This window comes from Oryzias latipes, chromosome 13 (genome assembly GCF_002234675.1).
Source record: "Oryzias latipes chromosome 13, ASM223467v1".
Classification (NCBI taxonomy): Eukaryota; Metazoa; Chordata; class Actinopteri; order Beloniformes; family Adrianichthyidae; genus Oryzias; species Oryzias latipes.
In genome coordinates, this window is record NC_019871.2 from 18,761,933 (window position 1) to 19,047,603 (window position 285,671).

Consider the following 285,671-nt stretch of genomic DNA (forward strand, 5'->3'; position numbering starts at 1 on the left):
AACTGGTTTTTGTTGGATTGTCTTGGGGATTTTTCTTCATCAGTGTGTTTGCACACATGGGCAGATAAAACATGTTCTTATCTCTCTAATACATTTGTCAGAAAATAGATATGTCAATAAGCTCCGCCCCTTGGACTTTCTCACTTACATAAGATTTGCAGCATCACTCTGTCAGCTAAAGTGAAACCAAAGCTTAAAAAAACAGGTTTTGAATACCATGTAGTACTTTTTCACTCTAGTACTTTTCAACCAGTCTGAATGGTACTTTTTACCATTTTCTTTTACCATTTTTGTGATGCTGCTTTAGCGCAGCATCACAAAAATGTCTTTAGACATTCAAAAGACAGATCCTGTCTCCGAGGTTTCCCTCTGCCCTTCACAGTATTTATGGCTCACCGATAAGGTTCAGTTGTGATTAGAGATCATATTAAAGTCTTGATGCTGATCTTCAAGGAGAGATCTCCTGCTTGAGCGTGGACATGGAGCAGACATCAGTCTTCGTGTTGGTTCTGTTTCTGCTCTTGGGATCCTCCAGAGCTGCAGGTGAAAGCGACATGACTTTAAACTGACTTTGATCATGTTCTTCACTTGAGTACTTTTTCTTTTCTTCAAACTTTGAGTACAAATCTGAACGTGTCACAAATTTTACTGTATAATGTTAAGCTGTGGATCGTGAACCTTTAGATTGTTATTTCTTTAACCACGGTTTATTTACCACTGAAGGCATGATCATGTTTTCACACAGATTGTCAAGGATAATTGAGATAATCCTAACTCCTTTGCACCACAGATGGTTTGGGATTTGTTTTATGCTCAGTTGGATAGTTAACTTTTAGTTCTGTGAAAGTTAATTGATGTCCGGTTTGTTTTTCTGATGCTGTTTTCAGATGATGATGCTCTCCTTTCCCCAGAACCATGAGAACTTCTCTCTATCTGTCCTTGAGCAACTTTCTAAAGCTTCTTCTGCACATTTTCTTTTTTTTTTTTTTGCTGATCACAGGGGCCTTAAGATGACTTTGATGTTGGATTCTCTTTCTACTTTTTCTGGTTCACCACAATGCATTTTAAAGTTTTATTACATGTTGATTCAGGATCTGTTTCTGCTGTTTTACGTGTACATTACTCCACCTTTCTTCCCATTTCTTATTCTTGAGCTCAAACTTCACCTTTTATCCTTGAAAGATAGTTTCTTCTGCAAATGCAAAGGTGCTTGTGGAGTTGCAAAACAGCTTATCAGTGTTTCCCTGAACCAGTGAACACACATGTTTATGGTGCATGGAGATGCACTGCTGTAGATACGAGTGCTGTGTGCACACGTGACATGTGGTGAGGTTTGTGGCGGGTAAGGCTCTGACTGTTTTAGATTCAGATTTACAAACAAATGAACCTAACAAATTTACAAACTATTGTGTTTCATTTCTCTAATCGGCACCTTTTTATATTCCCAGCAGCTTCATATTTTGCCAATGAATGGTTCGGTATGAGTCCTAAAACCACCAAGGTGGATGCTACAGACAGACCATAACATAAACACAGCACCATGGCGGACGCACATTCTCGCACACACACTGCTTACTTTTTGATGAAGTCCACACGTCTCCCTCTGGACAAAATCTTGGTGACTTTTGTGTAAAAGTCCTCATCTTCTTTTAGTTTTACAAGTCTCTCAGTCTCCATGGAAATGTGTTGGTCCAGCATTGATCAGGAGTAGCTTCGTTCATCACAGATCTTGATTAGTTTTGTATCTGTTATTTATAAAACCAAATATGGATCCTCATTTGGGTTTTAACACTTTTCTTTTTCTGCAAAAGACAAAAGTTTGCACACTTCTGTTTACGGTTGAATTTAATTATGAGTTAATTATCAGTTGGCTGCGTGCAGGACTTGCTCTTGGGATACCAGGGATTGTTTCTTAGGGGGTAAAATGAGCTTCATCCAGTGTGGGTCCTTGGTCAAGACACTTCACAGTACTGCCCAACCATGGGGCCAACAGGAGGCCCAAGTCTGGGTCCCCCTGCCGGTCCCCTGCCCAGATAAAATACAGGGTTTTGTCAGGAAGGGCATCTGAAATATAAATGTCTGCCAAACCACCTATGCAAATCAGTGAAAGCTGATTTACTGAGGTAACCCCTGAAGGAATATACTTCAAGGAGAACAACAAAATTAAATGTAAGAAACTTAAATGTAATCATTTGTCTGGTAATAATAATTAATAATTGATACTTTATTTATCCCACAATGGGGAAATTCTTCTCCGCATTTGACCCATCCCCTGGAAGAGCGGTGAGGGAGGCAGTAGCGTTAAGGGTCTTGCCCAAGGGCCCTCACTGGGTGATGTTTTTTAAACTGTATCATATTCCTGGGGCAACATTTGCTTCATTGTTACCTGCAGTAGAGGAGGAGAACCCAGAGTTCTGGAGGGCCCAGGCCAAGCAGACGCTGCAGTCAGTTCTGGACAGAAAGCTCAATACCAAAGTGGCTAAAAATATCCTGTTTTTCCTGGGAGATGGTAAGTTACCCAAATGCTCAACAGTGCTTCCAAAAAGTCCAACGTGTGGTCAAAGTGGGTGTGTATCTCTTTCGAGATGCACACATGAAAAGGATTTACGTGAAAAAGAGTCAGAACTTTATCTTTCAGCAGTTCTTTTAACTATTTATAGTTCACAGAAAGCTTTCAGAAGGTTTGAGAAGAGTTTTTAAAGCTGGAATTAGTAAAGATGGTTGAGAAGCTCCTGTGCTTCAATCAGGGATGGGAATCACAACCTACACAGCTGCTCGGATCCTCAAGGGTCAGCTGCAGAACCAGTCAGGGGAGGAGACGGTGATGACCATGGACACCTTCCCCTATGTGGGGCTGGCCAAGGTGCATGCACACACAAACATACATGCACACACAGACGCAGTGACACGGATTTCAGTGTGGACAAACATGCAACTACCTGCAAATAACAGGCATTCATTTGCAGAAAAGAAACAGATTTCTGTTAGACTTTTTCCTCTTGGAGAACTGTTTCTTCTCACTTCACATGATGGATGCATTTACATATATCTGACAGTTGTTTGAAGACAATGTATATCTGTATTTTAATTTGGTGAATAGTCAAACAATAAATTAATATGAATTAAACAACAACAAACAAACACACAGCATCAAGCACACAGACAATGAAATTGCAAAATGTCAACATTTGTTTTTTCATGTCATAATACAATGTCTGCGTGTTTTTTACGTGTGGGTGTGTGTGTCTCTGTGTGTGCATGTATTTATCTTTGTGCACGTATGTTTGTCTGTGTGCATGTCGGTGTGTGTGCATGTGTTTTTGTGTCTATGTGTATGCAGACCTACAGCGTGGACTTTCAGATTGCAGACAGTGCAGCTACAGCTACAGCTTATCTGTGTGGAGTGAAAACTAACCTGAACACAGTTGGGGTGAATGCTGCTGCTCGTAATGGCATCTGCAGAACTCAGAAGGGGAACGAGGTCACGTCCATCCTGAAATGGGCTAAAGATGCTGGTATGACCGACACACATGTAAAAACCAAGACAATGTTTTCTTGTAAACATAGAACCATGCATGGATAATGTATCTCGTGCATAGCGGACTGAAATCTTTCTGCCCAAGCCTGCAGAACAGAGCTGGAGCACAGTGACCAACAATATCAACGTAAATAAATCAGTTATGAAAAGACCAAAGCACAAAAACTTAGCCAATTAGAGTACATCAAAAAAATGAAAACTGTAAAATATGATGATGGTGGCACTGATGGCCCATTGACGGTGAATCCATCTTCACCCAGACAGTAGATGGATAGGCTCTAACAGCCCTGTGACTCCAAACAGGATCAAGTGGGTTCGGAAAATGGTTTAATAGCATTGATGAAGCACCTTAAGGTCAGAGAGGTGGACAATGGCTTGGAGAAGGGTTTGCATTTTGGCCTGGAATGTGGAGACACAAACAAATGTAAACTTAAAAGCAGAGGGAACAAACATTAATTGGTTAGAAATTAGCTGGAGATCAGACTAAAGAGGTGGATAAAGAATGAATGAATAAATGAATTAAACCATGAACCACACTGGGCCATCAGGGCGCCACTCTCCTTATGGCGGCCTTAGGAAAATGGTGCTACGAAGAGAGAGGCAGGCTCCTCATCATGCCAGTGCACCATGAGAAGAGTGGTGCCATAGGGAGAGTGGCGCCATCCTAATGGCGTCAAGTTGCCATAAAGTGGGTGGCGCGATAAGGAAGGTGGTGCCCTGCCCAAGACATCAGGGTGGCCACTTTCCTCATGGTATCATGAGGAAATTGGTGCTGTTAAGAGAGTGGCGTCCTCCTTATGATTTCAAGGTGCCATGAGGTTAGTGGCTCCCTCCACATGACGTCAGGGTGCCATAAGGAGGGAATTGAACTTCCTCAGTAAAATGATTCCAAAGTTTATCTTCACACAATATCTCTCACTAAATAGTAAGATTATGGAAATAGGGATTGCTGAACCAGGTTTGCATGAATCACTCTCATCAGAAAAAGGTCTGGCTGAGGTCGAAGAAAATGTGTTTGAAGCTGAAGCAGCTGAAACATCTTCAACAGTGGGACTGATGCCACTTCCTGCCTGCAAAAACAGTCTTTGACGAAAGTAGAGTTTATAGCTGACATCTCAGCTGTAAACTGTGGAGCTCTTTCAGTGTTACTGCAGCACCTCACCCCTGACCATAGGATCAGGTGCATGCACACATCCAGAGGTCATAAATACAGAAAGCCTGAAAGGCCTTGCCACGTTAATGTTTCTCATTAAAAAACAAACAAACAAATTTTCTACCTATTTTTACCCCTCTGACAGTGGTCAGCATAACTTCTTCTGCTGAATTCATATTCCAGGTAAGTCTGTTGGAATAGTAACAACAACACGAGTTCAGCACGCCACTCCAGCAGGCAGCTATGCCCACAGCGCCAGCAGGACGTGGTACAGTGATGCTGACATGCCAGATTCTGCCATAGGGGAGGGATGCACTGACATCTCATCACAGCTACTCAAAAATGTCGACATCGATGTGAGTTTCTTCCATCATCTGCAGAAGAACTGCACGTTTTTAGAAGTGCTGATGTATTAAAAACTCCCCCCTCTTGTAGGTGATCATTGGTGGCGGCAGACAGTACATGACTCCGAGGGGGACCAAAGACCCAGAGTACCCGGCTGATTTCTCCTCTGGAGGCAAGAGACGAGACGGCCGCCACCTCATCCAGGAATGGCAGAATATGAAAAATGGAAAGGTAGTGACTGTCCCTCACAGGAAGTAAAGGGTGGGGCGGGATACAACCTTTTTACAGTCTTCATGTCAGTGTAAGTTTTATTGGATCTTAGTGCTGCACTTGATTAAGTTAAGTTAAGTCAACTGACTGGAAAACTAGGTCTCACAAGTATTTTGTGTCAAGTTGTAACTTCACATCTGAATCAGCAGAAATTGGTTAAATGTGGAGTTCCACAAGGCACCATCTTTTGGCCACTTCTATTTAACATCTACATGGTCCCGCTAGCTCAGGTTATAAAGAACAACAACATTAGTTACCAGAGCTATGCAGATGACACCAGGAGGCCCAGTACATGCTCTTGGTAAAACCAATGAGACAATGATGACTGGATGTGCCACATTTTACTTCAGCTAAACAAAAGCAAAATTTTGGAGTTAAAGAGAAACGGTTGGAGGTCGCTACAGAGCTTCAGTCTATTCATCTAAAAATCACCAACCGAGCCAGAAATTTAGGTTTAGTGATGGACGCAGACTTACATTTTCATGAACATATAGAGTGTCACACAATCAGCCGACCATCATCTTAAAAATAAAAAAGAATTAGATATGTGATGTAAGCAGGACAGGGAGAAACTGGTTCATGCATATATCTTTAGTCAAACTACTGCAACAGTGTTTATACATGACTACCAAAATAAATAAATAAATAAAAATCAATCAGGAAGCTGCAGCTTATTCAGAACTCTGAAGCTGGGGTTTTCACAAGGACCAAAAAAGTAGACCGCATTAGTCCAGTTCTGAAGTCTTTTCACTGGCTGCCTGTCTGCCAGAGGATGGACATTAAAGTTCTGTTGCTGGTTTAAAAAGCTTTGAGAGGGTTTTTACCTAAATACATGACTGACCTCCTGAGCCAGAATGTACCTGCCAATATAGGTGCACGCATTTGGTCATTTGGATCTGGTCTTTTGTCTGTTCCTAGAGTTCAGACAAAACCTGAAGTAGCTGCATTCAGCTTCTATGCTCCACAGATCTGGAACATACTGATTAGTTTGTATACAAAGGTTTATATCCAACTGTTACTGTAAGATGACTTTGAACTTTCTAAGTTCTCTTAAACTTAATTTAAATGTTTATGTAACCCTTGTGCTATCTTAGATGACCCCACCCTTACATTGACGTGTTCTCCCTACCATGACAAAGGTGGATAAAGGTGGAAAGATTTCATGTAATCCATGGACACCAGTGAAGATCACAAATCATTGAAGAAAAAAGGTTCAGCGCACTGTCTAGTGGGTCTAGATGACCCAACTCCCAATGTTAAAGTGCCTAGGATAGCACAAGTGTTAAATGATCAAACGTTTCTAATTAATGTTTCATGTAAAGCACTTTGAATTGTCTTTGTACACAAAATGTGCATGTACACTTGCCTTGTCTTTGAAACCTCCAGTTGTAAATGGTCCTTCTCCAACCTGTAAAGATGGAGGAGTCTGACTCTGATTAACAGTGGACGTCAAAGATATTTGAAAATCCGCTGCTTCACGTTTCTGTCTGCACTGTAAACCTGGAGCCAGATCCAGGTCACTGGTCACGTGACCATGAACTTTAGAGTTGTGGTCACATTCTGCTCCTTGAGACTCAAGCCTTGACGTTCTGTCTGCTCTTTATCAAGTGGCTGCAGCTCTCAAGTGAGCCTTATGAAGATGGAGCTTCTGATAAAAGTCTGGCCTCACCAGGAGCCTGATTGTCTGCTTGTGGAGGCAGGGCTACCGCTAAAGTTCACTCAATCCATCAGATTGAATTCAAAGAAACTAACTTTTTCTATCTTGACATTCTGGAAATAAATATATCTAATGGGTTCTTAGTTATCCACTAAAACTCTGAGACAGAAACTGGACAAGATGGAAGATTTCACGTCTGCTTGATGTTCATCAGTTTGCTGGAATGATTTTAACAGTGGATCTCCCTGAAGAAGAGGCCAAAGCAGTGAAAAGAGAACAGGCAGTGACTCACAGCAAACATTAACATGTCATCACCTCATCTTAATTCACATAACTGAGTATTTATGGCCACTTTTATACGTGTTGCAGGCAGCCCATTATGCATGGAACAAGACAGAGTTTGATGCCATCGACCCTGAAACCACAGACTACCTCATGGGTGGGTTTTTCTTTTCATTTCTTAAACATTTTGCTCCACGTGAAGGAACAGACCTCAGTGTTGAAGATCAAAACATCAATGGTGTCATTGCAACAAACGTGTCACCATGTCAGTTGTGTCCTTGTATCATTTATTGTCTTTTATCTTGAGGGTCTCATTTTTTCTCTTCATGCAGCCTTTCCGCTCTACATGATGCTCTTGAACAGCAAAACACGGTTTGCTGCAATCACTGGACTGTTTTTGTAGTTAAAACTTTTCACATCTGCATTTGTTTTTGTTAGATACTGTACTTTAATTTACTGATCCTGTTGTTAATTTGAGTTATCATTCTGGTCCATGTATTTCTTCAAATTTCACGGAGAAATGAGCAAACACATTTCAAGAAACTCTGTTTAAATCAGTTCTAGAATGAGTCTGCAGAGAGCCTCTAGAGCACTAACATGTAGCACAATGCAAATGCTGACATTTCCAGGCCAAGTGAAATAGTGAAATTGGATGAACAATGCCAGGTTTTTTTTTTTTGGGAGCTGTGTCTGCATTAAGCTGCAACCGTGAATTCATAGTCAAACCCCCCCCCCCCAAGAACAATCTGGTTTCAAACATGAGTCACTGCAGAAAATGTTTAAGATCTTCTGTTTTAGTTTTAAAAATAAAAAAATTGTGTTTCATTTTGTGAATAGATTTTTTCTTCTACATTAAACTCCCACCCCAATCCTCTTTTGATCTATTGTTAAACCATTCCAAGTGGTCTTTTCATTTTGATTATGTCAGTTTTTAGCCAAAATCAAAAAACCTTCGTCATTTTCATAGTTTCTGCAGAGCAGTAGTAGTTCATTAGTAGTTCACCTCTGAGTTGTGGGCGGAACCATTAGCGTGGAGGAACACTGACACCCCTTCCCCTCCTTGTTGCTGAGAGCTCTCTGTTTCCACGCTTTTTCACTTGCTTCCAGCCTGGTGCAACAAAAATGAAGAGCAATATTGGACCTATCTGTTTTGAGCCAGATGCCAGCTCAGTTGAGGAAAACTATGGATCTAGTCATTTACAAGTGGATGCATCAGAAAGAAGTGGAGCAGGGAGGATGTGGCTTGCCGACTGCAGATTTTAAGTCACAACTACAAATTTTTAAATGGCATTTCTTCGTCTGCTCCTGATTCACAACAGTTTGACTAAAAATATACTCAAAAATGCAATTATAAGCTAAATTTTGTTTATAAATGTACTCCATCATCAGAAAACTGTTCTAATGGACAAAGAGCAAACCTCACTGTGATCAGAGATCATAAGAGGTTTTTGTGTCTTTAATGTTCCTCATCATTCATCCTTTTGGTTCCAAAAAGTTCTTGAGGGAAACATCTGTTTGTGTATCAGAGAAAATCTGTCTACCCCTCCACCTTCATTTTGGGATGAGAAGATGCAGAAAAGTGGAGGCTGTCGTCTTGCTTTTCTCCTTGGATGATTGTGACTTTTAACTCTGCCATAAGTCTGCTGCGGAAGGGAAAATGTGGATGAGCATTGATCTTGTTTTGTGATGCCTCTGCAGCTCTGTTTGAACCTGGTGATCTCCGTTATGAGGCGGAAAGAGACCCCAGCATGGATCCATCCATCATGGAGACCACGGAGAAGGCCATCCGTATTCTGCAGAAAAACCCCAAAGGCTTCTTCCTGCTTGTTGAAAGTAAGAGTTTAGATATTCAGACTTGTAATTTAGAGGATCATCCTCTTTGTAGGCGGTTGATGTTGCTGTGGTCACGTGAAGGGATGCACACATTCATCCTTTGAAAGCTGTTTTCAAATCCATGTTACGTTTTCAATGAACCGGTACAAAAAATAGTTTTGTTCATAAAAGTTTCAGGAATTAATCAATTTATTATTACCATGATGTCATTTGATTTTTAAAGTAATGAAAACAAACAAGGTTTTTGCAGATGAACATCTTAAAAAAAGTCAATACGTTATTATGTGTTCTAAACATTGCCTAAATTCAGATTTACTTTTTTACAATCACATCTGAGTAAATGAACTTGGAGAAAAGAAAATTTCAAACACATTTGTAAGTCACTTGTGTGAAACCAAACACAACTACAGTCTTCACAGGAATTCAGTTTTGTTGGTAGAAAAGTGCTTTATGTTGCTTTAGACCAGGGGTCGGGAACCTTTTTGGCCAAGAGAGCCATAAACGCCACATATTTTTAAATGTAATTTCGAAAGAGCCATACAATAATGTAGAGTTTCCCACACTGAGGCACGGAGACTTAACCTCTTTTAAGGTTCTTTATTCTGGTTACTGTAGACCACAACAAACGCCGTAAAATTAATTCAGCAACTCCTTAATCTCTCCTGTCGACACGAGACGAGAGAGAGCGCTTCTACCAACTTTATATTCACCTGCTCCCGCTCCAGCCCTCCCATTTCCCTTATTCGGCCCATAGCTGAACCCCATTGGTCCAAACTACCTAACAACAGGCTGAGCGACAGAACTGAGAGCCAATCAGATCTCTGCTTGATGCGGTCAATGAACTCCAGAACTTATAACGCGGCCCAACAGCCATCCAACTCAGTCCGCGACAATATGTTTAAAACTAAATATACAAATGAATGTGTGCATTTGATGTAATTTCAACATTTTTAAAGTACAATAAGTCTGTGGATTCTTTTTAATAACATGGTTATGCTGTTGCTGATAAATGATGAGTATTTCTCGTGGTAGTTTTGCTGATGGTCTAGTCTGGTTGATACGTGGTGAGTTTCTGCTTCACGCAGGCGTTGAGACTTTAAACGTGATCTTAGGTCTGAATGTTCTGTAGATGTGACAAAGACTGCTCACATGCAGACGGGGAGCCAAACACACACTCACACGCCGCAGTGACTGACGGGCAGCGGGTTTTACGTTTTTACAATCCCTGCGCGATTCACCTGCTGCCTGTCCCCACAACACCTCAGCCCCACCCCCCTGCTTTCTCCCTCACACATCCCGTCCCCGCAACTGCGCGCTCTTTCTCAGAGACGGGAGCGCGCACTTTTAGGCACGGCAATTCACAGGTTTCCAGTTGGTACAAACTCTGTGAAATTATAGATAATAGTAAACTGATAGCGCTGGCGCAGATTTTTCTCTCCAAGCACCGCTACTATTGCGCGCCTCTTTTTTTTTTTTTTTTTTTTTTTTTCGCGCCCGAGAAGGACTGGACTAATGATAAAAAAAGTATAATTAAAGATTTGTCTGCGAGCCACATGTGACCATCAAAAGAGCCATATATGGCTCGCGAGCCATAGGTTCCCGACCCCTGCTTTAGACCATGTGACGAAGTAGTGTCACAGGTTGCAGGGGGATATTCCAGAAAGCATGTTTAAACTACCCTGACTTTATGAGTTAGCGTTATGAGTTAGCGTAATTACGCAGGACTTGGTAACCCTGGGTTAATGTGCGTGCACGGCAAGTACATAGAGACCAATGGATCGCCGATTTCCGGAGTCACCATGGAAACGCGTGGAGAAAAGAGAAAAAAAGAGAACGCTATACTTTAGTGAGACGGAGTCGGTGATTTTAATGACGGCGTATGAAGATTATACGTCCATCAAAAAAGTAATACGGCTGCATCATCAAAAGACAGAGTTTCTGCTTGGAGAAAAATAACGGACAGAGTAAACACACGAGTTTCTGATCTTATTTCCAATTACATTGTGACGCATGCATATATATTTATTAATTATCCTACTTTGACAACTACAATTACAACAATTACTTCTGTTGGTAACAAGTAATTGAGTTAAATTTATTCAACATAATTTCTTACGTCTATCCAACTCAATATTTTTTTTACAACTCAAATTTACATATTTATCGAACTAAATGTTATTTTATATTAATCCAATTCAATTGAATGTTTTTCCGTCTAAATTTATTGTACTTCTAGAACTCTCATATGTCTAAGTTTGAACCTCATTTTTATAAAGAAAAATGAAAGAAGCAAAAAGGATTCACTACTTTATATAACTTACCATTTCACCTATTTTGATATCACAATCCTGAGCAGTAGTGGTGCCAAATGAACCCATCATCCTCTCTCTCCCTCTCGCTCATGGTGCAGAAAGAATTAAATAACAAAATAACTAGACGAAACACAGTAAAACAACTAAACAACTAAACACATTTTGGTCAAAAAGCCACACTTAAACCCAAATCTGTCCAGACAGGCAAAGGGAATGGTATCCCACAATTCCTTGCGGTTGCGATCTAACAGCAGCACCAAAGTTACACCTACTTAATTGAATTAATTTGAATGAAAGAAAAATAACTGTCTGAAAACTACGTGTTATTTTTTAGATGACCTAACTAAAAAAATGATTTATCTTAACTAAAGCAAATAATTAAGTTAGATCAATCTAAATAATTTATCTTTCCAACATCCATACGTGGTCTTATCCCGCTCTTATGGTGGAAAAAGTATTATCAGAGCTTCTCCATCCACTAAATCAGGGGTCGGGAACCTATGGCTCGCGAGCCATATATGGCTCTTTTGATGGTCACATGTGGCTCGCAGACAAATCTTTAATTATACTTTTTTTATCATTAGTCCAGTCCTTCTCGGGCGCGAAAAAAAAAAAAAAAAAAAAAAAAAGAGGCGCGCAATAGTAGCGGTGCTTGGAGAGAAAAATCTGCGCCAGCGCTATCAGTTTACTATTATCTATAATTTCACAGAGTTTGTACCAACTGGAAACCTGTGAATTGCCGTGCCTAAAAGTGCGCGCTCCCGTCTCTGAGAAAGAGCGCGCAGTTGCGGGGACGGGATGTGTGAGGGAGAAAGCAGGGGGGTGGGGCTGAGGTGTTGTGGGGACAGGCAGCAGGTGAATCGCGCAGGGATTGTAAAAACGTAAAACCCGCTGCCCGTCAGTCACTGCGGCGTGTGAGTGTGTGTTTGGCTCCCCGTCTGCATGTGAGCAGTCTTTGTCACATCTACAGAACATTCAGACCTAAGATCACGTTTAAAGTCTCAACGCCTGCGTGAAGCAGAAACTCACCACGTATCAACCAGACTAGACCATCAGCAAAACTACCACGAGAAATACTCATCATTTATCAGCAACAGCATAACCATGTTATTAAAAAGAATCCACAGACTTATTGTACTTTAAAAATGTTGAAATTACATCAAATGCACACATTCATTTGTATATTTAGTTTTAAACATATTGTCGCGGACTGAGTTGGATGGCTGTTGGGCCGCGTTATAAGTTCTGGAGTTCATTGACCGCATCAAGCAGAGATCTGATTGGCTCTCAGTTCTGTCGCTCAGCCTGTTGTTAGGTAGTTTGGACCAATGGGGTTCAGCTATGGGCCGAATAAGGGAAATGGGAGGGCTGGAGCGGGAGCAGGTGAATATAAAGTTGGTAGAAGCGCTCTCTCTCGTCTCGTGTCGACAGGAGAGATTAAGGAGTTGCTGAATTAATTTTACGGCGTTTGTTGTGGTCTACAGTAACCAGAATAAAGAACCTTAAAAGAGGTTAAGTCTCCGTGCCTCAGTGTGGGAAACTCTACATTATTGTATGGCTCTTTCGAAATTACATTTAAAAATATGTGGCGTTTATGGCTCTCTTGGCCAAAAAGGTTCCCGACCCCTGCACTAAATCATCTTCAAATGGACACGCCATGCTGCTTCACCTCTCTGAAAACAAACTAACCTTCAACTATACCTGCTCCAGACCAGGTTTTGTTCAGAGCATGAGTTGCTATGGCAACTTGACCCTGAAACATACCTCTGTTTTTGGAACCAAAAGCTGAGGTTATCCGCTTCTTTAGCCTCAAACTGTGGTAACTAGCATAACCTGCTTTCTGGAATACCCCCCAGTCTTGGTTGCCGTGGTGGCAATAGGCTCTCATAAAATCAGTTTAATTCTTTCGCTGATTATTTTTTTGGGATCAATAAAATCCCAAAGTTTGAAATTTGGAGTCTGCTGGCTTGGTCATCTTATTTTTGAGTGATTTATTTCCTTACTGCTGAGAAAAAGGGGTTTTCTCACAAACTTCAGGAGAAGTTTTTTTAGAGCTGATTTCTGCTGCAGCAGCTCCACCCTGAACCGTTTGATGTTCTTCTGCGGCACATCCAGTGGCTTACATTGATTCGGCCTGAAGCTCGGTGGCTTTGCTGCAGTAGCGTGTTTCTGTTCCACACGGCTGCTTCGCCGGCCTTCTCATCCATCTCTCCTTCTCGGAGCAGCCTCCGGGGACTCTGAGCCTCTACTCGGTGTCTTCACAATGACATAAAAATAACAGGCAAACGTATAAATAGAAGCAGACATATGGTGCACCCAATCACTGACAGCTTGCAGAGATCACAACTTATTAAATGGGGCCTGTGGACGTCATCTTCCATCATGGGAAGAAGAGTAGACAGGAGATAAAAGATGTCCTGCTGTTAAACGGAAAATCTTACAAAAATGAATTTAACAAATCACACTCGGGAGTGAAAGTAAAAGTCTGAATAATCTGAGGCTCACATGGAGTCGTCTGCAAAAAATCAGATCGTCCTAAAATGTAAAAGAAAAAAAAAGTCAAATTTAGGTCAAAAGGAGCATCAATGTTAAAATTTAAGTCAAACATTAAATTAGCGCTTGTCAGATTAAAAAACAGGAGTCAATAAATCTGAGATGAACCTCATCAAACAACAGCTGACAAGAGGTAGATTCCATCAACAAGCAGCTCCTGATAAGAGTTGTCTTTACAAAGAACAACTCAACATTAGTGAGATTTGTGGAACAGCGGATTGACAGTATTGCGGGGTTAAAAAAAACCTCTTTCAGTTTGATTTAGAGTTGCTGAAGTCACTGCTAATCTCCTTTGAACAAGGGTGTCCAAAGTCTGGCCTGTGGGCCAAATGCGGCCTGTGTTCAAATTTCTACTGACCCGCAGGCTCACATTATGATAAATGCGGCCCCCAAGACTTTGTAAGACTTTTTTGTATGATTATTTGATTGTGATTGGCTAAATTAGGTTAGAAGCTGTTGTAAAGCAGTGACAACAACCTGTGGTTACTTGACCTTCAGAGCTTTAAGGGGTCAAATGAAAAGAACAGATTTATTCATTTATGAGTACAAAATAAGACATCTTAAATGTGTTATTTTACCATTCATATGTTTAGAAGTAGATGTACAGTGAGCATTCAATAGTGATTATGTAACGTTTCATATGACTCCAGATTTGATTATGACACTTTTGGTTTTCCAAACAGAATTTTTCTTCATCATATTTCTGGTCTTCAAATCAGAAATTCACAGTGATTTTAGGGGAAATGTATTCAGATGTATTTCTATTTTATATGAAGAAATGCAAAGTATCCAATTGCAATATTATCTTGATTAGATATTTAATTTGTGTTTATTGTTATTTGCCCTCTTTGCACAAAGTTTGGACAGCCCTGCCTTAGAATCTGAAGAACAGGGTCAAATTTTGCCACCAGTTTTATTATTTATTTATTTAATTTCATTTTTTCTCTCAATAGTATTGTTTCTTTTTTTTTTTTACATTCATTTTTGGTTGCTGTTTTTTACTGTGACCTAAAATTAAAAAACAGACAAAGAGTCAAAATATCTTTAAAAGCCACTAAAATGTTCTTTGGTTTTAAAATCTAATGCTGAATCAAAGTTGCTGTCAAAACTTTATCTTTCTGATTTAAATCAGCTTCAGGCCTGTTGTGTTTCATTAAAATAAACCTGTTTATGTAAAGTGACTTCTGAATCATCCACAACACTTTAGACATACCGGATCGGTCGAGGCCCGGGTTAACAACGACCGCCACCGATGCTGTTAACCTACAGGGTGTCGGTGGAAATTTGACTACTGTTGGTCGAAGAAAGAGGGGAGGCAGAAGGGTCCGTTGCCAGAGAGAGAAGGGAAAAGGCAGGAACATAGGTTTGAGAATAGGGACTCTTAACGTTGGCACAATGACAGGGAAAGGCAGAGAGCTGGCAGACATGATGGAGAGAAGGAAGGTAGATGTACTGTGTGTGCAGGAGACAAGGTGGAAGGGCAGCAAGGCACGTAGTATTGGAGGAGGATACAAACTTTTCTATCATGGTGTTGATAGGAAGAGAAACGGGGTAGGAGTGATTCTGAAGGGGGAGTTTGTAAACAGTGTTCTAGAGGTGAAAAGAGTCTCAGACAGGATGATGAGCCTAAAGTTAGAAATTGAAGGGGTGATGGTGAATGTAGTCAGTGGGTATGCGCCACAGGTTGGCTGTGAGTTAGAAGTGAAGGAGAGATTCTGGAGTGAGTTGGATGAGGTCATAGAGAGTTTTCCCAGAGGAGAAAGAGTTGTTATTGGAGCAGACTTTAATGGGCATGTTGGTGAGGGCAACAGAGGTGATGAGGAGGTGATGGGCAGGTTTGGTGTGAAGGAAAGGAATCTGGAGGGACAGATGGTGGTGGACTTTGCGAAGAGGATGGAAATGGCTGTAGTCAACACTTACTTCCAGAAGAGAGAGGAACATGGAGTGACATACAGAAGTGGAGGTAGGAGAACTCAGGTGGACTACATCCTATGTAGACGAGGTCATTTGAGAGAGGTTAATGACTGCAAAGTGGTGGTAGGAGAGAGTGTAGCCAGACAGCACCGCATGGTGGTGTGTAAGATGACTCTGGAGGTCAGGAAGAAGAAGATAGGGAAAACAGAAAAGAAGACCAAGTGGTGGAAGCTACAGAATGAAGAAACTTGTGAGGAATTTAGGCAGAAGTCGAGGCAGGTCCTGGGTGGTCAGGATGAACTTCCAGATGACTGGGAAACTACAGCAGAGATTATCAGGGAAACAGGTAGGAAGGTGCTAGGTGTGTCATCTGGAAAGAGGAAAGACGGTAAAGAGACTTGGTGGTGGAATGAGGAAGTACAGGACTGCGTCCAGAGGAAGAGGTTGGCTAAAAGGAAGTGGGATGTAGAAAGGACTGAGGAAGGTAGACAGGAGTACAAGGAAGCGCAGCGTAGAGTGAAGAGAGAGGTGGCAAAGGCCAAACAGAAAGCTTACGATGAGCTATATGACAGGCTAGACACAAAGGAAGGAGAGAAGGACTTGTACAGGCTAGCCAGACAGAGAGACAGAGATGGGAAGGACGTGCAACAGATAAGGGCGATTAAGGACAGAGATGGAAAGGTGCTAACAACCCAAGAGAGTGTACAGAAAAGATGGAAGGAGTATTTTGAGGAGCTGATGAACGAGGAAAATGACAGGGAAAGAAGGGAGGAAGATGTGGTTGTTGTGGAGCAGGAAGTAGCAGAGATTGGAAAGGATGAGGTTAGGAAGGCTCTGAAAAGGATGAAGAGCGGAAAGGCCGTTGGTCCTGATGACGTACCTGTGGAGGTATGGAAGTGCTTAGGAGAGACAGCAGTGGAATTTCTAACAAGGTTGTTCAATAGGATTTTAGAGAGTGAGAAGATGCCTGAGGAATGGAGGAGAAGCGTTCTGGTCCCGATCTTTAAGAACAAGGGTGACATGCAGAACTGCAGCAACTATAGAGGAATAAAGTTGATGAGCCACACAATGAAGCTGTGGGAAAGAGTAGTGGAAGCCAGGCTTAGGAAGAAGGTGGAGATTTGTGAGCAGCAGTATGGTTTCATGCCCCGTAAGAGCACCACTGATGCCATTTTTGCTTTGAGAATGTTGATGGAAAAGTACAGAGAAGGTCAGAAGGAGCTGCATTGTGTGTTCGTAGATTTAGAGAAGGCGTATGACAGGGTGCCGAGGGAGGAGCTGTGGTACTGTATGAGGTCGTCTGGAGTGGCAGAGAAATATGTCAGAGTAGTTCAGGACATGTATGAGAGAAGTATGACGGTGGTGAGATGTGCTGTAGGTCAGACAGAGGAGTTCAAGGTGGAGGTGGGACTACACCAAGGATCAGCTTTGAGTCCTTTTTTGTTTGCTATGCTGATGGACAGGCTGACAGACGAGGTAAGACAGGAATCTCCCTGGACAATGATGTTTGCGGATGACATTGTAATTTGCAATGAGAGTAGAGAGCAGGTGGAGGAACAGCTAGAGAGGTGGAGGTTTGCTCTGGAAAGAAGAGGTATGAAGGTCAGTCGTAGTAAGACAGAATACATGTGTCTGAACGAGAGGGATCAAGGTAGAAGCGTTAGGTTACAGGGGGCTGAGGTGAAGAAGGTGCAGGAGTTTAAGTACTTGGGGTCAACAGTTCAGTGTGATGGGGAGTGTGGAAAAGAGGTGAAGAGGCGAGTGCAGGCAGGTTGGAGCGGGTGGAGGAAAGTGTCAGGAGTGTTGTGTGACAGAAGAGTGCCAGCAAGACTCAAAGGAAAGGTGTACAAGACAGTGGTGAGACCAGCTCTGCTCTATGGGTTAGAGACGGTAGCAGTGAGACAGAGACAAGAGGCTGAGATGGAGGTAGCAGAGATGAAGATGTTGAGGTTCTCCTTAGGAGTGACCAGGTTAGACAGGATAAGGAACGAGTACATCAGAGGGACGGCTCATGTTGCCTGTCTTAGCGACAAAGTCAGAGAAGCCAGACTGAGATGGTTTGGACATGTTCAGAGGAGGGATAGTGGATATATTGGTAGAAGGATGTTGGAGATGGAGCTGCCTGGCCGGAGGGCAAGAGGACGGCCAAAGAGGAGATATATGGATGTCTTAACAGAGGACATGAAGTTGGCTAACGTTAGGGTAGAAGATGTTCATGATAGAGTGAGGTGGAAAAGGATGATTCGCTGTGGCGACCCCTGATGGGAAAAGCCGAAAGAGAAAGAAGAAGATGTAAAGTGACTTCTGAGCAAAGGAAAACAGTGTTCTGTCCCAGAATCTGCTCCACCTTCATCTTGTGTCCTCTGTGTCTCCAGGCGGGAGAATCGACCAGGCCCACCACCAAGGTAACGCCTACTTGGCGCTCCACGAGGCCGTTGCTTTTGACGGGGCCATTGCCAGGGGCCTGGAGCTCACCAGCGAGGATGACACTCTCACCATCGCGACTGCTGACCACTCCCACCCTCTCACCTTCAACGGCTTTCCATTTCGAGGACAAAGCATTCTGGGTAAGTGCAGCCTGATCTTCTGCATAATTAATATCAGTTCCTCCGTGAGGTTGATTCTTTAGACGTCTTTGCTGTTTTCGGAGTCTTCCAAACCAAAGGTCTTCTTCTGGAAGACGTGTGTGTCACCAGATGACCAGGAACTTGGTTTCAGTCCTCGTTTTCATCCTAAATTTAGTGGTAGGTTTGTGGATGTGAACAAATAGCGGTTTGAAACACACGGTGTAAAAGATTCAGCCACCAAAAAAGCAATAGAGAGCTTTAAAGCCCATATTGATTTGAAGATGATTGTGTTGTGATGTTCCCACCTTCCTGCCCTTCTCCTCCTCCTCATCCCTGCGGAGCAGCAGTGATTAATGGGACTGTGAGACTCTAAGCTCTTCATCAGCAGGGAGCCTCGCCAGGCTTAATAGCTCATCTGGAGAGAAACAGCGAGACAGTCAACAAGCTGGAGACCTCCTGCAGCTCCCCTGGGATCCAGAACCGCTCCTGCAATGGTTGTGTGTGCGCAGCGTGTGAACTGTGAGGAGCAGGACTGCATCAAAAGGGATGCTTGTGTGTTCCAGGTAAATCTCCACTGTGGGGCACAGACATGCTACCCTACACCACGCTGATGTACGGCAACGGACCTGGACACAAAATCGTTAACGGGAAACGACCGGACATCCGCAACGTCAACACAAGTAAGAAACATTTGCTTGTTTTCCCACAAATGAGGATCAATGGACTGCTTGAAAACTACAAATAAAGATATAAAGATGATGAATAGTAAGAAGAAGATTTGAAATCAGATTCAAATCGGAGGAATCCTTATCTTCATCACCATCTGGGTCCTGAAGCAAAGAGAGTTCCCGCCGCCACACCTCAGAGAAATAACCAATAAAAAAAGTCACCACATTCTTCTAAGGACCAAGTTCTTGTAGAGTCACTTTGGGGGTTTCATTTAGTTCCAACTGCTTATTTTAGATAAACTAAGCTGAAGGACTTCTGTTATTGTCATGTTTACCCCCCCACCCCCCAAAAGAGTAATGCTTTTCCCTATAGACAGTATGGAATACATCCAGCTTTCCGCGGCCCCCTTGGATTCCACCACCCACAGCGGGGAGGACGTGGTGGTGCTGGCCCGTGGACCCATGGCCCACCTCTTCAGTGGAATCCAGGAGCAGAACTACATAGCCCATGCTATGGGCTATGCTGCCTGTGTGGGGGCTGACCTGAGGCACTGCCAGGAGCACATCACACCAGCTGTGGGTCGAACCAGCATCTCCCCCAATGGGAACGGGGCAGCTGGAGGCTCGGCCACGCCCATCAGCATCCTCCTCGCTTCGCTGCTGGCCCTCAGGATCCTGATGTGAGATGTCATCTCGATATGAGGCATCGTCTCCTCAAAACCATCACTGGTTAGAGCAGTGAGGAGGTTCTGAGCTGATGAGAAGATGCTTTTGGAGCACAGTTTAGCTGCAAAACATGTTCATAACAAATACAAAATTAATTTATTATTTTGTCACCAAAAGGCTTTGGACTGCAGTGTCTGTTTTAGGAAAATAAAGCTTAGTACTTTAGAACATGTGTGTTTACATGTGATCCCATCATCCCACACACTTTTTCTGGAATGGGTTATTTTTCTAAAGCTTTAATGAACAAAACATCTCTGATCTTTACATTTTTGATTCCCTGTCATTAAAGTTATTAATAGATAAATAAACCAGTAACTTTGGAAGAGGGATTAAACAAATGTTTTAACTGATCATGTTCACCAACATCTATATGTCTTAAGCAGATTTTGTTCAGTAAAAGCAGTCAAAGCAGTGCATAGTTTGTTTTTCATCTTTTGAGTAAAATCAAACACCGGAGAACATGATGTGATCGTTTGCATGCGCATGTTTCAGTTTTTTCTACATCTTTAGAAAACAGTGTAAATAAAAATTGTAAAATAATTCATTTTTTTCCAAGTAAAAAGATAAAAATAAATAAACAATAAAAAGAAAATTTTATAGCTTTTTTCCCCTGCTTATTATTTTTTCATAGTTGGTATGTACCTGTGAAACTCGAATTGTTCTGAGGGATCTCCTGCTTTGGAAGACCTGGATGCTCTGCTCACATCCAGTATCGATTACTCGTCTTTCAAAGCCTCATGACTCCTCTCTCTGTCCTCTGAGATTGCTGTTGCCAGCCTGGGTCATTCTCATAAAATCCACTGCTCCTGTGCTCACTCAGGCAGCTCAATCATTTCCCTCTGAAAAATCTCCATCCAACCTTCTCTTGTGCAGCCTTGAGAGGGATGGAGCTGTTCTGATGCATTACCTCCGACCCAAAATGTATCCTCATCATGGCTTTCATTAAAAAGAATTCACAAAAGGATGTTAGGACTTCTTCTTAACCCTTGTGCTATCATAGATGACCCCACCCTTACATTGACGTGTTCTCCCTACCATGACAAAGGTGGATAAAGGTGGAAAGATTTCATGTAATCCATAGACACCAGTGAAGATCACAAATCATTGAAGAAAAAAGGTTCAGAGCACTGTCTAGTGGGTCTAGATCAGCGTTTTTCAACCTTTTCTGAGCCACGGCACACTTTAACCTTAAAAAAAATCCCGCGGCACACCAGCATCCAAAAATTTAAAAAAAGGAGAAACTCATAGTCTATTTTGATCTACAGCCCCTCCACAATCTCACATGCATTTTTGAGATAATTGTTGCAGAAAAAGCTGGAAACTGCAGCTGTTTTTTTCTAAAAGATGCAATAAAAGTCAAGTTAGAAGATTTAAAAACAGTTTGATGTGTGTTCGTTGGTTTCAAGACGTTTAACAACAGATCTCCTTATGCGCTGTCACTCTCACAACCCAATGCATCATGGGAGATGTAGTGCATGAAACGGCAAAAGATCGCTTTTCGGAGCTTCATTGTTTTGTTCACTTGTTCCACGGTCTGACACCGGATTCTGTGGAAAGCTACACCGCTAAAGACGAGCTTTAGCTGGTATTTTTGTTAGAACTGAGCGACTTTACGAGCTAAATCGGGACAAGGAAGTGAAGACTTTAAGCACTTCTGATTGGTCAGACCGATGACATGTGATTAAGCCCCTCAAGAATGATTGGTGGAGACAGTCAAAGGGACGGGACTTTTCCCAAATACAGCCGAAGGTGCAGCTGAATCGCGTCATTCTTATTAAAATGTCTTTAATAAAATAAAATAAACGCAAAGAAAAAGTATTTTACGATCTTTTATATTCCTAACTCCTCAGTGTTTTATCAGGGCCTGTTTGGATGAACACAGAGCTCAATCCTGGAGATGGGAAATTTTTTTGATCAGTTAATGAGGGCAATTTCCCGCGGCACACTTGACCATCTCCCACGGCACACTAGTGTGCCGCGGCACACTGGTTGAAAAACACTGGTCTAGATGACCTCATTCCCAATGTTAAAGTGCTTAGGATAGCACAAGGGTTAAAGGTCAGCAGAATGTCATTTCACTGGGACATAAAAATTAAACTAGTGATTTTGACATCATACGTAAGATGTTTTTTTCCAGATTTTCAGTATTTTTAGAAATTACAGAATAATGTCAGTTAAAATATTAATACATTCATATTCCTGCATGTTTTTACAGAAGTTGAGAGAAAATCTGTTTCCTTGAGTTATAATAAGTCAAACAGTATCTCAAAATTAGAATACATTTACTCATTTTTTAAAGGGTAATCAAACCTGAAACATTCTCTTCCAGTCTGTCTCTCTGAAAAGTTTCAGGTTTTTCGTCTGATTAACCCTTGTGCTATCCTAGGCACTGTAACGTTGGGAGTTGGGTCATCTAGACCTCACTAGACAGTGCTCCGAACCTTTTTTCTTCAATGATTTGTGATCTCCACTGGTGTCCATGGATTACATGAAATCTTTCCACCTTTATCCACCTTTGTCATGGTAGGAAGAACACGTCAAAGAAAGGGTGGGGTCATCTAAGATAGCACAAGGGTTAAAAAATGCTGATGTCTTAACGCGCAGACTGCTCAAAAGCTTTAGGGTCACGTGGCTTCCTGAGCAACAGGATCCTCGTGGTTTCCACTGCTGCTGCGCTACAACTGTCCTTTGGGTGGTGCTAGAGCATCAAATACTGCCACCAATGGAACTGCCGCAACCTCAACAAAGTATGAAACGAGAGAGCGCGCTGCGGGAGGAGAGGACCAGCGGGTTTACATCATCTGAAGTCAGAGAGGAGAGAAGATGAAATCTGCACAAAATAAAAGCAAACAAAAACTGTTTTTGTTGCTCTCTGAAGTTTATAATGTTTTAAAGTTAAAAACATGTTTGGCTGCAGAAAAACCCAAGTGGAAAATTATGAAGTTTAGAAATAGCTTTGATTTTCTAGAAGGCCTTCTTTGCTCAAGCGCGTCCCCGGGGTTCGCATTTACGCACGCGGCGTGGTTACGCTCCTCTGGCTGGTAATAGAGGTTGAACTGTTTGAGCATTTTCCACAAACCTCAGCCCGCGAAAAATGGGACAGAAAAACTGCAAAGATAACAGCCGTCTCCAGATATCAATGTTGCTGCAGTTCTGTTGGAAAACCAGACTGTCATCTAGAATCCCACGGACGGATTACGGAGAGCTGCAGATGATTTCACTGAGACTTTACTGATATAAATTGTCCTCATTGAAGGATGCATTTCCTTGAATTATTAGTGCAGCCCCCACGGAGCTCCCACCTGCTCTCTTTTTGAGATCTGAAATGAGTGCATGCTCCACAGGCGATAACACGCGCAGTAGGGGGGCGGCCTTGTGGGTCAGCCGCTCTGCAGGTCTATGTTTAGATTTCTGGTGGGCGAGAAGAGAGGCGCTGAGGACCAGGATGGTTCGGTGCCAGGCCGTTAAAGGGGGATCACACCTGCTAATTTAAATGCCCATCCTTCTGCCGGTCTCTGATATAAAACAGGTTAGAGTTGACCGTGATTTTTGTCTTGAAAGACAAAATCGTGTCTATTGTTGGATGCTGAAGCTGTGAGGTCATGAATAGCCTGCAGCACTGCGCTGCATGGAGCATGAAGGAGGTTCTGATGTCCTACAACTCCCCGGACGTTGAGAAAATGTGTCACTTTGCCCACCCGTGTTCCCTGTCACACCACCTTGCTTGCAGGATAAAGTGTGGCATATTTCCTCAAACATGGCATAAGGCGCAGGACCTCTCCAAGGTTTCGAACCCTTCCATGTCTCTGCGCCTCACGGACCTGTTGAATTGTGCAGAATATTTCTCGTTTTCTTTATGAAAGCTGGAAAAGATGAGCGGAACAGTACAGTTGCTCCTCCTCTGCGTGGACCTTTCAGCTCCTCCCTGCTTCTCACACCCCCAGTGAGGGAGGGCACGGCAGCCAATCATGTTCCCACATCAATAGGAGATTGTCAGTGGGCGGAAACTCCGTCTTGGTTGTATATAAAGGGAAACGCGTGGGATGTCTTGGCTGCAAAAGTTCGGCTGAAATGACTACATCCTAACCGGTCAGAAGGAGGGGAGCACGAGGCGAGTATCTGTGATCCTTGTTGACCGTGAGGCGTGGCCCCAACAGGCGGGTAATGAGTTGAATCCTGAGACTTTTACACCCCCCTCCCCACGCCGCCATGGGCATCCGCGCTTCCGCCGCAGCCTCGGAGCGGAGCGCTGTTCACCTGCTGTGGTGTTGAAGCAGCAACGGAACTGCGCGCTGTCACAGACTGACGGGGGAAGCACAGAGAACTGCCTAAAAAAGCGCGTGCGCATGGATCTGAAACCAGTCAATGCGTAGAAAGACACAAACATTGGAAGGATGGATCGACTCCCCCCCGCCCTCGGTCTCGATGCCGAGGTCTGAGCACCCCGCCTCGCACCGGAACTCAGCGCAGCTTCCACAGTTGAGGAGGGCGACCGAGGCTTCCGATCACTGAGGTACGCGCTGCATCTCATGCACGAGGATAAATGGGGGAGGCAGTTGAATAGATTGCGCTCCTAGAGAGGGTTTTTATGCTGAAGGACGATGGGCTGCATCAGCTCCAAAGCGCCTGTTGGTAAGATCTCATTTAACTTGCTCTCCCGAAAAAACTTGAAGGAAGCCTGTTTTTCTTTATTTAGCAATTATTTTGCTGCAGCCTTCGGCAGGGGAGGGGGGTGCTTGCAGTGCACAGCATGATGTGCCTGAAATGATGTCCAAACAACAGTTTTGCTGCCTCAGAGGGCAGACGTGCCATCCTCTCCAAATGCGACTGAAGCAGTCTTCTGTTGCAGTGGGACGGTGTGCACGTGGGTAGAGGGGCGCGCGTGCTGCCGTTGTGGTTTGGATGAGTTAAGGGGCAGGGATCTGCAGCCTAAACATCGCGATGCGACGAGAATGCCAAGAAGGTTTTTGGTGAACACGCCAGTCAGACTGAGGCGCTTTTGACTGCGCGCTTAGATTCGCGGCGTGACGCCTCAGCCCGACACCATGGTTCTGACCGCGCTGACACACTTTAGCTGCAAGGTAGGGAGAGCTCCTTCTTCTGCTCTACAGCACTGCAAAAATATTAACGTCATATACGACTGTTTGTTCAGCTACAGGCCACTCTGTCCACACGTGAGCATTGTGTGCGTGCGTGGCATCTTCAAGCCTTTCAGCACCAAACAGGCGCTATTGTTGCGTTTGCGCGTTCACACCTTCATATGTCCCCCTACCCCAACAATTGACGCGCGATTCCCAGTCGAGGCACAGCTGGACCGACATTCCTCTGCAACCAGTGGGTCAAATCCTGACCCACATCCATCGAACCCATCCTCACCCGCAGACATGGTGGCTGCATTTACGTCAATCTGAGCTCCGATCCATCAGTTTTGCGCTCGCAGGTCACCGCATGTTAACGGATCTCCTGTCACTTATGGCGCCTTCTCTCCTTCTCCTTGCCGCGGAGTGCGTAAATGACATGGCCCGCGGACTCATATAGGCTGAAGCGCCTGTTTCCACGCAGGCTGACAACAGCCACCTGTTTCTCATCTTTACCCCGAAGCTTCGTGCTAAGTGGGCACTCTTGACCTATTGCGCCAATTCGTTTAGCGCACCCCCCCCCCCCCCCCTCCAGCAAACAGTCACGGAGGAAAAAGGGTAAACGGCGGCGGTCTCTGCATCTGCAGTTTCCACGACAACAGAAACTACAAGGACGAGAATCGGTGCGAGCGAGTAAGAGCCAGGCACGCGCGTGCAATTAGCGGTAAAGCCTAAATACACAAAACGCGAAGACGATTTTGCTGGGAGAGGAGGCGCCGCTGCGTTTGACGGAAACAAGGAGATTAATTAAGATAAACAGGTATGGAACAAAACGACGCGCGAATGGAGAACATCCGCTTCACAGGCCTTTCACGGAAATGCGCATCAAGTTTCAGGCTAAACGTGTCCGTCCGCAGAACGTGCGTTAATTACCATTTACATAGAGCGTCCTACAGCGCAGCACACTTAAGTCAAAGCTTGTAAGTGACGGGGTGGGGCGTTCTCCTCTTATTATTAGACTCTAAAATTATCGCAGCCTCTTTTCCACTGATGAGGAAGGACACACCGGAGGCGGAGAAGCTTCCCTCCTCCTCACACTTTGAAGGTCTGGACAGCTCACGCGCACAGCAGGGCTCAGGTAACCGTCACATTCTGGAAACGAGGTGCCAAGCGGACAAAGCAGGCGCGCTGTTCCCTCCTCTGAACAATACTTCCCGGGAGCAGAGATCCACGCACACATTGCGCGCGGGGCACCCGATCCCATCACACCGAGTTAAACCGCACGTATTGAATTCGCCCGGAGGGGTGGGGGGTGGGGGGTGGTGGACACCTGAGCTCTGCTAAATGAGGAGTGTGAGCGGCGGGGGGAGGGGGACTTTGAAACTGTAGTATTAGTTTTGGAGACTGGCGCGAGCTGCTAATCGAGCGAGTTGTTCTTTTCAAAGACGGTAACCAGACACGCGTCCCCGAGAGGAAAGAGGAGCCAGACGCTGACATTTAGAGACCCACCTTCTAATCTCGTTTTGAAAATCTGGTTTGAAGAGTGGCGCGCACGCGCTGGATGCTCGTGATCTCGTGTCTGACCGGAGCTGTCCGCGTTCTGAAACGTTCTCGGTCGGTTGCTGGTTAAATGCACCTTTGGTCCAGAGGAGGGCGAGGGCGGCTAACGCACGTGCCTGAAGATGGTTTGGTGACATCTGTGATGTTTAGCAGGAAGCTTCGGATCAGGAGGAGGCATATGTGGAATGATGGGACAGGTGCATGGTGCATGTTATTCTGGAATTTTCTCTGCTTCCTCTCAACAACGGAAGCAGCTTCACCTTCAACCCCAGATCAGAGAGTTTGGTGGAATATGGAGGAGAACACCTGAAGCCACGCAGGGACTTTCTGTTTCGATCAGAAGTTTATCTATTTGTTTACATGAACGTTTTACATCAAACCTGCAAAGTAGCAGAAAACAGGTGGAGGTAGTTGGAAAAGAAAGTAAAGAAATAAAAACTATTTAGTTTAAAACTCTAAAACATCAACCTTCTCTTAATCTTTTGGAGGAGAATGCTTTTTTTTATTCGCAGAGAAAGAAAAAGGTCTGGACTGAGCTGTAAAATATGAGCAGCTGATGGTACCACATTAAGGTTATGAATTAATTACCTTAAGGCAAGTGCTGTTTCACAAACTTAAGACCAGACAAACACCACCTTTATCTGTAAAACAGGTTCAGTCATCGTGCAGTGAAAATCAAATAACACTGAGAAACGTGCACTGAATTAAAACAAAAACCTTCATCCCATCTAACAAATCCATACATTTCAAAGTTACTTCCTGATTAGAAATCTAAAAAAACTACTTCTGTTTTTTCAATGTGTCTTTAACCCTTGTGCTATCTTAGATGACCCCACCCTTACATTGACGTGTTCTCCTTACCATGACAAAGGTGGATAAAGGTGGAAAAATTTCATGTAATTCATGGACACCAGTGAAGATCACAAATCATTGAAGAAAAAAGGTTCAACGCACTGTGTAGTGGGTCTATATGACCCAACTCCCAAGGTTAAAGTGCCTACAGCACAAGGGTTACGGACATCATGCAGCCCATAAACTGATGTCTGTGCATTTCTTTTGTTAATCTCATACAACAGTGGGTGCACATTTCTCTCAGGATGGACCTGCTCTGACACAAAATACAACAACAATCTCATAATTTACATTTCTCATGCTGCTTCCAGCAATACATGGAAAGCTAAAATGAGCTGTTTTTAGTTTGAAATGTTAGTAAAATTAAAACAAAAACACTGAGAGGATAATTCTTTCTATGATAGTAAAAACAAATTAACTGCAAGAACTTTGAGTTTCCATTTCCCAGACTTTCTGAACGGGGGTTGTTGTGAAAACTGCTCGGGTTTCTGGCAGAACTGCATGGAAAGCATGGCTTTAAGAGCTCATGAAAGTGGACCGTCGCACTGAACTTTGGAGTTATCTCACTACAAACCCCACAATAAAGGGGGCAGAAAACTTCCCAGGTGAAGCTGGATATTCCCCTGGAACCAGGCTGGATGAGCTCTATCTGTTCTGTGCTGAAGTCCTTTTTAAAATCCAACTTCAATTAATATTTTAGTTGATATTAGCCATCTCTTTACTTACATAGTTGTTATTTTAGGATCAGAGTGCAGTGAGATAAGACAACATCACATTTTTACTGTCATGCTGCTGTGCGGGAGTACGGCCAGAGGCATGGGTTAGCATGGCCGTTGCACTGGTGGCTATAGAGCACTAACTGTCTTTGGAGAGTTGGTGCAGTCCAAAGCAGCCGCGAGCTCAAACCTTCCTGTGGATCTCTTCCTCCGACAGTTGCGGTTGATGGTTCTTTGCGTGTGGACTGGAGTGCGCCGAGCTCCGTTTCTGATCTCTCTCTTTTGGGGAACACGCAAACCTGCTTGAGGAACAGACTGATTTTGGCAGAACCTTGGGGTACACTGGACTTCAGTGAGGTGCTTCTGATACACTAAAGTGTGAATCATTTTTCATTTCAATGATAAATCTGTAAATTCAGGCTTTGATTTGTTGCTGAGAAGAAGTGAAACCTGTTGGTCTTCTTTATTGTCCATGCATTGTTGTTCTTGGATGAATCAGAAGTCGTTGGCCTTAAGAACCTTTTTGCCTGAGGGCAGTTCATCCGTTACTTCACATGTGTTACGCTCAAGGACCAGACAAAACTGACAGTCTGTTTTTCACCATATGACATAACTTTCTCAGCCCTGTGAGTTTAATTATTACCTTGTTAATCAAGACATCCAAGTCGATAGTGTGCATTGCAGCTGCAGGGGAAGGTCCTCCTGAATTTTACCCTACATTAATTGCAGCAAGTTGTTCTCTTGTTATTTACACGCCACACAGCATAATTATTCATTAATTTGAAGAAGCCTAAATAGAACATCAGAGTTGGCTCTGGTTTTTTAAGAGAACACGTCCGACTGTGCAGCACTCGAAACTCGCTTTTGGTGAAAACGAAGAGGTTGGTTTAGCAGACACACACATGAGAGGTGAAGTTTCATTTTTTTTTTCTTTCATCTTCTCCTCATCTTCAGGGCAGTGGCTCTACCAGTCATGAAAATGCATTTAAAATCCCACATTTCAGCCACACCAGTGAGCTCACACTATTCCTAACTCTGAACTCTACAGAGGTTAGATCAGGTTCACCATCCTTTATGTCATTTTAACACAAAGCCAAGTCATGGTTCTTAAACCAGCAGAAGCATTTTGGCTGCAGCTGTTGTATGAAGTAATATTTCTGCCACTATGTTACACATAAAACCTTCTAAGTTGCAAATGAAAATATTCCATATTTGCTTTTCAAATGCTTTTTGCTTTGAAAACTTTTTTTTTGCTGTCAAAAATGTTGAAAGCAGATATTTAATATTTTCATTTGCAACTTAGAAAGTTTTGTGTGCAGCGTGGTGGCATAAATATCAATCCATAGACTTAATACCTTAACAGGTAAAACACAACCCAAAAATGATTACTTTACCTCTTTTTTTCTTTTGCTAAACATGGAGCAGAAAGTAAGTGGATGCTTGTTTTTTTGTCAAAGCAGCAGTGATAGGAATAATAAGCGTAGCTTCTCTTCCATGATTTCACACCCTCTGAGTGTCAATCTAATGTGCAACAGTGACGCAGCAGCGTCGAAGAGATCCCTTCTAGAATGCAAACCCTCACTCTTTGATGTCGAACAGTGACCGCAGAGGCTGACACGTTGCCTGCTTTCCTCCTGAGCTCACTGCAGCTCTAGTGGAAACAATCTCTAATTCAGAAATCCCCAAAAATAAAATCTTAATTTTTCACAGTGTTTTCAAAATTGAAACAAAACAGAAGGAACCAAATCAGATGGAGAAGAAGCCAAAAAACACATGGAGGAGCCTCTGATCTTGGTGCTCATCTGACGTCATCTGCATTATTCACGCAAACACGCGTTGAGGATTTGTTCCTTGGCGACTGGTTGCCATGGAAATGATCCAACTGAGGAAAATTTAACATGGACCACAAGTGAAAACAGGGTAAAAAAAAAAGCAATGAGTGACAGAAATGCGGTGGTGGTGGGGGTGTTCGTTTTTTTTCCATACGCAGATTTGGATCCAGTCTATTCAAGTTACTCAGCTTTTCATGGCTTGCAGCTGATTTCAAGAGAAAAGGCCTCTGAAAACAGATTTTCTGTCGATGTTTGTCAAAACAAAAACCGAAAAAGGGACATTTGATCCAATCCGATCAGTTTTTGATCTATTCTCAAAGAGAGCCTGTGGTCTTTTAAATTATGATTACGGTAAGCTGTTTTTAGCCATGTTTAAAAAACTTGTCGTTTTCTAGGACTAGAGGTAGTAGTTGATCAGAAATTACCGGTGCAACAAAGTGGTGAGCAATATTGGAGCCATCCAGCCGTGCAGTTTTGAGTCAGATTCCAGCTCAGAGCCGGGAGACCAAGACTTACCTGGATCTAGTTGTCTGCAAGTGGACACATCCGAATGGAGCAGAGCAAGGAGCTTGTGGCCCACCCAGCACGTTTTCTACATCACAAATACAATCTTTTTTTTCCAAAAAAAGCTTAATTTTCTTTATACATGTCCTCCATCATGAGAAAATGCCACAAGAACATGTTAAAAACACCAAAATCCCAATTTTCATTGTGTCAGTGACACTTCACATCTGATATCTGATTTCACACTGATTAGTCTTCAAACCACATAAATGAGCAGAACTTAGTTCCTGTGGAGAACCTGGAGTTCTTTGGGTCAGCTAAGTAACAAAAACAGATTTTATTTTATTTTTGTTCAGTTCAACTAACATTATTGCAAACATTATTTGCAAAAATAATGTCAACAAGGATGAGATGTTAGACTAACTAACGTAATTGTTCTGTTGGTTGTTTAATTTCCTTTAATGCTTTTGGTTGCTCAGCTTCATTGATTTAAATACCAAACCCTAACAAAGTTATTACATTTTGGTGCAGGTTCCTGCTTTAAGGGCTCCAGAGCTGAAGTCCAAACACTGTAGATGGGCCCTTCAAAATAAGTGAAGCATTTTAATGTGAAAGTGTACTTTCTAATGGACACAAATGCTAAAGTCTGGAGTGAGTTCAGCTTTTGTGTTCTGCAGACTGAAGCCTGATTAGCTTTTAAATCTACACATTATTTTAAAGATTCTGTTTCCATTAGTGAGCTGTTTCTAGACCTAAACGTCTGACGGAGCAGTTCACCTCTGGAAGGTTTCTGACTTTAACATCAACATTCTGATGATGAAAGAACAATTTAGCAATCAAAAGGCTTCCAGGTTGGAAAATGATGATATATTTGATGAGAAGAGAGTCGTGTTTTCACTTTCTTCTACAGCCAATGTAAAGTCAAAGAAGGAACAGCAAATCTGTGAGAAAATCTGGCATCCAATAACAAAATCCAAGCGCGCTTTCAAGAACTTCACAGCACTTATAGGCTCAACCTCCTAATAATATTTCCAACACAGCAAAAGTTATCTTTCGGCTTGGTTAAAAAGATGAATGAAAGATGGAGAAAGCAGCTTCAGAAGTGTCAAACAGGATAAAACGGGAGAGCATGAAATCCTTCCACACCAGATTAGAATGATTTGTGGGGGCAGAGGAGAAAAAAAACAGAAAGCTGAGCTGTGGGTGGACAGCATCAAGTGGCTGTTATCAGATTTTTAATTAAAGGCCAAGACAATTTATCATCTCAGCACTCCTTGAGGGGACGTGTCACATCTCCTCCAGATTATCCTTGCTCAGATCTGTGAGCTGCTCAGCGGCACCGAAGGATTATCAAGCTTTGCTGCTGAAGCCGATGCGCTCCAATCCTGAAGAGGGGATTCGTATTTCTGGGGTCTGTTTGACAAATATCTGTGTTGGTTATTTGGGTTGAATTTTTTGCTGTTTTTATCAGGAAAAGAAATTCAGTTGACTGTTACTTTGATTACCTAACATAGTGTATCTTTTTTGCGTTTAAATGCATTCCAGGATGTAATTAAGAAAGCAAAGGTGTCGTGATGTGTTTACAGATGATCAGAATATTGTGCCACAAAGTCAATCCTTACACCGAGATCAGAAGGATAATTTCTCTTTCATGGAGGCCTGGAGAGCCAGAGCGGTCAGATCTGTGGTCAGATCTGGTGTGGTCAGATCTGGTGTGGTCAGATCTGGTGTGGTCAGATCTGGTGTGGTCAGATCTGGTGTGCAGATGGAACAATGAAAGGAGAGACGAGGGAAAGCTCACAACTACACTCACAAGCTGATTGAAAACATAACCTACAAAACATATAACCAGTCTTTGGATGGATCTTATGGCCTTCAATGGTTTTATTCCTGAAAATTTAAATTATTTACTGCTCTACTGATTCTTCCCATCAACAGCAGGTCACTAAAATTACTATTTCTTTTGCTTGTGTGTGATTAATAAATAAAGCAATGGATGTTAGCTGGAGAGTCCTACAGTGAGCTTCACCAACCAGTTGCTGAATCAGCCTAAATGCTGCAAACAAAAACATTTTGTATTTTATAAATAGCAAATGGTGTATACCTGTATTGCACTTTTCTACCTTCTCAGAAGACCCAAAATGCTTTGCAGTGACAGTCCCATTCACACACACATTCACACACTGATGGCGGCTCTGCTGCCAAACACTAGTGCCAACCATCCACCAGAGGAAAGGTGGGGTTTAGTGTCTTGCCCAAGGACACTTCGACATGTGGGCAGGCAAGGCAAGAATCAAACCTGCAATCCTCCGACCATAGGTGGACTGCCCTAAGGCACATCTTACAGTCAGCATGGAAATGTTGACAATGAAAGTCTTTACATGAGAGCTATTAAACTGATTTAAACTGAATTTACAGTCTGTGGGTACTTTACCACACTCCAGGAAGGACTTTGGGTTTTTGAAAATACTTAAAACTTTAAATATTTCACACAAATTAAAATGAAATAATTAAGATAATAAAAACTTTCATTTTGTAATAGATCTTTCGTTTTTTCGTTTTCACAATGAAGTAATGAATAATTTGATCATTTTATTATTTTATTCCAAAGGTCGATATAAAACCCTCAATAAAGGAAATATTTTACAGTTTTAAAAGTTTTGAAAAGTAAACTTTTTCTTTATTTCAACCAAGAATTGTTTCTTTTGCTTTAATTTTAAGTTTTGTTGCTTTAGAATCTCTTTGTCTGTATATAAAGCTTTTAAAATTTGCTCCTTCTGAAAGGTTCTACACAGATAAAGCTGCCTTGCTGCTTAGGGACTACTTGGTTGAAAAGTGGTTTATCTTGCATAGTGATTAACGTAGAGACAAAAATCACAAACTGTTTTCAGAAAACCGGACAAATTGAGTGACCTTCTGCATTTCGTTGCAGGTTGAAGTTAGACTGTGTAAATAGAAAATCCTCTGGTTTTCAAGGCTGTGTGGAGAACAGCAAAGTGATAAAGTGACAAAAGGAATCTCCTTTCCTCTAAAGTCCGTCCTGGGCTTTTCTGTGACTCATGCATTCAGCTCTCCCACATTCAGTGGGTTATGAAGGAGCCACTCTCATTGATTTCTTTATCGTTTCAGGTGAATGTTGATGACACTATTGAAATGTTACCAAAATCAAGAAGAGCTCTTACCATTCAAGAGATTGCTGCATTAGCGCGATCCTCCCTGCATGGTGAGTGAAGCATTTGATGCAGACATCTTCACTGAAGCTGAAATAATTTGCTGCAGCATGACACCTGACATGTGCCACGCAGGTATTTCACAGGTTGTAAAGGACCATGTGACAAAACCCACAGCCATGGCTCAAGGCAGAGTGGCCCATTTGATAGAGTGGAAGGGGTGGTGCAAGCCGATGGACACTGCAACAGCCCTGGAGTCAGACTTCAACTCCTACTCTGACCTCACGGAGGGAGAACAGGAAGCTCGCTTTGCTGCCGGTAAGAATGTCTAGTTGTTCTATAGTTTATCCTTTTAAATGAAACCGTCTGTGTTCCTTGGTATTCAGGATCACAAGAAGGATTTTTCTAAACCCCAGTTGACACAAAACTGAAAAAAACGACTCATATGTCTAAAGGAATTAGATAAAAAGATTTGGGTGGGATAAAAAAAATGTTAAATAGAAATAGCATTCTTTATTTTGAGGAACCAAAAGGCTGCATAGATGTCTTCGTCCTTCAGTTTCTCCTTTTAGGAGGCACGACAATGAATCAGCTGCCTCCATCTAGCTTTCTTCTCTGCATCTCACTGACTCCCATCAACCACCCTTATGTCCTCCATCTCTACATCCATGAGCCTCTTCTTTGGCCCTCCTCTTGCCTGCAGCTCCAATGTCATCCCCCACTGTTCCTCCTCTTAATATGTCCAAACCATCTCCATCTGCTTCTATGCATTTATCTAATAAACATCTACCATGATTTGTTTCTCTGATGGATTCATTTCTGAACCTATCCATAGTCATTCCCAAAGAGAACTTTAAAAAAAAAATTTTTTTTAGACATATTAATAAATATTGCTTGAAAGGGAGTGGAAGGAAGCGAACTTATATATTCCCACCCCGTTATACTATAACCATTTTATTACATGATTTATCAATATCCGGTCCCAGTTTTTATCAGACAGAATTAAAAATCATAAGATATCGATAGAGGACATGACAAAGATGAATTACTTAAGTATTACGTCAAAAATAACTATTTTAGAAATCAACATGGCAAATGCAGATCAGTCATCTGAAATATATGCAGATTATGTTACTTATAAAAGCCATTCATATGAATAAAACATAATACTATATCAGTAAAGTAGACACAACACTGTTTCAGGAATTTTCATAGCAAAATTTCATCAAGTATCTAAAGTTAAAAACATGTGCAAAATTATGCTACATTAGGAAAGATTTTTGAATCAATTTATCAATTTTCGGAGAAAGTGAAGTAATATCATTAAAAGTCAATCAATTTAACAATTTTCAATAAGTGATTAATCATTTGTTTTACTTTTTTTAATATTTTTTTTTGTATTTTTATTTATTTTTTTATAATAAAATAATGCTGTAGGGGAAAAGTAAAAAGGGTCCATAACTGTCGATTGTCCAAGGTTGGTATTTCTTCTTTTACTGATAACAGCCGTTCTTCTGGGTTCAAAGCAGAGTTAATAGTTCTCTTCGATGTTATGTCTGCAGACATTAGATTCAGGTCCATATCCTTCTTCAGCTGATATCAGCTGCGGTGAAAGTTGAGGTCAAGTTGTCTGCAGGTCAGAACTCTGCTGTTATTCAGGTTACGTCAGACATACAGAGAGAGTGATGAATCCACGTGTCATATTTCTTGAAATTATGTGGCTCTTTGGTTTATTACTCCACGTTGTTTCAGACGACCGTGATTAAACACTTCTCAAAGTCTTTCATGGTGTTCACAACCAGAACCTTGGACCGGTCCTCTGGACCGAGCGGTTTCACGTAAATCCTGCAGCCTTTAACCCAAGTGTTCTCAATCTGCTTACGCTTCCTGAGAAGCCGTGCATGTTTGAGATTTCAGCATTCCTTCTGGTCAGATGGTCGTTCAGATAAGCAGCCGAACCTTTCAGTTGTTTCCTTTGGGTCATCAAAGCTAGCTTGTGTTTGTGATTCACAAACCTGATGAGGATCGCTGGTTTATCCGTCTCCTTTCTCCTGGGGAGCAGGTGGCAGGTCTCGATGGTATTGAGATCCAGGGAAATCCTTTTAGATGTGAGAAATGAATGTATTTGCTGCTCCAAAGACTCTGCACCGATCTCCGTATTAGCACTGCTAGCTACGCTAGCGCTAGCATTAGCAGTGCTTGCTCCTGCTGTCAGTTTCGCTCGAGACTTGATCGGTACTCCAGTGAGAATGACATTATTCATCCTTACTTGCTGTTCCACATCGTCCAGTCTTTTCTCCAGAATCTCGACCCGGTTTTCTCGCTGCTCGTTTTGAGCCCGAAATCTTCGGAACTCTTCCATCATTTCCCAAAGTGGCGTTAGCTTAGCCGACACTTGTTCCATAAAACTTTTCAGCGTTTCTTGAATAATGTCAAGAGTCTTTTTGAGGTCTTCGTATTCCTGGGGTTTCTTCGGGGGCATGGTCAGCTCTCTTTTTTGGGGAAAATCAACCTTTTAAGTAATTTGAAGATAGTTGTATTCGCAGAGAGGCACGCCACGCGTCCTGCTGTGTAGCCCGGAACCTTGACATCTTCACCTCTGCTACCTCCAGGTCTGTTCCTGTCCCTCCATCAGTCTCCAACAACATGGCTGCTCTCACCCAAGTCTTCTACACTTTTCCTTTCATTCTTGATGAATCCATAAAGACATAGCTTTATTAATTTGTGTTATATCTTTAATATATTTGATAAAAACAAACTGTAAATATTTGATGAGTTTAAAAAATGATGTTACCTTATACAATCATCATCATAATGGACAGAAGATAACATGTCCATCCAGAAAGCTGAGAAAAACTTCATTTTGAAAAGGTGTTTATTTTGTTTTATTGCACAGATCTTCTAACTTGTTAAACCTAACCAAGGCTTTTCATGTTGTATTTGCCATAGGGATATATGGTGTTTGATGGTGGTTAATGGATTATTGCTTAATGTTTCTATACAGCAGTGAAAGTGTTACAAATGTTTCTTTTTATTTGAAGCAAAAAATAAAAGAAAACAGGCAATCATGAGTCAAAAAGGGTGGAAACGTACAGAAGCGACATAGTTTGAACCCTTGTAATGTGACTTTAATAACCACACTTTGACATCCTCCAGGTTGTGTTCTCAGACTTAACCAAATTCTGCCAGAGCTCATTATGATGACAAACCACCAATCTTACAGCCTCCTTCTTATACCTCATTAGACGTAGGAAGCAGCTTGACAGGCTGGAAAATGGGGACGCAGCTTTAAACAGGCAGAAATCATGAATTACCTTTTAACGTAAAATACGGCCAGCTTGACTGAACGCTTATTTTTTTTTTTCTGCAAAGACGTAGAAACCATCTGTATGACAGTTAACATACTCAAACAGAGAGCATTTGTCCTGGCCTCTAACTGCCCCACTTCTCATGCGATTGCAGTTGAAGGTCTGTCTCTAAGAACCTTAACCTACAACTCACCTGAGTCCTCTGACAGTTACTGACTCCTCATCTCACACACTCTTTTCATTCCCTTCTGACCCTTTAATACTTATCTTTCTGTCCCTGCCTCTCCACTCTGTTTCTATGATACATTCCTTTAGTCTATGTCCTTCCTGCCAATTTCCATCCACCCTTCTGCTCACCCCCTGCAATGCAGACTCTCAAGGTTAATTTGAATAGTGAGGTTTTGTCCCGGCTAGTGCCACCATGACTGAGCAATTTTCCTGTCAGCCTCCTCTTCCTCTTCACAGAAATTCACTCTTCTCAAACTATTATCGTGTTAATGTTCTCGCTCAGTGACCGTCCAAAAAGTTTCTTCTTTAGTAAAGTTCCCATCAATTAAACCAGCGATCTGTTGCACGGCAAGCTGCCTCCTCATGGATCAAAGATAAAAGGTGTTGTGTTCTTACAGCTGCAGTGGTGAGTAACATTATATGAACTCAGATGATATTAGGAGTCTACTCATTGCACAAAATTCCTTCATACATCTGACCCTGGAGTTTGGTTTGTCTTGTTCTTGAGCTCGAATGGTGTGCCCACTAGCAGAAGTGGGCCATTATTACTGATGCCTGGACTACAGTCTGGTATGGTTGTACTGTGAGTACAAAACAAGACAGGGAGTGTCAGTTGTTTAACAATGCATCCAAACTCACCATCCAATGGTCCTTAATATAGAACAAATCAGGCTTGGATTTTAAAAACTCTTCAAACATGATAACAGCAAAGAGTGACATGTCTCCTGAAGGAGGAAACACATCCATCCTCTGTGCAGGTGTTCATACATTGTACAGAGGAACTGTGCCAGGGCACAGAAGGTAAATGTTCTGGTTTGCTTGGAGCCAGGGGACAGTGAGTTGGCAACCCTGTGTCGTAGTTTTCATCATGATTGTTGCTCATTTTGTGCTTGAAATCTTTAGTGATTTTTAGATACATTGATATTATGTATATGATGTGTTGCCATGAAAACTCCAAATAAATAGTTAATAGGTTTTACGGAGCCATAATGACAACAAAGCTATGCTCTTCAAAGCAAGGTGGCATGGCAGCTCATATAGAGAATATAGGTCTAAATGTAAACTATCCTCCATTGATCACGGTTGCCATGGTTACATCAATAAAGGGATATCTTATGTCTTATATCTCATGGGTGTCTTAAAAAAGCTAAAGGTGCCCATTAACATTTTATTAGCAATATTTTACATTTTAGTGCATATTATGCTGCGTATATCACGAGTTAAACCTGTCAGAGTTTTCTATCAAAGGTAATCTAAAAACCTTGACTCAATGTTGGTTCTAATACAAGTATTTTCCCCTCTTAAACAGGTCTCTATAGAGTCAGTGTTTGTTTAGATTGCTGCATGCATAATATACTGTTATTCAACAGTTCACTAAAAACAGAACTCATACAGGACTTCCGACACCCACCATCTTCCTTGGTAAGCAAAGTTAAGAAAAAAATCTAAGTGGAGTTTAAAAAAAAAGATTTTACCAGAACCAATTGAACTGGTTAGTTCAAAAGGGGCCCAAGTCCACAATTTTTCAAAATAGAGATATTCTATGTTCTGTGGTCTATCTGATTATGTGCAAAAAAGTCCCAAGTCCGTTGTAATGTATTGACTATGCTTGACATTTAAAATGCATTAGGTGCAAAATTCCTGGACTTGGGCCTCTCTTGCATGGGTTTTGCTTTATCCCATAGATGGCAGCACTAGTTATCCAATATGGCAGCGCCCCTGTTTAATTCAAGAAGGGCCCAAGTCTAGAGACTTTAGTTTGCAAGTCCTCTGAAATTATAAAAGTGAGGTGCTTCATATTATAGCATTTGTAAGCTATGAACTGGTGCTAAATCTGGGTAAAGTATTACCGTAATCATTTGGTGTAGCCTCCCTTTAAGCTATGCAATGAAAATAATTTCCTGGAAAAACAAACCTCTTGGACTTGGGCCCCTTTTGAACCAACCGATTCAATTGAAAACTTGCATCAAAAAAAGTGACACAGTGCAGTGGTTAGTGTTCTTCCCTCACAGCAAGAAGGCCCCGTTTCAAGTCCCGGCTGGAGGACCTGAAACAATGGGGGACCTTTCTGTGTGGAGTTTGCATGTTCTCCCCATGTATGGGGTTTCTCTGGGGCCACCTACCAAAAACATGATTCAAAGGTTAATTGGTTACTCTGAATTGTCCAAAAGTGTGAATGTTAGCGTGCATAGATGTGTGATTGTGGCTCTGCAACAGACCAACAATCTGTCCAGGGAGACCCCAGCCTTCGCCCGCAAGTGGCCGGTGACCCTGAATGGGAACAAATGGATTAGAAGATGAATGAAAATTATATATGGATGAATGAACTGCATAAAAAAAGCCTGCTTGGCATCACATGAAAACATGAATGAAAAATATTTAGGGAATAGTTGCTGTAGGTAAATGATAGATTTCTTCTTTTGTCTGAAAATACAAGAGTTTCAAAGGAATCTTAGACGGTGCCGTCTGTGGGATGGTTAGTCTGTATTTGTTAGGAGAGTTTAGGACTCAGCAACTGTAAAAGTTGAATGAGAGCATTGATCTTTCTCTGCAAGACGACATATGAATACTGAGCACTGACCACAGTCAGAGAAGGAGAGATGGCTAAGGAAACAGGAGAGACGTTTGAATGAGGATGACTGAGAAAAACGAGAGGACTCCGGTGAGTTTAGAGACATTTATTGATAGAGACAATTGAAAAAAAAGGTTAGACTTTAACGGAGGAATACAAAGCAGGTGGATGATGGGATATAGAGAGTGAGGGGGGGGGGGGGGGGGCAGAGCTACTTAAAAGAAATGCAAGAGGGAGACTAAGACTCTGATTAACCAGCTGACAATGATTGGAGCGGATTGCTCTGCAGGTCTCTGTAGGTTATTGGTTTATGTACGAGTCATCCCACACATGCATACATGCAAACACACACAGCCACATGCTACACACACACACACACACACACACACACACAAACACACACAAGCATTCCCACAGAATAGACAGGTGCTCTTGACTTGTTTGAGTTAGATGAGAATGACCAGAAATGACTAGCAGCTTGTATAGTTTTAAATGTGAATAAAGATAACTTAATTGATAAATTCTTGTTTTCATTTTAGTTTTCTTGTCCTTGTTTGTTGTTTTTGTGTTTGAAGTGTTTTGTTCTAGTTTATATTATAACCAGGCCTTCATCAGTCTGCAGTGACACCAATTTAGGGCTCATCGTCCACCTTTGTTCCTGTGAGACATTAGACATTCCTGAATGTCCTCACTATCAACACACTAGCATGTCTCTTCATATTAAGGTCAATAATTTCTCTTCGTGGTTAAACTGGCTCTGTCGTATTCTGTTTGCAGAGATGAGAGAAATCTTTGCTCATAAAAAAGATTTCAAACTTCCCTCGATTTGTTGATTTATTGAGAGGTTGGGGAAAAGTGTGTTTCAAATTCAAATTCTCTTTAAAAGAATCACAACAACTAAAAGCTGACATGTCTTCCTAGTGCCTCCTCCACCTGACAGCTCCACCTCCTGTAGCAGGAGTTCCAGTCTGTGTCTGAGCCCCCTCAAATGATGACGTTTGCTTTCTGACAAACGATGCCTGAAGAGCTTTGACTGCAAAGCAAATGTTGACCGTGTCCAGTCTAATGTGTGCACTGTTCCTCAGGTCTGTCAAAGAGCAGCTGCATGGCGTTGGGGAACAGTGCTATCTGGCGCCTCCTTGTTACCATGTCAACCATGTAATTGCTTGTGTGCGTGTGTAGCTCATACCCTTGTGTGTGTGTGTTTGCAGGTGTTGCAGAGCAGTTTGCCATTGCAGAGGCTAAGCTGAGGGCTTGGTCCTCCGTGGACGGAGACGAGTCCAACGATGACTCATACGATGAAGACTTTCTGCCTGCCAACGACCCCACCACACAGAGCACTGGTAAACACCCAACAACTAAATCGTATGTATTGATCTGCAGCGCGCTGCACACCTTCCTTCTTCAGCCATATCTCTTTCTCTTCAAATAAGCCTCTCATTGTCCCAGTGCCCTAGTTGTCGTCCTCTAATGACATTTTTTTTCCTGTGTGCAATTTGATACCCCTGCTGCAAGTTTAATATAATTTCCTTTGCTGCAAAGCCAGCATCTGTGTGATTGGGGTATAAATACACACTGTCTTTGGCCCCAGCAGTCTGTGTGTATGAGTGTGTACTGCAGCTTTCATTCTGATTGCACACAACAACAAATAGTCGCTCCTGCAGCCAAGAACGTTCAGCTCATTGTGGTGGTTCCTCTGCCGTCACACTCAGCTCTGGTTTTTATCTGTTGGAGGAAACCAGGGGTTTGACATGTTCTCTTGTGATCTGACGCTTTATAAATAAACTAAATGGAGTCGCTGAGATTTCACTGAGCTCTATGTGTCTTCATGAAGTGTGAGCTCAGTCAGAGACACTGACAAACCCTCGTCTTTATGACCCAGTAGAGCTCCAGGAGTTTTATGGCTATAAATTATTTCTGAACTTCCTCTTTTCATGAACAGAATAATTAATTCCCTTTAATTTAGTTTTTGCTTGTTCCTAAAGCTGTTTTATTAACCCAGTGTGATCTGATGCTGTGATTGTGGTGTTTAATTGTCAAATATACTTTAGGATTATCTAAAGCAAGGCATTTAACCCTCACCCACATCCAGACAGCTTTGTTAGTTCCATTTAACACATTCTAATTTGTTTCATTTAAAGTATTTGATCTTTTTTCCATTTTTTTTGTTTTTATTTTATAAACAATTTTTATTTATTTATTTACTTTGTTCAATTTTTTTATTCTACTGAATTTAAAATAAGACAACAAAAAGATTGCTTCTTGAGTAAAGATAAAATACCTATCCTCAAATCGAATAAAACTTTATATAAAAAGCACTTTTCATATAAAGGTAACACAAAGTGCTTAACATAATATAACATTTTCAATTTAAAAAACAAAAGCAAAAAAATAAAAATAAATAAAAAGTGTAAGGCTACAATATAAATAGAAATCTGACTTGATGCTGAACCCAGAAGAATCCAGACGCATTTTTTCTTAAAAATAAAATTATGTGCATTTTTTACCACAAACCAAATAGACCATAGAATCCAATTCTGATATTTTTCTGTCACACTGATATCACCATTGGTTCTTTTGGGTTAATTTGGGAATTGACCTGTCCACACCAGCGACTCCCGATCAGAGCGAGGAGCCAAACCCGGACGATCCCACTGTAACTTTTCACTGAGGAGACTTCATCCCTGGTGTGGAGGATCCATCTGAGTAAAATGCTGGAATTAAAACAAATGGAAAAAGATTAAAACACATTAAAGCTAAAGTATAAACCTTAATGGATAGGTATAAATCCCCAAAAGCAAAATAAATGAATAAATAAATATCAAATAAAATAATAAAAAAAAGTAAATTAAAAAGTATGACTACATAAAATAATGTACATCTCAAATAAAAATCCCTTAAATTTCAGTGAAAAACCAAAATAAAAAAGTAAACTTTATTTTTCTTAGCTGAAGTTATTTCTTTTGTGGTAATTCTTGTGGAAACCATTTTGTGTACAACTTAAATTTCATTTAATCAGTAGTATTTTTCAAGAATAAAAATATATATAAATGAGATTAAATTAATATTTAATGAATGAAAGAAATATTTAATTAATTTTCTGCTAAAGAATTGACAGGATTTGCAGCTTTGTGTGTAAAATGACGGTTTCGAATATTTCTTTATACTAGTTCAAGCTAACATCAGAGCCACGCTCACATTGGTGCTCTGGAGATGTTCTAATAGTAAACAAAAATCAGATAAAAAAATTGTTTCACAAACAAAAATAAGTGTCCTTTCTTGTTGCCTTTTTTCTCAGGACTTCCCGCTCATGGTTTGTTTCATGTCTTCTAGATGTGTCCTCCTACCCCCCTTACTTGAAGGATCTGATCCACTCCCAGCTTTGTCAGCACCTGGGCTTGTGGGGGACCCTCTCTGAAAGTGGGGTAGGGGTAGGAGATGGTGGTTGCAGCCGGGAGCCGTCCCCCACGGCGGGCTCTCCGGACACACTGTGCTCCAGCATGTGCAGCCTTGATGAGCAGCACCCCCTGCTGCGTGACCTGGGGGGACACCGTGTCCCCCACTCCAATGCTGCTGAGCTTGCTGCCAAGATCCTGTCGGCGCTCCACGGAGGGGAGGAGCTGCTGGCCCGCCTTCAGAGGGTGGGGCAGAGTGGGCCTGGTGGGGGAGAGAACGGTTTCCATAACCTGGGAGGGGGCACAAGGCAAGCACAAGGCTGCAGGCCCTGTGGGGGTCAGGACTCCCCTTGCTACTCCATGTCTTACTCCGAGACGTACCTGTCACCTGGGGAGGACGACGACGCTCCATGCAAGGACTATCAGAGCACCATGTGCCAGGTGGAGGCAGAGGGCAATGAAGTGGAGCACCCGTCTGGCTATGATCCCAGCCGGAGGGTGTCTGACGTGGCCTCTTCTGGTGTGGTTTCCCTGGATGAAGAGGATTTTGAAGAGGAGCTGGAGGAGAGGGCGGGGCAGCCAAACAACCAGTGACTCCAGCAAACAAAGGGTTAATGTCGTCTTCTGAAATTTGAAAACTCTCCATGTCTAAAAAAACAGAACCTCCTACATTGGCGGTGGTTCCCCCTCTGACTGACTATCCGTCTTTGCCTTACTGGTGGTTTCAGCTCCTCCCTCCTCCTGTTTCGTCCTCCCACAAATCTACACTGTTTGCTTTGAAGGCGTCCAAACAATCTTTTTGATCGGAGCGCAAACGCTGGACTCAATACAGCAACTCACCCCCTGAGTTGTTGATTTAAATCCCACCCTAAATTCCTAAATCCTAAACAGAATCAGAAGGACGGAGAGTTTGGACTCTGACTTATCGATGCATGTATTCTGCAAGCGCAGGAATGACCTGGTCTGGAACAAGAAGTGTAATCTCAGCTATGCTGTATTACTACCCCTGTCAATGCCCCCCTTGGAGGGCAGGTTGACACTGCATCCTGGCACCTGCCCTATATCCTGCATAATTCCCTCTCTCCTTTGCAAGAGACTACTTTGCATCCTTCTGGGCATGGCTTGCTGAGAATGCCAAACTATTTAACCCTGTCACGACTGAGTAGAAGCAAGTGCTGGAATGTCAGGAAAGTGACAGGAAGTGGTTTGTATTTTAAAAAAAGGGTTTGTGACAGAAATGATATGCTTTTATTGTACTAGTTTTCTATCATTCAAACATGTCGTCGTTCAAGTGACATTGTTATGGTTGAAACCTGTCATAATGACACTCAGTCCCAGATGTTCTGTGGACTTCTGAGTGGAAGACAAAAAGTTGCTTGTCTTGGAAGTGAAAACTTTCAGAAACTTCTGACAAAAAATACAGAATGTTCCTGAAGTGATCCTTTGGTGAGAAATGTTTGGCATGGAGCATCATAGGATGAAAAGACAACAAGAGTTTTTTTCCTGTGAACACATACAGTGCATTGGAGATTTTTCTATATTTTTGTATGAGTCGTCTTGCTTTGATCTCTTTGCCTATGCGGCATGCCAGTGAATGTGGTTTTTTGCACGAAGCTAATGTGGCTGTAGATTTCTCCTTTTCTTTGTTATCACTGTGTGATATAGTTACTGGGAAAACAAAAAAACAACAAATGTGAACAAAAAAGTTTTTTTTTCTTCCATTTTTTTCCAAACAGGATACTGTGATATGCTTAGTTATTTCCATATTTCCTTTAATCTAATTTTTCAGAATGCTCTTAGTTCGTTTCCCTTCTAGACGTTTGCTTCTGTTTCTCTGTTATTCTTCCTTTAATGTGATGCTTTTGCAGAAGGGCATGTTTATGTGCCCCATACAGAATCTCCCATCTCCATAGCGACGTGTGGAGAACGATTAAAATTCTCCCACTGATGGTTCATACAACTCAGGTAATCCACTTGGTCCTGTGCACCCCCACCCCCCACACATGCATGAGTCCTGCTCATTGTCCATGTGTGTTTGCACATGTTTGTGGGATGTTGTGAGGGTAAGTCATCATTTTCTGTGAATAATTAAAGTACAGGTTTAACGCCATGTCTTTTAGTAAAAGCCTCAACAAGACAGTTTGTGTTTTGACATTTTCTGAAGTTGTGTGTCTGCACTGTAAGATGTCAGCAAGCAGCTAAAGCTTGCATTTTCATTCCAAAACCCATCCAATGCAGCGATTCCCTTTAAAACATTGTCAGGTGTAGCTATATATTGGTTTAATTGGGACTGGAGGTTTAAATAAAAACCAGAAAATGCACACAGAACGCAGGAAAGGATGGCAGTTTCTGATGCAAACAGAGAACATAGTTTACTACAGTTGACGAGGGGAAAAGACAGTGACAACTCAGGGGGAACAAATGAAGCTGTGCCTTTCATGCATCACCTCTGACCTCCCTAGTTGCATTCCAATCATCATCATCCTCCATGGTGTCACTGAGGCCACAGCTTGGCCTTTTTACACCTTTCTGATCATCATGAGGGGCAAGGGGGGCAGATAAACATGCCAGCGTGGGTCGGATGGAGCCATCAAAAATCCCTGTTGCGTCTGCTGCGAGTTTGCTCCTGCTGCAGCTAGCCGCAGGTTACCGCAGGGCGCTTTGCGTCATTGTCCTTTCGGCTGACATTAAGATCCCGGCAGTGCAAGGAGAGGTTGGGCTTTTGTTTGGGTGAGGTGACGCAGGCATGCCTTTGTTGGCTGACTCCCTCCTCCATTTATCAGCTCTCTCCGTCCACCTCTGTGCTTTTTTTTTTTTTTTTCTGTCAATATGAATGTCTTCATCCTCTTCTGTGTGCTCAGAAAAGTGGTCACACTTGTGAAAGGATGTTGTCCGTCATCCTTCTGAATCCTTAACTCCTTTCGCTCTTTGAAAGTCAGCCCAACCACGTCATAAATCAAAGTCTTTGGTGACTTTATGGACTTCCTAACTGTCTCCATGGGAATGTTTCATCCTTGTGGGAATAGATATCAAACATGTCCCACTGACAGCCTGATGAATGTTTCCCTTCTGTATCCCTCCATCAGTGTGCTGTCATCCCCTGCTCTCCTCCTCCAGTGTCTTTGTGTTTGTCTCCATCTTTCCCCCCACAGGGGACTTATTACATAACTAAGAGGACATTTGTGCGCTACCTTTGCCCAAAGGCTATTAGCCTGGGATTGTAAAACTTGCTGATGATCAGGAGATGTTGTCTCCTGTCTGTCTGTCTCTTTTCTTTACATTCCCTTTGGTTCCCCGGTTCTTTTACAGCCAGCAGTTTCTCAGTGACAGCTTCTGTCCCAGAAGGCTCCCTGCCCTCTTTGTTTCCATGCTCCTTTTTCTGTTGAAATGATTGATGATTTGTTAGCCTAATAGGCACAGAAAAACTTGCTGTGCTTGACTCAGGCAGACGTCTTTAGATGGAAACACGCTCTGACATTTGCATGGATGTGTGCATGCTCATGGGCAGGGTATTTAGTTTATTTTGTGTCCAGACACCGGACTCTTATCAGAGAGAAGTGCTTCAGGTTCCGCATGTGCATGTGTGTGTCAGGAGGCCCCAGTGCTATAAAAAGACATCAAAACATCTGTCCCACAGCGTCAAGGCAGGAGGGCGTATGAATATTTAGCTGGTGGAAGCGCTACTGTCACCCTACAACCTACTTAGCATTTTAGAACAACCCAGCTGGGCCAGGACACAACCCCATCCCATCACCGTTCAGTGAAAAAAACTGTGAAGGTGTGTGAATATGTGCTGGAAATGAACCCCAACAATACCTGCATAGAGACTTGGGCTGATGGTTGGAGGCTGATGGTTGGGGCAGCTCTCACAGGGAGGAGTCTCACAAAGCCATACTACTAACCCAACAGAGACAAAGAGGCTGCAAACAAGAGGCAGAGAAGCTTAAATGAATGTATTGTTTCATCCAGTCTCTCAGAGGGTCAGCATCAGTCACTCCTCCTACTCAAAACCATTCCTGTCTTTTCTCCTCCTTTTTTATTGAAACATGTTTTTCCTCTTTTGGTGAATGTTATTATTTGAATATTATGTCCTTGGATTAGAAAAATAAATCATTGTTTGCTGCCTCTGATATCATTTCGAGGTAATAAATTATTGGTATTGTTTGCAAAAAACAAAGTTTCTGTTTTTTTTCCACCTTGTGCAGAGTCGTGGAGGATTACAAACAACACATTGATGTGAGATGGTTAAGTAATTTTAGTGCTTTCAACACCATTTTAGTTTTATGGACACAGACTATAAACCCATCATGTTGTTATTGCAGCATCGCGGCGAGGAGGGACGTTTTGAGCAGGAACAACTAAATGAACACATGAACCTTTAGAAGAACAAAACTAAAGAAAAGTGTTTGTTTGGGGCAGTAATGAAAAATACAGATCTAAAGAATCCCATTATTTTTTAATTCATCCACCTATCCAGATTTGTCCTATGGAGACGATCAGGGTTGTTGGAGCCAATCTCAGCTACTTTGGGGTAAATGCAAGGACACCCTGAACCCTTCACAAGTCTATTTTAAATCAACATGTAAGGGTAAGTAAGGGTGAAGTAGGTGAGATGCAGGTGTGTTGTATGAAATTTTCAATTTTCCACCCCCCCAATTCCTGGTGTTCACACTGGACTGGCGCTGGCTGATGCGAGTGCATGTTCGCCACCTAGAGGCTTAGTGCGAAACGTCGAAGCAGAGAAAATCTCACGAATCTTGCCTCCAGGCTTTTTCTTTCACATCTCTATTCTGATATATGAAAGACTTGGTGCCATATAATTCTAGCCGCACACAAACCACAATTAGTCATTTTTTCTCTATAATCAATTTTCAAACGATTGGCACGTTTTAAAAAGGACCCTACTCAGACTTAGCTACCAAATCTGAGTCTCTTATTGGTCAAAGTTTGACCTGTTTTTACTTTCAAAGCGTGTTCAATGATTTTGTACGGTTGTAGGAACTTGGGTAGGGATTTGTGAATGAGGAAGCCTGAAAGCACATTTACATAGACTTTTCATTGGAATTGATCACATGAATGTGCGTTTCTAAAGGGTGTGAATGAGGAAATTAAACAATCAGAGTATAGTTTGTGTGGACATCATACAGCCATCCATTGGGCACCTATGCATCACGTGCACAAACTGTGCATGCAACATTCACAGGAGCCAGTACTCACACCTTACTAACAACAAGAGTGAGGCGTAAGGACACTGTATGACAGCATCACTTATGCATCATGCGTGTAACTTATATTAGCCTTGTAAATACTTCATAATAAACTTATCGCGGACAATTATGGTAGGTTCCATTTTCATGACGTCCCTTGAGGTGGCCGTACAAGCCTCAAGGGAACTGCAAGACACAGCTGCGCTCCTCTTAACCCTAGAACACATTTGCTATGAAAAGTTACACCATCACTTTTGCCGGGTAATTTTTACCTAATGTAATATACCTAACAAAAAGCACTTGTTATAAAAAATACATCAAAACATGACAACACATGATAAACTAGAGTAGTTTTCTTCTATTTAAAACTATCATATCAGTAACAAAATGAAAAAGAAAAACATGGAGAAAATATGCTCTAAAATAACTGAAAAATTAGGAATTTGAGAACAAAAGATTTCTAAAAAAATAATAAAATTATGCAAGAAACTTTGTCTTTGGTCCACCCATTCCTAGGACATGTGAGACCTCCCTAGTAAAGGCACAGACTCCTAGACATGCAGCAAATTGAAATTCATGTAAATGGTTTTGCTCGGGTAAAAAATCACCCAACGCTAGTGCTCTAGGGTTAAGATGCAGCCTTTCCTCTCTATGACCCTTCACAGTCTCAGATGACCCAGGACCCGTATGGGTCAACTCCCTATATGCGTGCATGTGACTCAGGTTTTTATGAAATAAAGGCATCTTAACAGTACTAGTGCAAAACAAAATGTGAAAATAACACAAAGTGCTACACAATTCCAAGAAAGGTCTGAGGTGTTCTTTATTTTCTTGAATGATTTCTGCTTTTTAGACTTTTGTTTAATTCTTTAAACTTGTTTGAGATCAACAGTTTTTCAAGGAGAAGTCTGTTCACTCATTTGTAATTCTTACTTGGGAGCTCAGTTGGCTAGGTGTAGGACTGTCACACAGGAAATTTGGTTTAATTTCCCAGGGCGTGCAATGAGTTAAGAATCCAGTGTGGGTCCTCAGGCAAGACCGTTCACACTGCTGCCTGTCTCTCTATGCCTTGAAAATACAGGGTTGTGTCGGGAAGGTCATCCGGAGAAGAACGTACCACCTGTGTGAATTAGTGAAACCTGATTCACTGTGGCGACTCCTGACAGGATAAACTGAAAGTTACCAGTGAACCACAACAACATGTGCCTGACTGTTTACAGAGATTTCTTTCATTTTGTTTACAAGGCAACCAATTTAACTGTGCCTTAACAAAGAAAAAAGTCAGTTAATTATTTCCCGTCCAGACACTGGACTCTAAATAGAGAGAGGGGCCTAAGATTGTATGTGTGTACATGTGTAAACAGAAACAAAATCATTGAAGAGCTCCCCTCTGTTATGGGGGAAAGCTCAAAAGTCCCACAGAAAACCTGGAGATAAATTTCTGCTTCTGAAGATTACAATAAAGCTAACAAAACCTAATACATGAGCTGATGCAGACTTCTGCAACATTCTCAGTGCTGAGGTATCCTTGTGTGACAAATATCTCTGTCATGGAAACAAACTCTGCAACTTCACAGGGGGGCAATGGAACATCCCTGATTCTGTGCAGCAGAACTCTTCTCCTGTCAAGCCAGTGAAACCATCCGGGACAGAACCTGATCCTTCAAGCTCTGCCGCACACAGTTAAATCTGATTTAGTTGATTTGAGTTGAGCTGCTGGAAAGTCGTGAACTGAACACATTCATGTGTATTTGGGTCAAGACTTAAATAAATCCCTTTGTCTAAAGTTTTCTTCCAGAACTTAAAAGCATCTGTGAGTCTGAAATGTTACCTCAAGCCAACTTAGTTTCCATGTTTCAGCAGGGAAACCACTGAAAGTTACATCCAAACAAGGGGAGGCCTCTGTCAGTCTAATATGTTCCATGAACCAAAGCCTGGATTTGAAGATTCTACCTTCAGATGGTGAGAAGAACATTCAAACAGAAATAAAGACGATAATTTAGAAAATTATTTAAAAGGAAAATAATGAAGAAACTGTACAATAACAAAAGACAAAATCTGTCCATCTATTGTTTTGGACATTGGACGTGGGGGCCAGCAGGCTCCATGTATTTTTATCGAGACATCTGATTGGTCAATTTATCACTCAAACACCTTGAACTACAAAAAATACATACATATAATGAAAAAAATTGAGATTAACCCTTGTGCTATCTTAGATCAGTGTTTTTCAACCAGTGTGCCGCGGCACACTAGTGTGCCGTGGGAGATGGTCAAGTGTGCCGTGTGAAATTGCCCTCATTAACTGATCTAAAAACATTTCCCATCTCCAGGATTTCAGCTCTGTGTTCATCCAAACAGGCCCTGATAAAACACTGAGAAGTTAGGAATATAAAAGATCGTAAAATACTTTTTCTTTGCGTTTATTTTATTTTATTAAAGACATTTTGATAAGAATGACGGCAGCGCGATTCAGCTGCAGCTCCCGCCCCTTTACCTGTCTCCACCAATCATTCTTGAAGGCTTAATCACATGTCATCAGTCTGACCAATCAGAAGTGGTTAAAGTCTTCACTTCCTTGTCCCGATTTAGCTCGTAAAGTCGCTCAGTTCTAACAAAAATAGCAGCTAAAGCTCGTCTTTAGCGGTGTAGCTTTCCACAGAATCCGGTATCAGACCGTGTAACAAGTGAACAAAACCATGAAGCTCCGAAAAGCGATCTCCGCCGGCCGTTTTTATGCACTACATCTCCCATGATGCATTGGGTTGTGAGAGTGACAGCGTAAAAGGAGTTCTGTTGTTAAACGTCTTGAAAACAACGAACACACTTCAAACTTTTTTTAAATCTTCTAACTTAACTTTTATTACATCTTTTAGAAAAACAGCTGCAACTTCCAGCTTTTTCTGCAATAATTATCACAAAAATGCATGTGAGATTGTGGAGGGGCTGTAGATCAATACAGACTATGAGTTTCTCCTTTTTTTTTCATTTCTGGATGCTGGTGTGCCGCGGGATTTTTTTTAAGCTTAAAGTGTGCCGCGGCTCAGAAAAGGTTGAAAAACACTGTCTTAGATGACCCCACCCTTACTTTGACGTGTTCTCCCTACCATGACAAAGGTGGCTAAAGGTGGAAAGATTTCATGTAATCCATGGACACCAGTGAAGATCACAAATCATTGAAGAAAAAAGGTTCAGCGCACTGTCTAGTGGGTCTAGATGACCCAACTCCCAATGTCAAAGTGCCTAGGAAAGCACAAGGGTTACCAAGAACATGTTGAAAAAAGGTATCAGAGAATGGTTATTCTGACAAATATAATGACTGAGTAAAAGTGGTTTATTTCTGTTTAGAAGTCTATGAGATTTTGGCTTCTTGGAGCCAGTGTGTACTTCTTGTTTGGAACGCGAGGGAGGAGGGATCACTTAGTCCAGCTCTCACATACAGACAATGCTAAAGTAAAAGTTTTGATACACAACTGAGGCTGATTTGACAATTACCAATTACCCAGTGATGCTCAAAGATGCCAAATGGAGCTTCCCTGATGTTTCTGAGTATTTTCTTGCCTCATTAACACCATCAGCTTTGCATTCAGATGTGGACACCTTCTCCAGAACTGCCATCTGTTAATCATCCAGAGGGAGACTCTGCATGGACTCCAGGGATCATGGTGAGCCACGAGAGAAAAAGCCTTTCCCAGCATCTGTGGTGTAAAGCTGACGGTGAAAACTGCTGAAGAAGACATCTGAGTCTCTGTGGTTCCACTTTTCCTCCAAAGTGAAACATGCTTCTAAGCTTCCTGAGGTTTAATTGGAGCTTTCTGCCTAAGAACCGGGCCAGCTGTTGAACACAAATTAACTCTGTCAAATCAATAAACACAGCTTGACACAAAAAGTGTTTGGAGTTTGATCTTAGATGTGAGGAGCCTCTGCTGTGAATGATGCTGGCAAACTGAAATATTGCTGAATGTCATGTTTCACCTCATACACGAAACCACAGGACTCTGATCTCTTTACTGTTGCTTTGTGACACTGTTTGTAGATGTCTCAACAATCATAACAAAAAATCATTACTGCAATCGTCATAACTCTCATCACAACTATCGTCACTACTGTCTTGTCTGCCTTTCCTGCTTTGTCCAGTGTGCGTTATGGGGTTGCTAGAACTTATTCAAACCACTACAGGCAAGGACACTATGAACAGTTTACCAGACTACTGAGAGGTGGGTGGACACACACACATACTGGTTTTCATGCACTTTTACACAGAAACCTCAAACACACCTTGAAATTCTATTACAAACAGATATATGCAAACAAAAACACACATGCACGCACACATATAGACACAGAAACATATACTACACGTACACTCACACACATGCGCACGCACACACACACGTATACATACACTAACACACACATTTGATTTGAACCTTTTCTCTAGGGAGAGAGTGTTAACTACTACACCACTGTGCTGCCTCCTGAAAACAACCAAAATCATCCAAAAAAATTCAGCCAGAGGATGAATAAAATATATTTTATCAAATATTCACATTTTAATCATGTGAAGTGATCAGTTGATCAAAAAAAAAAGCACTTTGTCTGCATTGCTGGTGACGTTTCAGTTTGGGTGCATGGTCAGGATGACCTGACTGTTGAAGCACTTTTCTATTTCTGTCTGCATCTGTGCACCCCCCTCTATGTTATCTGTAGTGTGTATTTGTGTGTGAGTGTGAATAAGAAGTCTCCACTTACTATCAGTTTGTCCGTTACACTCTTGGCTCTTGTCGTTGGAAAAACAACCATCTAAGGCTAAAAGTATCTTGAGACCCAGAATGGTTCATGCTAAACCCCAGGCTGAAGAATGTGCAGGAATGCATAAAAGCAGCCAGGATGGCAGGAAGAGGTCCAGCCGTAGTCATAATCAGTGTCCTCCAAAGCTCCTTCTCTGTATTTAGAGTCGACTGGGAAAAATCCTGCTACACTTTTTCATCATCACACAAGTTTTATGAGTAAAACGTTTCTGCGATTCAGTTATGTCGTCTGTGTCCTCCTCTTACCGCTCCTCATCTCGCTACAGCACCTCCAGCACCTATCGATCAAGGGGATCACTGAGCGGATCCACAGATTCCCTCGATGTTCTGTTGGAGCCCTTCCTTGATTCTTCTAACTGTTCCAGCTTGTTTGGAGATGACAGCAGCCTGAGCCCCTTGAGCAGGAACAGAAGTTCATCCAGTGAGCATTCAGGTGAGGGAATCATCTAGTTTTACCATTAAGCAGGCTTAAAGTTACTAAAACATCATTGTCATCATTAGTATGTCATGTTTTGCATTTGTGCTAATGAGGACCAGAGAGCAGGTTCCCATTACACCTATTTTATTGCGTTGGTTCTCTGTTTGGTTCAGGGTTGATCTTGAGGTCCCAGTACTGGTTTTAAGTGTTTTGTGGGTCACATTCCTTCTTACAAACTCTCAAATCTTCCAGCAATGGCCTTTTAACTGTTCCTACAGTAAAATCAAAAACCCACAGTGAGGTTTTTTCACCGTAGGTTGTAAAGATGTGCTTCTGCTCTAATAACCTTCCGAGATTTTGAAGATGAGGCCAATTATTAGCTGTCCATGGCTAATTTTATGTTGTATTTTTTAACAATTCTTTTATTCCCACATCATAAGATTTCCTTTCATTTATTCTGATTGTAGTTATTTTGTAATTTACGTCTTGTGTTTTCTGTTTTTACTTTTCAATTCCAACCAAATTCTAGTTTTAGAGAGCAAATGTTTGATTCCAGTTTTCTTATGACAGGTTGTCACTAATGATGGACAGTTTTCACAGTGAGCCGTAGAGGCTCGCTGCTCATGAGACTGCTGATTCTGATGGTTCTCCTTATTAGCCACTCCTTCAAGGTTTTCCATGTCTCCTGGACTGTGTTATATTGAGAGTCAGGAAGTAAATTGTTTGGGGGTTTACATGTAATGGGTGGAAGATGTGTGGTTACTTTTTAAGAAGTAAAACACTTTGTAATGAATTTAGCTGTATGAATAAAGTTTTGATTGATTGATGTTGATCAGTGCACTCCTGAAAATTGGTCCACAAGCACAGTTTAAAGACAGCACAAACATTTAATAAACAACACAAAAACTTTAAAAATATTTAAAACTCAAGTTAAAATGAAGATGTAAAGTATGAATGTAATGTATTTTATTTAAAGAAAAAAAAATCTTTTACATTGTGCATATTTCAATCAGTCAACTACTTAGCACTTTTCATCTACAAGCTGTTGAGCACAAGGTGCTTGACAGAGGAATATATGTTATTAGTTAAAACAGTAAAAAGTCATAAGACACAATCGATTAAAAGGAACAACATTTAAAGCAAACATAAAAAAGAAAGACAATGAAATGGCTAAAATGTGACGTATTTGACCATAAAGCTTAGTTTAGCATACCACATGTATGTCACACATATGTTCATCAAAGAGATATTAGTGCAAAATTCCAATTCACATGTGGAATAATCACAACAATAATTCTCCTCAGCAGATATGAATAGTAAACTCCCTTGTTCTATCCTAGGCACTTTAACATTGGGAGTTGGGTCATCTAGACCCACTACACAGTGCGCTGAACCTTTTTTCTTCAATGCTTTGAGATCTTCACTGGTGTCCATGGATTACATGAAATCTTTCCACCTTTATCCACCTTTGTCATGGTAGGGAGAACACGTCGATGTAAGGGTCATCCAAGATGGCACAAGGGTTTACATGGATACATGTTTTTTTGTTTTTGTTTTTTTTTACTTCATCTTCTTGTTTTGATGACAGTTTAGGGTTTTCTTAAGCAAGGTTTTTCTACTTTCCATATTCTGGAGCTGACATCCTTCAGTTGTTCTTTTTTGTCTCCACAGCTTCTGCAGGTGGAACTGTGGCAGGACTGCAGACTGGAGCAAGTAGCGGGGTGCGATGTGTTGGTGATACTTACTACATTTCTGCTGATGTCAGCCAGTTTGAGCCACAGGATATTGTAATTATGGCCTACAATCAAAAAATCGTCATTCAAGCCCAAAAGGTGAGTGACGGAAGGAACCCAGGCTGGTTCCATTTCCTGTTCAGGTATACAAAATCTGATTACTTTCTTTCTTTAGGACTAAGTCTTCTTTTGGTTGTTTTCTTTGAAGCTGATTATCCAAATGAGACAAAGACCTTAAGTATCAGATGAATGTAACCTCTGTTTGTCAAGATGTATGTGTATTTATGAGCCTTTTTCATATTGTCCATGTCCATCTCAAAAGAAACAGTAATGGTGCAGACCATCGCACCTTTTTCAGATATAATTTTTGTCTTTCGAAAGAAAACAGGTTATCTTATTTCAGCTATCAGGATTTAAACTAAGATACCATGTTTAATTCTGCAATTCAGTTCTGTCTTTTATATATATATATATATATATATATATATATATATATATATATATATATATATATATATATATATATATGGTAAATGGTAAATGGCGTATACTTATATAGCTCCTTTCTTCCTACAAGGACAAAGCGCTTTACAGTCACAGACCCATTCACCCAGTCACACACACATTCTCACACTGGTGGCGGCTCCGCTGCCAAACACAGGCGCCCGCCTACCACCAGTATATATATATATATATATATATATATATATATATATATATATATATATATATATATATATATATATATATACTGTATATATGTAAAGTGCCTTGTAAAGTGCAGATAAAGTCCATTTTTTTTAGCTTTTTCAGTTTGACTTTTTATGATCAGTAATGCCAATATAATGATTATTCCAGTTTTATGTGTACCAATGTGTAGCCTGCTGTCCGCTTGAAATCCAAACCTGCCCTTAACCTGTTTCATGTTTGACGGTAAGACGTTATATCAGCAGCTGTAAAGAGGGTCAAGTTTGACAAAAGACAAAAAACAGAACAGTTTTTTAAGGGCTGGAACTATAAAACAGGATCTTCAGATTATTTTTCCTTCCTGCTTTTATCTATTTCTTAGATGTTTTCCCCATTACTGGTTCAGTGATGCTCCCTTTCTTTCACTGGCTCTCATCTCTGTTTTCATCTTCATCCCTACCTCCGACTTGTTGTTCTTCTCACATTTACTTCCTATTCTCCTGAGATCTCTGGCCTTTCTTTTTATTACGTTTTATTCCAGCAGACGAACCACTTTTTATTTGGGAGTCACCATCTTTTTTCTTCTTTTGTCTCCATCTCTGTCCTTCAGGTTTTGGATGATGGCAGTGTGACTGATACTTTTAGCCACAAGTCCCAGTTTCCTAAAGATATGGATCCTCTTTCAGTCAGTGGGACTCTACAGCCTGATGGAACACTCTTGGTGAGCACTCGCAGGACTGGACCTGAACCTCCAGGAGTCGTTACAGACTGCGGCCTGGCTCACCTTTGATATATGCCCTTGAAAATATCTCAGCTATTATTGTTGTGCATCTTTTTTTTTTTTTTACTTCTAACTGGATTCTTTATTCTTAGCTATTGATATGAAATGGCAATATTCTTGATTTAAATAAATCACTTTTGGACTCAGAGTGTTCAAGTTTTGATAGATTTTGGCTTCCTAATGTGATCATCTCCATTTGTGTTTTCTGTGTTCATAAAGGTAGAGTGCAAACACTTCCTCCAGACTTTACATTTACTCCAATATAGACATTGAAAGAAGCCATCTTTGCTGCTATAAGATTTTATTATACTTCTTAAGAAGCAAGTATTTTATTTTAATTTTTACTTATTTTTCTACTGCGTGTGTATTTCTGAGTGATGGGTAAAGGACAGCCAGATTTCTCTGGATGGGGATAAATAAGAGCATTATCTATCCATTCATCCATTCTCAGGGTTCCCCACACATCATATACCAGACAGGTGAACAACGGATGGACATCTTCTCACCTGAGCTTACAGACACCACAAACTTCCTCAGCTTCTACCCCAGAGTAACTGTTTGCTTTGTCTATTTTTCTAATGTTGCTCATATTATGGGGGTACGCCTATGATTTTATAATGTGACATCACTTCTAAGAAATATTTTGATATCATTCCGTTGATCCCAAACACAGAGATCAAATGTGATTGAACTACAGGAATGAGCAGTTCCTCAATGTCTAGGTTTGACATTATACTCCTATAAAATATATTTTTTAATGAGATACACAGTGGCTAAAGTAAAAAAAACAGAAGTGTTAATCAAGTTTGGCTGAATGTAGATGGGACAGAAGACCTCCTTTTTATTTGGAACAAACCGAACCTTTAGCTCTGTGAAGTGTAAAGACCTTTGGGACAAAAGGAACTAATCTAAAGCTGTTGAGGCTCTGCAGTGCGAGCTTCTCCTCAGGGAATGCCATCAGAGGCAAAAACAGAACTGCAGGGGCTTCAGGGAGAATTGAAATAAAGAAAAGTATTCACACATAACATAATCGTTAACATCTTTTTTATCTCTGATGTGCAAAAACATTTGGCAGTTTTGATCAGCTCAAAGGATTTGGCCCCCAGGATTTACCATAGAGCTTGATCTAAAGGGAGCAGATAAACAATTCCCCTCAACAGCGGATGCCAGACAGGCTCCGCCCTAAAAGTATGAAAAGAAGCCTGATTAATTAGATGGAATCAAGGCTGGAATAGGAAAGGAGACTCGTTTGAGGAGTCTATGCAGCAGACTGACCGTGGAGCTTCTGCTGGTGTCCAGAATCGAGGAGGACACCTCCTTCTGTCCTGAATCACTGCCTGAATGCTGATTCTAGAGGCGTTTAGGTAGACCCGTGATCCACGTCTCCCACATTCATGCAGCTTCTAAGCTTCCGTTCCAATTTTTTACTCTTTACAAAAAATACGCTTATTCATTAAAACAGTACAAAGTGAGATGAACAACTCTTTGGAACAAAGAGATTCCTTACAGGCAGATCATCAATCACAAAAGTACCAACGTTTTGTGTTGATGAAGACGCATCTTCCTCGGCCAGTCTGTCTGGTAAGAAATAAGATGAAACATCGGCAGCAATGGGAGAAGAAAAATGAAAAATCGATGGAAACAAACAGAACCGAATCAGCACATCCACGTTTGGTCTCCAGGGCAATCTGGTTTCCATGGAGACAGAGGCCCGCTGCTGCACATCATCCACGCCAATTATATATGTGAGCATATGTATAAAAGTGGCTCTCCACACGGCTGTCGATTCGTCGTTCATTCTGAAGAACACCAGGAGGCTTCTCTGGAAAGACCAAAGTTCTCAGCTGTTCTGTGAACAGATGACTTTTTCCGGTTTCATCTGATTTGTGATCATAGAGAAAACACAAGCCTTTAACTTCATGTTTTTAAAAACACATTTATATTAGTAGAAATGTTTTAGACAGCATATTAAATATACATATACAAATTATACACAGCATGAAAATCAACTTTAAATCATCAGATGTGACATAAATAAAAACAAATCTTACAAAACAAACCCAGGTCTCTTTCAGAAAGAGAGCACTTCATAAGTAAGGATAAGACATTAAATTATGATTCCAGGAATGATATTAAATATATTAATAAGCACAGTTTTGAACCTCATCTCAGTTCAAATTCAGCCAATGAATAAAGCTGTTTGGAAATGTAGGCACAAGATGGCCAACCTGCGTGGACGGCGTCCACTCCTTACATCCTCAGTTCTGTTTCAGTGCACTTTATAAAACAAAGGCCCCATGCAGTCTCTCATGCAAAGCCATGCTGCTCTTCTACAGCCATCACTGGGAAAATGAGGTGCTTCCAACCAAAATGAAATGCTCTGCACACAGAACTTGAAGTGTAGGAATGTGTTCTGCAGGAAGGACTGGGAATGCATCAAAAAGGAAAGAGTTGTCCCACAAGGGACACATGAAGGGGGACAAAGGTGCACTTTAAACAATATTATCTTAAGACTGCCTTCAAAATATTTCACAGGCATGGAAAAACCTGCCAAGTCATTTAGACAAAAAAAGATGATGATGGATCAGCATATGTGGTTTAGTCCAGATTCACGTGGCAGCGTCATATTCCTTCAAACATACTCATTTTATAAAACCAAAGGTGTAAATCTGCACCAAACCGCTTGCTCAAACTAAACTGGTCTCACTTTGATTCACCAAAAAAAAACAGCTGCAGAAAAAACAGAATTTCTCCCAGGATTATTAAAAAAAAAATCTATTTTATATTTTATAAGGTTGTCAGTTTGGACTGAGATGATAATCAGTGAATTATGGTCTGTCAGTGGACATTTATGTAATGTTTGTTTCTGAATTAAGTTGGTTAAATGAGCGGAAAAGAAAGAAAGAAGGAAGGACCGGGAAAAGGAAAACAGATCAATGTTTGTCTGTCAATAAACAGAGCGCATGCTGATCGGCCTGGAGCATTATGGGAGACATGAATTATTAAACACCAACTATGCTGTGCTATTGGTCATGTCAGGAAACAGAACCTACATAACTGTTAAAGCCTCCAGGACGAGATTAACTGGGCCCACGTTGATGCTGCAGAGATTTATATGAAAATCTGTCAAATTTCCTATCATGATCATGTATAATCCTATAAGAAACCTCATCTACATAGTCAAATCACTGCTGGATTATGGATCTCCATGATTGATTTACTCCTCTGGTTGAGTATCCCTACACTGATCCGCATGAATCGGTTCACAGATTTATAGTTCCTGATGTCAACATCTCGGCGGAGCTACATCTGTTTGGCTGCTACACACTAATGAACGTGAGATCAAAGGCGGATGCCTGAGAGAACCCAGAGCAGCTGGTTAGGTAATGACTTCTCCATTCTTTCACCAATCCATTTACTCCTTTGCTCTTTCTGCTTCCTTCCTGCCCCCCATCTGCCTCAACCTTGTCTGGACTTCTGATGAAGGGCTATGTTTAGATGAGGAGAAAACCTCCTCTTTTGGAGTGCATCACTCCAGGCGGTTTGCATGCATTTGCCTTGTGTAAAAGGCTGCGGCTACAGTGGTTTGAAATGGAAGCGAGAGCCAACAGACACGTCTGCTTGCATAGGTTAGATATAATCTTTAACCTGAACATAGAGACTTACAGAGAGGATGAGCATGTGAAGATGAGGCTACACATCACTCAGCCTCCTGGTTCTTTAATGCTCTTCAGCTGGACAAACCAAGATGATTTTTATTCAAACTCGACCACCTGATCTGTCAAAGCAGAAAAACAAAAAACTGAAATGAAATCTAAAACCAGTGAAACAAACTCCTATGACACTCCTGTCTACATCCACATTCACACTCACACATTCATAAATTACAGAGTTCTTCCTTGTCAAAACCTCTGAATTTCATTGCTTAAGTGGAAGACTCAGTCAAAAAGTAATTTTTGCAAATCCAAAGTTTGATCACGTCCCTAAGAAAACAAACAAACAAAAAAAAATCCCTTTTTAAAATTTCCCTCTAAATCCCAGCTTTGGACCCAAAGGTAAACGGAGAGCAGGGGGGGGGACAACGTGGCCCTCTCATCCTGGGGAGTGTCAGGCTGGGTCAGTGCAGGACTCCCAGACATGGAACCACAGAAGGAGGAGCAGACGAGGAGAAAAAAATCATCTCCACACTAAATATTGATCCTTGGCCCTGAGGATTTGGTTGGTGGTGTGGCATTGGAGATGAAAGGCCACCTCCTTTGTGTCCTCCACCTGCTCCTATTCAACCGTCCCTCACTGTGACTTCTCGTCGGACTCTGATGGAGTTTGTTCTCGTGGTAACGACATGTTCTTGTTGCGATCCCACAGCTTGTGAAGCTCTGTGGCCTCCGACTCACTGCTGCTGGTGCCACTGTCTCTGAAACTGGCCAGAGGGGGCCGCACCTTCACGCCTTTCACCGTCACTGACCCCTCAATGGCTTTACGAAGCTGCAGGAGAGACGAAGGAAAAAAAGGAGTTTAAACGCAACCAACGTCTGCCCTCTTCATCAGTTGTTCTGCTCGGCAATGGATAAAAGCAGGTCAAGAAACATTAAAACCTGAATAAATACAGACAGCTGAGGGTACCAGGTCGGTGTGAGAAGCAGAGAATTAGCCACAATAGATTCACCTGGAGACACAATAGTAGTTTAAAGCCTTTAATATAAATATACGTTAAACTAAATAATAAACGTTTTTCATCTATTATTATTTTGGTCTAATCATGTAGAACCTCACCTACTGACCCAATATTATCAGCCAGACCTCTACGGTCATCTGGATACAGTCTTTTCACAGTCCCTGAAGTCCAAACCAAACATAGAGATGCTGCATTCAGCTTCTATACTCCACATCAACCGTTTTTAGGCCACGGACCAGTTTAATGTCAGACAATGTTTTCATGGGCCAGCCTGTATGAGGCTGAAGAGGGCCTCCAGTTTCTCTTTACTTTTGAGGGTAACGTTTATCTTCATCCTCTGTAAAATATCTGCAGCTGCTTTAAACTGTATTTGCTCACTAGGTTTTATGCAGGAAATATTAAAATATGATATAGATTTTCTTTTAACCCATAGATGTCAAAGTGGAAGCTACCAAAAAAAAAAAAAAACAGATGCCAACTTCAGCCTCAACTGACTTTAAAAGTGCAATGAATAAAGAAAAAAAGTGGTCACTAAAACTAGTATTTTCTAAATGTAACAATAAACGTGAAACCACAATGTAACTAACTTTATAAGCAGCATCCTCGTAACATTTGACAACTGGTTGCAGACTAATATGTCATATTATTATGGTGTTTGGGAACAATTTGTCACAAGTAATCCATATTTTTATCCTGGTTTTTTGTCTGTTAAATGCAGATTTATTTTATTTTGAAGTCAAAAGCTCTTCTTCTGTTCACGAATTTCCAATCACGTTCGATTTTTTTGTTAGGTTGGAGGTTTAAATTTAACATTTACTGAAGCCGTTTTAAGAAAGATGCGGCTGTTTGTCAACACGTGACTGAGAGACTTGACATACTTCAAGAAGGAATTGGACGTAGTGGAGAGAATCTAGTAGATTTCCAAAGTAAAACTTCCTTCAGAATCAGATTATAAATACAACAGAAAAATATAATTTGTGTGGCCCGGTACCAAATGTCCCACAGACCAGTACCGGTCCACAGCTTGGGGGGTAGGGGACCACTGACTTCCAGAAAGACTTGAGATCAGCTGAAACACTAAGTTTATTTACTTTAAATTTCATGTTAACTTTCTTTTATTATTTAATTTAAATGATCATTCTCATTTTTTAAATATTTGTTTTAATAATTTAAGTAAAACACTTTGAATAGTCTATCTTTACAAAATGTACAAAGAAATTTGTGACTGTACCCCACAAGGATGTCTGACTCCAGTCCTCAAGCTCTAAACTTGTAAGAAATCCTGCCTTATCTGCTGCTGATTACCTGGATCAGGTGTGTTTAGCCAATGAAAAGCTTCATTGACAGATTAGTTGGATAACATGCAGGACACTGGCCCTGTAGGCCTGGAGTTTGACACCTGTGCTAAATAGTTAGACGCTGAGGAGCATCAGCAGCTCCTATCATCCATACCTCTCTGTTATCAGAAGGACAGAATCACTCAGCGCTTGGTTTGCTCGGGCCAACTTAGTCATTTGGCTAATGGGGTTCAGGATTTGTGTGACAGATCCTGTGGCAGCAGTGAGGAGGAAACAATGCAGGCGGTCAAACTGGAGTTCAGGTTTTCAGAACAATTGTAGGTCTGCTGACCATCTCCAGTACTTTAGTAGTTTGGTTGATTAGTGGAAATTAATGAAAGGCATCAAATAAAAGTTCTTTCAATTGTTGATTGGTAGAGTCTACATGAAATGATCTAGAAATTTCTACATAAAGTTTTTCTTATCACATATGAAAAGCCCCTCACCTCTTTAAGAGAGACGACGCCGATGAGCCGCCCAATGCTGGTGACGTATGCGTGGTCCAGGCCCAGCAGGGAGAAGATGGTGTGAGTCTGCAGAAGAACAAAGTGTTCAGGGAAAAAAAAACGTCTGAATATTTCTGAGCAGAAACATACTAAGCTGATTTCCTGCCAGCAGCATCAACTCTCCAAACAACCAACTAAACATTTGCCTTTTGGACTGGTGACTTGGCCTTAAACCTGAAGTTGTTTTATCAGATGTGAAGTTTGATTGGAAATCAATTTTTGCGATTTTCCTTAGTAATTTTCGGACTTTCTTGTTGAAGTGTAACTCGGCTGCTCAACATTTCTTCTTCTACTGTTAAATGTCAAACTCCTCCCTGACACAGTGAGGAAGGTTTGCAGGCATTAATGCAGCACTCATGATTTCATGAGTGTGTAGCTTTTCTCTGAACAGACCAGCTTCCTCCCAGCTCAAAATGAGGTGTGTATTTCGGGTATTGTTGAATATTCTGGGATTACGAGCACTCTGAAGCTTTTTCCTGGAATCCAGTTTCCATTTTCTTATCCAAATCAAAATAATTCCAATCCATCTTATTGGAGGTGTTGCAGTCAAATCAGAGATGTGTTGTTCCAATACAGTAACAATAACTGCAGTGAACTGCGGGGATGGAGCAGAGCAGCTCAGTGCTGGTGCCAGCTGGGTTCAAGTTACAATCCTTTTCTGTGTTTGGCAAATTTTCTCCATTTGGGACAGTAAAGCTTGATTCACACAGCCAAGTTTGAATGCTTTTAGGCAACAGGCAGCTGTAGTTTGACTCATCACCAGGTTTCCACTAAAGCCTGGAGTTGCTTCCATTAAGCAAACTGTCCTTGCGAGTGAATACGAGCTGTCTGCAGTGAAAAACGGTCAAACCTGTACGGGGAACCCAGGAGACCCGCACCAAATATCAAACCACTTTTTTATATGGTTATTTTGCAGGCAACACGTTGTAGTGAACTTTTATACAACACTTAATGGTAAGTAAGGGTGAAGTAGGTGAAATTTTCTTTTTTTTCAACCCCTGCCCCAAATCCTTAGCCAGGTGTTGGACTGTGCAAGGAGCCCGCTAGTGCTGTTCACTTAATAAGTGTGTTCTCTTAGCATGCAGCCTGACTGTAATAAAAGAAGAAACTGGAAAATCAGACGGTAGTTCGTGTGAACAATGGACATCCTATCGTATCACATGCACACCTAGTGCGTGCAGCAGTACTCACACCCTATTAATGACCAGAGTGTGGTGTAAGAGCACCATATGACAGCATTACCTGTATATCATAAGTGCACGTACCTTCCATTATCCTCACTTAATCACTTAAAAAAAATTATCCTCAATACTTTATGATACACTTACCACAATGACTACATTGGTTCAATTTTCATGACGCCCCTTGAGGTGGTCGTGCATGTCTCAAAGGAACTGCAAGACAAAACTGCACCCCCCCCAAGATGCAGCCGCTCCTCTCTACGACCCACTACGGACTGGGACAACCCAAAACTCTGTTCCGCCCACACAGGTCATCCCATTGTCTGAATGCAGGTGAGTAAGGCTTAATAATCCAACTTCATGCACGGCAGAAAAGGATCATTGGGAAACCCAGTTCTTGTTTAGAAAAGCAACTGGAATTCTGGAGCAGCAAACACCAAGAACACAAGTAGATGAAGGTTCTTCATCTGCTGTTTCTCAAGGGACATAGTCGTCCTCTGCAACCTGTCTGTGTGAGCCACACAGACGGTGGCAGAAGAGCCCCTCGCTGAAGGAGAGCAGCATGATTCTGCTGCAGGCGGTAGAAGGGGGTGTGAGACGGTGCAGGTCCCACTGTTAAATGTTTAAAGAGTTTTCACAGACTTCAGAGCATGATGGAGAGAGAAGGGAGCATTATGAATGGAGCGCATTAGGTGGTGCCACAGCCGCTGGCGAGCTAAAGTTCCTCTGTGCATGCGCTCAATTCAGCAATGCAGACCTGCAAGACCAAATCCCCTCCAGGGTGGAAATGTGCTGCAGTGAAAACCACAACCAACAACCAACACCTCCCCTTTTTTCCCACTGTAATCACATTTTCTCCTTTCAAAGACAGAAGTTTTATATTATTTAGCCTGACTTCCATCACCTTTGGACACAGTCCAACCTTTGCCATTGACTGCAGGACAAAAGTAAACTCTTTTAAAAGAAGGTTCACTGGGACAAACAGGGTTGCCATAAAAGCCTTCATTTGATGTAAAGAAGTGTTTTAACCAGATTTTATGATGAAGATGCTCAGTCTTCTTTTCATGGCTTCAACTGTAATTAAAAGGAACCACGACTTTATATTTGATCTGATTTTAGGTTTCTCTGAAAAGAATAAAGTCCAACCTCAGTTCTAATGTTTTCTGAACTACATTTTCTAAACGTTCAGTTTAACACGTAATCTAGGTTATTATGCTTGGTGACTCTGAGGAGCTATCATTGTCTGGAACATTTTCTGCCTTTAAGTTTGTCACTGCGATGGATTGGAGACCCGTTCACATTATACCCCAGTGATGGATGGATGGACAGACAGTAGATAAACGGAATTTAAGTCTCTTAAGTTTTTGCTCTTGAACAGTGTTTGATTACATGAATAACCTTTAGTAACTGGCGATGGTTTCAAATGTCCCTCCCCTTAAGCCTTTTTTGAGCCCTCCTTATTGAGGGCCGGGTTTGGATTTAACAGGAATTAAACCTTAGTGTTCTGGTTTTACTTTGCCTTCCGGATCTGCACATTTGAAAAATAGCAGCTGTTTTCAAACCTTATGCAGCGACGTGCGCTCCACCAGCTGGAATGGGGCGGGGTCAATCTTGCAGTTGTTGAAGTTGACCTGCTCATCAAGCTGCTTCTCTTCCCACTCTGTGATCTGAAAATTAAAAACAACAAACACATCAGTTTCAGGGATCTCCGATGCTTTGGTCCAGTTGCAGTAAATAAAGATTATGGCTCAGATAGAGAAAAGTCTATGATCATCAGAAAAGAGGGGGACTCTTTTAGGGATTAAAACAAACATGAGACTGAAAAAAAACATGGGGTGGAGAGGCCAGACGAAGAGAAAATGAAAGGTACTGTTGATGGATGAATTATAAATAATGTCATTTTCAAAAAATATTAGCTCCCAACATGGCATATTGGAAAACAGAGAAGTCACAAGGAGCAAACAGAGACTTCAGACAAGACAAAGGATCTCTGAAGGCTCACTGCATCACAGGAGTTTAATTCTACAAACTGATACACTACAAATATCGAATCTTAAGAAAGTAAAAAGACATTGCTTCAAGAAAAATTATCTTCTTTTTTCTCTCTTGCAAGAAAATTAATCTTATTAAGAAAGGTTTTCAAAAGCAAAAATAATCTTAGTTTTAGAAAACATGTCTTAGTGACTTGAATTTCTTTCTTAAAATAAGGATTCTTGGTAAGACCATTTTTCTTACCACATTGGCAAATGTTTTGCTTTTTTAAAGAAAATCTGCCAATAGGTTAAATTTCTTTAAACTTATTTCTAAGGGGCCTGTGTACAATTTTGCTCCTCTGATGATGTTTCTCAAAGATTTACAGTAGGAACATCATTTAAAGTGAGTGGATGAGATCAACAGAAAAAGCACCTATCAAATGGGTTATGAGTTTAAAAGAAGCATCCATTCTTGAATATTCTTCTTACAATAACATTTAGGTTTAGTCTTTTTAGAAGTTTTCTTTACTTTTAACCAAAGTCCTGGTTGACCCTTTACCTTCTCTAAAGCAAGCTGTTCATTTGCAGAACAGACTTCCTGTTTACAGGAACCTCAACAGAGCAAGCAGCTCAAAACAAGAACTCTCCCATCAGTTTACACAAGCATGTGATGCACGTTCAAGAACGAACTATACGCAAGTTTTTTGAACACGAGTATAGCCCCATGGTGTCTACACTGTACAAGCAGGGAGGGGCTTCTTCTACTTTTTTCTTTTTCTACTAAATACTAGCACATGTCCACTATCATTGGAAGAGGCAAGGTGCGAAATGCCTAAGCGGTGCAGATATTCTAAACCTAGCTCCAGGCTTTTTCTTTCACAGCTCTACTCTAATATATGAAAGAGATGGTATCATATAAAATCCAGCTGGGAACACATTGCAATTATTAATCTTTCCTTCATGATCAATTTTCAAACAGTTGGCACCTCCGTGAATAAAAAGAATGCCTGCTGTGAACGGTAGGTGTAAAGCTCTTTAACATGTTTGCAGCTGCATGTTCTCACCTCCCTGAGAGTCATGTCATCCTCCACGTCTCCATCGTCCTGAGGACAAAAAGCAACAGCAGAGTGATTAGTGGATGAAGCTCAGATCAGCCGTTAATGCGCAGAAACAAACTACCTTAATGTGAATGCCACAAATAGACAAGTAATGGAGTGTGATGATGAATACGAGCGACGGCCCCAAGTGTGTTATAATCTCAAATGCATTTTTGTCAAATTAAATTGTAGTTCTTCCCAATGCAAACGCGATGTTTCGCTGGTGCCTCCACCCAGACATGAGAAGCAGCGACTACATTGGAGTGATGTATGAGAAGTCAGAGCAGATGATGATTATAAAAAATGAAGCTGCTGCGAGCTCGGAGTTCACGGCTTCAAATTAACACAGCATCACCACAGAAAATGTCTCACAAGCTGGTTTGGACCTGCAGCTGCAGGTCTCCAACTGAAAAATGCAAATGCCCACCCTTGTGCACGTGCAACAGGTAGCAACATACCATTTCAGAGTGTTTAGTCAGGTATTTACTGAAAGCACCGGAACATATGTGCACGGGAAACAGAAGGAGGGTGAGCGTGACCCGGAGGATGATGGGAGCTCGGAGCTCATTTATCCTCATTGCTGTGGCGGTCGACCTGTTGGTAACCCTAGCAACTGTTGCTGTGGGATGCAGAGAGGGGCCCTACAGGATCATTATGCAGGCAGAGGCCAGACGTGCCGGCAGTTTAATAGACAAACTAAAGAGAGTTGAACGATGGACACAAACCAGACTTTCCATCACTGTTTGACTGATAAATGCTCCATACTAACACTCAAGTGAACATTTCAGTGAGGCAGTGGGGATATTTACCTGCTAGAACTGCTTTTAATGAATGAAAAAAATGGTAAAACATACAGGGAAGAGGAAATAGAGGAAAAAAATGTGTTATGTTTGCCAAACACAGAGATGAAACTGTAAATGCACAAGAGATGCTTTCAAAAATATTAGCTGTCCTGTGTGTTTATGTGTACGTGATTGTGTGTATTTGTGAGATGGAAAGAGTATGTTTTTTGTGTTGTGGAGTGACTGTATGTGTGTAATGGAGTGTATGTACGAGATGAAGTGTGTTTGTGAGATGTAGAGTGTGTGTCTGTGCGATAAAAAGTATTTGTTTTTTGGGATGTAGAGTGCGTGCTTTGTGTGATAGGGTGCGTGATGGAGTGAGTGTGTTTGATGAAGTGGGTCTGGGAGATGGAGTTACCCTATTTGTGTTTATATGACGGAGTCTGTGAGTGTGTTTGGATGATGTGTGTGTTCAGTTGACATCCTTCCCTTATTCTGCCTCTCCTACTGTCATCTACAGTATTTTCACTCAAACAGCAATAATCTCTCAGTCAGTCGACACCAACAGTGACAGAAAAACTGTTTTAATTATTATCTAACAGCTACAAAAAGAACAGATTTTAGAAATGGGATAAAACCTAGATTTATTTCCACAGCTTTTTAAACACTCCAGTAGCTTGATCCTAAACCCAAAGAAAGTTCCCGTTCAGTCATGAAGGATAATCATTAGAAGAAATCCCCCAGCCAACTGAGAAAGCTGTTTCTGCAAAAAAAAAAAAAAAACGTCTGGGATTTTCGAGTCAGTTTTGTTTTCACTACTATGTACACAGTCCTTCATAGTGCAGGCACACCAGAGAAGTGGTAAATCCAACCAATCTGTCTGACAGACAGGAGTGAGGAACAGGAAGGTGAGTTCAGGTAGATAAAAACCAAACATCAATTTTTCTTTTAATCTTTGCCCAAGTCAATGCATTCAATGTATATTTGATATTTAAGTTTTTCTTCTCCTTTACAGCTACTGGCCACTTTTCTACAACCGTTTCATGGTTTCTTTTTCCATCACCACCCTGTAAACATAAATGCAGAACTATTGGATCCATCTCTGATCTCCTCAAATCAGAAACTTATGAAGGAGCAAACTGGGAGAAATCAGCAAGACTATAAAACGTTGCTCTTAGTGAGGCAGGCGGAGTCGCGGCTGCATGTGCGTATGTGTGTATAAGCACACACTGATGTGTCGCTGTAATGACTCTGGTTGGTCATTTGTGTACTGCTACAGGGGGTCAGAGGTAGTTTAATAAGCTGCTATCTGCTGATCCAGTGCAGCTGCTGTGTGAGTTCAGCTTCCAGACTTTATGTTCAGGCTGATGCACAATTATTCAGAAAACTAGGGCAGAACCTTTTTTCATTTGCATGGAAAATAAAAAATAGGTTTCAGACATTAAGATGAAGACTTCACATTAGAAATAACGAGTCTCTGAAGAACAAATGGTAAAGATTCTAAACCTCCTCTAAACAGAGGAGCAATAAATTCATATCTTGTTTTGATTGCTCATATGTCTTTTGTCTGAATCCTCTCACATTTCATTACAGTGTGATCAAGGTCCTGATGCATTTGACCTAAGGATCCTTGATGTGTTCAATATGTTTAGATGCATACAGTATGTGGTCATGTGATGCATCTACAGTATGTACAGTAGGTGTGCGGAGTGTCAATATGGTGGATGCCGTTGGATAGTATGCTCCGGTTGATTTACAAACAAGCCAGATTATATCATATTTTTGTCTGTGGATTAATCCGTACACAAAGTACTACAGAAGAACACAACAGTTTAAAACATTCTTTATATATCTGTCCTCAAACCAACTAGTAAATCATTTTTCTGCCATCTGAAGAGTCTGAGAAAGGTGGTGTGATTTAAAAACCCTCAGACCGATTAGGAGCATCACCTCCTCCTCAATGATCATTCCTACATTTTCTTTTTCTGAATGATTCAGGAAGACGCAACATTCTGCATTCTGGACGTTTTTCTGCCTTTCATTCCATCAATGGGTTATGCCAGGGGTGTCCAACTCATTTTCACCGATGGCCACATCAGCATAGTGGCGGTCCTCAAAGGGCCAGATATAACTTATACATGTAACTAAATGTAATGAAAAATAAATCTAACTACTCCTTAATGTTAAATAACTCACTATTTATGTATTAAAACTTTCCAAAGTGACAAAAACAGTTACATCGAGAACATATGTTTGCTTGTTACTCTAGCTTAAATCCTTTTACATTTTGTCCGCTCATTAAAACCCACATAACTCCATTAATGAAGGATCAACCTGTCTAAGTGAATAAAGTAAAATAACAGAAAACTGAGCTAAAAATAACATGTATTACAGTCTAACATTTTACTAAAAAAGGCTGCACACAGCTTTGCATCCAACTGATGGTTTAATGACAACAATTTGTCTGCATACAAACATAAGACCACCAAACATTGAATAAATACAACAGCAGGTAAACATAATTATTATGTAATCAATTACAAAAAAAAAATATTTTAAGAAATTAAAAACTTGTATGCTCTCGCGGGCCACATTAAATGACATGGCGGGCCACATTTGGCCCCCGGGCCTTGAGTTTGACACATGTGGGTTATGCAATCTTAATAAATTATAAGCTTACTGAGTTTATGTTTTTAATTTCCCATCAGTCAGACAGAATACAAGTTTGACCAGCAAAGGTCTCTAAAGAATCTATGATCTTCTAGGAAATCTGAAATGTTGTAAACTGCAAAGACTTCATCAAACACTATTAATTGGATGTTTTCTGATCTGCTCCCAGACTTACGTGTTCACTGCCTCTTCTCAGAGTTCCTCCTAATGACCATTAGCTCAAAGCAGACTTCATTCTAAGAAAGACGTGCTGTCCGGCCTGAACAATGCATGAAAGATGTTCTGGGAACTTGAGCAGTCTGTTCACGTCAACTCACATCGCTCAACCTGTAGATGTTGTCTCAATGGATGATAAGGTTGTTTTTGTTCCCATTTATCTCACAAAAGGTGCTCATTTCTACCTTCAAAACCAAAATAAAACAAGGAAGAGGAAGTCTGAAAACACTAGACAAGGCACCAGTAAATGCCTTTACATAGGTTTACGCTGAAGTTTTTTGTGGATCGTCAAACCAAACGACAACACTTTCAAATTCAGACTTGTATATTAAATACAAGTTTAGGATTACAAACAACTCAACTGTAGAAGCTTTAATTTTTTAGCAAAGTCATTTTTTTAACCAAGAAATACAGTCATTAGCACACCTTCAGGTCTGTAGTTGTGAGACACACAAACGCACACGCAACAGCCTTAACGTGACAAAAACAAACGAGGACGCAACTTCTGACCAACACATAAATGCATAATGACAAATGAAAGAAAACCCTCCTAAGCAAAACAGTGCAAAACACTCAAGTCATCAATAATAAAAGGAGGTAGAGCCAAGGCCGCTGGAAAAATAATGAGAAAAAATGGCGAGGAGTGGCAGGGCAGCATCTATTCTGTGCAACAGATTACTGGTGTCATTTACTCTGCATCAATATTTCAGTCTGTATTAGACAAAGGAAGGAATTGGCTGGTGTGGTCTGATGTTAGAGACACAAACAGGTCCCCGAAACATCTTTAAGAAGACAAAAAAGAAATTAAAACAATAAAATAGAGAGAAATGAAATAAGGAAGATACACATTTCTTCCATTTATTCTTGTTAAATGACCTCAGATATGAATAGAAACAAAGTCAGCTGAATTTATTGGTTAATATAGCAATCTGAGGTCCATGTTTTTCTAGATTTAAGGTCATGCAGGGAGCAGCAAAGCTTTCAGCCTCGTAAGCTTTTAAACTTTCATAACTCCTGATGACAAGAGGAAAAACCCACAGGCTTAGATTACTGCACATAGACATGATTATATGTCTGCAACACTCTTTATTGCCTATTAGCTCATTGCAGGGCAGTAATAACTAACATGCCTTTTGGCCTCTTTAACACATCCACAAATTTATTGGACAGGTTCTATAGGTCTCACCACACAATTGAAGCTGTATTACCACCTTAAATCACTGCTACGTCATGACGGTGTTGGGGCAGGGTCCTCTGCTTTTATGGGGCTCTCTCTCGAACACCAACTTCCTCTGCATCACCTCAAAGCTGCTCCTGCTGTTAGATACTGATTGTATTAAGTCCTTCTACTTGCACTGCCGTCCTGTGATGTTTATCAGTGGAAACCTTTGAGGCTGATAAAAGTCTGTCCAACCTGCTGCTATGACAACACCAAGCACTTTCAGTCAATAAACAGGGTGAGCCCAGGAGAGTTGAAGGGCAGACCTCCATCTTTTTGAAGCAAAACTTGGGTTTAAACCAATTGACCTGAAATAATAGATCACCAAAAAACTGTGATAATGCAGTCAAATGTTGATGGTTTTTTCAAATTAAAACAATGTTTTTGACACATTAAAATTGAATCAATTGAATTTCATCTGACACTGTACTATGCTTTAGTCGCAACTGCCCTTATGGGTGGATAATGGTCAAACCTGTACGGGGCACCCAGGTTATCCACACAAACCATAAAGGTAGTAGATCGCTCAGTGAAGTGTATTGCAACATGTATACTTTATGATACATTTACCACACACATAACAATGGTACATTCTTTTTTTCACGGCGTTCCTTAAGGTGGCCCTACGAGCCAGAAAACTTTCTTTGAACACTTGATGCATCAGATAAAAAACAAACAACTGTCTGATCCAGTTCAAAAAGCCACAAATGTGTCTAATGAATCACAAAAATAAAGCAACATCTGAAAAACTCTTAATTCTGAGTTGAAATCCAGCTTGTAGTGTCTGCTGGTTTAACATGACATGTGGATTTGTTGGACATAAACCTCCTCAGGACCGGTGACCTTCTGTTTCTGCAATAGGCTGGTTCATTCGTGTTCACCTTCTCAGACAGACTCGGTGCTGCAGCAGAGACGTTTGTTAGAGACATCCAGACATCCTGCCCTCCCACAGTGATGAGCGACACAAACGCATTTTGTTTGATGAATCGCTTTCATTACAGCAAAAAACTGCCTTTTGTCATTGACTCGAAGGTGAAGTTGCCGCTCCATGTAAATGCTTTTGTGGTCTATTGATGCACAGTGACTGTCACTGCGAAGCCTCTGGGCTTTCCACACCCCCTAATCAGCTCCCCATGATCACAAACTTTGTGTTTTCCTCTCAACTTAAACTAAATTCCATTTTCTCTGCCCCACAGTTTATTAAAAACCCTCGCTGTTGGATTTTTGGACAATTTTTGTGGTAATTTATTGCTTAAAGATATAATTTCCAAGCACAGCTGGATATTAGTTTTGCGGGACACAGTTCATGATTAAAGAATGCAATATTGTCTGCGTTTGGATTTTTTGTTTTTTTTTCCATAAATTTGACACTAAAACCATGTAATTCATCACCTTTGAGCTGCGTGTTTCCACACAAACCCTGAGGAAACAGAAGAAAAATGACACGACGGCCATGCTCCCAAACGACTGAAGGAATGGACTGAAAAGGCTAGAGTAATGGAGGACTTTCATTGCCTCCAGTCCACATTATAGCTTTAATGTAGTTATATTACCAGAACAATATATGAAAATCTGAAGGAAGGATTGCCTGAGATCTTCTAATAAAATCAAGTGATGCAGATGACAAAAGAATACATTTTTAAAGTCTATGAATGTATTTCAAAAATGTATTTCTGCTAAAAAGTCAAAGAATCACTGAAAGTCCTTTTTCCACAGGTTTGTTTTTTCATCAAGCAACAGCTAAAACTCCAGGATTAATTGTAGAGACGATACCAACTCGTACTGATGGATCTGCTACCGTCAAATACCATCCGATATGAAGAATACACAAATGTGATTTAAAGGATAAAAGAAGACAAATGCTGGAGACCTGAACCATCAGTCATGATACAACTAATTCAAAAATTTCCTGCTGACTCTTTAAAAAAATATCCGTTGTGAAGTGAATCGCCTAAATAGGAGTAATGACTGTCTTTGGTTCGACTCTGCTGGTTTTTACAAGCTTTTCCAAAAAGTCCATTTAGTGTAAAAGCTGTTTAAAGACCCGCTGAAAATAATATTTTTGGATTTTAACATGCTCTTAAAGTCGTTTCTGATGATGGACAATATATAAAGGATATTAAGCTTGACATTGCATTTCTGACCTTTTCTTTATTCAGATTGTTGTGAATCAGGAGGGTACTCGAAAAATCAAGTTTGAAAAAGTAGAAAATGCCGCACGGGCTACAAGCCCCTGCTCTGAGCTCTCGGCAACAGTAATGGGAAGATTAATTTTTCTGAATGAACTACTGCTGCTCTGCAGAAACTATGTCCTAGAAAATGACACACATTTTTGAATGTTGGCTAAAAACTACATTACTATAATTAAAAGTCCCCTGAGAAAACTTTGAAAATAAATCAAAAGAGGATCAGAGTGGGACTTTAAATTTTGACAGTTTACAGAGGCCTGCTGAGGTGGCCTTCTGGATGCCTCCCTGAGGAGGTCCAGGGGGGCATATCCTGCTGGGACAAGGCCATCACTTATCCAGAAAATATCCCCAAACTAACTAAGCTTAGCTAATAAATCACCAAATGTCAAAACAATTTAAAATATGACAAAACATGTGTCGGGATACACTAAAAATATACAACTGTTGTGTGTTTGCGTCTAAACACTGATCCAAACGTTTGGAGAAATAAAGATGCTCACCGAAGGGAAACTCTTTAGGCCTGGCTCCTGCTAAGTAAATGACATTTAATGTAAAGAGTAAAAAATTGTATTCAATCATTGATGTTTCCAATTGGATGAATGTATTCTGAGCAAATCCACGTTTACGTGACGCCCAAAGGTTTTTGATCAGTTGAAATTGTTGGTTTTATGTTTCCATACAAGGATGGCTGATTTGGCAGAGTGATTTCACTTCAGAATTATTATTTTTTTAAATAAAATCATGCATTGGTATGTAAAAGGACAGGTAGAAACATCCAGGTTTCGGTTTGGGCAGTCTTTTTTCATGCATCATGCATCTGTCTCCTAAATGATGCAGTTCAACAGCCACAAAACCCGATAGAAATCCTCAAACAAACATTTCCCACTCAGAGTGTCTTCCCATGTTTAAATCAGTTTAAGACAGATGAAATGGGATCGCTGGGTCACTCCAGGAACAGGGCGGGGCCTGCTCTGGGAGGCAGACACTAATTGGACGCCTCAGGTGACTCAGCTGGTGATGGACGGAACGGCATGCTTGATTCTACAATGATCCTGCAAAACACTTGACCACCGTAAAACCACCGTTAGCCTGTATTACAACAAAAAAGCCTAAATAATAATTCTTTTTTGCAATTTTATTTTTCTGCTTACATAAAAGTTTTGTTCTTTTAAATGTATTTGGAACCTAAGAAGCTAGAGTGGGTATCTAAAAAGCTCTTTTTCCACATGTGTGAAAGCCAGAAGAAAAGCTCTGCATGATTTTAAGTTCTACAGTGTAAATTTAATTCTAACTCTTCTGGGTTTCACATATTCTAAAAGTTTTTAAAAAAATGCAAACATTAACTGATATAAAAAATAAATTTGTACTATTTGGTGGTTTATTAATAATGCTCTAACATACACAGGCAGCTATTTGACTATGAAACTCATTCAAGCCTGGAATGTCTTTTAAAATTGGCAAATTAGTGGTACAATAATTCAAAATTTTTTTGGGTTTGTTTTTTGCAGAATTTGCAGAAAAACATCTGTCAACATAGAAAAACTCAAAAGAAAATTGAGTTTTAAAGAAGTTCTAAATCAAGGAAACTGCAGAGCCTGTCTTCTGGCAGTGACTTTCTTAACCTTCAGAGCATGAGCCTTTTTCAGCACAGGCTTCTGCCTCCAGTGGCTCTTTGGTAGTCAGGTGTTCTGTATAATCAGACTCGTAGACACAGGTTACTCCTCATGATGTGAGGAACCAGAAACGGTGAGATGTCAGCGGTCATGGAATGAAAAGAACACAGAATTTGTTCTTCTCTGCACGATGGCCCAGACAGGCGTCGGCTGAGCCTAATCTCAGTCCATCGGCGTTTGGGATTAGCTTTGAAATGACTGTAACCTGACAGCCGACTGATTGGTGGATAAACCTGCAGCAGAGCCGTTTCCAGGCGTTCGGCTCGCCTGGATCTCTTACCACGATGGAAATCCGGACTCGTTTGGACGGCCTCCTGTGCTCAGGAGACGAGGGGCTCTCCTCATTGTTGTTTTTCTTCACAGGTGACCAGACAAGCACACAATGTTAACAAACCCAACCTCCACTGTGCCGCAGAACACAAGATTCACAGCAAAAACACCTTAAAGCTCCACCTTAAAAAGACAAAGCTGTGTGTCATTGAATCAAACTATTGGTGGATGAGTGCATGGGGGGGGGGGGGGGGGGTCAGTTTGAAGTACTCCACCATGAAAAGCTGAGACCAAATGGAGGAGGTCGGACAGTGAGGCAGCTGGAGCATGTGTGCCTGCCTGAGTGGGAGGCTCTGTACTGCAGAGCGTGAAGGACTGCATGTGAGAGATAGCATAGGGTTGTGTGGGCGCTCAGTACGTGTGAGTGTGAGTCAGAGTGCGTGTGCCAGCGCTGGATGCATTCAGGACGTGGCGCTCTTACCTCCAGGGCTTCTGGGTCTGGAACGCCACAGAAAAGGTTCTTCAGCGCGATACCGGAGTTTTCATGTGGGCCTGAAGGAGACACAAATCTGTGTCAAATTCCCTCCTGACTCTGCAGCTCAAGTCGTACTTTAACTCTTGTGCTATCCTGTGACCCCACCCTTACATTGACGTGTTCTCCCTACCATGATAAAGGTGGATAAAGGTGAAGAGGATTTCATGTAATCCATGGACACCAGTGAGGTTCACAAATCATTGAAGAAAAACGGTTCAGCGCACTGTCTAGTGGGCCTAGATGACCCAACTCCCAATGTTAAAGTGCCTAGGATAGCACAAGTGTTACTATGCGTTTGCCATTTTTGCACTTTTAGTCGTATGTAAACATGATTACATTTTTATTTCTGTCACGCTACTAAATTAGATCAGTTATTGTCCCAATGTACTGATGAATATGCTAACAAATCACTGCATATTTTTTTTTTTTTTTAACTTGTCCTGTCCAACAGCTAGGCAGGCAGATGAGAGCTGAGGGCTCTTGTGTTGGACATATTTTACTTTAACAAGAGGGGTTATTAATCTTGAGACAAACCAAAGGCATGACTGAATAAACCCCTTTTGTAATTGAGGCCAAACTTTATTAATTTCAACCATGTTTGTAAATCTTTGGTGTTGGACCGGACGGAAAATGAAAGAAGGGAAGAAGAGAGAGGGATGTTAGAGAGGGGGGGGGTGATAGTGAGAGGGGGGGGTAAGACCATGAAGCAGCATAGAGCAGACAGGTTTACTGGTTGTTTATCAATACGGTAAGGTTCAAATTTAGTACAAAAAGGGCGGGGCCTGTCCACACACACTCAAATGTTATCAACACACCTGCTAGCTGCAAAAATGTCCACATGTCAACATGTACACAAAATAGATAGTGTTCACAAACGCATACCTCTGCCTTTAAACCAATTAGTGTGAAATCTTTCATTCATTCAATCATGCAAACTATTAGTGCAAAGGTGAACTAACACCTGTGCTCAGGTGAGTGTTTATGTTCTTCTAAAATGGATGGTGGAATGTGAAAAGAAGGAGGAAGAGCGCCCAGCCACCCCCACACCCAGACCCCCGCCGCAGCAGCAGCGGCAGCAGGAATCCCCCCCAACGCCACACGGGAACAGGCAGGGAACAACCGCCCCCCGGGCGACCAAGACCGCCACCCAGGCCAGGGCAAGCAGGACTGCCGCGAGGCCCCCAGAGCCAGAGAGCAGGGAGGCGCGGAGGGAAAGAGAGCGCCGCCCCAGCCCAACCAGGAGAGTAGCCCCCCCGCCGCGCCGGGAGAACCCAACGCAGGGCCCCACCGGAGAAGGACGCCCACAGCCCCAAACGAGCACCCCACCACCACCCAGGAGTTCCGGGGATCCCCCCGCCCCAATCCCAGGTACGAGCCAGGATCCCCCAAGGGAGACCCGCTCCGCACTCCAGGCAGCCACCCACCCGGCCCACGGTTGGTCCAGGGAGGAGCAAGGCAGGGGCCCGCCGCCCCCGCCCAGGAGGGGGGAACCCCGGGGAAAAAAGGGGGCCCACAATGGGTGTTGTAAATATGGCCCGACCAGGCTGAGCCACTGTTGGAAGTTTGGCGGGGCCCAGCGCTCAGGGGCAAGGACCAGGACCCACCCCCCAGGGACACGAACACCCCCGGCTAAGGTGTAATGTGAACCCCCCACCGTGCGGAGAGAGCACCGGCGGGCCCAGGAAGCCGGCACCCAGGGGACACGGCCGCCGTCGCCAAGGGGCCCGCACCCCCCACCAGGGAAGGGGTAGGGGACAGATGGACCCAGGTCCCACCTTCCTTGCAAAATGTGTGTGCGTGTATGTGTGTTTGACAGGGTGTGTGTGCATATGTGTGTGTGTTTATGTTGGAATGTATATATTGAAGGGGGAGGGGTGTGTGTACTAAGGGGGGTGCAGTTAAAATTGGCGAGTAGGGTACTAAGGGGACATCTCCTGATTACTCACAGTGATGTCCCCTCACCCTCCCCACCAAGGGGCCCTAAATGTCTAAGGTGCGGTTAAAATTGGCGGGTAGGGTGCTAGGAGGACATCTGCTGCTTGCTGGCAGTGATGTCCAAGCACCCCCCCTACCAAGGACCCTACATGTCTAAGGTGCAAATAAAACCGAAAGAGGGGGCCCACTCCATATGGCAACCATAAGAGGGGGGCCACTGCCAAGTAGCTCCCCCCCCAAGGCGCATCGCAGGCTAGACCCCCCACCCCCTCACCCTAATATGTGGTTATATGAGGAAGGGGGTAAGTTGGGGACAACTGGTAGACTGTCCCCCGGTGGTCAAACAACTGTCCCCCAGCCCCCCTCCCCCAGCAAAGGGGCCAGGCCCACCCAGCCGAGGGGCCCCACCCCCGGAGGCACCGACACCCCAGGCCCGGCACCACCCACCCCACACAGAGAAAGGGGAGCCAGAAAGCGACGCCCCCCCCCAGAGCAAGCCCAGGCCCCCACCCCCAAACGCCGGCCCTAGAAGAGCTCTGGTCAGGCCTTGACGGGACCGAGGCAGCCAACCGGCCGAAGCAAACCACCGATTGCCTCAGTGTAGACCCCGACCCGTCAGCCCCCCCGCCCCGTACCAATAATGGGCCCCCCTCCCCCCAGAACGCCCCCCCCACAGGACAGGGCCGGCAAGCCCCCCAACCCGCCCCACCCCAGACCCCGCAGCCGAAGCGGATGACACCCAGAGCGACCGGGGGCCCCGAGAGGGTTGTCCCGTCCCGTCCCAGAGCCAGGGAAGGGCCGATCCCAGCCCCAGGTGCAGATGGGCAGCCCATCCAGCGCCGCCTCACTGCATATTTTGACATCAGTTCATTTTTGTCTCAAAATCCCAATTAGGAATAGAGCAGCGTTGACCTGATAAAGCTGTTAAGATTGGTTTCAAAAGGAACAACATTTAAAGCAAACATAAAAAAGAAAGACAATGATGTGGCTAAAACGTGACGTATTTGACCATAAAGCTTAGTTTAGCATACCACATGTATGTCACACGTATTTTCATCAAAGAGATATTAGTGCAAAATTCCAATTCACATGTGGAATGATCACAACGATAATTCTCCTCAGCAGATTTGAATAGTAAACTCCCTTGTGCTATCCTAGGCACTTTTACATTGGGAGTTGGGTCAATTTAAATGGTAAATGGCGTATACTTATATAGCGCCTTTCTTCCTACAAGGACAAAGCGCTTTACAGTCACAGACCCATTCACCCAGTCACACACACATTCACTCACACATTCACACACTGGTGGCGGCTTTGCTGCCAAACACAGGTGCCCGCCTACCACCAGAGGCAAGGTGGGGTTCAAGGACACTTCATGGGCATGCAAGGCGGGAGTTGAACCTGCAATATTACGATCATGGGTCGACCGCCCTACCGCTGCACCACGGCCGTGCACTGTCTAGACCCACTAGACAGTGCGCTGAACCTTTTTTCTTCAATGATTTGTGAACCTCACTGGTGTCCATGGATTACATGAAATCCTCTTCACCTTTATCCACCTTTGTCCTGGTATTGAGAACACGTCAATGTAAGGGTGGGGTCATAGCACAAGGATTAAGATGTATTTGGAAGGGCTCATCCTCAGAGTGCGGTTGTCTGTGAATGTGTGTGTCTTACTAGTGGGGAGTTCGGTGGGTCTCTCAGCCACACTGGATCTCTTCAGAGCGGGCTTCAGGGGCTTCAGAGGTGATGGACGAGTCGGACTGAAGGAAGACTCCTCTGTAGAAATCTGCAAAAACAAAAAAACGTCTGGAAAAGTTTCTTTTTTTTTTTTCCTATCTTTTTTTTTCTTTTCTTTTAACTTGTTCTGTCCAACAGCTGAGCAAACAGATTAGAGCTGAAGGCTTTTTGTGTTGGACAGGTTTTACTATCACAAAAAGAGGTTATATAGCTTCAAGAAACTAGAGTGTAGATTTGTATAAACCCCTTTTTGTCGTATTATTTTTTATTTATTTGTTACATTTAGTGTGTGTGGGGAGGGAGAGGGGAAGAATGTGAGGGGAGGGTGGAAGAGAGTAAAAGGAAGAAAGGTGAAAAGGTGGGGGATACAAGCACTGATTTGACTAAGTTATTAATTTAAGCTGTAACAATTATACCAGATCTGCTGGAAATACGAATGTTACATCAAAGGTGAAAATCTGACACTAAGATGAGCGAGAAAAAAAAACTGTCCATCAATACACTGTAGGTAAGGAGGAGGGATGAAGCAGACAGGGAGCAGTGTGGAGTGTGCACGTGCACGTGGGGGTGGAGATACATGCATGCTGCCGACGTGAACCGTGTGTTCATAAAGGGAGCCAGATCCTACCCAGCCAGACCAGCCAGACCAGGAGAGGGGAGGAGAGCCCCCCAGGCCAGAAGCCCTCCCAGCATCCGGACCCAGGCAGCCCGGGAGGGGAGGAGGAGGGGACCGCCCACCCCACCAGCCAGGCACAGAGAGGGCCCCCCTACAGGGGCCCCCCCAATGCCCAGAGGCACAAGCGAACCCAGTGTCCGGCCCCCAGGCCACAAGACAGGAGCGCTTAGCCGTACCAGGCGGCAGCCATGGGGGCCACCGGGCGCCGGACACCGAGACAAAGGCCAGGGACGAAGCCAGGGCCCCCGGAACCCAAGAGCCGGCCACCACCCGACCGGCGCCCCGTCCCCGCAAGCCAGCCCAGGCCCGCGACCTTAGCAACCCAGGGATCGCCACGCACCCACAGCCACAGCCACCCCCCTAAAACCCTACGCACTACCACCCCCCCCGCCATAATATCTGACCCCCCCTCCCCAACCCTCTCAGTGCCCTCCCCTCTCTGTGATGGGGAGGGAAAGCCCCAGAGGGTCCCAGCGAGCCAGCCCCCAGGTCGGTCCTACCCATGCACTCACACACACTCACAATCATCTGGTTACCCTCCCTACCCCCGCCGCCAAGCAGCAACCCCCCCCCCAGCCGGCCGACCCCCAGCGCCGCATGCCCGACCCCTCCCGCAGCCGACAGGACACCCATAAGCCCGGCCGCCCTGAGAGGACCAGGCGGGTGAAGACCGGCCGCCCCCCCCCGACCCCACCCATGTATGGAGGTGTGGGAGTGCTGTGTGTGTGCTGCAGGTAAAATAGGAGGTCACCAGTGTGGGGGGATCCACCGCTGCCAAGCCGCAAAGCCCCCCACTCCGGAGTCCCTCTGTGAGTGGTGTGTATTTGCTGTGTGTGTGCTGCTAGCATGCAGTGTGTGTGTCTACAGAGGAAGTTAAAATTGTGGGGGGGCCAGCGAAAGGTGAGCACGGATGTTTCACCGTGCCCCCCTCCACCAGACCCTCTCCACAAGGCCCTAGATGAATCAGAGTGTCTAATATGCAAGTAAAAAGCGGGGAGGAGGGCGGGTGCCAACGAGAACCCAGAGAGGGGCATCCCCAGTGAGCCCCGCCAGCATACCCCTCCCATCCAGATGTCTGGAAAAGTTTCTGAAACACAGGGACATGCATTTTTTTTACGACATAATAGAGTTGAAGATTTGAGTTGACCATCATTAATTTTCCATTCTAATGCAATTGATCTCCATCTAGAGGGAGGTTTCCACTTTCATCATCACACGGGCACAAACTGTGTCACCTCACAAACCTTTAAATATTGCAAGAAGCAACTGAAGGTGTGAAGTCAGAGAAAAAACAGAGGAGATTTCAGATCAAATGAGTTTCAGACACAAACACTCTTCTTCCTTCCTTTTCTGCGCCTCGGGGCATTTTGCTCCGCCCGTCACGCCAAACGGATGACAGAGAATTTAAGAAAGAAGGATGGATCAATAGCTTGAGCTGGAATTCTCTTTGACATCTACATGAAACCTGGCTGCCTTAGGCACACGGAACCCAGAACGTTTGTCATTATAGATACTTTCACAACAGATTCTGCCTCTTCTGAATGATCCTCACGAGCATCTTCTGCAGAAGCAAAACATCCCAGAAGAGAGTTTGGCAGTAGAAAAGAGTTAAGGGTTCGATTCTTCACTCTCAAAGTGTAAATATTCTCCACCCTAATCTTTCAGCTGTTCTGACCACTATTTGTCTGTGTTTACCTGCACAGGTATCAGAACTAACTTGGGTCAGGTGTTTCCTCCAGAGCATGGGCTCTCACCTGGAAGCGGACCTCCTGACTGACCCGGTGAGAGTCCTCCTCACTGCCCGTGTTCGACACCATAGACAGGCGCTTTTTCTCGGCAGCAGCTTGTTCCCTGATGTATTCCAGGCGTCTGGAGCGACCGAGTTGCTGGGAGAGCAGCGACTGGAGCTGAGCATGCTCAATGGAGCCCAGCAGGATCATCGACTCTGGGAGATATGAGACAGGTGTGAGATGAAGAGGTCAAATAGGAAAATGGAGGGGCAGAGAGGGAGGAACATTTGAAATAGAAAATTGGAAAAATCATGTTAAGGTGTGAAGAATGTGAGCACTGCAGGGGATCCCAAACACATGCACTGCAGAGAGCATGGCTCAGTTGCATAACATGCAACAGTAAATGTATAATTACTAATACGACTGTGTGTGAATCTGTATTTGTGTGTCTGCATGTTGAAGCTTGCTTGTTTGTTTAAGTGATTGCCTTTGTGACAGCACATGCTGATCTGGTATTTGGAGAACTGCCACGGCTAATTGTTCCTGCATATTGCAGGCGTAAAGAACGTGGGAACAGAGAATTTGTTCTTCAGTGAGGTGACCAGCGCCATGATCAAGCTTCATCCAGGCAGCCTCGTCAGTCAATCAATCAATCAATCCCTTTAATGAGTACAGCGCCAAGGTCGGAAGAATCTGTGCTAGTTACTAACCGGAAGAGACGCTTTGTCAAATAAAATCAAACAAAAAAGCTGCGACATGAGCCGACTAATTTACTTTATTTTTGTTTGGAGTGAAGGATGGACGGATGGACAGATAGACAGATAGATAGGTGTCCGGTAGCAAAACACACAACCACACACAATAAAAAAACAGTAAAATGACAGTTCACAAAATAAAATATCAGTTCATATCAGGCAGGTTCATTAAACAGTCTAATAGCTGAAGGGACAAATGAGTTCTTAAAGCGTTCTGTCCTGCAGCGCAGTGAAAGGAGCCTATTGCTCCATGTGCTCCTCTGACCAGACATTGTGTTGTGCATGGGATGTCTGGGATTGTCCAGGATGCTTTGAGTTAAGGCCCTCATCCTCTTTTGCAGCACAGATCCCACAGAGTCCACCCTCCTCCCGATCACAGATCACATTTCAGACTTTTGATCTGATTTCAGATCAGATTTTAGACTCTTGATTGAGGGTTTCAACTCTGTAATAATGAAGAATTAAAAAAAAAAACGATGTCTGACATAAGTCCAAACATAAATAAAGCTAAGAGCAACGTATGGCCTGGAGGCACTACTAGCCCTCGCGACCCCCTTCTACCCACCCTCACTGGCTGAGCAGCCAGTTCACACCCCTCAAAGTCAAAATTCACTTTGTCTAAAAAATGTCTATTGTGCTAAAAAAGGGAACAGTAGCTAAAAGTGCTAATATGGCCTTCAGAATAATCAACTATCGTAGAGAAACATATTGCTAAAGATAAAATTTGTTAAAAACCCTAACTATGCCATCTGTGCTAATGTGGCTAGAATTGCAAGCTTTACATTTAGCATCATCAACTATCTCAGAAAAACACATTGATAAAGTTGCAAATTATGCTTTTACTCCCAGAAAAGGTAGAATTCTTAGAACTCTCAGAACTCTAGTAATAAGTAATAAGTCTGTTACTTCATTCCGGAAAACATTTTTGAATCTGAACTTGACATGATAAACGTGTTTTTATTAAGAAAATAAATAAATAAAATATAAAAAAACAAGGTCCCGCAGAAAGCCCATATTCACCACAGAGGTGATCTGCACGCAATATCAAGGTTGTAGACCGTTCAGTGTACCCCTAGAGAGAAAATGTTCATGCACACTTTTTTTTTGCAGGCATGCTGCGGGAAATGGGTTGTAGTGAACATTTACACAAAATGTAAGGGTAAGTAAGGGTGCAGTTGGTAAGACGCAGGTGTTTCATACAGATTTTATTCATTTTTATTAACCACCCAAAATCCTGTGGACTGCAAAAGGATCCCCTTAGAGCTGTTCACGCAATAAATGTGCGCATCTTATGTGCAGCCTGACTGTTAGAAAATGAGAAAATTAATCAATCAGAGTGTAGTTTGGGTGAACATCCAACAGTCACTTCTGTATCACGTCAACACCCTGTGCCTGCAGCATTTGCATGCGGCCACTAGGGAGCCAATACTCGCACCTTACTAACCACTAGAGTGTGGCGTAAGGACACTGTACATCATAAGTGCAAGTAATTTCAATTATACTTTTGAAAACTTCATCATACATTCACAATGCGCACAACAATGGTACAGGTCAACCCCCGTACGGGTGCATGTGACTGAGATGATTCACTATAAAATGCTCAAACTGATGGGGTTCAGTGTGTTTGTCCACACAGTTTGTTCCATGTTTTACAACTCTGTTTGCATGATTCACCTGCAGTTTCCACTAGAGCCAGGGTCTTGAGGTTTCCTGACAGCAGCACGTTGTGAAGGTCTCGATAAGTGCAGTTCAAGGTGATGTATCGCACATCCCGGACCATGATGTCCTCCACACGTATGTTATACTTCCTGAGACAAGACAAGGGGAAGAAAGGTCTGAACAGAGCTGGTAGGTAAAAGAGAAACCCATCCAACAGAGATGACTGATCAGAAATAGGGTTATCATAATAAAGCACAACTTTAAAAACATGTGTAGAAGTATGTGCATTACTTTGAAAATGACCTCCTCAGTAATTTCAGCATTTGAATATTAGAGGACATTGTCCTGTAAAACATATAGAGTCCACGTCTTTGGGCTGTCGCTGTCTGGTTATTTCTCTTTTTCATTGTGACAAGACATCCGTTTAGCTTACCAACAAAATGCAGCGTCATCCCTACGTCAGTGAACTGACGACATGCCCGGGCTTTTGGCTTGTACAGGAACATTGCAGCTCTGGCCTCAGCAATACGCTTCGCTCCACTACCCTGCTCATAAACACTCAGATTTCTTCCTGCTGCTGCCAAAACCTGCGAGCACCATAGCGGTCACTGCCAAGACCTTTTGTTGTGCCAGGACGCCGGCTTCAGCCAAGCTTCCACTCCTACCTGTTGTGACAATTCCATGCATTGCTTGAAATGGAAAAGTGAATACATGAGCACTCCAGGTTATACCCAATTCAATAACCATAATGCAACAGGAGGGCTTTTAGGGAAATGAAAGTCTCTAATAAATAAAGTTGTGAAGGAATGTTTGAAATCTTCTTCAACAAAGAGTGGCATGCCTCCCTTGGTTCTTTGGGTATCAAGCCCGTTCAGTCTTTCACTAAAAAGCTCAAAACATTCAAAAACCTGATCTGAGAGAAAAGTTATTTTAAAGTAAGTGATGATGAAGCTCAACTTCCTGGATAGAAATGTTCAAACATGGTAAATTTGCAAATTTGGATATATTATGTTGTCTTCAATACTGCAATCAGAAAAAGCGATGCTATCCATCCGCCAACATAAACCATCATCATCAGGCCGGGATAGATGTGAAATAAGCAGATGAATAAAACAACAAATGTAACTAAATCCACATGGAAAAGAAGAAAAACCTATGCATCTACATATGTAAATGATCTGCCTTAAAGATGGGTTTGCTGTAGCAGCGATTTTTAATTTGTCTGTGGATCTGAGAGAATTTTGTAAGTCTGAACGGACCGCAGCAACTGCATCAAAGGCAGTAGATGAAATCTAAACAGTTTCTTCCTGATTGAACCCACCTCCTCCACAACAGCTTGGAAAACATCTGATCAGGCATCAGCCCTCATTACTGTAAACCGTGAGGGTCGGCCTTGTTTTTTCAGCATAGCTCACAGAAACGGGTCCGACTGAAATCTGTTTCCTTCCTAAATATTCCAGTTTCCACAGGATGCTGCTGTGCAGCAGAAATTCAGGTGGTTGAACCAGTAAAAGAGCCTTCCATGTGACCATGATGAGGAGAGGAGCACAAATGTAGAGAGGAAATAGAGCTGTAATGAGAGTGTTATGAAATCCTCTCCACACTTTTCTGTAAATGTCTCTCTAATACTTAAGATGGATTAGCTCTGCTCCCAGAGTGGGGAGGAGGAAGTGGGAAGTCCTTATTTGGTCATGACCACAGAGAGGAAGTCTGCCTGCAGAGGAAACGTCCGGTCAGAAAAGATCAGAAAATCCACTCATGAAGGCAGGTAGATTTGTGAGAGTGCATTCACTTCAGGTGCTACACAAGACTTCCTGTGTGTGTGGGTGGGGGGCAGGGCTGGATGGTTGTGTGGGTGAGAGATGGATCCTTTCCATCCTAAAAGACGGGGTTTCAACCTCGATTGGGAGGGGGTTTCTCCATCTGGAGATACTAGGCAGACGCACACATACACATGCACACACACCCAGACACACACATGCGCACACAGACATATATGCGCACAGATAGACACACACAAATGAACACACACACACAGACAGACACACATCCACAGAGAGATATGTGCAGAAATGCAGTCTTTATCTTCCCTTAAAATTATTAACAACCTGTCCTGATTTATTTTTTTATTTCACAATTTTAGAATATTACAAACCAAAATCATAGTTAATTTTCATGTCCACTTGTTCACATTTAATCTCTCTCTCTCTCTTTCTTTTGAATCATGCCATCTCAGCAAAAGAATCCTCTGCTGATGTTACAGTCCTCGTGGACTCATGCAGCCAGATTGTGTGCAGCCACAGCCCTTTGCACTATTCTATTAAAGTATATTTTATGGACACAAAAATTGAAACGCAGCTTCAGTTTTACAGTGATAAATGTGCTTCATATGGAAAATGCAAACTCTATTATCAACATGTGAACGTGCCCACCCACAACAGAGGTCACACTCTGGATCTCATTATTACTTATGACCTGAAAGCCTCAGTGACTTCTGTTCTAGATGTGGGCATTTCTGATCATTCTTATGTGTTTTTTAAAGTACACGACTGCATACTTGAGAAGCCCCCTGAGAGAACCATTAGAAGGCGCTGTCAACACCCTGAAGTGGCTGCAAACTTTATCTCACACTTGGAAAATCAGCAACCAACTCTTTCATATCCATCTATGGAATTATCAATACAGCCTTTCAGTAATGAACTCACCGAAATTCTGGACAAAGTCGCCCCATTTAAACTACAAACTGTTAAAGAGAAAGCTCCACCTCCTTGGAGAACAGAAGATATTAAGAAACTTAAAAGAATGACAAGAAGGGCAGAACGGCATTGGCGAAAAACAAAACTCACAATACATCACCAAATTTTTAAAAACACTAATACATTACAATCTTCTTCCACTTTCGGCTTCTCCCATCAGGGGTCGCCACAGCGAACAAGTCGCATGGTAAATTTGGCAATGTTTTACGCCGGATGCCCTTCCTGACGCAACCTTCTCAAACCGGGCTTGGAACCGGCAGAGGTGGAGAGGGAAACAGGGAGCAGCCCGGAGTCGAACCTGGGTTTCACATTACAATAACTCTATTAAAAAGGCAAGGCAAGACTACTTTTCAAAGTTCATAGCAGAAAATAGGTCAAGGCCAAAAATCCTCTTTGACACAATTGATAAAATAATCAATCCAACTTCTGGCCCACCGTCCACCTTTGGCAGTAAAACCTGTGAGGAGTTTGCAGCCCACTTTTTTATGCACTAATTCATCTCATCTTATTTTAATTAATATTTTCATATTTTACCTGTTTTTATATTTTTACTTTCTTATTTTATTACTTCTAGATCTTACAGTAGACTGTTTACGAGTGTTTTCTCACCCTTGGCTGGGTTGTTAGTGTTTGGGCTCCCACAGATTTGGCCATGCTTGTCCTCTGGCATCTCTTGTTCCGGCTTCTCTGGGCTGCCGGGCCTGGTGTGCCCATGTTGGGCGTACTGGACCTGGGGGTTGGGGGTCTCTGGGGGGGGAGGTGCTGGGGATGAGTTGTGCTTGTGCTGCTTAGATGCTGACACCCCGGGCAACAGGAGGACAGCGCCTTTTGGGTTCTCTTTTCTCTAGCTCTGTCATTTCTCTTTTATTTGTGCTTGTTTTTTGTGTATTTTATTATGAGGGGCTTATTTACGGTAATTATTTTATTAAATGTGTAGGGATTGGTTTTATTGTATTCGTGTTTGTTTTTTATGGAAAGCACCCTGAGCTGTCTGTATGACATGAAAGGTGCTTTATAAATAAAATTAATTTGAATTTGAATTAGACTGTGGGGAGTTTTTCTATGTAATGTGCAGAATCTTAGAAGCACAGCAGAGCTGTGAGGAGATTCATTTAGAACTGGTTCATAGAACTACCGTATTTTCCGGACTATAAGTCGCACTTTTTTTCATAGTTTGGCAAGGGGTGTGACTTATACTCCGCAGCGACTTATATTAGAAATAAATTGAAATAAATACATTGTTAACCCTCCTGTTATGTTCATTTGTGAGGAACAGAGATGATGTTCCTGGGTCAATTTGATGTATGAGGTATGTTAAGTGTTAAGAGGATGTTAAGTGACTCAGAGAATCAGCAAACTTTTTTTTACAGTAAGATCTTGAAGGCTAACAACATAATATTCTATTTTCCAATGATTTCATAAATTCAGAAATGCAATAAAAGTGAAAACTGTTTCTACAAATACAGGATGAAAACAGAGTATAAGTTAGCCAATGATGCTTCATGAAAAGAATAAATAAATAAGTTTGAGAAAAAATTACTGTGAAATTATTAGATAAACAGTCTGCTATGATTGTGTCATATAAGGTTGTGAAAGTTAAAATGCGACTTATAGTCCAGTGCGACTTATCTGTGTTTTTTTCTACTTTATAATGCATTTTTGGGCTGGTGCGACTTATACTCCGGTGCGACTTATAGTCCGGAAAATACGGTATTTGTGGAAATGAACCAAAGTCAACCCTAGACCAGGGGTGGCGAACACATGCGCTCTTGGCCAATGAGTGTGCGGCTCTTTGCGTCTCATCATATTTTCTATATACTGTGCCTCATTTCATAATTTTTTCCCTCTTAAACCACACCCAAACCATCAAAGGGTATTAAAAATAAATAATAAATAATAATAAAAGTAATTTGGCAGTGTGTGTGTTTGATGCTGCTCACGACACAAAAGTGACCACCAATAGATAAACCACCAACACATAGATAAAGACTTGATGTGCGTGCAGGCTGTTACCCTCATGGTCAAAATGGTGAAATTCAGAGTATAAAGATAAACACAGGACGTTTCTGGAAGAACGGGAAGATTTTTACTTTTTTACTGAACAGAATGGCAAGTCACGATGTTTATCATTACGAGCTTTTGGACGCAGTAAAATAGTTCATGGCAGAAAGAACAAAACGTATCCTGAAGAAAGATAAAAACTCTTCCTGATCTGACACAAATTGTCTCCTTTATTAACAAGTTAAAGTTTTTCAAAGTGCACGTTCAAAACGGCCATCATTCCACTTTCCTTCTTTGTGGAGCTCACAGCAGAAGGCTGCAATCCAAAGGAATAAAGCAGAACGTGACGCTGCTTGCTGGACGGAAACTTTACTTTGCGGTTTGAGGACCTGCAGCAGAAACGACCGCAGATCACTTTTCTCATGGATCCTTTAATGCAGAGACTGACTGCCTGAGATCCCCACTTGTCACTGATGAGGCAGCGAGAGAACCGGAGATGATTGAGCTGAAATCTCTTTGAAAGAAGGCCCTTTTACATTTTGGAGAACGTAAAAATACCTGTGTGTAAAAGAGCTGCTCTCAAGCTGCTGTGATGTTCTCCTCAATGTATGTCTGTGAGTCCCTGTTTATTACCTTGAAACACGTGAAATCAACACATCGGTCCATTCTGACTGACACTCACATAAAAGAACCGATCAGAGAGGCTACAACTGGCCTGGGGGTTAGCCCCGCATTCAGCCCCTAAGACTCATGGGAAGTGTGTATTGAAATAAACACAAGTACAATACTTGCTGTTCTGTTGTAGGGAGAGGAGTGTGTTATGGAAAATAATTGTGTGTTTGTGTGTGCGTCTTGGCAAGCCAGTGTGTGGTGTGGCTCTTTGACTCTCACAATGAAAAAATTTGGCTCTTGGTGTCAAACTTGTTCGCTACCCCTGCCCTAGACGATGGTTGTTATGGCAGAGGATTACCATCAGGACTGCAGCAAAATGCTGATAAAGCAAGAAAACTGCTTACTTAATTCAGAAACTGATTAGTAAAAGATGTTTCAAAATCTGTGTTAACGCTAATTGCTCTTAATTGCAGTCTATAGTTGAACTGGATATGAGACAAAAACATCTGCTCTGAAAATCTATTCGGCCTCATTCTTTTCTCAGCAGAGGAAATAAAGCAGAGCAGATTCACTGGGTTTTAATGGTATAATGTAGCTGTAGGGTATCAGCCTGCTCTGAATGAGCTGTCAGCTCTGCTGTTTGTACCAGGAACAGAAAATAAACTTATGTAAACTTTGGAAAAATAGTTTTCTAAAGTTTTTGACAGGTCTGTCTGATAACTGTTTTCCAGCTCAAACCTCCGCATCAACTTGGAAAGTCACAAATACTACTAACATTTGTTTGGCGATGCAGAATCCTTCACTAAACTGAGGTGAAGAAGTCATGAGTGTCAACAGCCACTGCAGTAAAAACTTTCTCAACAGCTTCCTTTACTAGTTAGAGCAGAGTTCCTAGTTTTACCAAACTCAAAGAAAAGTGTCTCAACAAGCAGCCCTGGTAGGCTTTGTGTTCTGCTGAGAACATCATGACTGCATGTCAGGGAGTGTGAGGGGGCCAACAGGTCATCCCTTCAGTGGCGACAGTTCTGCTATGTGAGCAAAAGCGATTGCAGCGCTAATGTCACAGCAAATGTCGCCATTGCTGCAGTGGATGAATTCCAGCTGCCGGATCATAGACGTCATTATTATATAAAAAAATCCAACTTCTCACTTGAAAGGAAAGCAGCATCTACCAATCAGAACATGCCAGAGCAGGTTTGTTAGAAAACATGCAGGAATGCGGCCCTCGTTGCCCACCTCTCCGCAAACTCAAGTACTTGAATGAGTCTATTTCCCATGGTGTTCACACTGAACAAACAGGGAGGGGCTTCTTTTTCTTTTTCTACCATTTGCAAGCGCACGTTCGCCATCTACAGTTGGAGGAAGCTTGGTGCAAAATGTTGAAGCGCTGCAAATCTTGCTGCAGGTTTCTTTTACAGTTCTATTCCGATATATGAAAGACTTGGTGTCATAATTCCAGCCGGGCAAAAACCGCAATTATTCATTTCTCCTCCAGGATCAATTTTCAAATGGTTGCTACTTCCATTAAGAAGAGACACAATCATTACCTCACTACCAAAGCCAAGTCACTGATTGGTCAAAGTTTGATTTGGTTCAACATTCATGTTCAATTGCCGCGCATTTTGTATGTAGAACCCCGAGTAAGGTCATAAAAAATGTGTAGCAATAAGTGAACGCGAGAGCTTTGAATGTGGGAGCCCGAAACACACATTTAAATGTGTTTACATAGACTTTTCAATAAAAGTAGTAACTTTCATGCACGTTGCTGAGGGCGGTGTAAACGTAGCTTTAGAGTTCACTCCAGGATTCTTTTGTTTCAAATCTTTGGTAAGGTCTTTATAAGCAGCACATTAACTCTTATAATAACAAATCTACAAAGCCAACTTGTCTTATAAATGTCCTATAAAGAGTTATTAACACATTTTTAATACATTTTAGGCCAAATTTGACCCCTCTGTCTTCACTGTATTGCTCCAATTGTTTGGAGCAATACATTTGGAGCTGTAGTGGCGTCTGAACTTGTGGTTTTTTAAGGGGAAGCAGTGGGGATTTAGGACCTATCCAGTTAACCCAGTTAACACAGCACAGTTAGCATAGAAGTTACGGTAACCTTTAAATTTAAGTATTGACTTTTTGTTTTTGCATATCTTTTTAAAGTTATAAAACAGATGCTTTTATGTATTTCCGAGCGTTTTCAATCTGTGTTCTGAAGCCGTGAAACCCGTTACCACTTTAAAAACGTCTTAAAGTTTATTATTACAGACAGCTTTTTGACAGCAGCAGAGCAGAGACTGCTGCTGTATTTTATTTGGCTTTTTTTCTGTCATTATTTTACTAGGCTATATATTTGAATATTTTACTACTTCACTTTTGAAAATTTTTAACCTTTTAATTGCTGTTTAAATGCATGGCGCCTTGTTTGACTGGGGTCATTTTAAGGTGGCGTATAAATAACAACGATTTGACATTTTATACGAAAACACTAAAAAAAGGTTTTGTTCTCTTGCTGTAAATTTTGGTTTTTCCTTTCTTTCCTATTTCAGATGCCATTTTTTCATGAAACATTGGAGACAAACATCTTAGAGGGTAAAACAGAAACGCATTTTTCTCTTCTGAATTTCCTGAAGAATTATAAAAAAACGTTTCAGTCTATCTACAGGTAGTTCTCTTGTTGAGGTGCTATTATCAGCCCTGTTACCACGGTGCTGCACGGCGCTTACACGTGTGTTCTGGCGTCTGAGCAGACTCATGGGTACGTACTCGTGGTGACCCCAGCCCAGCTCGGGGAGGTAGGGCAGCTTCTTGATCCTGATGATGGAGTCGTAGAGGGAGGGCTGCAGGGACTGGGCCACAGCATTTGCCAGAATCACAGCGATCATCACTGGCAAGATGTGGGAGATCTGGCCAGTCAGCTCAAACACGATGACGGCGGTGGAGACTGTGTGAGTGACTGCTCCTGCCAAGGCTGCTGCACCTGTGGGTGGAGGACAAAAGGCCAGAGAGGGCAGAAGCCGCTTTTCAAAACAGTATTCTTATAGAATGTTACAGTTCAAGGATGCTTTTTAAGAACTCAAATTTTTATGACTTATTACTTTTAACTTCAAACACTGCAGTTCAGTCTCTACCATGATGCAGGGCTCCAGACTAACTTTTTTCACTAGGAGCACAGTGGCCCCCAACTGAAAATTTTAGGGGCACAACCAGAAAATTTAGGGGCGCATACCGTGAATCAACATGCTAACCAAATCTACTAATTTACACTGTATTACTAATAAATACTTTAATAATAGATGCAGAAATTACAATGCGCTGTTTCAAATTCAGTGTCACATTTTAATCTGCACTTTTGAAGATGCAACAACAAGGTAAACTGACAGAAGAAGGTAAACTGTAAAAGAACGGGCGATGTTCACTGGATATCAGAACAATCGATACAGATATCGGAGATCAGAGAAAGGCTCAAAAACTGATGGAAATTTATCTTGGTGACACCAAATAAGTGCAGCCAAGACGCACAATAAGCGTGTTTGAGATCACCCAGGTGGACGCAACGCTGTTCAGATCATCTGGTGTGTGGCATATATTTTTGTTTTTGCTCCAACATCACCTGTCAATCATCACAAAAATATCAGGAGAAAGGGGCGGGAGCAAGTCCCCAACCTACCGAACGCAGCTGGAAATTTAGTACTGAACTGACTGAAAGCTGCCCTATGACTACAAAACAATGCATTATGGGACATGTGTCCTGATGGTTTTTGTAGTTAAGTGAGAAATTGAAATAATTTAAAATACCAATTGATTAAAAATAGGCTACATCCATTACAAAACATTCAAATAAATATAAAATATATAATAACACAGATCATACTAAGGGGGAGAGGAATATTAAAACTAAATTGAACTGAACCCAATGATCCAGGCGAGCCGCTGGTTCATCTCAAACACGTCTATCCTTGCATTTTCACCACGTGTTTTAATTGCGTCTCGGACTAAACCGTGTTGTTGCTCGCACATGTTTAATGCTAAAGCCCCGTTAGCTGTCACGCATGTAGGTGTGGGACATTTACTCTCCTCAGCTGACCCGACTCCCGTGCAAGCGGTGTGCTGCTGTAACAACAGCCGTGCATAAACCGTTTGGTTGGGGGGATGCGACGCCGCGCACTTAACCGTAACCTCCGTAACCTCCGGGTCTGTGCGGCCCAGAGAAAAGTTCAGCACGGACTGCATGCATTTAGAAAATTACGATAGATACGTTCTAGAAAGGAAAGTAAGGAACTCCTTCATGTGGTCTGGGGAGGGGGCTGTCAGGTTTCCTGCTTTCAAGCCCGGTCATTGTCACGCCCCCAATAGTCATTTACTCCACTGTGATTGGTTGGTTTGTCAGCTCCGCACACGACAATGAAAAGGTGTCATTCATACAAACTGGAAGGACGCATTAAAATTAAATTTTCATTTCAAGGTGGGGGCCACAAATAGCCCACGGGCCGCAAGTTTGAGACCCCTGCTGTAGACTCTGGCACTGGTACACCAGCCGCAGGTCGGAAGAATGAATCAATGGTTCGCTTGCTCATAGCTCAGATGCACGCACAGGTTGTGATGATATTTGTCTCCGTTTCCTTCCCACAGATGTTTACGCGCGCTCGATTATCTCTAGGCCCCTCCCCCTACACGCATTTTAGCCACTTACGCGAGTGTGTGCTCTCGTCCCATGATGAGTATGTGTGCGAGTTTGTGTGTGTGTTTGCGTGCGTGTGCGCTCGCGTCTGATGATTATTTCATTGATCATTGACGTGCCCCTTCCACGTACAATGTATAAAAAATTTGGAGGGAGGGGGAGGCAAATTTACTGGTCGCACATGTGCGACTGGGTGTAAATTTCAGTCGCACACTCTCAAATTTTGGTCGCAAAATGCGACCAAATGGTCGCAGTCTGGAGCCCTGTGATGATACAATTAAAGCTGTTTTTAATACCATGTGGGATTAAAACCCCCCAGTGCTAATATCGGGGGACTATATGTAGGTAGAAAAAGGTGAAGGGTTGGTACAGAGCAACGGTGTCTGCAAATCTGACCCAACATTTCGGCCATTTTGTTGAAAAAGATTCAGAAAACTGTAAATAAAATAAAAAAATCAAAGGTTTCAGATTGTCCACCATACAAAAAAATGTTTATACTAATCATTGTACAGCAACTCCGCAAATGATAAAGGATGTCAAGTAATAATATTTATATAAAAGGGACTCCCTTGCATTTGAGAGTGGCTCTGCGGGGCAGATCAGATGGACATAATGCGCTTCAATTTTAGGGTGTCTCCTCGCTGTCTGCCTGAGTTTTCGAACAGAAAAAGGAACGATTGGCTTTCAGTATAAGGTACTTATTGACTGGAACTTTCTGCAAAAAAAGCAATTTAAATTTCAAAGTCTAACTTTGCCACAGTTTTATGTAATTATGAAAGATCTGGAAATGAAATCAGTGACCTGTACCTGGTTTGAATTCATTGATTTGTTTTATTTAATTGTATTATAATTTTATAACATTTTAATTCCATGAAAAGTCTTGGGTGTGAGTAATTTTTGCTTTTTGACAAGGACTCCCTTGAAAAAGAGATTAGTGGATTTCAATTGGATTATTTTCCAAGTTCTATAATAGTTAAAAAAATAATAAAAAATTAAATAAAATAAAAAAATCAGGTTTTACAGCTCAATAAAATTTCTATAAACACAAACCAGCAGTAGAGGAGATGAATCTGAGCAGAAGTGCCTGCAAATCTGCTCTGTTTTTGTTTAAGATAGGAAAAATCCATAATCAGACTTCCACTTGTGAAATCCGTCACTCTGCTGCTGTCAGTTTTTTTTTTTTTTTGTCAGTTTTTTAATCTAATATTTCTTTTGTCAAACTCTCGTCAAATCTGAACAAATGAGAGAAAAGAATAAGTTATTCCCTCATCATTATTTCTTATGCAAATAGACAATTATCTGGTCACATAAGTAAAACTGAAAAAAAAGCTTTATTGTATATAAAGCTTTCCCTATTAGTCCAAAACAAACATGTTTTTGTGCGGAAAGCATCAGGAACAAGGTGAGCCTTTACTCAAATCTAACGGATGAGTCTCATTCAGAAAACCAGATGAAGACTAAGGGTCCAAGAGAGAAGATCAAAAGGTAAAGATGGAGACTGAGGGTCACACTGAGCTCGATTCACTCTTTTCTTGAAACTTAATCAAGTCATGTACGTCTGCCTCTGTCCCTCTGACTAATGCTCCTGCTTCTACTGCCCGGTTCAGCACTTGCAGCAAGCTCTTCTGCGAGATGAGGGAATTTCATCAGAGTGTCAGCACTGTGTCGGGCTGAGTCATCAGCTGCACACCAACAACCACCGAAACTGCCGGCAGCAAAAGCAACAGAGGCTTCGCAGCCTCAGAGAAACTCTACATCTTCATTTCATCTTTAGAAAGAATCCAGTCGAATGTGTTTAATGAGTACTGGACCGAATCTTCATGGAAGTTCTTCTGGACGCTTCAAACGTTTTATTTAGGTTTAAGTTTAGAGTGAACAGAAAAAAAAAACTACAGCACAAGATTTAATTTGAGGAAAACAAACTTGTCTTTTGAACTTATATAAAAAAAGGAGAATGTAAATGTAGGACCTAAAACAGTTTCATTTATAGATGATGCTGCAGGCAAATCAGACTGTTTGGTTCTTTGATTAAAATGTAGGAGAATAAAAAAAAAGAGATGCATAGCTCATGGGAAAAAGAAATTTTCAAAGTTGCAAGTAGAAGCAGAAAAACATCTTCTGATGAAAAAAGCTCCTCAGGCTTTTGATGATCAGTTAGAATGCAGTAACAATCTGTGTTTGACAATTCAAACTCCAACTCCTAAAATATCGTCACACTATTGGTGTGACAACATTTTAGGCGTTTATTTCTTGATTCTTTTCGTCAGTTCCAAAATCTTTTCTTCTATGAAAGAATTAAAATATTGATAAAACGTGACCTAATTGACCTGAAGCTGATGAAGACATTTTTTTAGGCTGTGCAATAAATGATTGTTGACTTTCAGAGACTCTTACGCTCCCATTTGGTTTCCTGCTGGCGCACCTACACATGTAAAAAGTAAGTGAACCCTAACAATTTTTATACCTAATGTTTTGGAAAGTTAGTGAGAGCAAATTTTGCACTTTAAGGAAACCTTAAAAGTGCTTTAATAACAGAAGCAGGACTTTATGAAATGTCAGCCTGAGTGTTGAAAGGACAGGATCCACCTTAACATACCCACAACAGCGTAGCCTCCAGGCACTATGGGGTAAATGGTGCCATCTGTGTTGATACCATCTGGGAACCAAGCTGCCATGCTTTCTCCAACAAGGCGACCAAAGGCTGCTCCTGAAGTCCACGGAAAAAAACAATGGAAAAAAAAAGAACAAATTCTGTCATGTTTTGGACCAGAACAGAACAACAGTGTGACTATTTTTATTTGTTTTGTCCGCACAACAAAATTATGAACATTAGGTGACTTGTTTAAACCTGTGATGCACAGCTTTCCATTTGTGGTGCATCGCAAAAGTAGGCAGGACAACACTAAATATGCATGGCTTAATCTCAGATTGATTGCTGTTTACAGGATAAACAACCTAAAGCAACATAAAAGTCACGTAGGCTCATAATATGAAACACATTTGTATGTATTTTTTATTTCAGCCATCTTTGGGATATTTTAAGATAATGTTGATTTAGCTAAATGCAGTTTTGGTAAAAACAACATTAAATGTTCCCCAAAATCCTTTACTATGTTTCCCTCTTTCTTGTATACATTTATGTGGAGTTGATGTAAAGTCTGTAGATCCCTCTCACCCATTGACTTAAAAGAACTGCAGTGAGTGAGTGTGGCATCACTAAAAGAAAATAGTTTACTTCTGGCTCCAACCAAATGAAGTCAATTTAGTCGCCACTTGTTTGCTATATGGACGCCGCCATGTTGGTACCAGATGTCGTTGGTAAGCAGTCATTGGTTCGAATTGGTCTGACACACAGTTTCTATGGCAACCACTCTGGCCAGCTAGTTTGTTGTTTCACAGTGTAAATTACTTTTGTATCAAAGATTTCTGCTGTGTTTTGACCGGAAGTTATTTTCATAAACCAACACAAACACGTTATTGCCTTTAAATTGGTCTCTGTTTGGACTTTAGTCCAATCATGCATGCTAACAGGCCTTTGCCTGAAAAGCAAAGCATGAACTTTGTCTCATTAGAGAATTGCTGTTTTGCCTCCTCTCCCCCCTGCTGACACTGAGTGGGTGTCTTTTCTTCTTCAAATAACACATTTCAATCTGGCCGCTCCCAGGAGAAGACGCATACTCTCTGCTTTAATACTCTCATCATTTGCTTTTTGCTTATTACCTATGACAAAAACAGGCATGAACGCTCCACAGGGCACTGGGAGGGTGGTGGCCAGGGCTGACATCCAGAACTGTGAGGGAGAAACAGGAAAAGGCAGAAGATAATAAACCAAAGAACAGCCTGGCATTTCAATAAACCTCCAAGAACCATCCTGCGTGCCCCCAGATGATAGCCGAATGAAATCCTCCGGCAGCAGTGAGGGGGCGGTCATGCAAAGCTCACCGCTGGGGTTAGATTGAACTGTCACATTGGCTATTTATTCCACAAAGAGCCTGAAATAAAGCCCAGGTAATAAGCGAGCTCCGCTGATTGGCCAACACTGTCGGACGAGGTGACAGGAAGTTTAATTAGGTAACAAAGAGAAAATGCCAGGTCTGACAATTTCTGTAAATCACAGTCAATGAGTACACACTAATGCGTGTTTGTGTGAGTGTGTTCATCAAGAACAACAAGAGGGAGTTTTTGAAAAGCTGTCAAGGTTTGAAAAAAACTACATTGATGTTTGAAATGAAACAATCGTCTGGAAAGTTGACCAATTGCTTCTTTACTCATATATAAAATACATATGAAAGAATTATTTTAATTTTATAACATTCATCATCAACACAGTGAAAAAGTACAAAAAAACAATAAAAAAAACACGTCCTACACTGACACCTATTGTTTCTTTCACACATTCAGCTTTTTATTCTTATGTAAATAACAGATACTAAGATTTTTTTTCTTTTTGCTTCAGAATGTAAGTTTTGAGTGACAGGAAACTGTGGGAGTGATTTGAAGACAAGGGCCTACAGTGGGAAGCAAACATACTGTGGCAGAAGAAGCATCTGGAGATACAGTACCTGATTTGACTGGAAATTCCTCCATTTTTAAAGAAGGAATATTAGAGAAACGCAGATGAACAGCTTGCAAAGTCTTAGTCACATGCACCCATGGAGAAGGTCGACCCGTACAGGCGCTGCAGGTGTTTTGGTTTTCCAGGCCCGTGGAGGCTTATAGAGAGGAACAACACTACTGGACTCCTGTGCCATCCGCAAGCTTAGGGGGAATTTAAAATTCATAAATCTGTATGACACACCTGTGCCCCACCTATTTCCCCCTTACTTACTCTTATGTGTGGTTTAAAGGTTCACTTGCAGCATGCCTGTGAAAACAATGTGCATGAACATTTTCTCTCTCCGGGTTGACGATATCCATGATGTTTTGTGTAGGTCACCATATGCCCCACACAGGTCTGGTCATTTTTTTACTCCTAGACACCTTGCATCCCCCCTGTAAGGCCAGTTGGGATTAAGTGTGCTCTAGTGTGCTGCAGAAGTTGGATGGTAATAAAATAGCGCTCAGAGATTTATAAATGACTATTGATGAGCTAGCGATGTCTTTCAGCTTTTTGGATTTGTTACCTGTTGTCATTAGAATAGAAGTTTCTTAGACATAAAACTTCAAGGATTATTGACCGTACATAAATTAAGGTTTAAAGATAAAAAAAAAAACATTTTAAACAGATTGTCAGAAAATCATGGTGGGCAATGCTAATATTTTTGCAAAATTTTTCATTATAGAAAATAAAAGACTTTATCTATAATAAAAAAACAACATGCCATTAAAAATATTAAACTTAAATAGAGATCCTACATTGCTTTTTAACTGATTTCATTAAACAAGAACAACCAACACGTTATGGAAGCCCATGTGACTTTGTTAAAAAGTACAAGAGACATTTTCTTTAATGAACTGACGTGACGTCATCTCTGATGAGGTGGGTCCTCTTGCTTTATAGTGGATCAAGTAAGAGGGATACAATTCTTCTCATTTATCTTTTGACTGCATTCTATAAATTGTACGAGTTCCAGCATTGTACGAGCCCTTTGACAGACGCCATTGCGGTAATATTCTCCTGGTTTCAAATCGACTTTTTAATTACTGTAATTTTTCCGTCTCTCTCCTCTCACCGATGCTGTCCCTCTGCTCTTTCTATAGTTAGCCGTAATTAAGGCTGGCTGCCATGGTGACGTGATGGATCAACCTTCCACTCCCGCCGTGTTCACACCCACAGCAAACACATATGTGAGTGGGTGTTCACACACCTCCAAGTACAGACAGCACAACGCAGACTCGCTGAGAAGGATGAAAGCGCAGCGCAGCCAGAAATTATTTCACAAGAGAAAATATCATGGTCTTTCACAGACTGCAGGACTTTCTCATCCGTTTGAGACACTTTTTATCTTCAAACCAAACCAACAAAACCTTCAGTGACAAAGTTCAAATCTGGAGTTTGAAGGATCTGTGGACACAACATTTCACAGATATAAATCAAGGGATTTACCATTATGTGGTTCAGTCACCTGCTTGATTAAATAAAAAAAGAAGAACAAGCAACTAAATATTTCATTTTATGTGTTTAACTGTGAAAACTTGGTTCCCTGAAAACTGGAACTTTAAAGGATCTTTATGTTGAATGACAGCATTGTAGAATGATCAACAGATCTGATGTTAGAATGAGGAAACCAGCTAAGTTTTAGTCGTCACCGTTAGCTGCTTGTGAGAAGAAACTTCTTTGTTTCACATCAGAGAGAAACTCAAACATTCTAACTCTATCAAACGTACAATGTGATCAGATTCAATTTCCTCCACTTTATGTCCACATTTACGCGGATAGAAAGATTTTTTCCTTTATTTCTGTTTATTTCATTCAAATATTCTAATTTTACAGGATTCTGACTTAACCCTGGAGATCCCATTTCCTCTGGGCTTTATGGTTAATTTGACATTTCTTTTCCACTTTGGTTAGCAGCAATTATCAGTAGTCAAAGGACTTAAGATACAAATGGAAAAAAACATGAAACTAATTAAAATAAATGTAAAATAAAATAAAGAAATTACAAACAAACATCGCCCAAATTTGATCTTGTGGGTTCTCTAAGGTTACGTTTGCTGTTCTTTTACATGTTTTAATTTATTTAGCATTTATTTTTTCCTGCTTCAAGTTTAAAAAAGCAATATCTTGATGCATCTCTGAATTGAAAGTGTTACTTCTGCTTGGTTTGATGTCTTTAATCCGTCCTCTCACCAAGATGGGTCATAAACCTCAGAAACTCTATCCAAACCCCAAAATAATTTTTCAAGGGCAGTTGGGACCTTTAAAAAAAAAAACTTTTTTTTGTGGTCTTTTAAATCTACATTGTCATTGCTAAACACCATTTTTTTCTGTTTTTATTTAGTTTTGTTTTGATTGCTCGAAATTAACCATTTCCAAATCCAAATCAAAATGTGGTTATGACAGCATCTGTGTGTAAAGTCGGATATTCATCAGTAAAACCAACATTATGCAACTATAGTGATTAGAGTTGCGAATGATAAAATACAACTGACCTTTGATTCTAGTGAAACTTGTGCAAAAAAAATCGCAACCGTCATTTGAAACAGTAATAATAAAAAATATTCAGAATTTTGTTGGTGTAATATGAGCTTAGTTTATAAGAAAAATGTTGGTTTGGGGCTAAAAACAAGGAGAAAAATAACATCTGTGGTACTGGAAAATGGAACTCTAGTTCACATCATGAATAACTAAATCAATTCTCAATCGAAATAATAAAAATATACTGTATATACATATATACTTTTTTTTTTTTAAATCACTCTAATCGGTCAGTTCTTCTTATGATTAAACACAAGTTACAAAACCGAAACTCATGTGTGAAAATGACTGCATCACCTGAAGCAGCTGCTTGTGAACACATTAGAAGACATTAGCACACACTTGAACACAGGTGAATGTGACAGCCTAATCCATTTCCTCATAGGGCAGCAGCCTCAACCATGGCAACGCACTGACGTCTGCTACAGTCGCTCATAAGTCCTCCAGCAGGAGGTTCAAGTCTCTAAAGTAAACCTTCCTTCATGCAGCAAATGCAGAAGAGACTTGACTATCATCAGACCAGAGTGTCTGATGATGGTAAATACAGTGGAAGACAAAAATAAATATAAAAAAAAAAGTCACACAGAGTGAACATTTAATGGAATCTTTTTTTTGTTTTGTTTAATCTCCATGATGCAGCATGGAGATAAAACGCCACGACAGTAAATTAGCTCAAGTAGACAAGGTTCATCTGTGAATGACAGCAGAACTTTTACACGTTCCCAAAGGACACTCTACCCGTCTGAAGGGAGGAGTTTCACATACGGGTTGAACCAAAGCCAGTTTGGAGCTGGATTTAACAAATGGAGGTGTTCCAGTGCTAAGGGCCAGGAGCTTACAGAGCAACAGTGAGTCACATGAGCTTGTTTGCAAATGCAGTTAGGAGAGGCTGGTGTGCAGAGAACATTTGATTCAGTAGTAAGTGTGTTCTGTTCTAATGCAGTGGGGCAAAATGGTATTTAGTCAGCCACCAATTGTGCAAGTTCTCCCACTTAAAAATATGAGAGAGGCCTGTGATTTTCATCATAGGTATATCTCAACTATGAGAGACAAAGTGAGAAAAAGACATCCAGAAAATCACTTGGTCTCATTTTTTAAGAATTTATTTGCAAATTGTGGTGGAAAATAAGTGTTTGGTCACCTACAAACAAGCAAGATTTCTAAATCTCACAGACCTGTAACTTCTTCTAAAAGATGATCCTTGTTACCTGTATTAATGGCACCTGTCTGAACTTGTTCTCTATATAAAATACACCTGTCCACAACCTCAGACAGTCACACTCCAAACTCCACTATGGCCAGGACCAAGGAGCTGTCTTAGGACACCAGAAACCAAATTATTGATCTGCACCAGGCTGGGAAGACTGAATCTGCAATAGGTAAGCAGCTTGGTGTGAAGAACTCAACTGTGGGATTAATTATTAGGAAATGGAAGACATACAAGACATCATCCTTTGGTGCGGTTTTTCAGCAAAAGGACTAGGACGACTGACCGTGTAAAGAAAAGAATGAACGGGGTCATGCATGGTCAGACTTTGAGTGTAAACCTCCTTCCATCAGCAAGGGCCTTGAAGATGAAACGTGGCTGGGTCTTTCAGCATGACAACGATCCCAAACACACGGCCCGGGTATTGAAGGAGGGGCTTCGTAAGAAGCATTTCAAGGTCCTGGAGTGGACTAGCCAGTCTCCAGATCTCAACCCCCTAGAAAGTCTTTGGAGGGAGTTGAAAGTCCGTGTTGCCCAGCAACAGCTCAAATTCATCACTGCTTTAGAGGAGATCTGCATGGAGGAATGGGCAAAAATACCAGCAACAGTATGTAATACTCAAAAGTTACTTCACCTCAACCTTAGAAACTAAACTTCTATGATGGACAGGAAGGTCTTGGTTTACATTACCTCTCTGTTTTCACTCAATTTTTGGAAGGTAAACAGAAATAACAGCTAAAATGTATCTGAATATTTTGTTTTATAACAGAAGCTTCTAACACATTTGCACCTTTGGAAGAAGGTGGAGCTTCAGCAGCTTCCTCTGCTCCACCTTCTCGAGCAGTAAAGTAAAGGTGGAGGAGGCGCAGGTGACCACAGGTGACAATAAACTTGTTTACCGTATTTTCCCTCCACTAAACTTGTTGAACTATCCAATCAGAACAAAGACTGAACTCTGACCTTCATCTCCATTCTCTCAATATATTAGCCAATCTGAACAAAGAACCAGAACTATGGCAGGGAGATTTCAGGCATAAACAGAAATGATTAGATGAAGCTCTTTCAACTACATAAAGCTACTTTTATTTTTTTTAAATACCATATTAGACACATGAATTTTCATGATGGCTTTAATTATAAATTTTACTGTTGCTTCAGGCCTTTACTATTCTAGACGAACAAGGTAATTAGCTCACAGGCCCAAATCCGATTTGGAAAATGAATATGAATATTGATGATGCTGAACAGAAATAATACCTAAGTACAGGTGAGTATCTGGACGCCTGCGGCCCAAACTAAGAGAAAATAATGAAAACAGTTTAAAAATGCCGTTAATTTGTGTAAGAGTAGTTTACAAAATACTTTCACTAAACGTGGAAACTGTATTTAAGAAACAAAAATCTCCTGAGATTAGTGACATAAATTTAAGAAAAAAACTTTTTATCTACACCAAGTTTCTCTGGAAAGCAATTTGAACCTAACCAAAACACAATAACAAAATAACCAAACGAGAATCAAAGTTGCAGAAAAAGTTAACTTCTCAGTTTTTTGTTGACTTAAACTCATTTAAGAAAACTGCTTGAAATAAATAAATTAAAAATAAAAACAAATAAAAAATGTTGAATCTGCTTACTAAAGGTCTTCATTCAACAACAATGAAAACTGGAAACTTAATAATATTATTACACTCAATTCGTTAGGTCAGTCAGTCAGCATAACTGCCTGTCACAGAAGTTCAGGATTTAGCTTTCAGATCTGTAGCAACAAAAAGCCAAAGGTCAAAGGATTTAGCAGAAATAGCTGTGAAATAGTCACCTGCTCACAGAGGGACATGGGTGGTCACTTCACAGCCCATCACCACCCATTAATGGGTTGTTCACAGAACTAAAACACTCCACACTGTTAGCGGTTACTGTGCAGGAATTTTAAAGCTGAACTGTTAAAAGATTAAAGACAAACCACCAAACCCCAGAGATGCAGTTTAGACTCTACAGACGCTCAGTCAGCATCAAGGTGAAGATGTACGGTACAATCCGAACGGTTACAGTTGAAGTTTAATCTGTCGTAGAGTTACTGGTGTGCAGTGATGGGTCTAAACTCAAACGTACGTTCTCGAGGATCCTCTGGCAAGAAGAAGATACTTTAAGAATCTTCTGAATTGCACTAAATTATATTTTATTGGTCTAAAAAGATTTGTTTTTCATTTAAATACAAATCAAATTTGCAGCTATACTTTAAATTCACATAACTGAACTCGGAAAAGTCAAAACCTCTTTCAAACAATCACAGAAAGCCCTCATTTCATTATTTCAACTTAAGTTATGAGTTACTCAGACCATCTTCGCGGCTTACTGGCCTTCTTTGTCAATTTTGTGTTTTTTTCCATTTATGTGAAAATTAAGAGATGAGATGATCACGAAACGTGTAACTTATGTTTTTTGCGCGTCTCTCCATTGTGTGTCTGAGACAATCCGCCAATGACTTCTACATAACTTCAATATTCATGTCCTCCTGTTAGCATTTGCAGCTCCACCACTAAAGCTTCAGTTATGAACTAAATATGGAACTATCACCTGACGGTTTGAATCCAAACACTGGTATATCATCAGCTTCAAGCAGCAGTGTAATGGAGCAGCTGCTGTGTTGGAGTGCATCGAGTTCAACAGGTGCATCCGAGGCAGAGAGACGTGAAGGACCAGTACCAAGGGTATAGGTAATGACGCACTAGCCAAGACATTTATACTCTGATTTGTCAGCCAGCTGGGAGCCCTCGGCTTATGTGTGTCACTTTCAGAGGACGGTGTATTGCCCCGGGGGCCTTTAGGATCCTCAGGGGTCATAGTTTTATTCCCACATCAATTACAGAGCCTCCAACTTCCAGTCAGTCTGTGGCAGACACAGAGAGACAACTGAATGTGATCAGGGTCACGTGGCTGTCATCTCACACACACACACATACACACACACACACACCTGCGTATGATTACACATCACTAAAAATAGCATTTAACTAATAAGCATGCAAATTAGCTTCCAGGTTTGTGTGTCTTTGTAATTAATTTCTGTGTGTGCAGATTTGGAAATTAGGTGATTAAAAAAAGAAGAATTGTGACATAAAATGAAATAAAACCTGCAAAATCCTATTAAAGAACCTTTCATACAACAAAGATAGAGACACGAGTACTTCATCAAAACGCTTTCAGCTAAATCTCCTCAAACTGCCTCACTGCTTCCTTTAAACTGCTCCCAGATCTACAACCCGACAACACACTCAGACACCCTGACCAGATGTCATTGGGTTTTTCACACTGCAAGGCAACTTTTTTCCCAGAACTTCTGCGAAACAACCCAGTCAGTTTTAGATTTTCCACTGCATGCAGCTGCACAGTCGATGTCATTTTCTTTAGCAGCCAGGCTGCAAAACCTCTGAGTTTCAACCATTGGATTAAAAACTTTCTTTCTGACAGACCCCTAACAATGGTACATGGCATTTACAAGAACCAAAGTTCCGCAAATTAACTGAATGTTCTATATATAGAACACAACCTCCCTGTGCATCAGCAGGTCCCCGGGCTTAAGAGTGTTCTCACAGCAGACCAGTTGGACAGTCCATGAGTCTATATGGCTCTTGTGATCGCTCTGCTGCTGGCATCTGGCCCAGCTGCAGGGGTAAACCGGCCTCTGGACCCCCAGACAGGACAGTGGGGCGGAGAGCACAAGCTTTAAAGGACTGTGGAGCCAACAGAGGCAGTAAACAGAGCTCCCTCATGTCTGCGTGTAAGTGTTGCTGTGTCTGGACATTGACGGTAAAAGAGTTTATGAGCAGCAGTGCTGTTGGCACGACCCGAATGATGTGCGATGAGTCTGCCCCTAGTGTCTGAGTAGGTCAGTTGACTTAACTTGAAAAAAGAAAATTTAACAAAGCTTGTTTGTTCCCAGATGACTTAAGAAGTATAAACCATTTATTTAAAAATACTTTCCACCTGTGTTAAAAGAGGGTTTTCCAATGAAAAACAGCAGGAAACAATATCAAAGACCAGTATCCCCATAATTTCAAGCCTGCTTTCTTTTTGAAATTCTCAGTGCAATAAAAAGTAAGTTTCAGCTAGACATTTTTTTTTATCAAAAACATCTTCAAGAATAGACATCCATACCTCCACTCCTTATTAAGATCTTATAAAGAGAAATGTATTTTTTTTAAACATTTATGTACATTTAAGGCTATGCATGTCCCAGCCAAATGTCAAAGATGGTTTGAAATAATATGACTAAATTAAGATTTAAATAAAAGTTCAAATACATAATTGCAGAAACAACAAATGACGGCAGTCCTCACTAAATGTGAAGAAAATCGTAGGGCGTTGAAAAGGGTTAGGCAGAAGACACAATAATTTGTGTCTTCTGACATGCTTTTGACATGCAGTAAAAGGCATTTAGAGTCAAAGGCTGAGGGTGTCATCTTCTTTTGTGCCTAAAGAAACAATAACAGTGACTCAACTCAAAACCTTTTCAGCAAAAGGAAGATCGTTTGTTTTTCTGCACATTTTCCAGAACCCTTAATATGTACATTTTCTTTCAGTTGTGACTGTTTTTTTTTTTGCGTTTCTTTGGTTTTATTGTAAAATGTTTAAGGTGGGATCCAGATGCAGCAGATTACCATTATTTCACTTCATAAAATCTGTTTTTTTCTTTAAAACGAAGAATTTAGCAGCACATTTCAAAAGTGCATAGCTCAGTCTAAAAACACTAATCTTAATGCATATATTTAAATGTCGGATTAACATACTTTTTTAATTCATTAATGCTCAAGATGTTAAATTAAAAAAAAAATTGAGATTCATGGCTTGAGGATTAAAAGTTCAATTTTCTACAACATTTCTACAACAGACAGAATCCTCAAATAATGAGTCAATAACACCAAAGTGTGAAGTGTTTCCACCAAGTCACATAAAGTGGTGATACTATAGAAAATTGCATTTTCTGTATTATTCTTTTGCAGGCAGCACAGACCTTAGCTTTTTCATTACAGCTACAAAAGTCCTGCACTGAAAATACTGCAGTGATTAATCTATAAACCACACTATATTGCAGAGATCAAGGTGAAATAATCACAGCACAGCGGAAACATTAACTGTAGATGTGCAATTCACTTTATTTCCCCTCACATTATAGTGCTGGGATTTCAACACATTATTGTCTTAACAGTTAAATTATATTTAAAAACACAGAAGCTAAGACATGGTAAGAATCAGTAGAGTAACAAGCAAATGGTTATAAAGAGAGAGAAAAATGTTGTTGTTTTTCTATTGGATCCTTGTTCTTACCTTCATGACGATGAACAGGACCAAGGTGACGAAGACGTTCACCTGCGGGTGTTTCCAGGCTTGGGAGTGTCCGATGTAGTCAAACTCCTCTGCTATGCCTTGTTTGGCCCACGTTCGGTTGTCCAGCAGAGTCACCAGAGACTCCTTTTGCGTTAGCTACAAACCAAAGTACAGCAAGATGATCACATGAAAACTGTAGTAGTTGTGCTTCACTTAGACTTAAACATAATCTTCTGCATACAAATGTCTCCCTCTGTCTTTATCACATGTTGGAGGTTTGTGCATGATACGGGATCTTCACAGTTACTCATGTTAACCAGGTTATCGTTTTTTTTTTGTGGCTTTTATGCCTTTTCAAGCAATTATTTAAACTCCATTTGACAACCGTAATATTTTATGGATTCTCTGTGTTGTGTGTGTGCTGTTTGAATGAGTGTAAATATGATTAGAAGTACTTATAATGTTTAGTAAAAACAATCATTTTTTATTTAATTTCTAATACGTTTTTCAATTAAAATCCCAAATAGATGTGATATATTTATGCAAATTAATTTTTCCTTTCCATTTTCTTGTTTAACTTGAAATAAATCATTCATTCAATCGGTGCTACTCTGACGGATGTAAAGTATCCAAAACAAGTATGTTTAAGCAATTTTTCTGTGAAAAATCCTTTTTCAATTTCTAATGACAGTAACTGCTGCAGCCTAACACAAACTACTTACCACCATTGACTATAAAAGAGAACTGGACTGAGTGACCCCCCCCCCCGTATTCCGAACAAAAAGTACTTGCTGGCTCCAAAAAGCTTAAATCCTATTGATTTCTATTGCAAAAAAACAGCTGTCATTCTCAGAATAAACATTCTTGCTCTGCTCTGCTTTTTAACATGTTCGTGATAATCCAATTTTCTTCCTTATATTTTTTTCTGTAGTTCAAGTTATTCAAGTTACAAACTGACCAATCAGATGCCTTAAAAAAGTAGCTTGAGCCTGCTGGCCCCCACGTCCAACATTTAAAACGTGGAAAAAAAATTTATGTGACCCGCTTTTAACTGGAAAGGGTGTGGCCTTCCAAAAAGCTCACCCTGATTGGTGAGAGACGGTTGCCATAGAAACTTTGACTCAGGCAGACTCGGACCAATCAGTGCTTACTGATGATGTCTGGTTCCAACATAGGGGCATCTGTGTGGTGAGAAGAATGGTGACCAAATTGACCTTATTTGGTTGGAGCCAAAAGTAAACTACGGTATTTTCTATAGGTGACATTACACTAAGTCCAGTTCTCTGATACAGTCAATGGCTAAAACAGGAGGAACAATGTGCTCTGATATTGTTACAGGATTTCACTGGAGCCATCTGGCAGCAAGTTCTGAGAGAAATCTGCGTCTCACTTCAGAACTGATGCTGCTGCTGCTGATGATGATGTGATGAGTGTGGAAGAGGCATTGAAAAGAGGAAGAATTGGTCCGGTGTGGGCAGAGACTTAAAAGCCTGAATCATCCTCTTATTAGGAGCCAAAGCTGAACAGCAATCTGCATGTATGAGTGATGATGGTGGAGGTGTTTGTGATGGACAGACTGTTGAAGGTCTCATTTCATAATGAAACATGTTTATAATCACACACATATATGAGTCATCAGAGGAGAGGAGCTGTTTCCTCATAGCAGGCTGCAGGCATGACATGTGGAACAGAAGAGCCAATAAAAAATGTAAAAAAACTAATAGTAGCTGAATTATTTCATCTCCAAAGTCGAGCTTAAATTGCACAATCCTACACTGAAAATCCCTCCATGTAATATGTTGGTCTGTTTTATAGGTTGGTGATAAAATCCAGTTAAGACTATTTGTTGACATAGGAATAATCTGAAATGAATTTGATTTGAAATGTTTGAGATGAAAATTGCTTAGTGTTTTTAAAACAACTTAAATTAGTTACATTTCAAGTTTATTATAAGGAACTTCTCTTGCTCTCTTGTAGAGGGTTTTTATTTGAATATCTGACCAAGTGTAAGCAGAAATGTCAGGCCTTGCATTCGTGTATCCCTGCAGAGCCTCATATTACACTGCATATGATTTTCCTAAACCTGACTGGAAACATAAAACGACCCTGATTTTAAAAACAAATACAAGTCATGAAAAGAAGGCTTTGGATCAGAGAGAACTAACAACCTGTTTAAATGATTAGAAGTGTAAAGTTGTTGTTAGGAAGTAACTTGTCTCCAACAGTTTGAAATCTTCAAACAACTCACAATTTAAAAACCTAGTTGAAATCTCAAAATTCCAACATTTTAGTTGGAATTTTGGGAAAAATCTCTTATCAAAGAAATCCTTTCCTACGTGCGAGTCTCACTTTCTGTCCCAAACACTTTTGTGTTGAGCAGCAACTCTGCCGATGTCTTGCTGCTGGTCTGTGCTGTGCAGCTGGACACAATCAAATATTTATATCAGAGCGTTCACTGCCACGGGCAGCCTGTCTTATGCATGCTGCACACCTGCTGTGCGTATTTTTAAAGAGAAGCCGCTGAGATTTCTTGTGGCAATCCTATGAGCTTTTTGAGCTAAGAGGAGAGAAACTAAGACGCCGGTTGGCAACTGGACAGAAAATAAGAACATTTTACTAAAACAAAGAAGAAGAATGTGTGTTCAGAGGTCAAAGCACAGGGAAAATGTGAAAAGTACCACAGACAGAGCCTGCCTTCATTTAGGAGAACATCTGTGCAGGTATTCGAGCTGATTTGGTAAAGAACATGAAAACGGTGCAACAGAGTCCGTCAGCCGTTCCTCCACCATCTCCACCATATTTACAGAATCCTCTTTTCTGAAAGCTCTCAAGGGATTTTCACTGTACTTCCTGCCACGTCTTTGGAATTTTTTTTATCCAGCATTGATTATTTTTCATGTTTATGTTTGCTCAGTCTAAAGAAAGCTGTACCTTTCCAGCCATAAACTGTCCAAAGCCAGGAGGAAACGTTAGAGTTGAGATGATTAAAGTGACCAGAACTGGATATAGCAGACGCCTGAAAGCAAGGAGAAACAAACATGAAGAAGAGAAATACAGACAAAAAGGGGATTTTGTTCATTTGTGAGGTTCAGTCATTAACTTCTTTTACTGTGATGTGGGGGGAAAGCACAATTGAACACGCAGTCCTAAATAGGAAATGTGCATTGCTGTCAAATTACAATAAAAAACTTGTCTTCATGGCAAAACAGTTCCGATGCAAAACACACAAACTGACAAACAGAACGGTAGAGCAGAGCTGAAGCTGCGTTGGTCAATGAATCCATTTTCTACCTGTGCATGCACAGCTGAATGAGGATGAATACCATTGGCACAGCTGGGGGGCACATTTGAACAGAATGAGCCTTTAAAAAACACACCGGAACCACCTTCCTCCTGGTTTACCTACTTCTTCATGAGGAAACGATTGATGGTCTTCTGTGTGCGGATGAACTGTACAATCAGCCGGTTCAGGTAAACAAACAAAGCCCCCCCGAAACCACTGGCAATCCTGTGAAGAAACAGAAAAGACTTAAACAAGACTTTACATACATTTGAAATAAACTGGATGTAATAAATATGATAATCTCCACTCATTTCAGTGCTAAACTCCCTCTGAAGGCTTTCTCCATACATTTAGCCAGTAAAAAAATTATGTAAATGTAATGATGCTCTAATGTACTGGATGTCAGAGATACCAGCAATATGACATATGAAGTCATAAAATGTTCACAGCAATGAGCAGATGAGTGAAAGATAAGAGAGATTGAACTGAGAAGACATTTATAATAAAAGAGCAAAATAATAAAATGGAAAAGAGGAATAATATGAAAAATGGGAAAACCTAAGCAAAGAGTTGAGGAAAGACTGGGAGAGCAGAAAACTCTCAGGTCTATGCAGGACAATAAAAAATATAATTTGAAATGCTAAACGGAAGTCGTCTTCATTGACAGTGAAGAGAGAAATAAAGAAGTTTTACAGAAAAAAGACGAGACAACCTAATGCTTTTAAAATGAACTTCCTGCATTATTCATTTCATCAAATACCTCTGAATAAATAATGAGCAGGAGGAGGGCGGAGTCTTTGCCCCCTGCTGCAGCGTGAAGAAAACACTTGGTGTCGGCTTTACTGCATTTAATGAAAATGTTCCTTCAGATAGAAATATTTAAATTACATCTAAATAACAGGATTTAGCTTTTGTTTATGAGGTGTAACCAGGAAAACGGCACATGTCAGACGACATGCATTCATGTCAGAAGCATTTCTGAAGCTAAAACCTCACAAAAATAGACTGAAATTGAAAAAAAAAGAATGCATCACTGATATCAAGTCCATGATGCTCAAACACCAAACAAGGAGAAGGCTACGACTGCTGCATGTCAGCGAGCTGAAGCCTTCATCACAGACACAAATCATCCAAAACTTTAAAGTTAATCCAGAACTTTTTCTTTTGCTGGTTTAAATAGGGTTAATGTCAGTGTTGATAAAGAACATTTTTGATAAAAAAATAAAGTGGGCTAAAATATATAACTTTTTTGTGATTGTTACATAATCTTTTGTTCATAAAAAGCAAACACTTTTTGATCAAATCTGATCATACATTATACTATTCAAATTAGTATAATATAACCTAAATAAGGAAAAATTACCTAAACATTTTTTGTCCTAACTCCATCTGTGCTTTGCTGTTTTAAATAATGCAGTGTTTGATTCTCAGGTTTAAGCTTGAAGCCTCAAAAGGAAGAAGAGCAAACGAGCTGGAAGGTGTTGATCGGCGAGAAACGGTGCGATGTGATCCACCGTGGCCTCATCTGTGGATCATTACTGTCCAGCATGAGATTGCATTTGCGCATGTTGCATGTGCTCCGCCTGAAGGTGCAATAAGCAGTAAGTGGGACATTGTGCAATTACTCCATGACATCCTGTCAGCTCAGCAGCAGCAGCACAGGCCAAGCTGACTGAGACACCAACCGAGCTCTGATGCTCGACAGCTTTTGGCAAAGAAAATGGAAGCTCATCTGCAGCAGCCCCCGATGAGACCCATGAGCACCCACCGAGAAAAGTTTAAAAGGAGTCAGAAAACAGCGGAGCCTGAAGACAGGCCTAAGCTGCTTTCATCTGAATGAGAAGGATTGAAGGAAGAAAAGGACGAGAAGCCCCCCACCCTGCTCTCAATCAGCTTCCTTCCCGAAGTCCCAGCTTTATTTCAGAGCTGCTGAAGAACCCTTGAGCTGAGGAGGAATGAAGAAGGCTTTCCCCTTAGAGACTAGCAGCTGGAGGGACCTGAATGATCTGCATTAGAGCAGCAGCCCATCCGTCAGAGACTGGAGCTCTCCAATAAACCCAAACTTAACTGAATTCTGAATGGACGGAGGACTTCAGTCAGATGAAGCTTTTTCAGGCTCATTTACCATTCCATCTCATTCTTACAGATGGAGGTAAAGTTTCTCAACTTATTTTCTGATAATTTCGTTCATTAAATGCTTAAAAGCTGTGGATTTAACATGTTGGACAACTTTTGGGTTTTAGAAATCTCTGGTGGTAACATTAAAATTAAACCCATGAGCGGTTAGATGTTTCTCCAAGTTAGAGGAGAACTTACCCAATGACGGCGAAAGCAGGAAGCTCCTGGAGGTCAAAGGGAAAGTCTAAGCGGAAGCGAGTTTTAAACAGCGCTGTGATGGTCTCTGCAGAAACAGAACAAGAAGACACAACTTTAACCCCCCAAAAAATTCTCATTTTTTTACCTGAAAGGTTCTGGAACATGACAGACGGGATCTGAAGCTAAAGTTGTGGCTCTTTTAGAAAAAAAACTTCCCCCAACATGAAAATACAGATTTAAAGTTTAAAAAAACTGAACTGCAGAGACTGTCTGAAGAGATCTGAGGTCATCAGTGGTGGAACACCAATGGTGCCATGTTAAGGTGGGTCATCACAATGTTATGGCTCACTTGGATAAAGAACAAAAGCACACAGAGCTGGGAACATGTATCCTTCACCTTCATCTCTGTTCCAAACAGCCAGCACTCTAAAGATGAACGCGCTGAACGTGGCTGCAAAAAACCCTCTCCAGTAGTTCCTCACAGCAAAGAATGTGGAGGTTACTTCAATGCTGAACAGAACACCTGAAACACAAATTAATAAATAGGCGTAAATAAATCAGTTACCAGCATTTTCCCTGTCAGTTGAGGGCGAACGTTGCTTTCCAACAGTCAGAGTGAGCAGAAAATGATCTGATACAGATCTGATACTGACACAGTGGAAGTAAATGTAGAGACATTTGTCCCAGAATACATGACGATTTATTGTAGATTACAAAGGGTGGAGAGGAGTTAGCTTCACTAACTTGTCCTATATAAACCTTTGATGAAAAGCTTCATTAGTTCCATGGCCAGATGTTGTAAATTATGAAGCTACATTGTATGAATTTCACAGAAAGTAACAGATTTGATTTGAGTTTCTTTATGTGGAGACTTGCCTCCGATCGGAGCAGCAAAACAGCAGCCCACTCCCACAGCGCAGGCAGCTGCCAGCATCTCGATGTTCCTGGACTCGTTCTGAAACCCAAACATGTGATCAACGGCCTAACCCCAAAACGAGGCGGTGCAATTCTCCATCGCATTCATTAAATATCTGGGACATTTTGAGGTCGTAGCATATAACAAGGATACAGCCTTTTTAATTCATGCCGGTTTATTACGACCCGTTTACTGCTGTCTGTTTACGCAGCGGACTGAACCATTCTGATCCAGTCGGTGAGCTTCCTCCTGAGTTCTATGTCAGTCACTAAAAAACCTGACAAACATTAACCCGTCAAAAAAAGAAAAGAAAAACACAAAGACAAAATAATCTCTATGCAAAACTGAGAAAAAACTGATCATTTAAAAAGTTGTGTGCGTAACCTTAATGATAAACTTTCCTTAATGTTGAACGGACTGGGTTTACCCACCTTCATTCCACCTCGACTGATGTCCTGAGAGCAGCATGTCAGTGACAAAGAGAAGTTAGTGTGTGTTTTTCTGCACAAGTGTATGCATGTGGGTATTTTTTTGTGCATGTGCGCATTTGGGCATGAGTTTGTGTTTGTGCATGTGTGGTTACATGTGTTTGTTTGTCTGCGTGTATGTCCGTGGGTGTTTGTGTGCATAAGTGTGTGTATTTGGATGTGTTGACGTGTGCGTTTTTGCAAGAGTATGGATGTGCGTGTGCATGTTCGAGTTTGTGCATATGGGTGTGTCTGTTCATCTGCACATTTGTGTGTCTGTGTATGACTGTGTGGGACTTTGACTGTCCTGCATCTCTATGCGTTCATATTTCTTACAGAGTGCTTACACTGACCAACTTCGTCAGAATCAAATATTTCACATTGTAAAAAACTTGCCATATACTAAAAATAAAAATAAAAAAGTATACGTAAACAAGTCTCTTTAAGTTTTGGGTTTGAACATGTTTGCTGTGTGAAAACTGCTGATGGATTTAAGGTCATCTTAAAGGAAACTTATTCTCAGGGGATAAAACTCCTGGGAATAAATAATGAAATTAGTAGGAGTGAGTCATCTTTTTGCTGAATTAATTCAGTATTTATTAGAAATGAAGACATGAATATTGGAGCATGCTGCAGACTCTGTAGATGAATTACCTTCAACTCCACCAGACCGGGCTCCTTCAGTTAGCATGAGAATCAGAAACAAAGGTAAACTAAAGAATAATGACTTTATGTGCATCAATGCAGCCCCCAGTCTCCCCCTCTGGTGTTGCAGCATTTACTCTCCATCACCTCAGATCAGATTAAAAACTATTGTAAGGATTAAAACTGCCTTTAGAATCAGATATTCTCTAAGTGTTTGCAGAACAGCTTTTTTTTTTTTAAGTATTGCACTCTGGAAAAAATGAATGTATGCATCTGTTTAACAGCTGAGCATTAGTATCCAGTGCTTAAAACTGTAGAGCGGTCTGCAGAGGGACACTTCAAAAATGCGCTTGCACTCCATGTTAAAACACCATCAGCTGCAGTGCGGCGCTCTTCTGAGAGGAGCGAGCGTGGCGCAGCTTTACAGGGAGACAATGGAAACAATTAGAGAGGAAGAGCGGCGAACAGACGGACGAAGAGACAAATGGCTTCATTTATGATGGGGGTATTTTAGAGATATTTTACCACTTATTAATTATATGTCCTTGTTTTTAAAGGACTGCACTTTTCGTTTAGCTGACAATTCTATGGTTAGAATGTGTTGTCTTCAATGTCTGAATGATGCAGATTTTTAATCTATCTTTTGCTCTTAAGTTTTATCACAGTACATTTTGGTGTGAATGATGCCCTGACCAAAGAGCAATTTTGAAATTTTGTTTTTACCAAACACAATAAAAAAAAGGGTATCAATCTAAAAACAGACAGACAGGAAAGATTTTAAAATATCTGAGGAAAATTAAAGAAAAGAGCATAACACACATAAAGGGAAAAAAAGTATCTAAAACAAATCAAAGAGAATAAATTAATAATTATTTGAAGGAAACAGAAACAGTGAATGTTGACCCTCACTAAAGCAGAAGAAAATGTTTGTTCAGCTGTTAAAAAAAAAATGTCATGGATATTCGGATGGAAGTAAAATTTAGGAGGAATTTCCAGTCTGCACTGAAAGGAGAAGGAGACACAAATTTCCAAGAAATCTGTAGCTTCAGGCTGTGAAGATACCAGAGTAGGAGGAGAAAGGAGTCCCAAATACAATACCAAAGTTATTATATTTAAACTGTATGCACAGAATTTTATTAACATTTTCAAAAGATTATTGGTTTTCATAAATTACAAGAAATCACAGAACATCAGCGTTGAGGGTAAAAGTGTGATAAAAAAAGCAATAAAGATTTTTTTTATTAAAGGATAATGACGCCGTCAATGTGCCGAACTTTTGGGTAAGGGAGAGTTTTTGAATTTTGGTAAATTCTTCTACAATTTAAGCTTCAGGGAAAGCCAAAAAGTTTGTGCAAACAAAACCTTTTCCTGTCCTAGCTATATGACATATGAACAAAACATCTATCTGCAGTTCTGCTGCTGAAGAAGTAAACTCCAGCTACTCCATTATTACATAATTTTTTTTTAAAGGTTTTTCTTCTTCAAACAAGAATGTTTGCAACCAAAAATGTTATATTTTCTGAATGTTTACAGTGTATCCTTTTCCCAACACAGATGAACCATCATTTCCACTTTAAAACGGGAACCTTGGGGCCTGGTGTATCGCTGTAAAGGTTCTGCTTTATGTTCTCGTATCCAAATCAGACATCATTTCAGAATGCGGAAAAGCTGGAACATGCTGGATGTGTTGTCATCTCTTTCTCTGTCCCCCTCCACCCACTCATCTCTCCATTTCATCTCACAGGAGAGGTGCCCACATCTCCTTATAAAGAGCTGCCTCTGCCTCCCTGCAGCCTCCGTTCTACAGATGAAAAACCTGATAGAATCGCTTCCCCAAGCTCTAAACCTTAATTTTCCAGCTTAACTTGGATCATTTACAGCAGAATTTGCTTCTGTTTGGGTTTTTTTGTGATAAAAGTATTTAGAAACCTAAAAAAAAGGCAGTTTGTTTGCAAATAAAAGCCTAATTATACTTTGAAAAATAGGTTGATCCTGGATTTTGACTGTAACAAATTAATGTCAGCAAATAGAAACAAAAAAACTTGCATTTTTGTGTTTCATTGAAAAGCCTTTTATTGTGCAAACAAATATTTACAGTGAATTAAACAGTTTTCTAACCCTAAGCCTAATAATATTAGTTCCAAAAAGCATTATAAGTAGGTGTTCTAAAAGCCCCATACCTGCTATAACAGCCCAACAGTGTGTAAGCCTGTGTAAAACTTTGACCCGAATCTTGCAAACCTGCAAAACTTATTCAGATAAGTCATTATTGAATTCCTTTTGTTATAAAACAAAACAGCAAAAATTGAATAAGTGTCAATCTTTTGTTTCGTTCTGCGTTTGGATCTTTGTCCTTACAGAGTACCTAGGCTTTCAGCCAATTATTCACACCAGCTTTGACTAGCGTGAAGAGTGCAGCTCCTAGACTACCAAATGAAACCATGTTTGCTTCTTTAATGATCTCAGTGATTATTAATCAGACCTTCTTCAGACTTTCCATGTGTGCGTATAAACCCGATTTAAGCAACGGAATCTGATCCACTTCAGAGCGGCGTGTTCTGTGCTAGTTCATAATTAAAAATGACTCAATATTTCCTAAGAGAGACTTTTTTTTTCTTTCTCTTTTTTCTCTCTTCTTTACGGCCTCATGTGTTGGACATATTTTACTTTAACAAGAGGGGTTATTAATCTTCAGACAAACCAAAGGTATGAATGAATAAACCCCTTTTGTAATTTAGGCCAAACTTTATTAATTTCAATCAGGTTTGAAAATCTTTAGTGTTGGACCGGACGGAAAAGGAAAGAAGGGAAGAAGAGAGAGGGATGTTAGAGAGAGGGGGGGTGGTAAGAGGGTGATAATAGGAGGGGGGTTAAGACCATGAAGCAGCATAAAGCAACAAGTTTACTGGTTGTTTATCATTACGGTAAGGTTCAAATGTAGTACAAAAAGGGCGGGGCCTGTCCACACACACACTCAAATGTTATCGACACGAGAGAGACTTTTCTTTTTAGATTTAGCACTTCATGTTTTTGTCTTTAACATTTTAACAACTACTATGGTTTAACTGACTAATATCAAATCCTGCTTAATTTACCTTGAGCTAAACAAATAGATAATGAAGATATGAATTGTGGGCAGAAATATCCTGCAGTGACAAGGACCCACCTCATATATTCCTCCAAACAAGGACATGAACTTGCAGAGCAGAGCTGCACACAAACTGGCGACGTGCACAAAGGGACCCTGAGAAGAAACAGAACCGCATGAAGCAGAAGCTTCAGATCGAGCAGCAGTTAGTCTGCTGCTTATTTAGTCACATAGACAATCTTCTGAAGAAAAAACAACATGTCAACAAAGGAAAAAAGTCTGCAAAAAATATTCAAATTCAGAGGAAGCAGTTCAAAGTGGAACCAATAGGATTATAGAGGAAGCATTAACAGGATGATGCACCAGCGAGAGGAAGTTAAAGCTCTGGCATGAATCGGGAGCAGGAATGCTGCAGCGTCTGCACACACAAACTACTTCACTTTATCTGATCGAAATCTGCCCGGTAAAGTAGAGGACATCCTTCTGACTCCCTAAACTACAAAGGTAGGATTGTCATTAGAAACAGGGTTTCACTTGAAATCTAGAAATATCTATTTAAAGCAGTAAACATGCAGATTTTAGCTGGGCATTTAACCACCAGCATAGTGGAGCTGAGTTGGTTGATGGTGTGAGTGTGTGAGTGTTACCTCCTTGCCCAAGGGCATTCCGCTACCTAACGCGCAGGTGAGGCCGATAACTTTAGCCACAAATGTCTTGAAGGTCAGGTATTCCTTCAGTACCACTCCTCTCAGGATTGTCTTCATTTCAGGAATACCTGAACCTGCAGGAGGAGCGGGGGGGGCATTAATGACCGACAATGGCTTCACTACAAGGGAAAAGAACTGCTCTGGCAAATGGCAAAATTCCCATTTAAATTCATGATTGAAGACAAGTGGTGCAGAAGCCAGAACGATAAGAACGTGTGACTGACTCCACGCTCTGAGGAGGTTTGGTTTTTCGTGTTATGTGGAGATAGAAAGCTCTGGAAGCCATGACTCATCTTAGCTTTGCTAAACTGTAGGCTTACTATCAATCTTGGAATTAGAAGAATTTAAAATAAAGTTAACTGCATGAAAAATGACAGACTTTGAAGGAGAAGCTAAAAAAATAACAGTCAGATTGTCAGGAGAAGGTTGATCTCTTTAGTCTTTCTTAAGTTGTCGCCTTTACCTGCAAGATGAAGTACCTGTACGGCACTGAATTCAGACAGAAAAGCAGCTGAATGTCGGGATTTGCTCGAACATGCATAAGATGGAGGAAGAATTCCTTTTTTCTAACTTTACACTGAAGAAGTCTTGTGAGATGGAGCAGAGTGACACATTGGGTGCTGCTACAGTAAGTAGAAATTACACACAAGTGTAGTGAGATTACTGCAGACTTGCAACATGAACCTGGAGGTGTTAAGTGCTAGAGAGTGAAAACTAAGAAGCTGCAAAGAAAACTAACAGTTATGTGTGGTTTCAATTTTCCAAAAGTCAAAAAGAACGACTGACAGGAGACACATCTGAAATAAAAGTTAAGCTCTTACCAACAGCCTGTGGTGCCAGAATCTGTGTAAAACCAGCAGAGAAGGTGATGAGAACCACAGGATACGTGACCCAGGCCAGATACTGAAGTAACACGTTGCTGTCCAGACCACCATACATCCACTTATGTGCTGTGAACACACACAGCAAGAGGAGACGTATAAGCCACAATCTGAGGTCTGTAGGTGAAGAGTGACTGTGCATAAATGTCAGAAATGACTGATGAAAGCTCAGGACTGGATAGGGGCTGTCTGTGGGAATGAGTTCAGTTCTTGTTGGGTATCCATGTGGTGGATACGGTTTGTCAAAACCATTTGTGTGATAATTTGTCAAATCTGTACGGGGCACACAGGTGGCCTGTAGGAAATAATAATAATAACAATGGATTAGGATTTATCTGTGTTTTTTCTTGGTGCTCAAAGCGCTTACAATTTGTCCATTGTTCATGCACTCGTCATTCATACTTGGTGATGGTAACCACTAATCTATCCACAGCTGCCCTGGGGCAGACTGACTGAATTTAAAGATCATAGACCTCAAGGTACAGCCACCTCAAGGGACATCATGAAAATGGAACAAACCATTGTTGTGCATATGGGAAGTCTATCGTGAAATATTTGTAATGCTAAAGGGAGTTGCAAGTACTTATGTCGTAAGGGGTTTACTGTCATCGTCCTACTGACTGCACTATAGTCTTTACTAAAGGGTCAGTACTGTCTACTTGCTGCGCGAGAATGCTTCACACACAGGTTGTGCAGGTGATACATGAGTGAGCCCACAGGACGCCCACACAAACTTTACACTGACCGGCTAATTTCCTAATTTCGCACTTATGTGAACAACACTAACAGGCTGCTTGTGCAGTTCACAGGATTTGGGGGGCTGAAAACATAAAAAATCTCTACGACGCGCCTGTGTCTAACATATTTCACCCTTACTTACCCATACGTGTTGTATTAGTGTCCACTACATATGTATGAGCATTTTCTCTCTATGGGTTCACTGAGTAGTCAATGATCTATTTTGTGTGGGCATACAAGTTTGACCATTTTTCTCCTGCATTCAGCCCGTATACACCTGTAACCCTTGTGCTATCCTAGGCACTTTAACATTGGGAGTTGGGTCATCTAGACCCACTAGACAGTGCGTTGAACCTTTTTTCTTCAATGATTTGTGATCCTCACTGGTGTCCATGGATTACCTTTGTCATGGTAGGGAGAACACGTCAATGTAAGGGTGGGGTCATCTAAGATAGCACAAGGGTTAAGGGCAGTTGGGACTAAGGCCTAAGGGACCAGTAGTCGCAGCTTGACAATGACTAGAACATGGCGTAAGGGACTGTACAACAGCATCACTTGTACGTCATAAATGTATGCAACTTCCATTAGCTTTACAAACCTTACTTCACAATACACTTAACACACACACGACAATGGTATGTTCCATTTTCATGACGTCCCTTGAGGTATCCATACAGTCTTAGGGGAATTGCAAAACACAACTGTGCTCCCCTTAAGATTCAGCCGCTCCTCTCTACGACCCTCCATAGGCCTGAACAGCCCTCGTACGGGGAGTTGACCCAAACGGCTCAACCCCCCATATGAGTGCATGTGACTAAGGCTTCACGGACACACATGTAGAAGTCTGTCTTTCTTCTAGGCTGAGGAAATAAACTAACAAATGAGAAACACTTCAGTTTAGTTTAAGATAAGGTCTTTCATGTCCTTCAGTAAAAAAAAATTCTTCAACTTAAAAAATGTTCTGCATCAACACACCACTAAAAACCCCTAAAGTGACTTTCCATCAATCCATCCTTGTCTCTCGCAATCCTCTTTCATCTCTTCTGAGTCATCTTTTTTGTTCTATAACATCTTTCACTCTGTTGCCACGCCCCCTCGCCTTAACGCTTTTTCTGTGGCTTTGAGCAGCCCATGCTGAAAATTTGAGAAACACTTCAATTGATTTTTTTCAACAGTTCAATCCCCACTACAGCATTATAGACACCTGTGTTTCTGCCACTGGTGTTTCCTTTGACCTCGTCTCCATCTCTTTATCCAGTGTTTCTACAACCATTATTGTTTGAAAAGGTTATTCCCCGTCAATAACATAACAACCAGTATTTTACAGTATTACACAAATTTGTGCCAAAGAAAAAACACAAAACAACACAAAATATTGTAGCCATCACATTTTTAATCACAAAGAAAAGATTAGAAAAAACCATGGAGTTTCTTCTCTGAAAGTCTGAAATGAACCATTTAAGCCGTTCCAGCTGAAACATTTCAGCGTTTATTCCTTCTCTGATTTGTTCAGAGGAACCACTTGACTGTTTTCACCAGGCAAGTTCAAGTCTGGACGCCGACGACAAGCATGCACGAAATGGTTTCTGCTCAGTGTTTAACCCCACTGTAGATGAGATCCCACAGACATGCTCCCGAGCCTCTGAGGGGGCGCGCCCATACCCATCTGCACCTTACCTTCGAGGCAGATGGCGATGCAGTAATCCATTCCCCAACTGACCAGGGCCATGACGAGTCCCAACAAGATGAGAAAGATCCAGTCCTCCCCGACCCGGGAGATCAGGAACTTCTGACAGCGGACTGTGCAGACTGCATGGATGACAAGGAGACATGTTAGTTTGACAGACGTTCTATCTATGCCATCCAGTCTATGAACCACTGAGAAATGACAATGAGTTCAGTTCTTGTTGGGTTTTGACCAAACAGATAAATGTGACAGATGACTTTTGACAAACACAGCTGTAAGAGAAAGGGTTAAATGAAGTTACAATTAGTTAAATCTTTTTTGAAGGTTAATGTTTTACTAATTCCAACAACAATGAACATCACTAACCAAGCACCATTATTGTCCATAAACTGACCAGCTGTAGCTGTGATACAAAAACCTTTTTAACCCCTTCATGCCTGCATTTATTTCCGACAATTTAAAAAGAAATATTCCTCTGTGTTTTTTCTGTCCACAGTGATGCTGAATTAAATGGAGACCTGATTAACTGGTATATTGCAAATTGGTGACATGGACTGAAGGGGTTAAATGCTTAAAGTTTACCGTATGCAAACATTTTCCTTCTCCTCTGATATGAAATAATACACGCTGCTGCCCTTCACACTGATGATACCCAGCATATATGAAGCACATAGGGATGTCCATCATCAGAAGAAATGATATCTTCCAACACAAAAAGAGCCTTTTTTTCTTAAATAACCTCAACAAGATGAACATGGGAATAAAAGCACCCCTAAACTGAAACTCTCTAGGTTTGTTCTGATATAGTCTTTAAATCACCATCACCACCTCCTTTCATTTGTCTTCTTTGCATGCATTTTAGGCAGGACCAGAGAACCTTACAATCCTTAGAAATATTTCTAATATGGATTAAAAGTAACATTTGTTAGATTTGCTAAATGCATGAAAAATACAAACTGCCACAGCACTCCTCTCAAAACTGCAGAAACATCTCACTTTAGGTGACAGAAGACGTGGACAGCAGGAGAGGTTGTCAGATAAACAAGAATGCAAATGAATTTTCACGTTTTGCAAGCAACACCTACAGGAGCTGCCACACCAAATGCAACGTGTGCACACACACACACACACACACACACACACACACACACACACACACACACACACGCGCACGCACGCACACAGAGTACGATTTTCCTTCTTTCTTCCAGACACTTTTGTAACTAGAACTGGCTTCTTTCTCTGAGTGTATTTTTAGATCTGTGTTCTGTTATGTGAGCAGGTGCACGCGCATTTCTGAGACTCTGTGCGTCATCTCACCCACAGGCCGTCTGTGTTGTTGGACCCTTCTGTCATCAAGTCAATGTGAATGAATGATTTCATGTGCGCGTGTGTGTGAGAAAGTGTAATCTTGTCTCTCTGAAGGTGTAACTGGTTCTGTGCTGGTATTGCTTAACAGCGGAATGGTTGCAGCCTTTATTCTACCTGGCATACAATAAGCAGCATGCAAAGTTCCTAGTCACTGGTGTTGCCGTCTGACTCACCCTTTCACCCCCCCCTCCCCCTAGCCTCAGTCTCCCTCTCTAATCACATTCAACCTCTGACTTCACCTCTAATCTCCCCCTCTGCCTCACAGGCCTTATCTGCACCCCTCCACTACTCCTTTCCATCACATCTTTCATTGCATCCCACTTTTCTCCAGCTCATCTGTTTATGCCTGCTTTCTGCCCCTCTTCTCACCCAAAGCCATGATGTCCACACACCTGCTGAGACTAATTTAGGTTGCCTTGGAGACATGCGGCATCTAGCTCCTTGGTCTGACAATTAGAGTGTGAGGGTGAGCATGCGTGTGTTTAAGAAGATTTCGGTTTAAGCAGAGCATAATGAGGGCTACAGCATGTCTTCAACGTTGACCGTGTTCCTCCACACTGAAGGAACACTGCAGAAAATGTGTACGACGATACGAATGTGACCCATGTGTAAAGGAGGCTTTGTTGCTGCTACAATTCAGATGTAACAAGGGTCTTAGTCCTAACTGCCCTTACAGGTGGATAGAGGCAGTCTGCTGGTAAAATTTGGGAAAACATTTATGTGGTCCGTGCAAAATATCAACATCCTAGACCGCACAGTGAACCCAGCAGGCGACAGGTTGTAGTGAAATCTTATGCAACACGCAATGGTAAGTGCGGGGTGAAGTAGGTGAGACACAGGCGTGTTATACAGATTTTTCTGTTTTTAATCGCCCCAAATCCTGCAGACTCTACAAGGAGTCTGTTAGTGCTGTTCACATGACAATTCTGCGCTCCTTGTGTGCAGCCTGACTGCTAGAAATGAGAAAATTAAACAGTATAGTTTGTGTGAATGTCTAACAGGCACTTGCGTATCATGTGCACACCCTGTGCATTCATAATTTGAGTGGGACCAGTACTCACCTTTTGTTAACGACCAAAGTGTGTTATTACGACAATGTTCGACAGCCTCATCGGTAAATGACATACATGCAACTTCCATCAGTCTTAAAAATACTTCACAATACCTTTGCCACATGTACAACAATGATTTGTTTCATTTTCATGACGCCCTTGAGGCGAACGTACGAGCCTCGAGGGAACTAAAAGACACAACTGCGCTCCCCTTAACCTGTTACCACCAGAGATGTCGCCAACTTCACCTAAATAACACGTACTCAGTGACATTCTATAAATCTTCGACTGTTCACAGTGAATCAGCTGATTCTAACGTGGAGAAAAGCAACTTTTCATAATGGCACAAAGCTGATATGAAAAGCCACTTTCTCAAACATCAGCATTAGCTCATTTACTTTGATTGTAAGCACTTTACTACTGTGCAGTAGTGTTTTATATCCCCGTAAAGCCAATTTTCCCCACTTTAGAATCTGGTGGAATATTACGCAAATTGCATAAACGACTGAAAAGGTACAGTAGTCTGTCATTACATTAGGGTTAAGATGCGGCCACGCCTCTCTATGACCCTCCAAGAGCCGGGCAACCCAAAATCTGCAGGCCCTAGTCGGGTCACCCCCCCATACGGATGCATGTGACTAAGGCTAAAGGTTTTGGACGAGATATATAAACAAAACTTTAAGGCCAAACACCATCTACACAAAGAGCTTCATCGTGAAATTTAAGCAAAATACACATTTTCTTTGTCACCCTTTGAGGTTATAGTGACCCTCCACATTTTCCTCCAACCGTCACTACATGAAACCCAATTATTTAAATGCCCTACTCAAGGTTGCAGCCACGTCAGGGTGTGAAGGGGAGAGGAGCCCACCTTTATTACATCAGCTTTGTACAGTCATGGTGAGGTGAGGACCTGCTCTGTAAGGTGTGTGTGTGTGCACCTCTACATTCATTATGCAGTTTAATGCAGAGGGGACACATTCAATTAGAAAGGCTTCACTGTGACTAGGACCGCCAGCCTAATAACATTACAATAAAGATGACCATTGAATGTCTTCCAACATAGAGGAGGATGGTGAAGGAAACTGATGCTCTGCATTGAGATCTTTTAGTAGCATTTAGTAGCAACCTCCTTTCTCTCCTGAAACTTCACCCGGCCATCAGTGTATCAATAACTGGGGGGCGGCCAAGGTGCAGTGGTAGGGTGGTTGACCTCCAATCGTAAGATTGCGGGTTCTTGCCTGTCCAAGTGTTGAAGTGTCCTTGGGCAAGACACCGAACCCCACCTTGCCTCTGGTGGTACGTTGGCGTGTGAATGTGTGTCTGAATGGGTCTGTGACTGTAAAGTGCTTTGGGCCTTCGAAGAAGGTAGAAAAGCGGTAAGTATACGCCATTTACCATCAGGATTCCGATCCTGAGCAGGAACACATTTACTGTCATTCAAGTGAGCAAAACACCATGAAGTTGAGCTGAGTTTTTTGGCAGCACCTGCCTTCTTCCTGACCTTTGATGGGGTGCCATCAGTTGCCAGACTGACATCATGTGACCGGTTCACTCCAACATTGTCCAGCACTGTAACTAGAGAGCCGACTATGTCAGCAGCTGTTGTTGTGTCCATCAACTCATGGTCTCCTGAACACCTCTAATAAATATGCACAGCTGTATATATCTGTGATGTCGGTGATTTCATCAACAGCGACTGAAAATGCAATAAATGACTGGATTCCTTAATTTGCCACACAAGTCTCCTCAGAGATGTTGTACCTGTAATATTAATCCTTGACAGACTCATGTTGGCAAAGGTGGACTACTTTTTGGGGCACATGTCTTCATCTGCAACCTTCAGCATTTTTCCATAGCTTCACCATCTGAAATGGTTTAGATAATTGCTCGAACTTGTTTGCGATAAGGTAGCTAGGTGTCACTGCTCCATCAGTGAAGTCACGGCTGCAGTAAATCCAGACGGTTGTTTTGTCAGTCCAGCTGATAGTTGGTAAATCTTATGTTTTCTTAACTGCAAATGTTGAAACTTTTCTTTATGGTGAGTCTCATAGTGGTGTTGAATCTTATATTCCTTGAGCATTGCGACCTGTTGATGACATACCAAGCATGCAGGTTTTACATTTAGCTCTATGAACAAATAAAAGTCTTTCCATTTTTCCTGGAATGCTCAGCCCACCACTTCAACCTTTTTTTCTTTTTGACAACATTTTGGTCATTAGTGTGTCACTACTGATCATTCTTATAGCAATGGAACAGTGGTGAGACTCGTGGGGAACCAAACTGCATCTTACCCAGAGGCAGAGCTGTTAGGTTTCGCTTTTGGAACATGCAGAGATGTGCTGCTTCACCTGTTCGGTTTTTCCTTTGCTCTCCCTAGCCTAGTTGCAGAATTGCGCGTTATTTATTTAGAAAATCATAACTGGCCACAGGAATGGACTAGAAACATGCTTTTTTTAAAACATCCTTATCATTTTTACTCTTCATGACTGGGCCTGATTGAACCATCCGCGGGCCGGATACAAACGACTCCCTTAAGACAGAAAAGAAATGTTCGAGAAATAAAAACAATACATCTGTAAATGTTTGCTGTGAGCACCTAACTCTGTTACGCCTCCTTCTTGCTCCTTAATGATCATTTATCTCTTCTTCTTCCTCCTTCAACTAGATCTGTTCCCTATGTTAATGAGACATAAAGGGAGGCGATGTTTATGGAAATGTTCTGCAACAGTCGCTGCTCGGGTCCCCAGTGAGCAGACAAGCAGACAGTCACTCATCGGGAAGCGAGTGTTGCAACAGGAATCCTGTGGTGGCAGCCAATGTCTGCCTCATAAAGGGTAACATCTGCACTCACAAACAGAAGAACAGCACCCCCAAACAGAGACAAGCTCTGGAGACATTTCTTTAGTCAACAAGTCAAACCCACATGACACATTAATGTTAGAACATGTTGAATATTTAAAACAAATGATGAAACAATGACGTCCCTGCTCTAAGTTGGAATTCCTGCAGACATCCTTAAAGCCTTTGTCATATGCACCCGTATGGGGGCGTTGATCCATAAGGGCACTGTTGGTTTTTGGGTTGTCTGGGCCCGTGGAGGGTTGTAAAAAGGAGCAGCTGCATCTTAAGGCGAGTGCAGGTGTGTCTCACAGTTCCCTTGAGGCTTGAACATCAACCTTTAGGGACATGACCATGGAACGTACCATCTTCGTACGTGTGGTAAGTGTATCATGAAGTATTCGTCAGGCTAATGGAAGTTGCACACACTTATGAAGTATGAGTGATGCTATACAGCGTCCTTACGCTACACTCCTTATTGAGGTGGGAGTACTTTTCCCCTACTTAATGCGTTGATTCTACACGCACGTGGTTTGTACAGTGGTATGAGATAGTTTGGGCACCCCTGATAATTTTCAAGATTTTTCTTCATAAATCATCGGTTGTTCGGATCATCAATTTTGTTAAATATATCATATAGCAGATGAACACAGGGATATTTGAGAAGTGAAATGAAGTTTATTAGATTTAAAGAAACTGTGCATCTGCTATATGATAAATTTAACTGAAATTGATGATCCGAACAACCAATGATTTATGAAGAAAATTCTTGAAAATATCAAGGCTGCCCAAAATGTCTCATACCACTGTATGTGCTACACAAGTTGTTCCTAGGATGTCTACAAAAACTACACACCTTGCTCCTTCCTCAGTCTGCAAGATTTGGAGAGGTTGAAGAAATCTGTATGACACGTCTGCGTTTCACTTCCGTCACCTTTACTTCACTACATAGACTGTAATAACAATGGACGAATCGAGGTGTGACGTCACCATGAAAATGCCTTACCTCCGGCTCTTGCGAAATTAGGCAAAATCCCTAAAACATTGCTTTCAGATATGGATGCCGCCATGTTGAAACCATTCAACAGTGATTGGTCCGAGTGGGTTTGAGTCATCGGATTTATGTGGTTGCCATAGATCACTGTCGACTGGTTTCAACATGGCGGCGTCCGTATCTGTAAAGCAATGGTACTTCCTATTTGGGAAAAGGAGAAGGGAGGGCATGAGACGTCCATTGTTTTTTCAGCCAATGGCTCACTACGACCAGTCGCCCGCAGCAGAAAAAGTGCATGATTATTTTTTCTCTACGGGTTCATTGAGCGGTCTACGACCTTGATATTTCGTGCAGGTCACCTGGGTACAAGTTTGACCGTTTCCCCCCGCAGACAGCTCGTATCCACTGGCAGCAAATCTAATCATCCGTAGTTTGGATTTTTCATTCATTTAATGCTCTTTGTAAATATGTAATTCCTTAAAACCTTTTACTAAAGATTCAGAGTCGATCTCTTCAAATCAATTTTATTCTGTTGTGTTTTGTGTGTAATCTGCAGGATGTAATCTGGATCCCTGTAGGTAAGGCTGAATAACCTCACAATTCAGAACAACTTTGGCAAAAACTAAAGCTTAAATCAGCTGTACAGATAGTTTTAAACTATGTCACTTCTCCACTTCTATTCGATTGTTTTCCTTTTAATGAAATTGATATGATTCTTCAGAACCATGAGCGTTTATGGATCGTTGTTTCTCATGTAAATGGATGAATGAAAGGCCTGAAACTGTTCTGAAACATATTTCAGAATCAAGACAAGCATTTTTTTCACAAGCAAATAAAAATCCTGAAGCAGTTGTGTACAAACATCCAGATCAGCAGCACTAAAAAAAAAAATGCACAAAAAGGAAACACCTGACAGTGTGGCCTCTGTTCCTCAGATCAAAAACTTACAGAACAGCCATCTCTTTGTGGTGAGCAATAACAGATCAGATCAAGTCTCACTGAATGAACTCTTTCATCAGGTTTCTGAAAGCCAAACAAAAATATCCCATCTTTCTTAAGGCCGTGTGGGTCAACTGTGAGTTGCTTTGTTGCAGAAGTTCTGATCAGACTGTTCGGTTTGAACTTTTAAATGTCTATTTCGACTGCATTTCAACTTCTGAACTCTTTCCTGTAACTTCAGAGTCGCAGATCAGTAACATTTTTCATCTTCAGCCTCACACACTCAGAAGATCGATACCATGGCTCTAACACACATCTTAATGAATGCATTAAGGTCTCAGGCCAAATGATTCTATCCCCATCTCTGGCTCTTTCCATGAAGTCACTGCATTCTTCCGTCTTCTGACGGCCTGTGGAACCTACTGAGTCAGCCAGCATCACCCTGACCTCCTGATTTCTGCAGGAATCAATACCAAGACACAAAGTGAAGATCAAAAATGCCCGGTAGCCACAGCAATTAAAAGATCTTTTACTCAGCCAAATGTACGGTGGCCCAGAAGGGTCACAACACAACACATTAACTTTATACACAACACACTAACTTTACACACAACACATTAACTTTACACACAACACATTAACTTTATACAAAACACACTAACTTTACACACAACACACTAACTTTACACACAACACATTAACTTAACACACAACACATTAACTCACAATACAACACATTAACTCACAACACAACACAATAACTCACAACACAACACATTAACTCACAACACAACACAATAACTCACAACACAACACATTAACTCACAACACAACACATTAACTCATGGCCCAGAAGGGTCACAACACAACACATTAACTTACCTCACAACACATTAACTCACAACGGAAGTAAAGCAGCAATTGAAGTGCTTTTATTCTGAAATTTCTACTGGGCTGAGCAGCTAACTACCTAACAGAAAGTAATGTCACAGTGAGCTGTGGAGGGAGCATGTTATTGCTACAAGAGAAGCTAGCAGGCAGTGTTGCCAGAAACTTTGTCTTTACTACGGTTCTCCTTCCTCTAAACACACACAATATGAACACACACTCCTCCCTCTGCTCTGACACCCCCCTCTGTCGCTGCACGCGCGCTCCTCTCCTCTCCTTTTTTCTGCTCAGTCCTGTGTGTGCGTGTGTGTTGGGGACTGCACGTGCCTGTGTGAGAGGACTGAGCGGAAAAAAGGAGAGGAGAGGAGCGCGCGTGCAGCTCCCTCCACAGCTCACTGTGACATTACTTTCTGTTAGGTAGTTAGCTCCTCAGCCCAGTAGAAATTTCAGAATAAAAGCACTTCAATTGCTGCTTTACTTCCGTTGTGAGTTAATGTGTTGTGAGGTAAGTTAATGTGTTGTGTTGTGACCCTTCTGGGCCATGAGTTAATGTGTTGTGTTGTGAGTTAATGTGTTGTGTTGTGAGTTATTGTGTTGTGTTGTGTTGTGAGTTAATGTGTTGTGTTGTGAGTTAATGTGTTGTGTTGTGAGTTATTGTGTTGTGTTGTGAGTTATTGTGTTGTGAGTTAATGTGTTGTGTGTAAAGTTAATGTGTTGTGTGTAAAGTTAATCTGTTGTGTGTAAAGTTAATCTGTTGTGTGTAAAGTTAATGTGTTGTGTGTAAAGTTAGTGTGTTGTGTATAAAGTTAATGTGTTGTGTTGTGACCCTTCTGGGCCACCGTACAAATGTCTTCAAAGCTTTTAAAATGTTAAAATGCCATTTCATGTCAAATGTTTTTCTAAACTAAGCTTACATGCAGTTCTATGGCTCTGAGTTAAGTCACATTTCTTCAAAATGATTACATTTAAAAAAATATATCTACGTTTTCTCAGAGCTGCTAGAAAGTAAACAATCAAATGTATTGAAAAAAAATTGATATTTTTAGTGCGCCTTGTTAAAAATAGAAAATAAAAATTGAAAAATTCAAAACTGTGCTCTTACATTAATTTTTTAGTTTGCTGGATCTGAACAAACCAAAAAAATTGAAAAGCTATTAGTCTTGTTCTGATTAGGGTGCAAGCTGAATAAAGACAGATCATCAACATTTTGAACTATTCTCAGACACACAAACACCAGGACATCCTCCTGAGCACATTCATTCTCTAACTTCAGATGGAGCAGAATGGTGAAGCAATCGCACTGGAGCTCGTTTGCAGCAAACGGGACCAAAGTTTTAGTTAAACTTCAGTTAAAAAAAACTTTCAACCGTGGCTTCAGCAGACCTAATTTCAGTTTACAGTTTTTAAGATAAAATCTCTGACAAAAACACGTCATGTTACTGGAATCCACTTCAGCCAGCATTTCTGTCCAGTTCCAAAGTTGAAAGACGGTGTGTTTGGGATGAAGGGAAAAGGCTGCAGGAGATGGAGCCAAACGCAGCACTGATGATCGCAGCAGCAGATCTGCACAGGACGGTGTAAGTGTGTTTGTGCGACTGTGTTTGTGCTGATACTAAAGTACTGCCCTCCTCCCACTGATTCCCTTCCTTCCCTCTCGTTCCAAATTGCTATTTGTCTGTCAGATTTTATAAACTTCCTTCATCCATCCGTCTCCAGACCTTTGTTCTCATCTCTCTTTTCTCAACTTGCCACTTCTCCAGCACTAAAAATTCTTTTAGTTTTACTCTACACCTTCATTTGTGTTCTCTGCTCTTTTTGGCAATGGCTTTCTGCCGTGTGGCCCCGCCCACCAACAAACGGAAGGACTCACACACATGCACACACAAAAATGGGGCTCTGCAATTGCAGAGTCAGCACTCCTGTTCTGCAGTCCTCTGCAGACATACCCCTGTGCCGGTTTACACTTAAAACTCTGCTGTGACCAAGATCACAGCATTCCCATCCACATCTAGCAGCACCTACTCACTGAACAATCATTTACACAGAATCTGCACTCGTTTATGCAGAACCTGCACTCCTGTAGGCAAAACCTAACACCCGTTCACGCATTATTCTCACTTTTTTACGCATAATTTGCACTCGTTTATGCAGTACCTGCATTCCTTTATGCAGTTCCTTTATGTTTTTACAGAATCCACACTTGTTTATGCTTAATTCTGCACTTGTTAGATTATGGACTTTTTGTGAAAAGAAACCCTTTAAACAAGTATTGAATACTTTACTACAAAGACACTCCGATGGCTAAAAAGAGGAAAGAAATTACACACACGAATATTTTCATGGATCAATTTTAGCTTCACCTTCAACCAGTTTTCTTGTTTTTCGATCGTTTAGTGAAACGTCTTAAAATGTTTCAAACGTCTGTGCAGCTGTTTTTCATCTGAAACTCACATTTATGAGCATTAACTCCAGCAGGTGCATTTCTCTATCTGTGCGTACATATAACATGAATATGCTGATGAATGTGAAAAACTGAAAGCAGGGTTAAAGGTAAAACATGAGCTCTGACTCTGCTGAGTGTGTTATTTTTATATGATGACAGCATTAAAGCCCTGCGAAGCCAGAGTCTGTTCTGAAGCATCACGGTAAAGCAGCCACTTAACATCCACTTAGTATGGATTAAGGATGGCGGAGAAGCAGTAGCTGCAGCTTTATGGCTTCACTGCAGAACCAGTTTAGGGGCTGGATGGGCGTACTGGTTAGGACACATGACACGGTTTGTTTTACCCGAGTAAAAGTCCTGGGCTGGAGCCTGCAGCACATAGGGGTACCCTGACCCTGAGGAACAGACAGATCATAGAACATTGTTATGATGAAGAGCCTCCACCAAACACCCAACTACTGCGAAAAACAAAAATACAAAGCTGTTCCAGAAAATTGTCATCCTCTGATATGAATGATGGACAAACATCGCTGTAAACAAACAAACAAACACAGAGAAAGGATAGTGAGATAGCAGCACCAGCTTCCATCTGAAATAAAACTGTAGCCACGACATGGAAGACCAACCAGCTCTGGAGGCTCCAAACTGAACCTCTATGCTATAGACCAAAGCTTGATGTACATCTGAATTTAAACTAATGCAGATCACCCATACTTTGACTCCTCCTCCCTCATTTCCTGCTACTCACTAATGAACCAAAAGGATAATGAGATCCTAGAAGTGAGGACTGTTGGACAAGAACAAGAACCCAAGGAGATCGGTGAACATTCCCAATGGAATGATAAATGCCAGAGACTCATGATCTGCACCTTTTACACCAAGGATTTGGAAAATCTTATGAAGCAATCAAAACCATTTTTATTTTTAACATACTTTTCCTGCATGAAAACAAAACAAAGAGAAAATCCAGTGGTGATTTTAACAGGATCAGGCCACTGAAGAGCATCAATTCACTTCAATTTAAAGAGCCCAATATTACAACAATAGTCGCCTCAATGGGCTTTTCACCGGTAATTGTATGGTAAACATGAAATCATAAAGAACATGAAGTCCTAAAATTCAATAGGTAATGGTTAAACTAAACTAAACGACTAGGCTAAACTGGGCATCCCTCCCCTTAGACCCTCTTTCAAATCAAATCAAACTTTATTTGTAAAATAGCGCTACTCATGCATTGCGCAGTTTGAAGCTCTTTAACACTAAAAACAAAAAACACACAATATTATAGTAAAAACCCAACCTACCCTTTACCCTTCCCACTCCCCTCCGTTAAAACATATGACCCATGACCCCCACGTACAATAATGACTATGCAACTTCTTAAATAAATAAACAAAAATAAAAAACATTAAATAAATAAAACAATAAATAAAAAAATGTAAGGCTTGGCTCTCTGCTGTGAGGAAATAGTATTTGGGAATCTCTTTATACCAGGAGCCAGCTTGGCCATGGGAGCATCACCACAGTGCCCACCCAGACTGGGACAACAACAGGGTCCACTTCACAGCCGTGACGCTGCAAAGTTAGACTCCAGCCGCCCCAGCAAGGGTGACAACCGCGGCAACAACCACCGACCAAGCCGGCAAGCCCTGGAAGAAAAGATCCCCACAAGAAACACGGGGGCTAAAATCATAAGATACTAAAATTAAAGACAGAGGATGTATATAAAAACATGAAATGTAGAATAATTTGCATAAAATGAAATTAAATACATAAAATAACCCATACTAAAACTAATAGAATAAATTAGCAGTTAGAATAAACAAAAAGTGAAATTAAAAAGGTGGATCTTGAGCCCCTTCTTTTTTTTATATTAATTTTTTTTATATTAATTTTTATTTAAGTGAGACAACAGAAAAACAGCCTCTTTTTAAAAACCTTTTTTTCACTGTGTCATAAAAACCTTTTGTCAAAATGCTTTCTGACTGCCATTTTGCCTTGTTAGCATTTTTTTCATGTAAAACTTCTGGTTAAAAATAAAAAGGTTTTTCGCTTCAATCGCATAGAAAACTGCAGAGTGTAAAAAGGCTGGATGCTGTGGTTGAGGCATCACTGATGGCTGCAGAGCAATAACCCGATCTTCAGATGGATGGAGGGAGGAACACACCAACACTTGGGTTACAGATTATACTCAGCAGAGAGGCAACAGAGGAAGAGGTGATGAATGGCAGAGGAAGATGGAAGTGAACAGCACTGGGTGCCAAAAACCAACACTGGAGGAAAATTGAAAGAAGAATTTAAAGGTTAGTGGAAAGAAGGGAGAGATGCTTTTACAGAAATATGGAAAATAATGAAATGAAGCAAAAAAAGCAAGAAGAGGAAAAGATGATGGATCAGGAGGATGAGGGAAAAACAGGAACCAACAGAAACTTGACAATTGGAGGGGGAAAAAAAATCAATTTCAGTTGGAAGCAACTCAAGTGTAGAAACAAAATAAAGTTGGAAAGATTTAGTTTCAAGTTTGAAATGCCTCAATCATTCAAAGGTGTAGTTGATGTAACCGGATAAAAATACTGATAGGACTCATAAATCTTTGCAGGTGGTGCAGTAAAAAACAGCTTCAAGGTGTTCCACAATCAAACTGCATTTAATCCATAATTCTGCTTTTACTGCATCTCCTGCTGACGGCTGGAGAAGTGGGCGAGCTGCCGTCTGATCTCTGGAGTGTCAGGAAGGAAAATTAACATAATTGGTTTCTGAGGAATGAATAAATGCATTCAAGTTTTAAATGAATTATTGCTTTGGCAGTGTATTGCACTGCTGAAGGAGTGATCTCCCCCCCCCCTCCACCCACCCACTTCTTCCTCCTTGCTCTTTCATCACTCTCACTTCTCCTGCATTTTTCAGTGTTTTGACAGGTGGACAGGAACTCCAGCTGGATACGGCATTATTCTTTAAAATGGCTCCCAGTGGCCTTAGAACCGTAATGAGTTTGGCACCCAGCGTTGAGCCGACAAATGATACACGTCCATTTATGGTAAAAAATGTCATGAAGGAGAATAAAATGAACCTTTAAAGTGCACCTTTTTTCCCAGTCTTTTTGATAAAAGAGTGGTCACTGTGGACCAAAAACTATCATAGGTCTTCATTTTTAATGAAGTAAAAGAAGAAGCGGAGCAGACGGCATCAGGAACACAAGTGAAAACTGGCTCTTCTGTTGACCCATGAAGAAAACATTTTTAGCAAAAAATGTTAAGAGAAAAACAAGAACAGAATTTGTTTTGATCATTGATCTAAGAAGAGGTTGTAGAGGAGATAAAAAAATAATTTTAAGGCCCACTCAGATGAACGTTTTGTTTTTGGTGTTGTTAACATGTTCTTGGGACATTTTTCCGATGATAAGGACATATATATAAAGAAAATTGCGTATTGTGAAAATGAGTATTTTTTTTAATCAAAATCATTCAATAAAGACTGTTGTGATGTAGAAAATACGCTGGGCGAGCCACGAGCTTCCTGCTCTGCTTCATTGTGATGCTTCCACTTGCAGACAAATGTACGTCTTTGTTTTCCTCACCTGATCTTTGCTCGCCATTGTGGTTGCATCACTAGTTTAAGCTTGGGGATGTGAGGGGTTGTAAGCTAGTGGAAGAGTGTAAATAAAGGGATGATGGGAAACCAGTGCTAGCTTACTCCCTGCCAAAAGTCCCACCCACAACTCAGAGGAGAGTTTCTAATGAACTACTGTATGCTTCACAGAAACCATGTCCTAGAAAATGACAGTTTTTTTTTTCTTTTTTGTTGCATAATCATAATTTAAAAAAAAATCATTGGGAGCACTTTAAAAAAAGATCAAAAGATTCTCGGAGTGGAACTTTAACAGACAACTTAAAATTCAAGGAAGTGTTTCATGAAGTATTTGTAAGAATAATAGAAATTGTTCACACTACTGACGTACTGGTCATTATTAAGGTGCGAGTACTGGTACCTTATTGGCTGCAGGCTAATGCTTCACGGATTGGGTGTCTGTAGAAAGTCCACACAAACTACACTCCATCCTTATTTCTAACAGTCAGGCTGCACGCAAGGAGCGCACTTAAATCAGAAAAATCTTCCAACATTCCTGCATCTCTCGACATGCTCACCAAGCGCTCAACAACCTTGCACCACGCCCAGCGGTAGGGCGGTCGACCCATGATCGTATGATTGCAGGTTCAATTCCCGCCTTGCACGCCCACGAACGATGCGTCCTTGGGGAAGACACTGAACCCCACCTTGCCTCTGGTGGTAGGGGGGCGCCTGTGTTCGGCACCAGTGTATGAATGTGTGTGCGACTGGGTGAATGGGCCTGTGACTGTAAAGCGCTTTGGGCCTTGTAGGTAGAAAAGCGCTATATAAGCATACGCCATTTTACCACATTACCTGCGGGCCACCTACATGCTCCTGTACAGGTATGACCATTTTTCACTCACAGACAGCTCACATCCACCCGGAAGGACAAATGTGAATAAAGTTTGAATCAACAACAGTTTTTTCCCTGATTGGCTTTGGTAACAGCCTCATGTTTAGTAAAATGAAACTCCGAGGAGTGCGTCCTGATTGTGTCACAAGCAATTGTGTCCTCTTAGTTCAGGTTGCCCGTTTGAAACCCACTGCTTATTAATTGTTGATTTAAACTTCAGCAGAGACGCAGAGCACGTGTCTGCCTAAAAGCCTCTGTGATGCCAGGAGGCCTGCTGACTCACCTGTACTTTTCAGAGACAATGAAAATGAGCCTCATTTAACAATTTAAGTGAACTCATTTAAAATGCTAAGTTGAAAGGGAGCTTCATCCAAATTTGATTTGATGTTACAAAGAGCCATGAACTCCCCTGGTGACTTGGTAAAGGGAGATGCCTGCATTAAAAAAATAAAGATGTTTAGCATCTTTTTGAGAAATTTCTCTCTGAAAATATGAAACTTTTAACCTATTTTTAGACAACAGAGCAATTAAAAAAATCTATTTTCTGCTTAAAATTCAACCAAGTAAAAACAATATTTGATTTCCCAGTCCAAAACAGTCAAAATGTTTCTGTTAGCTTATTTTTAATTTCTTTGTTTTAAACTCATAGTTCTGATCAACTTCTTTCCAGTTCATTTATTTTCTTTTCATTTACACCCCTTAGATAAATGTTGTGTTTGCCTTGACGTTACACAGCACAAGAGTGTAACTGCAGTAGTTGTGAAGCAGACAGACAGAGATTCTGCATATTTATTGACATTGCAGATGAGGTTTAACAAAGTCTTTACAGCTCCAGTGACGATAAATTTAACGTTTTTTTTGTTTCTCCTCCTTTTAATGAAATCAAAGCTCCTCTCTTGGCATGGTACCTGCTGCAGCTGTTCCCCCAAAACCAACCCTGCTGGGGAGCCACGTGAATATTAAACATTACGTCAGTCGTGCTGCTCCTGGTTAGCCGTTCTGCAGGAGCCATCTTGACTCAACCTGTCCATCCTGAGATAACAAAATCAATGTAAGCCCATCCTGCAGCCAGCGACTGCAGTCTGTGCTGCTGACACACACGTTGGCCCTCCTCCACCTCTGTCGCAGCAGCAGCAACGCGCCGCCGCAGATGCTCAAGTTCTCCCACAAACACACACAATCTACCAGAGTGCTCCAGAATCAAATATTGATCACTCCCTCCTCCATCTCCTTGGTTACTTGATATGTGAAGTGAAAGTCCGATCCCTCCCCATCAAATAGGCCCTGAACTACACACACTCGGTGCATGTATGGAGACGTTGCTTTCTGTTCTTGGCTTAATGCTGAGTGTAAATGACGTGTCAGCACCCCCAACAGTGCGGCCGCGTGTGACGGCACAACCGCACACACCTAAAGCAACCAATGCAAGCATTTCTAAAGCGTACATGCAAAAAAAATTTTTTTAAGTATATCAGTTTTGGCTGAATGTCACTGTACCAATGGATAAATACAGATAAATGCATTTCCTGCAGAATCATAAACAGTCTGTTTCCGCTGGACAACATTATCCAATGTCTTTAGCTGCGCTCTTTGTGAATGTGATGATGCTCAAAGAAAACATTTTAAAGAAAAGGAGAAAAAAATTAAAAAATTAAAATATGTAGTGTTCATATAAGCTCCCGGTTTATAATATCCAAACTTTACGTGTCTCATTTATTCCGAATCAGGACAGAAATTTTCCCTCCATCTTGTTGAACAAAGATCAGAAGAAGTGACTGATTTACAGACAGGAGGAAGAAGAGGAGAAAGACAGACGTGATGGGACTGATGGCAGACGAAAAACTGAGACGATGCCGCAAAAAACAGTAGAAAGGATGGAAAACTGCTGGTCGCTAGGTGCCTGCCAGTCACCATGGTAACCTGTGGCGCCACGCTGTGCTCCTGCTGACATCACACCTGTTGAAATAAATGTGTGTTTGCACATGTGTTGCCTCAGGACCAATTAAACATCCAAACTGAGCAGGTGGACTGACAGGAGGGAAAAAGAAAGAGGTCGTTTTATTATGTCATAAGCAGCTGTTAGCATAGCGATGTGTGTGTGTATTCTTGCACATGACAGAGTCGGTGGGGCATCATCATCTGTAAAGATCGCAGCCGCCATAAAGCGCAGCAGAGCAGGACAGAGAAGTGTCCTCCTCTGCTTCAAAATGCTTGTTGTTCTTCCAAAACAAAAGGAAAATAAGAAGCTTTGTTTGTCCGTACTTCTGTGGATAAAGTTTGACTAAATTGGCGCATGATGGAGAGTGCCCCCCCCCCCCAACTCAAGATGTTACAGACAATGACATCAAAGGTGTAAAAAACTATCCTTGTTTTTTTTTTTTTTTTAAACATCAAAACAAAAAAAGAAAAGAAAACTAAGACAGGATTGCACTCACAGTCAGAACTTTTCAATTTTAGTTTCTGTTCCAATTCTCCATATCAAAGTTCAATGCTGCCCCCTGCTGGCCTGCATGGACTGACATTCTAAAAGAGTGATTCTTTTTTCTCCTTTTCATCATTATTCCCTTATTTTACTGCTGTTCTTCAACACAGTACAATTCTTTTTTGCTTTCAGATTAATTTTCTTCAGAGTTGGTCTCACTGAGGTTTCTTTACTTTCATGACCTGAAATGTTCTCTTCTCATCCTGGAACATAAATGTATGTACACCAACATTCAGATGGCTTCACTTATACATATTTAATTACTCAGTGTATTTTCATTTTTGCTTCTGCCTTCTTCGTTCTGTAGGCATCTGAAGCTTCATTTGGTCAAATGTGGTAATTTATTACGCACACATTTTATTGCAAGCTTAATATTTTCATTGTCATAAACTAAGACATTATAATTTTTCTCCCACATTTTTAAAGTTTTATTTCAGATTTGTGCTGCTCGAAATGCTTCTACTTCCTTTCTTCTCAAAACAGAACATTGTCTGTCAACAGCGAGGTCTACATTTCAGCATCTTCTGAAGGAAACAGGAAAACAAAAGCTCTTTCAGAGCAGGTTAGTGGAACAACAAGCAAGGGTGTGATTAGACCAAAACTCTGACCCTGAAAACAGCAATGACCCGTTTCTGCTGCAAAACGGAGCAGGTCTAAAAAGGGAGTGATGGATGCGGAGTACATCCAGAGGGGCAGAGGTGGTCCAGCCTTAAATGATTAAAGTCTGCAATTTCAGAGGTGATGGGATTGAAAGTGGGTTGGGCTCAGGATTTCTGCATCGCTGCACTTCTTTGTAAAAAGTCACCATATGATAGAAAAAATAAAAAAATAAAAAGAGCGAGCTAAGGAAAAGCATTGGATTATGATCTATCTAGTAATATCTGAAGGGGCTGCATGGATCACCTCATATAATAGTTCCTAAAAGAACCTTCACTTCCACATAAGAACATATAGATCAGCAGCTGGTGCTGCAGCTTACCTTAGAAACCGGTAACTGTGAAGGACAATGACTTTGACCCTAACCCTAAAGAACTGTCTGCTGCTGCTGTACTTTGGTTTTATTTGTATAGAAATGTAGAGAAAACGGTTAATCCAAAGAAGATCAGTCCACGATTATTAAAGCTTCTCTTGGTAACTGGCAGCTTTCTCTCATACACAAACAAGATAAAAGAACTGCAACAGTCATATATATATATATATATATATATATATATATATATATATATATATATATATATATATATATATATATATATATATATATATATATATATATATATATATATATATATATATATATATATATATATATATATATATATATGTGTGTGTGCTAATAGAGCAGTTTTCTAATCAAGTCGATCGTGAAATAACAGTGGTAAGCTGAACTTTCTGTTGGTTTAGACACTGTCGGTTTGATCCTAAAGGAGGAGAAAAACAAAGCAATCACAGCTGATAATAGTTTTATCTCCAGCAGTTGTCTGAAACAATTGTTTGCAATACGGATACCACCACGTTGGAACCAGACGTCAGCAAGCAGTGACTGGTCTGATTCGGTTCGAGTTACTATGGCAACCACTGTCACCACAGGAGTGAGTTTGTTGGAAGGCCACACCCCTACCACTTGGAAGCGGGCTACACTAAACTGTCAAACATTTTGAATGTTGGACTTGGGGGGCGAGCAGGCACCACCTACTTTTTTGATGAATCTGATTGGTCATTTTACAACTTGAATAACATGAACCACAGAAAAAAAATGTTGTTAAAAAAAATGAAGGATTGTCAAAAACATGTTAAAAACTGTATCAGAGTAAGAATGATTATTCTGACAAATAGAATGACTTCTTGGAACCCACGACTATGTTCTGTTTGGAACACCAGGAGGGAGGGGTCACTCAGTCCAGTTCTCAGATACAGTCAATTTTGATAAACTGCGGATTTTCTGATGTTTGTTAAAAAGGATTTGGGTTTAATGAAAGTTTACAAAATTAGTAGTAAAAATGTCTTGTTGAAAGTGACGTAATTTATTCCGAATCATGTTGTAATTGACTGGCAGTAGCATCTTGAGATTCTTACAAGCATCTGCATTTGAGGCTGATTATATACCAATGTCTGTTACTGGAACCACTTTTATTGCTCATCACTATGAGCAGCAGTTGCTGCTCTGAATTTTAGCCTTTTTAATTACATGCAGACACCACTAAACTGACGCAGCCTCTGGAGAGGACTGCAGCTGCAGCTGGAGACTACTGCATGAAACCTTTCTAAACTGTGTGCTGCTTTAAATGTCCAATAACTAAAGAGTGTGCAAGCCCATGAATGTCTGCATGCACGTGCACAGCCTTTGCAACAGACTCTCCTTGTGTTTGAATCACTGCTTGTTCTTATGGCCTTCGCTGCTTTTTGACTTTCTCTTTAGCAGAGAAACGAGTGCAAACCACACATCCTTGAAGGCTTCTACTGAGACATGAATCAATTCAATCACTGCCAATTTGGAGTTCTGATCCGTCCAACACGAGTACAGCAAAGAAGAGCTGACTCAACCGCTGCCAGTAAACACCAGGAAAACTCCTCAGTGAGATGAAAGTGCAAAGCATGTGCACAAAAGCAGGGGCACACAATCGGATGCTGAGAAAAGGAGGATGCTGGGTGCAGTTTTGACTCAACTCCAGTAGATGGCTCTCTGTTTTAACAGAAACTGCAGCTTTTCTGCAGATACAGAGTTGGTAGAGTTGGTACAATGTTCTGCAAAAGCTTTTTTTTTAAAGAAAACTAATGAAAAAGCAAGCCCTAAAACATGATAGGACTCTTAACTCAACACTTTGTTGCAGACCTTATAGAGAGATCCTGAGTTTACTGATCAACTGAGGCTTCAGCACCTGCCAGCAGTAAATGTGATCCCTTCCTCGTGGCGGTGACAGGTTTAAGCTCCTTTCAGAGATGTTCCACAGGCTTTAGATAACAAAAGGGGCTCTTCAGAGAAACGTTTTGTTCTCAGCTTTTTGCAACTGCTTGATCATTATCCCGTTGACTGCCCCATTACCTGTGACTGAATCCAACTGTTCTGATACTAGCGAGCACACTTCTGTCCATGATGCTTGATGGTCCACCCTGTGCCAAATGGAGTAAAGTAAAGCAGCCCCAGAACACCCTTGAGCCTCTTGTTTTTTCCAGTTGGGACAGCGATCTATCATCATTTCTAAACTGATAGTTATGCTACCAAAGTCTTACCTGGAGATGGTCATCCATGCTTTTATCTCCTCTTCTTTAGATCTACAGACACTCAACTCCAGTTTGTCCAGAACAAAGCAGAAAGGTTTTTAGCAGAATCTACCAGAAGAACGCACTGATTCTCTTTACATTTGCTACCAGTACAATTTAGAATTTATTCATTCATTTTTTAAACCCATTTTGTCCCGGGTTCAAGGGGCTGCCGGAGCCTATCCCAGCCACTCATGGGCGAGGGCAGGGGACCTCCTGGACAGATCGCCAGTCTGTTCCAGGGCCACTAATCACACTCACATTCACATCTAGGAGGAAGCCGAAGTGCCCTGAGAAAACAAATGCATGCACGGGGAGAACATGCAAACTCTACACAGAAAGGTCCCCATCAATGATCTGTTTCAGGGCCTTGAACCGAGGGCCTTCTGGCTGCGAGGCAAGAAGCTAACCACTGCCCCACCATGCACCCTAAATTTAGAATTGATTTTAAGATTTTAGTTTGAACTTATAGAACTTTAAATGAAACCCGGTCCCCAAATAGATTTCTTGCAGACTCCCTACTGTAGACACTCCCTACAGTCCTTGGGCCAGAACTTCCTTAACATCCAAAGAGCCCGGTTTAAACCTGGTGGAGACCTGTACAAAGCAGCAGCCCACAGACTCTGGAATTCTTTTGACCCTCCGCGTTCCCGATTCCTTTGATTCAGACAAGCCTTTAGTTAACTCTGCAGCGACCTGCCTTGTATTTATTCATTAATTTTATTGCATTTTATTTGTACATTGTCTTGAAGTTGATTCATGACAACTGGACTTCAAATCTTCCTTGAAACAGATCAAGGAGAACCTTCACAGACTTGTACATTGTAAAGCACTTATCTGTTAAAAATGCGCTATGATTCAAGTCTTCTTTTTTCTTTCTTTTCCAAAAACTTCCAGTTTTATCAGATCGGTCCTTACTCATTTCCCATCATGCTTTGGGCTTCTGCTTTTAGCTTTGCTTTTCACTTTGGTTCTTAATGATTTACTTGTAAAAGATTTCCTTCTTGGTCGTTTCAGACAGTTCCCCTTCAACTTGACCTTAGACGTCTCTGAAGGTTGTTCTGGACTTATTAGGTTTCCGTTTGTCACAACATTTCAGGAGCTTGACTTCAGTCTTTGGACCTTTGGAACATTTAGCTGCTAGGAGATGTTCTTTACATGTCCACAAACATGCTTCATTACTTCAGGTCATTTTTGTAAATGAGATTTGACTCGTAACTGGCTTACAAGGTTTAACAAAGGTTAAAATGTCACTTTCTACAGTTTTCCAGGTCTGTTCTTATGATTCCTGTAAACAACATTTTAAAATAATGTCAAGTTTTTGTCAGTTGGTTTTAGGTATTTTTTTGTTCCTGTGGTTTTTAAGGTATTTGAGTGAGTCTTGTTTGTTTTTGAACAACAGTTTTGGCTCAGAATCATTTTAATAACAGAATTAGCTCAATGGGATCCTTATCCAAAAACACAAACCTTTTTCTAAAAAGAGCAGAGGGAAGTTTGGAGGAAGTCTGTAAAACTTCAGCCTCCTGCTCATCCACAGAAATGTCCAACACAGAGGAGCAACTGATTCCACAGCTCCGAATGGACGACTGATGTTTGCTTTGTTAGATTATATTTTACACTTCTGCATAGATGAAGAGAACAATAAAACAGGCAAACTTATTATGAATGCCACAGCATGTTCCACTAGAAAAAGAGTTTATGATAAAAATGTTGGAATGATGACAACAATGAAAGGATAAGGAGTTCTAGTACTATTACTAAAACAAATAGTAACAGGATTTCATTTATTTTCTACTTTGTCAGGACTCTCATGAGACTGAATGTAGTTTACAGGATGTAAAACTCTGTGTTCTTTATTTATTTATATGATTTTTAAAAAGCTCTTAAGATCCAAGAGTCAGTCACTCACTTTCTACATTTGACATTAATGTTTTTCTCTGTTTATGTCATACATTTTAAAAGTCTTTATAGATTAATTTTGAACAAATTTGGAACACTTTCAAATGAACAAACTGAATTTAAAATGATATTCATAATTTTTTTTCTTTTTTCTACATTAAAACATTTGGACTGACTGCACCCATGTGTGTGCGTGTGTGTGTATATTTGTGTGTGTGCATCCGTCACCTAATTTATTATAAAGCATAGATGAAGGTTAATTTCTTCACCTGTATTTACAGACCGTCTGTTCCTGCTGTCTTGTAATCAGTCGTATTTATTGTCTTACAAACACACAAACCATGAATGACTTTACAGGAGGACAAAGGAAATGTGTACTGAAGGGCTTTGGATCTACACATGCTGTCCACAGGTTTTAGAAGAGGACAGTTACTGCAATAACTCCCTGACTGGGAGAACAGGGCCGCTGGAGATCCAGATTTCAGAGAGAGGTCCTTCAAGATGCAGCTTTGATCCATTCTCAGAGAAGAACCCAGGGTCATAGGGAGTTTTGGATCTTTGATTCCCAGAAACCCTCACCTGGGTGACCCAACTGAAAAGTCACTGATGTTCACATAAAGGTTATGCTGAAGTGATTGTCTTTGTCAAGGTGCAGATGATGTTTCTATGATACGAGTATCAGAATATCTGAAGAAATGTTTGATTGTACTCTTCTTCTCAGACTTTCACTAATCTAATCAAGAAAACAACCTTTAAAAAAGTCTCAACATTAGTGGAAAACTCTTATATTATTACAACTGCTGTGATACTGGAGCTCTAAGAGCTTCCTGCTTGTTTGAAGACTCTTTCCAGAAGCTGTTTCTAAGGTCTGTCCTTTCAAACTGACTCACATTTTAATTAAGTAGAACATGAAGTTCAATGAATGGCAGCACACTCATCAACATCAACAGACCTCATTATAGAAAACTCACATGTCTAAACCAGGTACATAAAACAAGCAAAAGTGTGAGTAAACTTATAAAAATCGATGCTAGCTTCATTTAAAACTATAGACTGGCAGACATCAACATCAGAGAAGGACTGATGCATATACTGTATAAAATGTTATTTTCAGGAAACCACAGTTCATTTGGTCCCTTTTCTCATTTCAAATGACAGCTTTGATTGTGTCCAATGACGAAAGGAAGATGTTCGTTTGGAACATGTGGACAGGTATTTGAATAACTGACGTCAACTTGATTTGTGTTCTATTTGCTACTTGAAAACAAAATAAACCTCACTAACAATAATCCTGAATTCCACCCAAAGCAAAGGTTTGAAAGCAGCTGTTGGCTTCCACACTTACTCTGACACTTTGCACAGCGTCCCTTGTACTCAAGCAGGTCGAGACTTCTGCTGCGGTCACTGAGGGATCGTCTCTGGCTGCTCTCCCTTAGCCGAGCAGCTTCTTCTTTGGCGTACACCCCGAGGTCCTGGGTGTAACGCCCATACATCTGAAAAAAAAAGAAAAGAAAATATTCCCTCCTTTAGATTTGACATTTGGAGAAATGCGGTAGCTCATAGAGAAGCTCTTGTTCATGGCTTCACCTTTCCATCTTTTCAAAGTGAATATAATCCAGACAGAGAGGGAGGTCAATGAATTTCATTATGCTGAGAAAAACATTTATGTTTCTGATTGTGCTGAGTCCAACTTAATGTCCAACCCTGACCTTTACCTAAATATTTTAAAAATCTAGTCTAAAACCACACAAGGAGACTAGAAAATGCATTCCGCTCAACCTCGACATTTTGAACACCACCAACCAGAAAGTACCAAATATTGCAATTCCTCAAGAGACCACTGGAGGCAGAAAAGAGCATGTTCAGGATCCACTGGGTTCAGAGACAATTGGTCCTCCCAGTATCAACAAGTTCAATAACAGAGCAACTCTTCATATCTACTATGTCGATCCACCTGTGGAGGCTGAACCTTAACAACAACTGTGTTATAAGAACAATAATCACACAGTGCGCCTGCTGAGACACACGGTGTTGTCGGTGCACCGCCGGTCCCCTTCAGGAGGTAAATTAAGCCCTTAGTGTTTTCCAGACCCCTGCTACACCTTCACAGAGCAGTACAAAGTTGACACTCAACAAAGCTACTATCCATTTCTAAAGGAACCCTTTAGATAATGCAGAGTCAGCAGAATGACTGACAGGAAGTTTTGTTGAGCAACCAGCTTTACATCTCAGTATTTTTGGATGATGGAAGGGAAGGAGGCTCTGATAACTTCCTCTTAGCGGGTCATCACAACACGTCAAGCTTTCTAAAACTCTGACACAATTCAACGCGCACGTACACGAAGAGACACCTAATATTGAAATCTATACATTTAAACATCCCAAAAGTAAATGGACATCAAACATTTATGAAATTGTACCAAACACTAAAAGAAAGATGGTAAAAACTACATTCAATCCCAGGTACCATGACAGCGCAACTGACATCTAATCAATCCTTCAAAACAACATTGTTGTTCTCAACCTCCATACATCTTCAGCAAAAAAAAATATTCCACCTTCAAACCCTGTGGAGCTCAACACTGATGGACAAAATTCTCCTTATGTTATATGAGCACATCTGTGGGGGGCTGAGACCTTACCACACAAGCTATGCTGATAATCCTGAACCTGAAGAAAACCTGTGTAACAGCAGCAAGTTTAAGGATTAAACAAACAAAAGCAAATAGCTGTTTATTTGTTGGTCAAAATGAACAGAGATAATCTAACTCATCTTAAAATGAAGATTCATTTTTATTTTAAATTCTGACTTTATTGCATTTCTTTAAAACTTAAATTAATAGTAATTCAACTAATCTCAGTTGAATTACTAGTATCAAAACCAAATTACTACAGTCCACTAAGCCATTTTGTTGCTGAAAACTATTTTCTAGCATCTGAAACTCTTAATAATACATCCATGAACCAAAATAAACAAACATGACCCAAAACAGATCTTATTTTTTATAATTTTATTACATTTAATGTTTCATAATTGAAAAGACAATTTTATTTAATTCGGCAATTAAAAGTGCGACTAACAATTGGTGAAGACACCAATTGACTCACAAGAGATTCCAACTTGTTTGTCACAACCAATGAAAATTTTGATCCTGTCTGTCTCCAGGTGAGACAGAATTTTATTTAAAGCTTTCTGCAGAATAATACACCTTGGTTTCACCACCATTGGGTCACACTTTACCAAGCAGGCAGAGTTTATTATGTTAAAAAATGGTTTTGTTTTTAACATCCTTACATCCGTCTTTGTAATTCAATGGTGGTCAGATTTGCCTAAAAAGCTAAAACTTCTCATCTCCTGAAGAGTTTCATTCTTGCCAGTCTAATACCTGGTGTTTCTTTTCATGTTTTCATTTATCAGACTAAGAGTAGAGCTGCCACATTCAATCGCCAAAATGCCAGATAAACAGGGACATTATAATTATTTAGTCTTCAATTAAGAGTTCTTTCGTTGGGGGAAAGCAACACAAATATAAAGATTCTTTATTAAGAATAACCCTTGAAACAAATAATCTGATAAACTTGAATTTTACACTTTATTGACGAAAGAAATTGTCATTTACTGCAAAAATATTGTCATGTCATGGGGGGGGGGGGGTGGGGGGGGGAATAAATAGTCACAATATCTTTCCATAACACAGTAATGACTCACCTAAGTGTTCTGCTTATGGCAGCATAAACCCCTGAAGGCGGGCTTATATTTCCTAGAACACAGCAACTGTTGCAAGCAGGAAAAAAAAGCGTTTGTATAAAACACAAACAGCATTCCTCTCAAAACACGAACATTCGAAACTGTGCTACATAGGAAGCACAGTTTACCATAAACTGAAGGCCTAACTAAATGAATATTTTTTGGTACAAACATAGCAAATATGTATGAACAATAAAAGCCAAACAGTGGACTGAAGTTTTACAGGAATCAATGATTAGAGCAGGTTGCCTTTATTTTAGAGGAGTTAATATTGTGAAACTTTCAGGCCTGACAGAAGGATTAAGGACATTTAAAGAGAATAGAGTCACAGAACAAACCAGTTAAGTCAAGCTGCTTTTATGATTTGAAGAACCATGTTGTGGAAAGGTCAATGTCAGCATCACAACCACATCTTGTGCAATTTCAACCCATATCAGCAATGAATGGAATTCACAAAGACACCAATTGACTCACAAGAGAGTCCAACTTGTTTGGTCACAACCAATGAAAATCTTTGTAAAAGACATTATAGGGGTCTTCAGCTGAAGATAAACAATTAAAAAAATTTAAAAAAATCACCACCTTTGATTCATGTAAAAATTCTAGCCTCAAGCATATGGGGGGATGGAACATTGGTCAAGTGTGCGACAGGTTAATTTTTTCCCCCCATTCACAATTTATTGAATGTATGTATGTTAGTCGCACAGAGTGCAGATTCAAGGTTAAGGCTTTTCTGTTAGCTAATATACTTAGATGATGTCAAATGTAAAAAAAAAAAAGGAGAAGTATCACAGTGCTTTAAGATGACCGAAACCAACAGTAAACCACTAAAATAAAGTTGAATAGATTTTTTTCAACATAATGTTCATAAAAAGCAGCAAATGGTATCAGGCAAAACATGTATAATTTCAAAGGAACACATAAAACGATAATCCCTACAGTAAAATAATTTAAAAGCAAAAGATCTCACATAGTGTCACTACTTTTAGCCAAGGAACAATCGGTAGATTCTGCACAGGTTCATTCATAACCCTGAAACATTTTTACTGGATGGATCTTAAACAATCCAGAGTTTGACACCAACCTCAAACTGCCAAATATTGCAGTCCACAAGAGGCTGGTGACAGAAGCTAATTATTTCCCATTGACTCCAGAAGTAGAAAAAATATATACATTTTTAAAAAATAAAACGTATGCAGATCTTTTCAGGGTGCAACCCCACCTTTCACCACCAGTAGCCGGGACAAGCTCCGGCAACCCCAAAAGGGATACACCCAGTTAAGAAAATGGATGGATAGACAAACGTGCATAGTCTAGTGTGGCGGTCCCCAACCCCCGGGCCACGGACTGCTACCGGTACGTGGGTCATTTGGTACCGGGTCGCACAGAAAGAATGAAAAACTTACATTACTTCCGTTTTACTTATTTCGGAATTTGAAAGATGTTTTATTTCATCTTCAGGCTTTATTTTATTTGTGTAGAATAAAGTGGGTGAAGCATAAGGTAGTGCAGAAGAAGAGCGGCGGTCAACCTGTCACAGACTCAACTCCAGCCTTACCTGGCCGTGTTTCAATGGGTCCTTGATTGGCAGTGGAGCCACAATCAGTGTGTAAATGTGTGTGTGTTCATAAGTGAACAGGACTGTGACTGTGAAGCGATTTGGCCTTCAAGGAAGGTGTATAACTAAGTACATGCCATTTATCTACAGTCTCAGTTCTAATTGTGCATCTAGATGAAGGCAAATAACAAATACAATTCCTTTCAACAGCCACTGATGGTGACTTTAGTACTTACACCTTTTAAGTTTTGATTCACCCATTTTGCAGGGTTTTGCTGAACCTCACCAGTTCATCTCTATACCTAAAGGAGTTCTGATCTACAAAGAGGTGACGGGCAGATACATGTTATTTTGGGGGGAATCAAACTTGCTGCAATCTGACTTACTATTGCAGAGTTTTTTCACCGAGAAATGTGTTTTTGTCTATGTAAACGTCAGGCATGTGTGCAAAAAGGAAATAAATAAAAACAAAAAAAGCAGGAAAACATTTGAGGTTTCTTCCATCAAATAGCAACCACCGATCAGCCCAAAATTACATTCAGCACGGTATTCTGAGCCACATCCACGATCGTCAAGCAAACGTTTTAATTAAATGAGAAGACTTCAAACACAATGGAAAGTTGTAGAGCAGAAATAGGCACTTTTAGATGAACCCCTTTGAAACTTAAATCTGACCATAGGAAGAAAACAAACATCCACAAAAACAAAAGCATTACTGCCAGAAAGCCTATTATTATGTATAACAAAGCATAATCAAAGGGTGCTTGGCTGAGTCTGCCTCGTTAATTGATCCCACATGAACGGGTTATCCTGCACTCACTGCACTGGCCGCTGAAGTGGGGGGGAGAGGTTGCGGGTTGCACAGGTTCCTGTTTCAGAAGGTGAAAGGAAACTGATAGAAAATACTGACAAGACCCCTTACTAGTTATTTTATGTGTCAGCTTTACACACATTAAGGTAAATTACTTAGCAGAGTTCACAAGCGGCTGGATGGCTCAGTTGGTTGCGTGTAGGACTGGAACATGGGAAACCAGAGTTTGTTTCCCAGGGGGTGCAACGAGCTTTAGTCTCTGACTATGAAGCCACAACGGGGCCTATATCTGAGTTTCCCTGTGCCGGTCCCCAGCCCGGATAAAATGCGGGGTTGTGTCAGACTTAAAACTCTGTGCCAAATAATCCGTGCAAATCAGTGAAGGCTCACTCACTGTGGCGACCCCTGAAGGAATACGCTGAAAGGTGAACAACAATTTAGCAGATTTGACGAGTTAAATGCCAATTTATTTGCTGAGTTTTGGTTCAGAGGTAGTCATCTCCCAGCTGAAGGGTTGGTGGTTCAACTTCTGGCTACCTCAGTCACAAATGTATTGAACCAAAAGTCTGTCACCTCTGGTGGGTTAGGTCAAGAAACATCAGGGAATGAGTGGTGAGATGAAAAGCAGTGTGGAGTGCTTTTCATGTCAGTGGGTAGAAAAATCACAATTCAACAACAAACCATTTACTGTTTTCCTTCTTTTATTGCAGGAGTTATGTTCTAAAAATAACATAAAATTAAAAAAATAGACAAAAACACAAATTTGAATTCTAGATGTTTTAAGGCTGTAAAACTCACTACCATTGACTGTAACTGAAAACTGGAGTGAATGTGATGTCACCCATAGAAAATGGGCCATTTTTATATTTTTTCTCTAGTTGAAACTTTCAAGGTTCAAATGTTCATTGAAAAATCTGATCAGCTAGCTGAACATATTCTGTAAAGGAGAAACCAATGGCCTAAAGCCAGTAAGGTTATAAAAAATTAATAAAAATAATAATAATCTGCAAAACCGCAAAAGGTGAACCACGATAAAGTTAGTGGCCACTGTACCATATATTTGTACCGACTTTGCTTTTTAGAGTTTCCCTTCTGGCACAAACCAACTTGTATTGTTTTTATTTGTGTATATTTTGCATTTGATAATATTCTACATCTTAATCTTTTGTTCCAAAAATACTTGCATGTTTTGGGTTGGCCTGCTCAGGCATTGCAGCTGAACTAGCTATGCCTGTCCAGACAAGTGAATTTATTGTTATTTAAAAGGATTTGGAAGACAAATGCTTGTTTAAAAACAATGAATACATTAATAATTTTAAATAAAGCCATGAAAATCTGCATGAAAAGCTTATTGACGATTACATAACAGGTAGAAAAAAACAAATAAGAGAATAACAACCAGACATGGATGTGAACCAGACAAGGAAGCTCAAAGTGTCAACCTTAGGTGAACACTCAAGTCCAGCAGAACTCACTCCAGCTAATATGCATGTTGGCAGTGAGTGGAATGAGGGAAATAAGCTGATAACCAGGTCTTCTCTCTTGATAGTCAACCTTCCCTTTGGAAACCTCTATCCTCAAAACACACTGAGAGCACAGTTCAATGCTGCGGTTTGTTATTTCGACCATTGTCAGTGTGTCAGCTTATTTCAGCTGACAGGAAGGAAGCAGAAGATTTCAAAGTAAGAATGTGCCATTCAAGATAGAGCAAGAAGAGTCCCGATTGTGTACCATTTTCTGTGTACTTTGTTTCTGCAAAAACCTTTCAAAAAGTTGGTCTTCACGTTTGACAAAAGAAGATTTAGATTATAGAAAGTGCGTACCTTCCTTTTACTACTGTCATCACTGCTTTAATAGTTATGTTAATGATATTGCACCTGCTTTGTTAAATTTTGTAACATGCAAAGAACTGGTCAGAAAACCTGTTCTGACCAACACAAGCCCTTTAAACTTGAGGATATTTTAACTTTGAGTTTGATCTGTGGCTGAAAGCAGCAAAGGTTTGTGGTTAGGGGAAGGTAGCGCTAAGGAAAAAGGCAGAGCTAAGGATCTTAAGACTCTTCAGGAGGGACAAGGATGAACCGGATCAGGATTAAGCACATCAAAAGAACGTCTCATGTTAGAGGTTTAAAGCTAAATCCAGACTGATGGTTCGGAGGAGGATAGTGAAAGGGTAAAAGGAGGCCTAGATCCACCACACAGCAAGCCATCAGTGGAGGTCATTAATGCGTTAACTCTGATGTAATGTCCGACTCAATGAGCCATTTATCATCAGTATCAGTACATCTGTACTCGGGATACTTTACAGCTCTCAGATACTTGACTATCATCATCTATCATCATCATCTATATCATCTGCAGATCGGTCCTGTAGATTAAAAAAAAAAAAGAGACAGACAAACCCAGAATTTGAAAAAAAATATTGAAAAGACAAAAAAAACTATACAGTAGATAAACGATTCCCATTTTCTCTGTGGGCCACTGTAGGGGGCACCTAGGGAGTCTTGTGAGCTTTTGCCAAGCTGCCATGCCAACCCTGTGGGCCTCTCACTGACCCAGAGCTCCACAAACCCAAGGAAGAAAGGAAGCAAAGATGGATGGACAGATGAAAAACAGGCAGGAAATCTGCAGGAGGGCAGTGTGGCAGTGATGAACAGACCCCAAGGAAAGGTGAAAAAAACAAAACAAAGTGGGGGTGTTGGGACTGTATCCTGAGTCCATCCTATAGTGTGAGATGAATTTAAATGTGGAAGTATTTTTCAGACAAGACCAACAAAGTGAAAAATGGCGTGGGATGGGAGAGCGCAGCATTTAACGCAGGTATTAGGCCTGCATCATTAATCACTACCAATTCCTTCTGAAGTTGCTGCAATGTTGGAACTCCCGCCCACTTCCACACAAACACAGTCACCCCGGAAAGTTGAATGAAGCAGTTACAGCTTCCAGATTACCAAAAAGATCATTTATGCTGCAGCTGTTCTAGAAATTTCTATTCCAGTTCATCCAATGAACTAAAACAGTAATTGGTTGACAAACTGAAACTGTCTCTTCCATTCCCCTGAGTTGTCGGTTGAAAGGTGAGTGCTTCCACTTCAACACTAAAGTCCATTTAAAGCCCCTCACTTCTGTCCATTGGCACTCCGTTCCTTTGCTGCAGGGATATGTTCAATCAGCCGGCCTGCAGCTGCACATTGACATTACAGCCACGTCTTAACGAAGCAAGACACACACACATTGCAGAGCATCAATATTCACCACTGGACTGTGTGTGTGTGGATGCAAAGACCCAGCAGGTCTGTTGCCTCATTTAAATATCATCTATTTAGGCAGATTCCTCACTGTTGGACAGTCTAGTCTCATGGTCCTTCCAAGAACTGAGCTTTTATAATGTTCATAAGGAGTTATACTACACTAACCTTTGAAAGACAGAAACACTTCTTTTTCATTGTGATTGACATCAACAGTGAAAGGAAATAAGCAGTAAAGGACAAACACTGAGGAACACACAAAAAAAGATAAATTTGAATTTTTTGAATGTTTTACTTTTGTTGCAGTGCACAAAATAAAAGACACAAAAAAAAAACTTTATCAATGTCGCTCTCATAACAGGAGCAGCTTTTCACCTTCTTTCCCCTGTTCAGCTGCAGGTCTGCGATGACATGTCCATTTATGCTGATGACTATAGTTTGATCAGACTTTAAAATTTAGAAGGTGCCACTTTTGAGTAAGATAATGTTATTAGAATTTAAAATCTGTCAGATTGGTTTATACATCCCAGATGATGAACGGTGCAGAACGTCTTGTTCTGTGAACTACAAAGCAACTTGTTGGACTCCAGACCACAAGAGACAGCCTCTTTTTGTTTTTTCTTCCAAGAAATCCTGCCTTTATCCTGCCTGATAACTTGGATCAGGTGTTTTTGCAAATAAGACTCTACAATGGCAGAGAAACCTCTAGGATACCGGCCTTCGCGCCTGAGAGTTTGACACCTTTGACAAAACCCACACATGTATCCGGGAAGAACACGCAAAATTCACGCAGAAAGACAGAAAGAACCATGTCGGCATAAAAACAAGGACCTTTTGGTCTGCTGCTATTTAATTAACATCTCGTTAACATGAAATAAATTTCACCCAGAATGAGCTGATCTGGTTTCACCAGTACAGCTAAAAAACAGAAAGAAAATTCCATCGAGTTTGTGGAATTCAGACGGATTTATGAATTGCAAGTAGTTTTACCTCATTTTCTGACACGTCTTCAACATCATGGACTTTGGGACAAAACTTGGTTCAGAGCAGTCAAAGATGATCTGCATTTTTTCAACAAAGCAGCGTAATAATTAGGAACAGAAAGATATGTTAATAAAATGAATGAAAAGAAGTTATTGAACCATTTTCCCCTTTAACAAAAACACCAGCAGCTATTATGGGAAGTGCAGTCAGGTGAGCTCAGCTTTAATAAGTAAAGTGAAAGAAGAGTTTTTACATTGGATGAGGTGTGGAGATAAATGGAGGCACAGCTTCATGCTGACGGCTGCAGTTTTGACACACACAGACACAAATACACACAAAGATACACACAAAAGTTGTTGTGTTTAAAGCAGCTTTTATCTCATTACAGATTTTGCCACACTGACATAAAACCAGCTTTCAAGAATAGAACAGAACTGTGTTAGTCTCACAAGTAGAAATTCTCTCAGTACTAAAATTGGTTTCAGTACAACCCAAAACAAGATCATTCAGACAAAGTTGCATCTCTGGCAGTGGGGAGGGGGGGGGGGGGGGGGGTTAACGATTAGCAGCAATTCCATTCAAATCATAGTTTGTGGTTGACGATGCGATTTATTGTTGCTGCAACTATTCTCTGAGCTTTCAATGCGTCTTCATTACTCATCTACTCACCTGGTCTGCCCCCCTCCCCTCATTTCTCCCTCTCCCTCTGTGGAGTCTTGTTTGTGTTTTGACTATCATATGTCGCCCTGTACAGCGGCTCATTTTCCCACGATCATCTACCTCTCTGAAGGGCTCCAAGCACTAGCTACACAAAGACTCGTCCCTTATTTTCCTGCTTTGTTATTCTTGTCTTTGGCCTCCTCAAACGCACACATCACCCCTCCGGCGAGCGCAACACCTTCTCTGCGTCTGCAGCGGTCGTGCACGGCGGCCTCGGGACAGTTATTGTCACAGCTGTGTTTGGTCAGACTACAGTGTAGAGTGTGCTGGATAGAACGGCCAGTACAAGGCAGTGCCATGGCAGAGACTTTTCGTGTCCTGACTGAGCACGTGCAAGACACTGAACATGTGTCCCTTCTCCCTCTTTTCACTTCATTATCTACTGATGCTTCATTTCTTCTTCCAACTCAGCAAAGAGCATTAAAATGACTGAAAATTGCTCAAATGTGAGACTCAATAACGTCTACATATTCGGTTATATAGGGGGGAAAAATACAGGAAAAAAAAACTGTGAGCAAATTCTTTAAATTTTAAAGTATATGGAAGGCTAGACTTAAAAGGAAAATATAGGGGATTTGTGAGGAGAAAAATGCAGTAAATGACATTACAAAACAAAAGCTTAAAATGTGGATGTGTGAAACTTGTAGCATAAAGTTTTGTTTTCAATTCATGTAGATTGAGGCAGTGGGATCAGTGGTCTCATCTGGAGCTACTTGATGCTCTTCAGGCAAATCATCTTCTAAAAGACTATAAAACTTTTAATGTTTGTACCTAAAATAAATTTTAAAAATGTGTAAACTTAATCCAAGTTCACTTGTGCAGCATCCAGCTTCCCTGCTGTACTTTTCTCTCCTCTTAAATCTAATTCTCACCTTCCAGAAGTTATTAGAGATTAAACGAGTCCATGTTTGAATCTGTGAGATCACCACTGTACAATGAAGGTGTAACCACAATGTCCAGCTGTGATGACATCATCAGCTGCTGTTTCTGAAAACTGCTCAACTTAAAAGGTAAAGTTAACAAATTAAAGGTCAGGGCTGCTTATTTTCTTAAGTGGGTGTCCTTGGAAAAAGCACACACAGATGCACAAAAATCACTTTCCTTTCCCCCACACAGATCAGCATATAAAGAAGTGATTACAGGCTGTACAAGCATCACCATACATGGTAAGATGCTTACAGTGGGGCAAATAAGTATTTAGTCAGCGACCAGTTCTTTCACTTCAAAAGATGAGGAGCATAGTGCGTTACCAATGGTAGCCTTTGTTATTTTGGTCCCAGCTCTCTGCAGGTTATTCACTAGGTCCCCCCTTGTGGTTCTGGGATTTTAGCTCACCGTTCTTGTGATCATCCTGACCCCATGGGGTGAGATCTTGCAGGAAGCCCCAGATGGAGGGAGATTATCAGTGGTCTTCCATGTCTTCCATTTCCACAGTAGATTTCTTCAAACCAAGCTGCTTACCTATTGCAGATTCAGTCTTCCCAGCCTGGTGCAGATCAATAATTTGGTTTCTGGTGTCCTTAGACAGCTCTTTGGTCTTGACCATGGTGGAGCTTGAGTGTGACTGTTTGAGGTTGTGGACAGGTGTCTTATGTAAGTATTGAATTCAAACAGGTGCCATTAATACAGGTAACGAGTGGAGGAAATCTTGCTTGTTTGTAGGTAACCAAATTCTTATTTTCCGCCATAATTTACAAATCAATTCTTTAAAAATCAGACTATGTGATTTTCTGAATTATTTCCAAGGCCAGCAGACTAAAACAATTAAGGTACTTCTGGGTAATTTCAAAGATTCAAACCATTCCATCATCAGAGGGCGTTTGATTGCATCGTTTACATCCAACTCATTACAGATGTGTAAATATAACCCGACCTTTTCCAGACCTGATTGCTTCATCATCACCAAGCTTAAAGCTTTCCAAAAATGTTCAAGCGAGACAAATAAGGAGATGTGGGAATGGGTGTAAAGATTATCATTATATTATATTACACTATGCAAGTATTATTATTATGACAGATCTTCTGTCATTCTTTTAATGTTTTGGTTTTAACTACTTGTTCTTGCCTTGAGCAACTTGATCGCAGGAGGACAACCTAGATCCTGAAAAATAGCTTTTTTTTAATTCAAACTTGTCATTCAAGCATCCTAGATGAATTTAGTATTGGCCAAAGGACTAGCGGAGAACATTATTTAACGTTATATAAATCTGTAAATCTGTCCACACAAACTACATATTGTCTAGTTTCCCATTATAACAGGCTGGAGCAGATACTTATGTGAACAACATGACCATAGAAATAAAATGTGCCTGAACATTTTCCCTCTGCAGGATCACCTAGCGATCTATGATCCTAAAACTTTGTGTAGTTAATGCAGGTTTGCCCATTTTTCACCCACAGACAGCCGTATCCAACCGCAAGGGCAGTTGGGACTTGTACTGTACATAGGTAAAATTCACAGAGAAACCTTTACCTGAAAAAGTCTTAAATTTTCCAGTCAAAAAAGGCTTGCAGTGCAGGATAAGAAGACGTTTGACAAGTTGCAGCACATTTTTTAAACAGCAGTTTTGTTTATGAAGTGAAATTTTCAATTCAACACTTCCTGCACTGAAAGTAGAAGAACAATTCCAACTATGACAACAGAACATTATCGTTTCCTGTGAAGGTTAAACATGAAAGAGAAGACGTCTTTGACATTGGTTTCACAGCAGGATAACAATCATGTCATAAACTCCTTTCTCCTTATTGCACAATTCTACACACTCAGGCCTCCTCATTCCAGATACACGATCAGCTGTTGCGACAGAACAAGTTGATCTAGATTCTCAGCATGTTACTCCACTTTAACCTCCCTCTGTCCTAACCTGCTGTCCTGTTATTGCAGTCTGTGTTCTCACATTTAGCAGTGTCATTCTCGACTTTTTGTTTCCATCCTCTGTTTGAAGAAAGCCAGAGTCAAAGTGGTGAGATATTAACACAGGTTAACCTCTATCAGACAATGAACCATTACAAGCTGAGATCCAGTGACCAATGTCCACATTCATATCTGCGTTCAGGCAGACAAGGAAGTCTTGCATCCTCAACAAGAAGCTCATGCTTCTTTGTTCCAGTTTGTCCTGTTTCATGCTTTACATTATGGGATGGCCTCGTTTTTCTTGCAGAGCAGCAAACCAATAGTTTGCACGTGTGTGTCCCACCCTACTACAGGTCTGTCGCACCTCTCACATGTTTGACCTCCTTACGCTATACCACAGCTTTACCCTGCAACATTTTAAAGGAGCTAAACGCCTCAACAGGTTCCCCCTCCCTCTACAGGGGGGTGCAGAGCAGCAGAAACCTGGGCCAACTTGTTAGAGGCATGAATGCAACTGTTGTGGACACAGAATTCATTACAGCAAGCTCCAGTTGACATTTAACAACAAACATGTCCTACAAATAAACAAACTAAACTTTCTACAGAGCTATGTTCATCTGGACTGGCTCACTTACAGTTTTTAGACACATTTTAGATTTAAAGTCCCACAATGATCAATATTTTTTTCTATTTTCAAAGTGTTCCCAGTCTTCTTTTGTTTAGACCAAAATGTAAAGTCCTGTGTGGTTTTTTAGGACATAGTTTCTGCAGAACGACGGTAGTTTATTAGTAATAAGGCTGGGTATCACCAATAATTTCCAGAATCGATCAATTCGATTCACCAGAGCCTGAATCGATAAAATTATTTCAATTCACTCGATTTGATTCAATTTGGAATCTACACAGGTTTACAAATTTAGACATATTTTTATAGAAAAATGATAATCTATACGTGTTTTGAATATATTCATATTAATTTGATGCAGTTCACAGATTGAAAAATGTATTAGTGAAGTAATAAACCAATGAAATTGTTAACACCGTACATTGTTACATGTTTTCTCAAAGGGAAAAGCTCCAACAAAAATGTGCAGATCATTAACATTGTAAAGGCTCTAAACTACCGGTAACTCATATTACAAAAATTAATGTTCTGCCTTTCCTAGAGGGCATTTCACTTTGGCCACTAGGTAGAGCTCACGCAGTAGTATTACACTTTATTCCAGAAGAGTTGAGCAAAAAACTGTGCTTTTTTTTTAAACCACAAATGGTTACTTTTAAAAACACGTTTTCTTAACAGAGTTTGGAAAATTCATGCCTGTTAGTATATAAAGCTGTTCATTTAATCAACAATGTAGGTTTTGTGCTTTAGGAAATTCCATTATACGTTAACATCAAACTAGTGGACTTTGGCGTAATTGTTGTTATGCATCAGGTCACTGGAAAAGGAAAGGCATGAAAGATCGATCTCTACTTTTATGGATCGTTTATTGATTTATTAAGCTTGGCTCGATTCAGCCAATTTTTTTAACTCAGCTCTAATTAGAAATTCTCTCTGAGTTGTGGGCGGGACCGTTGGCATAGAGCAAGCCCATCCTCACTTCCCATCATCACTCTCCCACTATCTTACAGCCCTTCATAACCCCAAGCTGAAATGACCGCTGCAATAAAAATGGCAAGCTATCCAGTCATACCGTTTTGAGCCAGACGCCAGCTCAAAACCGAAGAAGATGTTCATGGATCTAGTCGTCTACAAATGGATGAATAGTAATGTGGCGGAGAAGGGAGTTTGTCGTTCGCCAACTTTAGCACCCAAGTCACTGCTACAAGCTTTTTCCAACGACATTTCTTTGTCCGCTCCTGATTCACGATTTGAATAAAGAAATACTCAAATGTAATTTTAAACGTAATTTTCTTTTAACGTTGTCCATCCTCAGAAAAATGCCACAAGAACATGTTAAACACCAAAGCTGCTGTTGTTCTGTTGTGGTGCGTAAAATTTTAAGAAAATTCAAAAACTTAAGGAATCTCGAGGCGTTCCCCAGTCAACCTCATCCTACCTACAGCATGTCTGAAACAGTCTCTCAGACCAGATCGCCTAGTATGTTTGGATGAAGGGAAGCCCTGCAGGAGCAGTCAGGCCACTCTTTGTAAGCAGTTTCACCAGGTCGCCCTGGGGTGGCATCAGGTGGCACTGCTGCGCTCGTAGTACAATGCTCCTCATTCTAATCGTATGCTTCTGTCCCGCTTGAAAGCAAGAAATCAGTGAATTACATCAAAGTGGTTAAAGGTCCCTGTGTGTCGTTTCAACACCATTGAGGGCTTACATAACCCCAGCATATCAGTATGACAAAAAATATTTTCCTAAATGACAAGAAGATGATTGATTTTGGTTTGGACAATCACAAAAAAAAATTCCAAGAGAAATGATGGAACCCTAAGCTTTAATTGTACAAACGTTTAAAGCATCAGTACAACCAATGTCTTCAGGTTCACCTGGTAAAAGATACTAGGTCATCTTTCTGTTGGTGAACTGCTTCAACTGTCTCAGGTTTAACAATTTACTACCATCAATTGTTGCATATTGATGCAAAGCTGCTTTTCTCAGTCTCATAATGCTTGTTAGCAGTATGTTATTTAAAGACCTGTGTGGTTTTCTCGGACAGTATTTAAATTTCCTTGGGGTGCTGATATGCAACTCATTGCATACAAGAACTCTGCTTTTCTTCGTGCCAGAATCAGACAATTCCCGCTGATCGAAAAAGTTGGAGGATTACAGTATGTCAAAGAATGTGTGTTACTTAGGTGTCGCTGGCAACAGCTCCAGTGTCAAAGGGCGTCTTCCCCAGGCAGCCTTTTTTAGCTCCTTTCACAGATCTTCAACAGGGTTTAAGATCATGGCTCAAACAGGGCCACTGCAGAATGTCCCAACACTTTCCTCTCAGCCATAGTTCAGTGTTTTTCTCTTTATGTGTTTCTATGATCAAGCTTTAACTAGAGAAATGTGCCAAAACTCAACGAGCAGATAAATATTTGAACATCACAAGTAAATTTATTTCTCAAAGACTTTTTAGTTAACGAAAAACATTGAACAGAAACTTTCACATCCAGCATTGTTCTTGCTGCTTTTCTTAAAACAAAATCCTATCACCTAAGAAACGGTGGGAAAAAGACACTTTTGTGTCTCTTATCTAGATTACCACACACAGATCAGAACGGACTTTGAGTTCGGTTTGAAATTCTAGGAACGTTTTCAAAGTTTTTCCAAGGACGTCTATATTTCTTAAGCATTTAAATAACACCATCTCAGCTGAGTTTGATGTGAGATAAAAAGGTCAGTTCATGAATGCTGGAGTTGGACAGAAGCTGCCATGTCCTTGGACAACAAACATACAAGATATTTTATATAGTTAGGTAAATATTTAAACATTAGAGAAATCATCCTCTAGAACTGTATTTAGCCATTGACAGACTTAAAACAACATTCAGACGTCTTTGTGTTGTCAGGTCACAGATGTTACGTGGTCAAACCGATGGAACATCAACAACCAGGAGGCTTGCTCGGTTACAAGTTAGAAGAGATTTACCCATAGTTGCAATTAAATAATAATCTTTAGACAAGTGATGCGCAAGACAAATATGTGTTGGAGAAAAATCAATGTTTAAAATGGTTTGTCCAATTGAAGTCTTCCTTCAAAGACATACAGCCCTAGCATATTCTGACTGTGCAATGACCATAAAAACATTTATTACTGTGATAGCTTATCTGATAATTCCTGCATCAAAATCAACCCAACATAAATCACAGAGACAGGAAAAGTCTTTGTTCAGCAAAGGACCTGGAGAACAGACCAAGATATTTGTTTGAGGAAAATTTCACTCAATCATTAAAAAGTTTGAAACATTTCAAACCCCACACAAGGTTAGGTTTTTTTTGTCTACCTAATAGAGCCTAAGAACTGACTTAAAAACTTGCATAGCGACGCGAGAACGCCAGAGTTCTGATCACGGAAGCATGAAACGGGGGTTTACATGCATTTACTTAAATATTTCATTGAAAGTGGAATTAAAAGCAAATTGCCGTGGCCAATGTGAACGTAGCTTAAGGTGTAAATGCAGAGAACACATTTCAAAACACCCAGGTGTGAAACAACTGCCGGTAATTTAAAGAATAGTACATTAAAAAACTACATTTTGAGAAACTGATTTACCAAGAACCCCAATAGAACACACCAAATTGCATGAATATGCTAATGGATGGCACACAATGTTTAAAGGGGATAGGAAGATAATTGAATAAAAATTGTTAGACTGGACACCAAGAGCTTATAAATCAGTTTTTGAGTGCATTATACTTGCTGGTCAGCCTTTATCTGAGCCAATGATGTTCTCAATGCTGGCTGGCCAAAAGAGCAGCAGTCTGGGACTGGATTTCCTGTTTAGGCTCTAATTAAAACGCAGCAGTGGAAGTCTGTTGCAGAGGTTTTTTTTTGTTTTTTTAAACACACACAGAGGCAAACCTTTTGGAAATCAAAGCCTTTTGTACTGGTTTAAAGTAAAAGGAGGACGTTCTTGTGCTTTCAGTCCAAAAACAAAGACAATGCAATCACAACAAATACAAAAAAAAAAAAAATCAAATGTGACAAATTTGTAAAAAGATACAAATACTCTGCTGTAATGTGATGCTAAATTTAAAGTGACCTTTCCAGTACATAGGTTTCCATTAAAGTACTGTACAAAAATAAATGCAATAACGAGATGCTTGAAATCAAAGTCAGAGATGCAGGATGTTGGGATTACTAGAAACAGAGGCACATTTGCTTCGTGTTCACACCAAACCCAAAGACACTGAATGAAACCAAGGAAACTAAAGACCCTGCAAACACATGGCTACACAGATGCACATCTCTCCTCATTAATACAACATCAACACACAAACACATTCTGAAACAACTAAATGGGCCTAAATGAGAAAATAGCAGATAATTAATGAAAGTGCTGCCAGACAGAAAAGTAGCAAATGTCTGGCTTGAATGAGAGAAGAAATTAAACTTCACCTTTTAATGGGTCAATTATGTCTTTACGTTATTGCATATTGCAGCTATCCAAAAGCAATCCCTTTGATTGACCATTCCCTTAAGTGCAAAGTAATCTGCACTAGCTTAACCATTTGTTTTAGAAAAATCCAATGAGAAAAAGTTAAATGTAAGATTTAGAAAGAGACCAAGATCTAGATCAGATAGATCTGCACACATGCATGAGCTTTTGTAATAGAAGGTCAATTTAACACAAGGGCAAAATGACCTAGTAGTAAGTAGACTGGAAAAAAACAAATAAATAATGTGGCTATTGTGATTTAAACACAATTATATAAAAACATAATGGATAGTAATGATATAGAACATTTAGATCCACACAGTGTTTGTGCTTGATATTGTTTTGTGTTGAACATGGAAAATGGACTGAGAACAAACCATCAAATGGATAAGAAGTCTCTTATACATCCTAACATCAATATGAATGTGAGTGGGCTGTCATTTACGCAATGATGAGTGGTTTGCTGCTGTTGAATTGAAAGAAACCATATTTTGTTCTATTATGAACAGAACCACCAGCATGTGTTAAGATGAAACATGAGGATATGGGAACTCAGCAAAACTCTCATTATTAGCAATAATGCTGTAAATAACCCTGACGTCATTCACCAGCTGAACAACACGAGCGCTTTACCTAATCTAATCCTCGTGGGTATTTGACACAAACATCAGAGAAAGGAACTGCAGCTCTTCGCAACTAAAGTGGCCGTTGTGGCCAGTAACTAAAAATGCAAATGCATTAACCATGCTTGGTCTATCAGGTGTCCTATCCATAGGCAGATTGAATGTAGAGTGAAGTTTTCGGTTTTGCTAGTACACATGTAAAAGACTAAATGTACTGGTGTCAAAAAGCAGCTGTGTTCTGCAGAGACCCCTGGATCTTGAAGAGACTGGGAGTGATGACTTGGCTGTCACTTCTGATAGAGAACACATCCCCCCTCAGCACTGCAGGAGTACTGGGCAAGTGCTTCAGGGACTGTGATTCTTCTCTGTGTATTAAGGGTTGATGCATCAGGTCCTTCCCTGCTGACTGCTGTAAGGATATTAAATCAAACTTTCTCCTCACAGAAAACTCATCAACATCTATTCATGTGCACCATTCCTTTAGTACTTTGACAGAGGCTGTCAATGTATCTGGTTTGTGTTGTAATTGATCGTATGTTACTTTGCTCATTTACATTAACAATATTTTCAGATTATTCAAAAGAAAAGTTCATGATATGCAATTTAAAACATTTTTCATCCTAGCATTGTGCTGTTTTTTGTAGAACGGACTAAAGTATGTTTAACCTTAAACTTGATGACCTTGGCTTAAAATGGACTTGATCTACAGAAACCTTAAATTTGGCAAAAGTCTAATTTTAATAGATTACGGGTATTGCAGCTTTAATCAACAAGTAACATAAAGCAAAGACCAAATGTCTGGTTCCAAATGTAAAACAAATTAAAACTACTAAATGATGCAGTTTTTCAAATGACCACAGCAGGCTGGCTTCAGAATGGCGGCTGGGTAGCTCGGTTGGTAAGGTGGGAAGCTACCATGAAGGAAACCAGGGTTCGATTCCCAGAGAGGAGTGAGCAATAGTACTGGGGGCAACCACCATATCAATGGCCGAGCAATTAACATCACCCAGTGAGGGTCCTTAGGCAAGACCCTTAACGCTACCGCCTCCCGCGCGCTTTCGGCTGCAGTTCATCACTCCCCAAAGGGATGGGTCAAATGCGGAGGAAGAATTTCCCTTCGTGGGATAAATACAGTGTATAAAAAAAATAAAAAAAAAGATTAAAGGAACTTGCATCAATTCCCACTGTTGAAAAGAACAACTTTAAACCAGAAATAAATATATTTAAAACCTAGTTTCTTGGTTGGTACAGTTCTATTTATTGTGGCCATGGAATTTATTGGTTCATCTTCGTCCACTAAAATCCCACCTGTGCCGTCAGAGATCATGGCAGAATGAGAATTCTTCCTTTACCCTAATTCTTCTCTCCACCCCTACATTAAGCAAACGAAGAGTTATGGAAAAACAGTGTCTTTTAAAATAGGCATCACTACTACTCGATGATGTCATCAGTAGTGGAGCTGCTTAATCTTGGAAAATAGACAACATTGGTTTTATAACTTTAAAAAGGTCATGCAAAACAAAAATCAGTGCTTACATTTCAATGTAAACTTCTGTGCTTTAGAGCACAACCACGTGAAGAAAAGCGCTTCTCCTCTGCGGCACAGCGCTGAAAACCCGCTAACATGGTTAACACTTGGAAAAAACTATTTTGGACAATCTTACCCTTCCAAATGCCCCTACAATTGGAGGGGTAGGGAGAAGCTGTAGGGGTAGGGGAAAAATTCGGATTTGGCCCAGTTACTTTAAGTCTATGAAAAACCTGAAGTTCAGATGAGACTAAATATCAGATGTACACATTATTTTAACAGTTTTAGAGAGCGGTACACCACAGATGGGTTACATGAATATAAATAACGGGTCAAAACAAAGTCAGAAAATGATGGTCAGTTGTGGTGGTGCAGTTTGTTGTGATACCTCACAATGCAAGAATGCTCCAGATTTAAACCTGCTTGTTAGTTTAGAGTTTGGTCTTCATGTGGCTTCCAACCACAATGAATGTTAATTAGCAGGACTGAGTGTGCATAGTTGTGTGACTCTATATGCAAGCCTTCAGAATGACCAGAGTGACCAAAACATTGAGAAGATTTGCAATTTCCATGCATTGTTAGCAAACAGGAAGTGGAGTTTTAGGAAATTTTAGATTTTCTCTACCAAACACCTGATGCCTCACCAGAACCAGGGGGCACTCAAGGTGAAAGGATCTGACTCGGCCTTGGTCTGAATGACTGCAGTCCAGGTATTCCTGATAAAAACAAGTTTTCCGTTTATCAAACAGATGTTTAAAGTAAAAGCAGCTTGAAATGTGGACAATCTGACAGCTGAGACACACAGCTGATAAGAGACTGAACATCCACTGATGTGTCAACGCTGACTTTATCATGGAGTCCCCTCAAACTGACCTCAGCAGCTGATGGAGTTCAGATGGAACGAACATCACAGGAATTCCAGCTATGGTCATCTAGCATATAATAACTTACAAATATCGTATTTGTTTCTGTTGATTGCAAAGTTTACAGCATTTTCATCATTTCTGTAAATGTTTGGTCAAATGCCCTGCAATGGTTTATGATGATACTGCTACCTATTAAACCCCACTCTTTTCAAGGATGAAGTTATACACTGAAAAATAAAGTTCAACTCGAGATCTCATAATGTTGGGCATAAACAGTAAACTCCTGCTCTCTAGAAAGAAGATTTCTGGGAAAATCCAGAAGTATGGAAAGGAGTTTGCTTGTACCAGGTTGAACCCACCAGTGCCCAAAAGACAAACAAAAAAAAGATGGATTTTCTTACGGAGCAGTAGATTTAAAACCTTAAGTGACACCAACCCGCCAGTTTAATCTGCACCGCCGATTGTTATCGTTGCACCAACATCCAACACGCAAAGGTGAGTCTAAGGGATTTATTGTATGGTCCTAATCAAAAGGCACATCTCAACATCTGAAAACAATTCACCTGTAATCTACAGACATCAAGCTCAGTCTTGCGCTTTAAATTAATCATCAACATAAGTCGGCCTGCAAAATCAATAGAACGAAGAACAAACATACTGCACCACCTCTGCTTCTACCCGAAGACACCAGTCAGTGTTTGTTCTCTTATGCAGTGTTTGACAATACGACCATAAACAAAACTTTAAGAGGGATTTATTTTGCTTTAATAAAAACGCTTGACCTCAAGATCTGTGTCACAAGACGGAGATGAAGCATCCAATCCATCAAGCTCTTAGTGCAGAAGGTAAACGAGGACTGAAAAGACACTTCAGGAAAGCACAAACTAAAAACAAAAAGAGAAAAAAAGACATTCTTTCAAACAAAGAATGAAATCTTATGAGGCCTTTTGACTCTCATCTGGACTCAAACATCTGTCAAGAGCAAGGCTCAAGGAGTTGTTGGCTCTCCTGTCCAAGTGAACAATACTCTGTCCATGTGTGATTATGAAGTTCAACCATAAGAGCACGTCCACTGATGAAAAGCCTCCCAGCTAAAAACATCTTTAAAACATTAACACTTTATTAGCAGAGAGCAGGAAACCGAGTTACAGATTACCAAGACAGAGGGTTGTCCCAGCTCACTAACAAGAGCAGAGCCACGTGCACGCTTTCACTTTCACACATGATTTTATTTGAGCTGCTGAAAAACATGCTTCAACACAGCGAATACAAAACAGGACTTTTTATAAAACCATCTTCAGGAAATTCCCCTGCTGTGATATTAGTGACCAATAAAATTCAGACCTTGGAAAGTTTCATGTTCTGGTGTCGGTTGGGATTTAAACACCAATATGTCTGGTAGAAGCGACGTCTAAAAGATCTACAGACTCTACAGCTTTGGAACCGTTTTAGTTGTTCACATCATCTGATCTTATGACGATAAAAGCTTCAGGAAGAAGAAGAAGGAACAAGATACCTCAATGATGATAAAGAAATTAAACCAGAACTACCCATTTATCAGGTTTTACATGCAGTTTTAGAATTTGAGATGAAGTTAATAATGAAACTGTTGAAACTGAGTAAATGACATTTTGCCTCTTAGGTTTGAAACAGAAGAAAAAAAACTAAACGGTACCACTGAAATAAATTCCAGGAGTCCCCATAACTCATCTTGATAACATCATAAAAATGGGACAGAAGAAAATGGTCAAAATGAAAAAGAATAATTCTTATTGGATATTCCTTCAGCTGTACTTCATCTTTAAACATTTCCAGAACAACAGCTTTTAAGAAGGTTGCTTCAGGATGGATTATTTGGAGTAATAATTGTATTAAACATTAAAACAAATACCCCAAATACATACATTTTCTATGATAGTGTAAAAATAGTTTCATTTAATAAAAAACATCCATCAAAATTTTAGGTTTTGGTTGAGAGAACTGGAACTCATTGTATTTTTCCTCTTTTAGAAACCTCCCAGTCAATTGGTGTGTCAACAATGAAATGCTTCACATGTTGGGCTATTTATATCCCACGTGTTACAACATGTTTATGACTCTTCATTTACTTATTAAAGCCACTGAGAGCTCCGGATTTCATCTTAAGCAACACTTGAGCACTAGTGCCTACTTTGGGTTGAGTGGGGGGGGTACCAAACCACATTAGCTTATCTCTCAGAACAGGTGATTGTAGAGCAGCACCTAATAAAATGTTACCTTTGATCACATTAAAACGTTTCCACATAACTAATACCGCCATAAACTGGCCTAGAACCTCGTCTATGCTCCTACACCTGGCTGTGGATCCTGTCTCCAGCTCGACTTGCGCCCCCGGCCGTCCCCCCAACTCCATCTAGATGAAGCTCCTCTGCTGGACTTTAAATATGTAGCTGTAGATTTAGACAAGTTAATTCTTCTCTATGAATTCTGGCAAATCGCCTGTCCGTCCTGGGGGAGGATCCCTCCTTCATGTGGGCACCCATGAGGTTTCTTCGTTTTTTCCGGAATCCAGTTGGTTTGTTTTAGAAGTTTTTCCTTACCGCGAAAGAGGGTTCTAAGGGCAGAGAGTTCTATTTAGTATTTTCCTATTGAATTCTATGTATTCGAAATCCTTTTGATTCTAAGTTTTACTTTTCCAATTACCGATCAGAAGCCCATCGAGTCGACTGTTGTTGTGAATTTGGGCTATACAAATAAAATTGAATAAAAATTGAATAAACCAAATGCTGACGTCCTAAGCATTTGTGCAGCAGAACTTCACCAAAACAAGCCTATAATCTCAGCTGAGACTTTAAGATCTGCTCTGATCACCTTTTGAACTATTTTTATAGTGTCCTTTTATTTATTAATGATTATGCGGTTTTTGTCCCAAAAAAACGTGTGGTTTACTAAGACAAAGTTTCTGCAGAGCGGCAGGAGTTCATTGGAAATTCACCTCAGGGTCCTGAGTGGGACTGCTGGTGTGGAGCAACCCTGCCCTCCACTTTCCATTCAGGGGCGGCACCATGGGGTAGCTAGGGGTTGTAATAGCAACTGCAAGATTTGGCAAAGCAACCCCTAAGCAGCTCCAAAAATATAAAGCCTAAATCTAATGTTTTATTTAAAATAATAGGAGCCAGTATTTTATATTTTGCTTTGAATGACTGCAAAAATGTAATCTTGTTAAATTATTCAAAGGTGGACATTTATTCAAAACATGAAGTAATAGTTAATGGATGGCCAATGCTGAAAAACACATCTTTATGGAGTCTTCTATAAATAAAAGCAGATAAGGAGGACATTTTTACATTAAAGTCACAGATATATTTGTCCAGAAGGAGGGACGAATGGACGCCCATCAAAGGTAAAGGTTTCACCAGTGTGTGTGTGTGTGTGGGGGGGGGGGCATCCTCCACGGCACTGTCTGTTATAGTCTGTAGCATTCACCTTGGTAGGTTTCTTGGCCTTCAAGATTCACGAAAAGTAAACCTTGCCTTTTCGGATTTTCTTCTACATATTCATCATAGGATCAAAGTCTCCCAAAAAGCAAACGTTATGGTAATATGGTTAGGTTCATGTTGTGGGACACGTGTTCCATGGATAATTATCTGAAATTTTTGTATATCAGAACAAACTTCACTTTCAATTTAATTTGAACTTTTATTTAAAATTCAATTTGGACATTTGGAGGGGGACAAGGGAAAACTGCATTTCCAGCACTCTTTTCTCTTAGTTTCTGTAGATTTGGTCTCAAGACATGCAAGTTTACTCAGAACCAAGTTTTAGTATTTGGTTTGTGAATAATTTGAAATATGATGGGTGGTACATAAAATGTTCTCCACTTCTAAAATGACTTGTAAAGGCCTCATCTGTTTGCAAATCGGGCTCTGAAAGAGTCAGAGCCTCAACAGCCACAACCTTCACTACTCTAAACACCTTGCGTGTCTTCCATGCATTGTAATATGATACACAGACACCGCTCCATGTAGCGATCAGGATGAAAACATTTGGTGGTGGCTCCTCCCACACGTGGCTGGGGCGTCAAGCATATGAACACATTCTTGAACAGGCGTCGAGCTATGAAAAGCGAAAAGTATCATAAATTGCCAAAAAAGGGGTGTAAAAAAATAGCGGTTTGGCCATCAAAAATGCCGCTTTTTATGCTCAAGCAGCAAATTTGCCGCACGACGAAGGAGAGGCGGTTGATGCCGCTAACCCCATAGACCCTCAACAGCTCCTTTTTATAAATCACTGTTTGTTTTCCTACCACACATCTCTTTCTCCTTCTCTGGACTTTGGCAGTTAACACATTTTACAGTGCAATCAGTCAACAAGACAATAAATGTAAATCTGGTATTAATAAGCATCAGATGTATATGGCGTTCCGTAACTTTCCTTCTTGGAAATGTAATTTTATGTAAAAGCAAATGAACATTTTTTACAGTCACTTAACAACCCTTAAGCTACTGCCCTGTTCCCATCATTCATCTGTTTACACTCTCTCCCGCTAACTGACAGCGACTCACACCCCAACCTAACACAGAGCATACGGTTTAGAGTCAGATGCAACCTCAGACGAGGAAAACAAAGATGTACATTTTTACATAACAAATTTTTTTTTTTCTCAACAGCATTTTTTGATCTGCTCCTGATTCACAATGATTTGAATGATGAAATACTCAGAAATGTAATTTTAAGCTTAATTTTCTTTCTACATGTCCTCTATAATAAAAAAATGCTACCAGAATATGTTGAAAAGACAAAAAACACCATCTTCATCAGATTTTTTTAATCAATTGTCTATATGCTGGTTTTCCTTTGCAAGTGCTCCTGACCAGACCAGGATTTCTGTACAGCCGGCTTTTCATTCTCCCTCAGGACCAAACTACACTGGTCTCTTTGAGAATCCACTGCCCACAACCGAACCCACACAGCCATCACCACTGCCAGAAGCACACAAAGACACCGTGTTACTACAACCCACGGACAGGGAGCATTATGTGAGCCCTCACATTCTAGCTATTTTGATTTTAGGTTATTTATTTCCTAAAATTAAAAAAAAAATCTGTAGAGAAAAAAGTTTAGCTGATTTACAACGGCAGTGATTTTTTTTTCTTTTCTTATTTCTGTTTCCTTCCTTGAAGCAGCTGGGCCAAGCACGAGACCGGTCAGGGTGACGGAGTGTCCGGTGCTGAGATAAAAGATGGACTAGAATCTATAAGCTGCTTCTCTTCACTATCAATAACACATTTGCTCTCTGCAGATTACTTCTGCATGGACACTGATGGACTTTTATCTGTTAAAGAAACTTCATCGTTATTATTTTTTTGGTTGTTTGTTTTTAAAGGAGGATTCTGTCCAAACGTCCGAGTCTAAAAGCCGTTCTTTCCATGACAGATGATACAGATTTGTTTGCACCTTCTGTAGTTTGTGCAGCCAGCAGGAGGTCTGAGTGAGGAGGAGACAGTTCATTTTCAGGAGAGGTTTTACTGAAGCCTCACACCTTACACAAATGATGAGAAACTTTCTGCTGCTTTCTGTGCAAACAGTGACCAGAATAAACTATAAATAAATACAAACAAACAAAAAAAAGATGGGTTTTCCTAGCAAAACAAAGTGAAACATTTACTGTTTCTGCACTTCAGACACATGCATGCATGCATGATCATGCAGCAGTGTATGCATGTGTAAACATTGCCCTCCAGAGCAGCTGATGCCTCCAGCACCAATGCCCTGGCTTCTGCTTCTTTCGGTGGGGCTAAAGTCAGCTGCTGCCCTGCAGTCCGACCAGGACTTTCTTAAAAACCACTTTGACTCCAAATGCAGATGTCAGAACAGCCGGTTCCACGCGATCCTCTGCAGTCCCAGCTGCGGGAGTGAAACGCTTCCTCGTGGAGTTTCGGTAACTCCCGGCGCGAGGACGAGACGCCTTCTAGTTCTGCGGCGGGCTGACGGTCAAAGCGAACCTGCAGCCAGAGCCGCCGCGTCCACCCGCTCTGCTCCACGCAGATCAGCGAAGGTCCCGCAAAGTTTAGACGAAATCTCAGCAACAAGTGTGCGGGACTCACCAGAGTTTGTTCATACTGCAGCGTGGGCTGCTCCGCGCCCTCCCCGGCCATGGCTGTCGGCGCCCGGCGTCCCGGTGAAGCTCTGCGGCGGAAAACGACGAGCGAGGCGGCTACAGCGGCGGGCTGGAACCGGGAACTGTGGCCGCGCTGATCCACACAGCCGTCATTTTATAGCCTTCATGTCCCAGAAAGACACGGCGGGAGCGAGGCGGGACTTGGCGGCGGGTTGCGTCGATGGACCCTCCCATCAGGAACCTCTGATCAGTGCAGGAACTTCAGGTTCCCATCAAGTTCTGCTTCTTCTCAGGACTTCCACCCCGATGACAATTGCGTTTTTGGTGTTTTTCTCACGATTGAGGACATATAAAGAAAATTAATCTCAAACTTGCACTTCTTACTATTTTGCTTTCTTCAAATCGTCGTGAAACAGTAGCAGACGAAAAAACGCATTTCAGTAGTGAGGTAGAAAGTACTGGGAGGGCCACAAGCTCCCTTCTCTGCTCCACTCTGATGACGACTAGATGATCCATCTTTCAGCTCATCTGAGCTGCAATCTGGCTCGAAATTCTACAGCAAAATGGCTTGCCATTTTGTTGCACCGGTAGTGTTAGGTTGTGGCTGTAAGATGGCGGGAAAACACAAACAGATGGGTGATCAGAAGTGGGAGCAGGGCACCAACAGTCTTTGGAATTTCTAATGAACTCCTGCTGGAAACAATGTCCCAGAAAAAGGCAGTTTTTTTAAATGTTACCCAAACGTGACATTATTATAACTATCATAATCTATTATACTAATCAGAATCTTTTTTTTTTTTTAGGGGTGTTTCTTTAACGAAAAAGAGGGTCTAAGGGCAGGGATGCCCAGTTAAGCCTGGTCTAGTTAGTTTAGCCATTTAATGTTCACTATACAATTACTGGTATGAAGCCCATTGAGACAACTATTGTTTTAATATTGGGACTATTTAAATGAAACTGGAAATGCTTTGAAAATAGAACAAAAGATGATTGGAGTGGAACTTTAAAGACAGAGATCAATTACCTGAAACAGAAGCAAATGTGATCAGGTTTGGAAGGAAATCTTTTGTGACTGGGATTCATGGAGCACAAGACTTTCTTAAAAAACCCTCTTAGTGTCACTGACCTTGCTCAGACCAAAACCTGTCAGTAAAAAGTGGTTAAACTTCTGCTCAGTACTAGTCAGAAATAGCATCATTTCACATATCATTTCACATTTGTAATTAAAAAATTCTAAGCAAAACTGTTTCATGATACTAGTAATTTATTTCACTATCACGCTGCTCAGGCATTTTTTAGTTTGGTTGAATATTTTTACTTCTACTTGAATAATTTTGAAGAACCTTTTATTTAACAATGACTTGAGGCTCCTCTTCTCTTCACTTTACAAAAATGATGGGAAGTTCTTTCAATGTCAGGTCTATTTTTACTCATGGAAGTTTTAAGATAGTATTCCTTTAGCAAGACGTAGTCTATTTACTACAAGTAAACTCAGTCTATAAATTGAGGCAGTAGTCTTGGAAGCTTACTTTTTATGTAGATTCCAATACATTGTAAACCTAAAATGTATCAATCGGAAGAAGTATTCAGTTAGTGTACTTCCTAAACAACATGTACATGGTCTATATAAATTACAATATTGGTTCTTAGGGCTTTCTGAAAAACGTGATTGTTTTTTCAAAAATTGGTTACTTATTTACTTTTTTTCAGTTCAGTCCTGCAGTCTGCTCATCTAAGGGGGAATTTAGGTCATATGCAAGAAAAAAAATATTTCAAAAGCAACATTGGAAGAAAAAAAAATAGAACTAACAGGTGTTTATATCAATATGGTTGCTTTTATTCTGGGAAAAAGAGTGAACTGTCTGCTACACCTCAATGCTTCGTGCCAAAAGTAGTACACAAGCTTTAATTATGACACAATTTCTTCGAATCTTCAATTAAACTGCCATGTAATCAGTAACCTGATCCATTTGACCTTCAGTTTCTCTTTGACATTGTGTATAAAAATATATCTGAGCAGAACCTAAAGAAAGGGATGGTAGGGAACAAAAAGTTTCTTTAACTTTATTTTATAAGTCGTTCCTTTCGTCTATTTAAAAAATGTAAAACAAGATGACCTGTGAAGAATTAAATGAACACAACAAACTGAATACATTAGTGTTAGCACACAAATTTAAGTCAAGTTGCTGCAGAATTCTGCTAAGAAAAGAGCAGGAAAAAGTCTGCATTGGAAATTAGACATTTATATTTACACAATTCTACCAAGTTGATGACACTTAGTTTATTATGGACCCCCAAACCAAAAAACTGGAAGTTTAGCATTTCGATTAGAATTGCAGATAGTAACACGCTGAAGATGATCTTTAGACAAGCTCTGCAGTCCGTCACTCTGCAGCCTCTGGCTGTGCATGCAGTCTAATGTTTGAGTGGAAGAGGTTTTGAAAACTTTCCTCTGGTCATGTCAGAAAACTCTGCATCAGTCTATAAATACCAGCTGTGTTCTCACCATCTGTCCAAAACTTTCCATCTTTTTTGTTCCTGGGAGTCTGAATATACCCAGAAACAATAAAGACATACTATTTATGTTGTTTTCTCTCAATTTTACTCATGGCCAGGATCCTGAATCCTTCATCTTTATTCTGAGTCTTATTTATTTATCGCATTTGGAGCTTTAAAAGCTCTCTCAGATGCCTCCATGTCCTGAAAATGCTTTTTTTTACCGTCTGCACCTGCAGGAAAACACAAGAGTTTCTTAAGAAACCATCAATTTTCTCTTTTCGCAAATGTGACTTTAGCCAGATTTATTTTCATAGCTTTATGCATAAAACATCTATTGTCCCAAAGAAGTCACCCGCTGACTCTAATGATCTGCTGGATGGATTTGCACAGAAGTCACAAGGCCTCATTCCTTAGGGAGTCGGAGCGTTTGTGGAGCCGCGCTCAGAAGGGTTTATCCAAATCTGATTAATAATCTGGTTTAATCAATAAATGATGGCAAAGAGTTTTGTGCTTTTATCATTTTTGGCAAGACACCCCCCCCCCCCAAAAAAAAAGAGTACAGAAAGCATGTGAAAGATAAACAGGTTAAAATCAAACACATCTTGATCATGAATCTGAATGGAGGTCAAACTTGATTTTCTAAGTTAACCAGATGTTACACGCTGGGTAATTATTACACGGAGGATTTTTCCTTCTGAAGCTGAATTAAAATAATTCGTCTTTAGGAACGTAATACAGAGAAAGTCACGTGTTTGATGTTCTTTTGCTGTGATGTGAGACAAATACCTGGAACTTAATTATAGCTGTCAGTGGAGACTTCAACCTGAGGCGCAGCTCTATAAAAACAGACTCGTGTCTACACTGAAACAAAGCCCGTGTTTTGGGTGGGGGTACAGAGGGGGTTAATCATTATTGTGGAACTGCCTGAATGTTTTTGTGGTTTCAATTCCAAATAGTGTCAGGTTGTAGTTTAAATATTTGCAGATACTTCACTTGTAAAACCTGATGTAGCGTTTGAGATTGAAAGTTGATGCTAAGGAAATGAGAGTAGAACCAAACAGCTCAGTGCTGTCAGTGACAGGGTGGCTAAACCTGCCTCTTGCATGCAGCACTGCTGTTTCCAACCAGGATTCTGAGAAACTTCTGACTTCCTGTGGAAAGGGACTAGAGGTGTGAGACAAACAGAAAGACCAATCAGCAGCAACAACTCAGTTTTCCTTGACTAACCCAAATCGGGGTGATGAAGGCTTTAAGAAAAAAGGCTGACTGTGTGTGGACAATAGAGGGACTTCCTGTGTTATCCGTCCCATAGCTTCAACACAGAATTTCAACTGAGATCATAAGATCTCTATTTGTGTTGGTGAAAAGACTTGGCAGATGAGGAAATTGAAAATACAGAGTAATACATAATCAAAGCCGCGAGCGTCCTTGTGTGGCCTGCAGTCGCTACACCTCCCCACCCTTGCAGCCCCTCTTTGACCCACCCTTACCGTCTCCTACATGCCCCTTACTTTAGCCTTCTGATCCTGCCAGCCTAGTTAGAGCTGCATGTGACACATTCATAAAAAAACAACACCATTTTTAACACCATTGCAACCATATAATGATTTGGTCATCTGAGGGTGATGAACAGGTCTGTGTGTTTTTAGAAGAATCGATAAAAGATCCCAGATTTCAATTGGCAGCAGAAGTTCTTTGTTAACCACGCCCACATTCCTAGTATGTTCATATCCTGTGTCATATTGTTTCGTTCAACTTGAGCCAACGATTCACGTATTCAATTTTCGCAATAATCTGGCAAAAAATGTGGAAGCAACACAGAAACTCCACATTCGTAAAATTGAAAATCTAAAACTAGTCGTTAAAAATCTGCAAACTTCTAATTCCAACATTTTTTCAGAAGTAGCTTCTCAGTGATGCTTCAGGAGTCAGAAGACAATAGTTCAAACAACTAAGAGGAGTTTAACTTTGTAGAAGGTTGCAAAGGTTTGTTTTTTTAATTCAAGATGGCAGCCTATTCCAGAGGTCAAGGCTTATCAAAACTTTGATTGTGGTGTGTGGGACATTCTGTGACGATTGCTCGAACAAAAGTTTTCTTTTCCCATATTGTACGAAAACAAAAATTACACATTATCCCACAAAATGGCTGACAAGCCATAGGTCCTGCCAACCCATCCTTCCTCTTTCGGCTTCTCCCATCAGGGGTCGCCACAGCGAACAAGTCGCGTGGTAAACTTGGCAATGTTTTACGCCGGATGCCCTTCCTGACGAAACCTTCTCAAGCCAGGCTTGGAACCGGCACAGGGAGCAGCCCGGAGTCGAACCCTGGTTTCACGGACGGAAGGCGCTGTGAGCCAGCACGAGCTAAACCCATAATAATTTCAAAGCTTCTTTTGGATATCCCTGACACTTTTTTTTTTACCCCTACCACCTAGGGACACTTTAGACTAACCAGCTAACCTATGAAGCATGTTTTTGGACTATGGGAGGAAGCTGGGGTGCCCAGAGAAAACCCCCACTTGCACATGCAAACTCCACACAGTTGGGTCCCAGCTGGGATTCAAACCAGGGCCTTCTTGCTGTGATGCAAAGGCGTGAGGCACTGAGCCACCACACAGCCCAATGCTGTGATCATGGAGACTTCATGTGACCAGCGAGCTCTCGTTACAACAATCATTCAGCAAAACGACTCCTTAGCTTACCTGGTGTATAGATATTTGATGGTTTGGATGCAGTGAAAACCCAGGTCTGACCCTTTCCAATTGGAAAAGATCAAATCCTTACGGGAAAACTTCCTCTCCATGTGGAGCCTCTGCAGAGTGTCAAGTTATCGTGCAATACATCAAATGTGTCTGAGATAATAATATTTTTGAATGTCAGTGTGTGAGCAAAACCTGAGAAAAAACATCCTTTTCAGATCCTGTTCCTCAGATGGAGGGATTTGGATTCAAAACAAGTTTTATCCCAAACCTCCTGTAGAGAAAGAGGAATCATACACTGGTAACCTCTGAGAAAGTTTTAGCTTGCTAACTAACTACCTTATTTTTTGGACCGTAAGTCACTCCGCAATACAATTTGGAATATAAGTTGCATAATACAGAATAAAAAATCATATATGAATCGCACCTTTTGGAGGAATTTATTTAACAAAATACAGAAACAAGAATTGAGGTTTTATTTTGAAGACACAGATGATGTTGAGAGATCAGGTTTATTTATTATGAAGGGTTCTACAAAAACATCGGTAATCCTGTCTCGATATTTGGATTTGAGATCATTCAAAGATTCTCCCGGTACCGGGAGGTTCACTCCCGCACCGAGAGCCGTCCCTGCACGACGGCCGCCTCCGCTGTGTTTCTGTCTCAGTTTGAAGGCTCACTGTCCCGCATTAAGCCGTAAGGGGAAGATAGAAAAAATGAGGGGGCCTTTTTTTTATCATTGTTTCTATGAAAATAAGAAAAATATCTCAAGGGTATGTCTGAATTCCTTCTCTACTCACTACATATAGCACTATATGGTACGTTTGCCATTTTGTAGTGCTGTCCGAATCTTCAATTCCAAAATTGAGTGCCCCAGAAATTTCCCAGAAGTCTCTGCGAAGAACCAGTGTGTAATGATGCTCACTGGATTGGCAAATATAGACCACAATGCTCTGCGTTTGGACAATTTTAGCAACAAAAAAAGTGTTTACATGTCATTTTTAATAACCAACCATTAAAATTTTCATCTTCAGAATGGATTCATAAATAATCGTTGTAAATTGCTATTAATTGTTACTTTTTGATGATGTCATATTTGCTGTTTAAAGGGGAAAAAAAGTGGTGAGCATGGTGTCCGAATTGCTCTTAAAATCAAGGGGACTACATAGTACCACACTAGTTTGTTAGTAGTTAGGGGTTAGGGAAAGAATTTGGACATAGCCTAAATTCAGGAGGCCCGATTCACTGAAAACATCACGTGCCCAAAGCTGAGTCCATGATTGGTAGATGCGACACGGTGACCTATCCTTGAACTCTGGCTGGGCCCACTGCTCAAATCCCGCCCCAGAACCTTGGATTGCGCTTGTAGCATTGACTTAACATCGAAACTGGCCACCTCTGCTGCGTGAATCACATTTGATGTGAACGCAGCTTTGGAGTCTTGTATTTTAGCGCAATATATGAACAATTATCAACCAAACAATTATCAACAAAAGAACCTTTGAACTATCATTCAAAGCTTGTATTTGCTTCTGACTCGACTTTTTTGTTGGAGGTGAGTGATTCTGGGTAAACAGGCGGACAGAAAGCCGATCATTTATGATCGGCTGTTTTAACGTGAGAGGAAAACATCAAACAATAACCTGAGTCATTCTCCATCCACTAGTGTAGGTGTTAGTGCGGGTTTCCTGTTTGTTAAAAAAAAAGACATTCCTGAGTTAATAAGCTACAAGTTTATTCAGACAAACAAAAGTATGAATACGCAACAGAGCGGGGAGCATTCCTGAAATAGCAGCTGAAGAATGGAGGTCAGTGTGTGTGTGTGTGTGTGTGGGGGGGGGGGGGGGGTGACTTGACTAAAATGATTACAAAAACTGTTAACTGGAGTTGGTTCTCTTTCTTCAAACTTCTTGGAGAAAAAGTGAAACTTCTGTACAGATAGAGTCCAGCTGATGACTTTTTTACGATATGCTTCAATGGAATCAACCTGGATGATTGACAGTCTACAGATTTGACGAGAGGGAGTTCACCACTGAAGGTGTTCTCAGGTGTGGGGCAGCGTGCTACTTGACAGCGCATGCTCATCCTATCTGTCCAGTTTCAGGTCAGATTAAAGTGTTTCTCCTGGTTTATATTGATGGGTCAAAAGTCGAAACATAAAAAATAAAAATCAGTTTAAATGTGGAGTTTTTTATGTCATAATATACTTAAAACGAGTGAAGAGAGAGGTGGCAAAGGCCAAACAGAAAGCTTACGATGAGCTTTATGACAGGTTAGACACAAAGGAAGGAGAGAAGGACTTGTACAGGCTAGCCAGACAGAGAGACAGAGATGGGAAGGACGTGCAACAGATAAGGGTGATTAAGGACAGAGATGGAAAGGTGCTAACAACCCAAGAGAGTGTACAGAAAAGATGGAAGGAGTATTTTGAGGAGCTGATGAACGAGGAAAATGACAGGGAAAGAAGGGAGGAAGATGTGGTTGTTGTGGAGCAGGAAGTAGCAGAGATTGGAAAGGATGAGGTTAGGAAGGCGCTGAAAAGGATGAAGAGCGGAAAGGCCGTTGGTCCTGATGACGTACCCGTGGAGGTATGGAAGTGCTTAGGAGAGACAGCAGTGGAATTTCTAACGAGGTTGTTCAATAGGATTTTAGAGAGTGAGAAGATGCCTGAGGAATGGAGGAGAAGCGTTCTGGTCCCGATCTTTAAAAACAAGGGTGACATGCAGAACTGCAGCAACTATAGAGGAATAAAGTTGATGAGCCACACAATGAAGCTGTGGGAAAGAGTAGTGGAAGCCAGGCTTAGGAAGAAGGTGGAGATTTGTGAGCAGCAGTATGGTTTCATGCCCCGTAAGAGCACCACTGATGCCATTTTTGCTTTGAGAATGTTGATGGAAAAGTACAGAGAAGGTCAGAAGGAGCTGCATTGTGTGTTCGTAGATTTAGAGAAGGCGTATGACAGGGTGCCGAGGGAGGAGCTGTGGTACTGTATGAGGTCGTCTGGAGTGGCAGAGAAGTATGTCAGAGTAGTTCAGGACATGTATGAGAGAAGTATGACGGTGGTGAGATGTGCTGTAGGTCAGACAGAGGAGTTCAAGGTGGAGGTGGGACTACACCAAGGATCAGCTTTGAGTCCTTTTTTGTTTGCTATGCTGATGGACAGGCTGACAGACGAGGTAAGACAGGAATCTCCCTGGACAATGATGTTTGCGGATGACATTGTAATTTGCAGTGAGAGTAGAGAGCAGGTGGAGGAACAGCTAGAGAGGTGGAGGTTTGCTCTGGAAAGAAGAGGTATGAAGGTCAGTCGTAGTAAGACAGAATACATGTGTCTGAACGAGAGGGATCAAGGTAGAAGCGTTAGGTTACAGGGGGCTGAGGTGAAGAAGGTGCAGGAGTTTAAGTACTTGGGGTCAACAGTTCAGTGTGATGGGGAGTGTGGAAAAGAGGTGAAGAGGCGAGTGCAGGCAGGTTGGAGCGGGTGGAGGAAAGTGTCAGGAGTGTTGTGTGACAGAAGAGTGCCAGCAAGACTCAAAGGAAAGGTGTACAAGACAGTGGTGAGACCAGCTCTGCTCTATGGGTTAGAGACGGTAGCAGTGAGACAGAGACAAGAGGCTGAGATGGAGGTAGCGGAGATGAAGATGTTGAGGTTCTCCTTAGGAGTGACCAGGTTAGACAGGATAAGGAACGAGTACATCAGAGGGACGGCTCATGTTGCCTGTGTCAGCGACAAAGTCAGAGAAGCCAGACTGAGATGGTTTGGACATGTTCAGAGGAGGGATAGTGGATATATTGGTAGAAGGATGTTGGAGATGGAGCTGCCTGGCCGGAGGGCAAGAGGACGGCCAAAGAGGAGATACATGGATGTCTTAACAGAGGACATGAAGTTGGCTAACGTTAGGGTAGAAGATGTTCATGATAGAGTGAGGTGGAAAAGGATGATTCGCTGTGGCGACCCCTGATGGGAAAAGCCGAAAGAGAAAGAAGAAGATACTTAAAACTCACTTTTGTTGATCCAGTATTAAAAAGCTATAGATGAAGTTTACACATAGTAAATAGTATGTACTTAATATGTGTTTTACTATTCTCTTAGAAGGCTCAAAGTGCTTTACGGTCACAGTCCCATTCACCCATGTGCACACACACACTCTTGCACACTGATGGCAGCTCTGTTGCTGAACACTGGCGCTGACCTGTAACCACCAGGAGCCATGTAGAGCTCAGTGTCTTGGTTCAACACATGGGCAGCAGAGCGGGAACCGAACCTTCCAATCAGAGGTCAAACACTCTACCTCTGCACCACGGCCACCCATGTAAATAATATATAAATAAGTTTGAATTATCTTGCAGCGGCAACTGAAGCATAAAATTGTTCGATAAACAAACAAGAGTTTGATGGTTATGGCACCTGATTCCTCTGAATTCACTTAATGTTGAACATTTCCTCCACAGAGCAGGTTCTACTGCAGTGATCATCAGTTCACTGCATTCATGGCGACAAGTTTAACATGATGTCATATTAAATTCACAGTAGAAAGTAATTCCATTTTTAAAGAACAAAAATGAACTACAACAAACCAAAAAACGAATACGATATAGTACAACCTTTACATTTCGATAAGCCACTGATGGGAGAAAAATGCTGATTGGTTGATAAGTTAAGGAGTTTGTTAACTGCGTTTGTGTCTGTGGATCTGTATGTTAAACAGAGGAACTTTTGCTTTCTATCAAAGCAAAAAAAAATGTTTTTGCAGAAGTGCAAATCATTCTAACAGCTGGACATCATTTTGCTTTTAAAACTTTATTAACAAGAGGAAAAACTGGAGTTGTAATATGATGAAATGATTCTGCACATGCTCATGATTTTGAACCTGTTTATGTCAACATCAGAGCATAAAAATATATTTTAAATGAATAGAACACCTTAATTAGAGCCTGTTAAAAGATGGCTGCTTTGGACTCTGTGTGCCACAGCGAATCACACGATGAGCGGTTTTATTCCACGTTCCATTAGTTTGTGTCTTAACAGTAACATTTAGCACATTTTGACATATTTGAGAAATGCTTTTATCTCTTCCTGTTTTCACTTTGACTTTCTCAGTGCTGACCCCTGCACCTTTAAATCTCGTCTTTTAACATCAGAGGTTTGTGACAATCTGAAATAATGCACCTCTCTGATTTATTTGGTATTTTTTTATGAGAAATTTGAGATTTTTGTAATTTTAGAGTGTGGATATGTCTAATAATGGGCTTTGGCAAAAAGGTGTAGATAAATAAGAATGACCTGATTTATTTTTTGTCATTTGTTACAATGAACAAACCTCCAAAGCAGTTTGGCTGTTTTGGATCAAGAGACCAGCTGTGTGGGCCAGTGCTCTTTGATTTCAAGTTTTATTTTGTGGTTCTTGTCATGTTCTGTTCTCTGGTTTTCCCCGTGTCCGTCACACCACTACAATTCTCCACAGCTGTCGTCATTCGTGTTAATGACCCTCAACGTATTTAATTGATTCCATGTTGTTCTTGGTCGGGTCATCCATTTAGTCACCTTTTTGTTGTTCCCTATAGTTTCTGTCATGGTCAAGTTCATTTATTAACTGTATAAAATGTTTGAGCCTGGATGCCTGCATTTTAGGTCCACCTCTACCAGTTCTTGATAAGCAGATGATTAACATAAATATCAAGTTCAAAACAACTGAACATTTCTGGTTCTTCAGCCGTCTCTGAAGCTGCTTCAAGTGAACATTTGTCTCCAAGAAAATGTATTTATCAGAGAAAGAGTCCCATAAGTATGCCGGTTCAGCACAGTGACCATGTCCGGAATCACGTGAAACGGTTGATGAAAACCACAGATATTTTTGAGGCTTGGGGAGGGAGATTCTGCTCTGCAGGGCAAGCTCAGCTCCACTCTGGTCTGAGAACTTTGTGCCCCCCAGAGTCTGTGAGCAGCCGCTGCATTGTAACGTTTTTAACTGCACAACAGCCGCTAGAAAGAACAGAGTGAAGAACGCTGATTAGCACCACAAATGCATTTCAGACTAATCTGACATTAACAGTCACATGTTGGAAGCTGGATAAACAGAAAATACTGATGTTGATGGACTTCAAAGAAATGCCTCAGATATGAGCAACTCTTTTACTGTTTGTAAAAGTTGCGATTAAGACAAATGATTAATTATTTCAGTCTGAAAGTGCTGTGCAGGTCAGAAGAAGTTGTGGAAAAAGTGAAAAAAACAAACTGCTGAGACTCTGGACTTTTGTCTGCAGGATTGGAAACCTTCCTGGTTGAGATGGACTAGTATGCGTTGGTTCGTCTGCTTAGATGCTTAGAAGGTACGTTTCCATGGATATGAGGTTTGTTTGTTCCGGGTCTTAGAAGAAAAAATAAAAGTCATCTGATGTCAAAATGTTAGTTCCACCTGCTGCATTTGCTTCACTGACTAAAATCATTCAAAGTTGAATAAAAACAGATCAGCAACAAAGTGGCTTTTGTAGTTGAAGTTGTTTGCTGATCTTAATACATTTTCTGGATCTTTAAAAGGTTTTATTTATTGTTTTGTTTTTCTGCTTTGCTGCCCGTATGATTTTTTTTTCACAGACAAAGTTTTAGTCTGTCATCCACCAGACTGAATCATGGTTCTTTCATTTCTGCAGTCTTTTTCTCACAAAAACATCTTCAAATCTATTTTGCAAAATAAAATCTTTTGAATGAACATTTCTGTTGAATCAAACTGAAGCAATTACAGAAAACGCTTCTGTTGTTAGTCATTACCGCTCTGTGTGCACATGTTTGGTTCTTCATTGCCTTCGCACTGTTCCCTGTGCACTGCAGGGCATTACTGAAGCATCAGGGGCCCATCCAAGCATTATGACCCAAAGTGGCCCCCCAGTGAGGGCAGCAATCAGGAGAAATGATGGTTCTGTCCAACTTCAACAACAGCAGCAGCCATGCACATGCACACACACACACACACACACACATCCACACAGTGCACACAGTAACAGATCTGAGTGTCTTACAGAACAGCATGCTGCAAAATTTAATGATGCTGCATTAAAAGCTCATTTTCACAAAGCTCCTCCCATGACGCTGCAGTGAAGCCACTTTAAAGAGCCTCACGGCTGGCAGGACTTCCTTCTTTGGTTTCTCAGGTTTGTTCTGCTCACTTAAAGCTGCTGGCCTGCAAGTTCTCATGCTTTCCTCACACATCTTTAGTCCATCTGAGATTCTGGTTGCTCCAAGCCAGATTTAAAGACCCAAACCTCACTTTTTCTCCTCTCCCTGTCTCAACAGGTCTGACACTGTCCTCCAACCTAAAGAGCAGGAGCCTCTACAAACAGTTTTAGATTCATTGAACTGGTTTTACACCTGAAGAACAGAATTGAAGCCTGCAGTGATTTGACAGCTTTTGTTTCTCTTCATCTAAACATCAGCTGCTGGAAAAAGCCTCAAGCAATGGTGAGAAAGAGGGCTCCTGCTGAAGGAAAGATTCCCGTTTTTCTGAACATGAGTCCTGTCTGACATTTTCCCCCAAAGTAAAGGAACACTGAAATGTGGATTTTTTGTGAGGAACTGCAGCAGACGGAAGTAGGGGAGGGAAGCAGAAGAAAAGTCTGCTTTTAAAATGAAGATCCATTTGTTCAAAAAGATGGTCAGATTGCTTTTGTTTCATTCACTGAAATATTAATGCTTTGATCGAACTATTCAGATCCAATGTCTAATGAGCAAAAGAAAGCATTTATCATGCTGTAAAGATTTGTTTGGCTGAAAAAATGGGAAAAAAGGACTTTCTTCTGTAATGTGGATGTTCCACATAAAAAGTAGGCGGATCCCAACACAACACAAGGAGGGCTCAGGAGGGAAATAGTATGAAAAAGCTTTGAACTCTGAAAATAAACTTTTATTAAACTTCTTTAGTGTTTCTCTGTCCAAAAAAACAAAAATATGAAAAACAAAACTGGACAACTCTTTGTGTTGGTAGATTCATGTCATTATAAGCATGTTTATCGAATGTCTAAAGGAAAAAAACACTTTTTGTTCTTAATGTCAGAAATTACATCCAGGATAAATATATGCATATAAGTTGTAGTAACTGAAATCCTGTGTTTTACCAGGAAAATGGATGATGGTTGAATAATTCAGAAAGAAAAATAATCCAATTTACCTGAAATTTAAGATTTTTAGATTTTTGTTGATGCAAATCTGGGCTTTAAATTTAAAAGTAGACGTTTAATTATGGATCTCTGAAATGCAGCAATCTGTTTTATTTTAAAAATAATAATAATAAAAAAAACCATCAGGGACAGACACACCAATCAAAAACCAATAAAACACAGTCAAGTTAATATTTCAATGGTGACTTCACAACACAAATAGGCTACAAAAATGTGTTGATTCCCAGCTAATAATAGAGAGGATGAAGAAAAAGAAAAACCAATAATGAAGGCCTGTGCACGTGGTCAGACGCACGCAGGTCAGGTGGGTGTCAGTCGAGACTGACATCAACTCTGAATTAAGTGTTTTCCAACAAACAGGAAAAAAACATAAATAATGAAGCAGCTTTGATATTAGTGCATTTATGCATGTTCACATCTAAATGATGTCGCACGCGCACAGGCGCGCAGTGCGCTGTTGACTCACCATCCTGCCGGAGCTCTGGGTACCAGTCGGTCCAGCGGTTCCCCAGCAGGAATTCTGTAGCGGCGGTGAGTCACCTGCTGCTCTCCATCCCGCACCTCCTCTGCGCTGCGGGCGGCGGAACGCGCGCGCTGCGGAGGAGGAGGAGGAGGAGGCGAGTCCGAATCCCAGAAGTAGAAAGTTGATTCTCGGGAGCAGTTTTCTTTCTGTGGACTTTGTTGTTTCTGCAGAGATTCGGGGTTCTCTGTAGTCTGGATCCCGATCCTTTAGGAATCCACTGCTTGAAACCCTTCAAGCAGCAACAACCTGAACTTCAAAGATGCGGCAGAAATCAACCCCCAACCCCTGTCAGGAGGATGGGGACTCAAGCGCATAGCGGAGACCCGCGCGGAGCTGCAAGCGGAGGACAGCGGAGATGCTCCTCAGTCATCCAGCAGCAGATGTTGCATCGCCACTGTGTTGCAATGCGGGTGCTGCCGCTGGAGCAGCGCGTGATCCCGCCACACTCACGCACCATCCAGCACGCGGACTCTCACCGCAAATCCAGATGTTTTAGAGACTGCGGCTCTGCCTACGGAGGAAGGAGGACAGCGGAGAAGAGGCAACCTGTGGGAACGTGAGTGTGTGCGTGTGTGGTGGTGGTGTGTGTGTGTAAGGGGGGGTCTTTTTAGTCAGGAGGTGGGGGCGCTGACATCCAGCCAAAAATGATTTTACTTGCTCACAATTATCCAGTCAACAACACATTTCCATCCACTTGCTAACTTGTGGAACTATCTGTAGCGCAGCATTTGACGCATCAGAAAACGCCTCTCTATCCCCCCCTCATCCCCGCCACAATCAGCAACAGAAAACAGTCTGTTCCTCCAGATCTTGGGCAGATGATGCAGATCATCTGCCCATGATCAGACTCTTCTGAAGTGGGGGGTTGTGAGGCTGTGTGGAAACCATCATCTGTGGAGTTCTGCATCTAAATTGATTTCATTTGAACAGAATTCCTTCTGCTGCTGCACTCAGATAGTAAAAGATGCATTTAATTCCTTTCAGATCTCAAATTTGGGATCACAACTTTCTCAGGAATCTTCAGGAGCTGGAAAAGTGACAGATCTCATCAAATGGTTGAACATTTTTTGTATAGAAAAGTTTCAGCCTTGTGTTTTCTGATGGACTCCTGTGGATTTGCATGAAGTGTGGGTGGGTGGGAGGGGTGTGTGTTTTGTCATCACACGGATCTTTGGTTTCATCTGTTACTCTCCACAGCTGTTTCTGTTTCGGCTGTTAAGTCCTTCTCAGCTCCTCACTGCAGATCCTCTCGTCCTTAGTAAGTCGTGGGTTTGTTTGCTTTTTTAGTTTTGATTTTTGTGTTTTTGTTTATGTTGTAACCCTTGTGCTATCCTAGGCACTTTAACGTTGGGAGTTGGGTCATTTAGACCCACTAGACAGTGCTCTGAACCTTTTATCTTCAATGATTTGCGATCTTCACTGGTGTCCATGGATTACATGAAATCTTTCCACCTTTATCCACCTTTGTCATGGTAGGGAGAACATGTCAATGTAAGGATGGGGTCATCTAAGATAGCACAAGGGTTAAATAAAGTTTTGGTCTTCTGTTTTGGGGTCAAACATCACCTCAATCCCTGACAGCAGAAGTGGAGGTTTGGTTGTGTCACAGCCTCATATTTACACTTTAGTTAAACCAAAATAGTCAATATCACCCATGGATGGTTCCAGATCCGCTAGAAGTTAATGAAATTCATGTAGTTCTCACATGAACACCAACATACAATTTATCTTCCCTGATAATTATTCCTAAAAGTACATTTCAATCTGTAGAGCTCAAAACTTGTAAAATAATTTACTTAAAAGATTTCTGTTAAGAAAATTTTCAACAGAAAATGAGTTTTACTTTACCCCCCAAAAAGCAAAGAGAGAATCAGGACTCACCGTAAAGTGTGCATAAAGATAAGAGATCGACAAGACCGTAAACAGACAAACTTTTCACTAACCTACAGCCAACTGAACACACAGAGACACAAACATGAGGTTTGATCAAAGCACCTAAAACACAAAGGAGATCAGAAAATCAGGATACTCCCCCTTCATTAAGGAGGACATAAATAAAGAAAATTAAGCTGAAAATTGAGTTTCTGAGTATTTCTTTATTCACATCATTGTAAATCAGGAGCAGACACTTAAAAAAAAAACCCTGCATATTTGTAATGTAAAAAATAGGCTAAGCGGATCACAATCTCCCTGCTCCGCTCCATTCTGATGCACTCACTTGTCGTCAGATAGATCTTAGTTTTGCTCGTCTAAGCTGGCATCTGGTACAAAACTGCACGGCTGGATAGCTCCTAGATTGTTTGCAATTGTGTTGCATTGCTAATGTTAGGTTGGGGGTGTGGTGGGAGAGCATTTAAACAGAGAGCTCTCAGGGGAAGGGGGACAGGGTTACTCCACGCCAACAGTCCCAGCCACAACTCAGAGGTCAATTTGTAAGGAACTACTGCCGCTCTGCAGAAACTACGTCCTAGAAAATGACACAGATTTTTTGATTTATGCAAAAAAAAAAAAAATTGCATAATCATCATTAAGAGACCACTCGGAATGCTTTGAAAATATACCAAAAGATGACCAGAGTGGGACTTTTAAAACAACTATGTAATTAACAATTAAAAGCAGTGTTTATGTTTGTCATCTTATTGTACCAAATAAATGATACATCTGTGTTACATGTGATTGTTAATGTGATCATGGGATGCTCCCTCCCCCTATACAACAAACAGGCTGGCGGATTGCCTCCTGATTGATGCCCCTCTCCAGGGGGGGCTCCTTGTTACAGGTCTGTGGTTTAGGTGGGGGCTGCTATAAACAGCTTAGCACGGCCATAACCATAAATCACACCAAGGAGGGTGAAGCTAATGACTCTCATTGGTGTCAAGTGTTTAAGTGCAGGATCCAAAGTCTAATAAAAGTGACAAACATGATGAAGATAACAACATCAGCAGCAGCAGCAGTGGATCACTGCATCTGTCTGCACTGCAACAGGCTGTCAATTCAACGCATAACAATGCAGTTTCCACTGTCTCCATTCTCTGGACTGACACTGCTGTCCTCATTTGACCCCAGATTGTTTTATGTGCCAACATTCCCAACTTTAGATCATTTCATCTGCACACTTGCTTGTTTGTTTGCTAATGTTCTGTTTTTGTTACACTGTCTTTATAGTTCAGAGATCAGGTCTTGCAGCTCCTCAGACATTTCACTCACCAACACTCTGTATCCAGAATATCCCAGAATCCTTTCTGTTCACGGCGGTTTACGCATTTGACATACTTTGGTTTGATGCTTTGTTATCATACAATGTACAAAAAGTAAAAGCTCTAGTGCTATTACATCAGAAATTATAACAGAGTATGAAAAAGAAGAAATTAGATTCCTAACACAGACAGATAAAATAATATTTTTTGAGTCTTGTGACAGGAGGAGCTGCAAGCATGCAGACTGGGATTTAGAGCCTCTGAACTGAATTTATCTGTACTTATTCTAAAAACTAAAATAAATCATGGTGTTGTAGCCTAGAGTTTGTCTTAAAGAAGCTATTTCTCCAAAAAAGTAATGTCACACAAAAGGATTTGGGGTTTTTTGAGGTTCAAGATTTCATCCAAACTCTAACTTTCATCCTAGTTTGGAAGAGAATTTGTGATTTTGCTGAAAAGTCAACAATAGAAGAATCTCAACAACATGGTGTGTATTCCAGCCTTGCCCTCATATTTAGATCTCAATGGACTTCTTTCTAAACCAATGTGTTTGGTGGGGGTCAGATGTAGACATGTGGTCCGTCATCATACTGATGTAAATGCTCTGGACCTGCAGGATAAAGCAGGACTGTTCTGGGAACGCCCAGGTGATCAACCTGATGCAGTTAGAATCCATCCAATACCAAATGAGGATCCTGAATTATGGAGACGCCATGTGTTTTTTTAAATAGGGAGACCTTAATAAATAATTGTCAGCTGTGCAGAAACACTGCAGGTGGACATCAGGAGATGTTCTCATTCATTCATGCGGCTTGGCTCTGACATCCACCCTGCAGACAACAGGGAGCTTTGAAAAGTCAATAAAGTAATTTGCTGCTCCCAGAAATGAACCATTCTCCGGTTCCACTCATTAACTCCCCAATCGTGGAGGCTGAGATCATCATCCTGAACCAGAACTATCCGTGTCCCTCGAACCTCCAGAATCCTATGTTTGACCAGGGCTTAATGTCTCAGGTTTCAATCCTTAATGAAGCCCAGATGTTCCGAGCTGTAGTGACATCATAACTGAAATTATCAGCTTTCATCTTCTCCTCTTAGACACCTGGACACATCTGTGACTCGTTTTTATTCAGCAATACCAATGAAAGAGAAGCTCTGATGGTCCACCACATTCTGGCTGCAAGATGACTGTCAGGCTCCTCCTCCTCCCTGCTGCTGCCTGCTGTCCTGCATCCTTCTCACCTGTCGTCATATTCAGCTTTTCCAAACAGACTTTACCAGGTTTAAGAGAGCTGCCAGAACCCAGTCCTCCACATCTGAACAAAAAACGAAAACGTTTTGACTCTGTTCATTTAAATTACTGTTAAAACTGCTTTTGATTTAAAAATATTTGTGTCAATTAAACTTGTAAATCCAGGTAAGAACTCTGTGAGCGTATGCACACGTGTGGGGATGTACACGCGTGTGCATGTAGGCTACTCATGAGACTCATTTATCATAAGTTAGGCAGAACAAAAACAAAAAGAAAACTTTTAGCCTGATTTACTAAAATAAAAAAATAAATAAAAAAGACCCAAACTGAAGTTTTTCTGGACATAAAGTTGAAACAAAGGATGTTATGCAGCTTCAGAGAGCCTCCACCCCCACCACCATCTGCCATATCATCACTTTCTGCCCCTGTCTATTTGTGTAATGTTGGGTTGTGTGGGTGAGGACTCAAGGGTAAACAGAGGAGAAGGGTGCTGGACGGAAAATCAACTGATGTTTCTGTTTAATAGGATGAAGAGAAATGCTGCCAAGAAGAGACAGGAGACACTTTAAGAAAACACACATCTACACGAAACACACACACCTATGCACAAAATACACAGACATTTACACAAACACACACTCAAAATTTTAGTTTAGGTTAAACACTGAATCAAAATGTGAAATAGAAGAGATGCAAGACTTTCCACACAATGTTTTGCTTATACTTGTGACTGTGTTTCAAAAGACCAGGGACTTGCTAAAATCTGCAGGAACATTGCAGCTCAGTACTTAGAACTTTACTCCATTTGTTATTTTCTGTTATCTTTTCTCATAATAAAGTAAAGAAGATGCTTTTTTTCTATCAGGGTGCAAATGAGGAGACTTTTTCACCAAAAACAAGTTTCTTCAGATTTATTCTTTAGCTGACTCAGCAGTTTGTGAACTCATTTAGCAGGACTCATGGGAGAAATAAAAAATCCTTTGCTATAAGTTGTTAATATACAGTACAACCTAAATGTATTTGGTAGTTTAAGAAACATATCAGCATCAATGTAAACAATTCAAACTAATTATTTACTTAATTAAAATGCCTAAAGAAAAAAGGTAAAATGTTAGACCATGTTGTCTCCTGGCACAAGATAAAATATACGTGCATTCATTCGTTTGTTCGTTCTCAAACCAGATCTGACCTTAGACCTCCTTTCAGCTGACCGTCGTGTTGTAGCTTTTCTTTGGGGCAGTGATGTAATCCAGACGAGACGTCTTTGTTTCTTCAGCAGCACGTCTGCAGAGCTGGCATGTCGTTTCTGTAGACGCTCATGAGCAGAAAACATGAAACTCTGTTAGATCAATGAGTTGATGAGGAAATGCAATCCCTTTTTTAACACTGCAAATCTTTTTTTATTTAGTTTTATATGAGAACCAATACCTTTAAAAAAACAAGTAAACCATCCAGGATGAAGCCCGCCTTCCCCCTGCAGCAGCTGGATAGGCTCCAGCATCCCTGTGACCCTGCAAATAAATGAGCAGGTATAACGTCAGCCTAATAGCATATCTGCCTAACTCATTTTTTAAGGTTTTTTGAAAAGAAGAAAAAACACCTTTTTTTCACCACTCACAGTAGAGTTAGGCCAATATCTCAAATTGGCAAAAAAATGAGTTAGGCGGCTTGGCAGCGGTGGAGCCCCCCACACTGGGGACCTTCTATTTTACCTGCAGCACACACACAGCACTCCCACACCTCCACACATGGGTGGGGTCGGGGGGGGGGCGGTCGGTCTTCACCCGCCTGGTCCTCTCAGGGCGGCCGGGCTTATGGGTATCCTGTCAGCTGCGGGAATGGTCGGGCATACGGCGCTGGGGGGGCGGCCGGCTGGGGGGGGTTACTGCGTGGCGGCGGGGGGAGGGAGGGTAACCAGATGATTGTGAGTATGTGTGCGTGAGTGCATGGGTAGGACGGACCTGGGGGCTGGCTCGCTGGGACCCTCTGGGGCTTTCCCTCCCCATCACAGAGAGGGGGAGGGAAAGTTTTTCAAGTGTGATTACCCCTAGATATGAATACTGTTTTTATGTCTGCTATTACACTGAAGATGTCTGTGGCTTTTCTAATCTGGAAAAACATTTTTTAAATTTTATAAATTGCTCCACTTATGTGACATAAAAACAAGGAGCTTTTTTTCTATAACGTTGGAGAGATGTATTTAGCTTTTGATTCTGGGGATGATCCATAAAGTACCAACATTGTCTTGAAAAACACTTCATAATGTGTTCACACAGCAGAGGTCACCTTAACAACATGTCAGCAAAGCTGCCTGTCAGAAGTGCAGATGCTCAGAACAAAAGAACCCTGAAATAAAAGACAGATCAAAGTTTTTTTTGGACTGTTTGGTCATGAATGAAAAACTTTTGGTTCTTTACTTTCATCTTTGTCCTTGGAGCTTTTTCCCCAACAAAAGAAATTACAATCAAATGTTTGTTAGAAGCTGCAGCTTCTGTCTCTATCTTGGAGTTCAGGATCTGCGTTCTTCAACCTGCTGTAGCCTCCAGTAAAAGACATCAACCACGTCAGTGGAGCAGGAAATAATAGAGTTTAATAATATCAAGTAGGATGAACTGCTTTATGAAGGGTGCATTTAAAAAGTGTGAAAATGTCACTTTAGCTGCTCCCAGCAGAGGGCAGCACTGATTAAATATTAATAGGGCTCCTACCTCCTTCCAGTCAGTCCTTCCAGAACACTTTGATAAATTTCGGTTGCAAAAGAGCTGTTGCAGATCCATTGAGACCCTTTACAGTGAATCATTACTGTTAAGTTCTGGGTTTGGAAAAATCTGATCTCAGCAGAAATTGAAAAATAAAACAGTCGGGTCCTACAAACTGATTCTGTTATTGGAACCATTTCAGATTCATTTCCATAAATACAATTTTCTGAAAAGAATCACTGTAAACTGCGTGTATCGAGACAAACTTTCTTTATACCATAGAGTGTTCCAGAAGTTTGTAAAGTTTACAGTTTGATCACATTTTTATACCTATTTCAGCATTTGGGCCAGGGGTGTCAGAATCTCTGACACCTGGGGTCTGGTAAGGGGACCAAAGGCTTTCCTCTCTGCTCTTCGCAGATGATGTTGTCTTGTTGGCTTCATCGAGCCAGAACCTCCAGCGTGCATTGGGGCGCTTTGCGGCCAAGTGTGAAGTGGCTGGGATGATGGTCAGCACGCTAAATCCGAGGCCATGGTTCTCCGCCGGAGAAAAGTAGTTTGCCATCTCTCAGTGGGTGGAGTGTCCCTGCCCCAGGTGGAGGAGTTTAAATATCTTGGGTCTTGTTCACGAGTGAAGGAAGACCGGAGCATGAGATTGACAGGCGGATCAGAGCAGCGTCCGTAGTTATGCGGTCGCTGTATCAGTCCGTTGTGGTGAAAAGAGAGCTGAGCCAAAAAGCAAAGGTCTCAATTTACCGGTCAATCTTCGTTCCAATACTAACCTACCAAAAGAACAAGGTCCCGAGTACAAGTGGCTGAAATGAGTTTCCTCCATAGGGTGGCTGGGCGCTCCTGTAGGGTGAGAAGCTTGGTCACCCGTGGAGAGCTCGTAGTAGAACCGCTTCTCCTCCACATCGAAAGGAGCCAGTTGAGGTGGCTCGGGCATCTAGTCCGGATGCCTCCTGGACGCCTCCCTGGGGAGGTGTTCCGGGCATATCCCACTGGGCATGTCCCAACACAGACTTTATTGCAATAATGTTTGACAATCCTAAACCCTAACATTTGGAAACAAAAATAATTTCTTTAAAGGATTCCCAACAACGTGCTCAGAGAAAACAGGAGGTCAAAAGCAAAGATCAGGGAACCTCCAGCTGCCACACAAATACCACCTGGACTCACTGGAGGTCAGCATGATGATGGTTTGGTGCAGTTACGAGCCCTCTCCAGCAGAGGGCAACAGCGCGACTACAGATATGTTTGCATTTACCGGTAGTGGGAGAAATCCACTCTTAATTTGACAGGGTTTGTTCCCAGATCACGTTTGCACACATGTACATCTGTGAACGTATTTGTGTGTTTTTCTGTCTGCGTGCATGTGCATACATATATGTAAATGTAGAGCATGTGAAAGACAAACTACTTAACACACGTGCTGATAGAAACAGAGGAAATGAAAAGAAACAATTCTGTTTTTGATATAAAACCAGAAACAGGAAGCCAAAAATAAGAAGTCACAGAAAAAGGGGGTTGGAGATCAAGGATGACAGGGAAAGTCAAGAAAACACAGAAGCAGTTTAGGGATTGAGCAACAAAAGCAGTAAAATGTAAAAGAATTGTACTAAATACAATTATAAAAAGAAAAGTTTCATTGTGCTTCCATTTAGGAAAAACTGAGGGGTAAAGTAAAAAGATTGAAAGAAGGATTTAGAACAAAAGTTACAAGCATCCTTTGAGGTAACATGATAGCATCAAGATAAGCTCATTTCTTGTTTATGCAGCATCTTTTTTATTTGGTTTTCACACAGCTCAATAAATACAAAAAAAAAAAAAACAAAAGAAAACAACAGACCAACTTAATATTCTGCACAGAGAAAACAAAGAGAAAAAAAACACATTGTCGTTAAAAAAGATACAAACCGAACAAAGTTGGAAAATTCTTTATGTACAGGAGTTTCAAAGAAAACAGCCCAAAAATGCACAAAAACAGCCCACAAATTTACATTCACCGACCACTACAGTAGATAGATTTATTCATCTGAAAGTCCAGACAAACATTCATTCATTCATTCATTCATTCATTCATTCATTCATTCATTCATTCATTCATTCATTCATTCATTCATTTCTTCTGTTTTGTCCCTTTCGGTGTCACAGGGCTGCTGGAGCCTATCCGGCCACTTGTGGGCGAAGGGAGGGGACATCCTGGACAGGTCGCCAGTCTGTCGCAGAGTCCAGACAAACATCCATCAGCCAAAGAAAATTCTACCAAACGCCCTGAAACGGGCTGATGTCATGTTTGCTGAAACGGACAGCTGAAGAAAACTATCTAATGTTATGACTCATGACTCTTCATCTGCGCTCAATCATACTTTTGCCGCTGTGTCCAGTTTGCGCTCCAGCAGCTCTGCCTCAAAGACGAGCTCTGTCAATGGAAGACGACGCACAGTCTTCCCAAAGTCTTCCAAATCCAGCTGGCTTCAAATCCTGCTCCAAGACTGACAGGAATCTACAGCTTCTCTTGTGGAACCTTAAGCAGAGGCAGCAAAGAGGAACGCTTGGTTGATCCACCTTGTTTCTCCGTTTTCATGTTCCTTTTCTTCCATCTTTATTACAATCTTGAAGCTGATAAGAGGGTGGGTGTCTGGCATGGGATGGGAGCTCCCAGTGTGAATTAGGTCCACATGGTAGGAGGAGGAAGAGGAGGGTGGGAAAGGTTTGGTATTCTTCTTAGGAGTTCCAACGGATCAGTGTCTTCTGTTTCTTCCCTTCTCTGGTGCTTTCTTCGTTATCAGACCAGCTTCTTTGTCATCTGTGAGGAAGAGATCAGTCTATTGTCAACGTTGACTAATGTCTCAACACCAGGAAGCTCATTAAAGCTTCAGTTTAGTGAAACTGTGGCCATGTCCGAATTACTTCACTACTCACTACATAGTGAACTATATAATGCGTTTGCCATTTTGTAGAGCTGTCCGAAACTACAATCCCAAAATCGAGCGCCCTAGAAGTTTCCAAGAACTCTCTGCGAAAAACCAGTGTGCATCGATGCTCACTACATTGGCAAATATGGGCTACAATGCATAGCATTAGAACAATTTTTGCAAAGCTTATTTAAATATCAGTTCGATTTTCACTTTATGAAATTGATGATCGCCATTTGACCAAAAAAAAAAAAGTTTTGAGCATGGTGTTTGAATTGCTTTTAAAATCCAGGGCATTACATAGTTCCGCACTATATAGTTTTTCAGTAGTTGGGGATTAGGGTGGGAATTTGGACACAGCCTGTGAGCTCTAATTTGACCACAGATATGTTCTCAGGCTGAAACATCTCAAATTTGTTGGTATTGCTTCTGTTTTTCTACTGTGACTTCTGTAACACCAGGCTGCTTTAGACAGTTAGGCTGGATTTTTTCTCTCTCCCGATTTATGTTTTCTTCATCTCCAAACACTCTATTGTTGATTAACTTTGATCAAGTCACATGTTGTGGCTTGGCGTCTGCGTTGCTCACCTGCACATTTAGGGCAGCAAGAACCATCGGTGCGCGTGATGTTGGAGCAGCTCAGTATGGGACACTGTTTCCGCTGACACTTGGGGACACCATGCTGCAGGAATGGGGAAAAAAAAGAAAAGAAATTATGCCAACAGACGGAGCCATTAAAGCTAATATCAATTGTTGGACGCTTATTACTGAAGAAATCATCAAATCAACAGAAAAACGTGTTGGAAAACACTGCGGGGCAGCAACAGCTCAATCATCAGGAGGGTTTTTCCACCACAGTTGGATGGTAATCAGAATCCTAAATGGAGGCTTTGCAGCTTAAGCCAGAAACTGCCATGGAAAACAGCTTCAATGAAAACATTTTATCTTAAAGTGCGCTCAAAAATCATTTAGGTTAATATTATAACTACCAGCTATGCTTCGGAATATTTTCAACATCTTTACTTTTCACAAAACTTACGTCACACCAGCAGTTGATGCACCTTATCTCGCCCACTAGCGGCACCCAGGGGTGCCAGCTGTCACTGTTCTGGTAATAATTCTTCCCGAATTTGCACTTGCGCGGGCCGTCGCCCTGCATCATGTCCCCATGCTGCAGGCCTGCAGGTGTCCTCTCCTCCTCCGGACACTCCTTACAGCAATCAGAGGGGCTACGCCTCACCGGGTGGCTGCAAGTCAATACTGGACAGGTCAGCTTCTCACAGTGGACCTCCCCTGTAGAACCCTGAGGATTAAAGATAACAGAATGCTTAAAGGTTTACTATGGAAAAAAAGTTTTAGCGTCTTTGTGTTTCCAGTTTAGCCTTAATCATCCATTAGGATTTTAGATGGTTCTTTACCTTGCATGTGCATACAGCACATTTAATGTAGCCAAAAGGAGGAACAAAGGGATGCCAGGTGGTTCCTGGAGCATGCATCGTTTGGTCTCCTTCAAAGTAACAACCTAACAAACAGGGAAGACAAGATTTAAGAGGTCAGTCTGTGTGCAAAAATTCTGGGTGATAATGCATTATAAAAGAGAAATGTCAAACAAAACACAAAACAGCCGTAATAAATAAATCTATTTAACTAAGAAGCTACCTTCAGGGTGTTCTTCCACCTTCTTTAAGGCCTTCATGTCTTTAGGCTCCTTCCTATCTGTCAAAAAGAAAAACAGAAAGACTTGAGTGATGAATGCGACACATTTAAATGTACTGTGTCTGAATGTCCTCCAAAAGGAAGGATCAGAGGGAAGATGTGCAGCTATCAAATGTGCAGCTAACAGATGTACTGGTAATAAGTTCCCTACTGGAGGGAAATGTCTGAGGAGGAATGCAGATGTTATGTAAAAATTTAGTTCACCGTTTGTTTGGCTGAAGGACAAACAGCTATCATTCAGGTCAACTCAATCGAGGGCTTGACTCTTACAGTCAGAACAACAGAAGCAAACCGAAATCTGTCAAACTTGTCCACATTTGACCCATCCTCTGAGGTGAGCCACATTCTCACTCAGCAAGATGGTTTGAACCTCCAATGAAGGTCTCCATGCTGACTGAAAAGTCAGGAGATCCTCAGTGGGTCTGAAAGAACATTTGACCTCCATCTGCTGCAGTTTACTTAGGAACCATAGTGACTCTAACCACAGTTTGACAGTAAGCTGCAGGGAAATACTGTTGATGTTTGGTTTAAAACAAATAAAAATCAACTTATAATAGTAATGATGTTGAAATTACATTGTCTTTTGGGATTTTGATATTGTTATTTAATATTTTACTTTGTTGTTTAATTTTAGAATTTTATTCAAATAAAAAATAAACTAAAACTAATTTTAAATCAAAGCAAAAGTTATAGTAAGTGGCTATTTTCCTACCATCACAGACTGGGCAGCATTTGTCCTCCGGCTGAATGGTTCTGGAACAAGTCTGCACTGGACAGATGACCGGGTCACAGATCACTGTCCGCTTCTACAGGAAGACACAACAAAACGACAAATCATGAGTGGTCAAAGTGGTTTTCAAAGAGGAGACATCATTTTCACTTCCTGTGAGTTTGGAGACATTTAGCTCTCCGCGAGACAAGCATGTGTTATTGCATCGTGATCGGCGCCTTGTCTTTACCTGGCAGCTGCAGGAAAAACACGGGTCATAGTTGGGGGTCCAGTTGGAACCGTGAGCATGGTACTGGTTCTCAAAAAAGCAGGTGTGGGGGTCTTTCTTTATCTCCTCAGGGTCCTTCACAAAGAAGTCCCCGAACTCGGCCTCCTCCCCATCTCCTCCAACACCAAACTTGCAGCTGTTCGGGACATGAACCTCAAGAATGGAACAAAAAGAAAAGTTTAGAGACAAAAGCTGTCACAAAGGTTTTGTGGTACATGTTGAATTGACAGCAGGGTTCATGTTTCCTTTTGTGTGTTTTTTTTTATCAGAATCAGTGTAAAGTTGTCGTGAAGGTTTTGCATTTGGCTTTGCTTTACATACTCTTCCTCGTATTTCTCCTTGAGGGTTCATCTTAGTGATGACTTGGATGAAGGCTGTTCCTTGGTCCAGATGTTGCAGCAGTTCAGCGCTGATGTCCTTTAAAACTCCTTGAGCCTGAGGAGTCAATGTAGAATCTTTTGTGTTTCTGTGTTGAGTCTGAACTTATCGTGGTCATCAAACAGGGAACCTACCTGGGAGCCAAAGAAACCTGTCAGCAGCCTCTTGTGTGAAGAGCCGCTGTCCTCCAAATCTCTAATCTCAGCCAGTCCATGGAGGTGGGCGTTCACTGTGCTGTCATCGGTCTTACTGAGACCTGCAACTATTATTTCATAGTGCAAATGGCACTGTTTGTCTACCGACACCCAGGCGTGGCCAGAGGCTCCGGTTCTCACAGGAGGGGACACAAAGTATCCAGCCAGAGGGGTGGGGAGCTCTGAAGGAGACAAAAAAACATATTCAAAGGTGTTTAAACTCATGCAGAAGAAATCTGACATGAAGCAGAGTGACGGCACTACAAACCGTATCTGGGCACATCCAGACCGCTGTATGGCAGTGCCTTGATCTGCCCACGGAGCTCCCCCTCCTGGTAATGTGCCGTGGCCACATTGATGAAGAGCTCGTTCTGCAGCAGCATGTGGATGTATCGAGCCTCCATGGGACTCCAACTGCCCTCTGCCTGACCAGAGGATTTACTGTACTCTGGGGTCAAATCGTAAAGGATGGAGCGCTTGTTTCTGCGCCGGGGCTTCAGCTCAATGGTGAGGCCCAAGACCTCGCTGCTAAGACCCGCCACCTGGACCTGAGGAACAGAATGACATACTGAAGACTGTTTAACCCCCTAAAACCCAAGCTAATACTTGAGCTAACCCTTTACACACATAGTCACAGGGCTCCAGTTAAGAAGAATTAACTACTGCAGCTATTTAACCCAAAATGTGATGTCCATGCATGTGGATGTCAGGTCTTAAGAAGTTAAGCTGAAGTTAAGGCTGAGTAAATCCATGGATGGGTTTCATCATTTCATTGTGATCAAACTTAGGTCTAAAAATAGAAATTTGAAAGGATAAAATAAAGATATTTAGGAGTTTAAAAATTATAGTTCAATAAAATGGAAAAACTTTGGGAAAAGCAGCCTATTTATGGTAGTCTGGTCCTTTTTGATAATTTTGTAGCTTTACAGTTCATTTCAGAGGAATTTCCTCTCTGATCTTGAGTGAAACTGTTCAATAAACATTAACAGATCAACACAGCACGCTGTAAAAAACAAATTAAACCTAATTAAATACAAAAATCACCAGCAAACATAAATTCTGTGAAACAAGTGTCCAAAAAAAGCCTCATGTTTATCATAACAGTCATTTTTTCTTTGGAAATAAAAAAAAATCCTCTTCTTATTGTTCTGTATGTGTTATCATGCATTCGACTCGGATCAATCACTGCTTACTGATAACGTCTGGCTCCAACATTTCGGCGTCGGAATCGCGGACAAATGGCAATTGAATTGACTTATTTTGGCTGGAGCCAAAAGTGTGGCATTTTCCACACTATTGGGAGCATCGGATTATGAGGTGCACCATATATAAATGGTTTATATTTGAAATTATGTATAAGTGTTTGTGGATTTACAACACCTGCAACTCCCAATCTTGTTTGCAACACATAAAAAAAGACTGATGCCACTAAAACAAACATTTGTGAATACACTAACTCCTTACTCTGTTGGTAACACAAAAGGAAAAAAATCTGACACAACAAATATTTTGACAGCGCACTGTGTACCTCTCAAAAATTGTTTAACCCCTGTCCTATCTTGTGTACATCTAGAATGAATCCATGTATAAGGTGCTATGGAACATAAGGTGCACTGTCGTTTTTTGAAAAAAAAAAAAAGGCTTAAAAGGCTTTTAAGCGTGTCTTACAGTGGCGAAAATAAGGTAAGCCATTTTCAGATGTGATGTCACATTCACTCGTTCCAGGTTCCAAATTCAGTCAGTTATCTGCTCTGACAGATCTAGTAGACCTGCTGACCTTATAGTCCAGCGTTCCGTTACTGTGGAGGTTAAAGATGGCAGATCCCACACCTCCCGTCTTCCCTGGTGTCAATGTGTCTCCGCTGGACATCACACTCTGAATAGCTGAGACAAAAGCAGGTTAAGGTCAGAAGCGTGCCCCTCTCTGTTATGATGATGGGGCAGCTCCAGCATGAGGCAAAGACCGTCTTCAAGACATCATCTCCTCAGGTTTATACCTGCAGACTTTTGGGCACAACAATATAAAACTCTCCAAGAGAAAGCTTAAAGATGAGCTAACCCTTTATGAACGGGGAAACCTCAAGGAGGATTGAGATGAGGGGATTGGGGGGGGGGGGGGGGGGGGTAACAGTGGGGGGAGAAGGAAAAATGCAGGATAAAGAAAAGAACTTTGAAAACGTGAAAAGGAACAATGCCAAAACTACACGATGAGAGGAACACATGATGGGATTGAGTTGTGTGCTGGGCTCAGATTCTTTACACATGACGTCGAGCTGTTAATCACCGCTCTGGAAGAGCGGCGAAGAGTCGCGACCAGCACGCTGTGACCCTGACCAGACCCGTGTGTGAGACTTTGCAAATGTTTTGCACACCTGCATTGCTGTGCAGGTTTAAACTGACAGCAAGAATATCTAAGAGACAGGCTGATCTCCTGTTAGAAGATCGTGTGTCTTCATGTTTTCAGACCCGAATGACCACAGCATTCCTCTGCTGTCCGTGTTTGAGTCATAAATGGAGTCCATAAACATGACAAGACAGAATAGAGACAGAAAGTCAGAGTATTTACAGATCAGAAGGACAACCCCCCCCCCCACACACACACACACACAGAAACATAAGCCAACACGGACACAAACCACATCCTCAGGAGCCTCAGAAGTTTCAGGCTTTTAAATTTTATGAAGAAGATCTCCAGAAACACTTACTGTCACAGGACTTTCTGCTGGTGATGAATCCGGAGATCCGCCGGGGGTCTTGACCCTGAGTTTCTATGGTTATCTCCAGCTGACCTCGATATAACAATAACAGTTCCCGGCTGGTTAAGTTGGTCAGTACTTCTGCAAAGTCTGGATCCTGCAGAAGAATTTGACATTAGAAAAACGTTCTCCATAAAAAAAAGCCTTCCTAATGCCAAGGATGAAAACTTGTCTTCAGAAAGTCTGAGCTTGTATTGGTGCAACACTGACCGACAAAACAACCTCTTAAAATTAAAGACAGATGAGAGTTTTCTGTTTTGAGTTTGTTCAAAGCAAAGAGAATCAGCACTAAACAAAGATGACGGCAAGACAAGAGCGTTCAAGACAAACATTTATATTACGTAAGGACACTGAGATGGCCAAATTGTACCTCCAGGCGGGAATTGAGCTGCGTTCACAGATGTAACTCATGAACTTTGATTTGAAGCAGACGGATCGGAGCGGACTTCGAGGACGACTGAGTTATTGGGACAGACGGATGAGGGTGTTAAAGAAATGTAGCTTTTATGACTGCAGGCCTGAGTTCAACATAAATATACATGAAGCAGAAACTCACAGCAGCCAAAACAGCACACTGGGAGGGGCTTCTCGTATTTGGCGAAGAAAATGAGACTCGGAAACGAGGGAGAAATAGAACCACGGAGCCCAACGAGGAGCATCAGGCCTTTAGGTCTCGGCAGAATTAGAAACAGATCCACCTTTCATCAACCCCCCCCCAAATCTGAGAATACAGACCACTAACCATTGACATGTGTGTGTAAGCAGTGCATCCCCCTCCTCGTGTTATCCCCCCCCCCCCCCCCCCGCCCCGCCCCCTGACAAAGTTCTGCCCCACACTATTCTTTGTCTCTTTCACTGTTTCTTGTCGTGTCTGAGGATGGTTAGCCAGGGTCAGAGGAATGACGGAAAACCAAGATGTGGCAACTAATCCACATCAGTTCCCATGAGCCCATGAGTGTGTGTGTGTGGGGGTTTGTGTGTGTGTGTGTGGTGGTGGTGGTGGTGGGGGGGGGTGACTGTGCTTAGTCAAAAACCCCAAAAAGTAAACTCTAAGAAAATGAGTTGGCAATAGATTCCTGAATATTTCTGTCCTGCAGCAGTCCTGGACTGAAGGAGCAGATTGTTTACACAATATTACTTTCTTACTGCGTCGATGAGTGAAAATTTCACCCCCGTCACATACTCAAAAACTTGCCAAAATTTGCACACACCTTGTATCCGGTGAAAATGAATTTTTTACATAATTGACGACCACCCCCAAAATGATGATATCACAGTGGGAGAAACTTTTTTAAAAAAATGAATGGGATCCAAAATCTCATATGGGGTTACAAAAAATATATTTTTGATTTTATTTAACTGTTTTTTTTAATATCATCAAAAATTGGATTTTACTATTTTGTCTGCAGCTCTCTACATGCGTGTTGTCACTCACATGGGAGGTGATATTGGCCCTGATCTCTCTCAGGACGCGCTGGCGGTGGACCAGCTGGACCCGGATGGGCACCATCACAGGCTCTGGGAACAAACAGAGAAGAAATTATGACTTTTTTCAGGCTTTGCTTTAAACATTTGTCTAAAAAAATACCATCAATCCAAGGTTTTTGCTTAACTTGAATCAAGGCTTTATTATGAAGTAAGTGGGTCAGAACTTAGCTGTTAAGATGCAGGCGGACAAATGTGGTAACGTTTAGTAAACATTCAAAATGTCATTATTTTTGATGTTTTGCTGTTGCTGCTCTGCTTTAGTTTTGATGTGGTGAAAATCCATCTGCTCCAGATGCAGCGCTGCATCAATTCTTTGTAATATTTCCAATGAATGTCAAAAGTGTTTCCATGTCAGGAGTTCACCAGCAGATTCTGGATTACTTCTTCTTCTTCACAAACTTTCTTTACATGAGATGAAAAATGGAAATTTGTGAATCCTCCTGGAGCATCTGATTTTAAAAGTGACCTCTGAAAAAGGTTAGAGTGTAGAGCCCTGACCTGCAGCATCTCTATCAAAAACTTCTCCTCTCAGTGTGTCCTCCTCTTCCTCTCACCTTTGTGCTTGATGAGACCCTGCATGATGAGGATGAAGTGGAGGTTGTTCTCGCTGTCACTTAAGGTCAACATGGCGATTCCTCCCATTCCAGAGTTCTCCTTCTCTGATGTCAGGATTGAACTGACCGTCTCTGCACAGTCCGAGAGCAGATCATCAGAAAGTCTGTCTTTTTTCCAAAGAAAACCCACACTTTTACACTGCATGAATCCACGGCACAAACTCACCAGCGAACAGCGCCCTGTGTTTGATGACCTTCCCCTCCAGTTCTCCCCCTCTACTCCCAGACGTGGCCATGCTGATGCGCATTTGTTCGGACTGCAGCTGTCTCAGGAGAGGCTTGGCCACGTTCTTCCACACTCCACAGATCTACAGAAGAACACACATGCAGGTACTGTTTGGTGCTTTTGTGGTCCTGCTGAGAACATTTACCCACAAAAAAAATGTTTTTGGATTTTTCAGCTTCTCAAATCAAATCAAATCAAATCAAACCACATGAAAACATCAAATCTGCTCTCAAGTTTTGGCTGCAAGGCTTGAACTCAAAACCGCGACTCCTTCAGACTCGGGAGAGGAAATGTGGCTGTTTGCCCGCACCTCATAACTTTGGCTTCATGGGTAATCTCTATTCTAATTAGCAATGCTCTCTGTCTCCCTGCAAGGCCATGATGTCACATGTGAAAAATTCTCCTTCCTTCCAATGTTCTGCTCAGCAACCCCCCCCCCCCCCCCCCCCCCCCCCCCATCTTCCTTTCAGTGTTTTCTCTGCAGTCCTGCTCTACTCGATGCTAACATCTATCAAAAAACAACCAAAAGCCAGTTTCAGGGGCTGCAGCCGCCCTGAGCACAGGTCAGAAACGAAGTGCAGAGACACCAGTGAACATCAGTCCATAAAACATCTGTGGATCCATCAGTTCACTGATTTTTGCAGGTGATGTTTGAGAGGTCTTAGCCCTACAGCTGAAGACTGAAATCAGACGCTTATTTAGCCAGCAGGCGAGTGACTCATAATAACTCATAATAACTGCAATCAGACTGACTTTACAATGTTTAGAATTGGGCAACAAAGAGGAAGAGAAGTTTCCCTGTGTTTATGTGTGTGTGTTTTTATTTACTGTTACATAGTGAGTTATGAGTTCTGGTTTCTCTGACTTCTAGAACTCACACATGTTCAACCAGAAGATGAGATGGTTCTTCTTACCATGTCTGACGGCTCTTTGGGGATTTTATATTCAAATGCAGTGGTCCCATCGGAGTCCATGAAGACCACCTTAGTGGGGCGGCTCATTCTGCAAAAGACAGAGTCAGAGATGCAAACATAATTCAAGTTACAGTTAGTAGCACCCATGATTAACTCAGTTTGGCAAAAAGATTAACATTAGTATTATTTACACAGAAAAAAATAGTGTCGTTGAACAAAACTAAAAAGTATTTGTTTTCATTCATGTGTTTTAATAGAGCTTTTTTCCTTTTTTTAAGAAAACTTTTAGGCTTTCTTGCCAGCAGAACTCATCATTTCAATGTCTAAAACCAACTCAGTAGCCTTGTGGTAGAGTGTCCACCCTGAGACTGGTTTAAATCTACAGTCGAGTCATACCAAAGACTCCAAAAAGGGTACCCAGTATCTCCCTGACATTCAGCATTAAGGGGTTGGATTGGGGGATTAAACCACCAAAATGGTTCCTGAGCGTTGCTGTTTCTGAAGTTCACCACGCCCCCAGGGGATGGGTCAAATGCAGAGAACAGACTTCATACAAGTATGTGACAGCTAATGGAACTTTTTAAGTCACATCTACTCAAAATCTTTAATTTTCATGTTTGGAGCTTTAACACCCACTCTCAATGGGTCTTTGTTGTAGCTGGAGCTGACATAGCCTCCTGACTACCAGCAATGCAAATGTTTGAGGTGTACAAGACATCTCTAAACCTGAATATCTCATAAGTACTGCATCCTACTGAATGAACTCCTTCTGGTATCTACAGAGGACATTTGGGGCTTTTAAGTGATGCCAAATATGTAGGGGTGGGGCTCTGGCAATTGTAGTTTTGGTGGATTTAAAAAACTAGCTAAATAAAATGTTATTTCTTCGGTAGTCAGGAGAATATTATGCATCTGCAGTTTACTGCCACATCCTTTAGTAACAGGGACTTAGTTAGCTGAAAATGTCTGGTATGGAGCTCTCAGTCACCGATCAATCATGTTAATTCAAAAAATCTGAATAAATAGAAAAATAGAAACTTACCTCTCATATGTGATGGAGAAGGTCAAGCTGGTCCTGGTCAGAGTTAAGCGAACTCTGGCAACTCCGCTTGAGCTGGGCAGCCATGAGTTGGTCACTCCTGTCAACAACGCTACAAAATCTGCAGAGGAAGAACAGGAAGAGTCCTGAACATCAATGATAGGTGGACAAACCCTTTCCGTGAGCAGCAGGGTTCATCCACATGAGTGTCGCATACCGGTCCGGCTCTCTCCTGGGTTTGTGTCTTCAGAGCTCTGATAAGACCTGTCGTTGTAGGATTTGTGGAGATCATCGTCTTTGCTCTTCTCATTCAAGAACTCAAAGCCATCAAGGAGAGGGTCGCTTTGTTTCTTGGTATCTAGATCCAGAAAAAAAAATACTATTATTCTATGCAGTTCTATACAATCAATCTAAAACACAAGATTATAGAAGATTAAATGATAAAACCACACGAGATGCAGCAAGAGTTTGTCAATGGTACAACATCACAGATCATGAATTCCCAGAGGAGTAAACCTGCTTACATTTCCACCATTCGTGTGTTTGTGTGTGTGTGTGTTTGACCCAACATAATCAATGTGAAGAATCATTGTGTTCTCGAGTGCTCAACAAATATTTGTGCTTAATGAGCTGTGGCAAAATCAGCAATGGACAAAGATGGAGGTTATATGTCCAACAGTTAGGCTGCGTCCTTCAGTCACACTTCATCTAATGTGGTCAGAAGTCTTTTGATGGGCCAGAAGATAGAAAAGTTCCACTGAGGTTCAAACTGCAAACATTTCAAAAGTCAGGTCTGGATGGAGAGTTTCTCTATCGGACTCTGCAGAGCTGGAAATGGAGGTTAATGTGCTGCTCTTCCAGATAGAAGTCCAGAAAAGACATTTATCACAAACACGTCTTTGCTCTGCTACTTTGTCGTTCTCACTGCCGACGCTGCTGAGGAGCCTGAGGAGGTCTGCGATTTTTACAAAGACCTGCTGTTCCTTCTGAATTGCTGTGTTCTGATGTAATATGTGGACTTACTGCTCACAGAAACTCAAATACACACCTGCAGAGGAATCATTCAGCTAATTAGAGCTCCCCTGACTTCTTCTGGAGTAAGAACATCACACACTGGGTTTTTAATTTAGGTAAACTAAGTAAGCATTTTCTGAGGAGATTGTTAGGAAGATCTGCTTCCTTTCTTTGCCTCCTAAAAATAAAGAAACATGTCTCCATTCTTCTAGAAACTCCCGACTCCTGTTCTCCATTCTGGACCTCTTAAGGTCTGGTCTGTGTCACTCTTACCTCTTAGTTCTGAACCATCAGCTGCTCCAATGCAGGAAAAACCGCTACACACCTTTTTATTTATGGCACTTAGAAAAACACACTAGGCGCAGCGCTGCTAAAGCTGAGACGAACACACACTCTCAAGCTTTTCATAAACACAAACACACATATGCTGACACCAAAAACACAGACAAACAAGCTCAAGCTTTTCCTTCACACAAGCTGACACACCAACAGACATTCAAACACAAACATAAACACACACACAAGTATTCACATTAATATGTGGAGACATACACAACACATGCAGGCATATAAGAACACAAATATACACACACTCAAGCATGCACTCACAAACACATGCATAAACATGAACACACACATACTTGAATACAAGCACAGAAAAACAATGTGCATTCACACACACACACACCCAAATGCCCACATAGACACACAAACTAGCAAAGACACACACACAATCACACGACCCACATATTGACAAACACATGCAGACACACAAACAGACACACACACTGACAAACAGAGACTCAAACGCACATGTGCATTCACACACACACAGGAATCCACACATTTACACACACACACCAACCCCCCCCCGCCACACACACAGTCTCTGCAGTTCTTTATTTTTTCTTTCCATTCCATCAGACAGAAAAACCTCCAACCTGTGTGTAACGGAACGCAGAATGAAGACACACCCTGAGTGTGATCATGAGTAGGGGAGCTCTGACTGACACACTTTTTTAACAGCTGGTGTTGGTGGGTGTTTGTATATATGTGGTTGGGTTTTATTTTTTACATTTAATTTTAAAAATAAATAACCACTTCTTGCAGCTTCACTGAAAATCCAATGACTGTTTCTCAAACTGAACAAAAAGTGAAAGAATTTAACAAAATAAAATACAGAATCAACAGATGAAAACGCTAAGCTGGAGGGTTTCATCTGCATTTGTGTTCTGCTTTAGTAAAAATTGAAAGTGAGGATTCAAACATGCCAGAACATTCCCTTCTGCACTCTGAAGTGTTGAACAGACCGGAGCAGGAGGTGAAGGTTTGAGTCAGAGGATTACCTTTAGGGCAGCTCTTGCAGCAGTTCCCTGGCAGCAGGACGGGATCGTCACAGTCCAGGTCCGGACAGTCCTGCTTTATATTCTTGCAGTTGACCTTCCCAGACTTCTTTCCCCGACGATGTTTTTGCTGCCAGAGAAACACAGGAAGCAACAGAGTGCAGTAAGCCTAAGCAGGAAGCTGAGCCCGGCCGCTGAACGTATGTGAATCTATAAAAGACTTACGGGTTCGCAGTAGCACTGGATACAGTGCATGACGCCAAAAGGCTCCCCCAGATCCGGGTGCCACGTGTCTTCCAAAGAATAAGATCGACCTCCAAAGGAGCATTCTGCACATAAAGATGACAGACCAATAATTAAATCCTCCAACCAGTCGACCACTTTAATCATCCATTATAAAAACAGATAAAGCCTCCGGAGTAAAGGATTTATTGCAGAGGAAAAAGAGAAGATTCCCTTGGAACATGTGGTTTGGGCTGAACTTCGGTTCCTACTTTTCAGGAGAACTCTGGGATTTTAATTAAGCATTAAATTGCACCACTTGATGACAAACTACACCAGCTGGACCATATGAAAACACACAAAAGCAGCACGGTTCACCGGCCGGACATGTTGGGGTTCACAGAAACACACTGGACGCCTCATGAGTCGTGGCACTCAGCCCCGCATCCTGTCGAACTTAAATGATCCAAGAGCAAAAGACGAGGAAGATGAGGAAACGTTCCCACAAGGAATGATCAGAGTCCCAGGAAAGAAGACGTTTTAGGTTTAATTAGCAGAGCTGTGTGAACCCGCGCTGCCATGTTTTCAAGGATCACGAGAGGATTAGCTCTGTGGCTGCAGTGCTAACTTGTTAGATCAACAAAATGGCAGATAATATGTGCTTTTTAGCAAAGTAGTCAAAAAGTCAATAGATTTAAAAGAAGCTCTTTTTGTGTGAAAAACAGCAATTGTCATTTTCATTATGTTTAATGCAACCATAGACATAAAACACTCAGGTCTGATCTGAAAGCTAAGGAGTTCTGTTACAGCAGATCAAAACAGCATTTAGTGCCATTATTACTATACTGCAGGCATAATGAGTGTGTGCAGCAGTGAGGTCCTGCAGGACTATAACAGTTATTTCTGCCTGTAAGCTGTGCGTGGGACATAAACGGGGTTTGAAGGCCGGTCCCGCTCGCTGCTGCTGTCAGCCTGGTTCACATTAGGCCTTCATTAGAGCGGCTGCATGCCTTCAGCAGTTCAGCAACCGTCACAGGGAGCCAAGCTGAGCGCCGTCCGCTCCGCCTGCCACTTCTCCCTGCTGGAATGCATCATCTCGGAGGAGCCAGTGCGTGTAATGGAAATTCAATTGATTACAGTTTCCAGCGTTGAGCTGCACAGTGTGAGGCTGTGTTAAACAGGGAGTTCCCGCTGTTCTGAAGCGCGGGAACTGTTACCTTAAACCACAACAAGGGAAAGGACTTTTACACATGAATCCCACCTGAAGGCCCTCGCTGATGCAGACGTTTACGGCTTTCTATAGCCAAAACATGCGCGCCCAGGAGCTTTTATAGAGAAAATGTTCTGATCTGTGGGTCATTTTTTGCAGACTTGGGATTTTTGTTTCTGTCTCACAGGCTTTAGTTAGAAACAACCATCTGCCCCAGTTTTCATGTATAGAAACAAAATAAATTCATGACCATGCCCGTTTACAGGCTGCAATGAGACACCAACAGTCTCACAAAAGCAAGGAGAATTGTCTGCCAAATGCACAGGAGTGTGTGTTTGTGTGTGTGTGTGTGTGTGGGGGGGGGGTTCATTGGCCACCCCCTGACCCTCTCAGAGAACTGCGGTGAGTGAGAGCCCAACCAAGTCAATTTAGTCATCACTTTATGCAATACAGTTTGTTGGAAGGCCACACCCCTACCACTTGAAAGCGGGCTACACAAAATCTGTCATGCATTCTGAGCGTTTGGATGAGGCGGGCAGCAGGCTCCACCTACTTTTATTGAGGCATCTGATTGGTCAGTTAGTAAATTGAATAACTTGAACTACAGAAAAAAATATCACTAAAAAAAGAGAATTATCAAGAACATGTTAAAAAAATGTAGCAGAACAAGAATGGTTACTCTGAGAAGTTAAAATACTGTAATAGCTGTTGTTTTGAACGCCAGGGGGGAACGGTCACTCAGTCCAGTTCTCGTATACAGTCAATGGCCACCCCAACAGAAAAGTGATTTGTGCCTGGTTAAATCCATAAATCAACACCCTCCCCCCACCACCACCAACAACACCACCACCACACAGGGAGAAATGCTAAACAGCTGATTCAGTCAGTTTGTGTTTTTCACTGCAGGCAAAACTAGCTGCACATCAGAGGATGGATGATGGACAGATAAGTGAGACGTCTGTCAGGTTTTCTTCTGAAAAGTCAGGAACACAAAAGTTCTCATGGAGAATGTTCAGTTTAAAAAAGTAAGCGATTGAAGACGGATGTTTCCAGACGTGTTATACTCAACCATCATGAGAATCCTGTTATATATTTTTGCTCTAAAACTTCTTAGAAGACAAATTTTTGGATGCTTTCTGCTGAATCCATCACCAACGAAATACAGAAAGAAAGAAAAAATACATTAGCAATGAAGCATCTATATTTCATATTTTGCCTCTTCACAGTCAAAGCTGTTTAATTCTCCTTAACAAAAGCTCTGGCCCCCCACAAATGTTTTGGACTCCCGCTGCCAGCACAACACATTCAACACCAACATCAAAATACGTAACACTCGCAGCTGCCCTCTTGAGGTCATTCCATGTAAATCTGGTTTAATGCATTCTCCTCTGGTCCTGGAATTCTGTCATCCTGCATGTTTTCCGAACATCCGGGTCCTGTTTGCTGCTAATTACCTGCATCAGGTGTGTTCAGTCAATTAAAACCTTAAACCGTCTGGCTGTTCAGCAGTGATGTGGGACAGCTGGGAAACACGCTGGTGGAGAATCATCAGAAAATCAGAGCTGAAGACCACAGAACCGGACTCGCTTCTGTCATATAACGGATCCATTACCGGACCAGAGAACACACCGGAGCTCCGGTGGTTATGCTCAAGCTTGACGTCAACCTGTCGCCGTCATTTCAACCAGCTTTGCTGAACGTGTGAGGCTTTTACCTTCCAGTTCTTTGGAAGCCAGCGGCTCTCTCTCCGACTGGATGGGCAGAGTTGGAGACTTTAGCCGCGATGCTTGTCCCGCGTGAAGCCACCACGCGCAGCTCAGGACGCACAGCAGGGAGCGGAGCGCGCAGGGAACCAGCATCCCAAATCTCCAGAAAAGGTTCTCCGAAAACGCCTGATTTGATCAAACAAAAAACCAATGACTCCCGCGCGTTTAGAGGCCCCACGTGTGAGTTTCCCTTAAAATATCCAAAAGTTTGAGTCGGGTAGATGTTTTCCGCGCGGAGGCAGTTACTCAAAAGCTGCAGGCTCCTCTCTGAGCCGTCCCTCTCGGTTTTATAGCCTGCCTCGCTGACAGCCTGAAGCAGCCACCGTTAGGGAGGAGGGAAGGGTGGGATGAAAGATGGGTGGGGGTGGGCGATGGAGAGGAAATGGACAGCTCCGTGAGACTTTATAATATGCAAATAGCTCTGCTGAGGAATCGTTTTGCGTTTCAGCAATCATCTCTAAATTTTGACGAAAATGACTCGTACTGCGTAAACCTGGATTTCGGGGGATTCCTCATTCCTGATGTGAGTGATGATGATGAGGACCAAATGTTCGCCTATCGGGCAGATTGTCGTTCGGTCTCCTCATAGATTTATGGCTGCTCTGCTTTGATTTCACACTCTGCAGCCATAAAACCTGAAGGAACACTTGTTGGTTGTGTGGAAGAGCTCACCAAAGTCATCTGACACCCACAGAAAGCGGAGTTCTATGAGCGCTCCTGCCGAGCGAGAGAGTGAATCTCCAGATCATGTACAGTAAGGAATGCGCTCCTTATTTTTTCAACTGGAGCTCAGGCCTAAGTGATTTAACAGTAACAAATGAAAATGTTTGGGATTCTTTGAGACAGATCCGTCTTCTGCCGTTTTTTTCTGCTGTTTTAAGGTTTCTGTGAAGCTCCTGGACGCTGTAGGAAGCCTTATGATTTACGCAACTCATCAGGCATCCCTGGGCATGCGCAGGTGCCAGAAGTTGAGTTTGCTGCCAACGTTAGCCTCACATTATGAGAAAATGCAACATGTCTGGAAAACGTATCCAGCAGAGTGTGGAGCGGGTCAACTTCCATAAGTCTCCTGGTGTGCGTGTGTCTGTGTGTCATTAGTCTTCTTTTTTGACTGATTTATGACAAAGTTCATTATGAACTCATAAGCCCATACCAATACTATGATTATAAAAACATCAGAGACTGTTTTGGGTTTATTCTGGCGCATGAAAGTGCGCCTTGCAGCTGTTATGTTAAAGCATGTGAGCCACCTTACGCAGCCTTAGCAAGGCGGGGGGGGGGGGGGGGGGGGGGATTCACGCGCCTCCATAGCGCCCCTCAACACCAAACCGATGATGGGCTGTTAGCACTCCATCACAGGGTGATAAGCGACACTATTCTCTTCGCTCGGTGATTCATTAAGCAGGCGAGAAGGGAGGCCAGATGTGGATTACGACTGTCTCACTGCAACCAGAGCATCCTTTGCATAAAACAGAATTTAAACTCAGCTAGAAAAAAAAATCACATGTGGAAAATAGAATGTATAAACCTTTTGTGTTTAAACTTTTGTCACATTGTAAAGGGTTTCTGGCTTAATCACAGCTTAAGGAGAGTTTTCCTCATTTCTTTTTGGAAAGGAGTGCAGAGAAACGTGTGGATCTAAACCTGCTGAAGTCAGAGAACCCGAGGAGCATCACCGCCCAATAAAATCTATTAGAGGAGCAGGATTTGGATTCTGGTCTGCAGGTGGATTTTATGATCCGGGTCTGAGCTTAATTAGAAGCATGTTGCAACCTGATGGGAGTTACAGCAAAGTGGAAGGAACGCGCAGAAGACATCATTAAATGGTTTTCTAAAAAAAAAGCCAAATCAGACGAATCCTGTGCGCGCGCCTCAAGAGTGTCTGGTGTGTTTTTTTTACCCTTGTGCCATAAATGATTTCAGCCTCCACTTATAACCATCCCTCCTGGATCTTCAGAGAGCGCGCGCGCACCCAAGGGGGCCTCATCCTGCTCAGACTGAGGCGGCGGGATAGGTGCAGGAGATTGGGTGGAAAAGTATATTTGCTAACTTTTGGTTCAAAAAAAACTGAAGCCAAATCAGACCTGTTTGTGAATTCTCTGAGCTCTCACTTTGCTTCTACTATGTCTTAAAAAAACACACGTCTCTGTCAAACAGCAAACTTCCACTTTGTAATGCCTGTTTTGCCCCAAAGATACAAATACACCAAAAATTCCAAATAAATTAAAATGCATTTTGGTCATTTTGTCTTTAGCTAAATGAAAAAAAGTAAAATGTTCCAAATGTGGATTCTAGAGGTCAGAATTCAAACACTCAACATGAATAAACATTTCAATATGCAGATGTTTTATCTGGGTTATTAACTCATGTTAAAGTATATTTATATAAAATAATCTGAAAAAGGTGTTTGTTGACTCCAAATGTCAACACTTTCAGATGTTCAAACTGTTACTAGAGTATGTTTTTTAATCAGTTGCTTGTTTATTCCAACCCAAGTCAATATTTCAATGACTTTTTATATTTTTGATTGCTGTGGGGTCGCTGAATGAATCTGGCAGACATCCTGCTCCTCGTCACAATGACCGTATTTACTCTTCGTGTTTTCGGCAGCTTGACTGGAAATGAATGTGACTCATGTTTAGATGACCAAAATGAACATTTCCCGTCGCATTCCTGCGCAGCCAGATCAAAGTCAGACTTGTGGGAGAAAAAAGGGAAATAGTTCCTGCTGATGCGCACAGCGCTGCGCACTGCTGCGCATTGCGCACGGATCTCTAAGTTCATCTGTGGTTTCACCAAAAAAAAGGAAAAAGAAAAAAACGATTCTGAAACTAAATGGAAGCTCAACAACAGCCGAACCGAACCATCTGCGGACTTTGTTATGTTGATGCTGGCGGTAGCCCCCCCGGAGTTGGGGGCTCTTTTCCACATGATTTGCAAACAGGGGAAGTCTCAGAGTCGATGTTGATTCAAACAAACGGCATCAATTTGCGGTCTTTCAAACACGCCTCCTCTTTTCACCTTCTCCTGTGTCCGAGCAGAGAGTGAAGATGGAGGAGAACCTCTCCGTCATTATGGCGAGCAATTAGCAAGCAAAAGCCATTTCTAAATACACAGCATGGGCTGGAGAGTGGGGGGCGGCTTGATTCTGACACCTCCAGAGAGACGCAGCATTTACTGACTGTTAAGGCCAAACTGTGGACAGATGCTCTGAAACACGCAAAAAAAGAAAGAGACTTTTAACAAAGGAGGGACGGCAGCTGTGGACAGCAGATCATCAAATCACCCCAAACTCCGTTTGTTAGAATCTGAGTTTATGAGGTTTAGAAGTAAATAAAAGTAAATCTGTTGATTTTAAAAATGTTATCTATTGAGAAAGTGGGACATCTTTGATTTTCAGGGATTTTCTTGAAGTTTAAATAAAAAGATGAAAGTGCCATCTAAAGGAACCACAATGCTTTGCCACATGCAATTGAAATATATACAAAATATATACAAAGGTGAAAAAAATAATAGTCTTTCCAGATGAAAATTGAATGCAGGTTTATAAGCTTTCTCCTTTTTAACTGTTCAGCCTGCAGCAAAGACGCATTTCAAAAATGAATTTATTAAGGTGTGTTTATGTGGAAATAATATGTTGATTTTACATGTAAAACTCAAAGTAATACTGACAGCTAAATATAGGCACAGAAAAAGAGACGCAGAATGTTTGAAGCTGTACTTCCACTCGCTGAAGCCCAAGTGGAACCACCAGCACGGTTAACGTTCAGAAAGCAAGAACCATCAAGCAGAAGGTGCCAAACACACATGCCACAACGGGTTATCCATCCTTCCTGGCAGACAGCCCCCGCATGCTCTGTCGGCACTTTGAAATCTGCATCACTCCAGTCTCATTTCTGTTTACAAGAGTCAAATTGCTTCCACACACTTTATTTGAAAAAAGCCAATAAATGAGGAGAATTGCAGAGCGAGCTGCAGCAAAAGAGGCTCATGCACAGCCTGGTTCACTCGCCTGCTGCACGCCTCCACGGGTAAACATCAACACAGTCATCCTGATGAGTGGCTGCAGAGGCGACTAGCTAACAAGCTTCTCTTTGACTCATTGCTTATTACTGAGTCTGACCTGCTGCTTAACTGATTTCAGGCAAGCAAGAATGAACTGACCCTCAAAGAAAACTGAGGCCACTCTCACTCCCAAACCTATGACTGCCTTCTGCTGATAGTTCCTTTGTTCCATCCATCCATCCACCCACCCACCCACCCACCCACCCATCCATCCATCCATCCATCCATCCATCCATCCATCCATCCATCCATCCATCCATCCATCCATCCATCCATCCATCCATCCATCCAGTCATCCATCCATCCATCCATCCATCCATCCATCCATCCATCCATCCATCCATCCATCCATCCATCCATCCATCCAGTCATCCATCCATCCAGTCATCCATCCATCCAGTCATCCATCCATCCATCCATCCATCCATCCATCCATCCATCCATCCATCCATCCATCCATCCATCCATCCATCCATCCATCCATCCATCCATCCATCCATCCATCCATCCATCCAGTCATCCATCCATTTTCAGAACCTTCTGAATCCCCTTTGAGGTCACTGGGTTGCTGGGGCCTATCCCAGCAGCTGTTGGGCGAAGGTAGGGTTCATCTTGGACAGGTTGTCAGTCTGTCACATGGCAGTATCACCCACAATCCTAGGGATGTCCCAGGTTGAAGCTGTAAACCGCAAACGTATTTGAGAATCCTCTGAATATCAACGTTGTCTGGTCAAATCTGCTGCCCCCTCCCTTTATGTGAGCAAACTATGTCCCCTCATTTCCTCCCCTGTCATTTTCCAGAACCAACCTGATAAGAAAAAGGATCTGTGGATCAGCACACATGGTCTGTTCCAGGACCCAAACCGTTTCAGATGTCATTCTTCAAAGCTACAGAAAAGCAGGTCTGAGATTTCACAGGATGTTCATTCATCCCGTGAGCACCCAGCACGCTCAAATGAAGGCACCTCCACCTGACAGACCTCCAAATTTAAGAGCTATCCGATTGATTGGTCTTTGGAAAGACTCTGAAGACTCATTTTGGGGTTCATCAGTATTGGGCTTATAAGGGCACATAAAGAGGGGGCACATGTAACATGATGGGGTAATAATAACACTATTTCGAGGAAGACCGCCTGTACATTTAGGGAGGTGTGGGATTTCAATCCTATGAGGAGAGCCAACATGATGGAGTGATAAGTGATCAGAGAACCAACAGGCTGAGCTGGAATTCCAACACGGAGATGTGAGGTTTCTGACGTTTGCAGCAGGATGTTGCAGCTTTTTTACAAGTCTGTGGTGGGGAGTGCAGTTTTATATGCAGTCATCTGTTTGAAAGAAGCTGAAGAAACACATGAGGACGAGTGTGAAATGTCTCCAGACTGCCAGAGGCAAAGTTGCTAAGATGAATGCTCCACATGACCGACAGAACCCGCTGAGACAGAACAGACTGTGTATTGGCAAGAGTCTGGTGATATGACACATATCATGATACACACTTCACAACACGATATAGATGGTAGCAGAGACAATGTAGAATTACTTTTTTGAGACTACAACTTGGAAAAAGTATTGCATCTTTAGGATGATTATTTAATCATCAAAAAATAAAGCTGTAAAACAAACATTTTGCTTCTACAACAGCAAATCTATAGCGCTTTTATTTGAAAAAATTATGGAATAATTTGTCATTACTCAACATTTTCTGGTTTCTACAACAACATTTTTTTCTGTACATAAACTATTTCTTTTAGCAAATCATTATAAATCAAGAGCCAGGAAAAAGATCATATTTGTGATGTAGAAAATACACAGGGTGGGCCACAAGCTTTATGCTTCGCTCCATTGTGATGCATCCACCTTCAGGCGACTAGATCCATGTACGTCTTTGTTTTCCTCATCTGAGCTGGAATCTGGCTCCCAACTGTACAAATGGATAACTCCAGTCACAATTTTTGTTGCACTGCTTATCTTAGGTTGGGGTGTGGGGCTTTAAGCTTGCAGGAGAGAGTGTAAACAGGGAGCTCTCAGCGACAGGAATGTCCCAACAGTCCCACCCATAACTCAGAGGAGAATTTCTACTGAACGTCCTGCTGCTCTGCAGAAACTATGTCTCAGGAAATGACAGTTTTTAAAAACGTTGGCTAAAAACCTCATAATCATAATTAAAAGACCACTGGGAACGTTCTTACAATGGATCAAAAGATGATCGGAGAGGAACTTTAACCAATGAGGCTCTTTAAGTATGATTTAGAAAATAAAGTGCTACTTGTTTCCAACTCTTCTAAAATGTACTTTTGTGTATTCAGCAAATAGCTGCTAATCAAACAACCAAAGAATCAATGAATAATCTCCAATAATCTTGCTTGTTTCAGTTCTAACTGAGACATGTAGATATCATAGAGCTGTGGAACAACAACAGCAGATTTATCAGGAAACATCTACTGACAGATTTTCTTTTTTGATGCAGATCTTAAGTTCAATGTGCTTCCAAGTAGTGGTTGAAAGTTTTGGTGGAACAACAACAGTAAGATCCTGAACTAAATGTTTGCTTATAAATAATTAACAAAAAACTGTTTTGGTAGTATTGTATTAAAGTAAATATTTCATTTGTTGCCCAAAAAAAATATTGCAACATTTTACAGAATTGTTTTTTTTTCCTACACCTCTAGTAGAGACGATCAGAAGATCAGTGTGAAATGGCTTTCTGCTCATTTAGTGAGTAACAAAAGGAGAAACTGAATTTACAATTATTCGCGTTCATTATGATGAACTTCAGAGTTGCTCTGGAAAAATTAAAACATTAGTCCTAAACACGTTTATTTTTCCTCTGTTTGAGGGCTTGTTCTGCTGGGCTTTTCTGTTTTCTCCAGACTGACAGGTCTCGGGGTCATATGTACTCAAAGGAGGTTAAATGAACTCCAACGTCCCACTCTGCTGCCATGTTCAAACACCTCTGCGGGGAAACAAAGGAGTCTCAACTCACTGAGTCAACGGCTTTCACTCTCATAAAGTGCTTAAGATCAAGTCTGATCATGTCCCCGCCACTCTGTTGGCTCCCCTGATCTGTCACCAAGTCTTTCATTCCGGTTACACATTTTTTCCTGGTGCCTCTGTTCCAGTTATTGGTGTCAAACTTGCATTTCTACTAAGCACCATAAAAATGATTGGTCTAATCATCTGATTTACTGTGTTTTCCTTCTTTTGAGGCTTTTCAATGAGACTTAAAGTGAATTCAGTCTGAGCCAAAGCAGCTACTTGGCATGAAAGCTGGGAGGAATCCCTCTATTCATTTTTTCCCATTCATCACCCGCTGTCGTGCATGCTGTTTTCTCTTTCTCCCTCTGTTCTTCTGCCCTCTCCCACTTGTTTGAAGTCCCCGAGAGCCCTGCGGTTTCCCAGGGGTCAAAAAGGCCAGCGCAACTGTAGTATCGAAGAAAGGCCGCGGGATAGTTGTGTGCTGCCACCTGTTCCTCCTGTGTCAACAGCGCCGGCCGGCGTTGCTGTGCACGGACCTCGCCATCTCACCCCTTGTTTCCTCACTCAAGCACCAAAATGCACGAGGGAGGAGGAGCCTGCACATCCACATGGAGAAAGTTGTTTTTTCTACGGTGCAGACCCCCTACTGTCCAACAACTGTCACACGGTGAAGTCCCACTGCCAAAAGCCCACCCTCTGCCTACACTCCACTTGGCCAAGGGTCCGCTCTGGCTTAAGCTCAGACCAGTGGGGGTCCTTCAGCTGTGAGAAGAAGCTGCGTCTTGGGGAGAGAGTCAATTGCAGGTCCGGGTTCAAGCAGAGAGTGGAAATAGGCCACTGAAGTCTTTCAAGTTGAAAAATTAGCCTTTAAATGACAGCAGAAGATCAAACCGCTTGGAGCTGTGGGCGGGATCCCGGGTTCCATTAGAAAGGAACTTTTACAAGCTCTTCTCATTCGATTTTACTTTCCTTTTTGTTCGTCGCTCCACTTCAAAACGGGGAATCTGGCTCGAGCTGGAGTCACGCAGGGCCAAGTTCTCAAACTTTCGAACTGCTCTCTTCACCAGCAAGAAGGGGACATCTTTGCACCACCAACCTCCGCTGGGTGCAGAAGATGCCCTGTAGGCTGAGTCTTTACATAGAAACACATGAGGGGGAGGCGAAAGTCCACAGCGCACTTTCAGCCTGCCCTCCCCAAGACCTAAAGCTGGTCGCACTCCAGGAGGCTGAAAACGAGTGGGCAGTGTGGCGAGATGCTCCTGGGTCAAGGGGTTATGGAAGCTCAGGATTCCCCCTCCCAGGTTGAGGAAGACTCCTATGGTTTTGATCCCTGGTGGGACAGAATAAACTGGCTCGTCACATCCATCATACACCGCAGAGAAACACACGCCATTCCTTTGCAGCCACCAGCCGCTACAACCATCCAATGAGCAGACCCCTGAGGAGACAGAGACAGCCTTCCTGAGTGGATGGAAAATGATTTTCTCTTAAAGAAGCAAAAACAAACTCCATTCAAATCACACAAAAAGACCTCTGAAGCATCCTTCATCCACTAAGAGAAGCATTCTTAATGTTAAAAAAGTAAATATAATTAAAGGCGCGAATGGCATTGCATGGCCCAGAGTGCCCCTTTTAAACTGCCCTCACATTCCCCTCTGCCTCTGCCAGCCTAATCAGAGCTGGACGTGAAAAACGTTGCTTTTATTTCCATAGCAATCATTTTATTATTTGGTCGTCCAGGGGGGGATGAACAGGTCTATGTAATTTTGAGCAAGCTTACATTTCTGGATCTCCTTGACAGCAGAGGGTTTTTTGATAACCACCTTCCTAATATAGCCATGTCGTATGTTATTTAGTTTTGTTCAGCTTGAGTCCTGGACTTGTGTGTTAAATTTTCACAATATTCTAGTAAAAAATGTACGAACAACACGGGACCGTTAACATATTCTTGCTCTCCATGGAAACGCCACTCAAAATGCATCTTCCCAGTGATGCTCGAGGAGTTAGGAGGTGATAGATTGAAATCTGTAGGAAAAGTTTCAAATTGTAGAAGTTACTGAAGGAGATTTTTTAAAATTAAAGATGTAAGCTGCTTTCTGAGGTTAAAAGTCATGGACTAAATAATTAAAAAAAAATCTTTCTTTGTTTTACTGTTGTTTTACTTGATGTTACTGTTGCCATTTGTTCATGTATCACAAGTTATATCCCCATATCGCGAGTTTTCCTCATATCGTGTAATCGTAGTCTGCAGGTCACAGAGCCCAAGTCAGCTTTGAAACACACTATTGAGCAGCATAATCACACCTGAGTTCGGGCAATAAAAGTCATAAGAGAATTATGTCTGAAAATAAAAACACACAAATCCAATTACACAACTAAGACAAAAACCAAGTTAAAGGTCACGGAAGGTACAAACTGAAAGACATTTTCTGGTATTTCTAATAAAAAAAAAGCTGCTGTTTGAATGGTTGCAGATCAACCATCCTGTAAGTGTTGCTATCCAGTGGGTCGGTTTTATGAGGAATACGAACGCGCGTGCTCACAGCCCGCGTGCGTGTTTGTTTTACTTAAATAGGCTTTGGTGCCTAACAGCGCAGCTCTCTGCAATTCGGAGGAAACTGGCAACAACCGAAACCAAATCCCGGATTTACCGAGCCGGTAGATGGAGCTGTTGCACACGTCCACCTCCCAGTAGTACTGTCCGCGTGCGATCGCAACATCAGAGCACACCTGGCCGAGGCGCGTGCGGCCCTGCAGAAGACTGTCTCCGTGGTGGCTCACTGTGAGGCAGGAACTGGAGAGGTGGAGGGATGGAGGCACACATGAAGGGTCCAAAGAGAAAAACAGGCCTAAAACGGGACGGAACAACACCGGGACTCACCACACGGTGAATTAAACAAAACAAAACAAAACAAACAAAAAAAAAAATATTTGGAAAAGTCTCATAATGATGAGGGAAACCATACCAAAGACGGACTGCTCCATTTCCTTCTCCTGCAGCTCTACAGCGCCATCTAGTGTCGTCTCCGCGGAATTGGCAATTGAGGACTGTTTTCCAGACTCCACCACAGATGTGGATTTTAACGGATAGACTGGAATAAAAAAAATCCTATTTATCACATTTTAGCATCAGCATATTACTATAGAAACACGCTGCTATAATAGCGGCTTTATTTTAGAGAAGACTTGGGTATTTTCAGCGTAAATTGTCCAAAGATATCTGTCTATTATATGTAAGGGTTGATTGGAAATACTGGGTCTCATAAAACAGTTCAAGTAAACATGCAGCTTTGTTAAAAATGCAAATAATACTTTGTTTTAATGCAAAAGAACTATCAAAATTTAGATCAAGTTTTGTGTCTGTTTCATAAAATTAGAATTAAAAGGTTTCGTCATGAGATTTGAAAGGTTTCCTCAAAGGTTTCCAAATGACCCCATCTTGACCTTTTTTATTATTTTAAATTCCAAACATTTACATTTAAGTTTCAGCCCAGCAAATCTACTCTGACTGTGTTTCCATTAGATTCAGTTTCATTTAAATCAGCAGAACATACTCACAATCGGAGCGGGCGTGGGATGCACCTTCCTGAAAGCAGCATTAATGAGGCAAGAAAAATGCAAAAAAGAAAAATTCCAAAAATGTACATTTATTTTTTGTCATTATGTTAGTCCACACTTGGATAAATACCTAATAGTAGAAATGTGTTAAAAACAGGACAACTTTTTTTCTCTGGTAGTCAGGAGGATCACATTTTTCTGATCTGCACATAAATCATAAACATCTTGACATCATAACATTACAAGGATCCAAACATAGAACCAGATTGGACTCATTCTAATTTTTTGAATAAGACATAAATAATACAAACCATAAATGTTTTTTTCTTTGGTGTTGTTGTTGCTGTAAATGTCATCGCAGCTTACCTTTGCATTGTGAGGGCAATCTTCAGGTGAGTCATCTGAGAAGCCCATCTGTCTGCTGACATGCTCAGACCTTAATGAAGGATGTTTAGGAAGACAGGAAGTGGCACATCCCCAGCTCCAGCACGGCAGCTCCACATAGCGTCTACAGCAGGGGCATAGAATGGAGCAGACAGAGAGCAGAGCTTCACGGCAGCACGATCCTGTTGGTCCTCCAGCTGCCACACACCTGCTACACATGGTGTGAGAGCATGGCAAAATCAGGACGGTGTCGCATTCTTGACGGCAGGCTGGACAGACGGGAAGATGCTGCAAAAGTTCCATGCTATTTCTCTTTTCTGATCCGGTTAAGGTCCCACATCCAGCAGGTCTTATTATGGAAGGGCTTTTAGGATATCTGTCTATGCTTTTGTTCAAAGATCTCAGCTACAGTATTGGGATAAAATAACCAAAAGGTTTTGTTTGTGTGTAATAATCCTGTCTTTACATTTCTTTAATTCCTGTGGACCTTATCCTCACTAAACAGAAAGCAAACCTTGTTGATGCAGAACCCTCGTCCATCCAGAGAAGAGACAAAGAGGACCCCTCATGTGGTTCCAAAGGCATTTGCTCCCCTGGAGGAAAAAAATCAGATATTCCCTTTTATTTCTCAAAAAAGATGTGGAAAACATGTGAAGAGGCAAACAGGTTCTCTTGATGAGCGGCCTCGCCTGCATCACATCTGTCGAAGGAGAAAACGTAAAATTACTCACAAGATAAAAAGACAGACAGAGAGAGAGAAGAGGCCGTGCTGTTGCTTGGGTGTTACCATGGTGACGAGTGCTTGTGTGGAGGAGCAACTACAAGATAATGTGCTGTAAAGGGCTCTCATGCACGCAAACGCACACACACATCGACATTTTAACAACGGGGTCATTGAAGCCATGCAGAAAGAAAAATGACCCTTTGACAGCAGAGGGATGACGGTACTTTTCATCATCTCTCAATCTCAATTCTCAGCATCCTGAGGGGAATTCAGCAACAAGTTTCAGCAGAAGATTTAGAGGTTTAGACGTTAGAGAATCCTCCAAAACAGAAGGAAAGCCCAGAGCTGAAGTGAGAAGCAAAAAAATAATCTCTGAATAATTTCTAGAGCTCTGAGCATTCTTTAGTTTGTGTCGTCATGTGATGTTTTAACTGCAGGTTTCTTAGGAAAGCATTATTCTGCAGACTAACAGTTTCAGAACCTCCATTGTGAGTCTTTGACCGTCCCCACAGACCACAAACTCCCGGTCTTTCCCATGAATTGTAAGTAAGGGGGTTTGCCGCACACCAGGACACATGCAGGGCAAAATGAGGCCACACCAAGCCCTAAAAAAACAAAACACATTTTTAATACGAAACTTCTACACTCCTGCCCCTCTCTGTTCAGATAATGGTTTGTCACACAGAGTTGGTAAAAAAAACTTCTTCCACATCAACTGGATCTTCATTTGGCTCTCACGTTGTGTCCATAATCTCAACAACAGAGATGTTCACTCATTCACCAGCTGCAGGATCTTGTGAGGGGTCACAAGGGCTGCCGGAGCCTATAACCCAGCTGGGAAAGGCCAAAGGCATCGCAGGGTTACACGATGACATCTCACAGTCCACCTGAAAAGCTTGTTTTGGACTGTGCGAGGAGGCCAGAGCACCTGGAGATTATCTTTGCATGCATGGGGAGAACATGCAAACTTCACTGAGAAAAGATCACTGAGTGTGATGTCATCCACACAGCAGAAAAGGGTTTACTTTTGGCTCCAACCAAAAGAAAGTCAATTTAGTCACCCTTCATCGCAAATACAGACGACGGCGTGTTGGAGACAGAACTCGTCTGTAAACAGTGGTCCTGGTCTGTGTCATCGTTTCTATGGCAACCACTCCCATCAATCAGGAGTGAGCTTGTTTGAAGTCCACACCCCTACCACTTGAAAGAGGGCTACATGAAATCTGTCAATCCGACATTTCAAATGTTGGATGTGGGGGCCAGCAGGCTCCACCTACTTTAATTGAGGCATCTGGTTGGTTTGTTTATGACTGAAATAACCTCATCCATTCATTCATCTTCTAAACCCGGGTTGTCCCTTTCAGGAAGGAACCAGCTGTGACATGAATTGGAGTCAGCTAACCTCTTCAGTTGAATCGTGCAGCAACCACACACACGCACACGTACACACACACCCCCCACAGACACACACCCACACACACACACACAGATGATGGCGCAAAATAAAAAACTTTAAGTAAAATAGAAATGAAGTGTCTATTATTTTTGATTTTAATTTTTATCAAGCCCTCATGCAGGACGGATTTCCATTGTCACAGGAAAACATTGCACAAAAGTAAAATCCTGTAACGTTGTCTATTTAAAAACAAATAGCAGCTTTCAGTCATGTCTTTCTGAAATATGAGTGGGTGTGTGTGGAGGGGGGGACAGTATCTGTGTCATGGTTAGTTAGAAATTAAAAACTTTACATTCATGGAACACCTGTTTCAGTGTGGACTAAAAAAAGCTTTGGTAAGAAGAGGATGACACACGCTCAGCGACAGTTTAGACAAGTTCAGACAAAGTCGTCGTAAACGTATCTCAATCTGGAATGGTATCTGTGAAATCTACAGTTCCTTTGAAATTATTGCACAATTCAGTGCCACCTTTGAGGTTTGCCCTCAGCAAGGAGTGTAAAGGAAGAACTCCATTTAGTCAAAGAGTGGGTATATATGCTATGTATTTCAACGACAGTCATAAACCAAAAAAGAAAGCAATTTTGTTATTACATAACGAGGACATCCTTGTGTCTAAACTGAGTTTGTACATTCTAGGTTGTATTTACACAGGGACCTAGGGTGAAACATTAACTTCTGTTTCCATCAAAGACACAGCATTCTTCAAAAATTGCGCACGCTGCAGACACACACCACTCACTTTTACTTCTCAGTGATGTAAGTGAAAGACAGACAAAAACTGTCGTGAAGGATCCGGTTTGCGCCCAGCAGACAGAGACTTGGATTTTTTGGAATATTGTTTGCAGAAAGTGAGTCTGACCTGATTTCTACTACGTCAAATGGAGGGGAAACCACTGCCAAGGACCACCATGCATCCAGGGAGAGCCGGTTATGGCTTATAGCAGTAAGTTAAAGGTTTGAATTCATAACCTTTGGTGTCTACGTTTAGAGATTTGGATGGCGTCTTTCATATATTTTGGTGTAAATCTCTAAAGCTAAATATGTTCCAACAATTCAAGAATATTCTATCAGAGCTGATCATAAACACTGTAAAAAATGTCCTTCTGAAAACAAGTTAAAACATACAAGATTTTTTTACCTTGTTATAAGTGGAAAAAACATCTGCCAATAGAAATAGTAGAATTTGGTATTGGGAATATGGAATTTTTAAAATAGATTTCTCAAAAATAAGTTGTGATGTAATTAAATCCTAACATTGGTTATAAACATTGGTTATATTTAGGTGTTTAACTCTTTGCTCTTGTAAATATATTTACGGGTTTTGTTGAATACATTTACAGTTTCCTAAATCAAGAAAATCTATTTCTAGAAACAAAACCACTCATCATTCACAAATAAAACTTCTGCTTGAAAATATTATGTTAAAACAAGTGTTTCATGGTAATGCCCGTTTCCATTGCCCCCCATTACCGCCATAAGTGTCTGAGCGGCTGCTACATTCCCCTCACTCTCCTCTTCTGCCCCTGCAGCCCTAGTCAGAACTGCATGTGACAAAAATAATGAAAAAGAAACCTTTTTTCAAAATATGAAAATTGAAACCATCCTATTTTTTGGTCGCATGGGGGTGTCAAACAGGTCTAAGTAATTTTTAGAAGAGTCAGCATAAGTAAATGTTTGGATTTCCTTGGTAACATAGGTTTTTTGTTTACCACGCGTTGAAGTCAATGACTCATGTCAAAAGTTTCCCCAATATTCTTAAATTGGTGGCATGCAAGTGAAATTTTGTGGAGATTGCTTGAACAAAAGTTTTCTTTTTCCATATTGTGGGAAAATTGCCAATTTTCTCATTTTGCCACAAAATAGCCACCAAGCTGAAGGTCCATAATACCCATAACTTCCTTTGGAGATCCCCATCACATGTGTTTTGGTTTCATTAGTGGAGTTTGAAATAATTCTTTTGAGCCCCATAAGAGAGTTTGACCCCATTCATTTTATTGACAGTTATTTTTTGGTGGTTGTGGTGGGTGTTGCACTAAGTTAAAAAAATTCATATTTACCGGATAATAGGTGCATACAGTGCAAAAAGATATTTTAGCTACAAAGTAGACCCTTGGTGATATTTTGTGTTTTGGCAGAGACTCCTTACATATTTGTCATCATTTTAGCTTGAACTGGATATTAATCCTGGTTCATATTCCTTCATAAATTCCACTAGAAATATCGTTGAATAAGAACTTTTAAAAACAAAGTTTTGCAACTTGTTGGAGCACGATTCGTGGGCAGGGCTTTATAGAGAAGTGATAAGGATATGAGATGGAGTTAACCCTTTCTCATCCACTCACTGAAACATTTAGAATTCAGCTACAACCCAAAGTATGTCAGTTATCATACTTTCCCCAGAATCCTTTTTATGCGATTAAGGATGAGTGCAGTCACACACATGCTTTGATGCCTGATAAAGCGTTAAGATGCTGGTTTTATGGTTGACTTCACTAATGATACACAAGATTTAAAGATAAAGGAGGAGGGTATAAACAAACAGAAACAAGCAGATAAATACTGTGTGTTCCTGTTTGGAACAGCTCAATGGCAGTTCATCAATCATTTGCTCCTCCAGGCTGTATCCTACTGCTGCTGCGGCTGCTGATAGGAGGGATTTCCACAAACCTGCCTCAGGTCCACGCCAGACCCAACAACTTTTGGTGCAATTCTGTGGCTCGAAAAAACATGTCGGTTGCAGAGAAGGTAAGAAAGTTTTTTTTATTTTTTTTATTTGAATGTCATTTCATTGATAGTTTATTTTAGCTCATAAATATGTTTTAAAGCTGATCTTTTGAGTTGCTTTAAAAATTGACGGAGAGACAGAGTTTGCTTTGGGCTGCTGTGGAACTTACTTTGCAGTCTGTGCAGGAATATGGAATTTTTCAGTGAGCCGTCTCACTTGCTGTCACACTCCTAGGTGCAAATTTTGTTTCCCAAATTTGCCCCATCTCCTGGGGGAGCAGGGAACCTTTTGGGGGTTTGACTCCTTAATGTTGTGTCCCAAGTAGAGAAGGATTGGTCGCATTTTTAGACTCTTTGGTAATCTCTGAAACCACTATTTCCCAGTTTCAGGGCAAACGCTCTACCACTATTTTATTTCAGTTTATTCTGGAATGTGTCCGCTGGTGTGTGAGTTTCTTCTCAAACTATCTTATAAACCTGCTTTTTTTTTAGCCAGAACACATTTTAAAAAAAGAGCATTTTATTTCTGGTTATAGTTCCACTTCGATCATCTTTTAATCTATTTTCAAAGCATGGATAGTTGGCGTTGAGCAACCCCACCCCCCTTCCCCTCCCCATTGCTGAGAGTTGTCTTTTTCGTGCTCCCCTGCTAGCTCATAGCTCCTAACCCCCCAAACCTAAAATAATTGCTGCAACAAAAATGGCAATCCATACTGGAGCTATCCAGCCGTACAGTTTGGAGCCTGATGCAGCTCAGACGAGGAAAGCAAAGTCATACACGGATCTGATCGTCTAGAAGTGGATTCATCAGAATGGAATGGCCCGCCAAGCATATTTTCTACATCACAAATACGATCTTTTTCAAAATGGATTTTTTAAATCTGCTGATTCACAATAATCTGAATAAAGAAATACTCACAAATGGAATTTTAGGCTTAATCCTCTTTTTATATGTCCTCCATCATCAGAAATATGTCACAAGAACATGTTGAAAACACCAAAAACACCATTTTCATTAGAGTATATTTTAAAAAGAAAGATAAAAAACTGAATTAGAAAGGACAAAATCTGAACAATGTGACATAAATATCATGTCCATTTACTCAGGTTGAATGCAATAAGACCGACGTGCTGCCTTCTCCAGTGCTGATGCCGTCTGTGGAGTTAAACTTGAACGAATGGGAAAATAAAACTGTAAGTACAAAGATAAGATTCCCTTTGAAATAAATTGTTGCCTATCCAATAAATTTAAACTTTTGTTGGACTTACTGATCTTTTAGGGCTCTGAACTGAATACTGGTATATGGCATTGTTTAACATTACTGTTTTCTTTTTCATCTGCATATTAACATCATTTGACATGGATTATAAATGTTCTTCTGTTAAAAGGCTGTTAACCTTTAAATGTAGAGGGATAAATAAATATCTGATAGATAGGAAAAAGTCACACAGAAGCAGCAACAATAGGAACTTTCTGCATAATAAATGAGATACCGAGATGCTTATCAGGAGTAGAGTCTAAAAGTGAAACGTGAGCGTTCCATGAGTAAGAATTAGAAATGTTTTTCAGACAAGCTCCTAATTATTTGGGAACACCTTTAATTTGTAAAGAAGCGTTAATCCTCAGTTAGTTCTCTTTGCTAAAGTCTCGCAGTTGTCACTCCCCTGGGTGAATGAAATTTGCTCTAATCTCCCAGGGGGGTAGATAGATGGGAATGCATGACTTCCCCAGGACAGACACTGTGCCACTTGGCCACTGATGAGTTTTGCTGCTGGCATGCAACAAGTTATTATCATGATTAACTGGCTCTGACTATTGCGTGGGAGAACAAAAGAGGCTCTTGTCAAGCCTTCTTTATCTATGATTCCATCAGTGAGGAGATTTCTGCAGAATTTAACTGTGAGTTGTTTTAGGATCAGCAACAAAAATAAAAAGTTATTGTGCTTAACGAAGGTGGAACAAAAACTGGCAAACAGAGCTGTGGAGGAGAAAAGTCAATAAGGTGAAAGCAATTTTTACCTTTCACTTGAAGTGAAAGTTGAACCACCTAATTATTAGTTTGCGTTTAAATTTGATGTCACATTTGAACTTGAAGGTCATGGAATTTCAATCAGTTTTTATTTCTCACGCAGTGAGCAGATGAGCAAAAACAAAAAAAAAAAAGTAATGACAGAACTGTCAATCTGAATCTAATGTTACTCCATCAATAACTGGGTACCACCGTCCTCAAATTAAACACAGGTTAAAAAGTAATAATATATTCAAATTAAAATAAATTTTGAAAATGGCATTCTTAATTAACATCTCATAAGCTCGTTTCTTTGAATTTAGTTTAAAAAAAAAGAACAAAGACCTACCATGTTTCCTGTTCCATTTCTGGTGGGTTATTCAGGGGAGAAAGTTTGACTCGGCTTTGCTCAACATTCAAGGAATAAATAAAGCTGCTTTCCTGATGTTAGACAGGATCTCTGTCCAGGAACGCTGGCCTTGAAGACATTCAGAGATGTTTTGTTCCCAGAACAACTCTGAATAAAAATTTAAAAACTTTTGTCTCTACATGCTATACTTTCAGTTCAGTTCGATTCTGCTAATAACAAAGATGCATCAATTCAAGTTTTATCAATTTTAAAGATTATTAAAGCAAAGTTTTGTTCTTTAAAATCCAATCTTAGCGATGATAGTAACTGCGAATAAGAAACCAAGTTACAGTATTTCCAAAAAGTATAGAAATGTGAAATCAGACGTTAAAAATGTTTGTCTTTTACATCGTCATGATCCTAAAATCTTTCTCTTTACCCTCCTTTTTATTTTTGCAATATAAGAGTTTTTTCACAAACAAAAACTTTTTAATTAATACTTTCCTGTAATTACGTAAAGATTTTTTTGATGCAAATTTCTGAGAATACTCCAAAATTCTAAGAATATTCCTAAAAGTTCATCGAAATCTGTCAGGAACCATGTAGGACCCCATATGCAGAAGACCAGGCTTCGTGGCAGAGACCTAAACATTTAATAAATAAACGTAAGCATTTAAAAAGTAAGTTCAGACATACCTAAACCAAGGGAGCAACAAAAGCATGACAAAGGAGATGAAAACCAAACACATAAATACACTGAGGGTAGGGTGGATGACATTTACCTGGTGTAATGGCTAGAGGGGAACACCCGAAACAGAACATGATCCAAAAAAAAAAACCAAACACGTCTGACAAAACCAAATCCAGGTGCACAATCCTCACAACAGCCAAAGCTCTGGCTTAGTAATTTTTGTGAATGCTCCTCACGCTGTCAAATTCTCCATATAAACACTGAACCTGAACCAAGCTGTTGCCTCACAGAACCTCAGAACATTTCCAGAGACTCTGTCCATTTCTCAATCGCAACTTAAGCTTGTAAGAAAGTTTCAAAAGTTTTCTCTGAGTGAGATGTCGTAATTGTGTTTCTTTTTTTTCTGTATATCTTAAAGCTCCAGCAGAAGCAGGCAGAGATTTTGGAGGCCCTCCAGCTGTTTGACCTCGTCATTAACAATGAGACCAGCCTGCAGTGTATGAGGACACTCAGGATCAAAAATTATATGATTATTGTCAAAAAAGCTCCCATCCAGGTACGGCCTGAAACATGATCCATACTACACTGAAACGCTAAATTCAAAGGAAATGACAGTCACCCACATCCATGTAACAGTAGACTCAGGGTCCTGTCAGGAAACACTGATATCCTTTATTCCCTGATTTTTAAGGGTGTGATCAGACTGGACACGTTTGGTCCGCTTTAAGTGAACCAGAATTTGTTTCCCCCGATAATCCAGAACAGTCTGGGACCAGGAACCGCTCTCAGACCCATAATTCACAATGGTCTTGGTTCAATTCCAATCGGACTGAGCTTCAGTTTGCTCTGAGATTCCTCAGTCTGAATTCAATCCGTCCTCAGAACAGAACAACTGAAACTGGAAAACGTAGCGGGTGGTCAGGTGATCTAATCACAGTCAGAATGTAGCAGCAGATGAGCCGTGAACAAATGTAACGTGGTTACATGGCATGCGTGCTGCGCTGCTGTGATGTCATCCGAAAAGCTACCTTGCAGTTCCTTATAAAAATTCTCTTCAAATCATGCCATAACACGACAGCGATGAGACACAGCAAATCATTGAAATGTGGTCGGATGAGTCGCACTCATCAAAACAATTTTTAATGTGATACAAATTGCTTCTCGCTATTTTTCCCGACAATCTATGTCATAAACAGTTATCAGTACCTTCTTAACTTTCGTCTTACCAGGAACCGCCCAGCACCATGCCTCCATTGGGCCAAGAGAATAAAAAGCCTGACGCTGATCCAGCAATTCAAAATCTTTGAGCGAAATATAAACTTTGAATGAACTCAAAGCTCAGGAAATCCATAATTTCTGCCTGTAGTCGCTTTGCCAAACGTTTTTCCCAGTCTGAATAAACTCTTAAGTGTAAGGGGAAGACATTTGTATGAAAAATAAAGGTTTATCTTCTGAGAAACAAAAAAAACCAAAAAAAAACTGGGATTAACTTTCATGAATGTTTTCATGCATTTTAAACTATCATCAAAGCAGAAAACAAAACAAAAAAAGTTACTGTGAGTAAAAAATGCTGTTTCCTTAGAGAGCACACAGCCATCAGCAGTTATGTTTCTTTTGTGGGCATCGGTTCCCTCTGATCAGTTTTTTGCTGTGAATCTATTTGCAGAAGGATAACCTTACACCCCCCCACCACCCACAAAAAACCAAGGAGGGGAAAACCATTGGAGAGGTTTTAGACCAGTACAAAACACTGATCAAGAAGAAGCTGAACCTTTTTGCTCAGGACCTTCAACTCTCCAACTGCAAAAGGAAGAAATGACGAGGCAAGGAAATGACATAGACAACAGCTGATCCCTAAGTGGACTTTACAGGCTGACGCAGACGGAAGGACCTCTTATTGGAAAAGATGCTGCTTTAAGAGTAGCAGAAGGATAAACAGAAAGGAACTAAAGGAAGGAAAAACGCTTTTCTGACAACAACTATTACTGTCTGCTTTAAACAGCAGAATATTCAGATGAAAAAGAGGTCAAGTTCATTTGTGTCTTTGACTTTGCACATCACATGACTAACTTAGTGTTGTGAAAAGCTTGAAATGCTTTTGTATGTTCTGTTTTGGCTTTGTTTTCAAGATCTGGAGGTTCCAGCTTAGATTTAGTGTCTCAGTGGTTACAATGGATCATTTGTTTCTGCAAACTTTTCTATGGAATACTGTTTTCCTCCTCTGAGTTCTAAAACTTACTAGTGGACGTCCTTATGTTGTCATAACAATTTATTTAAGAAGCCATCTGCTTTGAAGTTTTTCTCTAACCAACACACTGAAAAACAATTCAAGATAAAACTATCGAGTTGCAGCACAAACCAAATGAATTAGAGTCAAACATTGAAAGAGTTTGGGTGGAGCGACTTTGCCTTCAGCAAAAAGACAGGCTGGCTGCTTTTTGGCTCAGTAGAATGTGGTCGATCAAGTTCATCTGCTCTGCTGCTCTGGTTCGCTATTAAGTTAAATGTTCACAAACAAGTTATTTTGTGTCTCCAGCAAGATCAAAAGAGGTTTTAAAGTTTACAACAGGAAAGATACATTTAAGGAAATTATTTTCTCTTTAGGGTTGTATGGTGGTGTCCAATTAGGCCTGGTACAATTCCAAGCTGCATTGTTTTTGTGTGAAGTTTGTATGTTCTCTCCTTTTATGTGTGGGCAAAAACGTGCTTCCTAGTTTCATTGATGATTCTAAATTGCCCCTGGGTGTGCATGTGAGTGATTGCATAGCCCTGTCACAGACAGGTGACCTGTCTTTGGTGTACCCCACTTTAACCAATCAGTTGCTGGGATAGGCTCCAGCAGCCTCTTGACCCCTGGAGCAGTTCAGCGGGTTTGGAAAATGGATTGATGTTCTCTTCTTTGTTGTTTATTGCATTTCCCTTTTATAGAACCCAACAATGATCACAAAAGACAGTTTCAGGAGTGCCGGTGCAGCTAATTCCTTTTGTCTCTTCCGGCATTGCAGTGAGAACTGTACCCACAGCTCCCTCTGTGGGGATAGAACCAAAACATGTAATGTATTCTGCAACCAAATGAATGCACTCTGCTCTGTGATACCGAATTTGTTCAAGCATGTAGGAATAATTATTATATCATATTAAATAATAATTATTTCTTTTATCATTTACTCTTTTTAAAGCATCTACAATGGTTCTCAGATTAGATACATTTAATTTACACTTAAGGAGGCCTCCTGTGTTCTTTCATACCAGTTTAGCTTAAATTTGCATAACTGTTTTGTGTTTATAATATATGTAATAAAGGATGCATGCACAGAGAAAGGAAAAAATATTAGACTTCACAATTTTTTTTGTAATAGTGCCATTTGTTATTTATTGATGATAAAAAATATCTGTATATGTTGTCTTTTTATTATGTGGATATTTTGTCCCACTAATGTATAAAAACTATGCATAGCATTTATGTGGAATTAAAAACTTTATACTATAGCAAATCTAGCCACAGGGGTTGCAAGCCAGTTGCCTCTGTGCCGGTCCCAAGCCCGGATAAATAGAGAGGGTTGCGTCAGGAAGGGCATCCGGCGTAAAAATTTGCCAAAATAACCATGCGAATCATCCACAACACTTTAGACATACCGGATCGGTCGAGGCCCGGGTTAACAACGACCGCCACCGATGCTGTTAACCTACAGGGTGTCGGTGGAAATTTGACTACTGTTGGTGGAAGAAAGAGGGGAGGCAGAAGGGTCCGTGGCCAGAGAGAGAAGGGAAAAGGCAGGAACATAGGTTTGAGAATAGGGACTCTTAACGTTGGCACAATGACAGGGAAAGGCAGAGAGCTGGCAGACATGATGGAGAGAAGGAAGGTAGATGTACTGTGTGTGCAGGAGACAAGGTGGAAGGGCAGCAAGGCACGTAGTATTGGAGGAGGATACAAACTGTTCTATCATGGTGTTGATAGAAAGAGAAACGGGGTAGGAGTGATTCTGAAGGGGGAGTTTGTAAACAGTGTTCTAGAGGTGAAAAGAGTCTCAGACAGGATGATGAGCCTAAAGTTAGAAATTGAAGGGGTGATGGTGAATGTAGTCAGTGGGTATGCGCCACAGGTTGGCTGTGAGTTAGAAGTGAAGGAGAGATTCTGGAGTGAGTTGGATGAGGTCATAGAGGGTATCCCCAGAGGAGAGAGAGTTGTTATTGGAGCAGACTTTAATGGGCATGTTGGTGAGGGCAACAGAGGTGATGAGGAGGTGATGGGCAGGTTTGGTGTGAAGGAAAGGAATCTGGAGGGACAGATGGTGGTGGACTTTGCGAAGAGGATGGAAATGGCTGTAGTCAACACTTACTTCCAGAAGAGAGAGGAACATAGAGTGACATACAGAAGTGGAGGTAGGAGTACTCAGGTGGACTACATCCTATGTAGACGAGGTCATTTGAGAGAGGTTAATGACTGCAAAGTGGTGGTAGGAGAGAGTGTAGCCAGACAGCACCGCATGGTGGTGTGTAAGATGACTCTGGAGGTCAGGAAGAAGAAGAGAGGGAAAACAGAAAAGAAGACCAAGTGGTGGAAGCTGCAGAATGAAGAAACTTGTGAGGAATTTAGGCAGAAGTTGAGACAGGTCCTGGGTGGTCAGGATGAGCTTCCAGATGACTGGGAAACTACAGCAGAGATTATCAGGGAAACAGGTAGGAAGGTGCTAGGTGTGTCATCTGGAAAGAGGAAAGACGGTAAAGAGACTTGGTGGTGGAATGAGGAAGTACAGGAATGCGTCCAGAGGAAGAGGTTGGCTAAAAGGAAGTGGGATGTAGAAAGGACTGAGGAAGGTAGACAGGAGTACAAGGAAGCGCAGCGTAGAGTGAAGAGAGAGGTGGCAAAGGCCAAACAGAAAGCTTACGATGAGCTATATGACAGGTTAGACACAAAGGAAGGAGAGAAGGACTTGTACAGGCTAGCCAGACAGAGAGACAGAGATGGGAAGGACGTGCAACAGATAAGGGTGATTAAGGACAGAGACGGAAAGGTGCTAACAACCCAGGAGAGTGTACAGAAAAGATGGAAGGAGTATTTTGAGGAGCTGATGAACGAGGAAAATGACAGGGAAAGAAGGGAGGAAGATGTGGTTGTTGTGGAGCAGGAAGTAGCAGAGATTGGAAAGGATGAGGTTAGGAAGGCTCTGAAAAGGATGAAGAGCGGAAAGGCCGTTGGTCCTGATGACGTACCTGTGGAGGTATGGAAGTGCTTAGGAGAGACAGCAGTGGAATTTCTAACGAGTTTGTTCAATAGGATTCTAGAGAGTGAGAAGATGCCTGAGGAATGGAGGAGAAGCGTTCTGGTTCCGATCTTTAAGAACAAGGGTGACACGCAGAACTGCAGCAACTATAGAGGAATAAAGTTGATGAGCCACACAATGAAGCTGTGGGAAAGAGTAGTGGAAGCCAGGCTTAGGAAGAAGGTGGAGATTTGTGAGCAGCAGTATGGTTTCATGCCCCGTAAGAGCACCACTGATGCCATTTTTGCTTTGAGAATGTTGATGGAAAAGTACAGAGAAGGTCAGAAGGAGCTGCATTGTGTGTTCGTAGATTTAGAGAAGGCGTATGACAGGGTGCCGAGGGAGGAGCTGTGGTACTGTATGAGGTCGTCTGGAGTGGCAGAGAAGTATGTCAGAGTAGTTCAGGACATGTATGAGAGAAGTATGACGGTGGTGAGATGTGCTGTAGGTCAGACAGAGGAGTTCAAGGTGGAAGTGGGACTACACCAAGGATCAGCTTTGAGTCCTTTTTTGTTTGCTATGCTGATGGACAGGCTGACAGACGAGGTAAGACAGGAATCTCCCTGGACAATGATGTTTGCGGATGACATTGTAATTTGCAGTGAGAGTAGAGAGCAGGTGGAGGAACAGCTAGAGAGGTGGAGGTTTGCTCTGGAAAGAAGAGGCATGAAGGTCAGTCGTAGTAAGACAGAATACATGTGTCTGAACGAGAGGGATCAAGGTAGAAGCGTTAGGTTACAGGGGGCTGAGGTGAAGAAGGTGCAGGAGTTTAAGTACTTGGGGTCAACAGTTCAGTGTGATGGGGAGTGTGGAAAAGAGGTGAAGAGGCGAGTGCAGGCAGGTTGGAGCGGGTGGAGGAAAGTGTCAGGAGTGTTGTGTGACAGAAGAGTGTCAGCAAGACTCAAAGGAAAGGTGTACAAGACAGTGGTGAGACCAGCTCTGCTCTATGGGTTAGAGACGGTAGCAGTGAGACAGAGACAAGAGGCTGAGATGGAGGTAGCAGAGATGAAGATGTTGAGGTTCTCCTTAGGAGTGACCAGGTTAGACAGGATAAGGAACGAGTACATCAGAGGGACGGCTCATGTTGCCTGTGTTAGCGACAAAGCCAGAGAAGCCAGACTGAGATGGTTTGGACATGTTCAGAGGAGGGATAGTGGATATATTGGTAGAAGGATGTTGGAGATGGAGCTGCCTGGCAGGAGGGCAAGAGGACGGCCAAAGAGGAGATACATGGATGTCTTGACAGAGGACATGAAGTTGGCTAATGTTAGGGTAGAAGATGTTCATGATAGAGTGAGGTGGAAAAGGATGATTTGCTGTGGCGACCCCTGATGGGAAAAGCCGAAAGAGAGAAAGAATACTATAGCAAATGAAGAAAAGTATTTTTTTGCCTCAAGTGCTTAAATAAACCTATTTTCACCTCATAATATGTTTTTTTTAAATTAAACTTTGTTTCTAGCAAACAGATCATGTTTGTATTTTTTAACCTACAGGAAATGCTCAAATCTGATCACGTGACCAAGACCACACGCCGGAAAATGACAGGAAAAAGAAAAGGAGTGTCTTATTTTTCAACCTTATTTGTTTATTTATGTACAAAACGAGTCAGGGTAAAACATCAGAAATGAGCATACAATAACAAAAATGGCGGAGTGAAAAAAATAAAATTAAAAATGGGCAGAGGCAAGGCAAGAAACAATTTAAAATGACAACAATTTTGCAATAGCTCTGTAAAATGCTGTTGCCTTTTTTTAAGAGACTTAAATTAATCTGAAAAGTAATTTAAAAAGATAGTTAAAGGACAAACATGCCGTAACTAATGCGATTTTAAAGGTAGAGACCACGAGACAGTTGCAAAAGCGGAACATGTTCGCATTATTTCAAAATAAAATATTCGTGTGATGTTCAACAGCGACAAGTGTCTAGCTGTGCTTTTATACTGAAAGTTCGATTCGGAAGTGGCTGGTGTATCACATGACTTTCTGTCCCACAGATAATCACTACATAAACTTAACCTCAATGGCTGCACTTTAGGAAGCTGCCGGCGTTTGCTGGATCTGATATTTCTATCGACAAACTGCAATTGTCATTATGTCTGTTTACGGCGCTTTCCGATATGTTTAAAAATAAATCCAAAATAACCAGTTTCACGCCGCCGAAAGTAAACTTAATCGTGAGGGAAAAGAAGTGAAACTGATTTAGTTTTTTAAAAATGTTTTTTAAGAATTAATTTTTTTTTAAGAAAAAGCAGCGGGATAGCCGCGTTCACCTTCAGACCAGACCAACATGACGGAGCGGACCCCCCTCCTCCACTACCGGCTGTGCACCAGCGTGAATGAGTCCGAGCCGCGGTCCCCCCCGGCCGGCCAGGCCCCGGAGCGGCGGCCCGGCAGCCCCCGGGCGAGGCCCGCCGGCCCGCAGCGGCAGCAGAAGAAGCTGTCGACGTTCTTCGGGGTGGTCATCCCCACTCTGCTGTCCATGTTCAGCGTGGTGGTGTTCCTCAGGATCGGTGAGTTCAAGTTTCACCAGGAAAGAAAACAAACAAAAACAAAACAAAACTAGGTAGTAAGTTTCTGTTAGAAGTTTTCCAACTACACACGTCACAAATCACCAGGTTAACTTAAGTATTTCTGAAGGTGATGTCTGTTTTGAGCTTTATCATGAACTCAGTTTTAGGATGAGTTACTTTGCAGAAATTATTCTTGAATCTGTTTTATCATGAAAATGCCCAACTGCTTTTAAGACACAATGTTAGATGGAAACCACGGGAATGGAACCATCAACCTTGGAATCAGTACACAATACAAACAAAATACTTGCGTCCCTCTCATTGTCAGAAAACGATCTCTATAGGACCTAAATCTATGTATATAGCATATCATGACCTTAGAACAAGGACAACAGTTTGGTCCCGCAGTGAGTTAATGTTGCATCAATTTTGAAGTATATAAACTAGGCCAGCACAATAAATTGTAAATATATTGTTATCGTGATATCCAGCTGTGGAATATGCATAACGCAGAACACTGTGAAATTTGCAATAAATGGTATCCTAAAATTTGCCAAAACAATCTTATGGCAGCTTGAAGTATTTAACGAATCAAATAAACCCTTTTATCCATTTGACCAATCGGATGGACTCCTTCACATTGTTGACTAATCGGATGCAGCCCTTTATGTTAGATGTTTGCCTCCTTTGTAGACGAGGGTCATTTAAGTTATGTTGACTCTTATTTAAATTAAACTGTTGCAGTGAAATGAAAATGATGTTTTTGGTTGTCTTGGTATTTGTTTATCGCAAGTTATATCGTCATTGTAATATTGATCACTAATATTGCAAATCACGAGTTTTTCTCATTCCTCATTCCTCATATAAAGTATGTTTACTCTTAACACCATGCTTTTATGATTCTTGTTTAAAATGCAACAGCATAAAATGACAGATAAAACCCCTGACATTACCACATAATTTTACATTTCTTCTTGCAATGTTTTATGAATGTTAGTCATATCATATTTGTCATGAGCGTAACCAAACCTAAAGATGTCATGTGTTTTTTCACTTCAAAAGGTCTGGGACTTGAACGGCAAAACATTTCATCCCCTACATGCTGTTTGGACAGTTAGTTTTTTTTATAGATGTTTGTCTAAAATGATTTTCTGGTGTTAAAAACCCACTTGGATGAAAATAGTGTTTTTAATATGTTCTTGTAGCATTTTTCTGATGAGGCCAAAAACAGTGAAAAAACTAAATAAGAAAATAAAGGGAAAACCTATATAACTCAGTGTTACTCTAAGTCAATCAGGCCTCTGTGTAATCAAACTGTTCAGTTAGGAAGCAACTCTGACTGACAATCAATTTCATGTTTTTGTGCAAGTGGAATAGACAATAGGTGGAAATAATAGGCGATCATTAAGACACCTCCAAAAGAGGAGTGGTTCTGCAAATGGTGACCACAGACACCTTCTCTATCTCTGTTTTCTGGCTGATGTTTTGGTGACTTTTGAATGCAGACATTGGTATCACTCCAACGGTACCATGAGACGGCGTCTGCAGCCAACAGTTCGTCCAGTATGGCATACCAATGCGAGCTATGGCAAGAATGTTTGCCGTGTCTGTCACCGTAGTGTCCAGAGCATGGAGGTGCTACCACAAGGCAGGCCAGTAAATCAGGAGACGTGAAGGAGGCCTCAGGAGGGCAACAACCCTGCATCAGGACCATTACCTCCTCCTTTGTGCAAGCAGAAACTGGAGGAGCACTGCCATAGCCTTGCAAAATAACCGCCAGTAGGTCAGAAATGTGCACATTTCTGCTCCAACTGTTAGAAACAGACTCCATGAGGGAGGAATGAGGGGCCGACATCCGAAAGTGGGAGTTATGCTTACAGCCCAACACCAAGCAAGACGTTTGGCATTTGCCAGAGAAGAACAAGATAAGCAAATTCACTACTGGTGTCCTGTACTCTTCAGAGATGAAAGCAGGTTCACACTGAGCACATGTGACAGACGTGACAGAGTCTGGAGACACCGTGGAGAATGTTCTGCTGCTTGCAATGTCCACCATGACCAGTTTGGCAGTGGCTCAGTAATGGTTTGGGGTGGCATCTGTTTGGAGGGCTGCACAGCTCTACATGTGCTCAGCAGTAGTAGCCTGACTGCCATTAGGTACCGAGATAAGTTTCTCAGAGACCATTCTCTGTTCCCCAGACCTGAATCCAGTAGAGATGTCATGTCTCGGTCCATCCACCAACCCACTGTTGCATCACACACTGTCCAGAAATTGGCAGATGCTTTGCCCCAGGTGTGGGAGGAGATCCTCCAGGAAACAGCCCGTTGCTTCGTTAGAAGCTTACCCAGGCGTTGCAGGGATGTCGTATGGGCACGTGGAAGCCACACCCACTGCTGAGCCTCATTTTGACTTAGTTCAAAGACTTTACATTGAGGTTGGTTCAGCCTGTAGTGAGTTTTTCCACTTTAATTTTGAAAATGATTTCACATTCTGACCCCCACAGACTGATACCTTTCATTTCCATTAATACTTTTTGTGTAGTTGTGTTGTCAGCACACGCAACTTTGTAAGAAAAAAGCATTTAAAAAGAAGATTGCATTTGTCCCGGGATTGGATGCCTTTTGGTAGAGATCCCTTTATTTTTTAAGCAGTGTATAAAGAAATTTAAGCTTAAACCTGTGGTTTTGAGTATTTCTTTATTCAAATTGTTTTAAATTAGCGGCAGACACAGAAGTGCAGTTTGAAAAAGAGCTTATTTGTGATGTAAAAAATACACAGGGTAGGCCACAAGCTCTCTGCTCCACTCCATTCTGATGCGTCCTCTAGCAGACGACTAGACCCATGGACGTCTTTGTTTTCCTCATCTGAGCTGGAATCTCACAATTTTTGTTGCACCAGTAATGTTACGTTGGGCGTGTAAGGAGCTTTAAGCTAGCTTTTTTCTTTTTTTCTGTGGTTAAGTTTTTTTCACGGTCTAATTTTGTACATGCTTTTCTTTTCCTTTGCTGGTCTTTTTGCTCTTTGTTCATGGAAAGTGATGTAAAACATTAACGTTTTTGTTTTGAGTCTCATTTGCAGTGATGTTCTGCATATTGAGAACTTCTGTGCTCATCTTCTGACCAGCCCATCTTTGTTCAGCCTTTGTGTGGTATAATTGGATTTTTACATGTACACATTGTGACTCAGGCCTCTATGGTTTGACTTTTCTGTCTTCAGGACTTCCTTTAAGTCACTTTTGAGCTGAATTTAGGGCTGACTCTCATTTTGGTTTAAACTGTTTCTTCTAGGTCTTTGCCTTCAGAGAATTACATACTTTGTTTAGAATTGTCCTAAATCCTTTTTATTAATCCTTTCCTCATTGATGATCAATTTGAGTTTTCAAATTAATAGAAACATTTTTCTATATGAGCTTGTGAAAACACACAGTAAATGCGTCATTCACAGTCATTCAGTTCAGTTTGTATTGCAGCTGACGATTTGTGCTTAGTTTGCACAAAGTTCATGTGTTGCATTGCAACTTAGTTAAAGTTTTATTTTGAAAGGCTGGGTCACATTATCCTCTGCTGTTAAAACGTCTGTCACCTGCTTCACAGGTGATTGTGATGGTGGACCTGTCAAAATAAAAGCTTCTCTTTCTGCATTGGAACAGGTCAAAGTTCTATCTAAAGCTTTGGAGCTGAAACTATACAAGACAGCGACTCTGCTGACATCTATCATTAAATGGACAGTTTTTGTCTTACTGTTTGTTCTTTATGCTCAGTTGTTGTCCACTCTTTAACCCCCCCCCCCCCCACCCCCCCCACCCTCAGTCTCGTGAGCTGTCAGCTGGTCTCAAACAGAGACAGAAAAGCCTACAGATTCAGGACTCCCCAACTGCTGATCTGCCGTTTCCACGTTAGACTGAACAGGAACTGGCAGCTGTTTCACTGTGGATGTGAAACTTCTATCTTTTGCCAGATGTGTCATAAATATCCGAAGAGTTTACAGTTAAAACCAGAAGTTTATGTACATTTCTTTTGAAGTCCCTGTGGTTTATTCTTCCCTTTGCTGTCTGACATTTAGACACATATTTCAGGTCTTAGGTTGGTTGAGATCTTTTAAATTTCCTGCAGAAGTCCTCTGTTTCTTTCGTTTTTGTTCTTTAGCGAGATGTTTTTGTGCATTGTCTGAGTGACTGGTGACTTTGCTTTTTAAACGAATGACCTTGGTGTCTATCCGCAGGGTTTTTCAATTCAATTCAATTTTATTTGTATAGTTTAGTTGTATACAGTCGTCTCGGTGGGCTTCGTGCCGGTAATTGTAAGGTAAACATACAATCAAAAAGGATCATAAATGCATAGAATTCAATAGGATAATACTAAAACTTTAACTAAAGAGACTAAACTAAACTGGCATCCCTGCCCTTAGACCCCCGTTCGCGGTAAGAATAAACTCCTGAAAAAAAAAACAGATTCTGAAAAAAAAAAAAAGAAGAAACCTCAGGGGTGTCCATATGAAGGGGCACCCCCCAGGAGGGGGAGTGAGAAAGAGGGAGAGTACATGAATCGCACTGCACCAAACAGAGGCATGGAGAACTAATTGATAAGTAATAATCAAGAATAGAGAAGAGGAGAGTAGAAGTAGATGAGAAAAGAGGACAGAACCCCAGTGCACCATAGTTTCCCCACCTTCAAACATCTAGCAGTCTAGTGACAACTTTATTGTTAAATTTAATTTAGACAAATTAACAGTACGGTAAATATTCTCTGAACACTAGCGAGTCTGACAATAAGCCTGTCCAAAGAGGAATGTTATAAGTCTATCTCTGGTTTACTGGACTTTATTTCTCTTTCTCCTGAGAGATCTTGTTTAATCCCGTTAGCTATGAGGGCTTCTGTGATGGTTTCTCCAAAACATCCATTTTGGGCTTTTTTTAAAGTCCTGTTTGCGACTTTAGTGGCATTCTGCTTTACATGTGGAAGCTTAATTCGTGCCAAGCCTGGAAATTTCTGGCTGAGATCTTCAAAAATTTCCCAGCGTTTCTCCTTCCTGATGTTGCCATTAGTTTTTTTTTTTAGTTTTTAAGTTCATGTTTCTTCCTGCAGTGAAACACTTTCATGATGGTGGACGTCACTCTAAAGAGGTTTTTCTCAGGATGCTGAACATCTTCGTGTCGCTGAACATGTTCAGTGGCTTTTTACTTTTTGTAAGGTAGTTTAACTAGATAAACGTCAGGCATCTGATTTTTCACATTTCTTTTTAGGATTTCCTCAAAAGTGTCTCAAGAGGACATGTGTTCAAAGTTTTTTTGTTCACCTAATAAGCCACTCTGGTTAAAATTGTATTTCTGGTGTTTTTAACATTTTCTTGTGGCATTTTCCTGATGATGGAGGGCATATATAAAGAACATAAACCATAAACCTTCATTTCCGGGTATCATTTTATTCAAATTCTTTTGAATCAGGCACAGATGAAAAAATATTTGTTGAAGTATTTATTTCGTAGAAAATATACTGGGCATACTTTGTTTTCCTCGTTTGACCTGGCATCTGGCTCAAGATTGTACGGCCGGATGGCTCCAATATTACTAAAAAGACTTTGTTGCAGTGGTTATGTTAAGTAAGGAGTGCTCTTGGCTCACAACAATTTGCATGAAATAAATACTTAAAAATGCCATTTTAAACATAATTTACTTTATATATTTTCTCCGTCATCAGACAAATGCCCCAAAAACCTGTTAAGAAACACCAAAAATACCAATTTCGTAAGAGTCTAAGACTGAGAGGAACTGAAAACAAACGTTGGGATTTCCTAAAATTTCTCTGAACAAAACTTTACTTCAAATCTCTTTATTGACTCTAAGCATATGCAGATTATGACTTCATTTTTTTAATTTTAATTTCACAAGTTAGTGACTTGAAATGGAGAAAATAACTTCCATTCCTGCGCCACATTAGTGATAAAGAATTGTGGCTTAAAAGGAGGAAAACCAAGTTCCTGTTAGAAGAAACAATCCGAGCTCTTCACTGTTATAATGGTCTACTAACCATTTTCTTCCAAATGTTTCACAGTGGAACTTTACATTAGATAGTGTGAACTTAAAGCAAACAGCAAAAGTGAGTTGTTTGTTTAGAGAGTGGTAATTGTAGATTGATGTGTCCTCCTGGGGCCCTCTGGGGATTTTCCAAAGAACTTTTCATCTCATATCAGTTCCTGAGCTCAGCTGCAGGGGGATCAATAACTGACCTGACTGTGATGTTTTATCTTCTCAGGGTTCGTGGTGGGACAGTCTGGATTGTATCAAACGATTGCCATGTTCCTGGTTGCCTACTTCATCATCAGCATGACCGTGCTCTCGGTCTGTGCTATCTCAACCAACGGGGCTCTGGATGCAGGGGGAGCCTATTGTATCCTTTTTGACTCACATGACCATTGGCGTGTGACTGCCACCATGGAAGTATCTGGAGAACACAGGCGTGTGGATAGCTCGGTTCACCAAACACAGAGGATTTGTTTCTCTGTTCAGATCAGGCACTGTCCCAAACTCTCAGTGAAGCTTGATTGGATCGTCTTCATCTAGACAAGCCTCAGCGAAAGAGGAAGCTGTGTCAACTCCAGCAGGACTTTCAAAGCTTCAGCAGCAGCATTTATGGAGATTCTGCCATTCTTCCTCCCAGCAGTCACCTCCTTGTCTTATTAACCGGTCCTCACTTCATCTGTAGTCACCACAGACCATCATAACCAGCATGGAATTAGAACCTCTAAACAGTTTTTAGACGTCCTTCTGCTGTGCTTCCTAACCTGAACATTACAGTATAATTGAACCTTTCTTCTTCTTTGACTCACACGTCTGTTCCTTCTTTATCCCCCATTCTGCTGGCTTTATGAGAAGCAAACATGTAACCGTTTTTCTTACCAATGAGATGCCAGGAGCGATCATCATAGACATATTTCCTTGACAAGATCTCCTCCAAACTATTCCAGGTTTAGTAACTTCAGCTTATCATGACTTTCTTTGGGTTCACTTGTGGCTCCTCATCACAGCAAACATCATCTGCCGTGTTAGTTTCAGTGCTGTTATTTAAAGAAAACATGAGGAGGTCAGATGTTCACACACTCGTACACTGTAAAGGGATGGTCTGTGTCACACATTCTGTTTCTTCTCTGTCACTTTTCAGGTTAATGCAGCAGCAATAATACTGAATGAAGTTCCTTCAAGCTCCTCACTGGTTCCTCTCTGCTTCAACACTTATGATACTGAGTGCTAAACAATTTTGTCATCTGCTTTCTTTTCACTTATGTCAATGTAATTACCGGTAGTTACTTTATTCACATTTTCTTGTTTTTATGTTTGCCATAAAGACATTACTGTTTGGAATTAAACTTTCTTTTGATTTATTATCATAAATCGCACTGCAGCCTCAATTATACTCTTTAGGACATGGAGTTTGATTCATCTCCATATTTATGTTTTATTAATTTCAAATTTGAGACATGTGTGCCAGATTATTGATTAGTCTGAGTTGTGTGTCAAGCTTACAGAGTCAAATCAATAGCATAACAAACTGATCTCATCATAGCATCAGAGTGTATTCCTGTTTGTACAGCTGGCGTAGTAAAACTGGCCATCCAAAAGCTGAGGAATTTCTTAATGCAACACCCAGACATGATCAGCCGCGCTCTGGGTCCGGAGTTTGGTGGCAGCATCGGCCTCATGTTCTTCCTGGCTAATGTGTGCGGCAGCGCCCTCTTTGTGCTGGGTCTGGTTGAAGCTGTAATGGACACGTTTGGAGTCCCAGAAGGTGAACTTTCATTCAAACTGGAATTTAACGACATTTATGCAAATATGATTCAGATAAATTCATTTTAGCCTCAAACACAAAAGGGGTTAATACAAATATACACCTTGTGTGTCCAAAGATACGTAACCCCCCATTGAAACAGTAAAATCTGGATAAACAGAGAAGCCTTCAGCTCTGGAATTTTTGGCTGCAAGATGACAACAAAACACAATGAATTTAATCGTTTCAAAACTTTTTTTTATCTGAGAAATTGATATTAAAAGAAAAGGGTTTATTTATATTCTAGAATCACTATCTTTCTGTGTTTAATTGAATTTTGCCTTTAATGGATTTTGTTTTTAGTCAGATGCCAAATCACAGCAGTTTTTCAGGATTTACTGACATATTTCCTATTTTAAGAAATAAATGAAGCCCTTTTTTGTAATTAGATAAATAAAAATGATTTACTGATTCTTTGTTTTGATTACTATGACATCCATCCTTTTGTTTTTTTTTGTTTAATAATTTTCGTATGCATATTTTGGACATGAATGCAGAGTGCATTTGTGATGCTTAAAAAAAAGACTAAAGATTTGGGAAAACCAATGACAGGATGATTTTAGATATGAATATATTTGTTTTCCACCATCCATTAATTATTTATGTTAGTTAGATTCTGGGTGGGGTCAATGAGGGGACCGAAGCCAGGGCCTCATTGAGCCGGTCCCAAGCCCAGGTAAATACAGAGGGTTGCTTCAGGAAGGGAATCCGATGTAAAATCTTTGCCAAACCAAATGTGCGAGTCAGCAGACCTACGATATCCATACCAGATCAGTTGAGGCCCAGGTTAACAACGACCACCACCGGTGCTGTACACCGACAGGGTGCCGGTAGAAACAGAGGTGATGAGGCTGTAGTGAATACGTTCTTTGAGAAGAGGCGGGACCATAGGGTGACCTATAAGAGTGGATGTAGAGGCATGTGGATAGACTACAATTTCTGTAACCTGAAGGAGATCAGGGACTGCAAAGCAGTGGTTGGTGAGAATGTTTCCAGACAGCATAAGATGGTAGTGTGTAGAATGACTCTGGTGATGAAGAAGAAAGAAAGGGCACTGAAGAAAAGACAGAAAGCAGAGCTGGAGGTTGTAGAGATAAAGATGCTGATGTTCTCTTTGGTTGTTATTTTAGGATCTGTTGGTCGTTTGTTATGCAGCAGTTATGCGGCAGGCCCCTGTGCATGTTATAAAAATAATGTTCTCATGGACAATTTCTGTGTTTTACCCCAGACGGCACGGTGGCTGCAACTTCATATCAGGTTCTGCCATCGGGTTACTGGTGGTCTTTGCTTTACGGCACTGGCATCCTCCTGTTGTGCCTCCTGGTGTGTCTGGTTGGAGCCCATATCTATGCCAAGGCCACCTTCCTCATCTTCCTGATTGTCATGGTCGTTTTGGGAACCATCCTTATCAGCTTTTTTGCTGTGTCGCCTAAAACCATTCTGCTACCAAGCTCCAGTTCTTCTGCTAATGGGACCGGCCCTGGTTTCCCCACTACTGCCAATTTTACCGGCTTCAAGTTGGACACTCTGGTTGGAAACCTGGAGGGTAAGTGAAGAAACTGCTGGGTTAACCAATGAACTGCTGGGATTCAGTGGTGTTTTAATTGTCAAATGTCTGATATTTTTTGTTTTCTTATGTTGACTTTAAGCCATGGGAATGGCACAGCCTTGATATGGGTTTAAATTAGGTGTGGGTTTTGCTGATTATGTCTTAATGACTAGTTCGTTTACACATCAATGAGTGTGTCAGAAAAGACGGAATAGATACTTAAAATCGACAGTAAAAGTTGATGATTTAATCTGAGGCTTGAGTTCCAAAATGTCACAATAAATTCCCAGTTTTGTAAGTTTGGACAGAAAACAGGACTCATTTCTCTTCCTACTAACTTCCTAAAATCTTCCTTTTAACCCAAGTAGGGCCAGGTCTTATTTCCCAAAAGTTCCCAAAGTTTATTTCTAAACTTTGGGAAAGTTTTAATCGCATGGTTTTTTTGGAAATGTGCAAAGAAAGAAAAAGCTGCTAAAGTGACAAAATAGATATAATATTAAGATTCTAAAAAAACATCCCCGCTGTAGTGGTGAAAACACCAGATAAGAGACAGGAAAGTCCTGTGAGTTGTGCCTAAGATCATGACTGAAACGTTTTATGACTGATGTGGACGATCTTCTTCACTTTACTGTCATACCACTTAGATCTTGAAAAAAAGGTCAGAAATTTACAGTTTGAAGGCTGAAAATCAAATGAAAACTTCAGTTCAGTTTGAAATTCCTCTAAAGTTTACTCATTTTTTTGTCAAACACCATTTAAAACAATATTTGTTTTTAGAGCAAAACTTTTCCAAAGGAAAGATTTTCTTTCTTTCAAACGAAGCAGCTCCTCTTTTTCCGTTAAGATACACTAATCTGATTTGTCACCAGTTTATGATAACAAACAAAGGATCAACAACACTCAGAAGAATCTTGTTAATGCAATCTCTGCAGATAAGTGCCGAAGTTAACATAAACCATTTCCGGATGCAGGTCATGATTCCTCCTTGCCTGATCCATATCCCTTAGCACCAACTCTGCAGGCTAAGAACACAGTTTGATTGATCTTTTAATTAAATCTTGTGCATGTTCTCTGGAATGTGTCCAAGAAAAACTGTCCAGGCACTCCACTCTGTTTACCGGGATTTATATTCAAGCACATGATTACTGAGCTAATTACTGTAAGTCAAGCATGCCCACGTGGAAGCCTATAATAAACCTTATGCATTCTCAGGCAACACATTCTCACTGAATTTTATGGTGAGCGATGAGATTTGGCAGAATGTTTACCTGAAAAAGGCGCAAGTGCTGACCGCACAGGTATAATATTAAAAAAGAGAAATGTTAATTTATTGCATTTTATAACTAGTTTTAAAAAAAAGCAATTCATACAGAAACCAGTCCTTATTGCTTTTTTGTGTTCTCTGGTGTTATAAAGTTTTTTACACTAAATAACAGTAAGAAAATGCAGTAGAACAGTTAAGCGTGTAAGTGCACCTGTGGTCTTTTGACCTTTCATTTCATTTCTCTGCAGCGGACTACGTAATAGATTACACAACAAAGAAAATGATGACCTTTGCCACCGTCTTTGCTGTGATGTTTAATGGCTGCACTGGCATCATGGCAGGCTCCAATATGTCGGGTAAGCAACTGTCTCCACGTGTTGAGTCAAAAGGTACCAGGGGACTTGAGCTCAAAATGGTTTTCTCCACCAGGCGACCTCAAAAATCCCAGCTACTCCATTCCTCGTGGTACCATCACCGCAGTCATCTTCACTTTCATCATCTACAACCTGCTGAGTGTTCTCGCGGCCTGCACCTGTGATCGGTTTGTGACAACCTCACTTTTTTGTTTTTTATCTAAAACTATTGAAACATGTTTTTGCTGTATTTTTAAAGAAGCCAACACAAATTCTTAATTGTATAAAATTTTAAAACATTTTAGGTATTAGTTGGTTTTGCGAGTGGTTTGAAGGGTTTTTATGATGCATCTGTTCAACATGCAAAATAATATAAATAATGTGAAGAAGCATTTAGCACAGCTGTCTTTGATTCTTTATCCAGATCACCAACCTTTTTGAGAATGAGGGCTATTTTATGGGGTCTGAGTAGTACGTAAGGCTACACAGGACCTGTTTTCTGCTAATTTCCAAAAAAACAAACAAACCACTGACTAGTATAATGATGGTTCTTAAAATAATAATAATTAGCAGTAGTTATTCTGACAGTATGAAAATCAAAATATATCACATATCAATAGTAATTATTTTCCACAATTCTAGTTACTTACTTAAAAGAAAAATATGTATAAACATGAAACATTGATTTTTTTAAATTTTTTTTTCATTTTTATGTTTATCACTTAAACAGCACAAACGTGCAGCCTGCGGGATTTAGGGGGATTTGGGGAGTGTCCGTGTCTGACACGCCTGCATCTCACCTACTTCAGCCCTACTTACCCTTACGTTTTGTATAAGTGTTGTCTATGACCCGCCACCTGCAGCATGTCTGTAGAAAGAAATGTACATAAATATTTTCTCTCTAAGGTTTCGTTGAGTGGTTTATGACCTCAACATTCCGTGCTGGTCACAGACGGCCTGTATCCACTCGTAGGGGGAATTGGAACGAAGGCTTGAATCAAAAGGGGTGAATTTGTCAAAACCCTCAAAATATTGGGAGTAGAAGGAAACCAGTCAAAGTTGACCATGTAAATTTAAACATGACACAGGATCGTACCAGATTTTATTGCTTTTTTGAAAGGCAGAGGTAGTTAATGGCATAATTTCTCACCTAAATGGCAGCAATTGTTTTTTAGGCGTTTTGGCACCACCAAGGGCAACCAGGGGGAGCACATCTTTTCGGAGTGCCATAGACAAAGATTATCAGTTCTCAGTTACCATACGCTGCAATAGTAAAGCTTCTAGATTAGTTAAAAGTTGACAAGAGTTGTTATGGTAATTTATGCAAATATTAAAGTTGTAATGAAGTTTTGCCATTTGGGCCCTCGTTACATTTGAACTTGGAGTGCACAGTCCACAAGTTCTTCTCCAGGCCTCAGCTGCTCCGCTTCAAGGCAGTTGGCTTTGAGAGCCCTCACCCCAAATTGTACTCCACCTTCAGTCCCCCTTGCCAGAATGTTGTTGGCTATCATCAGCGCAGATGCAGGCTGATTGAGTGTCTGCTGGCCTGAACACTCGTGTCACAGGAAACATTGCACACGCCTCATGACTAACAATTACAAAAGCATCTTTTAGGGGTGCAGACTGTTTCAGTTTATCCAGAAGCTTCCTGGTTTTTACGCTGCTTCACTTCTCCATTTCATTGATTGAATCGTATTGATTTGAAATGTGCAAATCACAACAAACACTAAATCCTCTTTACATATCTCCATTTGCATCTGTCCCAAACAAAATGACGTAAGCAGTCTATTTGCTGGCTTTGCGATTTTGCTCTCTGTTAGTGATCTTAGTATATTTGGTCTGATGTTTTCTACTGTGTCTTTATTTAGGAAATAGCCAGTAAATCAAAGGGATGTGATTTTAGCGGTGTGGAACATTACAGAAGATAAAATCTGTTGTTATTTTCTTTACTAAAAAGTACCCAACAAATAAAGTATAAGCATAGCATAAGTTCAGAAAAGATTGAGGAACATTTTCTACAGAGCTTTGTTTATCACAGAAGTTACGTTAAAAAAAATAACCAGCAATAGATGAAATTCAATTCAATTCAATTCAATTTTATTTGTATAGCCCAAAATCACAACAACAGTCGTCTCGATGGGCTTCGAAGTAAAACATGAAATCAAAAGGATCACGAATACAAAGAGTTCAATAGAAAAATACTAAAATGAACTAACAAACTGACTAAGCTATACTGGCATCCCTGCCCTTAGACCCCCCTTCGCGGTAAGGAAAAACTCCCAAAAAAAACGGATTCCGGAAAAAACGAAGAAACCTCAGGGGTGCCCACATGAAGGAGGGATCCTCCCCCAGGACGGACAGGCGATTTACCAGAACTCTTAGAGAAGAATTAACTTATCTAAATCTACAACTACATATATAAAAGTCCAGCAGACGAGCTTCATCCAGCCGTGGTTGTGGGGACAGTCAAAGGCGCGAGTCGAGCCGGAGACAGGAACCACAGCCAGGTGTAGGAGCAGGAGCAGAGACGAGGTACTCGGTCAGGCACAGAGCAGAGACGAGCCAGAGATGAGCCAGAGGCAGGATCCACAGCCAGGTGTAGGAGCAGGAGCAAAGGCGAGGTAAACGGTCAGGAACAGGAGCACGGATGAGCCAACTGGAGTCTGGAAGCACTCCCACTCCCCAGGAGGGGAGAGGAAAAGAGGGACAATACATGAATCGCACTGCACCAAACAGAGGCATGGAGAACTAAATGATAAATTATGATCAAGAATAGAGGAGAGGAAGGGTAGAAGTAAAAAAGGAAAGAGGACAGAACCCCAGTGCACCATAGTTACCCCAGCTTCAACTTCTAGCAGCCTTTTAAAAGAAATAGTTATTATTAAGTTTAATTTAAACAAACTAACATTAAGTTAAATAATCTCTGAATACTAACTAGTCTGACAATAAGCCTGTCCAAAGAGGAATGTTTTCAGTCTAGCTTTGAATGTAGAAACTGAGTTGGCCTCTCTTACATGAGCTGGGAGTTTATTCCATAAGGCAGGGGCTTGGTGGCTAAACGCTCTACCTCCAACCGTACTTTTACTAATTCTAGGAACCACAAGCAGTCCTGCATTTTGCGAGCGAAGTGTTCTGATTGGTTGGTAAGGGACTATGAGGTCCTTAATATAGGACGGGGCCATTCCATGTAAGGCCTTATAGGTTAACAGGAGGATCTTGAACTTAATTCTAGAATCAACTGGGAGCCAATGGAGCGAAACTAACACAGGAGTGATGTGATCTCTTCTGCTAGTTCCAGCTAACAATCTAGCTGCTGCGTTCTGAACAAGCTGGAGACTTCTTAAGGAACTCTTAGGACACGCTGCTAACAAGGAGTTACAGTAATCCAGCCTCGACGTAACAAATGCATGGATGAGTTTTTCAGCATCACTCTTAGAAAGTATATTTCTGATCTTAGCAATATTCCGCAGGTGAAAAAAGGCAGTTCTACACGCCTGAGATATGTGAGCCTTAAATGATAAATCCTGGTCAAGTAAAACCCCAAGGTTTCTAACTGTGGAATTGGGGGCTATACTTATACCATCCAGGGAGACTATCTGAGCAGACAGAGCATCTCTGAGGTTTTTAGGACCAAGTATAATGACCTCAGTTTTTTCTGGGTTCAAGAGGAGGTAATTAATTGTCATCCAGGTCTTGATGTCACTGATGCAGGCGTTCAGTTTCTCTATCTGGTCATTCTGGTCAGGCTTCATGGATAAATACAACTGCGTATCGTCGGCATAACAATGAAAATTAATGCTGTGTTTCCTGATTATGTTTCCTAGGGGTAACATATAAAGCGTAAACAGGATCGGTCCCAAGACTGAGCCCTGTGGGACTCCATAGTTGACTCGAGTGCACTGAGAGGAATGGCCATTTACATTAACGAACTGATACCTATCAGACAGATAGGATTTAAACCACTGGAGAGCAGATCCTCTGATCCCTATGTCCTGCTCTAATCTATGGAGTAAAATACCGTGGTCGATAGTGTCAAAGGCAGCACTGAGGTCCAACAGGACCAGAATAGAAAGTAGTCCCTTTTCTGAGGCCAATAACAAGTCATTAGAGACTTTAACTAGTGCAGTTTCCGTACTGTGGTGAGGTCTAAACCCCGACTGAAAGTCTTCAAAGTGGCTGTTGTCCTGTAGGTGGCAGTAAAGCTGCTTAACTACAACTCTTTCTAGGATTTTAGAAATAAAGGGCAGGTTTGATATCGGTCTATAGTTGGCCAAGATGCTAGGATCCAAACTGGGCTTTTTCAGAAGAGGTTTAACAACTGCATATTTAAAAGACTGTGGCACGTAACCCGTTTCCAGAGAGGCATTTATCATTGTTAATATGGGATCATTAATTAGGGGAAAAGTTTCTTTAAAAAGTCTAGTGGGAATTGGGTCTAACAGACACGTTGAGGATTTGGAGGACGTAATAATTGATGTTATTTCCGCTTGATCCACAGCAGTGAAGCAGTCTAATGTTACAGAGGTTTCTATGGATGCCTCCATTTCTACCGCTTCAGCCTGTTCTGGGCTGATAGTAGGAATAACTTGATTTAACTTATGTCTAATATTTGAGATTTTACTATCGAAAAATGTAAGAAAATCATCAGAGCTGAGAGAAACAGGAACATGTGGTTCTACTGAGCTCTGACTGCGAGTTAATTTAGCTATAGTGCTAAAAAGAAATCTTGGATTGTTTCCATTCTCTGATATTAAGGTTGAATAGTACTGGCTTCTAGCTCTACGCAGAGCTTTTTTATAATTTAATAGGCTATGTTTCCAGATATCCAGAGACTGCTCTGAACCGGAGCGGCGCCATTCTCTTTCCAACTTACGGGTTTCTCGTTTAAGAGAACGAGTTTCAGCGTTAAACCACGGTGCTACTCGTATTTGTCTGACGAACTTAGGTTTCAAGGGGGCAACAACATGGAGTGTACTCCTGAGGGCTTGTAAGGCATCATTAACAAAGTGGTCATTTATACTAGGACTGATACTATGGGAGCTGGTCTCAGAGTATTTTCTCAGAATATCACTAAGTACTGGCTGAACTGTGTGTTTAAACTCAGACACAGAACGGTCAGTTAAGGTTCTTCTAAGTTGTTTCTTATTCACTGGGGCAGAAGGATGTTCCAGTGTAAACTGGAAGGTAATCATAAAGTGATCAGAAATGATGGGGTTAAGAGGAAGGACACTCAGCTGGCTGATCTCTATACCATGGGTTAGAACAAGATCCAGGGTGTGCTTATGACAGTGAGTGGGTTCATTCACACTTTGGGTGAAACCAACATCATCTAATAAAGCTGCAAAAGCCTTTCCTAGGCAGTCACTGGGGTCATCAACATGAATATTAAAATCCCCTAATATTATAGTTTGATCAGAATCTAAGACAATAGTCGATAGGAAGTCGGAAAACTCAGTTAAAAATTCTGAATATGGGCCGGGGGGGCGATAAATAATTATGAGTAAAACAGGTTTTCGAGTTTTCCTGTTTGGGTGACTTAAAGACAATATGATGCTTTCAAATGAATTATAAGCATTTTTAACTTTAGGGCTGAGAAGTAAGCTAGACTGTGATATTACTGCCAAACCACCTCCTTTCCCTGAAATCCTGGATTTCTGATAGTTAGCATAAGTGGGGGGGGTTGCTTCATTCAATCTAACATAGTCATCCTGATGGAGCCAAGTTTCTGTTAAGGCTAAAAGACTAAGATTGTTATCAATGATTAACTCATTGACTAAGAGGGACTTGGAGGAAATGGATCGAATGTTTAATAAACCGCATTTAATTACATCATAATTCTGCTTGTGAGAACTGCTGTCTGTCACTTTAAGGTTTCTATGACGCGCTCCTTTCATTTGTCTTTCAGCACATAAGCTAAAGCTTGAACCTGCTTGACTTTCCCTGCATGGGTTTTGCACCGGCACTAACCCTAAGGGAGGCTCAGAGGAGCGTTTTACACTGCTGCTCTGCGCCCGGGTCTCGTCTCTGGATTGTCAGGTTAACAGACTAAGGCTAGCAGAAATGTTTCTAGAAAGAAGAGCGGCACCGTCCCGGGTGGGATGGACGCCGTCTCTCCGCATGAGACCGGGCTTCCCCCAAAACGCGCTCCAGTTATCCACAAAACCAACGCCGTTTTCTGGGCACCATCTAGAAAGCCAGCGGTTAAATGATGAAAAGCGGCTGTACATTTCATCATTGACTAAGTTCGGCAGGGGACCAGAGAAAATTACAGTGTCGGACATCGTCTTAGCCAGTTTACACACCGAAGTTACGTTTAACTTAACCACCTCTGACTGTCTCCGTCGGGCATCATTACCGCCTGCGTGAATCACGACTCGACGGAACCTGGACTTACTCTGAGCTAACATCCTAAGGTTCCCCTCGATGTCACCAACTCTGGCCCCCGGATAACACCTGACAGTAGCCGCTGGGAGCTCCACGTTTCTAACTTCAGAAGAGCCTATAACCAGAGTTGAGTGTTCAGCGGGTGTGTCGCTGAGGGGGGAGAACCTATTACTAACGTGGAGTCTCGGGTGCTCTAAGTTTTTGCGTTTAGCACTATGTTTCCTCCCAACCGGTACAAACCCCTGACTGTCTCCCGGCTGTTGGGAGGGCGCTGGGGTGCTAGCTAAGTTAGCCCTGGTAGCGCGGCCCGCGCTACGAGTAACGACCTGGCTAGCCGGCTTAGCTTCCACTGTGCGGAGCCGCGCTTCTAACTGCTCCAGCCTGGCCTCCAAGTCTAACACAAGACTACACTTAACACAACTACCGCTATCTTCACTAAAGGAGGCAGGATCATCACTAAACATATGGCACATGGGGCAGGAGAGAGGAGGAGAGGCGGAAGGAGTGGTGGCCATGCCAGGTTTTAAGCTAAGGCTAGCGCTGTTTAAGTAAAGAGAAGTGGTTTATTTAGCAAAATGAGAAAAGTGAACAGCAAGCGGTTTAACAGTGGTGAATTCGCTAATAAAAGGTACTAGATGTGAATATTAACCCAGATAACCCTTAGAGTAAGCAATAGTAGTAAGGCTAATGCCAAACAAAAGGACAGCAGTCACACAACTAGCACTGGGAATAGCTCACCCGGAAATGACGTCACAGGAAATCCGCCAAGCTCGATGTAATGTAATCTGTGAAAAGGTTGGCTTTATTTAATTCTAGATGTTTTAAGGCTGTAAACTCCTCACTACACACTTCTTACACTTCTGTCAGACGGACATGATGAACATTTTCACTCTTTCTGAAAGTTCAAACCTTCAATGAAAGCAGAGATCTGATCACAATCAAGGATTTATGAGGATTTAGTAAACTGCATTCTGTACGGGAGACACGGCAGCGAGGAGATTGATTGACGACGTTTACAGCCAATCGGGATGCTTAACCCAATACGCTGTTTAAATAAAAAGCATGCAAAATTGCACCAAAAAATTGCGAGAATGCAAAACGTATATCGAGGGACCACTATACTTCACTTAGCTTTGATGTTATTTACACATTTACTTATAAAAGAGTTTAGGCCTAAGCAAGAAGAACCCCTGTTCATGTCCCAGCTGTGCGACCCGAAACAGAGCAGCAATGGAAGACCTTTCTGTGTGGAGTTTGCATGTTCTCCTGAGGCGCATCAGTACCGCCCACGAGTGGCCGCGATTGGCCGCCCCGTGACCCCGAAAGGGACAAAAAATGAGTTTAGAAGATGAATGAATGAATTTAGAAGATGAATGATGATCTTTTCAGTATTGAAACTAAACGTAAATGAAAGGTTCTTTAATGCATGTTTAAAGGTGTTTTTGCGTTTTTAACTTTGTCAAATGTCAGTGAAGGTTATCCTTCATCCAGGGGACATCTTGAAATTGAGTCATAGCAAGTAAACTTAAAAACTTGAAATGTTTCACCCCTGATCCAAGGGGCTTAATTAGTCTCATCAGTCTGCGTCAAATAACATTGTTTGTTGGGCTGCAGGGCTCCAGACTAACTTTTTTCACTAGGAGCACAGTGGCCCCTAACTGAAAATTTTAGGGGCACAACTAGAAAATTTAGGGGCGCATACCGTAAATCAAAATTCTAACCAAATCTACTAATTTCCACTGTATTACTAATAAATACTTTAATAATAGATGCAGAAATTACAATGTGCTGTTTCTAATTCAGTGTCACATTTTAATCTGCACTTTTGAAGATGCACCAAGAAGGTAAACTGACAGCACCATCGCTGTCATGACAGTACAAATAGTTAAGAAAACTGATGGAAATTTATCTTTGTGACACCAAATAGGTGCAGCCAAGATGCACAATAAGTGTGTTTGAGATCACCCAGGTGAACTCACCGCTGTGCAGATCACCTGGTGTGTGACATATATTTTTGTTTTTGCTCCAACATTAACTGTCAATCATCACAAAAATTTCAGGAGAAAGGGGTGGGAGCAAGGGGCAAACCTACCCGGACACAGCTGGAAACTGAACTGACTGAAAGCTGCCCTACAGGCTACAAAACAATGCATTATGGGACATGTGTCCTGATGGTTTTTGTAGTGGAGGGATTAATTAAAATAATTTAAAATACCAATTTATTAAAAAAGGCTACATACATTACAAAACATTCAAATAATCATAAAATATATAATAACACAGATCATACTAAGGGGGAGAAGAATATTAAAACTAAACTGAATGTTAAGGACAACTCCATTTCCAGGCGAGGTGCTGGTTCATTTAAAAAACGTCTATCGTTGCATTTTCCACACGTATTTTCAGTGAGTCTAAAACTAATGTTGTTTTTGCTCGAGCGTGTTTAAAGTTCAAGCCCCGTTAGCTGTCACGCATGTAGGTGTGGGACATATTATCCTCAGCTGACCCGACTCCCGCGGGAGCGGTGTGCTGCCGTAACCCGTTTGATGCGCCGCCGTAACCGTAACCAAAACCTAAACCTTCCTCCGGTTCTGTGCGGCCCAGAGAAAAGTTCAGCACGGACTGCATGTATGTAGAAAATTACGAGCGAAAAGATACGTTCTAAAGGAAAGTAAGGAACTCCTTCATGTGGTCCGGGGAGGGCGCTGTCAGGTGTCCTGCTTTCAAACCCTGTCATTGTCACGCCCCCAAGAGTCATATACCCCACTGTGATTGGTTGGTCAGCTCTAGGCCCCTCCCCCTACACGCATTTTAGCCACTCAGTGGCTTTCCCTATTCTTCTCACACGCAGTGGCCGCCTCACACACAGGCATCACGCGAGTGTGTGCTCGCGTTTCATGAGTATGTGCACGAGTGTGTGTGTCTGCCTGCGTGCGTGTGCGTTTGCGTCTCATTGATTATTTCATTGATCATTGACGTGCCCCTTCCACGTTTAATGTATTAAAAAATACGAAGGGTGGGGGAGGCAAATTTACTGGTCGCACATGTGCGACTGGATGTAAAATTCAGTCGCACACTCTCAAATTTTGGTCGCAAAATGCGACCAATTGCTCGCAGTCTGGAGCCCTGGGCTGCTTTTAACCTTCGGTTGTCTCTCTGAATTGAATGGTGACACACAACAGCTGGCTACAATAATGTAGATATAAAGTTCCATTAGTAACCCCGCACCTCGGTGTGTGAAATTTGTTCTCCGCTTTTGACCCAGCGGTGAGCTGCAGACACAACTGTATTCAGGAACCATTTGGTGGTTTAACTCCGGCATCCAACCCCTAATGGCTGAGTGTGACTCGGCTGCGGATTTGAACTCACGAACTTCTAATTTTAGGACGGACAGTCTATCACAATAAGCTGGAATGACACCAAACCCCCAATTAGTATATATTTTTAACGTGAAGGAATTTTAGGTTTTAAATTAACACGAGTCATGACACATAACTGTGATTTCCCTTGGAAAAATCCTTCAAAGTTGTGTATAGTTTAGTGGAGCTTTGCCTGTTTTTTTTTTTAGACATTTTTCATATTGTTTCGACTTTGTCTTAACTTGTTTTAGAATTCATAATTTGTATTTTGTCTCTACATGTTTGATATTTATCAAATAAAAGAAAAACTAAATTTTTTCAGTAAAGAATTGACAAAATGGACTGCTTTGGGTTAAGTTTTTTTGGACAGTTACCGTTTTATTTTGGAATTATTGTGTAACATAACATAGAAACAGGGGTTCTACTAAAAAGATGGATATCAAACATTAGGGCTGCACGGTATGAGGAAAACTCGCAATATTAGTGATCACTATTGCGATGATGATATAACTTGGGATAAATGAACAAATAGCAAAAACAACAAAAACATTTCCATTTCACTGCAAAAGTTTATTTAAATAAGAGTCAAAATGCCTTAAATTAGTCTCCAAATGACCCTCGTCTAATTAGGAGGGCAACATCTAACATAAAAGCTCCATTCAATTGGTCAACAACATGAAGGGCTCAATCTGATTGGTCAAATGCAAAAAGGGATTTATTCAGTTCATTAAACAGTTTAAGTTGCCATAAGATTGTTTTAGCACATTAAAGGTTTACCATTTATTGCGATTTTCGCTGACTTTTGCGATATTGATATTGCACAACTTGAAATCGCGATAACAATACATTTGCGATTAATTGTGCAGGCCTATCAAGCATTGTTACAAAAAACAGTTAGAATGTTAAGTTAACAGACTAAATTGTAAAGTACAAGCTGGACTACTATGGATTGTTGTGCGTCCATTTGTCTTCTTTTTTGTTTTTGTGTCTTTACCGCTCTCCTAGAAGCACAGATGTAAATGCTTTATGTTTTTGATGAAGCAGGTGGTGTTTACCTGCTTTATTTGTCCTCCGCTTCTTCCTTTACAAGTGTTTGTAGCTGTTTGATGCTGAGCACCAGAGTTCAGTATTGATGTGTCTCCAACGCCAATGTTGCTGAGGTCCTAAACTGACACGACAGAGCTATAAAGAGACATCGGAGATCAATACGGCCATCATTTATCCTGATGGCCCGTCCCCCATGTGCCTGTCTGCCACCCTCACTGTGATAAGGAGATTTCTCCACTTATAATCAGAGGCGCCTGCACTGCTGTGTGGACTTTTCTTTTGTGCTGTAGCTATCCTTATGTGCACTTCACACACTTAAGATCAATCACATGATGCAGTAAAGAGACCACCAGAGGTCTAGCACATGATCCAACGGTCTGTTAGTGGGGGGAGTACCTCATTTTTGGGGATTAAAGTATTTCTTTGGTTAAACCATAGCTCCAAACCTTAGAGGGAGAAGGCTGGTTTTTCTAGCCTCTTTAGAGGTGTATTCTGGGAGTAACAACACAGAGCAGACAGAGGTTGTGCTTGGTTTAAAAAAAAAAGTACTGCCAATTCAAAAAAAATGAAACGATCCAGTAAAAGTATTTAAACACTAACATTGGAGACCTTCGACATGACACATGGATCATTTGGCTCAAATTTCCTCTTCTTCTGCTCAGACTGATTTGTTTGAGGTTTTCCTTCAATCCTTTTGAAACAGCAGTGAAACCACCGACAGAAGGACATGGTCAAATACTGATTATCAGCTGATTTAGGGCTGCACGATATGAGGAAAACTCGCGACATGCGATATTGGTGATTAATATTGCGATCACGATATAATTTGCGGTATATCAACAAATATCAAACCAACCAAAAACATCATTTCCATTTCAATGCAACAGTATAAAAATTATACTCCAAATGACCCTTGTCGACATAGGAGGCAAACATCAAACATATAAGGGCTCATTTGATTGATCAACAGTGTAAACGGGTCCTTCCGATTGATTAAATGCATAAAGGGATTTATTTCATTTATTCAATATTTCAAGCTGCCATGAGTTTGTTTTAGCACATTTAACTCTTGTGCTATCTTAGATGACCCCCCCCCCCCCCCCCCCCTTACTTTGACGTGTTCTCTCTACCATGACAAAGGTGGATAAAGGTGGAAAGATTTCATGTAATCCATGGACACCAGTGAAGATCACAAATCATTGAAGAAAAAAGGTTCAGTGCACTGTCTAGTGGGTCTAGATGACCCCACTCCCAATGTTAAAGTGCCAAGGATAGCACAAGGGTCAAGGTAACCATTTATTGTGATTTTCGCCGTCTTTTGCGGTATGCATATTGCACAGCTTGATGTTGCGATAACGATAAATTTGCGGTATATTGTGCAGGCCTAGCTGACAGCAGGTTTTCCTACCCTGGTCAGTAAATGTCTGTGCAGTTTTTTTGCTTTGGGTTAACGTTTGACGTTCCAGAAGTATGTTCTGTCACAGAAACTGCTTAGTGTGCATAGAAGAAGCAAAAGCAGAATAGTTTAAGGAACATGAGGTGAGATGGAAAGCAAAACGGTTCCCAGGTTCCACAATTCTGCAGAAAGTTGATTATGAAATGCAGAATAGGCAATGGAAATCCCACTTTAAATGCTTTAATGACTCACACCTTGCTGTCTTCTCTTTTCTTCCTTCCTGTGTTTCAGTTGCTTTATTGCAATAAACCTTATTTTTACAAAAAAAAAAACAGATGTTTTTCTCCTAGATTGATAGACTTCAAAATGTCCTCAAAAAAGTGAAAAAATACAGAATAAAATATATTTTTTCCCTGTTGTACATGAAAGAAAATCTGCCAATGGAATTAGTAGAATTTGTCTCAGTAAGATTTCATACAACAAATTGTCCTGCCCCTTTAAGACTAAATGAAATCTTGAAAATAGCTGTGAACATTTATATTAATGTACATTGCTCTGATGATTGGAAGTAATATATCTTAAAATAGGTATTGCTTAATTTTTTTACGTATTAAGTAAATACATTTATATAGCCCCCATGTGTTGTGTTTTTAGTTCCACAACAGTCCAACTATCCTTTTTAGTAGACCATAATCATCACAAAGTGAGATAGGAGATTCAGATTTTTTTAAGATACATTTTCCTAAAAATGATCTGCAATAGTTATGAGTCATATAAATCATTTTCCTTAAATAGTCTTTTGTTACAGAAGCTGAACTCTGAGTTCCAGTTCAGCATTTCAGTCCTAAATGAAGGAAGGCGTAGCACCAGGTCTCATTTCCTGTAACATAGAGATGGTGGAATCTTTTTCATTTACGTCTTGAACACATTTCTTTTTGCGCATTTTGTTCTGCTGCTCCTTTAGGCAATAAAATAAATACTGCCAATAAAGCAATACTTAATTGTTTAATTTTAAGGAGAATATAAACCGAAATATGAAAAAAAAGAAACATCCACAAACTGCAATGCCTGCAGAGTTTAATTTTAGGAGTTCCCCCATTATGATTTCTAAATGCTGCACCTTCTGACCGGCTAGCATGCAGCAGGCAGGAAAAACATGCAGACAGCCTACCAACAAACTGATGGAAAGGTCATTGTTTTGCGGACAAACTCTGTTAGATTTACTGGGATTTTTATGTCAACGTTGGGAAACGTATCTTTTACTGTTTTATTTTTGTGTGTTATTGTGTGACTAATTCTAAAAGTTTTACCATTCTCCACATGGGTTTTTGCATGTTGGACATTTTTTAATTGCTTATTTCTCCACTGCCTGTATGACCTTTACTTGACATAGGTTCATTATTATTTCAAATGAATAGATTTAACAAACGCTGGTTAAAACCCTGTGCTTGCTATTACATGACTTGTCCAAAGTGTGGCAGTGTTTCCTTCTCTACAGCTGCTAAGAAGCCATAGTGCCAAACAAATCTTTACATTAAGTTGTCCAGACTGTTGCCTTCTGCTATTTTTTTTTTTTTTGCCCAATAGCTTTGACGGTAAGTAGTAAAGAGTGTGAGTCCATCATTGAAGATGAATACTCTCCACAGCGAGGGAAACTCTTCACAACAGCCAACCATAGTCTGTTCTGGTCTTCCAGCAGCAGCCCTAACTCAGGTCAGAGATGTTGTGAGATGACCTGCTGTAGAGCAAACCTCAACAGCAGCTTTTTTCTGTACACAGCTTTAGTGGACACCAGAATGAGCTTTTCTGATCAAATCTGTGTCCACGCTGTTAAAAAAAAATGTTAGTGCTGAAGTGCAGTGGGGACTGAGTGTGCATTTTTGCTGACATGGCTGCATGTGTTAAACATTATGACTAAACGAAGCTCATTTGCATTGGCTTTACAGGTCACTGTTAATAGAATGGCCACATGTTTTCTCTGCTCTGAGATCATTCCTGTGATCTGCCAGTAGAGTAAGGGGATGCTGATGATGGAAGCGGAGGGGATGGGGGATGGCGGGGAATCTATTAACCTCATATGACCAGGCAGCCAGCCATGACAGATTGGCCTGTCGCTACTTTATCAAGCCCTACGGAAGTGTGTATTTTTATGTGTGTTAACAGAAGTGTGTTTTAGTAGATTAGAAACTGCAAGATGACTAATTGATAACTATTGGAGCTTTTGTATTAATCACCTTTGTTATTAATATTATAATTTTATTCTGCCAGTTAGCTTTGGCTGGACTTATCTCTGACAAACAACTTTTGTGAATGTTGTTTTAAAAAAGAAAAGTTCCTCCCTGGTCAATAAACTTCCATTCAGCACCACCATCACCACCAAAACATAGTTTAAACAAAGCCACCTTCTCATCAGACACTCAGATTGGTCTGTTTGTTGCTCACTTGGTTTTAATTTGGTTATGCCATTGACTGTAGCAGAGAGCTGGACCAAATTAATGTGAAATCTCCCCTAGAAAGTTGATTATTTCTTGGTCCAATCAAACTAAATCAATTCACGTCTAACATCCAAAACGTTTGACAGACTTTATATAGCCTGCTTTCAAGTAGTAGGGGTTCCAACAAGCTCATTCCTGATCGGTGAGAATTGTTGCCGTAGAAAATCAGACCGACTCGGAACAATCACTGCTAACTGAATTTACTTCATTGGTTGGAGCCGGAGGAAAGCCATTTTCTATGGATGATGTCACACTCACACCAGTTCTCTGGTACAGTCAACCTTCTGACCACGTGATTAATAATAATAATAATAATGGATTGGATTTATCTGCGCTTTTTCAAGACACCCAAAGCGCTTACAGTGTGTCCATTATTCATTCACTCCTCATTCATACTTGGTGATGGTAAGCTACGGTTGTAGCCACAGCTGCCCTGGGGCAGACTGACAGAGGCGTGGCTGCCATTTTGCGCCTACGGCCCCTCTGACCATCACCGGGATCATTCATGCGCATTCACACACCAGTGGAGCCACACTGGAGGCAAGGAGGGTGAAGTGTCTTGCCCAAGGACACAACGACATTTTGGCTGGTGGGAGCGGGGATCGAACCGCCAACCCTTCGATCATTGGACGACCCGCTCAACCACCTGAGCCACTGTCGCCCCAGATTAAAAACCCTTGATTGGTGTTGTGGCGTCACCGTGTGTTTTCAGTAGATCAAAGTGTTGTTTCTCTTTGTTGTTTTGCTTTTCTTATACTTATTCCAATAACAGTTCTCACAGAGAAACTGCAATATTTGGAAATCAACAAGTCCATCAGCTGTGCACCATCCCAACATCACTCCCACCCTCTCCTTTCCACCCAATTCTGTCACTATCACCTCACAGCAGCTTTCCTGGCATCCACCTCTCCTTTCTTCTGCCTCATCCTGTCTGTCATCTGTCCATACGTCCACCAACCGCACTCACCCCTTTTGTTGTTCTCCTCCTATCGCTTCACTGCAGAGATTCACTTCAGCCCCCCCACCCCCACCCTTTGACACGTGAACTCTGTTTTCCTCACTGCTGTCCTTGAAGACAGCTTCTATAGAAGGTAGTGATGGTCTTTAGCATCATGTTATCCGTAGACAAAAAGCTGCAGCGATTACAGGAACCCAACCTTTACAGGAACAAGGGGCTCCCACTGAGAAGACAAACATGTCTAAAAATGGATCAGAACTTTTTCCTCATGGTTGTTCTGCATTTCCTATTCATTTCCCTACATAGATTTCTTCACAGAGCTTCCCTCAGACTGACTTCTACTCTTAAGGCAGTCTCAGTGTGGACCCTATTTCCATGTTTAAAACCTTTCTATCAGTTTGCTGGACCCTTCTGCTACATTAAGCTCTCATTTCTTAAGCTATTCTTTTGTCCTTCAGGGGGTCTAAGTTCAAGGCTCCTCAGCTCTGGTGCACATCTCTCTGTTTAATCAGTCCGCTCAGTTTCTGACTCATTCATCAGAAATAGTCGTTCTATGAGTGAGGGGACATTACTGTGAGTAATCAGGAGATGTCCCCTTAGTGCCCTACTCGCCAATTTTAACTGCACCCCCCTTAGTACACACACCCCTCCCCCTTCAATATATACATTCCAACATAAACACACACACATGCACACACACACCCTCTCAAACACACATACACGCACACACATTTTGCAAGGAAGGTGGGACCTGGGTCCATCTGTCCCCTACCCCTTCCCTGGTGGGGGGTGCGGGCCCCTTGGCGATGGCGGCCGTGTCCCTTGGGTGCCGGCTCCCTGGGCCCGGCGGTGCTCTCTCCGCACGGTGGGGCGGTTCATATTACACCTGAGCCGGGGGTGTTCGTGTCCCTGGGGGGTGGGTCCTGGTCCTTGCCCCTGAGCGCTGGGCCCCGCCAAACTTCCAACATGGCCGAGCCTGGTCGGGCCATATTTATAACACCCCTTGTGGGCCACCCTTTTTTCCCCGGGGTTCCCCCCTCCTGGGCGGGGGCGGCGGGCCCCTGCCTTGCTCCTCCCTGGACCAACCGTGGGCCGGGTGGGTGGCTGCCTGGAGTGCGGAGCGGGTCTCCCTTGGGGGGTCCTGGCTCGTACCTGGGGTTGGGGCGGGGGGATGCCCGGAACTCCTGGGTGGTGGTAGGGTGCTCGTCTGGGGCTGTGGGCGTCCTTCTCCGGTGGGGCCCTGCGTTGGGCTCTTCCGGCGCGGCGGGGGGGCTGCTTTCCTGGCTGGGCTGGGGCGGCGCTCTCTTTCCCTCCGCGCCTCCCTGCTCTCTGGCTCTGGGGGCCTCGCGGCGGTCCTGCTGGCCCTGGCCTGGGTGGCGGTCTTGGTCGCCCGGGGGGCGGTTGTTCCCTGCCTGTTCCCGTGTGGCGTTGGGGGAATTCCGGCTGCCGCTGCTGCTGCGGCGGGGGTCTGGGTGTGGGGGTGGCTGGGCGCTCCTCCTCCTTCTTTTCACATTCCACCATCCATTTTAGAAGAACATAAACACTCACCTGAGCACAGGTGTTAGCTCACCTTTGCACTTATAGTTTGCATGATTGAATGAATGAAAGATTTCACACTAGTTGGTTTAAAGGCATAGGTATGCGTTCGTGAACACTATCTGTTTTGTGTACATGTTGACATGTGAACATTTTTTGCAGCTAGCAGGTGTGTTGATAATATTTGAGTGTGTGTGAACAGGCCCCGCCCTTTTTGTACTACATTTGAACTGTACCGTAACGATAAACAACCAGTAAACCTGTCTGCTCTATGCTGCTTCATGGTCTTACCCCCCCCCCCCCCACTATCACCCCCCCCCCCCCTCTGACATCCCTCCCTCTTCTTCCCTTCTTTCCTTTTCCGTCCGGTCCAACACCAAAGATTTTCAATCATGGTTGAAATGAATAAAATTTGGCCTCAATTACAAAAGGGGTTTATTCAGTCACACCTTTGGTTTGTCTGAAGATTAATAACCCCTCTTGTTAAAGTAAAATATGTCCAACACAAGAGGCCCTCAGCTCTCATCTGCCTGCCTAGCTGTTGGACAGGACAAGTAAAAAAAAAAGAAAAAACAAAAAAAGAAATGGTCGTTCTAGTAAAAGCTGTTAACCCAGTAGTTAAAACATTAGCCCTAAGTCAGCTGTTATCCTTATTATTTATTTATAATACCTAATAAAACCACAAGCTTGCATTCAGAAATATATTTAAAGCATGAAGCCATTATAAAACTGGACAAGGTTTTAAAGATAACCAAAAGAAAGAAGCTCTCAAAGCAGAACGTGGCCAAAGCATCAACCCGATGGTTCTCGCTGGGAAAGTTTCTAAACATTTTCAAAGATCAACATGAAGACGGTCAATGAAAAAGCTGAGACACGCAAAGAACAAGCTCAGCAGAAGGACCGAAGGGAAGAGTGGGTGACGGAGGATGGGAGGATGGAGAATAAAGGGGAAAGAAAGGGAGGCTGCATGTGTGGGTGTGTTTGTGCATGCAGAAGCCTTGTTAGTTATTGATCCCATTTAATAATCCTTAACCACAGTCTGCTCTGCTGAGAGCACTTAACCGCCCCTCCTCTGTGCCTCTTATAGCTTATCTCTGCTCCTGCTTTCTGTTGGCTTCATCTGTCCATCTTCTGTGTTCTTCTGAGCCATGGCCGCTTTCCAAGAGCTCCTGTCTATCAAGGAACTGCATTCCAAAAACAAAGACGACTTCTTTCAGATAAAGGGGAAGTTGTTCTTTTGAAGATACAATACTTCAACTTTGTAATCTGCAAATTTGATTTTTTTTTTTTTGCACAAATCTGTTAGTGAATGAATGGAGAAACTGGCTTCAGACTGAACATCTCAAGAATCTTGTTCCAGGTCTTTTCTTCCACATCTCTATTCCAAAACATGAAAGACTTGGTGTCATATAAGTCTGGCTGAGCACAAAACGCAATTATTAATTTGTCCTTTGTGATCAAATTATTTATAAATGGTTGTTAATTCAGTCAATTAAATGGGACGCCACCCATACGTTACTACCAATTGAAATTTGACCGACTGCCTGATTTGTCACATTTCAATTGAATTAACTTTAAACATACACTCAATGGGCGCATGTTTTGTACGTAGAGGCTTAAAAGCCTGCAATTTTCTTTCTGAATATTTAAACCTTTGGTTGACCGCGACTCCTGCTGCTTGATCACTGCAGAAACTTGTCGAGAGAAGAGCCCTGGATTCGGTCCCAGGTACTACTCCAAGTCACTGGTTCCGATACGTGGACGACACTTGGGTCAAGATCAAAATCCAGGAAGTGGAGGCGTTCACAGATCATATCAACGCGGTCAACAAGAACATAAAGTTCATCAGGGAACACACTAGCCTTTCTAGACTGTGCAGTGATCATTGGAGACAGAGAGCTCCAGGTTGAAGTGTACAGGAAGCCTACTCAGACAGAGCAGTACCTGTTGTTTGATTCAAACCACCTTTTACAGCACAAACTAGGCGTGATCAGGACTTTACAACACAGAGCCCAGGATGTGCTCACAAGCTCTGATGGAAAGAAGAAAGAAGAGCAACATATCCGTCAAGCCCTCTGAACCTGTGGATATCCCAACTGGGCTTTCATCAGATCCCAACATACAAGAAAACAAGACAAGAAGAAACAAGAGCCTAAAGGGAACAGTATTTCAATTCCCTATATCTCAGGCCTGTCTGAAAAACTAAAAAGGATTTTCAGACAACATAACATCCCAGTTCATCTAAACCAGTTAATACTCTCAGACAAAAACTAGTTCATCCAAAGGACAAAATTCCTAGCTACAAACACAGTAATGTTATGTACTCTATCCACTGCAAAGAGAATTGCAATGAACAGTATATAGGAGAAACCAAACAACCTCTAAACAAGCGGCTTTACCGACATCGCAGAGCCAACCCAAGTGGACCTGAGTCTGCAGTGCAGCTCCACCTGAAGGTCACAAACCACTCGTTCGAGGACAGTGAAGTCTGAATTCTAGCCAGAGAGAAAGGATGGTTTGAGCGAGGAGTGAAAGAAGCCATCTTTGTCAAGAAGGACAAACCTTTTCTTAGTAAGAATGGTGGTCTCAAGGCTATTCTTCCATCCATCTACGGCAGTGTTTTGAAACCCAAACAAACCGAACCAGTTCCACCTGGGTCTTTAACAGCCGAAAGAGATGACCAGTTTGGTGAGGGAGTCACTGGCTCCCCAACCCCCAGCTGAGGACAAAGGATAGGTGAAATTGACAATAGCATCCAGTTTCAGGTCTGACTCCTCCCCCATGAGCGCATATATACCTGCTCTTTTATCAACTAATTCAGAATTGACAAAGCCTTTTGGATAATAAGTGAAACGTCCTCCAGCTTTAAAAACTAAGTCCAGATGACAGCCCCTTAACCTACTGCTATGGTGGTGCAATGCGCTTTTCAACTCTACATGCACCACATGCCAGTACCCAAACACCTCTTTCTTTTGTTCTTGTGCATTTAGACTATTTCTATAAATGTCTGTATCTCAGTTGTAAGTTACTTTGCATTAAAGCCTCTGCTATATGTAAATATCACACACAGCTAAAGAATACATTGTTAGCACAAAAAACTGGTCAATAAAGCTTGGATCCACTGGTACAAGGTACTTAAAAAATAAAACTGAACCAAGAGACGGTAAAAACCACGTTTGGACTGAGCTCTCTTGGACTATTGATGTCCATATTAATATGGGCGAACCATATGTGTTTTTTATAACGGTACAGTAAACCTGATAGGAATGTTAGCGATTGCTCCAAACCCTGATCTCTTTTCTGGCCATTCTTCAATATTATTAGGCCAGATGATCAAAATGGTAACTTTACCCCCCACCCCCACCCCCAACAGCATTTTCAGCTCTCTTTGTGGTGGCGAGGATGTTTCCACATCTTCTCATAAATTTTAACTCCATGGACAGCCCTGGAGTCACTAATACTCCATCGCTTTGGAACAAAGTCACATAATTAATCCACAATTTTCCATCGGAGCTCAGGTGAATTATCCGAAGCACAAACGTACGAGATGATGGATTAAAAGGTGAATATGCATGAATACACAATGGAAGGCATGAATGCGGATGGTAAACAAATGAGCTGAAGGGTGGTGGTGGGGGGGGGAAGGGAACAATCAAGCCAACGATCTCTGTGGGCTCATTTTAGTCACTGAGCAGCGTTTCCTCTTCTTCTCTAAACGAGGTCCTTTAATCTGTCACTCGCTTTTGTTCCCCTCTTTACGTCTGTGGCAGAGCTCATTTCAGCTGGATGATCCGATCAATAATTACTATCAACCTCCCTCTCACACAGACACACAACTCTACTCTTCTGTTCAGCCCACATCTCACTAGTTCAAATGTGGACACAAAAATACATAGTCAATTGCAACATGGCCATGGACATCTATCTGTCTATCTTTGACACACACACACGCACACACACACTAGGGCTGTTATCACTGTCACCATGTTTGCAGCGTCTTTGTTTTTACGAGGCAGTTTGGAAATGTCAAGCTTTTCAGGATTAATGTCACCCCTGCTGCATGTCAGAAGAATTAATAATGGACATACGGTATAAGTTGAGTCCCACATCATCACTCACCTCACCACACATGGAAAATGCTGTACTTTATTTTGCTGGACATGGGCTTAAAAAATGCTTTGTGAAGTAGAGCATTTACATGTGCAATTATATTATTAATACATGTCATTAAACCTATGAGCTGAAACGTAATAATTTTTGTCAAATAGGAACCACCTTCTTTATTTTAAGGAACATATTTTCATGAATAATAATTGATACATTTTACATGGAAAATTGATGAGTCGCCAGATTAATTGATCTCATCACTGCAGGCGGTAAGATGTCCTCTGAAATTATGAGTGAAAAACCAAATGGACAAAGATGCTCTTTCTATGATTTATGACAGAATTTGCATAAAAGCGTTGATAAGAAGATGCATGTAGTAGTTTCATCTACCCCACAAAACTCCACAAAGACCATTCACATACATACATATACGCTGGTTGGTTGGGTGCAAACATACAACTTCATACATACATACAAACAGATACACACAAAGTTGTTTGAGTTAATTATTTATCATCTTTGATGTGGGTTATTGTTACTTGCTTTTTTTCTTCTTCCATGTGTTAAAGAACCCAAACTCTGATTTTTACACCCTTTTATTTTATAGTGAAGTGAGAGGGGCTATATGCCTTTTAAAAGGCTAGTCTCACCAGAAGGGAGAGGTGGTGCTTGTAATGTTACAGCCGGTTCCTCTGCACTGTGTTTTTTTGTAAATATTAAAGCTGCCATCTCACGGTTTTCCAACCATTGGTCTGTGTTACATTGTTTACGTTTTTGGATATTTATTTTTAGCTAAACCTGCAGTGAAAACCTTTTTTTTTCTTTTCTTTTCCTTGGTCCTTGGCCCATAATCAGGAGCTGAGTGTGACAGTAAAGATACAAAGGAAGTGTGTGCATGAAAGTGTCTGTAGGCAAGCAGATGCTTTGAAGAAAAATGATGGAATTCAACTGTTTCAGACACTGACTTGGATTTTGGATCAGTAAAATGTCTGTAACATCAGAGAGCAACTGTTTGGATCATGTGGGCTTAAGCTTCAGCTCACCAAAGTGGCTCAAAGCTCTCCTGGAAATGGACTTTTATATTGGGCTCCATAGTTCTGCATAGTTCTCAGGCTGTTGAGATAGTTGAGGTTGAAGAAAGCAGGTAGTGTGTACAAAAGCAGGGGGGAGCTTCTGCTTGGAGGTTCAGCACAGAAGTGAAAGTCTCCTGTTGACCTGAGGTAGATGAGTGTCAGCAGGAGTTCTCCAGCCATAAGTCTGAATCACAAATATGAAAGGTTTAAAAAAAAAAGTTTAAATTTCACTGTTTAGGAGAACTGGAAATATGTTTTTTTATCTTAATGGTTCAGAGAATTCAGGGATTTGACGAAACAAATTTTGTTGTGAAATCTAAGTGGATTTGAAAACTTCAAACATCTCTAAAGAAGCAAGTTATACGTAAAATTTAAGCAAAGTTTAAGCACTCTAACACCTGTTGAATAAACAAGTAAATATGAATTTAAAACTCGTTAAAAATAAGTCATTTATTTTTATTTATTTTATTATTTAAAAATAAAGACATTTATCTGTGGAAAAGCGAAAAATTGGAATTAAAGCTACAAGTAGCATTTAGCGGGCCCGAGCACGTGCCACCGCCTGGCACGAGCGACCGCCCCGTGAGCAACGCCCTGCTCGAGCCATTCTCGTTGTTTTTTCTTGTCCATTCTGGAGCTCCAAGATAATGTTAATATGACAGCAGCCTGTGGGGGGGGGGGGGGGGGGGGACTGTAATCTGTTTCCTTAAAGGACAAAGACTTATGCATATAGCATGAAAAAAATTCTTAAATCCAAGCCTCGTTTAGACCTGCTCAATTTCTCATCAAGTACAAGAAGGTTTTTTTCAGATTAAGAAACAAGCAATGATGATAATTGCTATCACTGTTCCTAAGAATGAGAACAATAGAACTCATTCAATTTCCACTACAATGTCTAGATGAGTGTCAGCTATGTCTGATAACTTGGCCAATTAGATGGACCGGGATCTTGCAAAGTGCAGAGGGTTTACGTCCAGTGTGATGAGTCTGTGGACGGCAACAGTACAGCATAGCCTTTGGTTTCCACAAGAGAAGAACTCCTGACACATCTGCCCTAACAGACAACTACAAGAGGAGTTGAAATGTATAACACGGTGAAGGAGTTTTTGTGCAGAAAAAGGTACCATTAGAAAAGCCAGTAGCAGTGACTGCAGACAGGTTTCATCACTCACTGTAAGCTGTAAAGCTGACCCAGACTTTCCAAAATGTCTGCATTACTGCTGCGTCATTCACCAGTAGGCCTTATGTGCAGAAGTGATTGGCTCTGGACACATAATGACTCCTATTGTGAAAATCATAAAAAAAACCTCAGCTGCAAAGCAAAACAGAACAGGATTTTTAAGGTGCTATTGGTGGAGATATCTGCTGAATATGGTGAATATGAATATGGTGAATCTGAACTTGTATTCTTGACTGACATTACTGGAAAACTAAACCACTTGATCTGCGAGCTGCAAGACATTGGCAAAACTATATTTTTTTATTGACCAGCCTGCCTGAGCCAGTGTTTTTCTTGTGGGGATCTTTTCTGCCAGGGCTTGCCAGCTTGGTCAGTGGATGTTGCTGCAGTTGTCTCCCTTGCTGGGACAGCTGGAGTTAAACATAGCAGCCTCACGGCTGTGAAGTGGACCCCGTTGCTGTCCCAGTCTGGATGGGCACTGTGGTGATGTTCCAATGTTCAGGCTGGCTCCTGGTATGAAGAGATTCCCAATTACCATTTCCTAACTGCAGAGCCAAGGATGTGTTTACATGTTTAGGTCAAAAATGTGATGAACAGCTTCATGTTGTCTATTGATGTAAGTTTAAACCTAAACATGCCACCCTGTTACTAATCCAGTTGTTGTGGTTCTCCACCTGTGTCTAGGTGATAGAAAAGCATTTTTTTATATTTAGAGCTCTAAGCAAACAAACAGTTGTCTATATAAAAGAGCTTTTACAATTGTGCACTTTTAGCAGGTCTCTGAATACATGTGACCAATGTATAATGGATTTTCACAGACTTTGTTTAAAACTGAAGGTGACAGAGACTTTGGAGAAGTGGCTACATTATTTTGGACTTCTTTGTTTCATCCACAGAATAGTAAAATATGTGATTGATTTTGAAAAGCTGCTGAAAAATGTATCTTTTTAAAATTGCAATTTCTAATTTGGGTTTTACATTTTGTGTTCCATTTTTTGTGATTTTATTAGAAAGATTTGTTATTTATTTGGTGTTTAAAGGTGGTACATATTGTATATACACAATCTTCTTAGAGACATTTGCTATATGTTGTGTTTGTTGTCATTGTAGTTTAATTTTATTGGATGTATTGAAAGGAAATGAAAAGAAGTTGCAGCATTGATTAAAAAAAAGCATAAAAGAGACATTTACTGTCTGATGTTACATCTGTAGGAGTGTACTGAGGCTGGGTTTTGTTTTGGAGCACATTCATATATTTTGTTTGTAAAAAAAAAAAAAAAAGATAAAATATAAAGTTAATTGTATTTTGGATGAATAAAAAAGCAATGATTAGTGCTAAGGATGTATAAAAGACAAACAAAACAAAGGAAATTGCTGTATTTTAGTGTTGAACTAGGCTTTCTAACTGTTCTACTTTCTGTCTGCCACTCCTGGCTAATTTACATGTGAGCACACAGCCGGGGGGGGGGGGGGGGGGGGCTAACACCACTCCTGCAGCAGGGGAGATTGATGAAAAGCTTGAGGATGTAAGATTGAATAAATAAAATCCTAGAGTTGACCAGTTCATTTTATAAATGTAAATATTTTTTATTTTGGTGCTGATAAACTAAACAGAAGTCATGATAAAATTATTTGCTTGAGTCAAAATGTCCAAAAATTTGCTTTTAGCACAATAGGGTGATTAAGGTGGTTAAATGTTTCTCCTACGTATAGTGCTGCTTTTCAAACGTGAAGCTTTGTAGGACGCATCTAATTCTGAAATCTCAGCTTCCTGAGACAAACGGCTGATTTCCTATAAAGCTTGATTATATGACTGCAACGGAATCGACCACTTCCTGTTTGGCAGTGCCTTACACAGGCACCTTCAGATGTACAGCCATGAAACTTGAGATGATGAGAGAAGAGCCTTCTGAGTATCTCCAGTTTTAATTTCATGCACATCGGAAAAAGCACATAGAAAATACAGGGCAGAATGTGCCCCATGCAATAACTAGGTGGCGCTATAGAGCTCGTCCAAAGTTGTCATATCCATGGGTTCAGAATGGAAGCTTCATCATATCCATTGAAATTCAGTGAGATTGGACAAGGAATGTGCACATGAGAGCAACATTTGTCTGCATGGCGAGACGCCCAACTTTGCCGCTCTGTCAAGACCACACACCTGCGTTGAAAGATATGTTTTATATCAGAGTAAACTTCAATGGTTTTTCAACAGGTGGACGTAATTTTGAGGTGTGTCGGCTCATCCTACTTGGAGCAGTGATGCTCCAAGTAAAACATTTCATTTCCTGTTGCCAACAGGTGGCGCTACACCTGTTTCGGATTTTTCCACTGCAGATGTGTTCAAAGTCAGACTACAATCATGCACAACAAATTTGGATCAGATTAGATTATTTATGGCTGAGTAATGGCCATTTTTCTTTTCATGGCGTGATTTCGAAATGACCTCAAATTTTGACGCGCCGCCACGGTCACAAACAACCGTAAAAACTTAAAAGCTTCGCAATTTAATATTGGACATGTGTCTAGTTTACAAAACCAAAGTTTGGAGTCATTGTTCAAAAATCTCTAGGAGGAGTTCGTTCTAGAACGAGGCCTGCAAATGACCAAAATACAGCAAAAATGACATATTGACATCAATATAGCAGACTTCCTGTGCAACTGACAGCTTGGTACCAAGAGACTTTTTTGTAGGTCTCCATCTGATGAACATGTCCTGTAAAAATCAAGCTTGTATGTTAAAGAACATGGCGGGGCTCTTAAAAAACAAACATGGTAGGTGGCGCTATTGAGCCGTTTTTGTTCACCCATGCAAGTGCTGTATATCTAAGTTGGAGATATTTATGAGGCATCTCATTCTGAAATCTAAGCCTCGTGATACAAACGGCTGATTTTTTATGAATTTTTAATTATCTGACTGCAACGCAATCAACCACTTCCTGTTTGGTGGTGGCTTGCGCAGGCACCGTCAGGTGTACACCCATGAAACTTTACACAATGAGAGAAAACCCTTATGAGTATCTCCTGCTGTAATTTTTAGAATGTCGGACAAAGCACAGAGAAAAGATAGGTCAGAATGTGACATAAAATGTATTTGTCAATATCTAGGTGGCGCTATGGAGTTCGTCTAAGATTGTCATATCCATTGGTTCAGAATGGAAGCCTCATCACCTCTATTGAATTTCAGTGAGATTGGACAAGGAATGTGTACGTGAGAGCAACTTTTCTGTGCATGGCGAGACGCCCAACTTCACCGCTCTGTCACGACCACACCCCCGCATTGAAAGTTATGGCTTTTTATCAGAGTAAACTTCAATGGCTTTTCAACAGGTGGACATCATTTTGAGGTGTGTCGGCTCATCATACTCGGAGCAGTGATGCTCCAAGTAAAACATGTCATTTCCTTTTGCCAGCAGGTGGCGCTACACCTGTTCTGGATTTTTCCACCTCTGTGTTCAGAGTCAGACTACAATCATGCATATCAATTTTGGATCAGATTGGATTTTGCATGGCTGAGTAATGGCCATTTTTCTTTTCATGGCGTGTTTTCAAAATGACCTCCATTTTCGACGCGCCGCCACGGTCACAAACATCCGTAAAAACTTAAAAGCTTCGCAATTTAACATCGGACATGTGTTTAGTTTACAAAACCAAAGTTTGGAGTCATTACTCCAAAATCTCTAGGAGGAGTTCGTTCTAGAGCGAGGCCTGCAAATGTCCAAAATGAAGCAAAAATGACATATTGACCTCAATATATCAGACTTCCTGTGCGAGTGACAGGTGGGTCCTTTCAGACTTTTTTGTAGGTCTCCATCTGAAGAACATGCCCTGTAAAAATCAAGCTTGTACGTTAAAGCGTATGCGGGGCGTCGGGACAAAAGTCACTGTAGGTGGCGCTATCGAGCCGTTTTTGTGCGCCCATGCCAATCTCCTATAAAATACGAAATTTTTCGCGACTCCTGATGTGTGTGCCAAATTTGGTGAGTTTTGGGGTATGTTAAAGGCCTCAAAAAGGCGACTCTTCCGGTAGAATAATAATAATAATAATTAAAGCTACAAGTAGCATTTAGCGGGCCCGAGCACGTGCGACCGCATGGCACGAGCGACCGCCCCGTGAGCAACGCCCTGCTCGAGCCATTCTCGTCGTTTTTTCTTGTCCATTCTGGAGCTCCAAGCTAATGTTAATACGACAGCAGCCTGGGGGGGGGGGGGGGCTGTAATCTGTTTCCTTAAAGGACAAAGACTTTTGCATATAGCATGAAAAAAATTCAAGCAATGATGATAATTGCTATCACTGTCCCTAAGGATGAGAACAATAGAACTCATTCAATTTCCACTACAATGTCTGGATGAGTGTCAGCTATGTCTGATAACTTGGCCAATTAGCTGGACCGGGATCTTGCAAAGTGCAGGTGGTTAACGTCCAGTGTGATGAGTCTGTGGACGGCAACAGTACAGCATAGCTTTTGGTTTCCACAAGAGAAGAACTCCTGACACATCTGCCCTAACAGACAACTACAAGAGGAGTTGAAATGTATAACACGGTGAAGGAGTTTTTGTGCAGAAAAAGGTACAATTAGAAAAGCTGGTAGCAGTGACTGCAGATGGGACTCCTGCTATGATCAATAGACAAACAGGTTTCATCACTCACTGTAAAGCTGACCCAGACTTTCCAAAATGTCTGCATTACTGCTGCGTCATTCACCAGCAGGCCTTATGTGCAGAAGTGATTGGCTCTGGACATATAATGACTCTTATTCTGAAAATCGTAAACAACCTCAGCTGCAAAGCAAAACAGCACAGGATTTTTAAGGTGCTATTGGAGGAGATGTCTGTTGAATATGGTGAATATGAACATTGTGAATCTGAACTTGCATTCTTGACTGACATTACTGGAAAACTAAACCACTTGATCTGCGAGCTGCAAGACAATGGCAAAATTATTTTTTTTTGACCAGCCTGCCTGAGCCAGTGTTTTTCTTGTGGGGATCTTTTCTGCCAGGGCTTGTCAGCTTGGTCAGTGGATGTTGCTGCAGTTGTCTCCCTTGCTGGGACAGCTGGAGTTAAACACAGCAGCTCACGGCTCTGAAGTGGACCCCGTTGCTGTCCCAGTCTGGATGGGCACTGTGGCGATGTTCCAATGGCCAGGCTGGCTCCTGGTATAAAGAGATTCCCAAATACCATTTCCTAACCGCAGAGCCAAGGATGTGTTTACATGTTTAGGTCAAAAATGTGATGGACAGCTTCATGTTGTCTATTGATGTAAGTTTAAACCTAAACATGCCACCCTGTTATTAATCCAGTTGATATGGTTCTCCATCTGTGTCTAGGTGATAGAAAAGCATTTTTTTTTATATTTAGAGCTCTAAGCAAACAAACAGTTGTCTATATAAAAGAGCTTTTACAATTGTGCACTTTTAGCAGGTCTCTGAGTTCATGTGACCAATGTATGGTGGATTTTCACAGACCTTGTTTAAAACTGAAGGTGAGAGAGACTTAGAGAAATGGCTTCATTGTTCTGGAGTTCTTTGTTTCATCCACAGAAGAGTAGAATTGGTGATTGATTTTGAAAAGCTGCTGAAAAAAGTATCTTTTTCAAATTGCAATTTCTAACTTGGGTTTTACATTTTGTGTTCCATTTTTTGTGCTTTAATTGGGAAGCATTTGTTATTTGTTTGGTGTTTTTAAGGTTCTGCAAATATACACATCATTTTTTAGAGACATTTGTTATCAGTTGTGTTTGTTGATTTGTAGTTTAATTTCATTGGATGTATAGATGTCGTGTGAGGGGGAGGCTCGAGAGCAGGTAGGACCCAGGCGCAGAGACGGGAGGCAAACGGGTTCAGGGCAAGTGGGTTTATTTTACTAACAAAAAGCGCTGCAGAGCAGGATGACAAAACTAAAAACAAAAACTTACTGTGGCATGGCAAGGGACATGGACGCCAGACAAGAAGACGTGATCAACATGAGCAGAAGTTAATGGACCAGCACAGGAGGAAGGCAGAGACAAGACTTATATACAGACAGGGCAGACAAGACACAGGTGAACACGATTAGGGCAGATGGGGACCAAAGGAAGTAAAACTCAAGAAACATGACAAGACAGGAAACCTTTCAAAATAAAACAGGAAACAGAACCAAACAAGACAGAACAAGAACTAAAGCGAAAAACAAGACAACAAACTGAAACCATGACAATAGAAAGGAAAAGAAGTTCAAACATTGATTATAAAAAAGGATATAAGAGATAAAAAAAAAAGAAAAAGGAAAAGAAAAAAGATAAAATATTGATTTAATTGCATTTTGAATGAATAAAAAACAATGATTAATAGAATCAGAATCAGAAATCAGAAAAAGTTTTATTGCCAGGTTCAGTAGAGCGCACTTTACAAAACGAGGAATTTGACTTGGTGTATAGTGCAATTAAGAATAAGTTAAAAATTAAGTTAACAACAACAACACACTATATACAGTAGAGTAAGGTGAATTAAAGTGGGAGCACAGATGGGCTGGGATGGTGGGGCCTGTAAGTGGCACCGACAGTCCTTTGGTGGGCGGGGGGGGGGGGGGGGGTCACCTGGGGGAGTTGGGGTACTGTTCAGCAGGCTGACTGCAGTGGGGAAGAAGCTGTTCTTGTGGCGCGAGGTCCTGGTCCTGATGGACCGGAGCCTCTTGCCAGAAGGGAGGGGCCGAAAGAGATTATGTCCTGGATGAGAGGGGTTGGCTACAATCCTGGCTTCCCGCCTCCAGGTCCTGGAGATGTGCAGCTCCTGGAGAGACGGGAGGTGGCAGCCGATCACCTTCTCTGCTGAGTGGATGACGCGTTGCAGCTTGGCCTTGTCTCTGGCCGTGGCCGCAGCGAACCAGACTGTGATGGAGGACGTGAGGGTGGATTCGATGATGGCGGTGTAAAAGTCTACCAGCATCTTTTCAGGGAGGTGAAACTTCTTCAGCTGCCTCAGGAAGTACATCCTCTGCTGGACCTTCTTAGTGATGGAGCTGATGTTCTGCTCCCACTTGAGGTCCTGGCTGATGATGGTTCCCAGGAAGCAGAAGGACTCCACAGAGGTCACCGGGGAGTCACAGAGGATGACAGGGGGGAGGGGGGCTGGGGCCTTCCTGAAGTCCACTGTCATCTCCACTGTCTTCAGAGCATTAAGCTCTAGGTTGTTAGCGCTGCACTATGACACCAGCCTGGCTATTTCACTCCTGTAGGCCGACTCATCTCCGTCAGAGATGAGGCCGATGAGTGTGGTGTCGTCAGCAAACTTCAGGAGTTTGACAGACAGGTGACCAGCTGTGCAGCTGTTTGTGTACAGGGAGAGTAACAGGGGTGAAAGGACACAGCCCTGGGGGGATCCGGTGCTTGTGGTCCGAGTATCTGAGACGAGCTTCCCCAGCCTCACATACTGCTGTCTGTCAGTCAGGAAGTCTGTGATCCACCTGCAGGTGGAGTCAGGCACATTCATCTTGGAGAGTTTTTAATACTAAAGATGTATGAAAGACATACCGAAAAAATATGTCTTTCAGTGTTTAACTGGCTGTCTTTGGATTATGCATGCCTGAGTAATGGCCATTCTTACTCCTCATCTCTCTGTTCACTGCTTGCTAATTTACATAGCAGGGGTCCCAGCAGGAGGGGGCGGGGTTGTAACACGATTCCTTCAGCAGAGCCAGGCTGAGAGAGGCTTTGACATGTAAGATGTTAGATGTTAGAATGCCAGATGTTAGAATGACCAGTTCATTTTATATCTATGAAAATATTCAGGGAGCTATGGGACATGTTCAGCTTTAGGTCTGTGAAAATTGGTGTCGATTGTTGAAACATAAGTTACCATAAAAAAATGTTTGTTTGGAGTCTAGACAGATTTAACACAGGTTTTTGGATGAAAAAGGATTTTTTATAAATCATCTGTTACACTTTTAAGTCTGAAAAAAATATGGAAGGCAGCAAACACAGATCCCTACCGTTTTTAATTTTTTTGTGCTGATATTTGAAAGATAAGTTATGCAAAAAAATAGGTGTTTGCAGTTTTGCCTAAAAAGACGTTTTCGGACCTTTTGGGATCAAATGTTGTCTAAAAGTTCACCTGTAACTTCAATCATTCTGAATTTTTTTAGGAAGCAGTAGCACATAAATGCCTATGAAAGTTGAATTCTTGGTGCTGATAACCTAAACAGAATTTATGCTAAAAATCTCTGTTCAGTCCAAAATTGCATAGGAAAAACAAAGGTATGAAGTTTCTCGTAGACCCTATAGTGTTACATATCAAAGCTAGAGATTATTAAAGGGAACTAATTCTGAAATCTCAGCTTCCTGAGACAAATGGCTGAATTATAATAAATTTCTATTATTTGGGTGCACATAATCGACCACTTCCTGTTACGCAGGCACCGTCAGATGTACACCCATGAAACTTTACATGATGAGAGAGGACCCTTCTGAGTATCTTCAGTTTTAATTTCATGCACATCGGACAAAGCAAAGAGAAAATACAGGGCAGAATGTGCCCAATGCAATAACTAGGTGGCGCTATAGAGCTCGTCCAAGATTGTCATATCCATGGGTTCAGAATGGAAGCCTCATTACCTCCATTGAATTTCAGTGAGATTGGACAAGGAATGTGCACGTGAGAGCAACTTTTGTGTGCACGGCGAGACGCCCAACTTCGCCGCTCTGTCACGACCACACCCCTGCGTTGAAAGTTATGGCTTTTTATCAGAGTAAACTTCAATGGCTTTTCAACAGGTGGACATCATTTTGAGGTGTGTCGGCTCATCCTACTTGGAGCAGTGATGCTCCAAGTCAAACATGTCATTTCCTGCTGCCAGCAGGTGGCGCTACACTTGTTCCAGATTTTTCCACTGCAGATGTGTTCAAAGTCAGACTACAATCATGCACATCAACTTTGGATCAGATTGGATTTTGCATGGCTGAGTAATGGCCATTTTTCTTTTCATGGCGTGTTTTCAAAATGACCTCCAAGTTCGACGCGCCGCCACGGTCACAAACATCCGTAATACCTTTAAAGCTTCGCAATTTAACATCGGACATGTGTTTAGTTTACAAAACCAAAGTTTGGAGTCATTATTCATAAATCTCTAGGAGGAGTTCGTTCTAGAACGAGGCCTACAAATGTCCAAAATAGAGCAAAAATGACATATTGACACCAATATAGCAGACTTCCTGTGCGACTGACAGCTTGGTCCCAAGAGACTTTTTTGTAGGTTTCCATCTGATGAACATGTCCTGAAAAAATCAAGCTTGTATGTCAAAGCATCTGCGGGGGCTCGGGACAAATGTCACTGTAGGTGGCGTTGTCGAGCCGTTTTTGTGCGCCCATGCCAATCTCCTGTAAAATACGAAATTTTTCGCGACTCCTGATGTGTGTGCCAAATTTGGTGAGTTTTGGGGTATGTTAAAGGCCTCAAAAAGGCGACTCTTCCGTCGGAAGAAAAAGAATAATAATAATTAAAGCCGCAAGCGGCGTTGTATGGCCCGCAGACGCAACCCGCCTTCCACGCCCAACTCTACGCACTACCGCGGCCCTCACCGCCCACAAATTAAAAGCTAATCAAGGCTGGATTTGCTCATAATGCTAACTATGCTAACTATGCTAATGTGACTAAAAGTCCTAGCATAGCGATCAGCATAATCAACTCTCTCAGAAAAACACATTTCCTAAAATGCTAATTATGCTAACCTTGCTAGCTATGCTAATGTGCCTAAATGAGCTAGCATTGCGATTAGCATCATCAACTGACTCAAAAAAACACATTTCCTAAAATGCTAATTATGCTAACTATGCTAGCTATGCTAATGTGGCTAAAAGTGCTAGCATAGCGATCAGCATCATCAACTGACTCAGAAAAACACATTACCTGAAATGCTAATTATGCA

At 41.3% G+C, this 285,671-nt stretch overlaps 7 protein-coding genes across 20 annotated transcripts in view; 4 read left to right on the plus strand and 3 right to left on the minus strand.

Annotated features, from left to right (window-relative positions):
- The first annotated feature begins 431 nt into the window (after positions 1 to 431).
- Positions 432 to 20,378, plus strand: LOC101159123 (alkaline phosphatase). 2 transcript variants are annotated; one of them, XM_020708328.2, is made up of 11 exons: positions 432 to 543; positions 2,396 to 2,509; positions 2,748 to 2,863; positions 3,341 to 3,515; positions 4,875 to 5,047; positions 5,127 to 5,267; positions 7,333 to 7,402; positions 8,944 to 9,078; positions 18,233 to 18,424; positions 18,988 to 19,104; positions 19,466 to 20,378. In XM_020708328.2, the coding sequence occupies exons 1-11, from the start codon at positions 480 to 482 to the stop codon at positions 19,774 to 19,776; spliced, it is 1,608 nt and encodes a 535-aa protein (XP_020563987.1). In that variant the 5' UTR covers positions 432 to 479; the 3' UTR covers positions 19,777 to 20,378. The 2 variants fall into 2 exon arrangements, with proteins under 2 accessions (XP_020563987.1, XP_004075767.1); XM_004075719.4 differs by having other exon boundaries at positions 433 to 543; positions 2,393 to 2,509.
- A 3,477-nt stretch (positions 20,379 to 23,855) lies between these two features.
- On the plus strand, positions 23,856 to 47,210 carry fam131a (family with sequence similarity 131 member A). 5 transcript variants are annotated; one of them, XM_020708333.2, is made up of 6 exons: positions 23,856 to 24,331; positions 28,242 to 28,381; positions 33,490 to 33,583; positions 33,666 to 33,848; positions 40,850 to 40,981; positions 42,972 to 47,210. In XM_020708333.2, exons 3-6 carry the CDS (start codon positions 33,514 to 33,516, stop codon positions 43,625 to 43,627), a joined length of 1,041 nt encoding a protein of 346 aa, XP_020563992.1. In that variant the 5' UTR covers positions 23,856 to 24,331; positions 28,242 to 28,381; positions 33,490 to 33,513; the 3' UTR covers positions 43,628 to 47,210. The 5 variants fall into 5 exon arrangements, with proteins under 5 accessions (XP_020563992.1, XP_011480966.1, XP_020563990.1 ...); XM_020708331.2 differs by lacking the exon at positions 23,856 to 24,331 and adding an exon at positions 24,338 to 24,450; XM_011482664.3 differs by lacking the exon at positions 28,242 to 28,381.
- A 5,909-nt stretch (positions 47,211 to 53,119) lies between these two features.
- On the plus strand, positions 53,120 to 56,818 carry hspb7 (heat shock protein family B (small) member 7). Its single transcript, XM_023961226.1, has 3 exons — positions 53,120 to 53,484; positions 55,141 to 55,301; positions 56,500 to 56,818. The coding sequence occupies exons 1-3, from the start codon at positions 53,274 to 53,276 to the stop codon at positions 56,677 to 56,679; spliced, it is 552 nt and encodes a 183-aa protein (XP_023816994.1). The 5' UTR covers positions 53,120 to 53,273; the 3' UTR covers positions 56,680 to 56,818.
- A 1,768-nt stretch (positions 56,819 to 58,586) lies between these two features.
- LOC101159603 (chloride channel protein 2) lies at positions 58,587 to 174,900 on the minus strand. Of its 7 annotated transcripts, none has more exons than XM_023961220.1 (26): positions 174,685 to 174,900; positions 147,907 to 148,054; positions 134,802 to 134,852; positions 123,920 to 124,051; positions 121,445 to 121,573; positions 120,564 to 120,697; positions 119,995 to 120,072; positions 115,677 to 115,755; positions 115,198 to 115,323; positions 114,801 to 114,885; positions 112,608 to 112,709; positions 112,133 to 112,217; positions 109,202 to 109,357; positions 99,253 to 99,322; positions 98,129 to 98,239; positions 93,618 to 93,831; positions 85,504 to 85,637; positions 83,099 to 83,289; positions 80,606 to 80,717; positions 76,940 to 77,010; positions 76,469 to 76,543; positions 75,016 to 75,042; positions 67,407 to 67,445; positions 65,932 to 66,036; positions 63,129 to 63,215; positions 58,587 to 61,155 (listed from the first exon to the last, which is right to left on the minus strand). In XM_023961220.1, exons 1-26 carry the CDS (start codon positions 174,733 to 174,735, stop codon positions 60,961 to 60,963), a joined length of 2,787 nt encoding a protein of 928 aa, XP_023816988.1. In that variant the 5' UTR covers positions 174,736 to 174,900; the 3' UTR covers positions 58,587 to 60,960. The 7 variants fall into 7 exon arrangements, with proteins under 7 accessions (XP_023816988.1, XP_023816987.1, XP_023816991.1 ...); XM_023961219.1 differs by having other exon boundaries at positions 75,016 to 75,045; XM_023961223.1 differs by lacking the exon at positions 174,685 to 174,900 and adding an exon at positions 152,899 to 152,904 and having other exon boundaries at positions 75,016 to 75,045.
- A 22,691-nt stretch (positions 174,901 to 197,591) lies between these two features.
- chrd (chordin) lies at positions 197,592 to 214,997 on the minus strand. Its single transcript, XM_023961777.1, has 21 exons — positions 214,484 to 214,997; positions 211,563 to 211,666; positions 211,341 to 211,467; positions 209,198 to 209,338; positions 208,984 to 209,101; positions 207,942 to 208,029; positions 206,968 to 207,109; positions 206,742 to 206,873; positions 206,135 to 206,217; positions 204,649 to 204,796; positions 203,721 to 203,827; positions 202,212 to 202,491; positions 201,884 to 202,125; positions 201,693 to 201,806; positions 201,333 to 201,524; positions 201,086 to 201,179; positions 200,317 to 200,373; positions 200,076 to 200,179; positions 199,697 to 199,960; positions 199,246 to 199,339; positions 197,592 to 198,548 (listed from the first exon to the last, which is right to left on the minus strand). Exons 1-21 carry the CDS (start codon positions 214,626 to 214,628, stop codon positions 198,484 to 198,486), a joined length of 2,841 nt encoding a protein of 946 aa, XP_023817545.1. The 5' UTR covers positions 214,629 to 214,997; the 3' UTR covers positions 197,592 to 198,483.
- A 6,403-nt stretch (positions 214,998 to 221,400) lies between these two features.
- LOC105355448 (cardiomyopathy-associated protein 5-like) lies at positions 221,401 to 226,828 on the minus strand. Of its 3 annotated transcripts, XM_023961525.1 has the most exons (7): positions 226,250 to 226,828; positions 226,033 to 226,111; positions 225,501 to 225,729; positions 225,135 to 225,162; positions 224,543 to 224,668; positions 224,228 to 224,425; positions 221,401 to 223,014 (listed from the first exon to the last, which is right to left on the minus strand). In XM_023961525.1, exons 2-7 carry the CDS (start codon positions 226,101 to 226,103, stop codon positions 222,515 to 222,517), a joined length of 1,152 nt encoding a protein of 383 aa, XP_023817293.1. In that variant the 5' UTR covers positions 226,104 to 226,111; positions 226,250 to 226,828; the 3' UTR covers positions 221,401 to 222,514. The 3 variants fall into 3 exon arrangements, with proteins under 3 accessions (XP_023817293.1, XP_023817292.1, XP_023817294.1); XM_023961524.1 differs by having other exon boundaries at positions 225,501 to 226,111; XM_023961526.1 differs by having other exon boundaries at positions 225,501 to 225,642; positions 226,033 to 226,828.
- Positions 226,829 to 240,729: 13,901 nt separating this feature from the next.
- The window catches only part of LOC101160334 (solute carrier family 12 member 9), an 84,218-nt gene continuing 39,276 nt past the window's right edge, over positions 240,730 to 285,671 (plus strand). The window contains exons 1-6 of the mRNA XM_023961527.1: positions 240,730 to 241,248; positions 247,501 to 247,635; positions 248,893 to 249,030; positions 250,298 to 250,615; positions 252,131 to 252,238; positions 252,312 to 252,423. Of these exons, the coding sequence (XP_023817295.1) occupies positions 241,026 to 241,248; positions 247,501 to 247,635; positions 248,893 to 249,030; positions 250,298 to 250,615; positions 252,131 to 252,238; positions 252,312 to 252,423 (1,034 nt within the window). The 5' untranslated portion in view covers positions 240,730 to 241,025. The remainder of the gene's footprint in view (positions 241,249 to 247,500; positions 247,636 to 248,892; positions 249,031 to 250,297; positions 250,616 to 252,130; positions 252,239 to 252,311; positions 252,424 to 285,671) is intronic.

Bases quoted from the DNA above. Each gene is read 5' to 3' on its own strand.
- hspb7 (XM_023961226.1), top strand. From the start codon at position 53,274: ATGTCGTCTGTGTCCTCCTCTTACCGCTCCTCATCTCGCTACAGCACC. The intron at 53,485-55,140 runs GTGAGGGAATCA...TTGTCTCCACAG, and splicing joins TTCATCCAGTGAGCATTCAG to CTTCTGCAGGTGGAACTGTG. The intron at 55,302-56,499 runs GTGAGTGACGGA...TCTGTCCTTCAG, and splicing joins TCGTCATTCAAGCCCAAAAG to GTTTTGGATGATGGCAGTGT.
- LOC101159123 (XM_004075719.4), top strand. From the start codon at position 480: ATGGAGCAGACATCAGTCTTCGTGTTGGTTCTGTTTCTGCTCTTGGGA. The intron at 5,048-5,126 runs GTGAGTTTCTTC...CCCCTCTTGTAG, and splicing joins TCAAAAATGTCGACATCGAT to GTGATCATTGGTGGCGGCAG. The intron at 7,403-8,943 runs GTGGGTTTTTCT...ATGCCTCTGCAG, and splicing joins AACCACAGACTACCTCATGG to CTCTGTTTGAACCTGGTGAT.
- LOC105355448 (XM_023961524.1), bottom strand. From the start codon at position 225,821: ATGGAACTTTTGCAGCATCTTCCCGTCTGTCCAGCCTGCCGTCAAGAA. The intron at 225,163-225,500 runs GTAAGCTGCGAT...TGCTGCTTTCAG, and splicing joins ATTGCCCTCACAATGCAAAG to GAAGGTGCATCCCACGCCCG. The intron at 224,426-224,542 runs GTATGGTTTCCC...GTCCCGTTTTAG, and splicing joins AATGGAGCAGTCCGTCTTTG to GCCTGTTTTTCTCTTTGGAC.
- chrd (XM_023961777.1), bottom strand. From the start codon at position 214,628: ATGCTGGTTCCCTGCGCGCTCCGCTCCCTGCTGTGCGTCCTGAGCTGC. The intron at 207,110-207,941 runs GTAAGAAGAACC...GTTCTTCTGTAG, and splicing joins CCAAAGAGCCGTCAGACATG to ATCTGTGGAGTGTGGAAGAA. The intron at 203,828-204,648 runs GTAAGTGTTTCT...CTTTTGTCTCAG, and splicing joins CAGCAGAAAGTCCTGTGACA to CTATTCAGAGTGTGATGTCC.
- fam131a (XM_020708331.2), top strand. From the start codon at position 24,420: ATGGGCTGCATCAGCTCCAAAGCGCCTGTTG. The intron at 28,382-33,489 runs GTGCTTCTGATA...TTATCGTTTCAG, and splicing joins GTACACTGGACTTCAGTGAG to GTGAATGTTGATGACACTAT. The intron at 33,849-40,849 runs GTAAGAATGTCT...GTGTGTTTGCAG, and splicing joins GGAAGCTCGCTTTGCTGCCG to GTGTTGCAGAGCAGTTTGCC.
- LOC101159603 (XM_023961219.1), bottom strand. From the start codon at position 174,735: ATGGCCGGGGAGGGCGCGGAGCAGCCCACGCTGCAGTATGAACAAACT. The intron at 93,832-98,128 runs GTATGTTAAGGT...CTCCACCCACAG, and splicing joins TGGAGGCTACGCTGTTGTGG to GTGCAGCAGCCTTGGCAGGA. The intron at 63,216-65,931 runs GTTTGAAAACAG...GTTCTTCTGCAG, and splicing joins AGCGCACGTCGCTGCATAAG to ACTCACACCATCTTCTCCCT.